The 288,358-nt window shown below is 44.2% G+C and overlaps 7 protein-coding genes and 1 long non-coding RNA gene across 10 annotated transcripts in view; 1 reads left to right on the top strand and 7 right to left on the bottom strand.

The window, feature by feature from the left end:
• The window catches only part of CTBS (chitobiase), a 27,718-nt gene extending 5,628 nt beyond the window's left edge, over positions 1-22,090 (bottom strand). The window contains exons 1-4 of the mRNA XM_040407936.1: positions 21,940-22,090; positions 11,338-11,476; positions 5,936-6,144; positions 2,784-2,955 (exon numbers count right to left, since the gene is read on the bottom strand). Coding sequence (XP_040263870.1) covers positions 2,784-2,955; positions 5,936-6,144; positions 11,338-11,476; positions 21,940-22,065 — 646 coding nt within the window. The 5' untranslated portion in view covers positions 22,066-22,090. The remainder of the gene's footprint in view (positions 1-2,783; positions 2,956-5,935; positions 6,145-11,337; positions 11,477-21,939) is intronic.
• Positions 22,091-26,560: 4,470 nt separating this feature from the next.
• LOC120979861 (vitellogenin-A2-like) lies at positions 26,561-47,446 on the bottom strand. The gene is given in 40 exon segments (XM_040408819.1): positions 26,561-26,828; positions 27,304-27,456; positions 27,739-27,898; positions 28,269-28,366; positions 29,509-29,603; positions 30,517-30,703; positions 31,161-31,296; positions 31,548-31,686; positions 32,616-32,758; positions 32,844-32,869; positions 32,872-32,916; positions 32,919-33,054; positions 33,548-33,587; positions 34,193-34,323; positions 34,850-34,897; positions 35,441-35,923; positions 36,031-36,203; positions 36,318-36,537; positions 36,695-36,842; positions 37,661-37,810; positions 37,912-38,005; positions 38,500-38,689; positions 38,771-38,841; positions 38,844-38,889; positions 38,977-39,066; positions 39,068-39,079; positions 39,161-39,285; positions 39,908-40,005; positions 40,096-40,319; positions 40,977-41,195; positions 41,451-41,576; positions 42,190-42,349; positions 42,548-42,705; positions 43,401-43,551; positions 44,132-44,280; positions 44,359-44,523; positions 45,444-45,695; positions 46,166-46,317; positions 47,083-47,103; positions 47,313-47,446. Coding segments are annotated over 40 exon segments (5,358 nt in total). The 5' UTR covers positions 47,353-47,446; the 3' UTR covers positions 26,561-26,724.
• An 18,533-nt stretch (positions 47,447-65,979) lies between these two features.
• Positions 65,980-67,630, bottom strand: LOC120979860. Its single transcript, XM_040408816.1, has 3 exons — positions 67,241-67,630; positions 67,048-67,143; positions 65,980-66,781 (listed from the first exon to the last, which is right to left on the bottom strand). Exons 2-3 carry the CDS (start codon positions 67,095-67,097, stop codon positions 65,980-65,982), a joined length of 852 nt encoding a protein of 283 aa, XP_040264750.1. The 5' UTR covers positions 67,098-67,143; positions 67,241-67,630.
• A 7,241-nt stretch (positions 67,631-74,871) lies between these two features.
• Positions 74,872-76,977, top strand: LOC120979279. The gene is made up of 2 exons (XR_005774264.1): positions 74,872-75,566; positions 76,670-76,977. It is a non-coding gene; the product is annotated as an uncharacterized LOC120979279 (long non-coding RNA).
• Positions 76,978-79,762: 2,785 nt separating this feature from the next.
• On the bottom strand, positions 79,763-93,163 carry LOC120979278 (vitellogenin-A2-like). The gene is made up of 35 exons (XM_040407932.1): positions 93,040-93,163; positions 91,623-91,652; positions 89,689-89,840; positions 89,186-89,437; positions 88,942-89,103; positions 88,704-88,852; positions 88,444-88,594; positions 88,129-88,286; positions 87,633-87,798; positions 87,380-87,505; positions 86,945-87,163; positions 86,642-86,865; positions 86,391-86,488; positions 86,184-86,308; positions 85,938-86,039; positions 85,734-85,853; positions 85,455-85,644; positions 85,281-85,374; positions 85,013-85,198; positions 84,703-84,850; positions 84,402-84,615; positions 84,137-84,306; positions 83,383-84,045; positions 83,242-83,292; positions 83,004-83,087; positions 82,707-82,919; positions 82,473-82,615; positions 81,810-81,948; positions 81,582-81,717; positions 81,307-81,493; positions 81,008-81,102; positions 80,822-80,919; positions 80,411-80,570; positions 80,162-80,317; positions 79,763-80,041 (listed from the first exon to the last, which is right to left on the bottom strand). The coding sequence occupies exons 1-35, from the start codon at positions 93,077-93,079 to the stop codon at positions 79,926-79,928; spliced, it is 5,517 nt and encodes a 1,838-aa protein (XP_040263866.1). The 5' UTR covers positions 93,080-93,163; the 3' UTR covers positions 79,763-79,925.
• A 37,640-nt stretch (positions 93,164-130,803) lies between these two features.
• Positions 130,804-167,810, bottom strand: LOC120979277 (SSX family member 2 interacting protein). Of its 2 annotated transcripts, none has more exons than XM_040407929.1 (14): positions 167,705-167,810; positions 161,018-161,127; positions 157,799-157,947; positions 152,116-152,325; positions 151,906-152,016; positions 149,991-150,126; positions 144,527-144,602; positions 142,611-142,788; positions 142,388-142,538; positions 140,307-140,443; positions 138,530-138,703; positions 137,689-137,800; positions 136,439-136,580; positions 130,804-132,633 (listed from the first exon to the last, which is right to left on the bottom strand). In XM_040407929.1, the coding sequence occupies exons 2-14, from the start codon at positions 161,052-161,054 to the stop codon at positions 132,597-132,599; spliced, it is 1,650 nt and encodes a 549-aa protein (XP_040263863.1). In that variant the 5' UTR covers positions 161,055-161,127; positions 167,705-167,810; the 3' UTR covers positions 130,804-132,596. The 2 variants fall into 2 exon arrangements, with proteins under 2 accessions (XP_040263863.1, XP_040263864.1); XM_040407930.1 differs by lacking the exon at positions 167,705-167,810 and adding an exon at positions 163,767-163,844.
• Positions 167,811-184,747: 16,937 nt separating this feature from the next.
• On the bottom strand, positions 184,748-229,364 carry LOC120979859 (atrial natriuretic peptide receptor 1-like). Its single transcript, XM_040408815.1, has 23 exons — positions 229,299-229,364; positions 229,095-229,185; positions 228,712-228,844; positions 226,979-227,123; positions 225,474-225,578; positions 222,606-222,708; positions 220,158-220,303; positions 217,462-217,531; positions 217,243-217,384; positions 212,633-212,719; positions 212,047-212,187; positions 211,441-211,562; positions 210,348-210,486; positions 208,585-208,633; positions 206,573-206,674; positions 202,223-202,342; positions 199,749-199,842; positions 195,947-196,034; positions 189,373-189,512; positions 187,170-187,322; positions 186,934-187,032; positions 185,379-185,470; positions 184,748-184,816 (listed from the first exon to the last, which is right to left on the bottom strand). Exons 1-23 carry the CDS (start codon positions 229,362-229,364, stop codon positions 184,748-184,750), a joined length of 2,496 nt encoding a protein of 831 aa, XP_040264749.1.
• An 11,830-nt stretch (positions 229,365-241,194) lies between these two features.
• Positions 241,195-278,039, bottom strand: LPAR3 (lysophosphatidic acid receptor 3). 2 transcript variants are annotated; one of them, XR_005774263.1, is made up of 4 exons: positions 277,823-278,039; positions 259,094-259,849; positions 241,850-243,919; positions 241,195-241,785 (listed from the first exon to the last, which is right to left on the bottom strand). XR_005774263.1 is itself a non-coding variant. In XM_040407928.1 (3 exons), the coding sequence occupies exons 2-3, from the start codon at positions 259,827-259,829 to the stop codon at positions 243,597-243,599; spliced, it is 1,059 nt and encodes a 352-aa protein (XP_040263862.1). In that variant the 5' UTR covers positions 259,830-259,849; positions 277,823-278,039; the 3' UTR covers positions 241,195-243,596. The 2 variants fall into 2 exon arrangements, 1 of the variants encoding a protein (XP_040263862.1); XM_040407928.1 differs by having other exon boundaries at positions 241,195-243,919.
• Between the last annotated feature and the right edge of the window lie 10,319 nt (positions 278,040-288,358).

The raw sequence follows: 288,358 nt of genomic DNA, 5'->3' as shown, positions 1-288,358 counted from the left end.
AGGTATTCCGTGAGGGGCATGGCGAGTTCATAGAAGATATTTTTTTTGGCACAAGTTAGCGGAAATTGATTTTTATTTTTTATTTTATTTTTTCTTACAAAGTCTCATATTCCACTATCTTGTGACAAAAAATAAAATTTTACATGAACTCACCATACCCCTGTCGGAATAACTTGGGGTGTCTTCTTTCTAAAATGGGGTCACTTGTGGGGTATTTATACTGCCCTGGCATTTTAGGGGCCCTAAAGCATGAGAAGTAGTTTGGAATCCAAATGCGTAAAAATGCCCTGTGAAATCCTAAAGGTACTCTTCAGCGGAATACCCCTTTTTTGACATTTTGGGCTAACTAAATTTAGGGGGTATTCCCTATCGGCGTTACAGTGGCGGCAAGCGGTTAAAGGGGTATTACCAACTGAAATACTATTTTTATGGCATATTGAATACAGTATATATCATAAATGTCTAGTCACACTTCTAGTACTCCCATCTAATGGGAAAATACATGAAAGATACATGTGAGCAGCCACAAGACATAGACATACATGTCTGTTACCAGATGATTGGGGGCCGCACAGAATGGTATCGAGGGCCGCAGGTTGTGCACCCCTGGACTAGTGGGATAATTGCTGAATCTATTGCAACCTCTTCAAAGAATGGAGCAGAGAGTTTTGCCTGCCATAAGGGAGACCGCCCTTGGGTTGCTGGATTACTGAACTATAGGAAATAGACAAAGGAAGATAACTGCTGTTTATCAGGCTTTGGTCACCTTTGCATTTGGTGGAGAGATTATAAGCTTCAAGCTGCCCACCATAGCCACGGACAGAAAGGCCATCTGTCAGAATATTTACTTACAGAGGATCCAAACCACTATTGAAAGGCTGAGTAACAAAAGCAAGATCAGGAACTAAGTACGAGTAAGATCATCATTTCTACCCAGTGGAGCTGAAACCTATAGACACCGCCTCACTGAGCCTGGCATGAGAATTTACAGCTTTACCATCTGTATTTATGACAAAGTGCTGCTAATTGATGATATTTATTACAAGAAACTCACTGAAAAAAGTGGCCTAAACGGGTGAAAATGCTTCAAACCCAGACACTGTGGCGTGTCTATAACCGGGTGAGCAATTCCTCCGCATGCGGTCCGCCGACAACGGCAATCCCCAGCAAAAAATGCGTACAATGGAGGATGCTGGGGCGGACCGCATGCACCACAAGAACATCTTACACAAAATGATACACTGTGCAGATGAAAAAATATACGTACACAAATCACTGCAAAAAATGCACCAAAATGATACGCAACTGACAACACTAGCTAATTCCTCAGGCCGATGTTAAAAGCGGACAACTTTGCCAATATCTTCCAGTCAGGAACGTATCGGAGCCCCTCATGCACCACGTCACGGTGTCTCAGCACGCATGGGGTCCTACCACTAAACTCCCTGTGGTGTGTGAACAGGGTCCGAACAGTGCTAGAAATCATCTATGGAGGCATGTGAGAGCCTGGCTGTGAGTTGATTTCTAGCACTGATTCAGACCCTGTTCACACACCACAGGGCAGTTGAGTGGTAGGACCCCATGCGTGCTGAGACACCGTGACGTGGTGCATGAGGGGCTCCGATACGTTCCTGACTGGAAGATATTGGCAAAGTTCTCAGCTTTTAACATAGGCCTGAGGAATTATCAAGTATATTTATTACAAGACAGTTCCTGTTTGTTTCAACCACTGCCTCTCTTATCATTCCATCCCATCTCCTCATTGCACCTAACAGTGCTGGCATCACGAACACAGGGGCCCAGCCGCCAAAGCACCTTACACCCATTACCATCAAGGGCACCTCAACCACCATCTGGATGGTGTTCCCTGTAACAGAGAGTGCCCCGGAGGATTTAGTGCTGTCTTACTCTCCACTGCAGGGAAGCTACAGAAAAGTGAGTACAACTACTACACCCATTCGGAACACCGTCACCTCACATATTGCCCCTACGGTCCGGCATGTTGCACCAGCTTAAGGGACCAGTCACATGAATGCTGTCAAAATCTGCCGCGTATACCGCAGCAGAAATCAGAATGTTTCAGCTGTGGTTGTTAAGGCAGTGGACATGCTCATGGCTTCGCTCCATTGAATGTAGCCAAGCTGTGAGCAGAAAGTAGCTGTGGTTTCAAGAGGTGGCTGTCTGCACACCGTGCCAAGAAGGGACGTGTCCCTTCATGGAGCGGTCGCGGCTTTAAACCGCTGCCCTGCAGTCTTCGGAGCTACCTCCCATTGAAAACAATGGGAGGAAAACACTAAGTGGCTGTTGGTAGAATTTTGGTGCGGTGTCTGCACCAAGATTTCATTGGCAAAAAACACTGTGTTATATATACATACAGCTGTCTGCAGATGAGAGGCTGGCTTATTTAATATCCAAGTCATGTCTCAAGGCTTAGTTAATGAGCTGAACATTGACTTATAGGATAGCTGCCTTACATCTGGTGGCATTAGAGGCAGAGCTTGCGAAGAGCTCATTTGGATCCCTTTCCTCCCATATATACATACGTTATGCAAAGTATTTCATAATTATCAGTGAAGTCCTTGGTTGTCCCTTTTTGTTTAGGCTGTGATTTTTGGCTTTCACCATTATGGTTTTCATTGCAGCTTCCACGAGGGCTGTCACCCAGTTTTCCCAGTCTTGCTACTTCCACAGCACATGTACCAGGCGCAGACTTAAAAATAATTTTTAGCATGAAAGACCGATGTAATATGTACCCCATTAAATCTCAGTCACTGAATACTGACCAGTTACGGTTTGGTTAAATGGTGCGTTTGCTGAAGCGATACAGTCAAACCAGATCTGGGATTGCTCATCATAGGACATCACAAACAAGAAGTCGCACAGGTCTGCTATGCCCGTATAGTTGTAGCAACGGAGGTCGATGTATTTAGGAGACCAAGGAACATCGAAGGTCACCTAGAACAGTGTGAATACGGAAAATGAGAATAAAAAGGGTTATAGGAATAAGGAGAAAAATGTAGAAATCATACACTGTGGGGAAGTCATAACCTGCAATATCCTAATGTTGCAGTGCAAGTGTAACATCCTGAAGTATGTCACTAAACTTCTGTTTCGCCGCTGCAACATGTCAGGTGCATATGTATTGTCATCTTGTGTAGTCTAACATTGCATTTTCTATTATATGTATTTTCTATGCATGTTTCATATTATTGCTGTAATTTTCCATGTACACCAGCAGGTGGCAGCAGTATGTAACAGGATCTTAGCCAGTTTAGTATTGCTAGATTGGAATAGTTCATTCCAACCTAGCTCCCCCCCTCTTTGAGGAGGAGTGGAATGTTCCCACATCCTGCCTCATAGGGAGGGAAGAAACCAGTTAGATCCAGTGTGCACCAGCCCCCCTCTTGGGGAAGGCTGTGTTAGCTGGAGCTCCCAGACACAGGGATCCCAACCTAGGATCCAGGCCTCGGCTGAGGCCCCAGGATCCCTCTTCCCAGCCTGAGTCATCTACCTCAGTGCTGGTTGACAAGCAAGCAGCCACCTCCAGATCTCCAGGAAGCCATACCCTGCGAGCAGAACTGTAAGTGTTTAATCCAGAGACCAGGAGAAGCCAAATACCTCCTTCAGCTACTCAGGCCCACACCAAGCAGACCACGGACAGAGCAGAAGATAAATACCTGCCAGATCTACTAGGCATATGAATAGAAGCAGAATAGATATTGATTCCTGCCACATATTGCCAATACCTGCTGGGACCTAAAGGACTATTGCTGTAACTTGTATGGATTTATGCTGCACCCATATTTCCTGTCTGGATTACATTCATTCCTCAATTACTCCTACTAACAGCACTCAATTTATTGCATGTGAGCCAGGATTCAGGAGTCCAGCCGTACCAAAGTAGGAGACACCGTTGACACTACCATATCTGCTATACAGAGACATTATCCCCCTCTGGCATTCCTCACCTGGTACGTGAGCTTATTACATCTTAAAGGGCCCTGTTACAGTACCTGCGCAAGCTGCAATTGGCGTCACAAACTAAAAACTATTAATTTTGCGCCAGTGTGCATCTGTCCCAATCCGGCTTACTGCACAAGTAGCAGCGGATTTGCAGGAAGTTTACATTTCTGTTACGTCATGGGCATCATTGAGGGGTCCATGTAGACTGGCCAGGCATTTGAAAGGTTTGCCATATTTCCCCAGAAGTGGTCGCTACAGGTAAAATGTATGGCTGAGCCTCTAGGTGTAACAACAACGCCCCTGTTGCTCCTGGAGGCTCATTTGCATATATTAAAACTTAATTGCGGGCACATATGAACATGGGACTAACGCAGATGCCTTCAGCTGCCAAGTGCACATGTCACAGGTCAGCCAGTGTCATAGGTACAAAACTGCTGACAGATGCCCTTTAAATTTACACTCATGTTTAGGAGATGTTGATCTTGAGTTACAATTAAAGGAGTATTCCCAGAATGAATGAAACTTTAAGTGTCTGATCAGTGGGGGTCTGACGTCTGGGACACTTACCCTTGTATGACTACAGCAGTGGTTGAACATGCACACTGCTGCTCCATTCTTCTCTATGCGAATACCAAAGTGCCCTTCCATCTCGGGCATCTATCTCCCATAGAATTTCAATGGGGCAGCAGCAAGCGTGTTCATCCAACGCACCATTCAAATGACAACCCTGTTCTTTGGTGTCCCAAAGGTCAGACCCCCACTGATCAGACACTTATCACCTATTCTGTGTTGTCATTTTGGGCCACCCCCTTTAAAGCAGTTGCCAACCCCCTTAAAGAGTTTAGTTTCTGCACAGAGCACTGTACGGGAATCTGCTGCAGGGAAAACCGTTTGTCCTGCTGTGCTGTATTTTAGGAGCTTAGCTGAAAAAAAAAAAGTTTTCTATGAGAACTGTGTGAAACCCCCCCCCCCCAAAAAAAAAAAAAAATTCTTTCTGATGGGGGTGTCCCTTTAAAGGCAACAAGCTTGTTGATGGTCCCCAATGACAGATAGCAGAACTATGAATGCAGCTCTGGGCTACAGTAACTAATGACATCAATACATAACTTTTTATGCAGTTTATGTCTATATGGATGTAAACTCTAAAATGGTCTTCAAAAAGCGGACGTACCCTTTAAGGCCTCGGGTTTCATGCACACGACAGTTGTTTTTCTCGGCCTCCGTTCCGTTTTTTTTTGCAGATAGAATGAGGACCCATTCATTTCAATGGGTCAGCATAAAAATGCTGATAGTTCATCCGTTTGTGTTCCGCGTCTGTTGTCCGTGTTTCCCTTCAGCAAAAAAAATAGCGCATGCCCTACTTTTTTCACATTTGCGGACAAGGATAGGCATTTATTACAAGGGATCTGTGGAAAAAAACGGATCATCCAAAAAAAACAGATGCCGCATCCGTTTTTTTTGATGGACGCACAATTTGCGGACGCAAAAAACAACTGTTGTGTGCATGAGGTCTATGATGTCATCACAGAGCTTTGAATGAGGCCTAGATGAAAAATCTATGACAACTTTTAGGAGTTCACATCACATCATCTCAGAAGAACAGAAAAATGAAGAAATAAATTCTGTAAAAAAAAACGATCCCGCTCATCAGTTATGAACATTTGGCGTCTGTTTGAGCCATTTCCATCAGAGATTTATTATTTTAGACAGAAAAAAAACTGCATGCTGGACTTTTTTTTCCCCCGTCTAAAAAAAAAGGATCTCAGGCGGAAATCGCTCAAACCGATGCCAAATGTGCCTAACTAATGCACAAGATGTGTTTTTTTTTTTTCTTTACAGGATCCGTTTTTTTTCTTCATTTTTCTGTGCTTCTGACGGATCAGAAGAACAAAAAAATAACGGTGATGTGAATTCAGACTAATATGTATGTAAAAACATGATAATCACCAACTTACTGTATGTGAATCCTCACCTGTGACCCAGGGATCTCTCTATGGAAAGTCTCAGCGGTTTCCTTCACCAGCGCAGTCAAAGCGTAATACTCGGGGCTATCGGGCAACACCGGTTGTTCTATATCCAGATTAATGCCATCCATATATTGAGCCTTTGCTAGCTTCACCTTCTGTGCTATCCAGGCTGACCTCTTGTCTGAATCCACAATATCCTTCAGTGGAAAGTCTCCTGTGAAACAAAGATGGAGGTAGAAAATTACTTTAGAGCAGAGTTATTATTATTTTTTTGCTTTTTTATTATGTGGATTTTGGTGTTAATAATAAAAAAATAAATGTTAAAAACCTCATCCTAAAACCTCAAGGAATCCTGAAGCAAATTTTGCATCGTTTTTCAGTATGGAATAGATTCACTTGGGCCAGTTCACACAGTGATTTTTGGGGCTGATTTTGGAGCATTTCTGCCTTAAAATAAGCTCCAAAAATGGCTCAAAAAAGCCGCACATTAATTTCATTTTTTTTACACATGGGGAAAAAAAGCAGCACGCCCTGTCTTGGGGCAGAATCAACACTGAATCTCCCACTGAAATGAATTTGAAGCAGAAAAAAACAGCTTCATATAAGCCCATTCGGTTTTTGTGAATTTTCCACACAGATCCAGGTAAAGAACCTCAAGCTGAAATCCAGCTTTGTATTGAAGTGAATACCCATTGGTTAAAAAAAAAAAAAAGTGTAAAAAAGCCGCATAAAAAACGTTTAAATTCCACACTGATTTTTTTTAAGCGTGTCTTGTGAACTGGCCCAGCCAGTCAAAATGATCTGGGAACCCCATTGATCAGCAGGACAGAGAGGTTGAGGACTTGCTGAAGTCCTGCGGCTCCTGCCAAGTTGTCCCAGACACAGTGGCACATCCATACGTGTGCCTGGTACTGCAGCCTGTGTGAAATGAATGAGGCTGAGCTGCAGTAGAGTGAAGCTTGGGACACAGGGGTCGCAGACTGTAGTACAGGACCTTGTAGGCTCAGGGATGAGCGATGAGACACTCTAAGGATTATGAATGATTATGTGTTTATTGAGTGAAGAGTGTGTTTCTGGGCTCTAGGGCCCCTTCCTCAGGTTCCAGAAGTGACGCTTCATGACACAGCAACAACCAGTGCTTTACCCGTCTGTCTCCATCAGCCTCAGACTTTATCCGGAGCAGTAGAACATGTGCTTGGCCAAACTTCTCAGTCCTCGATCATGCTTCTAATCAAAGGGGTTGTGCCCTGAGGAAGAATGGGAACCCTGGGACCCCTTCAATATTAGACATTGCGGGTCTTAGCAATGATGACATTTATTAGGGCTCATGCCCACGAGCGTACTTGCACAATATACGGGCACTGGCTGTATGCCCTCCATATCATGGATGCGGGCCCATTGACTTTAATAAGTCTGCATCCGCCAGATACGACTAAAGATAGGGCTTCACCTTTCTTTTTTGTGGTGAGGGAGGCACGGATCGGAAACCCACGGAAGCACTATAAAGTGCTTTAGTGGGCTTCTGATCCATGCCTCCGCACAAAAAAAAGATAGAACATGTTCAGCATGTTGCAGATCGCTGACCCATTCAAGTCAATGGTTTCGCATCCGCAAGCGGAGTGCACACTGCCAGTGCCCGTGCTTTGTGGTCTGCAGCGCGGGCACTGAGCAAGTATGGTCGTGGGTATAAGCCCTAGATCTCAAGTGTGGAAAAACCTTTTAATAGTGTTGGTCGAGCACCAAAGTGCTCGGGTGTTCGGGTGCTCGGGTCGAACACCCCGGGATGCTCGGGTGCTTTACCGAGTACAATGGAAGTCAATGGGAGAACCCGAGCATTAAACCAGGCAGCCCCTGCTCTGAAGAGGGGAGGATGTCTGGTTTATAGGAAAAGGTCAGATATTGATGGAAACACCACTGAAATGGTTCGGGAACAGCATGGGGAGATGTCTGGATGCATCTTAGAGTAGTGCGCCACTTTTACAGACTGACAATAATACGCACAAAACCAAAGGAAAAAAATATCTATTTTAGAGGAAAAATTGTTATAAACCTTCTTTCCTGTATATTTACTTGTATATAAAGTGCAAGTGCTGCCAAACATTACAAGCAAGACGCACTCCGATACTACCTGTATATCACATAATGGAGGGCCTCATTCACATTGTGGTACAATTGTTCATGTAGTGGGACTCCTACACTCATAAATCCTATGCACTAAGTGAAAGGGCTGCCAAAAATTACGAGGAACCGGCACTCCAATACACCCTTTATTACACATAAAGGAGGGCATCATACACAGACTTGAAAAATTATGATTGATGGCCTTCTGTTGACCCTCTAAAACATTAGGGGCGAGGGCCTGCTGCTGATCTGACCATCTAAAACATTAGGGGTGAGGGCCTGCTGCTGATCTGACCATCTAAAACATTAGGGGTGAGGGCCTGCTGCCAAGCTGACCATCTAAATAATTTGGGGCGAGGGCCTGCTGCCGAGCTGACCATCTAAAAAATGTTGTGGGTGAGGGCCTGCTGCTGAGCTGACCATCTAAAACATTATGGGCGAGGGCCTGCTGGTGACCCTCAAAAAACATTATGGGTTAGGACTTGCTGGTGACCCTCTAAAACATTATGGGTGAGGGCCTGCTGCTGATCTGACCCTCTAAAACATTAGTAGCGAGGGCATCCTAATAAGCATGTTGATATGATGAAGGAGGAGGACGAGAAAAGGGCGATTGAACCATATACCCTTTTTAGTGGTGGAAGGGGGTGCATGGGAATACAGTGTATTCAATACACCATAAAAGCCACATTTAAAGTGCCCTTATGTTCGGCCGCTTTCCTCTGGTGGAGTAGAGAAGTCAGGGGCAATCCAGGCCTTGTTCATTTTGCTAAGAGTCAACCTGTCAGCATTTTCAGTTGACAGTCGGATGCGCTTATCAGTTATTATGCCCCCAGCAGCACTAAATACCCGCTCTGACAAAACGCTGGCGGCAGGGCAGGCCAGCACTTCCAAGGTGTAGAGCGCCAGTTCGTGCCACATGTCCAGCTTGGACACCCAATAGTTGTAAGGGACACAGGGATCACTGAGGATGCTGACACGGTCTGCTATGTACTCCTTCACCATCTTCCAAAATTTTTCCCTCCTTGTGACACTAGGCCTCGCATCAGGCTGAGGGTGCTGGCTGGGTGTCATAAAACTGTCCCAGGCCTTGGAGAGTGTTGCCCTGCCTCTGTTGGAACTGCTGTGTGTTCCCCTAGTTTTCCCTCCTCCATAGCCAAAGAACAGCCTACTCTGCAGCCAGAGTTGTTAGCTGGAAATTTTTGGAGCAATTTTTCCACCTTCTGGTATGCACCATTTTGCTCGTCCTCTCCACCACAGGAATGAGAGATGAGAAGTGCTCTTTGTAGCGGGGGTCGAGAAGGGTGAACAACCAGTAATCGGTGTTGGCCAAAATGCGTATAACGCGAGGGTCACGGGAAAGGCAGCCTAACATAAAGTCAGCCATGTGTGCCAGAGTCCCAACAGACAAGACTTCACTGTCCTCATTAGGAGGATGACTCTCAATCTCTTCATCCTCCTCTTTGGCCCATCCACGCTGAACAGATGGAATAAACCTGCTGTGGGTACTACCCTCTGTAGCGGAGGCAACCGTCTCCTGCTCCTCCTCATCCTCCAATTTGTGCTGAGAAGACGAGCTGAGGGTGGTCTGGCTATCACCCTGTGTTCTTTCCTCCCCCATTTCCACCTCTTCCACATGCAAAGCGTCGGCCTTCATTGTGAGCAGCGAGCGTTTCAGTAGACACAGAAGTGGGATTGTTACGCTGATAATAGCGTTATCGCCGCTCACCATCTGTGTTGATTCCTCAAAGTTGCGTAAAACCTCACAGAGGTCAGACATCCATGCCCACTGCTCGGTTGTGAAGAGCGGAAGCTGACTGGAAAGGCGACGACCATGTTGCAGCTGGTATTCCACTACTGCCCTCTGCTGCACACAAACCCTGGCCAACATGTGGAACATGGAGTTCCAGCGCGTGCTCACGTCGCACAACAGTCGGTGAGCTGGCAATTGCAAGCATTGCCAGAACGGCGGAAGCTGTCGATGACTTGCGAAAATGGGCACACACGTGGTGCACCTTCACCAGTAGCTCAGGCAAATTGGGGTAGGTTTTGAGAAACCGCTGAACCACTAGGTTGAACACGTGGGCTAGGCATGGTATGTGTGTGAGCTTGCCGAGCTCCAAGGTCGCCACCAAGTTACGCCCATTATCAGACACAACCATGCATGGTTGTAGGTTGAGTGGAGAGAGCCACAGCTCAGTCTGGTCCCTCATACCCTGCCACAGTTCTGCGGCGGTGTGCTGTTTGTCACCTAAGCAGATCAGTTTCAGCACGGCCTGTTGCCACTTCCCCACTGCAGTGCTACACTGCTTCCAGCTACTGTCTGATGGCTGACTGGTGATGCAAGATGAGAATTCAGAGGTGGAAGTGGAGGAGGCGGAGGAGGAGAAGGGGGCTTGCAGCCACTAACGTAGGTGGCGGCGGAAACCCTGATGGAAGTAGGACCTGCAATCCTTGGCGTCAGTTGCACCTGTGCCATCCCAGGGTTTGACTCGCTCCTGGCCTCCACAACGTTCACCCAGTGTGCCGTTAGGGAAATGTAGCGTCCCTGGCCAAAAGCACTTGTCCATTTGTCAGTCGTTAAGAGGACCTTCCCCATAACTGCGTTGGTCAGGGCAGGGCACTACCTTTTAACCCTGCAGTGCTGCCATTTTAGGCAGACTGTGACCACTGCTCCGGCCTCGTCGATGGGCTGGGCCTGATAATGAAGCATAGCCGAATTCACTTGGGAAAGACTGCGTTGCATTACAAGACTCTGCCCATGGACAAAAGCTGTGCTGTTTTGTTTTTTCCCTCTTTTTTGATACGTCAACATACTGCACTTTACTTAATCTGTTAAATGGAGTATTCAGGAATAAAGCATTTATCCAATGGCTTGATAAAGAATGCTGGATCAGTCTGGGTCTGACCGCTAGGAGTCCCACTGAAATTCAGAATGGGAGATTCTGGAAACCCCGTTCTCCCCAACCACAAAACTATGGCTACTAGGAGTTTATATACACCCTGCAAATCCATTCAAAGTCTGTACCACTGACACTAACAACTGTGCGCCTTAAGAGTTGGCCTATTATAAAACATTCTATATTTTGCAAACCAGCCCCTGGGAACTTAATACTTCTATAATTGCATGTGATTAAAAATTTTGCATTGCCACTGAGTTATTTAATAAAATCTATCTGTATAGCGCCACCTGCTGTTTATTTAAGGGTGGAACACCCCTTTTAACAAACACATATATAAGCCTAATTGGTTATTTTTTATGCACATCCTAATAGTAACACAAACTTACCTGTTAGAACATATCTTGCCCCTTTGGAGTGTGCAAAGCACATGAGTTCTGGGTCATATGGGGCAAACAGGGCGACTGTGGTGACGTGGGCCCAGACATAATTCTTCCAGTTGTCCCCTCTAACATGAAATACATAGACCTGAAAACAGATATATCACATTTAGCACTTGCTTATAATGTGACTAGTTCATACATTTACATAGGAGTCACATTTTTTTGCAGTTTATTTATTTTACTAGCGATTGACCTGTTAGCTTTCCTGAATGGTCTTTTAGGCCTTTTTTGCACGTCCATATCTGTGATGACATCTGTGAAAAGATGGTCAGTGGTTCATCTGTGAAGATGAAGGATCCGTATTTGGTCCATGTACACTGCTAGGCTTAAAATTAGATTCCAGAGCCTCTTCTACCAATTCTCAATGAAAAGCATGGACCAAACACAGATGACATACTTGTTGTGTCCATGGTTTTCACAGACCCATAGACTATAATATGAGCAAGGAATCCGTAATTGTAATGTCCCTGATTGCCATTTCCACTCCTTTTGGCACCTTGCTACGGTCTCCTATGTGCTAATTCATGTCATCAATTGCATTTGTATCTTGTCCTTCACACTGTGCATATTTATTCCTGTAACTGTCTAATGTTCATGCAATTTGCCTGGTCTACCACAAGGTGGCAGAAACACTTGGCAGTGCTAGTTGCTGGGAATGGACTGGATTGTCCATTCTCTCTCTCCCTCTAGAGGGAAGAGGAGGAGAGGAGGAGTTGAGTGTTAGTGAGGAGTTCTAGTCCACCCTCCTAAGGGAGAGTCCAGGCTGTGTCCAGGCCAGCAGAGTGCTGCTTGCTCTGCTAGGCCCAGAGGCCCATGGTTGCTTGTCCTCTCCTGGGCTTGCATTGCCTAATTCCAAGCTAAAGCTAGAGCTTGAGGTACGCAAAGCCAGGACAAGAAGTTCCTAGGATTATCTACAGTAAGAGACTAACATAGCGGAGCTAAGAGAGCTACTCCCTAGAGGAACAGCAGACAGAAGTTTGTTTGCAGAGAGAGTGTTTGCCTGCCATTTGTCTGCTGAAACATATTGGAGACCAAGATAAAGTCTGGAAACTGTATGGATTATCATTTATTACAAGTAAAGTGACTGTTCAACCATTTACCAAGTCTGGACTCAACTTTGTTCTACACCTTCCAAGCTATTTATTCCCTTTTGCACTGCTTCGGACCTGAAATACCGGATCCGTCTCTCTGGTGTCATCTGAAAAAACGGATCCGGTATTAATTTTTTTGCATTTTTAAAGGTCTGCGAATCCGTTTTGCCAGAATACTTAATGCCAGATCCGGCACTAATACACTTCAATGTAAATTAATGCCGGATCCGGCATGTGTTGAGTATTTTTGGCCAGAGAGAAAACTGCAGCATGCTGCGGTATTTTCTCCATCCAAAAAACATAAGAGGCACTTAACTGATGCATCCTGATCAGAATGCTCTCCATTCAGAATGCATTAGGATAAAACTGATCAGTTTTTTTCCAATACTGAGCTCCTGGGACAGAACTCAATACTGGAAAACAAAAACGCAAGTCTTGTGCACTATGAGACATTCAAAACCAGCTCTCGTTTGACTGAGAGCCAGTAAGCCTCAAAGTTGCTTCATATCAGTTGGATGGCTTGGGTGGACCTGCGCACCTAGATCATTATCATTAGGGTGTCCTAACATAATATTCAATAACCTTTCTGTACAGTTTTGTCATGTAAACTAATTTGCATAATCATAGTAATATGCAAATTAGCTGAATCTGAAACACTATTTGCATGGAAAATTTGCGATAAAAATTCACTATTAGAATATTCGCCATCAACACTAAATAAATGAACAGCGCCATTTATTGGATTCATAGTCTTATGACAAGAGTAGTGTAGATCGCGAATATTGTAATCGTGAATTTTTATCGCAGATACCCTTTCCTCTTTAGAACAGGGGGTCCCTGGTTTAATGCTTAGGTTCTCCTATTGACTTTCATTGTGCTCGGGCGCTTGGTAGAGCACCTGAGCCTCCGGATGTGTTCGGCCAGAGCACCCGAGCACTTTGGAGCAGCGCAGGGAGCGGGGAGCCAGGTAAGTATATTCATTGTGAGGGGCGTGGGCATATGGGGGGCATTTAATAGTCTTGGATAACCCCTTTAAGTATATTTACAGAAATCATTTTATTGCAAAATTACAAAAACATGTCAAAAATACCTAAAAAATTATTCATGCAAATACACTCTTATGCTTGAATTTCCTATAAAGTCATTATAGAGTGTCTTACTTCAGAAAACTGATGTTCTGTTATTCCTACTGGAAATACGGGAATAAATTAAAATCAATCAGGCATATTACTCTGAGTGATTGGGCATCAACTTGAGGTTCAATGTGGATAAATGTAAAGTTCTGCATCTGGGTAGTAATAATCTCTGTGCATCGTATGTCCTAGGGCAGTGGTGGCAAACCTATGGCACGCGTGTCGGCGGGGGCACTCTGAGCTCTCTCTGTGGGCACGTGGCTCTGTGTGGGCCGTGCGTAGGGTTGCCACCTGTGCTTCCATTGTGGAGCGCTCATTAGTACAACTTTTGTCCCCCTCTTCTGTATAATTAAATAAAACTCCCCTCATTCATTTGATTGCGCCGTGGGGAACACTCGCTGCTCATTGGCTGCCAGGACAGGACCTGCGCTCCAGCGTGCTGATGTTTTCGCAGCCTTGACTGGAAGAAGCAGGACTTGCAAAACATCATCATGCTGGAGTGTACGTCCTGTCCTGCGAATCCAGTGAGCGTTCCACGTGGTGCGATCAAATGGAATTTTGCAACAAAAAGAGTGGGGAAGGGAGCATTAATAATACTGTGGCCTCTAATGGGGGCCTTATTAAAACTGGGAGCCACTAATGGAGGAAAAATTATACTAAGGGGGCACTAATGGGGGCATTCATTTTACTGGGGGCCATTAATGGAGCCTTATTAATACTGGGGGCTACTAATGGGGGCTCTAATAATACTGTGGCCACTACTGGGGCATTATTAATACTGGGGGCCACTAATGGGGGCATTAATTTTACTGGGGGCCATTAATAGAGCCTTATTAATACTGGGGGCTACTAATGGGGGCTCTAATAATACTGTGGCCACTATTGGGGCATTATTAATACTGGGGGCCACTAATGGGGGCCTTAATAATACCATGGCCACTACTGGGGCATTATTAATACTGGGGGCCACTAATGCGGCATTATTAATACTGGGGCCACTAATGGGGCCTTATTAATATTGGGGGCCACTTATGGGGCCTTTTTAATACTGGAGGCCACTAATAGGGCATTATTAATACTGGGGGGCCACTAATGGGGCATTATTAATACTGGGGGACACTAATGGGGCCTTATTAATACTGGGGGACACTAATGGGGCCTTATTAATACTGGGGGCCACTAATGGGGCCTTATTAATACTTGAGGTCGCTAAGTAGGGCCTTATTAATACTGGGGCCCACTACCGAGACATTATTAATACTGGGGACCACTAATGGGACATTTTTACTACCAGGGGGTGCCAATGGGGGAATTCATTTTACTGGGGCCTGTGTTAAGCCACGCCTGCACAGCTTATCTTGGCTAGTATTTTTCACTATTCAGGTTAAATTGTCTTGTTGGCACTTTCCGATAAATAAGTGGCTTTTGGGTTGCAGTTTGGGCACTCGTTCTCTAAAAGGTTCGCCATCACTGTCCTAGCGGGATGTAACACTGGGAGAGTCACTTGTAGAGAAGGATTTGGGTGTCCTTGTAGATGGTAGGTTAATTAATACCATATAATGTCAGCTGCTTCTAAGCCTAGCAGGCTATTGTCATGTATTAAACGAGGCCTGGACTCGCGGGGCAGGGATGTAATATTATCACTTTACAAAGCGCTGGTGCGGCCTCATCTTGTCACGAGGGTATCAAGAGCCACGTCTGACTCCGTTATACCCGGGGTCAGGAAGTCGCAGCGGGTGGCTGCGCGCTCTATATCTAAAGATCACGTTGTTTTTTAGTGATTGTTTTCTGTGTTTGCCTTGCTATCCTTTTTGTCTCTCTCAGGGATCCGTAGCTTCTCCTCCTCAGCTGTTTCTTGTCTGCCACTCCCAACCTCCTTATATTCTCCCCTCTCACTTCTCTAGTTGCCAGTTATAGAGCTTCCTGCCTGGACATCTATACTGACCCACTGGAGTGGTGAATCCTGCTTGTCGTTCCTGTGTGCTACCCTCCGGATCCCTGTTGGGCTTATTGTTGTCTCCTGTTGTCGCCCACCTGGGAATATGTGTTGAGTCTGTGTTGTCTGTCCTCCCCTTGGTGTTTTCCCTTAGAGTTAGTGGTGCGGACTAGTGTTCCCATCGCCCTGTTCACTACCTAGGGCTCAGCTCAGGGAAAGCCAGGGCTTTAGGCACGTGATCGGCGTACGGGTGAGGAACCCGTCTAGGGACGTCAGGGCAGCCAGGTGCCAGCCGCCAGGTGAGTCAGGGGTCACCATCTTCCCTCTCACTTGGGCAGGGCCTTCCTCGTTCCCTCCCTCTGTGTCACGTATGTGATAGCCACGCCGACCGTGATATTATAACTGGCCCTTACTTTTTGAGAAAAAAAAAAAAATTATATAATTTTTTATTTGTTGTTTTTTTCTCTCTCTCTACTTAGAATCCAATATGGATCCTATTGATGCCTTGGCAGAACAGCTTCAAAGCCTGTCTTTGGAGGTGGCAGGATTGAAGGTGTCTGTTCTCCAACAACAGCAGCAAATGCAGCAGACCGCACCCCCAGCGGTTGCTATGGGTAACCAGGTTGTCACTGAACCCAAGGTTGCTCTTCCCGACAGATTTTCTGGGGGAAGGGACAAATTTGCGACGTTCCGTGAGGCCTGCAAGTTATATTTTAAGTTGCGCCCTTACTCCTCAGGTCATGAAGAACAGCGGGTAGGGATTGTCATTTCCCTGCTTCAGGGGGATCCGCAATCCTGGGCGTTCTCGTTACCCCCTGGTTCTCAGGCTCTTCGGTCAGTGGAGGGATTTTTTGGGGCTTTGGGTCTCATATATGATGACCCTGACCGAGTCGCCCTGGCTGAGTCGAAGTTACGGAGACTCCTACAGGGAGATCGGTCAGCAGAGGAATATTGCTCAGAGTTCCGTAGGTGGGCTACGGATACTCAGTGGAACGACCCGGCTCTCAGGAGTCAGTTCTGCTCTGGGTTATCTGAAAGGGTTAAGGATGCACTGGCGCTGTATGAGACCCCCCTTTCCCTTGATGCTGTTATGTCCCTCTCTATCAGAATAGATAGACGTCTTAGGGAGAGATCGAAAATTCCGGAGCAATTGGTTGCCTCTCCCAAGCAACAGTCAGCCTGTACTGACTTAGATGAGCCTATGCAGCTAGGCGGAACTTCTCGTCAGGTCCGTCCTCCCGAGGTTCGCCGTAGGGGGGGGGCTTGTTTTTTCTGTGGGGGGAGGGGTCATTTCATTAATGTCTGTCCCTCCTTTCTCAAAAACAAAGGACCGTCGGAAAACTACTAACCCTGGGCTGTGCGGAGGATGTCAGGTTTCCTCCATACGAACATCTCAATTTGTGTTACCAGCGGTCATTGTTTTTGGTGTTAAGACGGAGTCTATTTCTGTTTTTCTAGACAGTGGAGCAGGGGTAAACTTGATTGATGCCCATTTTGCCCGCACTATGGGTTTGTCTCTCTGTACGCTGCAGAGACCTATTCCCGTATTCGCTATAGATTCTGCTCCTATGTCTCAGAGAAACCTCACCCACATTGTTCGTAATTTACACCTTCGGGTAGGGGACCACCATAATGAGTGTCTTTCACGTTATGTTTTGGAGGGCCTTCCCTCTCCGGTGGTATTGGGTCTTCCCTGGTTGGTAGCGCACAATCCAGTGGTGGATTGGCAGGCCAGGGAGATATTGGAGTGGAGTGAGCATTGCAGAGAGAATTGCTTAAATAACAATTGCTTAATCGCCTCCATAGCTTCCCTACCTACATTTATTTCGGACTTTGAGGACGTTTTTTCTGAAAAGGGTTGTCAGAAACTACCACCTCATCGTCCTTATGATTGCCCGGTTAACCTGATTCCCGGGGCAAAATTACCCAAGCCCAGGTTGTATAATCTTTCGGGTCCCGAGAGACAAGCCATGAAAGATTATATCTCCGAGAGTCTGGCTAAGGGACACATCAGACCCTCTTCTTCACCCGTGGCTGCAGGGTTTTTCTTTGTTAAAAAGAAAGATGGGGGCCTGCGTCCTTGCTTAGATTTCCGTGAGTTAAACCAGATAACCATCCGTGACCCATACCCTCTTCCTCTCATTCCTGACCTTTTTAATCAGATTGCGGGTGCTAAGTGGTTCTCCAAACTTGATCTTAGGGGGGCCTACAATCTGATTCGTATCAGGGAAGGGGATGAGTGGAAGACAGCTTTTAACACCCCTGAGGGGCATTATGAAAATCTAGTTATGCCTTTCGGTCTGACCAATGCCCCTGCTGTCTTCCAACATTTCGTTAATGATATTTTTAGTCATCTCATCGGCAGGTTTGTAGTCATATACCTAGATGATATCTTAATTTATTCGGCTGATCTGAAAACACATGAGGTGCATGTCAGGCAAGTACTGCAGGTCCTACGGACGAATAAATTATATGCGAAAATTGAAAAATGTGTCTTCGCTGTTCAGGAATTACAGTTCCTGGGATATCTATTATCTGCTTCAGGTTTCCGCATGGATCCTGGGAAGGTCCAGGCAATTTTAGATTGGGATCTTCCTGAGAACCTTAAAGCCCTACAACGTTTTTTGGGTTTCGCTAATTTCTATAGAAAGTTCATTAAAAATTATTCAGTGATCGTTAAACCCCTTACCGACATGACTAGGAAGGGGACGGATTTTTCCAAATGGTCTGTCGCCGCTAAAGATGCATTTTCCTCTCTAAAGGAGAGGTTTACCTCGGCACCTGTTCTAATTCAACCTGATGTCTCCCAGCCTTTTATTGTCGAGGTAGATGCGTCAGAGGTGGGAGTGGGAGCTGTATTGTCTCAGGGTCCGTCTCCTGGCAAATGGCGTCCTTGCGCTTTCTTTTCCAAAAAATTATCTTCTGCGGAGAAGAATTATGATATTGGAAATAGGGAACTGTTGGTGATTAAACTGGCGCTTGAAGAGTGGCGTCACTTCTTAGAGGGAGCAATCCACCCCGTCACGGTGATTACGGATCACAAGAACCTTCTGTACCTAGAATCGGCTAAGCGTCTCACCCCTAGACAAGCTAGGTGGTCGCTATTCTTTACCAGATTTAACTTTGTAATCACCTATCGTCCTGGGTCAAAAAATACCAAGGCAGACGCATTATCTCGTAGTTTCCCTGGAGGGGGTAATGTTTGTGATCCGGTACCTATTTTACAAAGAGGAGTGGTTGTCTCTGCTGTACACTCTGTTCTAGAGGGAAAGGTGTTAGAGGCTCAGGGGGACTCCCGGCCTCTTGCCCCTCAGAGAAATTGTTTGTACCGTTAAACCTGCGTCTTGAATTATTAAAAGAACATCATAATTCGGCACTTGCTGGACACCCGGGTAGTAAAGCAACCTTGGAGCTTTTATCTCGTCGTTTTTGGTGGCCAAGGTTGCGTCAGGATGTAATGGATTTCGTGTCTACTTGTTCTACTTGTGCACGCGCGAAAGTCTCTCATACACGTCCAGCAGGGTCTTTATTGCCACTTTTCATCCCCAATAGGCCATGGACACATCTGTCAATGGATTTCATCACTGATTTACCGTTGTCGGCGGGTAAAACAGTTATCTTGGTAGTAGTAGACAGGTTTAGCAAAATGGTACACTTTATTGCGCTACCCGCACTTCCTAATGCTAAAACTCTCGCTCTGGTGTTTATCAGTGAAATCGTGAAGCTTCACGGGGTCCCTTCCGATGTGGTTTCGGATCGGGGAACCCAGTTTATTTCTAAGTTTTGGAAAGCTTTTTGTTCCCGTTTGGGGGTTCACTTGTCCTTTTCCTCAGCTTTCCATCCTCAGTCGAATGGACAGACTGAGCGTACCAACCAAAACCTAGAAACATATTTAAGGTGTTTTGTGTCTGAAAACCAAGAGTTGTGGTCATCATATTTACCGTTAGCTGAGTTTGCCATAAATAATCATTATCAGGAGTCCACTGGCAAGTCACCATTCCTTGGTGCATACGGTTTTCATCCCCAATTTTGTACTTTCAAAGAGGGGGGGTCTTCTGGGGTTCCCGAAGAGGAAAGGTTTTCTTCATCTCTTTCATCGGTATGGCAGAAGGTGCAAGTTAACTTGAAAAAGATGAGTGGTAAATATAAATGCATGGCCGATAAGAAACGGTCGCCAGGTCCGGACCTAGGAGTGAATGACTATGTGTGGTTGTCTACTAGGAATATTAAGTTGAAGGTTCCTTCTTGGAAACTGGGTCCTAGGTTCATTGGTCCTTATAAAATAGTAGCCGTCATCAACCCTGTGGCTTTTCGCCTGTAGCCACCTCAGACTTTTAAGATCCATAACGTCTTCCATAAATCGTTACTCAAGAAGTATGTTCCACCTCTAGAACCATCGCCGCTGCCACCTCCTCCTGTCATTGTGGCTGGTAATCTGGAGTTTCAAATAGCCAGAATTGTTGATTCTCGTCGGGTCCGCCGCTCTCTTCAGTATCTGGTGCATTGGAGGGGTTACGGTCCCGAGGAAAGAATGTGGGTTCCAGCGTCAGAGGTAAATGCCAACAGGTTAATTCAGACTTTCCATGCCTCTCATCCGGAGAGACCTGGTCCTGAGTGTCCGGAGGCCCCTCGTGAAAGGGGGGGTACTGTCACGAGGGTATCAAGAGCCACGTCTGACTCCGTTATACCCGGGGTCAGGAAGTCGCAGCGGGTGGCTGCGCGCTCTATATCTAAAGATCACGTTGTTTTTTAGTGATTGTTTTCTGTGTTTGCCTTGCTATCCTTTTTGTCTCTCTCAGGGATCCGTAGCTTCTCCTCCTCAGCTGTTTCTTGTCTGCCACTCCCTACCTCCTTATATTCTCCCCTCTCACTTCTCTAGTTGCCAGTTATAGAGCTTCCTGCCTGGACATCTATACTGACCCACTGGAGTGGTGAATCCTGCTTGTCGTTCCTGTGTGCTACCCTCCGGATCCCTGTTTGGCTTATTGTTGTCTCCTGTTGTCGCCCACCTGGGAATATATGTTGAGTCTGTGTTGTCTGTCCTCCCCTTGGTGTTTTCCCTTAGAGTTAGTGGTGCGGACTAGTGTTCCCATCGCCCTGTTCACTACCTAGGGCTCAGCTCAGGGAAAGCCAGGGCTTTAGGCACGTGATCGGCGTACGGGTGAGGAACCCGTCTAGGGACGTCAGGGCAGCCAGGTGCCAGCCGCCAGGTGAGTCAGGGGTCACCATCTTCCCTCTCACTTGGGCAGGGCCTTCCTCGTTCCCTCCCTCTGTGTCATGTATGTGATAGCCACGCCGACCGTGATACATCTGGAATATGCAGTCCAGTTCTGGGCACCAGTCCATAGAAAGGATGCACTGCAGCTGGAAAAAGTACAGAGGAGAGCAACTAAACTGATAAGGGGCATGGAGGGTCTTAGTTATGAGGAAAGATTAAAAGAATTACATTTATTTAGTCTTGAGAAGAGACATAAGTGCACTCAAAAGACAAGGGGGCGCTGCCTCCGACTGGAGAAGAAAAAGTTCAGTCTCCAGAAGCGTCAAAACTGTGAATCTGTGGAATAGACTTCCTCAGGACGTGGTCACAGCAGGAACAGTGGACGGTTTTAAAAAGGGCTTAGATAAATTCTTAAAAGTAAATGACATTAATGCTGATGAAAATGTGTAGAAATCTGAGTCTTACTCCCTTTTCTAAAATTCACGTCCTCTCCTATCCCTTGGTTGAATTTGATGGACTTTTTTGAACCGTATTAACCGTGTAACTATATCTCTACACACTGACACTGTCCAAATAGTGGAGACTGTGTAAGACTGCGCAGAGACATCCTATAGGGAAGGGGAATGGCATCACCTAGTTATCAATTTATTAATTCATTTTCAGGAGGAATAACAGAGGACCAACGCAATTCAAATTCTAAGAAAATATGCTCCAGCATTTTTTATGTTATGGAGAAAGCAAGTATTTACTAAAACAGACATGTCAGGATAGAAGACAGGTCCTTTTCAAGAGTTCAGCTACATGGGGCAGATACATGGTAGGACCTGAATTTTTTATGCAGCTTGTAAATGGGGTTTTGTACAGTACTTTGCTCTGGATTAAGGGTGCAAAATTTGCATCCGAAAATCTGCCGCATGTAAACAGGGCCATAGGTGCTACATGCAGACAGAAGTTTACTTCCTTGTAACAACTATGCTAAAACCTGCAGGTCAAAAATGTCTAGAATCGGAGAAAATCACATAAAGCATGTGACATACAGTAAATGAACGTCATCCCTGCACCTCCCCCACAATCACAGGGTTAACAATCAGGAAGTTACACAAATAACACTACATGATACATTGTATCTCATCTACAGAGCTGATACATTGTAACACACAGACACTGTACCTCAAAGTCCCTGGTGTCTGTGATGGGCTGGCATAGAGCTGGGTCAGAGCAGGGGCACTCACCCCAGCAGATAGATGCCCCTATGGAGAGGAGCAGCCCCAGCAGCATGCACCCGCACAGCCCCATCCTCTCTGCAGAGCATCCAGCCCTGGAGTTATCCCTGCTACCTCCCATACAGGGGTGGAGGAGGAGGAGGAGGGTGCCTGGGAGGGACGTGTTATAGGACGGAAGGAGATGTTCACACTAGATGCAGTGCAGATCATTTATGATGATAGAAAAGCGGTACCCCAAACAAAATATATTGGGGGTCCTTTATCACGCTCGTCTGTTTTCTAGAGTGCAATTAGACAGTGTAGTGGATTAGCCTGTCATTAGTGTTGAGCGAACTTGTGTTTTAATTTCGGCGTCCAAAGTTCGGGTTAATGAAGAATTCCGTTATGGATTGCGCTACAGCAGACCATAACGGAATTCTATGACGGTATGCACCACGGAAGCCTATAAGAGCCGTATTGCATTCCGTCATAGTAGAAGTCTATGGCCAGCATAGGCTTCAATTAGCCTCTTATAGGCTTCCGTGGTGCATGCCGCCATAGAATTCCGTTATGGTCCATGGTAGCAGATTCTTTGCTAATCCGAACCCAAACTTTGGACGCCAAACTTAAAACACAAGTTTGCTCAACACTACCTGTCACTATTTAGCACAGTATTTTTTAAGGAGTCGCACAAAGGTAATGAATTAGGTAATGCACCTTTGTATTCATCGGGGCACAGGTGGATCATGTGCAATTAGACTACTTGTTGGTTGGCTCACGAATTAGGTGCAAAAGTGCAGCGAAAAAGTTACATATGAGCCCAAAAAAGTTGCATATTTGACAAAAAGTTGCATATAAGGTATAAAAAAGGCGCAGCCAAATACACGTTTGTGAAAAGGAGCATGTCTACCCACCAATGTGACTTTTTTAATAAAATTGTTGTAGGTCACCACTCAAGGCTGACAACAAAAACTAAGCGCACCAACATGAATAGGCTGAAAAAAAGTGCAAAAAACCCAACGCTACCAGAATTAGTCTAAAACTTGTCGAACGAGGCGCGAATGCCTCCAAAACAGGTGCACTTTCGTTAGTAAAAAAAACTGGTGCAAAACACTATAATAAATGACCCCCATTGGATTTATTTACAGCACACCTACTGCCCAGAAACAATGATTGAGGTGCACACACCAACAACCATTTCCCCCGATGAAAGAGCAGTCCACTTGTTCATCAGCAGATCTGCGGCACCTTTAAATGTACAAGAAAAAGGGCCAGCACTGGGTCAATTCCCGGTTGCGTCGTCTTTATTTTTTATTTCATGTTACATATTATATCCTGTGGACATCACCTCCCACCACCACCGGTTGACATGTTTCAAACTGAAGTGTTCTATTAGTCGTAACCTTAAGGTGGGTGGTGATGTCCACAGGATATAATATGTAACATGAAATTAAAAATAAAGACGACGCAACCGAGAATTGACCCAGTGCCGGCCCTTTTTCTTGTACATTTACACGTGGAGAACTTGCCTCGGTTTGTTCCGTGCACGGAGAGTTTTGGGTGAGCTGGATTTTTCTATTTACTTAAGCCTGACCTAACTCATGATGGGAATGAGATAAGCAATGCAATGTATTGAGTATTTGTGATGCATAGTTTTATGTAAATAATTTTAAAATGTTGGTCAAAGGAGTCAGCGGTTTTGGCAGGATCAAAGAACCATATAGTGTTTATAAGGGCTCACCAGATTCTCCCCAGGTGGCAGCTGTTAGGGGAATAGACCCTACAGGGAAATTTCTCGATGGGGCGCCCGAGCCCTCCTCAAGGCTGCTGTCCGGGTACATAATGATCTGATGCTCTCAGCATTAGGGTCCATTCACACGTCCGTGGTGTATTGCGGATCCGCAATACACCCGGCCGACATCCCCATAGAACTGCCTATTCTTGTCTGCAATTGCGGACAAGAATAGAACATGTAATTATTTTTAGAGATGGCTTACCTGCTCATCAAACCTATGGAATGGGTGCTCCTACTGAAAAGATCCGCCCAATCTTCAGAGGTTACGATAATTAAATAAAAAGTAGTAGGGCACACCTACACCTATATTGTAACAATGTATATTTATTGCACATAAAACACTTCATATAAAAAATGTTCATGTAAAACAGTATAAAAATACTATGATAAAACATACAGTATAAAATCTCTGTAAACCTTTAGTATATCGCACATAGGCTACAGTCTCGGTGCATGCGACTGAATGTTTTTTGCTGCACTGTGGTATTTGGTTCTGCTGGGGTGGTATCTTGTACTGCGCTGTGGTACTTGGTTTTGCTGGGTGGTATTTTGTGTTGCACTGTGGTATTTGGGTCTGCTGGGTGGTATTTTGTACTGCGCTGTGGTACTTGGTTCTGCTGGGGTAGTATTTTGTGCTGCACTGGGTATTTGGGTCTGCTGGGGTGGTATTTTGTGCTGCGCTGTGGTACTTGGTTCTGATGGGGTGGTATTTTGTACTGCGCTGTGGTACTTGGTTCTGCTGGGGTGGTATTTTGTGCTGCGCTGTGGTACTTGGTTCTGATGGGGTGGTATTTTGTGCTGCACTGTGGTATTTGGGTCTGCTGGGTGGTATTTTGTGCTGCGCTGTGGTACTTGGTTCTGCTGGGGTGGTATTTTGTGCTGCACTGTGGTATTTGGGTCTGCTGGGGTGGTATTTTGTGCTGCGCTGTGGTACTTGGTTCTGTTTGGGTGGTATTTTGTACTGCGCTGTGGTACTTGGTTCTGCTGGGGTGGTATTTTGTGCTGCGCTGTGGTACTTGGTTCTGATGGGGTGGTATTTTGTGCTGCACTGTGGTATTTGGGTCTGCTGGGTGGTATTTTGTGCTGCGCTGTGGTACTTGGTTCTGCTGGGGTGGTATTTTGTGCTGCACTGTGGTATTTGGGTCTGCTGGGGTGGTATTTTGTGCTGCGCTGTGGTACTTGGTTCTGTTTGGGTAGTATTTTGTGCTGCACTGTGGTATTTGGGTCTGCTGGGGTGGTATTTTGTGCTGTGCTGTGGTACTTGGTTCTGCTGGGGTAGTATTTTGTGCTGCACTGGGTATTTGGGTCTGCTGGGGTGGTATTTTGTACTGCACTGTGGTACTTGGTTCTGCTGGGGTGGTATTTTGTGCTGCGCTGTGGTACTTGGTTCTGCTGGGGTGGTATTTTGTGCTGCGCTGTGGTACTTGGTTCTGCTGGGGTATTATTTTGTGCTGCACTGTGGTATTTGGGTCTGCTGGGGTGGTATTTTGTGCTGCACTGTGGTATTTGGGTCTGCTGAGTGGTATTTTGTGCTGCACTGTGGTACTTGGTTCTGCTGGGTGGTATTTTGTGCTGCACTGTGGTATTTGGGTCTGCTGGGGTGGTATTTTGTGCTGCACTGTGGTATTAGGGTCTGCTGGGGTGGTATTTTGTGCTGCACTGTGGTATTTGGGTCTGCTGAGTGGTATTTTGTGCTGCACTGTGGTATTTGGGTCTGCTGGGGTGGTATTTTGAGCTGCACTGTGGTATTTGGTTCTGCTGGGGTGGTATTTTGTGCCGCACTGTGGTATTTAGTTCTGCTGGGGTGGTATTTTGTGCCGCACTGTGGTACTTGGTTCTGCTGGGGTGGTATTCTGTGTTGCACTGTGGTACTTGGTTCTGCTGGGGTGGTATTCTGTGCTGCACTGTGGTACTTGGTTCTGCTGGGGTGGTATTTTGTGATGCACTGGGGTATTAGGGTCTGCTGGGGTGGTATTTTGTGCCGCACTGTGGTACTTGGTTCTGCTGGGGTGGTATTCTGTGCTGCACTGTGGTACTTGGTTCTGCTGGGGTGGTATTTTGTGATGCACTGGGGTATTAGGGTCTGCTGGGGTGGTATTTTGTGCTGCGCTGTGGTACTTGGTTCTGCTGGGGTGGTATTTTGTGCTGCACTGTGGTACTTGGTTCTGCTGGGGTAGTATTCTGTGCTGCACTGTGGTACTTGGTTCTGCTGGGGTGGTATTCTGTGCTGCACTGTGGTACTTGGTTCTGCTGGGGTGGTATTCTGTGCTGCACTGTGGTACTTGGTTCTGCTGGGGTAGTATTCTGTGCTGCACTGTGGTACTTGGTTCTGCTGGGGTAGTATTCTGTGCTGCACTGTGGTACTTGGTTCTGCTGGGGTGGTATTCTGTGCTGCACTGTGGTACTTGGTTCTGCTGGGGTGGTATTTTGTGATGCACTGGGGTATTAGGGTCTGCTGGGGTGGTATTTTGTGCCGCACTGTGGTACTTGGTTCTGCTGGGGTGGTATTTTGTGCTGCGCTGTGGTACTTGGTTCTGCTGGGGTAGTATTCTGTGCTGCACTGTGGTACTTGGTTCTGCTGGGGTGGTATTCTGTGCTGTAGTACTTGGTTCTGCTGGGGTGGTATTCTGTGCTGCACTGTGGTACTTGGTTCTGCTGGGGTGGCATTCTGTGCTGCACTGTGGTATTGCAGATCCCACCTACTTCTGTTGGCATGCGGGGCCAGTGTTTATGGGACAGCCGGTAGCAATACTACAGCAATATCATACAGCATAATAAAAATCACAGAAAATAATTTTTGTTGATGCAAATATTTATTGAAAATTTCAGGGTTTAGAACAAAGAACTATACAGTTGGCTTGAAAGTGCGATTGGCTTGATTGGGGCTGACATTACAGCTCATTCTTGTGTTACTTTCTAGGTACAAACAAGAGGGGGGCAGAGGCAGCACCATCATCTTTAATCCTCGCACTTGAGGGACTTGCAGGAACAGGAAGTGTGTGCCTCCACTTTCTCAGTGAAGTCTTCGGACCTGTCAGTCAGCGACTCATCTTCTGCCAGATCTGTAATTGAATAACAGATAGTTATAAGCTGAAGTTTGTGCAGAGACATAGAGGGCGGGGGAGGACATGCCAAATGTGTATCCCTTGGCCTAGTAGGCTAATTGCCACCTTCAAAGCAGCCTATTGTCTATTCAAGGTAAGGGACTGAGCTAATGAATTTAGTTCATATTGTTAAGAAGCAGGTGCATTTTGTTGAGCTATTGGAGAACCAGGAGCTAAAGTCACCAATTGTGGAGCCCAGAGCTAGAACTTCCCTACCTCCACACTGGAGTAAATGGGTAAAAAGGAGATCTCATAGCTCACACAGGTCTTCAAAACTTTGCTGACTTGCATCATGGTCCCAAACGTCTCTAAAGAACGGAATCCTTCACTGTCCCCAAGATAGATGTGGCCATGGACTGATGGCTTTGAGGTTGACACCAGATGGGTTTCCATTATAATTGTGGTCTTATATGACTCATGGATGATAACTTACCAGCAGATGTGCAGTGGAAGCCGACAGAGACAGGGGTGGTGGCTGATGGGGTACAACCTTTAGCACAGCGCAGGACTGGGTGGATGGAATAACATTTGTTTTCCTCCCTTTCTGGTTTCTCAGTCTTCACCAAAGTGTGATGAAGTTTGCAGGCTGTAAAATTAAAAGTCCATTATCTACCACATGCTTTCTAGGTAAATGAAGTCTAGTGTCTATATTTTTCCTTCTCTATGCTTTGGTGGATCTTATGTGTTCCAATATCTTTAGTAATGTGATAACATCGGTGAACAGGTCACTGCCTCCCACAAAGTCAACACTCAAGTCCCCTACTGCTGTCATCATTCCTATCATTTTATCATATTGTAAGCTGGTACAGAACTGACTGAGTGGATGCCATGTTAGTGAGCATCACAAACCACTATTTATGTGTCTTACCTCCTGAGCAGGTGTCTTCAGACAGGATCCATGAATGGCCAAAGCTTTCTTCGTCCTTTGCTACTGATCCATCAGGCATTGTGAACTCCCGTTCTGTCTCATCATCATGGTGGCCGCAGATACCACATATGTGACCTCTCATCCATACTGCTGTGCGAAGCTACATAAAAATGCATATTGGTGGGATATCTGATAAGACAGTGACCTACAAAGCCATAAAATCACCCTGACCCCAACTACTAATGTGTTCACACAAGTTTTCTTGAAATGTCAAAGCCAGATATTGCAACCCAACGTGATGATCAAAAGGAAAATTGAGGACAAACGTTCATAGCATTCAGAATGTGATAACTTCAGTCTAAGACCTCATTAGCTTCCATCAATTATTACATTGTATGGTCCACTCATTGAATGGACCCCATGTTGTCCAGGTCACTATCCAACATGACCCATTTCCCCATATGTAGTTGAGGACACCCTAGATTATTGAGTCATAAGATGTTACAGTGGTAAGTGAGAGGTTCCTTTACCTCAGTTGACTTTCTGTCATAAGCCAGTTTCTCAATACCAAATTCTGGTGCAGACAGGACAAGTTTTCCATCTGTCTCATCGATATGCACAGATGGATCTGCAAGAGATTTCAGAATCATAATGTATGTGATTTTGATTTCCTGGTCAGAGGTAACTCTTTTTTTTATTAATTAATTAGTAAATTCCAGAAGATAATATCATACACCCGTCCATACTACCCTCCATAAATGTGCACACTTGGCTGAGCATACATGGTTTCTTAATAGGGAGAAGGGGAAAAGCTTTGGTCAGATACCTCTGGCCAGGGGCGGATTGGCAACTTAAAGTGGCCCTGTAAAAAAACTTAAAAATGGCCCCATGTTGTAGGCTGGACTAAATTGATAGAAGGCAGGGGAACATAAGTAGACAGGGACAACAGAAGCAGACAGGGCCTGCAATACCGTAAAGCAACACAACGTACCACCGCGGCAGTATCATAAAACCACAGTACAGCTTAATATACTGCCGCCCTCTCCACTGCTTTCAACTGTATCATCGTCCTTAGGACAGTAATACAGTTGAGTTCAAGAGGGTAACTGTGGCCGTTAAAGGGGTTGTCTTATCATAGACAATGGGGGCATATCGCTAGGATGTGCCCCCATTGTCTTATAGGTGCGGGTCCCACCGCTGAGACCCTCACCTATATCGGGATCAGAGCCCCGCAAGGTGGTGGCTGGAGGACCCCAGTCCGGCCACCACCAAGCCGGCTTCCCATAGAAGTGAAAGGGAGTGCACCACGCATGACCGGCCACCGCTCCCATTCACTTCTATGGGCTCGACAGAAATAGGCGAGCCAGCGCTCGGCTATTTTTGCCGACCCCATAGAAAATGAATGGAGGGTGACCAGCGGTAGGACCCACACCTATAAGACAATGGGGACATATCCTAGCGCTATGACCAAATTGTCTATGATGAGACAACCCCATTAAGCATCAGATCATTATGTACCTAACCTGCAGCCATCAGGAGAGCTTGGGTGGCCTCCTGGGCATCGGCCCGCTGGGAAATTTCCCTGTAGGGTCTATGGCCAATCCGCCCGTGCCTCTTAACTCCATTTATAAAAAAAAAAAAAGATTAGCCATGTTGAATCCAACCTGGGGGAAAATTAAGATACCACCATACACATCATATAGTGGGACAGTCCTACCGAAATTCCCCATTTCGAACTGAACTGATAAATCTTCTCTATGTATGCCTTACCTTTGCTGGGCTCATATGGGAGCTTCTCCTTGGAAATGTCGATGTTATTAACCTTAACCATTGCTTCTCCTGATTGGCTGTACATCTTAATATCACTAGAAAAAAATGAAAATGTATTAAAAAAAAGTTTATCTTGCTGTGAACTTTTTTTTTTATTTGATGTAGGTGCCATTTATTTGATGTAGGTGCCGAGGAAATGACATGACTTTTTTTTTTTCTTTACTCATTTCTAAAATTGCAATCATATGACTAAAGTCCTGCTACCTGCCTCTGGCTGGGAGTTGTAATCTAGCTCTGGCCTAATATTAATCTACTTCTGATACGTTTCTGCAGTATACAATACAGTGAAAATATCTGTAATCCAGTGGCTCTACTATATCTAGGCACAGTGATGGTGCTCACTTCAGTAGACACACCCTCGTTGTCCGGAGATTAATAATAAGTAGAAAAGAACTGATTGGCACTCATCACTTGCGTAAATACAAATAAATGATTTATTCTGATATAAAATCCTCCAAAATATTCTAAAAGCATAATAAAATGAAAATAAAATCCCTAAGAAAATTGTTAAAATGGACAAAAAAGAAGAAAAAAGAACCATATATGGTGTAGTAATTGGTGGTCACCACTAGATGTCGCTATGGTACCATAGATAAAAGTTCCTTGGTGAGTTTGAGTAGACGTCCTCAATTATTTAGATTTTGTAAACTATTAAAATATTGGAGCGTTATTCAGGTTAGTAATTTTCACATAATACTGTAGCGGTCTCCATTTTAACAATTTTCTTAGGGATTTTATTTTCATTTTATTATGCTTTTAGAATATTTTGGAGGATTTTTATATCAGAATAAATCATTTATTTGTATTTACGCAAGTGATTCCAACTATTTGGAGTGCCAATCAGTTCTTTTCTACTTAATATACAATACAGCATTGCTATGCGCTTCAGAATGATAACCACATCTACATTATTTGTATGATACATCCGAAATTTTGGCTTCTGCTTACAATTCTCCCAGTTTGATATTAATATCTTTGTGTTCTGGATTCTCCCCGGAATTCTTGGCCATGATCAAGAACTTATTTTCTTCACTACAGTCGTGAGCGAGAACATGATAGCAGTGTCCAGGCATTGTGTAGTTGTAGTTAATGCCATTAAATGTTTTTATCATGTTTTCAGTCATCGAACAATGTCCTAGAGGAGAAATGGAAATTATGAAGATTTAGAGTTTTGTAATATTTGTAGCCCTTTAACAATATGAGAGGTGGGCAACTGGGATCTACCTATGATTGCCATGTAAACTGGAATGGTGTCAAAGGGAGCTAAGGCCAAAGGGAACTCCCAGCACTATGCTTAGATCAAAGTTAGACTGGTCCACCAGAATACTAATAGGTGCTTCTCTGGGCCCAGAGGCAATGATGGACCCCAAAGATCCAGTAGAAGACAATCTACTTTTACCACTAGGGTCTGTTTCTTAGGGGATCATTTACATATATAATGTAATAGACCTCATCGATGACATGACCTGTGGGTCCAATGATAGCCACCATCATTATGATGCAATTAAAAGTGGACGTGCATTTGTTCTGTTCAGATGGATTCCTCAAGGAATCCCAGTCCAGTACTGGGTCCGAAACTTAACTAAACTTACCTTTAAGTCTGTCTGCAACTAAGTTAGGAACATCAGCAAAGATATTCCAGGTTGGGACCTGCATGTCTGCAGGATGAGCATTCCAGGCAGCAGTGAAGGCAGCAGGAAGATGGAGGCTTTCACGGTAGAAATAGGCCTGTATAATAGTAAGCGTATCTAGATTTAATGGCACATTAAAAGAAAAACTCCGCTTTATTTAGGGGGGGGGGGGGGGGGGACAGAGCCACTCTTGTTGATAGGGTTGGTCTGGTATTGCAGCCATCTCAGCCCCATTCAACCTCGGTGTGTATTCCTTTTTGGGTTCTAATGCAAGGAGGATCAAGAGGTCTCAAAATGACGTCTACAACAACGGTGATCTATCTGGTGATGATTGTGTGATGAGTTTACCTTTGGTGTTTGGAAAACGACATTCAAGGTCCTGGGAGTGGAGAGGGACAGGACAACCTTCGCTTGTCTTGATGGGTTTCTCTGTACTTTTTCTGAAAATCCTAACATGAAGGCAGCTCCAGGGAAAACCCAACCAACTCTGAAATTATAGCCCAAATTCATAACAATGAAACATTATTTACAGATGGAATTTTTGCTGTTTTGTATATTTTTTGTATTCACAACATCTACGTATTATGTTTATGTTTAGATTTATGGTAATTTGTATGAGGGCCTTAAAAATCAAGAGGAATAAATAAAATGTCCCTGTAAAATCCCTTAAAGACGACGTGTCACCAACAATTGCAGTGCAATCTGAAAGCACCATGCTGTAGACCAGGAAAAGCTGAGCAGATTGATATATATTATTGAGGGATAAGATTTATTAAAACTTGTAATTTTTAACATTTACATCTGCAAGTGCTATGGGTACAGGAGGGAGGGGTTATCAGTCTCTGTATGCACACATGAGTCACCAATAACCCCTCCCTCCTGTCTAATGCTCTTCACAGAAGGTAGAAAAAGCAGAACTATAAATGTATAAATTACAGGTTTTACTAAATCTTTCCCCACAAAATTATATATCGATCTTCTCGGTTTCTCCTGCTCTTTAACATAGTGGGCTCAGATTGCATTGCATTTTTTGGTGACAGGTCCTCTTTAAAATCCTTACATATAACACAGGAGGACACTTAATGTATAAAAATGTTTTTTTTTTTAAAAAAGAAGCTAGCATTTGTATATTTACTACTGAATCAGTCTTGCAGAAATTCATTTCATCTTCTCACCTTCATCTTCAAAATGGGTATAGCCTTGAGGGTGGGGCTTAGTTAAAGGGGTAGGGTTTAGATAAAGGGTGGGCATTACCATGCCTGGTCTTCGCATAAGACAGCAAATTAGTGCTACCTCTTTACTCAGACCTGGTGCATGCACTGGAGGGGTGTGCAGGATTAATAATCCTTTTTGCAGATATAAAGGTTTCTGATGGGTAGCGCTAAAAAAAAAGGTATATATTATATATTCGCTTACGCTCGTCCCGTAGATTTCAGTTTAGATGGGATTTTTGGCCAGGCGACTTTCAGTCTAAATGCTGGTTGGTTGCCCCAGCGTCCTGTTTCGGCCCATGCAGCCATCTTGTACTGTTGACAGTTCTGACCCCATTTCAGCTCAGCCTAGAACATAATAATTATAGTGAGCAATAGATAATATGTGGAAATATTGGTAACATCTATTGTCATGTTATAAAGCTTTTATTACCTGGGCTTCATGTTGGCTTTCAACTGTGCTCTGATGCATGCTCTCCAGCGGCTCTCTCCACTGATGTCCACATGTAGGCCTGAAGCTTAGGCTTGGATGAGTGATAATCTCCGTACACAATTAACTGATAACCCTGCTTCTTGTTGTCCGCTCGAACCGCTTGAAGAGTGACCACACAGCTAGGAGATCTGTGTTCTCCAATGAATCTGGCCTGATAATCACATTGTATATTTGAGTGGTCGTTCTAATACCTTAAAGGGGTTGTGCAGTCAAAGATTATTAAAGATATACATCAATATCAGATTGGCAGGGGTCCGTTGTGAGCACTGCTACCACCTCATAAAATTACCTACATGTTGTCACGCTTGTAGAGGTGGCAAATTTTGAAGAGGAAGCAGCGCTCGCACAAGTGTTGCTGCCTCCTCAAATAGCTGATCGGTGGGGGTGCCGGGGGTGCCGGATAGGATATGATTAGTGTTGAGCGAACTTGTGTTTTAAGTCGCGTCTAAAGTTTCGGCTTCGGGTTATTCGAAAAATCGCGTTATGGATTCTAAATTCCGTTATGGTCCGTGGTAGCGGAATCCACAACGCGATTCTTCGATAACCCGAAGCCGAACTTTAGACGCCGAACTTAAAACACAAGTTCGCTCAACACTAGATATGATAGGTTTTTAATACCTTTGACTGCACAACCCAGTTAAAACTTCCAGTGCTTTGCTCGACAACTTTGAAAGAACATTCCAGCTGCTAAATTTTAAAAACATTCACAAATCTGCCATTTAAAAAAAAATAAACTCTACACACACAATTTCACAAAATATAGGACCTGGAAAAAAAATGTATATTTGTACTACACACTGGAAAAGGATTGAGATACCCTCATGTGGGGAGGTGATAGCCATAGTGAACCAGACATGGCTTTACGAACGTTCCATGTCTTTTGTGCAACACTCATACGCTAAATTTACCAAATTATGGTTTGCTTGGACATCTTTCCAAATATTCAATCTGCTCAACCTGATAAATAGTCCGGACTTTAGTCTGTACCCTGAGGAATTGTGCCGTTTTTTTTTTTTGTTTTTTTTGTGTTTTATTTTGTCAATTTATGTGTTTCTTCAAAAAAAAAAAAATCGTACTAATGTGCCGAAAATTCAATGTGCATTATAAACTCTGTGTACGATCAATAAAGAAGTATTGATTGAAAAATGAATATTTGTCCTAAAAAAAATTGGTCATTTTGTGTGATTAGCTAAAAATCAAAACCTTTTATTTTTACATAAGATATTCTAATTAGCAATACGTTATTTTGGATAAACCATACGTTTTTATATTACTCCCATTATACTTACTATTGCCTGGGGTCTTCTAGCAGATCGCTGCTGCTGCTGCTGCTGCTGCTGCTACTACTACTACTGCTGCTACTACTGGAACTGGAGCTGGACTGTGATGTGCGAATACGGCCAGACGTGGTCTTGACATGCTGAGACAGATGAAAAATGATATACCATTAAGAAGCTGGTATTATTATATGCTGAATGCAGCTCCTTCAGCAAATCACATGAAGGCCCAAATCACATCCCTATCCACAATAAAATATAGTGCTTTTGTAATCACAGTGGGACATTACATGCTGTAAACAAGGGCGCACCACCAATGCCGATATGTGAGGAGATCGCCTCAGGCAGCACCAGGAAGAGGCAAGAGAGGGGGGGGGGGGCAGCTGAAGGGCCATGAGCTAAAGGGAAGGGGTTAGGTTAAGAAATTGGCATTAAGGAAGGGGGGTGGCGCTGTTTCAGTTTTCGCCCCAGACAGCAGAAAGGCTAGGTGCACAACTGACTATAAACATAACAAAGAAGCAACTTTGAAGCATAATCTATTTGAATTCAAATGCTGTATCTGTACACCTCTATGGTGTTTAGGCATCCTAACCTCGAGTAGTGTACAAAAAAAGTACACTGACCATACTGCAATTTATACAGTGTTCAACCTCATATTTAAACCCATACCTCTCTATTAGGTCTCCTGAAGCGTAGTTGAAAGATTTCACGATCATCCTTGAAAGACAACCAAGGGCACATATTAAAAGCAGGCAAATATGAATAGTATACGTTTAGTTATTTTACAGTTAAAGGCTATGGACTCCTTTAGGGGAAATTATTTATATTTTATTCTTGCATTGTACTCATCCTGTGCTAAAAAAAAGTTATTTGAATTGATTCTTCTGATATTATCTTTTAGCCCTTTTCTCTGTACAGCATTGAGACAAGTGACAAGCTGTCTGTTTTCACTGTGTTCTGTCAGGGGACTTAGCTAACAGCTCACGTGAAGCCTGATCTCTGAACTCCTGACAGCTCATAAACACTCATTATAGCTTAATTCTTCTCTTACCGAGAGGAATATGGCTTAAATAAGTGTTTATGAGCTGCCAGGAGCTCAGAGATAAGGATTCAAAGTGAAAGTACGACTTACTTACAGTTAGGCTAAAACTTAAGACCCATTGAAAAAATTAGTTTTGGCCCAAAATGAGTAAAATTAAATCTTTAAAAAATTGTTCATAGCCTTTAAATGCATTACATTTTATAATAATTTAATAATACCTGCTCATAATCAATATTATCAGTGTAGTGATGGGTTCCTTGCTGCTTATGTTTGTTCTGCTGATGATCCGTTTGCTGGTGTTTTCTATCCTTCTGTTGTTGGCTGGAGCTGCTACTACTGCTGCTGCTGCTACTACTGCTCTGTTGGGGCTTATGACCTGCTTTCCTACTGCCACTGCTGCTGCTACTGCTGCTCTGTTGGTGCTTATGACCTGCTCTCCTACTGCCACTGCTGCTGCTGCTGCTGCTACTGCTGCTGCTGCTACTGCTGCTGCTACTGCTGCTGCTGCTACTGCTGCTCTTTGGATTGTGCCGATGATCTTTGTTATGCTGCTTTTCCCATGATTGTTGCCCTTTTTGCTGTTGCCGGTGGTGCTGTTTTGACTTCTCGTTGCTGGATGAGCTACTGCTACTTGATTGTCGGTTCTTGTTCATTCCATCACGGTTCTTGCTTTTCCGCACATGTAAGCTATCGTTTCTGGCCTGTATCATCATAAGTGATAGAAAATCATGTAACGGATAATCGAATGACACTCCAAAACAACCATCTTGGTGAAAGAGACACACGTTCTACTCAAACTAAAAATTACCTTATACTCATCATCAATTCCAAGGATGGTCCTCAGCCTCTTCTGAACTTCAGATTCCTCAAGATGTTCACCTTCTTTCTGTTCCAGGTCAGCTAAAGCAATTATTTTTGAGGCTGCTTTGGGTCCTGCAGTTATTTCTAGTAGCACTTTTTCAATGGCTACCTCTTTCTGAGCTGTAACAGTTATTGGAGGTTACTTAACTTGGAATCTTCAGAGTCAACAGGTGGTTAGAAAAGTACAGTATATTGGGGGTAGATGTGTGTGTGGGGGGGGGGGGTGTCACTCACTTGGTTTCACTGTGAGTTTTGCTTCATGTTGTCCTACAATCTGGTAAAGGAAGGTATGTCTGCGTCCTGCAGCGGTATGAGATTGATGTTGCAAACAGAGATGAAAATTAACTTTTGGAATTTTGAGACAGAAGCGGAACAATTTAGTAGGTGAAGCCTGATGTTGTCCTGTCACTCCAGGGTAAGCATACTTCTTGGCAATGAATTCTGAAGATCCCTCCTGAAAATGAAAACATATATATTTATGAATGATATCACTGGTGACTATTTTTATGAAAACATTTGATCAACTCAGTATCTAATAATCTGCTGTAAAGTCCTATTGGTCCTGCAGGTTAATAATAATCACTTTCCTATGTGACACTCTTGAACCTTACCATCACACTAGTGGCTTCTGCTGAAGCCCCTTCAGACATTTCAAAATGTTTCTGCAGAATGCTCTGTTCAGCTCCCTGGGGACAAACTGGTGTCTTCTTTGCTGCTTCCAACTCTTCCACATTTCTGGACACAGCCATCACTTGAGTCCTGTAATAAAATAAAAAAATCTATTGAATATAACATTCAACTTCACATATTCTACTTGTCAAAGTAGATGTCTCATGTTGTGATGTGGACTTCAAAAAGTGTTGTCCAGTTTGTAAAATCTGTAGAGAATATGAGAGGTCTCTTGAGTGGAAAGTGGAAACAGTGGTCACTCTGGAAGAACCTTCCTATTTTGCTGAGTAATGCTCAGTTTCCCCTGTGGTGGTACTTACAGCCATATTACAGATTATTGCAAGGGGACACTCAACAGTGGTATTTTTTTGTGATCTACATATTCTCAAGCAACATTTCTAACAAGTAGGGATTGTTAAAAGTCTCCCTTAAGGGGTAGCCTAGTTAAAACATGGTGATTCCACAGAAACCTCAGCTCTTAGGTGGGGTCCTGAGCATCCCTCTCTTTGGAGGACCCAGCACATTTGTGCAATATAAAGGACAGCCCGTTGCTTTCAAATGTGTAATGCTTAATTTCTCTGTGGTGGCACTGTAGAGAAATTGAACACTTACTGTGAGGTTCACCCACCGTTTACAGTTGATCACATGTGGGTGCCTGCAGCGGGACTTGCTGTTATAAGCTTGTCCCTAACCCTAAATAGTAACAATTGTTAAATTTTATTAATTTTTTTTATTTAATCTTTGTTACTGGTCTTGTTTTGTGTTATAAAAGCTCAAGTCACAGGCACTCCTTGCATCTCTAAATATCTTTAAGCAGCAATGGAAAAAAAAACTTCATATTATTCTCACCACTCATCCCCTTGAACACTACCTTGCAATTATTAGGTCCTTTTCTTGCTGGCTCGGTTCAAATTCGATCTTGGACATTCTTTCTTTCGCACAATCCCTTTGCAGTGAATTTCACTGGGGTGATGGCCTGAATCTTTGATTGAAATTCAATTCCGCAGTTTACTAAGTGTGTGTTTACTCCCATGCTTGCCACTGTTTGCACTGAAATACTAAAATACAATAGACAGTGAACAGTTATCATTATGTGATTGGCCAATTTTCATAAAAAACTTGGTTAAAATTTGTAATTATAATATCTATGTATACTTACCTGGGGGTTATATCAGCGTGGAATTGGATATTGGATTGCAAAAGCTGAGCAACACTCAGGTCACTTGATGGTGTTGGGTTTGCTTTCATATTAACTGAAAATATAATGCAAGTTGGAAGGTAGAAGTAATGCTAATTATTGAAGCAGTACGTTGGTATATTGTTATTTATTTTTCAATAACAGTACAATTTTTCAATAACTGTTTCAATAGTCCAGGATGTCCCAAATAGAACACCTTGGGAAGCTATGGTTCCTTGGAACTTGGTCAAGAGTTCCCCAGAAAAAAGCATCAAGAGCTGTCATCTTAAGGTAGGACTTAACCTTGATATTTTTTGAAGATCACATATACTTTGTTCCTTGACCAAATCAATGATCCTGATCTTACATATACAAAAGACCAAACCAAAATTTTAGATAAGACCAAGCTCTTTGAAAAAAACATCTAGCACCAAGGTGATTGGATAGAACCAGACTCAAAAAAAATAATTAATAATAAGTCGGGAGACACACTATTCATAAAGGCATCAGTGGTCAAATGAACTTGATAGGCATCTAACAGCATGATCCAATGAATGTAATATATCTTACAGTTGACAGCAGCATTGCCAACAGCAGCAGAGTGTATGCTCAGATCAAGAGGAAGACCCATGGAAGTAGGTTGGATTTGTCTAACTTCAGACAATAGCATGGGTTGTGCCCATTGTCCTACAAGTCCATTAAGAAGCTTCTTGATTATTCTGTTTATGAAAGAATGGCGGCCAACTGGCTCTGTCATGATCTAGAAATGGAGAAAAAATAATAGTAAAAAAACCCGCTAATTGAATATGACAAATGTTATCTAAAATACAAACAATCTTACTCTGAAAGCATTTTGGATGGTTTCCTTGGTGGCCTCTTCCTGGTAGATTTCTTGACCGAACATCTTAAATATGTTGAGATTAGAGGCATCTCGGATGGTAGATGTTTGAATCCGGTCAGCTAAAAATAAAAAATAAATGAATAAAAGTTTAGAAATTATTTATTGCAATGATAATCCTAAATCAAGACAAAACGGTAAATACTCACAGTTCTCATAACCTTAACAATGTTTTTCGGCATAGAATACTGGTTAAATGGAATGTTCTGTTTTCTGAGGACTTCTTGGAGGCCTTCAGCCCGTTACACCAACCTGAAAAGAGGAGAGATTATCAATGTAAATGTAATTAGCATATCATTTATGCCTTCAAAAAATCACGCCAAAAAGTCTTACCTCTAAAATATCTGTGCTTTCACAGCTATGTATCCGACGCAATTTGAAGATGATGGCAGTTGGCAGGGTGGTGGTAGGACTGTTCATAATAAAGACATTAGCAGTGGCTCCAGCCATCAGAGGGTCTATACAATAAAATACAAACATGTATTATTATTATGTTGGCTACTATACTTTACCTGCAAAATAAAAGGTGTTAAATTAAACTTCAACTATTCTGTTTGTCAACTTTGAGGGTCTCACCATCTTTTTAAACTTCAAAGACTCCCATCTTAAAAAACTGTGAAACCTATTTCAGACCCAAAATTGCATTGATAATGGTCTCCTAAAGCTGTCGTCCTTTCAAAGAAGGGGGACAATATATATATATAGGATATGAGGGAATTGAAAAGCCACCACCAGATCCATCAAAGATCATCTCTCAAAGAACTGGTCTTTTTGAGAGTTTTCATTAAATAATGCTGGAATAATTAACTCTTGTATATTTAATGACTACTGTTACTAATATTCTTTTTGTTTTGTTTTTAGGCAGATGGCTGTTCTACAAAATCTAGCCCTAGTTGTGAATACCTTTCTGCGCATGTAAGTATATCAATCCATAATGTCACTGTTGGCATGATGTATGCATGGTTTCACTGGGATAGTATGACACTGACAATAGGGTTTACACTAGGGCCCAAAAGCTTCACGTTACGTCTAAGTAATCTTATACATTTACTTGTGCTTCATTTTGCAATAATTACTTACAATTAAACATGTCAACATTGAGAGCTCTGCTGTAACGCATGCTCAGTTTGTCAAGCATTGGGTTCATGATTTTGATGGCGACGTTGCAAGCTTCTTTCCTAAATTAGTTTAGAAATATGTAAGCAGAATATTAGGTGAACTCATAGTCTCTATCCATGGTCCATGTCTTGTAAGACATCTCTACTTACAGCTCACGGTTTTCTGGGGCTGCAGCTTTGGTCAAGGCCTTCATGTAAGAGTAGACAAAACTAGCCAGCTGCATGTTAACTTTAGTCTCCTTCTGTATGGCTTGAGCCATGGTGGTTACGGTGGCAGCAGATGGTCTACACTCCATGAGAACTGCGGCAGCCATCATACGGACCTCAGTGTGAGTGCTACGATTCATTAGGATGCTAAGCAGAATTTCCTCAATCTACACAGAAAAAAATATGTTCATGAAGGGTTGCCATGTATGATATTGTCTACATGTGGTCTCATATTGTAACCACCAAATGATGGACCCTAAGGAATGAGGAAACTACAGTACCCTGAAAGATTATCAAAATTAGGGTTATTCACTTTAGAAAAAAGACGACTGAGGGCAGATCTAATAACTATGTATAAATATATCAGGGGTCAGTACAGAGATCTCTCCCATCATCTATTTATCCCCAGGACTGTGACTGTGACGAGGGGACATCCTCTGCGTCTGGAGGAAAGAAGGTTTGTACACAAACATAGAAGAGGATTCTTTACGGTAAGAGCAGTGAGACTATGGAACTCTCTGCCTGAGGAGGTGGTGATGGTGAGTTCACTAAAAGAGTTCAAGAGAGGCCTGGATGTATTTCTGGAGGGTAATAATATTACAGGCTATAGCTACTAGAGAGGGGTCGTTGATCCAGGGAGTTATTCTGATTGCCTGAATGGAGTTGGGAAGGAATTTTTTCCCCTTAAGTGGGGAAGATTGGCTTCTACCTCACAGTTTTTTTTTTTTTTTACTTCCTCTGGATCAACTTGCAGGATAACAGGCCGAACTGGATGGACAAATGTCTTTTTTCGGCCTTATATACTATGTTACTATGATACTTACTCTCCTGACGTCATTCCTGGCTATGTTCCTGAGGGCCATCACAGCATCAACTTGAGCTCTAACTGGCAGCTGGGAGGCAGTAGAGGAAAATCCTGGCAAGAATTTCATAAGACGCTTGATGCTTGAAACTTGTCCAGCATTACCTATAGCCTTCATGGCTAAGGACATTTCTTCAGTGCGACCCTTGTTGGCAGCTTCGGCAGCAAAATCATGGAGGAGCTGAAACATGGAGAGATTAATATTTTCCATATTAGATCTTTTGTAAGGAAGTTGCAAAATAGGAACCCATCAGATGTTGACTTTCATTGTGTAATGTGAACTAGATTCATCAAAGGTCACTCATCATTGGTTGGTATGGGTTGGTTTGGGTTTTTTGGCCATTTGCTCATATATTTACATCTACATTTGGGGGATAAAATTAGATGTATTCTACTGCGGGAACAAACAACCTGACTAACCTGCTAAATCACTCACCTCAAGAGCCGATTCTGGGCATACTTGCATGGTTGCACAGAATTTGTTGACCATTGTTCCATAGGACAACATCGCTGCCTTGAGCAGTACTGGGGAATGTTGGACTCTAGAATCCTCCACAAGTTCCTGATTAGCAAAACAAATTATTATACAGTTAATTGAATAGTGAATACATTTTAAGTAATTTTTCTAGTCTTATGCTTGATTACTGGAGATGTTCTTGACTATGTATCTTAAGTGGGTTGTCGAGCAACAGAAAAACAGGGCCAATTTCTTCAAAAAATAGCTCCACACCTGTGTGTGGTATTGTAGGTCAGCTTCATTCACTTTAATAGAGTTGAGGTGCAATTTCAGGAACTACTTATAGAAAGGAGCACCTCTTTTTGGAAGATAGAAGCCATATTTTTTCTAACTTCCCTGACCCCCAAGTCTACATTTCATGAATGGTGATCCCTGTTAGCCATTCCATGAATCTGAGTGGCTTACTGCATTGTTTCTTATTGGGATGGCTAATATGAAGTCCAGAAAAGTCCTTGCCCCCTATCACCCTTACGTTATCTCACATATATCCAGTTCTAATAACCTCCAGAAACATTTCCATATATTTTATGGCAGAGGGTTCCTCTATTGGACTACTATAAACTATGCAGATATTGATATTCATTGGAGCTATGAATATTACTATCACTAAGGTATTGAACAAAAGTATAGTCATATACAAAGAGAACCAAACACTCACAGCAGCAATCTGAAGAGCATTCTGGCTGGCCCGTGTATGCTGCATTGCAAGAATGATAGACATGGCGGCTTCCTGGGTGCTCTGGTTTGGAATATTACGCTTGACAACCTTAAGAGACTCAGCAGTGCCAATAAGAGGGATTGCTTTTGCTAACCATTGCCTAAAAAACACAACCATCAAATTTAATTAAAGGTATATCATGCAGCAACACACCTGGAAAGGTAGTAATAAATAGGTTGTCTGATTTAAAGAAGAAAAAAAACAACATAAGACATTATTTCCTTTAACTCTTTCCCATTGATGTTGCACGTACTCATTCCTAGACCATTATATAGTTACAGGGCCTGCAGGTCCTTACCAGTACATAGGTTTGTCGGAATACTGTTTTAAGATGGCCTGGATGTTATCGGGGTTCAAGTCTCGCAGGAGTTGGATCAGTTGCAAGAATTTAGCTGGAGCCTCTGTCTGTACCTCTTGTTGGTTGTTCTGTGCCAGGTGCTGTAGAGTATCTGAGACCTGCCAAAAGCACATAAAACAATATTGCTGCAACTAGTCTGGAGCTACCTTTGATCACACAGAGCAGTAGGCTCTAGATGACCCGTGATTTGGATATTACAAGACCTAGCAGTGGCATCCAGGTAAATATATACGGTTCCAATATTTGACTAGATAGTCAACACAGACTCATAGTCTCACCTATATACTATCATATTGAGGTCTATAGCTTGAGTTGTAACGTACAGTAGGTCCACCTCAAGCTCTAGGTTCATAGTCTCTCCTCTGACTCTTGCTTTTCTAGCTTCAACATGACACTGACCTTTGGCTTTAGATAGCAATGGGCAGACAGCTGTTCCTTACATGTCTAACCCTTCTGTCCCATGGTATTAGGGGATAGCAAGGGTATTGTGTTTGGAAGTTGAACTTGGTTGGATTGAAACCTAGGACCTCACTGCTGCAAGGCCCGACTAACCACTGAGCCACTGTGCTTTCCATGACTTTAGGTTCTAGTGTTACTCATGTCCCAATGTTCTAGCTTCAACCATGACACTAGGTTTTCACCAATGAATCTAGATACTAACCTCATCATGGCCATGTGCTTCTAGGAACATATGAAACCTGGTTCATAACCTCATCAGCGACAATACTAGGTCAAAATTAACCCTAGCGATTACATTTCCTTAACAACATATGACTTTCCCTTTGCGCCTTACCTGAGCTTCTATGTTCTTGGCCTTGAACAAATGAAGTGGCATCTGGTAAACTTCAGAGCCAAATCGGTATTTCAGTCCTCCGCGGTTTTCTAGTTGCACACGTGGCTCATTCACCCTGCTGGACTTGATCTCTTTCAAGGTGAGTACTTGTCTGGAAATAAAAAAAAAATGTGTAGGTCATGTGTAGTACAGATCTTTTTTCTGCAGAAGTTCTTGGTGTCATCTAATGTCAATGTATGGCTGGTCCACCATAAAAATAATGTGTATTATGTTAACAAAGTCACAAAGGGGATCATTTATTAAACAGAAACACGCCTATATTAGGAGTATCTCTGGCACAGAGTGTGGCGCAAAGGTCCTTTGCACCGCAATATGCAATTTTTGCCCGCTCACGTCAGGTCTAAAAAAGTGGGCGTCTCATTTATCATTTTCTACGCCGCTTTTAGGTGTAGAAAATAGTCTAAGTGAAGCTGTCTTACATTTAGAAGCGGTGGTAGATACGCCCAAGTTATATAGAGGCCGGCACCTCTACATAAGTTTGGTGGATCCATCGCCAGCGCAAGGCCTCATTAAGACCGGCATCTAAAATGCTGGTCTTAATAAATGTGCCCCAAAGTGCCAACAAATTTTGTATTGTGTTCATCAATGAACTACTTCCCTTGACTTTGTTTTTAATTGAAGATCAAATTATTTATATATTGTTCCTTAATATATTCTAGTATATATTGTACCTGACTTCCGTTACAGCAGCTCCATAAAGTTCATAGAAAGGTGAGTACTGGAAGACTTCTTTGGCCTTAACTTCCTCAATGACTGCTCCTTGGGCCTTATTCCTAATTCTGTATGTGCATGTAAGCATTCCACGCAAGTTCTGGGATTTCTGAAGACAGTGAGAATGATTGAGTATTTAGAATGGCCTCCAAGCCTTGCATTAACTTGCATATGAATTCTCATTTACCTGCTGACATTCTCTGCAAGGTTCAAGGAAGGTCATTCCGAGTCTCTTTACTGCACGATCCTCACATTTGTCAAGGTCCCGGGATTTAATAACGATGAAGGTATTGGACTTTTTGTCCTCTTCTTGGATCATATATCTAGTTGGACACTTTCCAGAGATACAGTTCTATATGAAGGAATCAAGAATTAGCAGATATAGAGGAGAATATATAGGTTGACATTTTTGGCCCAGAGAGGTATGGTGCTAAGAATTTATTATTTAACTTATGCCAACCCATTCAGGGTAGTCTCAGGGCTGGACTAAGGTTGGATGAGGCTTCTCGACACCTCTAGGACAGTCCTCCTCACCTCCTCAGTCATACATGCATGTAACTCTCTCCACTGGTTGTTAAATGGATAGGGAAACCAACAATTTTTTTTGCACTTCAAAATGAGTGAGCCACATGAAAAGGTGACCACCACTTCTAGGCTGTATAGGATCTCGCAATGGCCAGAAAGGAGGATAGGTGATGGAAGCCCCTTAGGTCCTCATGCTGGTGGAGGCCCCAGATCAAATGCACTATTTGCCCTCCCAATAGTCCTGCCCTGGTTAGGCTTGCTCAACCCAAAGGCATATGAGGTAAGCTATTTTCCACCAACCTACTTCTTTACATATTAATTGTATGCACTTATATAGCGCTACATATCTAAGGTTATAAGTAAACTCTTTTATTATGTTTTCTTCCCTGTCTATTGATGTCACTTAACCCTTAATATTGGCTTAAAGATTAAAGCAAAACTCTACTTTTGAAAACTTTGCAAAAATTCACACCTGACATTTACAGAAAATGCTGAGTAACTTTTTTAGTACTTTACTTATGCTGTAACATAATTGACTGACTTAAAGTTTTCCCCATACTTAATTTCTAAAGCGAAAAATGGAAAAAAGTTGCCGTTCTCAAGGGCAATCAAGAGAATTATCATGGTGGCTATGTATATGAATGAAGAAATCGACTTGAAATGAATGTCAATTGATACAAAAACAGTGATCGAACTATGAAACAGAAAGATGAGAAGATAGATAATAAAGAATATAGCTGTACAGACCTCTTCTATTTCATAAACATTCTGGGACTTTCTAAAATGGACTTGCAATAAATTGAGGATTCCTCGAATGATGTTGACCACTGTATTTGAGACACCCTCTGCAGCAAACACATCACCAACCCGGCCATCATGGTATTCAAACTTAAAGGGATGTTTGATCTGTTCCGCAATGGCTTGGGTAAGTTTAGTGGATCGAGTGAAAGGATCTCTTGGCCACTGGCCATTATATTCCTTGATGTCAACTTGTTGGACCTGGAAAGAAACCACAGTTAAATAAAAGTCCACAAGATTCTGTTTTCTAATGAATAATCTACTTTTTATTCTCCCTCTTTGCACTAGGAATTAATACTGTAGGATTAATGTGCATAAGGAGCCAAGGAGCAGTAAGAGCTTGTATTTCTTATATCAACTGGACTGTGCTGTCAACATAGACTGTGCTTTGGAAGCAGGTGGTGATGGATAGGTTTAGTCTACTGCAATCAACTCAATGAATAAATTAGGGAGTCGTATATATGGACATTTTTAATGGATATAACATGTAGAAAAACCGTCAACATGACCCAAGTCAGCCACTCAAAATGTTTTCTACAAGACAGTTTTGATATGATGTTGGTCATAGAGTTGAGGATATTACTATATGTTTTTTGATATGAAAGATATTAAAATGGGGAAAAATTAGGTTCCTATACATCCACCACTAGATCCCATTTACCCATTATTACCTTCAAGATGAATGTTCTCTGAGCAAAGCCACTGATCTCAGCCTCGAGGTTAAACTTAAGTCCAGCCTTTGACAAACCTTTATCTGGCATGCCACTCAAGGTAATTCCTTCATAGTTGTAGACATAGGTCTTGGATGGGTTTAAAAGTTGTTCTATAAATATAGGACAGGATATATTTTAGCCACATGGTCTCAGGTGATAAGTTTGTTACGGTATTCTGGTCAGTAAGTAACCAGTCTTAAAGGGGCCGTCTGGTTTAGAAAACCCATTTTGAAAGACTTTTCTTTAGGGTCGTCTGGTTTAATAGAGATGGGATCCCTCATTCAAGATCTCCGTACATTATCTAGAGAATAGTTACAGCGTCTTCTTGTATTTTAAAACCAAATACATTCATAGATCACGAGGACACCCCAGTGATTATTATGGGACCTGTGTTCTGTTTCCCCTGCGGGGGCGCTGCAGGGAAACTAAACACTTGCTGCTGTTTCTTCCATAGATTACAGCTGATCACTGAGGTCCCCAGCAGAAGGACACTCTATGATCAGCTGTCATCAAGGAAACCTTCTAAACTGAGGCATACCTTGAAAATCCAGAGCCCCAATGCAAAATTTGTAGCAGGGCCGCCCACCTACCATGTGTGTTCAATAATCCTGCTGCCTTTTTATTTGGCAGAGGGGTGTTTGGAAACCCTCAGTCTCCAGGACCTGTTAGCAACCACTACCTCTGCATCCCTTATAGCTGTGCCCCTGCTTCTAATAAAAAGGGTTTGTGCAAAAATAGAATCATAGCTGTAATGCTGTATGTGTATTTTTGCTTGGGGAATGGCAAGACACAATTCTAACTATACACCAAAAACATAAAATACAAATTAAATTATTATATATTTTTTTATTTATGAGAAAATGAAAAATACTTACCGTTTTGTGATCTTTCACTACCTGTAAAATCGGGGATAAAATTGAGAAATATTTCTTAAGCATATGATTTTATGATCATCTATTATATGCAATACATTCACTAGAAATGCTATCAAAGTAAAATACATTTATGTCTATTCTTTAATGAAAATTTGACAATTAGAAATTTTATATGTAAAAAAAATGTATATATTCTATAAGACGTAGCTGAATCAGGTGCAGCCACTCACCCGCTAGTGCAAGCAGTAGTGCTAGGATGATTCCCCTCATGATGATGGTGAATACCAAACCTCCAACAACGAGGGGTATTTATACCCAAATGTTCTGGGGCACGTTATCTTGGAAACGATGACCACTGGTGAATGATCAACTTTCCTCCGGTGATTCCAAGTTTTCTTTATGAGGGTCGTTCATAGTGATATAATATATAACTGTGATCCAAAAGATGGAAATTATATTCTAATAGAAGAGAAAAGAGACTTTTATACAGATCTTAATGAAAGTTTATTGTCATTTTTTATTTTATTACGATTTTATTATTTTGTATTTCTATTGATCATCATACAGATGGTTAATCATTGGGCAGGTCAGGAAAACTTTGTTTGCTCTTGGTCACAGTGACCGAAAACATGGCATCTAATCTCACTGATAAGAATTTTTTAAAATTATATTGCCAAAATTAGATTCCAAAATACATAGTAAAAAAAAGACATCTGTCCATCCAGTTCGACCTGTTATCCTGCAAGATGATTAAGAGGAAGGCCAAAAAAAACCTGTGAGGTAGAAGCCAATTTCCCCCCTTAAGGGGAAAAAAATTCCTTCCCGACTCCATTCAGGCATCAGAATAACTCCCTGGATCAACGACCCGTCTCTAGTAGCCATAGCCTGTAATATTATTACCCTCCAGAAATACATCCAGGTCTCTCTTGAACTCTTTTAGTGAACTCACCATCACCACCTCCTCAGGCAGAGAGTTCCATAGTCTCACTTCTCTTTCAAATTTCAATTTGAATTCCCTCTATTTCTGAAAACAGCCATTTTGTATTCTGGATCTAATAAGAATGCAATGTATCAATCCATTAGCGCCTTGGTACTTTATGAATACTGCTTACAACTTGCCTTGCACTTTGAATATCGGTAAAGATAAGTGATTTTTTACAAAAAAATAAATAAATTTAAAACGTTTGACAAATTCTACCATTTCCAGTCCCCAGCTACAATCTTCACACAGACAATTTTAGCCCTTGTTTTTGTCAAAAATGTTGATATGATTTTTTAAACAAAATCCACTAATTTACTCATGACTCAATGACCAAAGAGATAGTGTGATTACTTCTAAGAGCCAGGATGGAGATGCTCCTTTTCTAGCGGCCTCAAGACCAGTGATGGTCAGTTCGCAGTGTTCGCCAGCGAATTGCCATCTTTAGTAAGGTAGACTCACCCGTCCGGCGATGCACAGGTAAGCCCCTACCTGTGCCTGTGCCGCGAGCCGGTCTGAAATCAAATGCGGTCACCGGCAGCAGGCAGTTCCGAGAACAGCCTGATGAAGGCCCCCGGCGGCTGTTCTCGGAACTGCCTGCTCCCAGTGACCGCATTTGATTTCAGACCGGCTCCCGACACAGGCACAAGGTAAGGGCTTACCTGTGCATCGCCGAACGGGTGAGTATACCTTACTAAAGAAGGCAGCCCGCATATGTTCGCTGGCGAACACTGCGAACTGACCATCACTGCTCAAGACATCCTTGAATATATGATTGATAAAAACGAAAATGGCTGCACACCATTATACATACAAACAATAGAGCTACGAAATGGGGATCATTCTAAATAAAAGTGGTATCATACCTACTATAAATGAGTCAATGGAAGCTCTTACCGCACATATCTGATAAAACGTGTGTTGAATATATGGACGGTGACTCCATTGAATTGCCAACATATAGTTACCAATTACAGCTCCTTTTTTTTCATAAAACATAACATTTAATCTATATTTATTAAAACCAATTTTTTTATCACCCAAAAACCTAACAAAATTAAAAATAAAAGTGACTATTTGAATGTTCACATTTAGCTTTTTTGCTATAATATCTATGACTGCTATGAGAGATCCACAGGGATATTACCTCCATATCCCCATTAGTCTCTGTGCTGTGGCAATACTCATTAACAAGTTTACTTTCTAAGAAATAATATCAATATTTGGCTTCTAGTGCTGCAACAAAGTTTCCCTCTTTTATTATATAGTTGCCCTTAGCACATTTGTAGTCTATGACAGACTATATGATATAATTCTTTGCTCTGTTCTATCCTATTAAACTTGATCTTATAATTGTGACTATCTGTCCATCACAGCTGTGTTTCCTTTCTCATACATTTATTGCCATAGGCGGCCAGGGTGTCTGCAGTTCACCCCACCGCTCTCCTTCACTCATTTGGTCACTTGTATTAAAATCACTACATTCGCAGCCCCCCCAACATGTTTCACCGCTTACGGCTGCGTCCTCAGGGGAAATGGAGCTACATCTAAAAAGCTTTCCTCTGAGCCAAATATTGATATTATTTCTTAGAAAGTAAACTTGTTAATGAGTATTGCCAAAAGCACAGAGACTAAAGGGGATATGGAGGTAATATCCCTGTGGATCTCTCATAGCAGTCATAGATATTATAGCAAAAAAGCTAAATGTGAACATTCAAATGGTCACTTTTATTTTAAATTTTGTTAGGTTTTTGTGTGATATTTTTTTTTATTTATAAATATACAGGGTGGGCCATTTATATGGATACACCTTAATAAAATGGGAATGGTTGGTGATATTAACTTCCTGTTTGTGGCACATTAGTATATGTGAGGGGGGAAACTTTTCAAGATGGGTGGTGACCATGGCGGCCATTTTGAAGTTGGCCATTTTGAATCCAACTTTTGTTTTTTCAATAGGAAGAGGGTCATGTGACACATCAAACTTATTGGGAATTTCACAAGAAAAACAATGAGTTATTTACAAGTTTCTGACCACTTATGAAATGTGTTCAATGTGCTGCCCATTGTGTTGGATTGTCAATGCAACCCTCTTCTCCCACTCTTCACACACTGATAGCAACACCGCAGGAGAAATGCTAGCACAGGCTTCCAGTATCCGTAGTTTCAGGTGCTGCACATCTCGTATCATCTGAAGGCAATTGTCTATGCTGTGAAGATACGAGATGTGCAGCACCTGAAACTACGGATACTGGAAGCCTGTGCTAGCATTTCTCCTGCGGTGTTGCTATCAGTGTGTGAAGAGTGGGAGAAGAGGGTTGCATTGACAATCCAACACAATGGGCAGCACATTGAACACATTTTGTAAGTGGTCAGAAACTTGTAAATAACTCATGAAAGAATAAAGTTACGTTAAAACCAAGCACACCATTGTTTTTCTTGTGAAATTCCCAATAAGTTTGATGTGTCAAATGACCCTCTTCCTATTGAAAAAACAAAAGTTGGATTGAAAATGGCCGACTTCAAAATGGCCGCCATGGTCACCACCCATCTTGAAAAGTTTCCCCCCTCACATATACTAATGTGCCACAAACAGGAAGTTAATATCACCAACCATTCCCATTTTATTAAGGTGTATCCATATAAATGGCCCACCCTGTACATTAATTGTTATGTTTTATGAAAAAAAGAACCTCAAACAGGAAAAGATAGCCTTTGGCTTTTGTAATTGGTAGTTGGAATTATTCCTGGGTCACATTTAGGGTCTGAGCATTGAAGCCAACATATAATAGTACATTCTCCATGCAACATCTGGCTGGCTGCAGCTTACTCAGGCAGAATCAGCCCAGGTGGACGCATTCTGAAAAGAGTTGTTAAATTACCTATATTTACTCATATCGGATAAAAAACTACTTTAAATTGAGTTGAACAAGTGTTGTAAGTAGACAAAGATTAATAATATATCCAGTTTTATGTAATATCATCAAGGAACCCACTCCATATGATTTAAAAAAAAGAAAAATCGCAAACATTCGGCATTGCTAAGCAGATTAGCTGTTAAAGGGGTTGTCTCACTTCAGTAAATGACATGTATCATGTAGACAAAGTTAATACAAGGCACTTACTGATATATTGTTCTCCATATCGCCCCCTTTGCTGTTTGATTCATTTTTCCATCATATTATACACTGCTCATTTCCAGGGGCAACCTGCACATTCCTGCCTATGCTCTCTCCCGTGGTCTCGGCCACCAGAGCGACCGACGGTGTGCAAGCATGACCACCGCTGCTGGATTGCAGGGTGGTCATAACTCCTGGAAATGAGCAGTGTAGAACATGATGGAAAAATGAATCAAGCCAGCAAAGGAAGCAAAATGGACAATCACAATACATAAGTGCCTTGTATTAACTTTGTCTACATGATCAATGCCATTTGCTGAAGTGACACAACCCCTTTAAGGCTGAGACTTTTTGTATACATTTTCATTACCTATTGATCTAAAGCTGTAGTCCAAAGCAGTAAATTGAATTTTATGCAATTATGCACACGGCATCTGTGATTCACAAGTATAAAATCAATCAAAAGTGCTACAAAAAGTCTAGATGTAGCTCTAGCCTAAAAGTCTAGCTTGCTGAGGCTTCAGTTAGGAAGTGCTTTGCAGGTTTGTGAACATACTGGGAGCCTCCCCTATACAACACCACTATGTACGAAGCGCTTTGGTTTTCCTCTTTTAGTACAAAGAGGTGATAATGTAATATCCTACAGACACCCTTGTGTAGAGTGATCATGCAGCCATACCTTCCAGCTGTCCCTTATTAATTACTAACACACAGTCATTAGGTTAGTAAGAAGTAGGGGATATATGGAAACATCTATGACTGCAGGATCTGACTACACAAGTTTGTAGTCTGTAACATGTAGTCACATAGGTCTGCATAGGAGCTGTATAAACAAAAGTGTAGGATATATTTAATCAATAATATTTGTCAAGTTGCATCTTTATTTTTGTTTGGTGGGGTCATCTTCTCTGAGACATTGACGGCAGGTTGCTCCACCTCTGACCCGCTCCTGTCTTCAGAATGTGTATGATTACACAAATGCACATTTTCCAGGGTACCTCAATGAAAAACAAAAACGCACTGAAATCTACAGCAATTTACATGGGAAGTCTACCACCGATAGGTCATGTTGGTAATTAAAAGGTATGTCCATTTCTTTGCTCTAATGTAGCTTAACCCCTTAAGGACTCAGCCCTATTTCACCTTAAGGACTTGCCCATTTTTTGCAAATCTGACCAGTATCACTTTAAGTGCTGATAACTTTAAAACGCTTTGACTTACCCAGGCCGTTCTGAGATAGTTTTTTCGTCACATATTGTACTTCACTGGTAAAATTGGGTCAAAAAATTTCATTTTTATTTATAAAAAAATACCAAATTTACCAAATATTTGTAAAAAATTGCAAATTTCCAAGTTTCAATTTCTCTACTTCTATAATACATAGTAATACCTCCAAAAATAGTTATTACTTTACATTCCCCATATGTCTACTTCATGTTTGGATCATTTTGGGAATGATATAACATTTTTTGGGGATGTTACAAGGCTTAGAAGTTTAGAAGCAAATCTTGAAATCTTTAAGAAATTTTCAAAAACCCAATTTTTAGGGACCAGTTCAGGTCTGAAGTCACTTTGCGAGGCTTACATAATAGAAACCACCCAAAAATTACCCCATTCTAGAAACTACACCCCTCAAGGTATTCAAAACGGATTTTACAAATGTCGTTAACCCTACAAAGCAAGGGTTAACAGCCAAACTCAATATTTATGACCCTGATTCTGTAGTTTACAGAAACACCCCATATGTGGTCGTAAACTACAGTACGGGCGCAGGGCGCAGAAGGAAAGGAATGCCATACGGTTTTTGGAAGGCAGGTTTTGCTGGACTGTTTTTTTTGACACCATGTCCCATTTGAAGCCCCCTGATGCACCCCTAGAGTAGAAACTCCAAAAAAGTGGCCCCATTTTAGAAACTACAGGATAGGGTGGCAGTATTGTTGGTACTAGTTTAGGGTACATGTGATTTTTGGTTGCTCTATATTACACTTTTTGTGAGGCAAGATAACAAGAAATAGCTGTTTTGGCACCGTTTTTATTTTTTGTTATTTACAAAATTCATCTGACAGGTTATATCATGTGATATTTTTATAAACCAGGTTGTCATGGATGCGGCGAAACCTAATATGTATGCTTTTTTTTATGCATGTAAGTTTTACACAATGATTTCTTTTTTGAAGCAAAAGAAATCATGTTTTAGTGTTTCCATAGTCTGAGAGCCATAATTCTTTCAGTTTTTGGGCGATTACTTTGGGTATGGTATTATTTTTGCAGGATGAGATGATGGTTTTATTGGCACTATTTTGGGGTGCGTGTGACTTTTTGATCGCTTGCTATTACACTTTTTGTGATGTAAGGTGACAAAAAATGGTTTATTTAGCACAGTTTTTTTTTTTTTTTTTTACGGTGTTCATATGAGGGGTTAGGTCATGTGATATTTTTATAGAGCTAGTCGATATGGACGCGGCGATACCTAATATGTATACTTTTTTTTATTTATGTAAGTTTTACACAATAATATCATTTTTAGAAACAAAAAAAAAAACATGTTTTAGTGTCTCCATATTCTGAGAGCCATATTTTTTTCAGTTTTTGGACGATTATCTTAGGTAGGGTCTCATTTTTTGCGGGATGAGACGACGGTTTGAATGGTACTATTTTGGCGTACATTTTGGCGCACATTTTGGACTTTTTTGATCACTTTTATTACCTTTTTTTGGAAGTAAGGTGAGCAAAATGTCAATTTTATCATAGTTTTTATTTTTTATGGCGTTCACCGTGCGGGAAATGTAACATGACCATTTTATAGATCAGGTCGTTACAGACGCGGTGATATATAACATGTGTAGGGAATTTTATTTTTTTAATTTTTAATCAGGGATAAATGTTTTTTTTTTATTTTTACTTTATTTTTACTTTTTTTTTCACTTTTTTAACATTTATTTTTACCCAGACCCACTTGGTTCTTGAAAAGCCAGTGGGTCTGATGTCTGTATAGTACAGTACAGTACACTATACAGTCATGTGAAAAAATTAGGACACCCTTTGAAAGCATGTGGTTTTTTGTAACATTTTTAATAAATGGTTATTTCATCTCCGTTTCAACAATACAGAGAGATTAAAGTAATCCAACTAAACAAAGAAAACGGAAGAAAAGTCTTTTCAAGATCTTCTGTAAATGTCATTCTACAAAAATGCCTATTCTAACTGAGGAAAAAGATAGGACACCCTCACATGTATTCCCTCTAAAATTGGCTCAGATCTCACACAGGTATATCACACCAGGTGCACATAATTAGTAGATCGTTACTCTGCATGTTGAATGAGGCTTGCCCTATTTAAACCTCAGACATTTAGTTTGGTGTGCTCCTGACTGTTTAAGTGAGAGTGAGCACCATGGTGAGAGCAAAAGAGCTGTCAGAGGACTTCAGAAAAAAGATTGTAGCAGCCTATGAGTCTGGGAAGGGATTTAAAAAGATCTCAAAAGATTTTGAAATCAGCCATTCCACTGTCCGGAAGATAGTCTACAAGTGGAGGGCTTTCAAAACAACTGCCAACATGCCCAGGACTGGTCGCCCCAGCAAGTTCACCCCAAGAGCAGACCGCAAGATGCTAAAAGAGGTATCCAAAAACCCTAAAGTGTCATCTCGAGAACTACAGCAGGCTCTGGCTACTGTTGATGTAGAAGTACATGCCTCTACAATCAGAAAGAGACTGTACAAGTTTAACTTGCATGGGAGGTGTGCAAGGAGGAAACCTTTGCTTTCCAAGAGAAACATCGAGGCCAGACTGACATTTGCCAGCGATAAAGTTGACAAAGACCAGGACTTCTGGAATAATGTTCTTTGGACAGATGAGTCCAAAATTGAATTATTTGGACACAACAGCAGAGGACATGTTTGGCGTAAACCAAACACAGCATTCCAAGAAAAGAACCTCATACCAACTGTGAAGCATGGAGGTGGAAGTGTCATGGTTTGGGGCTGCTTTGCTGCAGCAGGACCTGGTCAGCTCACCATCATAGAATCCACGATGAATTCTACTGTGTATCAGAAGGTGCTTGAAGAACATGTGAGACCATCAGTTAGAAAATTAAAGCTGAAGCGGAACTGGACCATGCAACATGACAATGACCCAAAACATACTAGTAAATCAACCAAAGATTGGCTGAAAAAGAAGAAATGGAGAGTCCTGGAATGGCCAAGTCAAAGTCCAGATTTGAATCCCATTGAGATGCTGTGGGGTGACTTGAAAAGGGCTGTACGTGCAAGAAACCCCTCAAACATCTCACAGCTGAAAAAGTTCTGCATTGAGGAGTGGGGTAAAATTTCCTCAGACCGATGTCGAAGACTGGTAGATGGCTACAAGAACCGTCTCACTGCAGTTATTTCAGCCAAAGGAGGTAACACTCGCTATTAGGGGCAAGGGTGTCCTATCTTTTTCCTCAGTTAGAATAGGCATTTTTGTAGAATGACATTTACAGAAGATCTTGAAAAGACTTTTCTTCAGTTTTCTTTGTTTAGTCGGATTACTTTAATCTCTCTGTATTGTTGAAACGGAGATGAAATAACCATTTATTAAAAATGTTACAAAAAACCACATGCTTTCAAAGGGTGTCCTAATTTTTTCACAAGACTGTATAGTGTACTGCACTGTATTTTACTTACACTTTGTCTGAACAGATCTATGCCTTTAGCACAGATCTTTTCAGCACCATGGACAGGAGGATGCCTGAGAAGGCGTCCTGTTGCCATGGGAACCTTCCCAGTCTGCCACAACTGAGCAGATGGGGAAGGGGAGGGAGGAGGGCTCCCTCCCTCTGTCAACCCATCCTGTCCGGGGGCTGCAAAGGCACAGCAGCCCCCCGATGGGAGAGGGAGGGAGCTCCCTCCCTCCCTCTTCACCTCTTCCATACAGCGGTCCCTACAGAGGCATGGAAGGGGTTAAAACGGTGGACATCTGCACAGATGTCTGCCGTTTAAATCGGAGTGTCAGCAATGAGCTCGGCCATCCTGAAAATAAACGGGGGGCGGGCGGAAGATCGCGCACCCGCCCCCCACACTGCCGCACGCCTCCCGCACCGCCCCCGCAATCATCTCCCCCGCTGCGCCCGCAGGCACAAAAACACAGAGGGCTGCAGGGGGGCGGGGGGTTAACTTTCAAAAGTACAGGCACTTTGAGGTTTCTGATCCCTGCGGTCACGAACCGTAGGGATCAGAAACTTGCATAAGCGCTAAAAAACGCAGGTCTGAATTGACCTGCGGTTTGTAGCGATGGGGAGTCACAGGACCCCCCTAGGCATTGTCACAGGGTGCCTGCTGAATGATTTCAACAGGCACCCTGTTCCGATTACTGCCGGCCGTGCGGCAGTGATCAAAATTACACAGGACGTACCGGTACGCCCTGGGTCCTTAAGGACTCTGGAAACAGGGCGTACCGGTATGCCCTAAGTTCTTAAGGGGTTAAAGGGGTTGAACTCACGAGAATATGCCATCAATGTCAAAGAGGTGTGGAAGTCCACCTCTGGGACCTTTTGTTATCTCCAGAACGGGCCCCCCAAAATGAAAGAGAGCTCACAGCACATGAGCAACTGCTTTAGGGTACTTTCACACTAGCGTTTTTCTTTTCCGTCACTGAGTTCCGTCCTTGGGGCTCAATACTGGAAAAGAACGGATCAGTTTTAACCCCATGCATTGTGAATGGAGAGAAATCCGTTCAGAATGCATCAGGATGTCATCAGTTCAGTCACTGAACGGCGTTTTGGACGGAGGAAATACCTCGGCATGCTGCTGTATTATCTCCGTCCAAAATTCTGGATCATTACATCACATCACATTATTTGTGCCTGTCCACCAACGACAAGGCGATCTCTTCAGGACAGGAACTTACACTAAATACTACCTCCTCTGGTTCCATACCGGCCTCCATTAAATTCAGGGAATGCAGGTTCCACATGCATGCTGAGTCCACACTGTATTATACCTCCTTTGCCACAATGGCACCAAGAGGGGGAAAATACAGAGTGGGCTCAGAGTGGTACCTGCATTCTCTGAATTCAATGGTGAGTATGGCACTATTGTATTTACTTTGTTTTTTTGTGTTTGCAAAGTGCTGTTGCATTGTGATTGTTTTTGCATCTCCTTGTTCCGAAAAAAATGCTGGGAATCTGCAGGACAAAAACGCTGCGTGCAGTAGTTATTGCCTGGCCCGATTTGTGACATTTGCTGGATAGCGGCCAGAACACTGCCAGACCCCATTATAGTCAATGGGGTCCGGTAGGCAGATAGCAGTAACCAGCAGGCAGTCGCAGGTATAAAGCTAGTCTAAGATATAAAGCTGGATAGTAAGAATCATTGCTAATTCAATTCCAGTTGGCATAATCTGATTGTTGTATATGTTCAGAGGTATGTGTGTGTGTGTGTGTGTTTGTATGCTACTGAAATTAGTCTACAAGTGACAATTGGACTGAGATTCATATGAATCAATGTTTTCAATGTACTTGTGTATACAGTATGTACTGTACTGTATTGTTTACCTGTTCAAAGGAATAAAAAAATAATAATATGGTTGTAAAAATGGTGTTGGCCACCAGATGGTAGCATAATTCCACTTTCTAACCTAAAATTAAACAAATAAAATTCTGATTTTCCCTCTCATTCTTCTCTCTGTGCCCCATAATGAAAAACTCAAAACAGAATGTTTGAAACTGTTGCAAATTTATTGAAAAGTAAAAACTAAAATCTTTCATTGACCTAAGTATTCAGTGCCTTTACTCAATACTTAGTTGAAGCCCCTTTGACAGTGATTACAGTCTCCAGTCTTCTTGGGGATGAGGCCACAAGGTTTTCTCACCTGGATTTGAGGGATGTTCTGCCATTCTTCTGTGTAGATACTCTCAAGCTCCGTCAGGTTGTTGGATGTGGACTGTCAGGCAGGAGAAACCCCAGAAAAACAAGGTGTGCTCCAAATGGAAGAAAGGTGCGCACTTCGCATTACTGCACATGGCATTGGAGCATCAAAGAAACAACTACAACCACCATTCCCCTCCTTTCCTTCCCATCTCTTCTGGGCTTACTGCAGTTCGTCTTGCTGGAAGGTGAACCTTTAATCTAATATGAGGTCCAGAGCTCTCTGGATCAGGTTTTCATTAGGAATATCTCTCTATTTTGCTCCATTTGGCTTGCCCTCAATCCTGACCAGTCTCCCCGCCCCAGCCGCTGAAAAACACCCCCACAGCATGATGCTGCCACCACCATACTTCACTGTAGGGATGGTATTGGGAAGGTGATGAGCAGTGTCTGGTTTCCTCCAGAAATGTTGCTTAGGATTGAGGCCAAAAAGTTCAATCTTGGTTTGATCAAACCAGAGAATCTTGTTTCTCACAGTCTGAGCTTTTTTTTTTGTAAACTCCAGGTGGGCTTTCTTTGTGTCTTTTACTGATGAGGGGCGAGATCATGAGTTGCTAATGTCTTCGTATGTCAAGCTGGGGGCCTAATGAAGGCAGTGTAGGCCTACAAGTCTGGGCCAGAGGTGCAACCTGATAGTGCTTGTAAACCATTGACAGTATAATACACTGAACATAAGCAGCTACATTCAACCGAAAAATAAAAAAGATATAGCTGCTGGAAAGCGACCATAAAAAATTTGGTCATTATGGCCCAAAACAGGCCGGGAACTAACCCGTTAATAGTCAATTTCCTTGTGACCGGTGAGAGACACTCTTTCACATATTCCAGATCCATTGACATTGTACAGAGCCCTAATAAGATGCATATACTGTAAGCTGCTATCACATTGTACCGCCATGTGCCTCCGATTTTCCACTTACAGAATCCATGAGAAAAAACATGTAATATTTTGTATTTACTAGAATAAATACTTATGTAGTGAAGTTTAAAGTAAGTAGTCACAAATACTGTATATAGTATTTTAGATTCGATAGAATACTATAAGGATTGCTCTTCCCCAGATAGGGTATTTTTCCTATCTTTGATTTGTCAGATACTGTATATGATGCCTTTGTACTGTACTATATATACTGCATTCACTTTTATGGGGATGAGCTGTAATACCAGACACGACCCACTGACTTCTGTGAAAAAAAAAAAGAAAAAAAAAAATGCAGACACGTAATCTTGTGATTTACAGTGGCATAGCTAGAAATGGCTGGGCCCCACAGCAAATTTTTGAATGGGGCCCCCCTCCCCCATTAATTTTTTCGCAACCCCTTCCTTTCATGCCGCCCCCATTCCTGTGGCTAGTAGAGATCGTTCTCTCAGACCAGGCCTGGCAGCTGTTCCATCCGTTTTCTACACTGTCTATACTGTCACTGTATATAATTTCATTGTGTAATACTGTTGAGGGGGCCCTGACAAAATCTTTTAGTCCTCCTCCTCCTGGATGGGCCCCCTTCTGGGTCAGGGCCCCAAAGCAGCCGCTTCCCCTGCTTCCCCTATAGCTACGCCCCTGCTTGTGAATTTTTATTGAATTAATGATAGTTGTCTGCATTAAAAAAGCAGAAAATCTATTGCCATGGCAATTAAATTTGGACCCCACACTATCACTATGTCTAGGAAAACCCGGGAATTTAATGGGACACTCCATGCAAAATGTACACATTGTGCGGAACTTGAGGTAGGAGGTGCAAGGACAGCAAAGTGACAATCCTTGCCATGCAACGCACCGTGTACAAGGCGTAACACAATGTATTACCTTGGGGTAGTCGTATATCATACAGTGATGGTTTATTGTATGCCGTCAGTTTATGAGCAGCGAGGGACTGTCTTTTGGGACCTCACCGATCCTGAGAATGAAGGGGCAGTGAACCAGCCCCACCAACCGTAATGTGATAAACCTTCACTATTTGAGATGGGAATACCCCTTTAATTTCACATAATAATGCTGCAGCAGCGGTGATCATTTCTGATGACAACACTATATTAGGCGATTGTTGTTTAAGCAATTCTCCAGTACGTTCCGGTATTAGCCACTAGTTCAGTACAGCAATTAGTCATTTTCTGCCCCCAGATAATTCTGCAGTCCATTCATGTAATGTACTGGCTCCGATTTTCACCTGTATTGTCATTATTACTATAGTCTTGCTGTCAGCAGCAAGTAAGTGTTCCTGGCAGGGTGATGTACACTTTACCTGTTTACATTTGAAGATCATGACATGTCTGGATGTCAGAGTGACCGCGAGCCTGAAGTTATATTGAACCGTTTGTCTTGGCAAAGAATTGGAAGAGATGATGTGTAAACAGCGGAGTGCGGTGCCACCAGAGCCCGGGAGCACACATCGTTTACTGGCTTGGTTTAAAGGGAACCTGTCATCAACTTTATGCTAATCATACTAAGGGCAATATAAAGTAGTGACAGAAATGCTGATCTCAGCGGTGTGTCATTCATCAGCTAAAAGTAAGTGGTTGCTGAGAACCAGCATTATAATCATTGCAGCCCAGGCCTGGAAAAGAGTCCTGGCCACCTGAGAAGAGTCCTGGTCATTCATGAATTCCTGCTCTCCTGCTGATGACTGACCGTCTTCTACCTAGTCTTCTCCCTTTCTCTCTAGCAGAGAACTGCCAATCATCAGCAGATGGTCGGGGAGAGCAGGAGATTATAATAACCAGGACTCTTCTCAGGTAGATTGGACTCTTTTCCAGGCCTGGGCTGCAGTGATTATGATGCTGGTTCTCGGCAACCACTTACTTTTAGCTCATGAGTGACACACCGCTGAGATCAACATTTCTGTCACTACTTTATATTGCCCTCAGTACAGCAAGCATAAAGTTGATGACAGGTTCCCTTTAAGGCTACTTTCACGCTGGTGTTTCACGGATCCGTTTGAAACGCATTTGAAACGGATCCGTCACTAAAATGAGTAAACGGAGACGAATGGAAGCCATTCAGACGGATCCGTCTGTAATGCGGATCCGTTTGTCGCGTTCGGTTCCGTTTATGCATCCGTTTAGCGGATCCGTTTTGTATTGAGTAGCGTCTCAAAGTGTCCCCCCACTTTTTGTATTCAGATCCCCAGGGTTGTCATTAGCTTTGAAGCATTGAAATGCTCCGTTGCTAATTTCTTGGGGGCCGTCTGGTTGAAATTCTAAGTCGGTCCGGTTTCAGCCCTGATGACGGATCACACCTTTCGGACTCTTGTACACAACTACATGCACTAAATGATAAAAAGAAAAACCTATAAACAAACACTGAGGGTTGATAAGCTATAAAAATAATGTTTATTGAAATACATGATTAAAAAACATACAATGAGAGATGACAGACAAATCAATAGTTGAAAAAAGTACGGTACAACCCTAGGAGAGTTTAGTAAAATAAATAACATAACATTGGAGCCTGAAGACAAGAATCTACTGCATAAAACAAAGTATATATATATATACACACTCACCTAAAGAATTATTAGGACACCTGTTCTATTTCTCATTAATGCAATTATCTAGTCAACCAATCACATGGCAGTTGCTTCAATGCATTTAGGGGGGTGCTCCTGGTCAAGACAATCTCCTGAACTCCAAACTGAATGTCAGAATGGGAAAGAAAGGTGATTTAAGCCATTTTGAGCGTGGCATGGTTGTTGGTGCCAGACGGGCCGGTCTGAGTATTTCACAATCTGCTCAGTTACTGGGATTTTCACGCACAACCATTTCTAGGGTTTACAAAGAATGGTGTGAAAAGGGAAAAACATCCAGTATGCGGCAGTCCTGTGGGCAAAAATGCCTTGTGGATGCTAGAGGTCAGAGGAGAATGGGCCGACTGATTCAAGCTGATAGAAGAGGAACGTTGACTGAAATAACCACTCGTTACAACCGAGGTATGCAGCAAAGCATTTGTGAAGCCACAACACGCACAACCTTGAGGCGGATGGGCTACAACAGCAGAAGACCCCACCGGGTACCACTCATCTCCACTACAAATAGGAAAAGAGGCTACAATTTTCACGAGCTCACCAAAATTGGACTGTTGAAGACTGGAAAAATGTTGCCTGGTCTGATGAGTCTCGATTTCTGTTGAGACATTCAAATGGTAGAGTCCGAATTTGGCGTAAACAGAATGAGAACATGTATCCATCCTCTGATGGCTACTTCCAGCAGGATAATGCACCATGTCACAAAGCTCGAATCATTTCAAATTGGTTTCTTGAACATGACAATGAGTTCACTGTACTAAAATGGCCCCCACAGTCACCAGATCTTAACCCAATAGAGCATCTTTGGGATGTGATGGAACGGGAGCTTCGTGCCCTGGATGTGCATCCCTCAAATCTCCATCAACTGCAAGATGCTATCCTATCAATATGGGCCAACATTTCTTAAGAATGCTATCAGCACCTTGTGGAATCAATGCCACGTAGAATTAAGGCAGTTCTGAAGGCAAAAGGGGGTCCAACACCGTATTAGTATGGTGTTCCTAATAATTCTTTAGGTGAGTGTATATAGATGTCTTAATCAATGGAAGCAGAGGGTGCCGTATATTATAAAGTGCAAGTGCAAACTGCAAATAAGCAGTGAAAGATAGCAGCTCTGCAAGTACATAAATCCTCAATTGAGTAGACATCTATTTAATAAAGTGCAACAGATACCATGATAAAGTGCATGTGCAAGCCACAAACAAGTGGCGAAAGAGCATGGTAAAATCTTATTCAGAGGCTCAACAAAAATAGTAAATGCAATGTAAACATGAGAGGTCACATACCGTAATTTAAAGTGATAACTCCACAGGAGGACCGCACACCCCCAGAGGAAGGTTTCCACCGAAACGCGCATTGGGGTGTGCGGTCCTCCTGTGGAGTTATCACTTTAAATTACGGTATGTGACCTCTCATGTTTACATTGCATTTACTACAAACCGGATTCCAAAAAAGTTGGGACACTAAACAAATTGTGAATAAAAACTGAATGCAATGATGTGGAGATGGCAAATGTCAATATTTTATTTGTAATAGAACGTAGAGGACAGATCAAACGTTTAATCCGAGTAAATGTATCATTTTAAATGAAAAATACGTTGATTCCAATTTTCACGGTGTCAACAAATCCCAAAAAAGTTGGGACAAGTAGCAATAAGAGGCTGGAAAAAGTTAATTTGAGCATAACGGAGAGCTGGAAGACCAATTAACACTAATTAGGTCAATTGGCAACATGATTGGGTAGAAAAAGAGCTTCTCAGAGTGGCAGTGTCTCTCAGAAGCCAAGATGGGTAGAGGATCACCAATTCCCACAATGTTGCGTAGAAAGATAGTGGAGCAATATCAGAAAGGTGTTACCCAGCGAAAAATTGCAAAGACTTTGCATCTATCATCATCAACTGTGCATAACATCATCCGAAGATTCAGAGAATCTGGAACAATCTCTGTGCGTAAGGGTCAAGGCCGTAAAACCATACTGGATGCCCGTGATCTCCGGGCCCTTAAACAACACTGCACCACAAACAGGAATGCTACTGTAAAGGAAATCACAGAATGGGCTCAGGAATACTTCCAGAAACCATTGTCAGTGAACACAATCCACCGTGCCATCCGCCGTTGCCAGCTGAAACTCTACAGTGCAAAGAAGAAGCCATTTCTAAGCAAGATCCACAAGCTCAGGCGTTTTCACTGGGCCAGGGATCATTTAAAATGGAGTGTGGCAAAATGGAAGACTGTTCTATGGTCAGACGAGTCACGATTCGAAGATCTTTTTGGAAATCTGGGACGCCATGTCATCCGGACCAAAGAGGACAAGGACAACCCAAGTTGTTATCAACGCTCAGTTCAGAAGCCTGCATCTCTGATGGTATGGGGTTGCATGAGTGCGTGTGGCATGGGCAGCTTGCATGTCTGGAAAGGCACCATCAATGCAGAAAAATATATTCAGGTTCTAGAACAACATATGCTCCCATCCAGACGTCATCTCTTTCAGGGAAGACCCTGCATTTTTCAACAAGATAATGCCAGACCACATTCTGCATCAATCACAACATCATGGCTGCGTAGGAGAAGGATCCGGGTACTAAAAAGGCCAGTCTGCAGTCCAGATCTTTCACCTATAGAGAACATTTGGCGCATCATAAAGAGGAAGGTGCAACAAAGAAGGCCCAAGACGATTGGACAGTTAGAGGCCTGTATTAGACAAGAATGGGAGAGCATTCCTATTTCTAAACTTGAGAAACTGGTCTCCTCGGTCCCCAGACGTCTGTTGAGTGTTGTAAGAAGAAGGGGAGATGCCACACAGTGGTGAAAATGGCCTTGTCCCAACTTTTTGGGGATTTGTTGACACCATGAAATTCTGATTCAACATATTTTTCCCTTAAAATGGTAAATTTTCTCAGTTTAAACTTTTTGTTCCGTGATTTATGTTCTATTCTGAATAAAATATTAGAAGTTGGCACCTCCACATCATTGCATTCAGTTTTTATTCACGATTTGTATAGTGTCCCAATTTTTTTGGAATCCGGTTTGTATTTTTGTTGAGCCTCTGAATAAGATTTTACCATGCTCTTTCGCCACTTGTTTGTGGCTTGCACATGCACTTTATCATGGTATCTGTTGCACTTTATTAAATAGATGTCTACTCAATTGATGATTTATGTACTTGCAGAGCTGCTATCTTTCATTGCTTATTTGCAGTTTGCACTTGCACTTTATAATATACGGCACCCTCTGCTTCCATTGATTAAGACATCTATATATATATATATATATATATATATATATATACACTATGTTTTATGCAGTAGATTCTTGTCTTCAGGCTCCAATGTTATGTTATTTGTTTTACTAAACTCTCCTAGGGTTGTACCGTACTTTTTTCAACTATTGATTTGTCTGTCATCTCTCATTGTATGTTTTTTAATCATGTATTTCAATAAACATTATTTTTCTAGCTTATCAACCATCAGTGTTCGTTTATAGGTTTTTCTAGTTATCCCTGAGTTAGCTCTTTTGCTGAGTAGCTTTTGCCACGTTGTTGCTTGACGCATCCCTTCATGTAACCTATTTCGCATGCACTAAATGATGTATAGTGTTCGTTAGCGGGCCATATGTCCCGGAGCGCCATTTATCGTGCGGGAGCACATAGCATCATGATGCTGTCCATGTTGTGCCGCACACTGGGCTATTGTCCCACACTCATATGATCTAATGAGTGCTAGACAATAGCCCCGCGGGCGGCCCGACGTGCACAGCATTATTGTAAACTATGATGTTGTGTACTCCCGTGGGCACGATCAATGCCACTACGGGACATATGGCCCACTCAAGGACCGTATGTCTCAGAGGGCATACGGTCGTGTGCAAGAGGCCTCAACAGCAGTATGTCCCTTGTGGTAATCACACTAGTTATGTCAGAGCGTCATCAGGAAATCATTAATCAAACTGTAAAATTACAATTTGTTAATGAATTCATGATGATGCTGATGGACCGTGACTCCCACAAGGGCTCATATGAAAGGGCACAAGATTGAACAATGAACAAGCATTTGCTTGTTCATGTGCCAATCAGAGGGTATACGATCAATAAAGAGCCAAAAGATAGCTCATTATTGATGGTCATGTTCATGGTTCAGCCACCTTTGGCACTAAGGCTGTTTTGAAGAAAAAAAACTACCAAGGGTGTTATAATAAACGCACAGTAGTGAGCCTAGGGTAGTTTTCATTTCACTGCAGCTGGAGTGCCCAAGGTTACTGTTTCCCTGTACAGGACAATGAAAACACAGACACAGTGAAGTAAACTATAATTTTTTTATTTTTTGAGAAAATAAAATTAACAAAATATATATACATATAAAAAATATATTAAACATAAATTACAACTGGGCAAAATTTGGAGGGGAGGTGGATTGTCGTGTGGTAGGCGGTCTGGGGCTGGCAATGGTAGCCCCCCTGTCCTGTCGATTGTCTGAGATAAAACTACGGGCCACAGGAAAGGATGAAAGGTGAAATTGTGGGGTGTGGACAATGGAAGAGTCTGAGGAGGAGGGGACCCAAGCATGTGTAGAGGTGGAGGGAGTTTGGAACGAAATGGGAGGAAAATAGTTGGGAGGAGAAGTAGAATACGAGACAGAAGGGAACACATGCTCGGGGGGTTGGGAATGGGAAGGTTGGCGGTAATGGGCACTGGTGTGGGATGGGGGATAGGTGTCGGATCGGGGTGGGGGTTGGGGGCGGTGCATAGTTTCCCATGACCCGTTCTCTAGCATGATCTTAAACTCATGCAACTGCTCGGGCGTCATTGAGTCCATCAAATTGATTATGCTTAGCCCATAATGGTAGTTAGGGCTGCGTTGAATCGCCGACTCCACCCCCTCCCAGCGGCGAATCAAGTCAGCACTAAATACCTTCTGATGTTCGGCAAAACCTTCTAGAGCGTCGGAAACTACCTCTACAAGGTCAACATAATCATTTCGACTTGGCCTACTGGATCTTTGCCTGCTCACCAGGGCTCTCAAATTTGGCCAGAAACCTAAGAGCCTCTGTTGAGGGGAGGGATCCGGTAGCGGAACCGGATTGTCCTGAGCCGATGCATAAGTGACAGGAGGGCTGGCGGTGGCGATCCGTTCCAGTTCCGCCTCAGAAGGTTGTTCAGGCCCCCGAGTGCTGCTGGCAGTTCTGTAGGAAAAAACAAAGGAAAGGAAAGAATTGTTCTTTAAATACAGCATCCATGTTCTATGCTATGGCTACATTATACCATAGGGGGCTGGCCAAAACAGGGGAGCGAAACGCTCCTCTGTCTCAGACAGCCCCTTATACTCAGACGGAGAGAACAGTTGTCACTCTGACTGTAGGGGGCTGGCCAAAACAGGGGAGCCAAACGCTCCGCTGTCTCAGACAGCCCCTTAAAATAAATGCTTTTTACAGTCCTTAAAAAAAATTACCTTCTTGGTGCCATGGTACGTCGGAGGAACCCCAGGTCCGCCGTATACATGTCCCTCCTAAAGCGGTTCCGGATAGATCGCCACCGCGTGGCAAACCTGTTAGACTGTTGAAAAAAACATAAAAATAATAATTTGCATGATGTAAGGTTAATAACAATATGAATGTAGTAAAATACATATTGCTGTACTTAACAAATTTTTTCTGAGCCGCCGTATTTACATCCCCCCAGGTCTCGAAAAGATCTGAACATATGTCCCTCTAGAGCCGCTGGGTGCGATGGTGATCAGCGTGGTGGCGGTCTGAGTGGACCCATAAAGCTGGACGCGCCTCCACCAGTTGAATGAGGAGCTCTTTATCAACGTGAGGGACAACAAACTCCTAATCTTCCCTGGTGGAGCCTCTGGAACCCTGAAAGAAAAAGAAAGAAAAAATTTACTGAAAATCCGAAAACAAAATGCAAATTACAACTACTTAATCAAGACTTACACATCTACAACCGCCACGCACACTCCCACGAACTCTGGAGGCGACTGGGGGATCCTGGCTGGCGGCTCTAGGTGCAGGTTGCTAAAACAAGACCATAATGTATAAAAAAAAATATATATATATATATACAGTACAGACCAAAAGTTTGGACACACCTTCTCATTCAAAGAGTTTTCTTTATTTTCATGACTATGAAGGCATCAAAACTATGAATTAACACATGTGGAATTATATACATAACAAACAAGTGTGAAACAACTGAAAATATGTCATATTCTAGGTTCTTCAAAATAGCCACCTTTTGCTTTGATCACTGCTTTGCACACTCTTGGCCTTCTCTTGATGAGCTTCAAGAGGTAGTCCCCTGAAATGGTCTTCCAACAGTCTTGAAGGAGTTCCCAGAGATGCTTAGCACTTGTTGGCCCTTTTGCCTTCACTCTGCGGTCCAGCTCACCCCAAACCATCTCGATTGGGTTCAGGTCCGGTGGCTGTGGAGGCCAGGTCATCTGGCGCAGCACCCCATCACTCTCCTTCATGGTCAAATAGCCCTTACTTTCAAAGTTTTTCTAATTTTTCGGCTGTCTGACTGACCTTCATTTCTTAAAGTAATGATGGCCACTCGTTTTTCTTTACTTAGCTGCTTTTTTCTTGCCATAATACAAATTCTACTATCAGCTGTGTATCCACCTGACTTCTCCTCAACGCAACTGATGGTCCCAACCCCATTTATAAGGCAAGAAATTCCATTTATTAAACCTGACAGGGCACACCTGTGAAGTGAAAACAATTTCAGGGGTCTACCTCTTGAAGCTCATCAAGAGAATGCCAAGAGTGTGCAAAGCAGTAATCAAAGCAAAAGGTGGCTACTTTGAAGAACCTAGAATATGACATATTTTCAGTTGTTTCACACTTGTTTGTTATGTATATAATTCCACATGTGTTAATTCATAGTTTTGATGCCTTCAGTGTGAATCTACAATTTTCATAGTCATGAAAATAAAGAAAACTCTTTGAATGAGAAGGTGTGTCCAAACTTTTGGTCTGTACTGTATATATATATATATATATATATATATATATATATATCTACAGTCCTGATCAAAAGTTTAAGAACACTTGAAAAATGGCAAAAAATCATATTTAGCATGGTTGGATCTTAACAAGGTTCTAAGTAGAGCTTTAACATGCAACAAGAAGAAATGGGAGTGAGACAAAACATTTTTTGAGCATTCAATTTAATGAAAACAACGAATAAACTGAAACAGGCTGTTTTTCAGCTGATCAAAAGTTTAGGACCACACCTCCAAAAAAAAACTAAACCCCCCCCAAAACAGAAATCCAACTTCCAAACATGAACTCAGTAATGAGTAGCTCCGCCGTTATTGTTTATCACTTCAAAATTTTGTTTCGGCATGCTTGATGCAAGCATTTCCATGAAGTGAGTGGGAACATTTCTCCAAGTGGTGAAGACGGCCGCACTAAGGCCATCTACTGTCTGGAAGTGTTGTCCATTTTTGTAAACTTCCCTTGCCATCCATCCCCAAAGGTTCTCAATTGGATTTAGATCAGGGGAACACGCAGGATGGGCCAAAAGAGTGATGTTATTCTCCTGGAAGAAGTCCCTGGTCCTGCGGGCATTGTGTACTGTAGTGTTGTCCTGTTGAAAAACCCAGTCGTTACCACACAGACGAGGGCCCTCAGTCATGAGGAATGCTCTCTGCAACATCTGGACATAGCCAGCGGCCGTTTGACGCCCCTGCACTTCCTGAAGCTCCATTGTTCCACTGAAGGAAAACGCACCCCAGACCATTATGGCGCCCCCTCCACTGTGGCGCGTAGAAAACATCTCAGGTGGGATCTGCTTGTCATGCCAGTAACGTTGGAAACCATCAGGACCATCAAGGTTACATTTTTTCTCATCAGAGAATAAAACTTTCTTCCACCTTTGAATGTCCCATGTTTGGTGCTCTCTTGCAAAGTCCAAACGAGCAGTTCTGTGGCGTTCAAGGAGACGAGGTCTTTGAAGATGTTTTTTGTTTTTGAAGCCCTTCAGTCTCAGATGCCGTCTGATGGTTATGGGGCTGCAGTCAGCACCAGTAAGGGCCTTAATTTGGGTCGAGGATCGTCCAGTGTCTTGACGGACAGCCAATTGGATCCTCCGGCTCAGTGCTGATGACATTTTTTTGGGTCTTCCACTTGACTTTTTTGTTCCATAACACTCAGGATTATTTAAGAAATTCCAAATGACTGTCTTACTGCGTCCCACCTCAGCAGCGATGGTGCGCTGTGAGAGACCCTGCTTATGCAGTTCAACAACCCGACCACGTTCAAAAAGGGAGAGTTTTTTTGCCTTTGCCATCACAACGTGTGACTACCTGACAGAAAATGACAATGAATCCACATCTTTGCACAGATTTGGCCTTTTAAAGGAATGTGGTCCTAAACATTTGATCAGCTGAAAAACAGCCTGTTTCAGTTTATTCGTTGTTTTCATTAAACTGAATGCTCAAAAAATGTTTTGTCTCACTCCCATTTCTTCTTGTTGCATGTTGAAGCTCTACTTGGAACCTTGAAAAGATCCAGCCATGCTAAATATGATTTTTTGCCATTTTTCAAGTGGTCTTAAACTTTTGATCAGGACTGTATATACTTACTTCTTGACGGCCCTGGTCCGGGCTTGGTCCACCTTCCCTGGATGACGGCGAGACCACCACCGATGAGCCGGCCCTGGCAGGTGAGCCAGCCACAGCTGGAGAGCCGGCAGATGATGAAGAAGAAGCCTAGAATAAAAGCACGTACTGATTAATGCAACGAATCAAACAGTACAAACTGAAAGCGTTGATTTTATACTTACCGGCCTCTGGATACGACGGCACCTTCTGGGTGGGTGTCTCCAATCGATTTGTTGAGGTGAAGACATCTGTACGCGACATAATACCAGACAAAATGCAGATAACGTTATAAGAATATGTTTAGAGCACCGTTTACAGAGATATCACCCAAAAAATTTAAGAACTTACTTTAAAGTCGATAAATTGGTGCTTGGCCACCACAGAACTTTCTCTTTCAGTTTTAATTTAAGTTTTGGACGAAGCTAATAAAAAAATAATAATTATCCCCCAAGTGCCATCAGCCCCCAAGTGCCATCAGCCCCCCCAAGTGCCATCAGCCCCCCCAAGTGCCAGCAGCCTCCCCAAGTGCCATCAGCCCCCCAAATGTCAGCAGACCCCCCAGTGCAAGCAGACCCCCCAGTGCCAGCAACCCCACCCCCAGTGCCAGCAGCCACCCCCAGAGCCAGCAGTCACCCCCAGCGCCAGCAGCCCCCCCCCAAGTGCCATCAGGTCCCAAAGTGCCAGCAGACCCCCAAGTGACAGCGGACCCCCCAGTGCCTGCAGTACCCCCCCAGTGCCAGCCCGCCCAGTGCCTGCAGCACCCCTCTCCAGTGCCAGCCACCCCGCAGTGCCAGCAGCCACCCCCAGAGCCAGCAGCCCCCCCAGTGCAAGCAGACCCCCCAGTGCCAGCAACACCCCTCAGTGCCATCAGCCACCCCCAGAGCCAGAAGCCCCCCCCCAGTGCAAGCAGACCCCCCAGTGCCAGCTGCTTCCCGATAGATAGAACAGATAGATAGAAAAAGTTAAAGACAGAAAACAGACGAACTTCCAATACTTACCAGTATACACCAAGTCGCTCCTCCAAGATGGCCGACGATGCTGGGGAGGAAGGGGAGGAAACCGCATTTACTATAACTTTTGCCAGAAAGTGGCGGAAGTTATAGCTGAAGTCTATGCCAGCCTGTAGCTGTTGTAGACTTCAGTTTCTGGCGCACGCCAGGGCAGAGATGCGCCTGATTTGTTAAAGGGGTTGTCCGGGCTTTTTCTATTGATGACCTATCCTCAGGATATCAGAATGGCGGGGGGTCCGACACCCGGCACCCCCACTGATCAGCTGTACGGGGAGACGGTACAAGCGTGCCGTCTCCTTTCTCTCTTCCTGTCCACTGCTGCTGTCCCATAGACATACAGCAGAGAGCAGGTAGAAAGAAGGGAGACGGCACGTGCACACTGTGCACGCCGTCTCCTCAAACATCTGATTGGCGAGGGGTCCGACACCCGCCGATCTGATATTGATGACCGATCCTGAGGATAGGGCATCAATAGAAAAAGCCCGGACAACCTCTTTAAAAAGCTTCTGCCTCTTAATAAATTAGGCGTCTCTCATGCCAGTGCAGGGAGATCAAGACTCATGGATTGTAAGCTCTTGTGATCAGGGTCCTCATTCCACTTGTAATTATTGACCTGTCTGTTGCTATGTTATTTATGACTGTCGGTCCATGAACCATCTAAATTGTAAAAAGCTGCTGAATATGTTGACGCTATGTAAATAAACATTATTATTATTATTATTGATATATCTCCTCCAGTATGTTTTCGCTTTATAAAAAGCACGTTTTCCCCCCAGAGGTGTGTGGGGGGAATGGCAGTGCATCTTATAAAGTGAATACTATGAGAGCTTCCATTATGGAAGCATTCATTAGTATCAGGGCCGTCTTTAACTAGGGGCAAAAGGGGCAGCTGCCCTGGGCCCTGTTGCTCCTGGGGGGCCCAAGGCAGCTTCCTCTTGAGCCCTGCTGGCCACTGCCCCGGGTGTCAGGCTGTCAGCTACACAGGGGGGTGCTGCCATGCCATGCCTGCCAGCACTCCAGGCAGCGAACTGTGAGAGCTGTGATTCTCTTGGGAGAAAGGACCTTAGATGACATCATCACCATGTGACCAGTAACCTAGCAATATTACTGGTCACATGGTGATGAGGTAATCAAATGTCCTTTCTACCAGGAGTGTTGCTGTAGGATAAGTTTGCCTTAGCTGCAGAGCTTTTTTTGTGAAGATTACATCAGGAAAAGGTGACAGGGGCTGTTATACTAATATACTGTAAGCTACTGTATACTGTGTGGTGCTATAGTGCTCTACTGTATACTGTGGGGTGCTGTATACGGTGGGGTGCTGTATACTGTGGTGTGCTATACTGCTCTACTGTATACTGTGGGGTGCTGTATACTGTGGGGTGCTCTATACTGTGGGGTGCTCTATACTGCAGGGTTCTATACTGCTCTACTGTATACTGTGGGGTGCTGTATACTATGGGGTTCTGTATACCATTGGGTTGCTGTATACTGTGGGGTGCTATACTGCTTTACTGTATACCTGGGGTGCTGTATACTGTGGGGTGCTGTATACTGTGGGGTGCTGTATATTGTGGGGTGCTATACTGCTCTACTGTTTACTGTGGGGTGCTGTATACTGTATACTGTGAGGTGCTGTTTTCTGTATAGTTTGGGGTACTGTATACTGTGAGGTGCTGTATACAGTAAGGTGCTGTATACTGTGGGTGCTATACTGCATACTGTGGGGTGCTGTATACTATAGGGTGCTATACTGCTTGCATACTGTGGGGTGCTGGGGTGCACTGCAATGCCAAGGTGAACTGAGCCCTGGTCTCCTTCCTGCAGATCGGTGCCCACTTCCAGCCTGAGCACAGCTGCCCAGAGCACTGATACTGAGCCACTGGAGTCTTCAGAACTGGAAATATTTACAGTCATTCACTGTACTCTACCAGGTGTGTGGATTTTTTTTGTATTTGTGTTGTGGTGGAGGGCGTGATTGCATGCTAGGGTGTGGGAAGGCAGGATCCAGGGGGCCCAAGTAAATTTTTGCCTAGGGTCCAATAAATATAAAGACGACCCTGATTAGTATGCAGGAGGCACAGAGAGCAGCGAGTATAGGGCTGCTAGTGCTGGCTGTACTTATCTTCTTCCGGGTGCTCACTGTGCTGTATCCTGACTGCCTATAGTATCAGGATTTAGTTCACTTAGGTGTGCATTATGATCTGACGCTCTGTGTCATCAGGTCACAGTGCAGCGTGGTACTGGCAGACAACCAGAATGCAATGTGTGCAGGAAGAGCAAGCCATCTGGAGCAGGAGAGGTGAGTTGTTTATTTCGGAAGCAGAAAATACAAATATATATATATGTAGCTACTCACAAAAAGTTTGGGATATTTGGCTTCTGGGTGAAATCTCAGGATGAACCTAAAATGCCCTCTAACCTTTACAGGTGAAATTAATGTTACCTTCTCTAAACCTTTGAATGCACATGTCTAACTGTTCAATGTTTCAGTATTTTTTGCACAACTTGCTGTTCTCTAACAAGGAGCTTAACGGCAAAATTCACAACCGGTGTTTGATCCATGAATTGCCCAATAAATTTTCTGGTTCAATTAGAATTGGTATTTAAACAGTCCTCCTCATCATGCTGTTCACATGTTGACATCAGGAGACCAAGACGACACCTAACAATTGATCAACAGTACCTCGCCATTGCGAGGCTTCAAGCAGGATGTTCTCAGATGGAAGTGATCACTGAGCTTAGAGTGTCATCAGCAGGTTGTATCAGAGATACAGAGACTGGAAGAGTCACAGAAAGGCATAGAAGTGGACATCCTTTGGCCACATCCCACACTGATGACCTCTTCATTGTCAACAGTGCCCTGCAGAACCTGATAATGAATGCCACACAACCCCACACACCATTTCGAAACCATTTACATCAGCGTGGTCTGAGTGCTAAACGACCTGCAAGGGTACCTGACCACACCACCAAGCACAGGCGTCATTGTATTGCATGGGCCAGGGAGCATTTACGCTGGATGAGGGACCAGTGGGCTTCAGTGCTGTTCACTGATGAAAGTCAATTCACTCTGAGCAGAAATAGGTTGCCATGCCTCAGCAGACAATAAGTCGACTTGTGAACAGCATGAGACGTCGTTGTTAAGCAGTAATTGATGCTCAAGGCCACATGACAAGTTATTGAGACACTGACATTTTTGTGGCGGTATACCCATCACTGGTGTGGGCTTTTGTTTCAATAACTTGTTTGAGATGAGGAAATCACCATTGCTGCTTCTACTTAAATGCCCGACTTTCATTATATAATATCACTGGAGCAACTTTTTACGTTTTTTCATAAATTTCACCCAAAAGCCAAATATCCCTAACTTTGTGTGAGTGTATACATAAATACTACAAGAAAATTTAGACTAGAACCTTCAGAATCACAGGTGCATATCCATGAAGCAAACATGATTATAAGAAAGAAAATGGCTGCACACTGTTATGCACCTGTGATTCTGAAGGTTCTAGTCTAAATTTTCTTGTAGTATTATTGAGGGTAGCTTATGTAGCTGGTTCCTACACTGCCCTAAATATTGTAGGCTTAGGTAAGTCCAAAGAGAGGCAGTATCCTAGTGTTAGGGACCCATCTGCGGAAGCCACCTTGACTCCTGGTAGATGGGCCCGACACACGTTTGATCAAATATGTGCGTTAAGAGCTTCCATTGACTCATTTATAGTAGGTATTACTGCTAGGTCATGTGCTGCTTGGGGAAACGTCACTGCTGAGTCCAGTCATTGGCTTCAGCAGCACATGTGACCCTGTTTGTGCAAAAGTTGACAGACAGAAACCAGAAGCCCAGTGAAGACATCCCGGGAGCCAGAGAGTCTGTAGGAGCTGTGGGAGTAGGTAAGTATAGATTTTTTCACAGGTACTGCTGGGGAAAGGAGGAAGGGGGTTTAGATAAAGAAATCCTGGACAACCCCTTTAAAGGCATTTCAACTTTTATAGCATATGCATTAGCTTTAGAAAAAAGTGATCATGCATGTGTGGTCAATCTCAGTCTTATCTGTGGGAGATAAACAGCCAAGCAAGCAGACCATGCACCATTTATACGGTTCATCTGGATATGCATTAAAAGTGATGTGTGAAATCCTTGTGGCTAACATCCTAGTCTTCTTCTATTTAGCCTTCTTCTTGCTTAATATATATATATATTTTTTTTTTTTTTTGAAGGGTGTCTCAACTTTTGCAGTGCTGCAGGCTGACAGATGTTCCTCTCAGCTCCACCTTCGCCCACATTTTTTCAATTCATAGTGCCACCTGGCGATGGCTCCCACAGGAACAAAGAACCATCCATCCGGTGATGTCCTCTAATGGACCCACAGCTTGGCAGCTACAGTCTGTATGGGCATACAAATTTGTGGTCTAAAACCACTGAAGGAGACCCAAGAATTTCTTCTCACCAGTCACAGTGGAGTTCTTCCTGGCAGACCCAAATAACAGCAGCACTTCAGTACGGTAATGAGACTGGAAGCTGTCAGCAACCCCTCAGCAAGATTCTGCCTTTTGCAGCAACGAACATTGGCATGGCTCAACTGCTCTCTACAGATCTCCTCAAATTATCAGCTGCAGTGTCAGTCTTGTGCGCACTTGTCTCGCACCAGACAGCTCTGTACTCTCAATATGCACTATTGACTAAAAGGACTAAAGACCACAATGCATGTTAAAAACTCATTATATACTCCTGATCCACCCAATCTTAGGGACCCCATGCAGCACAATGCACCTCACACATGAACAAAGACCACACCAGTCACATTACATTAATATTTTAATGGCACAGTACCTATACAATAAAGGCAATTTAATAGTTCGTAGTGCAGCATGCCGGGGCTCCCTATGGAGGATGCGCTCGTGAGCGTACTAGTGATAAGGTGCCGAGGATAGTAGTACTCACGATTTAGTTGTCCCTTGGGGCCGGCAGCATACAGATGGCAAAAAGGGTAAAGCTGCAAAATCCAAATTAGCAGGCTAATTATGGTGAAGTGCACAGGTTACCTCCAGCCCACTTGAGTGAAGGATGATGTTCTTACTTGTGTTTGGTTCCTGGTCTTGCTCTGATCCCTCAACCTTTCACTATTAGTTTAGATCCTCTCTAAATGAGTATTCTGACAGATGGCCTTTCTGTCCTTGATTATGGTGGAGCTGCCGGAAGCCTAGAATCTCTCCACCTGATGCAAAGGAGTCTGGAGTCTGATAAATAACAGTTACCTTTCTTTGTCAATATAGTCTTTAGTTCAATGATCCAACAACCCAAGGGCGATCTCCCTCATGGCAGGCAAACACTCTGCTTCAGTATCTGAAAAGGTTGTGGTCTTCAAAGTCATAATCCACTTGATACCCCGGAAGGGTACTCTACAGCGTAGGATCCTATAGTCCTGATCTTTGTACTCAATGGTTGAAACCAGTTGGAACAACCAATTCTTCAGGAGACCCAGATGCACATTAAAGTCAGTGAGTTTAGCTGAATTTTAGCACTTTTTATTGGGTAGAAGATGTTCCACCGGTCCAGTCGGTATTCAATAGGTTGTTATATAGGATGGAATTCAAAGGTAATAAAAACAATTCTTCTTTTCAGGACCATCATCATTCAGTGAGAGCAAAGTGCTATTATATAGAATGTCTCTCGGAGGAGGATCTCCAGACATGGTACCTAATAGAGGATGGTGCAGTAACTGAGACAGATCAGCAGAATTCAAATGATAGAACTTTACTCCCTTTGCGGCAAGACAAGACAGAGACAAGACTGTCTCCTCTTTTGCCTCCTAACTCCTCCACTCCTATTCTCTACTCCCCCTTCACTTCCTGCGTCTGCACTATATGCTGTGATTTTCGCCCCATAAGAGACTCTTTTTTCCCCCCAAACGTGCACGTCCTGCGATGTATCAGTGGGGAGGGGGAGGGGCTGGAGGCCGGCAACTCGCGGCAGTATTTACCAGTATTCATATGTAAAGTGTGGCCAACCCATATGTAAAGTGTGACCAATCCATATGTAAAGTGTGGGCAAGATAGCGCAATCCACTACTCACTATGAAACTCCCGTACTAGCAGGCACTGCAGGCTGGCCGGTCACTTCGTCACGGCGCAGCCTCCGCCTGCTTCATTAATAAAGTGGGAGGAGCATGCACGTGAGGAAGTAAGTGACTGGTTAGCCTGCAGTGCCTGCTAGTACGGGAGTTTCATAGTGAGTAGTGGAATACACTACCTTGCCTACACTTTAAATATGGAATGCCCAAACTTTACATATGGATTGGCCACACTAGCCTGCCTGCTAGTATGGGAGTTTCATAGTGAGTACTGGATTGCGCTACCTTGCCTACACTTTACATATGTTTACAGATACCCCCCCCCCCCCCATAACAGTGTAATCCACAGATCTCCCCCATAACAGTGTAATCCACAGATCCCCCCATAACAGTGTCATCCACAGATGTCCCCATAGCTGTGCCATCCACATGCCCCATAACAGTGCCATCCACAGATCCCCCCATAACAGTGCCATCCACAGATCCCCCCATAACAGTGCCATCCACAGATCCCCATAACAGTGTAATCCACAGATCCCCCATAACAGTATCATCCACAGAGCCCCCCATAACAGTGTCATCCACAGATGCCCCCATAGCAGTGTCATCCACAGAGCCCCCCATAACAGTGCCATCCACAGATCCACCCATAACAGTGCCATCCACAGATCCCCATAACAGTGTCATCCACAGATCCCCATAATAGTGTCATCCACAGATCCCCCATAATAGTGTCATCAACAGATCCCCCATAATAGTGTCATCCACAGACCACCATTAGTTCAAAATTCACCCAAAGCACTCCTTTTGGTTCAAAATATATATATTTTTATTTTCCTCCTCAAAAACCTAGGTGCGTCTTATGGGCAGGTGCATCTTATAAGGCGAAAAATATGGTAAGTATTGTATTAAGTATGGTGAAAAGTATGTAGTGCAGGTTACCAGCCTGAAATATGGATTTAGCAGCATAGACAAAGAAATAGTATAGAATAACATTATATTACACAACAATTTGGAGTGGACCATACACACAGGAGTGGGACACTACAATAGCAGGACCACTTAATGTCCAGTTTGCTTCACTGGCGTATTAGTAGTACAAATATACTATGCTATGCCAGTTTAGATATGGGGGCATTATGGCTGGCACTAGTATAGGGACTGTTAAAGGAGCACTATGGCATTGTGACATTTGCAGGATTACTGTTCCTGGTTCACTTATGGATGTACTGTGGCAGATTCTGTTTTAGGGGCACTTTGTATGCACTGTTATGGAGGCACTTAGACTGGTATGTCCAATGCACACCTCCCACAATGTCTCCCTGAAGTTTTTTCCAAAAGTATGGAGGTATGATATGATGGGAGGAGAGTGCTAATCTTATCAGAAGCAGTAACATGCGATGGAAAGTAATACATACATATCTGTGTATGCTGATCTGTATAGTTCAAGACGTGGTTGTTTGGCCCAGTCATCAGCTTGCTCTGTCCTGGAACTGCTGACTACTGCTCCCACACTCTTCCACCATACAGAGTGAGTATACTGTCTAAATAGTAAGTATCCCCAATAATATTAAAACTTTATTATTAAAGGGGTTGTCCAGGTTCAGAGCATATCCCCTTCTTCCCCCACTCAGCTGCTCTGACATGAGCATCGGAGCATTTCATGCTCTGATGCTATCCCTTGCCCTGCACTGAATTATGCAAGACAAGGGCTTTTTCTGGAGATCCGGTGATGTACCACGCTCTCCATGGGTAAGCTAGGCAGAGGCTTCCGCCTAGCAGTGAGCCCTGTGATGTCACCAGCACTAATGGGCGGGCTTAAGCACTGCCCTAGCCTGTAAAACAACTAGGACAGGTCTATTTGTAGATTGTAAGGCCTCACGGGCAGGGCCCTCTCTCCTTCTGTACCAGTATGTAACTCGTCTTGTTCATGTTCAGTGCAGTTGTCTGTATTATGTATGTATACCCCTTATCATATGTACAATGCCATGGAATGAATGGCGCTTTAACAATAAATAATAATAATAATAATAATAAAGCCTGCCCATTAGTGCGGGTGACGTCACCGGGAACACTGATAGGCAGAAGCCTCCGCCTAGCAGTGTAAAATATAAACAAAAAAGCCCCTTGCCCTGCGTGATCCAGCGCAGGGCAAGAGAAAGCATCGGAGCATTAAATGCTCTGATGCTCATCTCAGAGGGGTTGAGTGGGTGAAGAAGGGGCTATGTCCAGGTTCAGCTCTGAACCTTGGCAACCCCTTTAACTATTACTTGCTCACAATGGCACCCCACACCCACCGAACATGACCTTACTCCCTCCTCCAAAGCCTTGAACCTATGTTCTTCAGCTTTGTATAGTGCATTGCATAAACTGTTGTTCATTATAGCTTTGGATCATTTATCGTATGTATGAATACGTATGATGACTGACCACCTATCGTTCAAATCATTAAGATAAAATAGAACCACAAGTGAATTATTTTTGAATGCAAACTTTTATTGGGAATGAAATACATTACAAAGTCTAGATTATTTTTTGGGGTTACCCTGAAGTGAAAATCATATCTCTCTGTGGGGTACACAGATTATACAGGGAATTAACATATCTTCCAGAGAAAAAGTGCTGTTGGGACACTGGATTAAGATGAGCAGGTTAAGTTTTCACATGAACATGATGTGTGCGCTTCAACAAGTTCGGTGAAGTCTTCAGATTTGTCCAGGCTTACTTGTCCTTCATCCAGGTTAAGAGTTGCTCCTACAGAGAAATTCATAGACCAAGGTGAAAATGGCTGTCAACTTAACCACGTGAGTTACATCATCGCTGCTTGACTGTGGAGTATTGAAATACTTTGCAAGCAGTAAGAGAGACACTTACCAGAAGGCAGACAATGGAAACCAGTAGTTACTTCAGCTGTCTTAACTGGGGAACATCCTTTGGAGCATCTTAAAACGGGGTGAACTGAATAACACTTGGATTTTTCACCATCAATTTCCTTCTCAAGTTTCACAAGTGACTGTTGAACATTGCAACCTAGCGTAGAGATCAAATATGATTATGTTCTAGATCTATGCTGACGCACAATTTGGGATATTTATGGGAATGTAACATAGCTTCTTCACTTACCTTCAGCACAAGTCTGGGCAGGAAGAATCCACGAGTGAACATGGCTCATTTCATCCTTGGCTACTGAACCATCGGGCCTATGGAACTCTTGTAGTGACTCACCATCATTGCGACCACATGCACCGCAGATCTTGCCCTTCATCCAGACAGCTGGGATCACCTGACAAAACAGAGAGTTGAGTTAATTACTTACTTATATGAATTTGAAATTGTAATCTATTCTAATCTAGAATCATTTCAGATCCTTTTGAACCTTCATGGTAGGTCTTTAAACCAAAAGGGCCATCTCCATATATACCCGAGATGGATCGTTGTCTAATATTTTTTACGAATGGATATCCATATTGTGCACTAGAACAATCATGGTAGACCTCAAATTCTCAACCCTAAATACAGCCACACTAGAAGTACCTGAACATTCAGTCCATCATAGTTGATCTTCTCAATGCCATATTCTGGTGCCAAGACGGACAAACCATTTTCTGTCTTCAGAATCTCCACTACTGGTTCTAAAAGATAAAAACAGCACATTGTATTGTTAATATACTTACTACTGCAGATATCCTATCAATGTATTTTTAATGTATAGACGCCTACCGGCAAATGATTTGTATGGAAGTTGGCTTTCCGACAAGACAACTCCATTGAGGGTCATCTCCGGTGATCCAGACTTGTAGGACATGGAAATGTCACTATATGAGAATAACATCAAGATTATTCTTTCACTAATATTAGTCATACACATACTGTAATTTATGTAAGATAACCACATTCAACATTGTATCAGATATTACATTTTCTTCTTTCGATGGAGAGCGGAGAAGTCCACATTTTGGATTTACCAAATGTAAAAGTTTTACATTTTGAGTTTCTAATTTTGAAGCTTTCATACTCACTATTGGCCAACTTTAATGTTAATGTCTTTGTTTTTTGGGTCGTGTTTGGATTTCTTCACCATCACCATGAATTTCATCTCATCGGTGCAATCATGGGCCAGAATGTGATAGCAGTTTTCAGGCATGTCATAAGCAAGGTCAATACCATTAAAGGTTGTAAGGCGGTTTTCAGAAACCTTACATTCACCTGTAAAAAGTTTAATTGCCGTGTAAAAATTGTAGATCATAAGGAAATTCTGTTTCTTTTAATAGAAATTATCTGTGCATTATCAAACCTTGCAAAGACTCCAGGAACATTTGAGGAGCTTCGGCGAATATGTTCCAGGTTGGAGCTTGTTGAATTTCACTTTGAGAAACGTGACGAACTGGGATTGGAACAGGTATTCTGAGAGCTCTGTCGAATAGTGTCAACTATGGCAAGGGAATTTACACATATATAACAATTATTATGATGGCCTTGCTAAATAGAATTCAATGCAATATGAGGAAATATTCCCATTTACCTTTGGGAGCTGGAGAGCAATGTCAATGGTTCTTGGAGAACTTAGGGACATGATTAGTTTTGCTTGTCGTTGATCATTCTTTTTGTATTTCTCAGAGAATCCCAACATGTATGCAGCTCCTGGTACAAATTCTGAAACACTAACACAAATAATGACTCGTTAATACATAATTTGTCACAAGACAATCTATAGAGACTTTAGAGTTTTGATTGGGGCTTTCACCCCTATGAGACCTAGGCCACTAACAATAACAAGATGGCATCCTCTATGTCTAGAGGAAAGAATGTTTCGTCATCAACATAGATGAAGATCTTTTGAGCAGTGAGACTATGGAATTCTCTATCAGAGGAGGTAGAGATGGCTTATTCATTGAGCAGGTTCGAGAGGGGCATGGATACCTTTCTTCAAAGTAATAATATCACAAGTTACAGTCACTAGATTTCTGGAGATGAGATGCTGATTCAAGGATTAATTCAGATGGCCATATTTGCAGTCAGGAAGTATATATGGGCCAATTGGACACCATCTCATATGGGTATTTGCCTTTCTGTGGATCAACCCAGTAGGAATATGTTTTGGACTTGAAGGAACTTATGTTTTTTTCCCAACCTTGTCATCTATGCCCACATAATACATTTCACAATGGTGCTAATAACAACTTACTATGAGGCAGCAGACTTCAGTTTGGATGGTACTTTTGGCCATTGAACCGTCACCTTTACTGCAGGTTGGTTACCCAGGTGTCCAGTTTGAGCTTTGGTTGCAATCTTGTAATCCTGACAGTTCTGTCCCCACTTGATGCTGGCCTAAATTGGTTAAAATATTTACATGTTCAACAGAAAAGACATAAAAGTCATTCATATTTTTAAAGTTTTTACAACATAGACATTGGCTCACCGTGGCTTCATGAGAGCTCACAACTTCAGCATTGAGACAAGCTCTCCACCTGCTCGTCTTAGTGAAATCTACAATGTAGGCCTGGAAATGAGGTCTGGAGACATAATAGTCTGCGTAGATGATCATCTGGTATCCTTGACGGGTTTTGTCATTTCTGACCGCGCGCACGGTGGCGACCAATGCCGGGGGTTTGTTGTCACCCATAAATTTGCCCTAAAGGCAGAAAATAACCTTTTAAATGAGGTTCCATAAATGATGACAGAGTTTAGGTTTAGCATGTACGCCAACAAGATCTACCTGGCGAGTATGCCTGGGAGCACTGCTGCTGCTTGAAGATGAGGAGCTTGAAGATGAAGAGGAGTACTGTTGTTTGCTGCCATGCTAGAAAGATAATGGTTCATGTTAGGATATCACAGTAAATGTAATTATTGATTATGATTCTATCATCCCTTATACAAATTGCACACAGGAAAACGGTCTCTTATGGAGGAAATCCACATATGTGGCAAAGGGCTTGCGAAAAGTGGAAACTTACTCTTTGTGTCTGTACTGGTCTAAAGCGAAGGTTATAAAATTCTCTGTGTCTCTGTAAATGAAAATAGCACATGGGCATTAATGGGCAGATATATAACATGGGGCCACATTCTATTTATCCACACATATATATATAACATACCCCGTTTCTAGAGGATTGGCTGCTGCTGCTACTGCTGCTGCTGCTGCTACTACTGCTGCTGCTGCTTCTGCGCCTGTCTCCATGTTGATGTTGTTTTGCTTGTTCACGTTGCTGTTGCCTATTTTTGCTGTTCCTCAGAGAGCTACTGCTGCTGCTGCTGCTACTGCTGCTGCTGCTACTGCTGCTGCTGCTACTACTGCTGCTTGGCCTATTATGTCTTCCTTGTCTGCTGCCTCTGCTGCTACTGCTACTGCTGGGACTGCTGGAACTGCTGCCACTGCTGGAACTGCTGCTGCTGCTGCTACTGCTGGAACTGCTGCTGCTGCTGCCAGAGCTGCTTCTCTTATTATGGCCTCTGTTTGTTTGAGCTGCTGCATCCCATTGTGCTTGTTTCTGACTCCTGTTTCTGCTGCTGCTTCTACTACTGCTGCTGCTTGACTGACTGCTAGAGCTTTGCTGTTTCTGACCATGTTGTCTGCTTTTAGCTCTTTGACCAGGTGCAGATGATGACGAAGATGAAGAGGAAGAAGAGGAAGAAGATGAAGAGCTAGAGGATGATAATGCACGGGCCAAATCAGTCTCTGTACCATCTGCAGCTATTGTTTTACGCAGTTTTTTAGTTTTTTGCTTTTTGTTGCGTTGAGCCAGACTTTCATTCCTGGCCTAAGGGGAAAAAAAAAGAGTGCAAGTTGGCCAAACAACAATATACTCATATTCATGGAACCCAGCATAACATGAGTTAATCAACACCTACTGCAATGTCCTCAATGCCAAGGATGGCCTTCAGTCTCTTTTGGATCTCAGATTCCTCAAGTTTTTCACCTTCATTCTCCTCTACCTCAACCAGGGCAATTATCTTCGAGGCCGCCCTGGGTCCGGCTGTTACCTCAACTTGGATCTTTTCAATTGCGGCATCAGTGTGAGCTGTATACATACAGAGACCAGGCATCAAACAACCTGGAACCAAAGGAACACAAACTACAAAAACCCACACAGTGCTGTACCAAGAAACTGCTAACCTGGTTTCATTGTGACCCTGATATCATGATTTCCCACCGCTCTATAGAAGATTGAGTCTTTGCGTGCTGCAGCACTGCGAGAGTTCATGTTAAAACAAACTTGGATGGGAATATGTGCGATTTTCATGCAGGGTTTGAACACCTGGGTGTAATGGGAACGATGTACATTTGCAAGACCCACATATTTCTTGGATCTGATTTCTGAGGAGGCCTCCTGGTAAAAAGAAGAAATAAAGGATTGATAACAGATTTGGAGATATGATTCTACTTCTTCAGAAATGTAGAAATTCTTAGCCGTTACCATCATACTGGCTCCTTCAGCTGAAGCTCTGCCTTTGGACTCAAAGTGTTTCTGGAGGATACTTTGGCTGGCTGCTTTTGGCACAAGTGGTGTCATCTTAACAGCATCCAAATCCTCAACATTTCTTGAGACAGCATATGTCTCTGCTCTGCACAAAATTGAAAGAAAAGTTGGAGGAATTCTTCATAACTTTTTTTGTCACCTTCGTGGAACCAACAATCTTTTTATTTTAGACTTAAGATTTTGTGGCCAATGGGTGCAATGAGTTCAGTAAGTTATCTCTCATGAAATATCAACCATTAAAACATACCTTATGCGAAGTAAGTCATTCTCCTGTTGACAGGGTTGTGCTTCAAACTTAATGTTTCTTTCTTTCATATCTATGCGGGCCATGAATTTTCCAGGGATGTTTGCATGTGCCTTGGCATGAAATTCAATTCCACTCTGGATTAAGGGGGTGTTGATTCCCACAGTTGATACACCATGAATTAACAAGCTGTGAGAAGACATGACACATTATCACATTGCACATTGCGCCAGCCCACTTCTTTTTTACCCTTATTCAAGTTGGATCTCACCTTGGGTTGACATCTGCGTTGATCTGTAACTGAGATTCCAGCAACTGAGCAATACTGAAGTCTGGTGTGTAAGCTGGGTTCATCTTCACATCAACTGTGGTAAATAAATAATCTTGTCAATTCGCTACTCATACGAGATTGGACAAAATGAAGTATTCATTCACGTTTACATACTGTTCACGGGGGCATTGGCTACAACGGCAGAGTACACACTGATCTCCATTGGCAAACCAACAGTAGTTGGGGTGATACGACGAGATTCAGATGCCATAATTGCCCAGGCGTATTGTCCAGCCACTCCATTCAGAAGCTGGTTAACGGATCTCTTGACTGCAGCATGTCTGTCTGCTGGCTCATTTAGTGCCTGAAATAATTCAAGCCAATAATAAGCTACCATAGACATAAGGACCATATGACATTCACGTGTTGTGAAAACTTGTAGGTTATTCTTACCTGGGTGAAAGTTTGAATGGTGTCTTTGTTCATTTCAGTGAAGGAAAGTTCCTGGCCAGAGACTTTTACATATGCAGACATAAGTGGAGTCTGAGATGGCTGAGATTTGAATCCTTTAAGCTGCGAAGGAATATAAAGTTACAACATCCATTACAGGCAATGGCAACCGGACAGTAAGAAGGACAGAGGAAGAAAAGCACTCACCAATTTCATGATCTGGTTGATCTTCTTCCTCATTGGGAAATCGCGGAACTGGATGTCTTGCTTTCTCAATATCTGTTCGAGTCCTTCTCCTCTGATACCAACCTATGAAGGATAACGACATGGATGATCTTTACCTCCATGAGTGGACTGAAGTGTTTTCCCAGTGGTACAGTGCTATTATGCTATATTGTCATATTTATCATTTATATCAGTCTTTATTATATTAGTTATATTGATTCCTCTTACCTCTATAACGTCGCTCACGGCATCAGCTACTTGGGCTCTAACTTTGGCCAAAATGAACACTGGGAACATGGTGTTGGCACTATTCATGATGTTGACCTCGGCGGCGGCTCCACTCATTAAAGGGTCTACAATGTAAAGTCATATTTTAGTATAATAAAGTGACAGCCCGCAAACAAATGCATCATAAGAGACCTACTATAGACTCACAATTGTAGGAGTCCATACGGATGACCTTGCTGTGGCCATATCCCAGACTATCAATGCTTGGGTTGAACAGTTTCAGAGCAACACTGGAAGCAGCAGCCCTGAAAGAGAATAGGCAAGACACTGGGTTCATGGACTAGGACCTCATGGAGTGGGGCAGCTATTTTATAACTCAACTTAAATAAGTTCTGTCATACTCTTTGCCAGTTTAAATTATAAAACACCTGTCAGTATCCAACTGTCATGTTACTTACACTGGCTCCAGTTGAGGTATGCTGCTTTTGGCCAAAGCTTTGAGTCGAGAGTAGACATAACTGGCAAGCTGAAGGTTATACTTGCTCTCTCTAACGGCCACATTGGCAATATTGGCAACCATAGCAAGGCTGGGTTTTGTCTCTAATAAGGCCAAAGAAGAAACCATTCTCGCTTCAGTCCGGATATCAGGGTTCATGTAGACATTCATTAAAGTCTCTTGAACCTAGAATGTACATGCCAATTATGTTATTATCAAAGACAAAAATAACGATCCAGTAAGAGATCTGGAAAGGTTAGCTTACTCTACGGGTGTCCTTCTTAGCGATATTCCTCAAAGCCATGACAGCGTCAACCTGAACCCTGACTGGAAGTTGATGAGCACCGGAAGAAAATCCTGGCAAGAATTTCTGTATCCGTTTAATGCATTCAGACTGGGCAGCATTACCCATGGCTTTGAGTGCCAGAGTCATGTCTTCCTCATGGGCCTTGCTCAGGGCTTCAGCTGCCAAATCATTGATAGGCTACAAAAGAGCACAACATTTCAGGATACAACCAACAAAAACTGCAAAACAAAACATAGATTTATAAAAACACAATATTTTCCTCTCCTGTCATTGATGGTTCTAGTTCTTTTGTTTGCACACCTCCATTAGGTAAGCCGTGGCTTGTCTGCCTTCTTCGGAAAAAACACACCACCAAATGCCTTGTCAATTTCATGACTTGTAGAAGTTACTCACATCCAGAACTGATTCAGGGCAAGTACTGAGACGGTCACAGTATTTCTTCACCATTGAACCATATCCAAGCATGGCGACTTTGAACAATGCTGGGTTTTTATCAACTTTGGAGTCTCTGATTATATCCTACAGCAAAAAAAGGAGATTCCTGTTTTACTGATACAGGTACAGTAATTTGTTAAACGATCATAGCTGGTAGCAGAACGAGTATTACAATAGGGATATACTTTTAGGAATCAAGGTGAACACATACTTGAGCAATCTGCAATGCCTGCTGGCTGCCTCTGGTATAGTGCAATGCGATGGGAAGCATTCTGAAGGCTTCTGCATTTGTCATGTCTCCGTTGTGAATAATTTGGTAGATTATCTTCAGGCTGTCTGCTGTTCTGGTCATAGGAAGGGCTTGGAGGATCCAGGATCTGGGGCAAAAACAAGATATGATGAAGATATGATGCAATGCTGTGAAGCTTATTGATAGCTCAAGTTCTCCAGTATGACAGAAAGTGTAGTGGCCACCATTAAGTCTTATGGGGTCATTTTTCAAACTGGTGTAAAGTAGAACTGGCTTAGTTTCCCATAGTAGTCAATCAGATTCCACCTTTCGTTTTCGCAGCTCCTTTGGAAAATGAAAGGTTGAATCTGATCTATGGGCAACTAAGCCAGTTCTAATTTACACCAGTTTGATAAATGACCCTATTAGTTTTGATACGTATCTTCCATTGCTGACTCTAGAATAAGAAAACACCAACCTGTATCTTGACTTTTCAGCAAACTGCTTCCAAATGGTCTGCAAGATGCCGTGGGTGGCATGACGCAAAAGCTGCACCAGCTTCATGAACTTATCAGATGCATCCTTAGGCATTTTCTGTTGGATGTTCTGTACTAAATGCTGAAGAGTTTCTACGATCTGGTGGGAGAAAAGAACAATGGAGAGGGTTTTACTGATAAAATATAATATATATAAAATAGTTCTAATTTTTTTTGTAAGTTTGGCTAATATGGAAGAATGGAGGCTGTTTTCCTGTATATGTAGACTGGTGTATACTTGCGTACACCTTTCGTACCTGTGCTTCAATGCTCTTGGTCTGTGTGAGAACAAATGGCATTATGTAAAGCTCATCATCAAATTTATATTGGAGATTTCCGTGATCCTGGAGTTCAAGTTGAGGGGTATTCCTTTGGCTGCTCTTGGTTCCAGTAAAGGTAAGAATTTGCCTAACATATAAAAAACAAAATGAAAAATATGAAGCAAATCCATAATATATTCTGATTTCCTAATGTAATTAATGAGCTTTCATTGAGTTGGAAAAAAAGCCTGACTTACTTGGCTTCCATTACGGCACCACTGTTATGTTCCAGGAATGGAGCATAGAGGATGACCTGCTCAGAGGTGATGTCAGTGATAATAGTATTGTGCTCCCTGTTCTTCATCTTGTAGGTGAAAGTTGCAGCATTACGTATATTCTTGTGAATCTACATGGAATAGCATAAAGAAAAAGACAATTAGTATGCGAAAAGAGGGGTATTTTTTAAAGCCCGATGGAAAGCAATAAGGCATGTACCCTGTTGCATGTTGCACAGTGTTCCAAGAACTCCATTCCAATATACTTGGCTACTTTGTCTTCACAGTTATTGAAATCAATGGACTTCACAACACTCAGTTGATCTCCTCTCTTGTCTTCTTGGATCACATATTTTGTGTGGCAAACACCGCCAATGCTTCTCTATGGAAATGGAAAATAAATTTGTAGTAAATACTTACAGAAAATTTGGTGCAGTGGAACATCCTAAAACATCAACACTAACCTCTTGCACGTCGTACACATTCTGGGACTTCTTGATGTTGACATTGAACAAGCTGAGTATTCCTTTAAACAAGTTGACCACGGTTTTGGAAACATCGTTAGAAGCATAAACATTTCCGATTCTTCCATTGTGGTACTCAAACTTGATGGGTTTGGTGAGCTGCTCGGCAATAGCCTGGGTCAACTTAGAGGAGCGAGTATCCGGGTCTTTAGGCCATGCACCATTGATTTCTTTTATGGTCAGAGACTGGGCCTAAATATAGGAGCGAAAATGATGAAAAACATTAAATTCTAATTATTCAACCATCTAGGACTCACTCAATGGTCTTGAACTGGTGACCCAGCTGGAGCCACAGGTTGGAGGTAACTGGCCTAACCATTAGGTTAACCATAGATAGTAAGAATATGGTTAGTAGAACCAACTGTTTAGGCTGTGTCTGATGTCAGCACTATATGAGTAAAATAAATAATTAATCCACGTTTGAGAGTTTATATGTCTTTTACCTTTAATAGATATGTCCTCTGGGAATAGGGGCTGATCTGAAGCTTGCAGTCAATATTAATTCCAGCTTTGGCAAATTCATTTCCAGGAAGTCCGGTCAAGATAACAGCCTCATAGGCGTAAAGAGTGTCTTTGTTCTGGCTGAATGTAGGATCTGAGACATGACAAGGCATGAATTACCATCAGGCAAGATATACATTTTACCTAACAAATTATTTGAAAATTGGTGTAAACCAGAGAACCCCTTTAAAGTGGCCCATATGATTAGAATGTATATTCTCATGAGGATGATAGTTATGTTAGTGGATCTGGTATAGAAAGCATGTATAGCCATGACTTGTGCATCTCTTATGACCAGTAGTAATTTTATCTACTTTAACTAAAATTCTAGAAAACTAAAAGATAACATAAAGTCAAGTGAACAGAAACTGACACAAATTGACACAGAGAAATAAGTGGCTTAAAAGCTGAAACCAACCATTTTACTGAAAGCAATTTGTACTTTTAACCTTTTCATTATTATTATTTGTGAGTGTGAGTGTAATACTATAGATATATACTGTTATAATTGTTATAACTATTATAAATAATTGTTATTAAAGTGAGAAATTATTATTACAGCTTGACATTCTATTTACCGTATTTTTCGCCCCATAAGACGCACTCCCCCCCCCCAAAAGTGGGGGAAAAATGCCCCTGCGTCTTATGGGGCGAATGCTGCCATCTTACATCGCAGTCTGCGATGTATCAGCTGGAGGGGGAGGGAGGAGGGGCCGGTGGCATGCAAATGCGGCGGTGCCGGTGCGGTCACTGTACTCCGGCCCCGCCGCTCACTCACTGCTTTATTGACTAAACCTTTTATATTAATAACCTTAATTTAAGTTCCGATCCCCAGCCCCATCTGTACTACTTACTAAATGTTCTGTAGCAGGCAGAGCAGGGCGGGCGGCCGTAACTCACTGATGTCACGTGACGTGCCTGCGCCGCCTACTTTATGAATGAAGTAGGCGGCGCAGGCACGTCACGTGACATCAGTGAGTTCTGGCCGGCCGGCCGCCCTGCTCTGCCTGCTACAGGACATTTAGTAAGTACGGTAGTACAGATTGGGCTGGGGATCGGAACTTAAATTAAATTAAGGTTATTATTATAAAAGATTTAGTCAATAAAGCAGTGAGTGAGCGGCAAGGCCGGAGTACAGTGACCGCACCGGCTCCGCCGCATTTGCATGACACCGGTCCCTCCTCCCTCCCCCAGGTTTAGCTATGGTATATTAGGGCATCTGTGGATGCCACTATTATGGGGTGGGGGATATGTGGATGGCACTGTTATGGGGTGGGGGATCTGTGGGTGACACATATATAGCAGTGCCATCCACAGATCCACCCCCCATAACAGTGCCATCCACAGATCCCCCTCCATAACAGTGCCATCCCCAGATCCCCCCCATAACAGTGCCCCCCTCAGATCCCCCCGATAACAGTGCCAACCACAGATCCCCCATAACAGTGCCATCCACAGATCCCCCTCCATAACAGTGCCATCCCCAGATCCCCCCCATAACAGTGCCCCCCTCAGATCCCCCCGATAACAGTGCCAACCACAGATCCCCCATAACAGTGCCATCCACAGATCCCCCCCATACCAGTGCCATCCACAGATCCCCCATAATAGTGTCATGCACAGACCACCATTAGTTCAAAACCCACCAAAAGCACACCTTTTGGTTAAAAAATTTTTTTTTCTTATTTTCCTTCTCAAAAACCTAGGTGCGTCTCATGGGCCGGTGCGTCTTAAAGGGGGAAAAATACGGGTAATTATACATGCTCTTTTAAAATAATATTTTTTAATTTTTTTTAGATAGATAGCGTTGTTTCTCCTTACAGTATACTGTATGTGCAACACAAAATTATAATTACATTTATAGCATTAGTCTTACCTAAATACATTTCGGGGCCTGCCCTGGCACCTGGAAAAAGAGATGAAATATAATTCAACATATATTATTACAAGAAAACAACATATAAGTATGTGTAGTGTAAGTATTAATACATTTCTTTAATTAGATATGTGATGACAATGTTTGTAAAGGTCTGCGGCATATGTCAGCTTTATATAAGTAAGTAATATAAATAAAAATATATAAGACTATTAGCATGCTACCAGTAATGTATACATTATAATAGTTATACTCACAGATTCTGTGCACTGTGGTAGCTCTTATTATAATGCAGGTAGGTGTAAAACCACAGATACATGAATTACAAACTCCGCTCTATCATATGATAGATAGATAGATAGATAGATAGATAGATAGATAGATAGATAGATAGATAGATAGATAGATATGGCATATGAGGGGCGTAGCTAGAACTGACTGGGCCCCACAGCAAATTTTTGTGCAGGGCCCCTCCCCAACTTAATGGACGCACTCATACACGCACTCACTCACACACGCACTCACCACATACATGGACGCACTCACACACGCACTCACCACATACATGGACGCGCTCACACACGCACTCACCACATACATGGACGCACTCACACACGCACTCACCACATACATGGACGCTCTCATACACGTACTCACCCTATATATGGACACGCTCAGAACATACATGGACAGACTCACATACGCACTCACCACATATATGGACATATATACTGTGTATATATATATAAATATATATATATATATATATATATATATATACACACACATGAACATAGAAGTAGTTATACACCTATTTCTACACACAGACACTTACCTTTCCTGTAGACAGCTGATGTCTGGCCCTCACAGGCAGCCTGGAGAAGTAGGTGCCATCACCCCTCTGTGCCATCCAGGGACAGCAGTGGAGGGGTTAATCAGTAATCTACTATGGGGGGTCAGAGAACAAGACACATGGGGGGGGGCAGGCATTGTAGAGCTTTGTGTGCTGGAGCAGCCAGTAGCTTCACACTGGTGGGTGGGGCTTGATCCCATAAAGTTCTGCTATTGGCTGGCAGCTGTTGTCATAGTAAGCTGCCAGCCAATAGAAAGCAGTACTGGCAAGTGGTGTGCCAGTACTGCGGATCCCAGCCTGAGACCGGCCATAGGAGGAGGAGCAGTAAGGACCTTCAGTGGGAGGAGCTCCGGCGCTGCTGCTGTAAGTGGCATCAGTTGTGAGTAGGGGCAGCCCTAGATCTAATGAAAACATTCAGTACTGCTCTGGGGCCCCTTCTGAGCTCGGGCCCCGAAGCAGTCGCTTCCCCTGCTTCCCTGATAGCTACGCCACTGTGGCATAGATAGATATAGGATAGATAGATAGATAGATAGATAGATAGAAGCTTCAGCGGCAATCACTCACCCGCTAGTGCGAGCACTAGTGCTAGGATGATTCCCCTCATGATGATGGTGAATGTCTGACCAAGAAGAGTCCACCGTATTTATAGCAAAACTTTTGGCATACGACACCCCTTGGGCAGATTATCATTGGCACGCTGTTGTGTCCTTATCAGATTTGGCCAGCGATCTTCTCTTCCATCAACCATTAACTCTGCAACCCAAAAAGATAATTTTCTATGAACAAATATTAAGGTGCACGCTTGTCATGATATTATAATATTTTCAATGTTACTAAGTTTATAATTTGTATAATTTATTTTTTGGTGCACGGTTACTTGTTTTACAGCTTCTATTACCTTTGGCCCGGTCATCGTGACCTGTCTCTGGTCAAATTAATTCTGCAGAGTCATCAAATATTCTCGAATTGATGAGCAGATACTTTTCTGTATTTTATGATGGATCTTTGTTTCTAAGTGCTGCCTGTACGACCCATGTGCATTCATTGTGATCACCCTAATTTTGTGATATAAGACAGTTCATAACTTCAGGGTGACCTGGAGGAATACGTATAGGTCCGGCTACACTTGTAGACAAAAAAAAAACATTCCATGTGTGAATGTAATAATGATGTACAATATATAAGTGATTATAATATTAGAGCAAAAGGATATATTTATTGGGGAAAACTGCACAAATGAAAGGAGGCTCTAGAACCTTGTTGTGCTACCTATAGCCTAGATACAAGATGAGATACGGCCTCTAGCCTGGATACAAGAAGAGATACTTCTGTTACAAACTCTCTTATCTCTTGGCATCACTGTCCCTCTACTGGATCACATCATACCTCACAGACTGGACATTTAGTGTCTCCCACTCTCACACCACCTCCTCGTCGTCTCATTCCCTCTTTGTTGGTGTCCTGTAAGGCTCTGTCCTAGGACCCCTGATCTTCTCAATGTACACCCTCAGCCTGGGACAGCTCATAGAGTACCATGGCTTTCAGTATAACTTTTATGCTGATGTCACACAAATTTACCTGTTGGGTCCAGACATCAACTCTTACTATCCAGAATCCCACAATGCCTATCTTCTATATCCTCCTTCTTCTCCTCTCGCTTTCTAGAACTTAACATGGATAAGACAGAATTTCTCATCTTTCTTCCATCTTGCTCATACCCCCCTAACAGACCTATCTATCACAATCAATGGCTGCACACTCTCCCTGGTCAACCAAGTCCGCTGCCTTGGAGTGACCATGGATTCTGCCCTGTCCTTCAAACCGCACATCCAATCCATTTTTACCACCTGCCGCCTCCAACTCAAAAATATCTCCCACATCCGCACATTCCTCAACCAGGAGTCTGCAAAAATGCTGGTACATGCCCTCATCATTTCCCGCCTAGACTACTGTAACATCCTCTTATGTGGCCTTCCATGTAGCATCCTTGTACCCCCCTCTAGTCAATCCTTAACTCTGCTGCCCAACTAATCCACCTCTCACCCTGTTACTCCTCTGCCTCTCCCCTCTGCCAGTCCCTTCACTGGCTCCCCATTGCCCACGAATTCAGTTTAAAATACTAACAAATACATACCAGGCTGTCCACAACCTTTTCCCTCCCTACATCTCTGAGCTACTTTCCCGATACATCCCCACACACAATCTCCGATCCTCACAAGACGTCCTTCTCTCCTCTCCTCTTATCACCTCTTCCTACAATCGCCTCCAAGAATTCTCCCGTGCATCCCCCATACTCTGGAACTCGCTACCCCAACATATCAGACTCTCACCTACAGTGGAATCCTTCAAAAGAAACCTGAAAACCCACCACTTCAGACAAGCCTACAACCAGTGACCCTGCTGCTGCTATACCGCCATGACCAGCTTTACCCTCTCCTACTCTGTCCTTCCTCCATACCTTGTAGATTGTAAGCCCTCACGGGCAGGGCCCTCTCCCCTTCTGTAACAGTTTGTAACTCATCTTGGCCATGCCTATTGCAATTGTCTATATTATGTACAGTTGTGTTCAAAATATAAGCAGTCAGACATCACTAACCTGATCAATCACTGTTTTTGGTAGAAATGATATGTCTACATGGCAAATAATTTACTAGCAGGTGTAGTAGAGTAACAGAAACCCAACAGACTCAACAGTCATGACATGCATGCTGCTGATTCTCTGTAATTCAATCACTTATTGAAAGGGGCATGTTCAAAATAATAGCAGTGTGGAGTTCAATGAGTGAGGTCATTCATTCTTTGAAAAACAGGTGGTAATTATTGCCCTTATTTAAGGAAGGAGGGCAGCAAATGTTGTACATGCTGGTTACAGTGCATTTCTCCCTGAAATTATGAGGAAAATGGGTCGTTCCAGACATTGTTAAGAAGAACAGCGTACCTTGATTAAAAAGTTGACTGGAGAGGGGAAAACATATAAAGAAGTGCAGAAAATGATAGGCTGCCCAGCTAAAATGATCGCAAATGCTTTAAAATGGCAACCAAAACCTGAAAGACGTGGAAGAAAGCGAAAAACTACCATTCGAATGGATAGAAGAAAAGTCAAAATGGCAAGGACTCAGCCAACAATCAGCTCCAGGAAGATGAAAGAAGGTGTAAAGTTCCCTGTGAGTACTGTTACAATGAGAAGACGCCTATGTGAAGCCAAGCTATCTGCAAGAAGCCCCCGCAAAGTCCCACTGCTGAAAAAAAGACATGTGCGGAAGAGGTGACAATCTGCCAAAGAGCACATTGACGGCCTAAAGAGACATGTTGTGGACTGATGAAAATAAGATTGTTCTTTTTGGGTCTAGTGGCCGCAGACAGTTTGTCAGACAACCCCCGAACACTGAATTCAAACCACAGTGCACTGTGAAGACAGTGAAGCATGGTGGCGCAAGCATCATGATATGGGGATGTTACTCATACTACGGTGTTGGGACTATTTATCGCATACCAGGGATCATGGATCAGTCTGAATACATCAGAATACTGGAAGAGGTCATGCTGCCTTATGCTGAAGAGGAAATGCCCTTGAAATGAGTGTTCCAACAAGACAACGACCCCGAACACACCAGTAAACGGGCAACATCTTGCTTCCAGACCAACAAGATTGACGTTAATGAGTGGTCAGCCCAATCCCCGGATCTTAATCCAATAGAAAACTTGTGGGGTGACATCAAAAATGCAGTTTCTGAGGCAAAACCAAGAAATAGAGAAGAACTGTGGAATGTAGTCCCATCATCCTGGGCGGGAATACCTGTTCACAGGGGCAGAAGGTGGTGACTCCGAGCAACACAGACGTCCAGCAGTTCTCAGAAACAGCGGTTATACAACTAAATATTAGGGAAGGGATTCAAAGGAAAGCAACATTTTCAAACATTTTTCAGTTTATATAGTGAATGTTTGAGTTTGTAAAGAAGAATACAAACACTGCTATTTTTTTGAACAGTCTAATATTCACTTTTCTTCTATTTTTTGTAGAGGAACAACACAAATTTGATATTTTTCTTTATGTTTTGATTTGGAATAGAATGTGTAGTGTTCCCAATGCATTTGTGTGTATGGAAATAAAAGCTATTAGAAGGATTTTGAGCTTCATTCACTTTTTTAAACACACTGCTATTATTTTGAACACAACTGTATGTATACCCCTTTTCATATGTACAGCGCTATGGAATGAGTGGTGCTTTAATAATCAATAATAATAATATTAATAAGGCCTCTAGCCTGGACACAAGATGAGATACAATTGGGCATGGAGGCATACAGGTTCTGTATGGTATCCTGCAGAACATTTGCCAACAGATGTTACAGCTGGACCTGTAGATCCTGCACACTTATAGGTTGCTGAAGGTGGCATCCCAGCTGGTCCCTTAAGTGGTCAACTGGCGATAAATCTGGTGATTGGGCAGCCAAGGAAGTGTTTAATCTGGAGGAGACATTCCTGGGAAACCGTTGCAGTTTGTGGGAGAGCAGTATCCTGCTGAGAAATGCCAGTTGGAAGCCCTGCCATGAGAGGTAACAGGATGTCCTGCACATATTGCTGAGCTGGTAGTGTCCCTCGTATCACTACTAGGGGTCACTGTCTGTCCTATGCGATGGCTCTCCAGATCATCACACTAGAGGTTGGGGCAGTGTGTCACTTCACAGCAAAGGCAGGATTGAAGCGCTCATCACCAGGCCTCTATACTTTAACCCAACCATCATCAGTTCCCAAACAGAACCTGGTTTTGTTGTTACAGACAATATGGTTCCAGTCCATAACACCACTGCAAACAAAGATGAAGGTGGCTAGCTGTCAATTGCAGGAAATGTAAGTGCCTGGAAACGATCCGGGCAGAGACACCAATTGTATTGAAGGCGTCACCTGTGTCCGGATGGTGGACAACACATACCGCAGGAGATGCTTGGGCTTCTTGGCATATCAAACTATCCTCTCTAATGGTGATCTTTCTGGATCATCTGGAGCCAGTTTGCCAAGTGTGTGCATGCCCTCACCTAACCACTGCTCCCAACATCTCCTTACAGCTAGGTCAGAATGGCCTAGATGGAGGACTATTTGTCGAAACAACCATCCTGCTTCTCTCAGTCCAATGATGCTCCCCCTCTCAGCGTCTGTCAACTGGTCAAAATGTCTTTGAGTGCATCGTAGAGGCACGTCTAGCAGTGAACGATCTCTCACCAAGAGGTACCCTACCCAAAAGTAGCCTCTGAGAAACTTTTTATAGGGCAGTGGAGGAAGCACTTTTACTCCCTTTTGTGGCAAGACCCAGTGTCTACTGAAGTACTGAAGTGATATACAGTGAGGAACAGAAGTATTTGAACACCCTGCGATTTTGCAAGTTCTCCCACTTAGAAATCATGGAGGGGTCTGAAATTCACATTGTAGGTGCATTCCCACTCTGAGAGACAGAATAAAAAAAAAAAAATTCAGGAAATCACATTGTATGATTTTTAAAGAATTTAGTTTTGTCTTGCACTGCTGAACATAAGTATTTGAACACCTGAGAAACAGCAAGAATTCTGGCTCTCAAAGACCTATTACTGTGCCTTTAAAAAGTCCACCTCTACTCCAGTCATTAATCTAACTTAGTAGCACCTGTCTGAGCTCTTTAAAGACCCCTGTCCACCCCACAGTCAGTCAGACGCCAACTACTACCATGGGCAAGACCAAAGAGCTGCCAAAAGACACCAGAGACAAAATTGTGTACCTCCGCAAGGCTGGAAAGGGCTAAGGGGCAATTGCCAAGCAGCTTGGTGAAAATAGGTCAACTGTTTAAGCAATTGTTAGAAAATGGAAGAGGCTAAAGACGACTGTCAGTTTCCCTCGGGCTGGGGCTCAATGCAAGATCTCACCTCGTTGGGTATCACTGATCATAAGAAAGGTGAGGAATCAGCCCAGAACTACAAGGGAGGAGCTGGTCAATGACATGAAGAGAGCTGGGACCACAGTTTCAAAGGTCACTGTCGGTAGAACACTACGCCGTCATGGTTTCAAATCATGCATTGCACGGAAGGTTCCCCTGCTCAAGTCATCACATGTCCAGACCCGTCTGAAGTTTGCCAATGACCATCTGGATGATCCAGAGGAGGCATGGGAGAAAGTCATGTGGTCAGATGAGACCAAAGTAGAACTTTTTGGTCTAAACTTCACTCGTTGTGTTTGGAGGAAAAAGAAGGATGATTTGCATCCCAAGAACACCATCCCTCCTGTGAAGCATGGAAACATCATGTTTTGGGGTTGCTTTTCTGCGAAGGGGACAGGACAACTGCACTGTATTAAGGAGAGGATGAATGGGGCCATTTATTGTGAGATTTTGAGCAACAACCTCCTTCCCTCAGTCAGAGCATTGAAGATGGGTCGTGGCTGGGTCTTCCAACATGACAACGACCCGAAGCACACAGCCAGGATAACCAAGGAGTGGCTCCGTAAGAAGCATATCAAGGTTCTGAAGTGGCCTAGCCAGTCTCCAGACCTAAATCCAATAGAACATCTTTGGAGGGAGCTGAAACTCCGTGTTGCTCAGCAACAGCCCCGAAACCTGACAGATCTAGAGGAGATCTGTGTGGAGGAGTGGGCCAACATCCCTGTTGCAGTGTGTGAAAACCTGGTCAAGAACTACAGGAAACGTCTGACCTCTGTAATTGCAAGAAAAAGGCTTCTGTACCAAATATTAACACTGATTTTCTCAGGTGTTCAAATACTTATGTTCAGCAGTGTAAGACAAATACATTCTTTAAGAATCATGCAATGTGATTTCCTGATTTTTTTTAATTTTTATTCTGTCTCTCAGAGCAGGAATGCACCTACAATGTGAATTTCAGACCCCTCCATGATTTCTAAGTGGAAGAACTTGCAAAATCACAGGGTGTTCAAATATTTCTGTTCCTCACTGTAGGTAGAACTATAAGCTCCTGGGCCCCAATGTACAATCTGTAACAAAGCCCCACATGCTACCTGCCATTTATAACACTAGTGTCTTCTTATGTGACATAGGGGCCTTTGCACCTCCCAAGGAACCAAGACCTGGCTACCTCTAGTAACTCTGCACCACCGCTACACCCACGGATCCTAGAAACATCTGTTGCAAGGTCTTAACTGTGTAGCCATGTCATATTCTTGTAGAAAGTGAACAAAACTGATATTTTTTTCTGTTTCAGGTAGGTGTTGATGGGTGAATAATCGGAGAGATATAGGGACAGGGGTCTGCCCAGGAAAGGACATTGAGGTCCGGCTGCTTACCAGCACCTCGATGTCCCCTCCTGGGCAGACCCCCATCCCTATATCTCTCCGACTATTCATCCATCAAAACCTACCTTAAACAGAAAAAAATAAAAAAGAATAAAAACATAAATAATACAAATAATGTTTACAATTCAACCAACACTAACATCAAACAAACCTACAATTATAATATTGAAACATTATATTGAAGATGCATTATTAACACAGGTGCACTTCAGACAAACATCTTGATGCCTGTCTTTATGCCCCCTGGAGCCCCCCAGCTGCGCATCTTCCATCTGAGAGGACTGGACTTGGTTCTTTATCTATCTATCTGGGCTGTATAAGGACAGGTTGGCCCAGGTACGTGGACAGAGTACATCTACCTTCAAGGTGTATCTCTGGGCTGAGCAGTGTTGGTAAGGGCAAGAATAGGGACAGATATATTATATCTTGATTCTCTGCCACAAATGTATCTTGTCCAGATTTTTTGAAACCGTCCATTGTATTGACAGCTTTGTTGCACTATAGATATCATGGTCCAGTTTTGGGACCGTATTTATTTTTTTGGGTATTTTTAATTGTATGTGGATTAAAAGTTAAGTTTTAGGAAGTTGCCCTCAGTAGCAGCTGAGGTGTGTAATATGAGGTTATGCAGCAGCTGAGGTGTGTATTACGAGGTTCTGCAGTAGCTGAGATGTGTATTATGAAGTTCTGCAGCAGCGGAGGTGTGTATTATGAGGTTCTGCAGCAGTTGAGGTATGTAATATGAGGTTCTGCAACAGCTGAGGTGTGTATTATGAGGTTCTGCAGCAGCTGAGGTGTGTATTATGAGGTTCTGCAGCAGCTGAGGTGTGTATTATTAAGTTCTGCAGCAGCTGAGGTGTGTATTATGAGGTTCTGCAGCAGTTGAGGTATGTAATATGAGGTTCTGCAACAGCTGAGGTGTGTATTATGAGGTTCTGCAGCAGCTGAGGTGTGTATTATGAGGTTTTGCAGCAGCTGAGGTGTGTATTACGAGGTTCTGTAGTAGCTGAGGTGTGTATTATGAGGTTCTGCAGCAGCTGAGGTGTGTATTATGAGGTTCTGCAGCAGCTGAGGTCTGTATTATGAGGTTCTGCAGCAGCTGAGGTGTGTATTATGAAGTTCTGCAGCAGATGAGATGTGTATTATTATGTTTTGCAGCAGCTGAGGTGTGTATTACGAGGTTCTGCAGCAGCTGAGGTGTGTATTACGAGGTTCTGTAGTAGCTGAGGTGTGTATTACGAGGTTCTGCAGCAGCTGAGGTGTGTATTATGAGGTTCTGCAGCAGTTGAGGTGTGTATTATGAGGTTCTGCAGCAGTTGAGGTGAGTATTATGAGGTTCTGCAGCAGCTGAGGTGTGTATCACGAGGTTCTGCAGTAGCTGAGATGTGTATTATGAAGCATTAATGTGTATGGCCTCTGGCGAGGTGATACAGTGGGATGCGAAAGTTTGGGCAACCTTGTTAATCGTCATGATTTTCCTGTATAAATCGTTGGTTGTTACGATAAAAAATGTCAGTTAACTATATCATATAGGAGACACACACAGTGATATTTGAGAAGTAAAATGAAGTTTATTGGATTTACAGAAAGTGTGCTCTAATTGTTTAAATTAAACAAAATTAGGCAGGTGCATAAATTTGGGCACTGTTGTCATTTTATTGATTCCAAAACCTTTAGAACTAATTATTGGAACTCAAATTGGCTTGGTAAGCTCGGTGACCCCTGACCTACATACACAGGTGAATCCAATTATGAGAAAGAGTATTTCCCTCCTCTTTTAATTTTCTCTGAAGAGCAGCAACATGGGGGTCTCAAAACAACTCTCAAATGACCTGAAGACAAAGATTGTTCACCATCATGGTTTAGGGGAAGGATATAGAAAGCTGTCTCAGAGATTTCCGCTGTCTGTTTCCACAGTTAGGAACATATAGAGGAAATGGAAGACCACAGGCTCAGTTCAAGTTAAGGCTCGAAGTGGCCGACCAAGAAAAATCTCGGATAGACAGAAGCGGCGAATGGTGAGAACAGTCAGAGTCAACCCACAGACCAGCACCAAAGACCTACAACATCATCTCGCTGCAGATGGAGTCACTGTGCATCGTTCAACCATTCGGCGCACTGGGAATCTTGTCAAAGTTGAGGGACGCATGGATTCCACTCAGTATCAGATTCTGGAGACCAATGTCCAGGAATCAGTGACAAAGCTGAAGCTGCGCCGGGGCTGGATCTTCCAACAAGACAACGACCCTAAACACTGCTCAAAATCCACTAAGGCATTTATGCAGAGGAACAAGTACAACGTTCTGGAATGGCCATCTCAGTCCCCAGACCTGAATATAATTGAAAATCTGTGGTGTGACTTAGAGAGAGCTGTCCATGATCGGAAGCCATCAAACCTGAATGAACTAAAGATGTTTTGTAAAGAGGAATGGTCCAAAATACCTTCAACCAGAATCCAAACTCTCACTGGAACCTACAGGAAGCGTTTAGAGGCTGTAATTTCTGCAAAAGGAGGATCTACTAAATATTGATTTCATTTCTTTTTTGTCGTGCCCAAATTTATGCACCTGCCTAATTTTGTTTAAACAATTATAGCACACTTTCTGTAAATCCAATAAACTTCATTTCACTTCTCAGATATCACTGTGTGTGTCTCCTATATGATATATTTAACTGACATTTTTTATCGTAACAACCAACGATTTATACAGGAAAATCATGACGATTAACAAGGTTGCCCAAACTTTCGCATCCCACTGTATTTGTTATCACCAAAGTCTTCGGAATTTGCTTTTTAAACTTGAAAAACCTTTTAAAACAGGTGTCCAAAGTCGGCTTCAGCACCGGCTGGTACCTCTGTACCGAAGCCAACTTCTGATCTAAGTCTTAAAATGGTTTTCACGTTCTAAAATCGAGGAGAAGGAAGAGCATTAGAATCAATAGACAGCATTGAAGTCGATGGGAAGGAACGACACCAGCCTCCGGGGGGCCTTCATCGGGCTGTTCTCGGAACTGCCTGCACCCGGAGACCGCATTTCATTTCAGACCGGCTCACGCACAGGCACAGGTAAGGGCTTACCTGTGCCTCGCCGGACTTGTCAGTTAAGATGGCAGCTCGCATGTGTTTGCGGGCAAACACGGCGAACTGGCCATCACTGCTCGTCTGCAAGGGGCCTTTAAAAAAAACAAGTCTCTGCATGGTACCAAATGATGGTACTTCCTAAACATGCTGTGCACTGGTGAAAAAGTATTGCCACATGACCACCGTGTGCTAAAAACATGGCGTCCATGGACAATGCAGGCTATTACTCCAGTAAAACTTCCAGGATTAAATTTTGAGCATTTTTAAATAAATATGCAACATGCAGGTTATGTTCTTGATGACTCCACCAGATTCTAGAATTGCACATTGGAAGGTGCTGGCAGGCTTGACCTCAAGGGTCGCAGTGACATTTAGCAAAATAAATAACATTTAGCAAAACATTTAGCAAATAAATAACAGCATTTGTTCTGCTATTTGCCCGGTCCCATCGCTTGTGTCAGCGACACCACTTACTGCTCTTGGCATGTAGTACAGCTCTTCATTACATAAACTTTAAAGGAAAAGTCCAGTTTAGGTTTTCAAATTACTTATTGAATTCCTGGGTTTTTATTATTTCCCATTGCCTGTATAGCACCAACATATTCCACAGCGCTGTACTGAAATTGTCCCTGGTTACATCAGCCCTTCTGCTAAGAGGAATCACAATGACATTTCCCTATCTCAGACACACTAGGGCTGTGATGTCTAACCTCCGGCACTCCAGCTGTGGTAGAACTACAACTCCCACCATGCCCTGCTGTAGGCTGTCTGGGCATGATGGGAGTTATAGTTTTGCAACAGCTGGAGGACTGCAAGTTGGGCCAAAAATATTCTGAGGGAGAATTCTCAAGATTGGCATTTCCCGTGCACTGGAGTGAGATGAGCCTAATTAATGGGGTCCTCTCCCTTTAGCAAATGGCATTTATCATGTAGAGAAAGTTAATGCAAGGCGCTGACTAACGTATTGTGATTCTCCATATTGCCTCCTTTGCATCACATTATACACTGCTCGTTTCCGCGGGTAATGACCACCGCTGCGGCGCAGATACAAGGTGGCTGGAATAGGAGCTGCTGCTCTTGAGTTTTTATGTCCACTCCCACAGTCCTGGCCACTTTTGGCTATAGAGTGCAAGCACGACCACCGCTCCTGGATTGCAGGGTGGTCGTAACCCCTGGGTATTAACAGTGTATAATGTTGTAAAGTACAGGGCACATGCAGGAAACTGGACATGGTTTTTCCTTAAGATAGGATTTTACTGTAAAACCGGCAGTATATGACAAACAATGAATATAAAAAGACTGGGCACACCTGAGAAATTTGGTCACTACGTTTAATAAAGTTAATTGCGATAATATAAGATAAGTCTAAAAATGCATATAGCTAAAAATGAATCTGGTAATCCTAAATACCGTGACAATACACAAGCTGTACAGTGGAAATAGATACCACCTGTGAATAAATATAGTGAAGTAAGTACATCAATTGATAGAATTAAAAATTAGTGACAACAATAACAATAAAAAACTTCCTAATTCTGGATAGGAAAAATTGATATAGCAGCGTAAGTCATATATGGCAGCGTGGATAAGGTATGGCAAATACTTATAAGTTTGTTGTAGCAGCGTAAGTCAAAGCTGCTGGCAACAAAAGTAGCAAAATACAAAGAACGAAAAGTCAGTCCTGTGTCACAGCACGGACAGTCACTTGCGCTGCTGCTGGTCCCGGAATAGTGTGGTAGGTCGTTCACACTGGTTTATATAGATCAAAGGGTTTTTAGAACCGCGCTGCTATGGACTGTGTCTCCCAGTAAATGTGGATGGCATAGGGTGTCAGCCCCTCTCCCCGGCACCCAAAGGATCCGATCTTCCACAGACCTCCTCCTCTACAGGGTTAAAGGAGATAGGCAGAATAGTGAAGCACCCTTTGCAATCTTTTTGTAAAAGGTTTTATTCTACTCACAAAAGTCGGTAGACAAAAAGCATGTAATACAAATCGAACGTCACGTTCCTGCCCGACCCGGGTTTCGCTGCCTCGCTTCTTCAGGGGCGATAACTGCGCATGCTTGCAATCAGGCCCTTAAATAGCCCAGCTGATCTCATTCCATAAGCCGGTATGGTTTCGGACCATATAGCATATTACAAACATCACTTGCATATCATACATAGTCAAATTACCATTAGTGATCCTTTGTACATTCACATTTAAAATAACATTAGAAATAAAAAGGGGAATTACTCCCACTATTACAAAATCATCCGCATATATACCCTTTCGGGTTACCACAAAAATATACACTCAATACATATTTCCAGCTTCCTTTCCACATTTACTATTCCCCATCTTAACAGTACCATCTAATACCCTAATTCCCTCCAACTTACAGTATCTATAATACCGTCCCTTAGGCTCCGCCCACTCCTGGAGCATTGTTCAGGTACTCTCCACCCACTCCTATAGCGTCATTCAGGTATCCCCGACCCCGCCTCCTTCCTCTGACGTGCACATCACGGGGCACCACCGCCCAATTGAACGGTCAGGCCAACATGACGTCACTCATAGGTCCTTAAGAAGCCAGGTAGAGAAAAGCCGGACGACGCTAATGGTGAGGAAAATTTACAGTATGCACGGTTTCAAATCAAATTCTATGTTTAGCCCACTTGGTTGTAGAGTTCCTAGTTGATAAATCCACTCTACCTCTTTTCTGTTAATCTGTGCCAGCGAATCCCCTCCTCGCCAGTGTGGCTTAACAATTTCCACTCCGGCAAATTTTAAACCCCGCGGATTTTTGTCATGCATTAGCTTAAAATGGGCTGATACACTATGGGTCATCAGGCCTTTTTTTATATTACGTAGATGTTCTTGTATCCTGACCTTCAGCTTCCTCACCGTCCTGCCCACGTACTGGAGCCCACATGGGCACTCCAGCACGTATACGATGCCCTCATTTTCGCACGAGCAATTTCCTCTTATGCGGAACTCCACCCCTTTCTTTTTGGATATCATAGAATTAGTGTATCTCTGCCGTTCTTTTGAATTCCGATTCTTACACCCTGCACAAAATCTGCACCAGGTAAATTTTCCTCCTTCTTTATGCATCTTTATATTCATTGGGGGGATGGCACTGTGTACAAGTTTTGTTCTAATGCTTGCAGCTCTCTTAAAAATAAAAGAGGGATTCACAGGTATCGTTTTTCCTAATATTGGATCGTTCTTCAATATTCCCCAGTTCTTTTTTACCATTTTCTTGATGTTGTCAGACATAGAGCAAAATTTTGTCACAAAAGAGAACCTGTAGTCCCTCTCCACCTTTTTCACTTTCCCTTTCATGTGTTCTTTTCCTCCCCCTTTTTCTATCTCCACATTTTGTATACACTCATCCAGACTAGCCTCATCATAACCTCTTTCCACAAATCTATCTTTTAATACCCCACATTGTACTCTATAGTCACTCGCTTCTGTACAATTACGGGCCATCCTCTTGAACTGACCTTTCGGTATGTTCTTGAGCCATGGGCCGTAATGACAGCTCTTCTTATCAATGTAGGAGTTGACATCTGTTTCTTTGAAGTATGACCTTGTCATGAAGCGGCCATCTTCTATCCGTATGCACAGGTCCAAAAAGTTGACACTCACATTACTGATCTCCCCCACAAATCGCAGGTTCCAATCATTGTTGTTCAACTGGCAAATAAAGGACTCGAGTCCCTCTTTCCCACACTAGGAGACAGTCATCGATATACCTCCTCCAGAAGGTCAATTTGCCTCCTGGGGTGTCCGCTCCTAGTGTGGGAAGGATGGTACTCTTCTCCCAGGCCCCCATGAAAATATTAGCAAAGCTGGGGGCGAATTTCGCCCCCATCGCCGTGCCAATGCACTGTACATAATGTGAGTCTTTAAACCAGAAGTAATTATAGTCAAGGCAGTAGCTGAGGCACTCCAAAAAAAGATTTCCCTGTTGATCTCCTATTCTTTCATCATTTCTGATCCTGTTCTCTACCGCCTCCATTCCTAATTTCTTTGGAATAACTGTGTACAGGGATGCCACATCGATTGTGGCCATCCATGTATTCACAGTGGGGGGGCTTAGGTCTTTAATGAGATGTAACACAGATCCAGTGTCTTTCAAATGCGAGGGGTTCTGTAGCACATATCCCTGCAGATAAAAATCAATATACTCCGTGATTCTGCACGTCAGCGAGTTAAGCCCCGAAATAATCGGCCTCCCCGGAGGATCTCTTGGGTTTTTATGCACCTTGGGCAGGTGATATATCACCGGCACCAAGGGAAATGGAATAGTAAGGTACTCATACTCTTTTTTATTTAATATCCCTTTCTTAAAACCCTCTGATAATATGTTATCAAGGATCCGTTTATACTCCTGGGTGGGGTTATTTTTCAGTTTTTTATAGGTTGTTGTATCTGATACTAATCTCGCCATTTCGGCTTCATATTTTTCTTTGTTCATTACAACCCCCCCCCCCCCCCCCCCCCCTTTATCAGCTGGCTTGATAATTATATCTGGATTTTTTTCCAGATCTTTAAGGGCTTTTCTCTCTTTATGAGTTAGATTCTGCGTTACCTTATCCATATCCATCTCTTCCAGTTCTTTTAATAGGCCGGTTTTAAATGCCTCCACACACTCATTATTTGGGTTTTTTGGGAAAAACTTAGATTTTTCTTTCATTTGTGTACGCAGGATCTCCTCATTCTTATCCGACTTTATAATCACCCCTGCAGGGTTAGCATTCTGTGGTGCGGGGTTATTAATCCAATACTTGGCCATATTTATTTTCCGGATAAGAGGAAATTGCTCGTGCGAAAATGAGGGCATCGTATACGTGCTGGAGTGCCCATGTGGGCTCCAGTACGTGGGCAGGACGGTGAGGAAGCTGAAGGTCAGGATACAAGAACATCTACGTAATATAAAAAAAGGCCTGATGACCCATAGTGTATCAGCCCATTTTAAGCTAATGCATGACAAAAATCTGCGGGGTTTAAAATTTGCCGGAGTGGAAATTGTTAAGCCACACTGGCGAGGAGGGGATTCGCTGGCACAGATTAACAGAAAAGAGGTAGAGTGGATTTATCAACTAGGAACTCTACAACCAAGTGGGCTAAACATAGAATTTGATTTGAAACCGTGCATACTGTAAATTTTCCTCACCATTAGCGTCGTCCGGCTTTTCTCTACCTGGCTTCTTAAGGACCTATGAGTGACGTCATGTTGGCCTGACTGTTCAATTGGGCGGTGGTGCCCCGTGATGTGCACGTCAGAGGAAGGAGGCGGGGTCGAGGATACCTGAATGACGCTATAGGAGTGGGTGGAGAGTACCTGAACAATGCTCCAGGAGTGGGCGGAGCCTAAGGGACGGTATTATAGATACTGTAAGTTGGAGGGAATTAGGGTATTAGATGGTACTGTTAAGATGGGGAATAGTAAATGTGGAAAGGAAGCTGGAAATATGTATTGAGTGTATATTTTTGTAGTAACCCGAAAGGGTATATATGCGGATGATTTTGTAATAGTGGGAGTAATTCCCCTTTTTATTTCTAATGTTATTTTAAATGTGAATGTACAAAGGGTCACTAATGGTAATTTGACTATGTATGATATGCAAGTGATGTTTGTAATATGCTATATGGCCCGAAACCATACCGGCTTATGGAATGAGATCAGCTGGGCTATTTAAGGGCCTGATTGCAAGCATGCGCAGTTATCGCCCCTGAAGAAGCGAGGCAGCGAAACCCGGGTCGGGCAGGAACGTGACGTTCGATTTGTATTTACATGCTTTTTGTCTACCGACTTTTGTGAGTAGAATAAAACCTTTTACAAAAAGATTGCAAAGGGTGCTTCACTATTCTGCCTATCTCCTTTAACCCTGTAGAGGAGGAGGTCTGTGGAAGATCGGATCCTTTGGGTGCCGGGGAGAGGGGCTGACACCTTATGCCATCCACATTTACTGGGAGACACAGTCCATAGCAGCGCGGTTCTAAAAACCCTTTGATCTAACAAAAGTAGCAAGTTAGTTCAGTGGCTTATGTTCCTTCCAAAAGACAGTGAAGAACAAAATCAGCACACAATCTTCGTTATCTGCACAATATGCAAACAAAGTCACTGGGTAAAGGTGCCTCCGGGACAACGGTGCCCGAACTATATGCAGCGGCGTCCCGCTAGAGGTAAGTAATAGGACTTATAGTAACTAAGCCGACTCCGATGTCAGAACAGTCTTACCAGTGCTTTTAGACCTCTGCCGTCCTGCAGACTTCAATGGGATGTTTTCCTTATGTCCTGCAGGGTGTTGGTTTACCGCGTTGGTGGGTCGTTGCACGTGGGCCCGCTGATTTGGATACTTGGCTCCGGTTTAATGCCACCTCTCCCGCGGGATTTCAAATAGATATTCGGCAATGGTCCTTCACTGGTTCTTTGTGGTGCACTCACATTCAAGTGGGGGGGTCTGACCAGACGCGTTTCGGGGTTGAGATGTCCCCTTCCTCAGTGGTAATCGGACCCCCCCAAAGAAGCCTGTGTTCGATACAAACACCGGCATGGATTCCATTCCGGAAATAGCCTAGATATTTCTGTCCCATTTTACATTTTGTTGTATCAAATCTCAGATACAGTATTTCGTCAGTAGCAATCCCCCATCAGTATGTCCATCTATACCATGTTAATACTATGGGTGCTTTTTCGCTTAGTAAATAAAACGCAATTTATGTTCAAGTGGTATCAGTGCGTTTATGCTGCGTTTATGCTGCGTTTTCGCTGCTGGCTGCTAAAAGTATTATCCTAAAAAGTATATTTAAAATACAACTCTTGAATATATATCACAGTATATTAAAACATTCCCTTGGTTAAAAAGAAGAAAACTGCTAAAAATATTAAAATGTATAAATATAAGTGTATACACCTCTATAAAAGGCCAGTAGAACAATCGTATTAAAAATAATGCCTCATTAGCCTAAATGGAAACATGAAGTGTAAGTGTTTAAAAAGCAAACAAGTAGAGGAAAATAGTAAAAAATTCCTTTATATTTTCATTATCAGCGATCCCTCGTCAGTATATCCATCCATACATTGTTACTTTCATGGGTGCTTTTTTCGTTAATAGAAAAAACACAATTTATATTCAAGCAGTATCAATGCGTTTTTGCTGCGTTTTCGCTGCTGGCTGCTAAAAATGTCCTAAAAAGTATATTTAGAATAAGGATCTTAGATCTATATCGCAATATGTTAAAACATTCCCTTGGTTAAGAAAAATCGCCTATTGTACGATATAAATAGGAATATAGAGTGTAGATGTTTAAAAGGCAAAATGGTAGAGAAAAATAGCAAGAAAAAAGATCTTTATTTGATGAGGTATTTGTAAGAATTTAATATAAAACACTCCAATAACTAGATATAGTGAAGGCCCACCGTCAAGGGGGAAACCCATCGAGTTAGAAATATTCTCGGTGGGGCTCACCCTCGACGGGAGGCCCCCATCTCGGCCCTACAGGAAACTGAATAACTCATATTCCGCATTTAATCCTCCCGGAATCATAGTTTCCATTTCAAAAATCCTTTGTGTTTCCATCCTCTCCAGCTTCTAGGTACTTTATCGATGGCCGCAAATTTTAAACCTGATGGGTCACTATTGTGAACAGTTTTGAAGTGTTTTGAAAGTGAGTGGGTTTCCACACCTTTTTTAATATTCGCTATATGCTCTGCAAGACGTTTTTTAAGGGTTCTTTTGGTTCTACCAATATACTGCCGTTTGCAGGGGCATTCTATGATATAGATAATGTTCTCTGAGGTACAAGTTAAGAATTCTTTTATACTATGTTTAAACCCATTTGTTGTCGAGATTATTTCCCTAGTCTGTTTTACAAAGGAAGTCAGTTTGCAATTTCCACATTGTCCGCATCTGAAAAATCCATTCAGATTGATCCATTTTTGTAACAACATATTTTTCTCTATGTCTTCCTTGACAGTTGGTGCTATTTTGTTGCCCAAACTGGGTGCCTTTGTAAACACAATCAAGGGTTTGGGTGGAATAGTTGTCCCCACCACTTTGTCTTTTTTTTAATTATATCCCAGTGTTTGTGTAGGATATTTTTTACTTTTCTGTGGTCGCTACTGTAAGGTAAGTATCATTTTCAATTGATTCTCTTTTTGTTTCTTACTTTCTTTGTCTCCTTCCATAAAAAATTCTGCTCTCTCCATATTCCTCACTTTATTTAAAGCAAGATCTAAAACATCTTCAGGATATTCATTTCTTAAAAATTATATTATTATAGTTATTGGAGTGTTTTATATTAAATTCTTACAAAAATACCTCATCAAATAAAGATCTTTTTTCTTGCTATTTTTCTCTACCATTTTGCCTTTTAAACATCTACACTCTATATTCCTATTTATATCGTACAATAGGCGATTTTTCTTAACCAAGGGAATGTTTTAACATATTGTGATATAGATCTAAGATCCTTATTCTAAATATACTTTTTAGGACATTTTTAGCAGCCAGCAGCAAAAACGCATTGATACTGCTTGAATATAAATTGCGTTTTTTCTATTAACGAAAAAAGCACCCATGAAAGTAACAATGTATGGATGGATATACTGACGAGGGATCGCTATTAATGAAAATATAAAGGAATTTTTTACTATTTTTTTTACTATTTTCCTCTACTTGTTTGCTTTTTAAACACTTACACTTCATGTTTCCATTTAGGCTAATGAGGCATTATTTTTAATACGATTGTTCTACTGGCCTTTTATAGAGGTGTATACACTTATATTTATACATTTTTTTATTTTTAGCGGTTTTCTTCTTTTTAACCAAGGGAATGTTTTAATATACTGTGATATATATTCAAGAGTTGTATTTCAAATATACTTTTTAGGATAATACTTTTAGCAGCCAGCAGCGAAAACGCAGCATAAACGCACTGATACCACTTGAATATAAATTGTGTTTTATTTACTAAGCGAAAAAGCACCCATAGTATTCACATGGTATGGATGGACATACTGATGGGGGATTGCTACTGACGAAATACTGTATCTGAGATTTGATACAACAAAATGTAAAATGGGACAGAAATATCTAGGCCATTTCCGGAATGGAATCCATGCCGGTGTTTGTATTGAACATAATTTTGTTATAAAAGAGGCTTCTTTGGGGGGGGGGGGGGGGGGGGGGGGGTCCGATTACCCCTGAGGAAGGGGACTTCTCAACCCCGAAACGCGTCTGGTCAGACCACCCACTTGAATGTGAGTGCACCACAAAGAACCAGTGAAGGACCATTGCCGAATATCTATTTGAAATCCCGCGGGAGAGGTGGCATTAAACCGGAGCCAAATATCCAAATCGGCGGGCCCACGTGCAACGACCCACCAACGCGGTAAACCAACACCCTGCAGGACATAAGGAAAACATCCCATTGAAGTCCGCAGGACGGCAGAGGTCTAAAAGCACTGGTAAGACTGTTCTGACATCGGAGTCGGCTTAGTTACTATAAGTCCTATTACTTACCTCTAGCGGGACGCCGCTAGGTCAGTGATACAGCGGGACGCCGCTGCATATAGTTCGGGCACCGTTGTCCCGGAGGCACCTTGACCCAGTGACTTTGTTTGCATATTGTGCAGATAACGAAGATTGTGTGCTGATTTTGTTCTTCACTGTCTATTGGAAGGAACATAAGCCACTGAACTAACTTGCTACTTTTGTTGCCAGCAGCTTTGACTTACGCTGCTACATTTAATTTACGCTGCTACAACAAACTTATAAGTATTTGCCATACCTTATCCACGCTGCCATATATGACTTACGCTGCTATATAAATTTTTCCTATCCAGAATTAGGAAGTTTTTTATTGTTATTGTTGTCACAAATTTTTAATTCTATCAATTGATGTACTTACTTCACTATATTTATTCACAGGTGGTATCTATTTCCACTGTACAGCTTGTGTATTGTCACGGTTTTTAGGATTACCAGATTCATTTTTAGCTATATGCATTTTTAGACTTATCTTATATTATCGCAATTAACTTTATTAAACGTAGTGACCAAATTTCTCAGGTTTGCCCAGTCTTTTTATATTCATTATTTAACCTTTTCTGAGTAGTGGGGTGATACTACTGGACTGTGAGCACCCTGGTTGGTGGACCAGTAGCCCTGTGCGTCCTACTACCATCTACACTGCTCAAAAAAATAAAGGGAACACTTAAACAACACAATGTAACTCCAAGTCAATCACACTTCTGTGAAATCAAACTGTCCACTTAGGAAGCAACACTGAGTGACAATCAATTTCACATGCTGTTGTGAAAATGGGATAGACAACAGGTGGAAATTATAGGCAATCAGCAAGACACCCCCAATAAAGGAGTGGTTCTGCAGGTGGTGATCACAGACCACTTCTCAGTTCCTATGCTTCCTGGCTGATGTGTTGGTCACTTTTGAATGCTGACGGTGCTTTCACTCTAGTGGTAGCATGAGACGGTGTCTAAAACCCACACAAGTGGCTCAGGTAGTGCAGCTTATCCAGGATGGCACACAGGGGCGTAGCTATAGGGGGTGCAGAGGTAGCAGTCGTTACCGGGCCCAGGAGCCTGAGGGGGCCCAAAAAGACTTGTGCCACATAAGAAGACACCAGTATTATAGAAAGTGCATGCTGGTCAGGTTACACCTCTGACTGAAGGGAAGGGGTTAGGTCAAGAATTTGGCATGGGGGGTTGGCATTTCAATTTTTGCCTCAGGCAGCAAGAAGCCTATGTGCTTCCCTGCCCCTTGCCACAGAGCACTGAGGGAAGGGGGCCCAAGCTGAACTCTTGCACCAGGGCCCATGAGCCTTTAGCTACGCCCCTGATGGCACATCAATGCGAGCTGTGGCAAGAAGGTTTGCTGTGTCTGTCAGCGTAGTGTCCAGAGCATGAAGGCGCTACCAGGAGACAGGCCAGTACATCAGGAGACGTGGAGGAGGCCGTAGGAGGGCAACAACCCAGCAGCAGGACCGCTACCTCCGCCTTTGTGCAAGGAGGAACAGGAGGAGCACTGCCAGAGCCCTGCAAAATGACCTCCAGCAGGCCACAAATGTGCATGTGTCTGCTCAAACGGTCAGAAACAGACTCCATGAGGGTGATATGAGGGCCCGACGTCCACAGGTGGGGGTTGTGCTTACAGCCCAACACCGTGCAGGACGTTTGGCATTTGCCAGAGAACACCAAGAGCACATGTGACAGACGTGACAGAGTCTGGAGACGCCATGGAGAACGTTCTGCTGCCTGCAACATCCTCCAGCATGACCGGTTTGGCATTGGGTCAGTAATGGTGGGGTGGCATTTCTTTGGAGGGCCGCACAGCCCTCCATGTGTTTGCCAGAGGTAGCCTGACTGCCATTAGGTACCGAGATGAGATCCTCAGACCACTTGTGAGACCATATGCTGGTGCGGTTGGCCCTGGGTTCCTCCTAATGCAAGACAATGCTAGACCTCATGTGGCTGGAGTGTGTCAGCAGTTCCTGCAAGACAAAGGCATTGATGCTATGGACTGGCCCGCCCGTTCCCCAGACCTGAATCCAATTGAGCACATCTGGGACATGTGTAAGCAGACCTGTCATATTTATATGATAACGGAAAGCATATTTCATATGATAAATTGCGCTAAAATGTTCATTGCTTACTAAATGGAATAAGTAATAGTACAAATATTAACAGACAAAAAAAATAATAATTGTGAAGGTGCCAGCAAGATTTGTACTCATGACACCTGGTTTACAAGACCAGCACTCTAACCCCTCAACTATGGAGCCATCTGTTGTTAGGAAAGGAATCTCATTCACTTGTAGGTGAACCAGTCTTTTAGAGACTGCTAATGTTACGTGTGCTGGAGAGAAGCCCGTGTATGTCAGCGGCTGAACACGGCGTGCCTCCATTATACACCAAGTAAACTTGTATCTAGTACTGGTGCCTGGTATTAGTGTCCATAATATATATATAATTTGTGAAGACAATGGTCTGTGGTGCCAGCGCTTGCTGTAAACATATTTTACATTCTATTACTATGGCTGATGGAGTTTAGGCTGAGGGCTGACAACTGATGTCTGAGAGCCGACACCTGACGGCTGATGGAGTTTAGGCTGAGGGCTGACACCTGATGTCTGACCCCTGACGGCTGATGGAGTTTAGGCTGAGGGCTGACACCTGATGTCTGACCCCTGATGGAGTTTAGGCTGAGGGCTGACACCTGATGTCTGACCCCTGATGGAGTTTAGGCTGAGGGCTGACACCTGATGTCTGACCCCTGACGGCTGATGGAGTTTAGGCTGAGGGCTGCCCCCTGACGGCTGATGGAGTTTAGGCTGAGGGCTGACCCCTGACGGCTGATGGAATTTAGGCTGAGGGCTGACACCTGATGTCTGACCCCTGACGGCTGATGGAGTTTAGGCTGAGGGCTGACCCCTGACGGCTGATGGAGTTTAGGCTGAGGGCTGACACCTGATGTCTGACCCCTGACGGCTGATAGAGTTTAGGCTGAGGGCTGACCCCTGACGGCTGATGGAGTTTAGGCTGGGGGGTGACACCTGATGTCTGACCCCTGACGGCTGATGGAGTTTAGGCTGAGGGCTGACCCCTGACGGCTGATGGAGTTTAGGCTGGGGGGTGACACCTGATGTCTGACCCCTGACGGCTGATGGAGTTTAGGCTGAGGGCTGACCCCTGACGGCTGATGGAGTTTAGGCTGAGGGCTGACCCCTGACGGCTGATGGAGTTTAGGCTGAGGGCTGACACCTGATGTCTGACCCCTTATGGCTGAGAGCTAACACCTGACGGCTGATGGAGGAGGTATTTTTTGACTGACGTCTGAGGAACAAGGGAGTTTGGGCTGACGTCTGAGGTAGGAGGGAGTTTGGGCTGACGGAGGAGGGAGTGGTGGATGATGTCTGAGGATGTCCTAATATGTATGCTGTACACAAGCCTGTGTGAGGGGAGTCTCCCTCTCCCTCACACGTCGTTTCTCAGGTTTTACAATAATCAGGCATTTACCCTGTCGAATATACATAGTTATTACAACCCGAGGCCACAGATTGTATTGTGATGATAGAAATAAGGGAACTCCTACTGTACATCTATTGATATATGAGTCCTGCAGAGTGTTAGCCAGTAGCGTAGCTATCAGGGAAGCAGGGGAAGCGACTGCTTCGGGGCCCGAGCTCAGAAGGGGCCCCAGAGCAGTACTGAATGTTTTCATTAGATCTAGGGCGGCCCCTACTCACAACTGATGCCACTTTACAGCAGCAGCGCCGGAGCTCCTCCCACTGAAGGTCCTTACTCCTCCTCCTCCTCCTATGGCTCTTCTCAGGCTGGGATCCGCAGTACTGGCACACCACTTGCCAGTACTGCTTTCTGTTTTCTATTGGCTGGCAGCTTACTATGACAACAGCTGCCAGCCAATAGCAGAACTTTATGGGATCAAGCCCCACCCACCAGTGTGAAGCTACTGTAGAGCAGGCCAGGTGCTCCAGCACACAGGGCTGTACAATGCCTGCCCCCCCCCCATAGTAGGTTACGGATTAACCCCTCCACTGCTGTCCCTGGATGGAACAGAGGGGTGATGGGACCTACTTCTCCAGGCTGCCTGTGAGGGCCAGACATCAGCTATCTACAGGAAAGGTGTCTGTGTGTAGAAATAGGTGTATAACTACTTCTATGTTCATATGTGTGTCTGTGTGTGTGTGTATATATATATACACAGTATATATGTCCATGTATGTGGTGAGTGCGTCCATGTATGTGGTGAGTGCGTGTATGAGCGCGTCCATGTATGTGGTGAGTGTGTGCATGAGCGCGTCCATGTATGTGGTGAGTGTGTGCATGAGCGCGTCCATGTATGTGGTGAGTGTGTGCATGAGCGCGTCCATGTATGTGGTGAGTGCGTGCATGAGCGCGTCCATGTATGTGGTGAGGGTGTGTATGAGCGCGTCCATGTATGTGGTGAGTGCGTGTATGAGCGCGTTTATGTATGTGGTGAGTGCGTTCATGTATGTGGTGAGTGCGTGTATGAGCGCGTCCTTGTATGTGGTGAGGGTGTGTATGAGCGCGTCCATGTATGTGGTGAGTGCGTGTATGAGCGCGTTTATGTATGTGGTGAGTGCGTTCATGTATGTGGTGAGTGCGTGTATGAGCGCGTCCTTGTATGTGGTGAGGGTGTGTATGAGCGCGTCCATGTATGTGGTGAGTGCGTGTATGAGTGCGTCCATGTATGTGGTGAGTGCGTTCATGTATGTGGTGAGTGCGTGTATGAGCGTGTTCATGTATGTGGTGAGTGCGTGTATGAGCGCGTCCATGTAAGTGGTGAATGTGTGTATGAGCACGTCCATGTATGTGGCGAGTGCGTGTATGAGCGCGTCCATGTATGTGGTGAGTGCGTGTATGAGCACGTCCATGTATGTGGTGAGTGCGTGTATGAGCGCGTCCATGTATGTGGCGAGTGCGTGTATGAGCACGTCCATATATGGGGTGAGTGCGTCCATGTAAGTGATGAGTGCGTCCATTAAGTTTGTGAGGGGCCCTGCACAAAAATTTGCTGTGGGGCCCAGTCAGTTCTAGCTACGCCCCTGGTGTTAGCCCATTTTTTAAATATAGTATACTATATATACTGTCCAGTTCCAGTGCCTCTATATTACAATTCCTATTATTGATATCCTTCTAAGACCGGTGGTACTATCAGGGTACAGCCACACAGTTAGGTTTCTGTATGCAGTTCTTGACGCCAAATAGGTGCATTGATGGCGTCACCATTGCTCTTGTTGCACCCACGCTCCACTCCTTCCTGAGGCCAGCCCCTCGCTGACTGCTTTGTCACGGCATGGCCCTGTCAATCAATACAGTGAGTCATCCAGAGATGTATATTGCTAAAAAACTGGAATAATAAAGGAAGATATTCTATACGTTCCGGCCGTGGTGGTGTCTTGCGCCATACAGTAATACTTACCTGTGGCTCCGAATTATCCCCCTGGAAGAAGGGCATTTCCTGTGGGGGTATTTACCTGCGGCTGCATACCCAAGGACAGGAACTGATTTTATTTACTCACAAGCCTACAACAGAGTTGTGCCTATATGTAGCACAGCTCCACAAGGTAATCATCTCAGACATACAGTTGTGTTCAAAATAATAGCAGTGTGTTTAAAAAAAAGTGAATAAAGCTCAAAATCCTTCTAATAGCTTTTATTTCCATACACACAAATGCATTGGGAACACTACACATTCTATTCCGAATCAAAACATGAAAAAATATATATCAAATTTGTGTTGTTCCTCTAAAAAAAGAATTGAAGACAAGTGAATATTAGACTGTTCAAAAAAATACCAGTGTTTGTATTCTTCTTTACAAACTCAAACATTCACTATATAAACTGAAAAATGTTTGAAGATTTTGCTTTCCTTTGAATCACTAATATTTAGTTGTATAACCAGTGGCGTACTGCCAATATAGGATTGGATCGATTGGAACGAGCCTCCTTCACGGGTGACGCTAGGGAGGCTCGTTTCCATTGCGGCCTGCTATTGACTGCACCCCGACATGTTTCGCTGGACACCCAGCGTCTTCAGGGGATCGTGCAGGTATGTGTGTTGGGGGCGGGAACCATCCTTTAAAGGTTCGGTATCACATGGTCTCTATTGAGTGGCCAATCACATCCTTCCTCTATTGGCCATCCTTCTGTCATTCTGAGTCTCTGTATTCCGGTAGGTTAGAATATATTCGCGTTACCACCCACTGTTCCCTCATTTACTCTTGTGATTTCCACCCTCCGATCATGTTGCGTATCATCGCTCCTCCTGCTCACCTCTCCGGAACCTCCTCAGTATACTGGGTGAACTGCGCATGCTCCAGAACTTAGAGTTTTGTCTTCTCTCTAGAACGGATTTGCGCAGGCGCAACCTCAGAGATTTTTCAATCGATCTGTCCGTGCCTTCTAAGTGTCGGCGCATGCGCCCCAACTTTAACATTTCTTCTCAAATTTTTTCTATATCCATTTGTGCGCATGTCTTCGAACTTCTTTCCGATGTGGATCTGCGCAGACGCACCAACTTAGAAATGTTTTCTAGATCGATTTACGTTGGTACGCACGCCACTTAGAAATTTGTCATGTGATCTTCATCAGTACCTTATAGACTTTAGCGCATGTGTGCCGAATTTGAAACTTCTTACCCAAATCCATCTATGTACTTCTTTTCTCTGATGTAAAACTGCGCTGGCGCAACAACTTCAAAATATTTCCCAGATAGATCTAAATCGGTACTGTACAAGTTTCGGCGCATGCGCGCCAACCTAGAAATTTTTCACCCAGATGTATCTGCTTTTACACTATTTGTATAGATATACTTATGCCTACCCATTGTGAGGATTCATACACTTATACCCCCTATCCCCCAGAGTTTTCCTATATATACTCTTTATCCAAGAGAGAGGAGGGGTCTTATAGCAATCCTATATGTTACTGTAATTGATGTTTCACATTACTAGGCCTCCTTAGCTATTATATGTATTTTTTATATACATTATTTTTATTTTATAATTTTTATTGGTACTATATATTTTTTTTTTTTTTTTTTTTTCTCAGATCGCGGATAACTTCCCAGATTGGCTGTTTCCTATTCCTTTATGGTATGTATTCTACATTCTACACATTTTTATTTCTTTTTATTTTTAACTTTTATAAATCACTCAGGATGGTTCCTCTTACATCACCAGTATTCATTTTCCTTACAGTAATAGATGTCAATATTATATTTATCAAACTATAATAAATAAAAGGATGTTATTCCGTATCATGTTCATGTTTTATATTTACTTAATTTGTTACAAAAACGAGGAAAATGTAAAACCCTCATTAATTCCTATGGGAGAGAGAGATTTCACACGGTAGATCCATTTAGCTTCTTCCTGTCATAACTTCCCATCAATATCTCCCTGTCTGGGACCTGCCTTAACTTTTTGTATCCCCCATATTTTCAATCCTGAGGGACTCCCTTTATGGTATTTTCTTATGTGTTCTGACAAGGGTGTTTCTTCATTCGTATTCAGAGTACTCAAATGTTTTGAGATTCTTCTTCTTAATTCTTGTATTGTTTTCCCAACATACAGTCCCTGACAAAAGTCTTGTCGCTTCTCTATTTTGTGGAAACTCCTGCTATTAACATGACTTTTAATTAATCAATTGGTGTTAGAAATAGCTCATATGAAAAGCTAAAGCCCTCCCAAATGATGTTTAATGCACTGAAATAAATTAGTTTCACTGAAAAAAGATTTAGCATTTAATCAAGACAGAAAGGTAAAATTTTGGCAAGACAAAAGTTTTGTTGCCTATTCAGAAATTGAACAACTTTACTGCAAATCCAAAAATATGTCAGCAAATTAAGTAGTGGTGCTGAGAGATCCAAATTTAATATCTTGTATGACTTCCATGAGCTTGAAGGACAGCATCCATGCGGTTTGGCAAGGATTACATTTATTAAATAGCAAAGAAAACAGTCTTGCATGCCTCCCAGAGTTCATCAATATTCTTTGGTTTTGTCTTCCATGCTTCCTCTTTCATCCTACACCACATATGCTCAATGATGTTCATGTCTGGTGACTGGGCTGGCCAATGCTGGAGCATCTTCATCTTTTTCGCCTTAAGGAACTTTGATGTGGAGATGGAGGTATGCGATTAAGCACCATCCTGCTGCAGAATTTGGCCCTTTTTATGGTTGGGAATATAAGAGGTAGCTAAAATTTCTTGGTATTTTAGACTATTGATGTTGCCTTCCACCCTGCAGATCCCTCGCACACCCCCATACTGGATGTAACCCCAGACCATGATTTTTGCCTTTACCAAACTTCAGTGTTTTCTGGGTAAATCTCGGCTCCATGCGGGTTCCAGTAGGTCTCCTGCAATATTTGCGGTGACTGTGGTGTAATTCAACAGAAGATTCATCTGAAAAATCCACCTTCTGCCAAGTAAAAAACATAGGAGTGTAGTAACGAAATTATTGTGTTCGTGAAATGTGCCCTTGGTATAGAGGTAGACTGCTACCGCTTTAATGCCCAACTCATGCTATATTCCTGCATGTAATGTATTTTCATATTTGTATTGTTTTATTGGTTTATGTACCTCCACATGCACTTTACACTATTGAAGGGGTCCTGCTATCGATTAAGAATCCCTGCCCTCCGTTTTGGAACTTCAGGTGTTGATTAAGTAAGTAATTACTGCGATGACGCGGCTTCCTGTGCACATTTGAAGGTGCCGTGACCCCGCCAATGGTGGAAAGCCAGAAGAAGCGCACATACGCGCGAAACGGCTGTTGCTTAATGCTGTGTTTGCACTTTTTGCACCCCCCTCCTGCTATGGATTAAAGTATACCTTTCTACAATCGGTGAGTGCCGCTTGTTTTGTTTTTCTCCTTCGTTTGAAGATATCATGCTGTATGCTCGTGTACAATGCCTCTACATCTAGGCTAGCTATGAAGGTATTGTCATTAGCATGCATCTCTTTTAGATGTCAATCTATTTGCCCGCAAATTGGCACCACATAAGGAATTTAAAATTGGGGAACAAAAATTGGGAGAAACAGAAAGGAGAAAAATAGAAGCATTACAGACCCTTGAGGAATTTTATAGAGAAGGGGCAGGTGAAATTGTAAAACCAAAAGCATCATTTAGTAATATGCATCCAAAATCCAAGTTCACCCCTCCATTCTCAAAATTTGCCAATATACAGACATTTCTAAATCTGGTCACTGAAGATCTACAAAAAATGAAAACCAAAAGTGAGGTGGGTGGAAACCTCACCCCTGAAGAGAGGATAGCTGTTGGAGAAATTACAGAGAGAGGGGATCTGGTTATAAAACCTGCTGATAAAGGAGGAAAGGTAGTGCTGATGAATCAAGAAGATTATGTAGAGATGGTCATGAGACTATTAAATGATAGCATCACATATAAAAGACTAGAGGAGAATCCCACAGTTAAATATAATAAGGAACTAAAAGACATTGGCAAGGGCAAAAGAAAAATAACTCATTACACATGAAGAATTTAAAGTTCTTTATAAAGCACATCCAACTATTGCAACATTTTATGCCCTACCAAAAGTTCATAAGAAACGAGAACCCATCCCTGGAAGACCTATAGTCTCAGGCAATAACAAGATGGGTGAAGGCATTAGTGCCTATGTAGATGCTATCATTAGACCGTTCATGCAGACTCTTCCCTCCTTTATAAAAGACACTAGTCACACTGTCACCAGGCTAAAAGAGATGCATGCTAATGACAATACCTTCATAGCTAGCCTAGATGTAGAGGCATTGTACACGAGCATACAGCATGAGTTGGGCATTAAAGCGGTAGAAGTCTACCTCTATACCAAGGGCACTCAATTTCACAAACACAATAATTTCGTTACTACACTCCTACGTTTTTTTACTTACTCACAATTTTTTTCACATTTGACGGACAGTATTATAGACAGACAAATGGCACCGCGATGGGCACGGTTTGTGCACCAAGTTTCGCTAATTTATTTTTAGGGTGGTGGGAAGATAAATATGTATTCACAGAGCACAATACACCATACACGAAACACATTTTATTTTGGGGTAGATATATACACTCACCTAAAGAATTATTAGGAACACCATACTAATACGGTGTTGGACCCCCTTTTGCACATCCAGGGCACGAAGCTCCCGTTCCACCACATCCCAAAGATGCTCTATTGGGTTGAGATCTGGTGACTGTGGGGGCCATTTTAGTACAGTGAACTCATTGTCATGTTCAAGAAACCAATTTGAAATGATTCGAGCTTTGTGACATGGTGCATTATCCTGCTGGAAGTAGCCATCAGAGGATGGGTACATGGTGGTCATGAAGGGATGGACATGGTCAGAAACAATGCTCAGGTAGCCCGTGGCATTTTAACGATGCCCAATTGGCACTAAGGGGCCTAAAGTCTGCCCAGAAAACATCCCCCACACCATTACACCACCACCACCAGCCTGCACAGTGGTAACAAGGCATGATGGATACATGTTCTCATTCTGTTTACGCCAAATTCGGACTCTACCATTTCAATGTCTCAACAGAAATCGAGACTTATCAGACCAGGCAACATTTTTCCAGTCTTCAACAGTCCAATTTTGGTGAGCTTGTGCAAATTGTAGCCTCTTTTTCCTATTTGTAATGGAGATGAGTGGTACCCGGTGGGGTCTTCTGCTGTTGTAGCCCATCCGCCTCAAGGTTGTGCGTGTTGTGGCTTCACAAATGCTTTGCAGCATACCTCGGTTGTAACGAGTGGTTATTTCAGTCAACGTTGCTCTTCTATCAGCTTGAATCAGTCGGCCCATTCTCCTCTGACCTCTAGCATCGACAAGGCCGCATTTTTGCCCACAGGACGGCCGCATACTGGATGTTTTTCCCTTTTCACACCATTCTTTGTAAACCCTAGAAATGGTTGTGCGTGAAAATCCCAGTAACTGAGCAGATTGTGAAATACTCAGAGCGGCCCGTCTGGCACCAACAACCATGCCACGCTCAAAATTGCTTAAATCACTTTTCTTTCCCATTCTGACATTCAGTTTAGAGTTCAGGAGATTGTCTTGACCAGGACCACCCCCCTAAATGCATTGAAGCAACTGCCATGTGATTGGTTTACTAGATAATTGCATTAATGAAAAATAGAACAGGTGTTCCTAATAATTCTTTAGGTGAGTGTACATGATATTTTGATTTTCTGGGATGGCACTGAATATGATTTTTTTCAATTCACTAAAAATCTCAATAGCAATGATATAGGGTTATCCTTTACAGCAGAGATTCACAAGACTAGTCTTCATTTTCTTGATTTAAAAATAAGTCTTGGAACTGGTGGCAGTGTCACAACAGAAGTGTATAGAAAACCTACATCAACCAACAGCTTCCTACATTGGGAGAGTTTTCACCCACAGCCTCTCAAGAAAGGTATTCCGGTTGGCCAATATTTAAGAGCCAAACGGAATAGCTCAAATGAAACGGCATTTGAAGATGAAAGCCGTCTGCTGTATCAGAGATTCTTAGCCAGAGGCTACCCGAAGTAAGAATTACATAGAGCGTACAATAGGGCAAAGAATATTGATAGGGACAGCCTCTGTCAGAGGAAACAATCAAAGGAGGAAAAAATAATACTGTGTATAGGTACCTATGATTCACAACATCAACGCATATACCGCATAATTAGACGGCATTGGCAGATTTTAAGAACGGACAATGACTTGAGAGAAGTACTCCCTGAAAATCCATCAATTACATATAGGAGAGGAAAGAATTTAAAAGAGACAATGGTACATAGCCATTTTCAGAGAAAGAAAAAATGCACAAAGACTTGGCTGACAACAAAAGGATCCTACCCCTGTGGAGGCTGTACCTTTTGTAGGTACAGGTCTCCGAAAAAAACATTTACAAACCCCAGTGATCGGAAAACATATAATATAAAGGATTATATAAATTGTAGAACAGCAGGAGTCGTATATGCCATACAGTGTGATTGTCCTAAAATCTATGTTGGGAAAACAATACAAGAATAAAGAAGAAGAATCTCAAAACATTTGAGTACTCTGAATACGAATGAAGAAACACCCTTGTCAGAACACATAAGAAAATACAATAAAGGGAGTCCCTCAGGATTGAAAATATGGGGGATACAAAAAGTTAAGGCAGGTCCCAGACAGGGAGATATTGATGGGAAGTTATGACAGGAAGAAGCTAAATGGATCTACCGTGTGAAATCTCTCTCTCCCATAGGAATTAATGAGGGTTTTACATTTTCCTCGTTTTTGTAACAAAATAAGTAAATATAAAACATGAACAGGATACGGAATAACATCCTTTATTTATTATAGTTTGATAAATATAATATTGACATCTATTACTGTAAGGAAAATGAATACTGGTGATGTAAGAGGAACCATCCTGAGTGATTTATAAATGTTAAAAAGAAATAAATAAAAAATAAATAAAAATGTGTAGAATGTAGAATACATACCATAAAGGAATAGGAAACAGCCAATCTGGGAAGTTATCCAGGATCTGAGAAAAAATAAAAAAATTAAATAAAGGAATAAAAAATGAATATATAGTACCACCCCCTGATACAAGCAATAAAAAAAAAAAAAAAGTATATTAAAAAATACATATAATAAATAGCCAAGGAGGCCTGGTAATGTGAAGCATCAATTACAGTAACAGATAAGATTGCTATAAGACCCCTCCTCTCTCTTGGATAAAAAGTATATATAGGAAAACTCTGGGGGGTAGGGGGTATAGTGTATGAATCCTCACAATGGGTAGGCATAAGGTAAATGAGTAATATTTGCACCTACAAGCCCCAGCGCCCAAGTATATCTATACAAATAGTGTAAAAGCAGATACATCTGGGTGAAAAATTCCTAAGTTGGCGCGCATGCGCCGAAACTTGTACAGTACCGATTTAGATCTATCTGGGAAATATTTAGAAGTTGTTGCCAGCGCAGTTTTACATCAGAGAAAAGAAAAAACTCTACGTTTTGGAGCATGCGCACAGAAGTACATAGATGGATTTGGGTAAGAAGTTTCAAAGTCGGCACGCATGCGCTAAAGTCTATAAGGTACTGATGAAGATCGCATGAAAAATTTCTAAGTGGCGTGCATACCAACGTAAATCGATCTGGGAAATATTTCTAAGTTGGTGCGTCTGCGCAGATCCACATTGGAAAGAAGAGATATTCTAAGTTCGAAGACATGCGCACAAATGGATATAGAAAAAACTTGAGAAGAAATTTTTAAGTTGGGGCGCATGCGCCGAAACTTAGAAGGCACGGACACAGATCGATCGAAAAATCTCTAAGAGGTTGCGCCTGCGCAAATCCGTTCTAGAGAGAAGGCAAAACTCTAAGTTCTGGAGCATGCGCAGTTCACCCAGTATACTGAGGAGGTGCCGGAGAGGTGAGTAGGAGGAGTGATGATACGTAACATGATCGGAGGGTGGAAATCACAAGAGTAAATGAGGGAACAGTGGGTGGTAACGCAAATATATTCTAACCTACCGGAATACAGAATGACAGAAGGATGGCCAATAGAGGAAGGATGTAATTGGCCACTCAATAGAGACCATGTGATACCGAACCTTTAAAGGATGGTTCCCGCCCCCAACACACATACCTGCACGATCCCCTGAAGACGCTGGGTGTCCAGCGAAACATGTCGGGAGGCAGGAACTCTGTGTGTGATTTTAGTAACAGGGGATAGCAGAGACGGAACTCCTCAAGAGGAGTAAATTTATAGCTAGCACCGCGAGACAGCAAGTGGGAAAACGCAGGCAATTAGCTGGAGCACCGAGACTGAAGCTGGGAATGACTAGCAAATATGCTGCTGCAAAAGAGAATAAACAGCAGCAAACCTCTAACTATAGCAGATGATCTGTGACCACTGGGGATTTTTAATGTGTCCTAGTATTTTCTGTTAAAAAAAAGTTTTAACAAATAGTTTCTAATAAAAGTGAAGTTTTAGATTTATTAGCACATTAAAAAAGACGTAAAAACAGAGGACCCTCAGTTGTGTCCTAGTAAAGTAATAGTCGTACACGTGCTAGGAGGCTCTATGATTCTATAATAGCAGTGACCTGAGAAAGGACCCCCCCCCAACCTGAAGAGAATATAGCAGAGCAACTGTAAAAGTGAATAAGGGGAGTTCTGGATTCATGTACTTGTCAGGTCCTATCTGATGTCCACTTTTAATGTTTTACGTTACATATGGGAGAACCCCTTTATATTCCATCTACAGCGGATAAATGCAACTTTCATTGAAGTCGGAGATAGAATTAGAAATATATATTCAACTAGCAGCCCCTAGTGGTGGCCATCAGCATTACGTGGGAGACTTGCGGAATCTGGTAGATCATCCTCATTTCAGAAGGCTCCTGGACAGTGCAGGAAATGAATCACGTATTATATACGTTTTATTGCAGAAATCAGTTGTAATCCAAAATTACCACCTGTGTTGTCTTCTCATAGGTACTAATGACCAGTTCGCAGTGTTCGCCAGCGAACACATGCGGGCTGCCATCTTGACTCATAAGTCCGGCGATGCACAGGTAAGCCCTTACCTGTGCCGCGAGCCGGTCTGAAGCAAATGCGGTCACCGGGAGCAGGCAGTTCCGAGAAGAGCCCGATGAAGGCCCCCGGTGGCTGTTCTCGGAACTGCCTGCTCCCGGTGACTTCATTTGTTTCAGACCGGCTCCCGGCACAGGCAAGGGCTTACCTGTGCATCGCCGGGCTTGAGTCAAGATGGCAGCCCGCCACTGCTAATGACCTATCAGAATACCATTTTGATTGGTGTGGTTGGGAGGTGAGTGGTGTGGCGGATGGAGAGCATCATCCGGATATTATGTGGGGGGAGGCAAAGGGGAAGTTTGGGTTTTCTGTATGTAAAATTCAAAATTTTATTAATAAAAACGACTTAAAATTAAAAAGAATACCATTTTGACTTTACGCCCTCTGGCACTACACTTTAGGAAGCAGTAAGCGCACTTGGTTGAGAGCCACTTACCTCCCTCATTACCTGAGGGTGCACATTTAGGCCTATTGCATACTGCCACAGAACATTCATTTAGGGTCTATATTATACCTCTTATTTCAGAGGTGCGGGTGTTCCTTGTAGGGGAGAAATGAGTGACTTATGGCGGCCAGCGCGTGATGAAGAAGTGAGAAAACTCATCGCTGGCTCGATATCAACATCCTGCTGCCGGGGAGCATCCCGCCGTCAACAGGATGTTGGTCCTGAAAGAAACGGGAGCGGCAGAGCCAGTGGTGGAAGGATGGAGCCAGAACCCAGCGGTGGGGACCAGACAAGTATGATCACCCCCTCGGGTCCAGCCACTCTGGAGGTCTGAAAAAAATATGTTTTGGAATCAAATGGCGTGGCTCTCACTATACACAAAGGAGACCGGGCACGTACACTATCTGTTTGGGAACCCAAACCACCAGAGTAACAAAGTTATAGGTAAATGTAAATAGGCACACCGCCTACTAGAATATGTCAGACACCTATGTAATATTAAAACATCTACCCACATTTATTATATACAAACCAAAATATAATATAAAAATAATCTGAACACAATAATAGATCGCAGTGAAATTTACATAACACAGTAATTATTCATCCTAATTAATTTCATTCCTACAAAAACATATAAAAGTCCAGTAATACCGCCAAAAAACGCATCAGATGTATAATTCCTAGGATATAGTCGATGTTTCAAAGTTCCTGGTACTCAGACCTCATGATTCATATAGAGACGGATATCACTCGAGTTCATAATGGTCGATCAAAAGTACATGATTTGCAGGGTTAAAAAAAAAATGGATCAAAGGGATTCAGAAAAGCAAAGTGTCCGATCCATAGATTTTAGGTGGTTAAAATAGGGTTAAAAATAATACAGCGGCAGTCTGTCACAGGAGCAGAGCGACAATATTTGTCAGGTGCGTTTGACACTGTTTAGCAGGAGCGATTCTATTCAATAGCTGCGCAACAAAGCTCTTACCTCAGTAGCTGCTTGAAGGCAGAAGCACTCCTACCTGTGAGGTTTCGTGACGGAGCGCTTACTTTTGAGGTTGGTTCGGAGCGAAAAAAATCGGCTGCGGGGCTGTGCACTGACCCCCGGCTTGTAAGCGTGTTCTTATAGCTCCTTTCTATTGCTGGTAGTGATCTTCCAATCTTCAGCGCGCCTCCTTACACACGTGCTGTTCACCAAGCTATTGCTTTGTTACATCGTTGCACTGACTGATTACTTAAAGTATAACGGTCATATATTATTTTTTTTGGAGTATTGGATTGTGGTGATTAATATCTCCTTGGTGGCCCTATTTCAACTTTTCACTGTGCATTCAATTACCCCTTAATTCCACATTTTTGTTCCCTGTACTGCCTACTTTTACCTGTGCTTAAAATAGGGTTGCTAGGCATGGTCCTTCTATCTGTTGAAGGACGGAGGACGCTGCGTGCAAGGTCAGATTACTGACGGCCAGGGACTGTAAGTAAATGATTAAAGCCAGGTCCTCCCCAGCAGCTGATAACAGTGCCTGGGCTGTGTGCACTTCTCCCTGTCCCTGCGCTTGGCAGACGCTCCCTCACTCAGCAGAGCTGGAGAATGCAGAGTTGGAGCAGCGCAGACCAGGGAAGGGAGATCTGCCATCTCCTCAGTGTATAAATGAAAGCAACATGTGGTAAGAGGAAGAGATTAACCCTTTAGGGGGAGGGCTCTGGTTACTGACACTTTGGGGGGCTATTGTTACTGGCTAGTGAGGGCAGGCGGGATTAGCCTCAGGGTGAGGGCAGTGGCGGCCATCTTAACTGAATAGTGAGATTGCAGTTTTATGCAGACTGGTTGCTAAGGGCTGAATCTTATTAAATATGGGGTAAGTCAGTCTAATAGTAACTGATTCTGGAATATCATGTTATTACTAACTACATATATTAAAATTGAAATTAGGGCCTAAATGTGACAGTTATCCTTTAAAACAAATCTCTTTGTATCGATGTCGACATCGAACGTAACAGGACATATATAAGAGAACGTATGGCGGCCAGCGCGTGATTTAAGATGTGAAAAAAAAAACTCATCGCTGGCTCGATATCAACATCCTGTTGCCGGGGAACAGCTGACTGCGATTGGATGCAGTGGTCACATGCCCCCCCTCAACAGGATGTTGATCCTGAAAGAAACGGGAGCAGCAGAGACAGTGGTGGAAGGATGGAGTCAGAACCCAACCGTGGCGACCAGGCAAGTATGATCACCACCTCGGGTCCAGCCACTCTGGAGGTCTGAAAAAAAATATAATAATTGGATAACCCCTTTAAATGAATCACCTGTCGACAAGACGAGGATAAGTGACTGATCACTGGGGGTCTGACTGCTGGGAAAAGCACCAATCATAAGGGAGGATCTGTGGTTGAGCACATGCACCGCCACTACATTAATCATAATCCTTCTGCTAGGGCTAGCCAACACTTGGCCATCACCAGCAGTCCTACAGAGATGAATGGCAGTGGCAGTGTGGATAGTCGACTGCTGTTCAATTTTTTTGACCACTTTTCCGTGGAACATATAGGTTGGGAAATGACCAGTTAGTCATCCGGTAAGTATCACGCCTCTAGGAATGACAGGCCACACTCATTAAAAACTTTTTTTTTTTTTATTGTTATAAACCTAAAAAGACAAAACAAGGAAGGAACAGAAATACATGTCTAAGTGCCACAACATGAGGCCGGCGGGACAGAGGAAAGACTCCACAGCAGGTGATCAGACGCCAGAGAAACTGGCAAGACGAGGGACACATTTCCAGCAAGGTTACAGGCAGTGTTACACATTTACTTTTCCTAATGGGTCTTCATAAAAAAAAAAAAAAAAATGTAAGAGAACTTTTGCTATATATTGTATCATATAGGGGGTGATTTGCCATGTTTGTCCAGAAGGTGGCGCTAAAAGGCTGCAATAGCTTGAGTAAACAGGCAATGTGGCTTGCGGATTTAAGGCCTCTCACACGAACGTGTGCGCTCCGTGGCCGGATCCGCAATACACGGGCGCGGTTCCGTGGGTATTTTTACATCACGGATGCGGACCCATTCACTTGAATGGGTCCGCAAATCCGGAGACGCGAAACTGAACCTTACGGAAACACTACGGAGTGCTTCCGTGGGATTTCGCCCTGTACTTTCGTTCTGCAAAAAGATATAACATGTCCTATCTTTTTGCGGATCGTGGACCCATTAAAGTGAATGGGTCCGCGATCCGCTGCCCCATGGTTTGTGTATTGCGGCCCGCAATTTGCAGGCCACGGGGATGCACACGTTCGTGTGCAGGAGGCCTTACCAACAGAAAATTCACGCAGACTTCTGTGCAGTTTTCTGTGCAAAAAAAAAACCAAAACACGCATCTGTCACTTGTATATTTTATGCTGATTTGCCTCAGATCTCACCCTTGTTTTGCATAGGGTGAAATCCGCAAAAAAAAAAACGCACAAATTGACATGCTGCGGATTTCTAAATCTGCATGGAACAAATAAAAAGCAAAAAGTGTACATGAAATTTGTCTCATTAACTTTGCTGGTACTGTATTACGCTGCGGTTTTTCAGCATGATAATCCGCATCATGCGCAGGCAGCCTTCTAGATTCTACTATGGCTCTGTGCACCTAATCACCAATACATAGTCCGCAGCTGAGCAACCCGGGGCCTGAACACTGAAAATCAGAAAGAAAATTTAAAAAAAAGACACAGAAATGAAAAAGGGATTTAAAGGGGCTGCACAAGATTAGAAACCAATATGGCAGTTTCCATCCAGAAACAGACCCACGCCATCAGGTGTGCCTGGTATGGCAGCTCAGCTTCCCTGAAGTGAATGGGGATGAGCTTATACCACGCACAACCAGTGGACAGGCCTGGCTCTGTATGAGAAAGAAAGCAGCCATGTTTTATTCAGTCCTGTACAACCAACTATATGCAACATGATGTGTAAAGGAATATAGCAGGATAGCAGCGGTCTGGTTCTCGGACCTGTCAAAGAGGGGGCATGCTCCCGAGTCAAAGCCTTTCAATGTAGTGTTCATGGTGCACTATATGTCGGCATAAAATCTGTGGATCTGAAGACAGACAGAGGCCAGTCTAAAGGATGTAGTAAGGACATGGGATTGTACTACCCCCTCATTTCCTATATGGCATTGCAGCCTGTGGTCTGGATCCCGTGGGTTTTCCCAGGAGGTGCTGCGCTATAATCTCCAGCATTTTTGGACAGTTATGCCACAGGGTGCTGGGAGCCATGGAGGTCTCGTCCACAGACCCTACCAACATTCACAGCAATTTAAGTAAAGACTTCTGACCCTATTACAAGACCTTACAAGTTCAGGTTATAGATATTTAGCTTTGAAATATTGCTTAAAACGAGTCTATGACATGCAAGTATAAAGCACGGCGGCTGCCATCACATGATCCAACAAGAAGAAGAATCAGCCGACCTTGTGTGATGGGATAGGATTCGTTAAAAACTTCTGACTACTATTCCCAACATGCTTTGATATTTGAAATTAGAGCATGTGAGAGTGGTAGCTCCATATCAGTAATCCTCTTCATCTGTACGATTTATAATACATGATCATTGGGTTATAGAAGTCTACACGTCAAGATCAAAGACTTTAATTACCTCCCAAACCAGTGGGAGACCTATGAGTACATTCAATGGGGGTCTGGCCGACCAGCAGGCACAGTGCACCCCAGTATATCTTCCCCTTGAATGATCTGTAAGTCTGCACTCTGTTCCGGTATACCATACGTATGCACTTCAGATGTGTTCAGCCAATGTAAGGCCATGAGATTGCTCTAAACTTTATTCCCTGAGAAAAAGCATTATTCCGCATTCAGCCACAAGCTACGAAATCTGCATACAACACATACATACACAGGACACGACCTAGAGCACGCCAAACAGTACAGGGAAAAAATATAAAACTGGCCACAAAGGCTACATACTCCATTTGCTCCAGTATTTAGGATGGCCACAACTCATCTAGGCGGGCAGTGAAATTTATAGCAAGAGAAACGGATCAGACCAGGGAGATATGCAGTATCAATTTAGACAATAATTCAGAAAGAAGGCCACTGGCCGGTGTGTGCAAGAACGGAGGATGATCCAGCATCGAAATCTGTCAGGACTTCACAGGTCGCTGCCGTTCGGATCTATTAGAGCGGTTCTGGAGGAAAACAGAAAAAAATAATAAATCGGAGCATAGCATGCGAGTAAGGGCTCATGCACACAAACGTGTTTTTGGTCTGTATCCGAACCACACAAAAAATGCAGATCGGACGCCATTCACTTCAACGGCGCCGCAAAAGATGCATCGTTCCGTGCAGTCCGAAAAATGATAGAACATGTCCTATTATTGTTCGCATTACGGACAAGGATAAGACTGTTCTATTAGGGGCGGAATGCGGACCGCAAAACAGGCAACGGTCGTATGCAATAAATCTTCACAGTTCTCAACTTAAAAAGGAGTTATCCAACCCCTACAATGCCCTCATGTAGGGTATATACCGCTACCTGGCACCTGCTTTGCTTCTGATCCCTGCACCGTCACTGCTGCATCGCCCTGTCGCGCAGTTCAAAACATACGGGGGGGGGGGGGGGGGGGGTTGGTTGTCAGCCAATAGCAGGCCGTGGTGATCGTGGGTGATGCTGGGGAGGCATTCCCCTGTCACGGCCTGCTATTGGCTGCTCCCCCCCAATCGCCGGATGTTTTGATCCGCGTGACGGGGAGATGCAGCGGCGGCTATGCTGGGATCTGAAGCAACATGGGTGCTGGAGAGCAGGGTAAGTGTATAACCTATATGAGGGGCCCGGGCATTAGGTAGGTCATTACAGGGGTTGGATAACCCCTTTAATATCCAGCTTCAGTTCTCAATAGGAGCAGCGCTCCACTACTACACCTGCGCTTTATGTAATTGAACTGCGCCACCTACTGAACATTCACATGTAATGCGCTCTCCACAATCCTGGGTATATTTTATAAAGTGTAATAAAACCAGGGGAGTGTTCCCAAATCGATAAGCGATAGACAATATAAATTTAGATTAATCAGATTATAAAATCAATAACAAAGTCGTTATCACTTCCGCATACGGCTTCCCATATAGAAGAGTGCAGACAGTATATACACGGAAATAAATCACTGCACGCTCAGCCATTTAGTCCATGTCTAAGGCTTCGTTCACATAGAGCAGCCTGACGGATTTCACCGGGTCTGGCACTGCCGGATCATATACTTCCTCTCCGGATCCCCATTGACTGTAATGAGGTCTGGCGGTGATCCGGCCGCTTTCTGGCATAAATGCCGGGTTTCGGCCAACAGCCAGTATTTGTGCCGGATTCAGACGCGCACTCGGCTTTAGGATGGGGCCATCCGGTGTTTACAAGAATTTAAACTAGCTGCAGGAAATGTATAGTAAAAAATAAAAATCACTATTACCTCTTAAATCTCTCGCCGATCCAGTGATAGGTTGGCGGTTCTTCACTGTCTTTATTTTCCAGCAGTGCGGAACATTCATGTGACCGCTGCAGCCAATCAATGACCTCAACAGTGATTCTAGCATGAAAGGCTGAAGACCGTGACAGGCAGCAGCAGTCATTATGGCAGGAAAGTAAAGAACGGCGATGACCACTAGAAAATCCGTGCTGGATTGACGGGAGATTTAACAGGTCAGCAATGGCTACCATAATGTTTTATACTTTACATTCTTTACAGGGAACCCGTCACCTTATAATTGCTGTGCAACATACGTTAGGGTGCATTCATATGGGTGGGTTATCGGGACAATTATACACTCCTATGAACGCGTGTTCCTGTGTAAATGTCCTGATGATCACCCGCTTATTTGTCAGGTGATCCGTCCTTTGTGTGCCATATAAAATTATCAGTAAGGGGATAAATAATCGCAGTGGCGATCGCTCAATCCTCATACAGAGGAGGGATGTTGCTAGGGAATGAACTGATCATAAGTAAATGGGCCTTTAAAATGCAGCAACAGATTAAATAAAGATTTGAGGAAACAGATTCCACATTCCGTGTAATTTATATCCCTGCTCTTTCAGAGTCCAGCGGGCCGTCCCACTCAGCGACTGACCGCCTCCGCCATAGGAGTGAACATGCAGAGATCGGACACTTACTGATTAGGACCGCCGTAGAAAGAGCAGAGATTTAAATGCAAGTTATGCAGAATCTTTTCTCAATCTGCTCAGTTCCTCCTGTTCTAGAACATATCGATGTTAAGTTCAAGGTGACAGGTTACTCTAGGAAAGTGAAGGCTAACCTCCGGCACTCCAGCTGTGGTAAAACTACAACTCCCAAGATGCACTTGCGTGGCGGTTCTCATCAGAACTCCATAGAAATGAATGGAGCATGCTGGGAGTCGTAGTTTCACCACATCTGGAGTGCCAGAGGTTTAGCCATCACTGCTCTAGGACAAACCTGAGCTTTGCACATGACCTATATCAATGATGAATAGATGCATTGTGTAACATTTTGCACCTTCTTCGTTTCAAGTAGGGCCATGTTTCATGGCTTCAGTTTTACTAGAGGCTCCTAACTGAATGGTAATCAAAAGCCCCAGTGAGATACAGAATCGCTCTGGGAGACGCGATACAGATCTTACGCTTGTGTGCATGACGCCTTCTGTATAACCATTTTACTATTCTGCCTCTGGCATCAAACAGACCCCTGTAAAAAGACCTGCTGCACCAAATAAATGTCATCCCAAGCTTCCTTTAGGGCACTGTTTAACCCCTTAAGGCCCAGAGTTTTTTTTTTTGTTTTTTTTTTCGTTTTGCGCTCCCTGCCTTCCCAGAGCCATATGAGGGCTTGTTTTTCGCAGGACATGTTGTACTTTCCAACGCCACCATTTAATATTGCATATATAGTGGGGAGCAGGGAAAAAAATTCCAAATGGGGTGAAATTGAAAAAATAACTAAAAATAAGCAATTTCACCATTTTTTTTAAATTATTTTTTATGTGCGACGTCCAATAAAACTGACCGGTTACTTTTATTCTACAGGTCAGTACGAATCCGGCGATACCTTATATGTTTAGTTTTTCTTGTGTTTGGATAGTGATAATTTTTTTTTTTAATAAGTCAGTTTTATTTTTTTGTCGCCATATTTTGGCCCCTATAAGTTTTTGTAATTATGTGTACAGGCTTATTTTTTGCGGGGCGATCTGAACTTTTCATTGATACCATTCTTGGGTGTGTATAACTTTTTGATCACTTTTTATTTAATTTTTTTGTCGAAAATGAAGCGACCAAAAACGGGTGGGCGTTTAACACTTTATAGTTCCCATAGGGATCTATAACAATCAATCATCTGATTGCTATCATAGACTCCAACGCACTTGCATTGGATTCTATGATGATTTTACTACTTTCCTATGGAGCCCTTGCCTGTAATAGGGCTCCATAGGAAGTACTATGCAGCAGCCTCCTGTCATTCATAAAGATAGGGGCTGCTGCACACACGCTCCGGCTCCTCCGATCGCCACACGGGGGTTTTCAGCGCGCTCAGATGCCGTGGTCAGGATTGACCACGGCATCTGAGGGGTTAAATGTCCGCAAATCGGCATTACTGCCGGTTGTGGACATTATCCACGGGTGTCTGCTAGAAGGAGCAAGGGCGCCGTCTTTAAACACCCGCCCAGTGCCATACATGTACGGCGCTGGGCGTGAAGGGGTTAAAAGGGCGTACAACATGCTAACTAGTGCAACTAAGCCAATACCACTACTAGAATACTTGCGAAGAGTGCACTAAGGGGGAGATGCTCTTTTAAAGTGAGGACGAAATCAGGTTCACACATCGGATTCTGGAATTTAGCAACCACTAATAAAAAGATTTAAGCCAGAAAGTAGCAGCCACTTTCCAAAGACCTACAATGGCGTATAAACCTGCATTTCAAGAACCGTCACATAAAAGCGGAGTTCAGCCCTTGCTGTATATTTCAGAGGACATTTACCTGTATCTGTGAAGAGGCTGCTTGGTGGCAGGAGTAGCTGGCAGTGATTTTCCAGTGCTTCTTGTGAGATCTGCTGAAGGTGATGCGCGAAGGTTACTTTGAGGAGACTTTGACTGGATATTCTGAGATTCTTCATCAAGGCCTGAAAGCAACAATAAAGCAAAATATTACAAAAGATTGTCAGTCTGAGCTACTGGTAAGACCCATAGATATGTTCGTACACAATGTAGCGGATAAAAAAAAAAAAAAAAAAAAAAAAAAAAGTAGCTGATTAAAAGGGGCTTTCCGAGATCGATTACCTATTCAGTCACCCCTGACTGACCGACCCCCCCCCCCCCCCCCCCCCAGCAGTGGTAAATCACTGCCGGAGCTGCGATGGGCCGGCCTTCACTGACCAGCCGATCGTAGCAATTGGGGCTGGAGGGGGCAGAAAATAAATAAATCACCCTAAACCCTTGGTTAAGATGGCTGCCTGAGGTGCAGAGCAGCCATCTTATCCCGGTCATCGCGCGATGACTGGAGTTTGCTGTGATGTACTAAGTCAATTTGCGGCAAGTCACTAGTTAGAGTACTTTCACACTTGCGGCAGAGAGATCCGGCAAGCAGTTCCGTCACCGGACTTCTGCCTGCCGGATACAGCAAAATGTATGCCAACTGATGGCATTAGTAAGACTGATCAGGATCCTGATCAGTCTTATAAATGCCTGATCAGTCGAAAAAATGCATTGAAATGCCGGATCAGTCTTTCCGGTGTCATCCAGCAAAAACGGATCCGTCATTTATTTTTTTCACCTTTATTTCAGTCTGCGTATGCGCAAACCGGAAGGTCGGATCCGGCATTCCGGTATTCTGGCACTAATACATTCCTATGGGAAAAAATGCCGGATCCGGCATTCAGGCAAGTCTTCAGTTTTTTTCGCCAGAGATAAAACCGTAGCATGCTGCGGTTTTCTCTTTTGCCTGATCAGTCAAAACTACTGAACTGAAGACATCCTGAACGGATTACTCTCCATTCAGAATGCATGGGGATATGCCTGATCAGTTCTTTTCCAGTATTGAGCCCCTAGGACGGAACTCTATGCCGGAAAAGAAAAACGCAAGTGTGAAAGTACCCTAAGTCATATGTCCTCAAGGAGTTAAATGTCATGAAAATACACAGTTATAACAATTCTTATGAAATCCCTTAACTGGAAGTAATAAACAGAGAAAATGAGTTGCACGAACCTGCTGGTGCACATTATGAAACTTACTTAAGGCACTTCGAGGTTGGCAGTGCTCGGAGCTCTTCCGGTCAGAAAACAAAGTCATGTTCAAGAACTGGTGTTTTAACCACAGAGCTCGGTCTTCCTCAAACATTTTTCTCTAAGGAAAAACAAAACCTTTTGATAATGTGCAAAACAGAGAAGGGGCACACTTCCCATACAGAGCGGGGGCACACTTCCCATACAGAGCGGGGGCACACTTCCCATACAGAGCGGGGGCACACTTCCCATACAGAGCGGGGGCACACTTCCCATACAGAGCGGGGGCACACTTCCCATACAGAGCGGGGGCACACTTCCCATACAGAGCGGGGGCACACTTCCCATACAGAGCGGGGGCACACTTCCCGTTCCAAATGCTCCAGAAATCTAGCTTAAAATGTTCTAAATACTGTCATACGTGCGACATTTATTTCCGTGTTTTCCACACGTCAGGTGCCTCACTGTGCGCTAGACTTCCAAAGCATCTAAAAAAGGGGAGTTTCTAAGTAGTGTAGGAAAATGCGCCAGATTTCTGAAAGGTGTACGCCAGTTTTTCTATAGGAAAATATTGGCTGAAAATAAGACTTCGGTAAGAAAAATAAAGCATCTTAATTCTTGCAAGATGCACCAAGTCTATCACACTGCTCACCATTAAATGTAGGTGATCTTCTGCAACCTTAGGCATGCTCGCTGTAGTGAAACAACTCCCAGCATGCTCCATCCACTTCTACCAGCTGAGCTGGCAGCTGTAGTTTATGTGCCCCATCATCTCAGCGAGGGAGTGCCACCCATAGCGATAGATTTTATCTTTTTTTTCAGGCTGCACAGGACAAAAATTATAATTTACCTCATGGCCAAGGCGGATTGCAGCTTCAGTGAAATTTCTTCTTTCCTTTTCAAAGTTTTTCTTCTGCTCATTGAAGAGTTCCCATTCTTGCTGGAGCCGCTGCTGGTCTTCTAGGAGGTAGCAATCCCGCAGCAGGGTGGAGGTATCATCATCACTTGCTACAACAACCTCTTGCTGTATATGAAAATATCATTTACTTAATCTTTACAGTTTTAGAATCCAAAAAGCCACGTAAACCAATACATAAAAAAAAATCTTTATTAAATGAATACCAGTAAAATACCAACAATTATAAAAGCGCCATACAAAAAAAAAGGAAAACAGGGACACCTGCTGGGCTAAAAGCTGAACAGCGCACACCTCCTGATTCACATGCCAAGCAAATAACATCCGAAAATTGCTCAAAGCCTTCCTAAACCGTAAAACGTATCCAAAGTGGTTATAATTCTGCTCGTCACATCAAACCTCATGTGATACAAAGAGCATGGTGCAGCATAATACCAGGATAAAGGACGCCAGCCACCAGTACTGATGCCTTTCGTTGTTGCTTCAATTTTTAGCCTAGAAGTGGAGAATGCTTTAGCCCTAACGGGAGATGGAAGATCCCAGCACATTTAGGTGCACCTGTGAGGCCTGGGACATATCAGCCAGTCTTGAGTGGGACTCGCAGACTCCTCCCTCCTCCCATTGCAAGCATGGCCACATGCTGGAGGTAACTGGTGAGCTGTTTGTGAGTCGGCCTCATGCTCCTGTAATTTGCCCACTGGCTCCTGGTATTGCCCTTACGGCTCAGGTAGGAGAGTGTTAGGTCCCGGGCTACTTGAGAAACCTTGGAGTGGTGCCCGGGCTTAGACATGTTCTACACCGTAGGACATGTTGACTAATCTCTCAATTTTAAAATCAGTTTGAGGGTTTAGTGAGACTGCAGAGTGCACCTGTGTTTGTTATTGTTTTGTTATATTAATTATGACATCCGCACTTGTTACCTTGTGTAGGATGTCTTTTGTGGTACTTGTGATTCGCCGCGGGCATCCTCCACCGTATGCATTTTGCTGGGGATTGCCATTAGCAACGGGCCACAAGTGCAGGATTTGCTCCCCTATATATATGCACAACTGCATGTGGGTTTGAGCACCTCCTGCTAATGCCAACCTGTCTTCTTAGTTTGTATATAAAGACTCCAGCGTCTCCTCACCAAGTCTAGGAAGCAAGTGGCTTGTGAAATCAGAACGCGTCAAGTGATATTCACCAAATCCAATAGGTGGCAGCAGCGCACTATTGATTTATTATACTCACGTATAGAGCGCTAATATATTCCTCAGCGCTTCACAGAGATTAGCATCACCCTGTCCCCTATGGGGCTCACAATCTAAGGTCCCTATCAGTATGTCTTTGGAGTGTGGGAGGAAACCCAGGCAAACACGGGGAGAACATACAAACTCCATTCAGATGTTGTCCTTGGGTCGGAGGCAACTGCAAGGCACCAGTGCTAACCACTGAGCCACCATGCTGTACTATAAATGAACCTGCCTTATGGGGATCTTGTACTGGAGATGCAGTAACAGAAGTTATTGGGTGCACCCTCACTCCCCATAAGTCATCAGTGCTGGTTTATATGCATTTCTGCAGATTTTCTCAGAATGCTGTGATGGGATAAATGAGACTAGGCCTGGCCTAGTGTTGCCTTCACTACATATTACATTATCGGATATACTATAGTGGAAGGTGTCAGAACGATGTGCAATCTCGATCTATAGTACACCCATGATACACGTACTTGTAATAGGTGCTGCTGGTTCTTTATGGTTTCTTTACAGCTTTGAATTTCCTTTTTTAATTGCTCAAGCTCCTTTTCATGATCATCTCTGGAAATCAACCCTTTGCGATCGGGGGAGGCCACACGCACTTGAGAAGCTGCAAACAGATAAAATACTTAGGCTCCATTCACACGTCCGTGGTGTGTTGCAGACCCGCAAATTGCGGATCCGCAACACACCCGCCCGGCACTCCTATAGAAATGCGTATTCTTGTCCGCAAGCTGCGGACAAGAATAGGACATGTACTATCTTTTGCAGAGCTGCGGACCTGAAGATCGGGGCCGCGCTCCGCAAATGCGGATTCGGACAGCACACTGTGTGCTGTCCACATCCATTCCGTCCCCATAGAAAATAAATGGGTCCGCCCCCGTTCCGCAAAATTGCGGAACGAATGCGGACCCATTTGTGGACGTGTGAATGGAGCCTTAGTCAGCAATCAGGAGCGGTCAGTAAACAGCCATGGGGCTGAGAAGCGCTACGTGCGGTGGCTGTGTAAGACGCAGCTCTTTGGTATTATTGGGGTTGAAATATTCTACATTTTTCAAAACCAGCACCTGGATCTGAATACTTTTATAATTGCATGTAATTAAAAATTTAGTACAGCCAGCAAGCTATTCAAGAAAATATATCTGTATAGCGCCACCTGCTGTTTGCTCTTTTACTAAATTTTCGGTCCCGCTCACTTAGGTTGCATACATGCTCAGCTCCAGCCTTCAACTGCCACTAGCTGCAGCAGAAAGGACATGCCCCTTGAGTGTGCACTCCCCCTAAGCTGCGAGCCTGAAATAAATCTAGCAGAGCAGTGAATGGGGAGATCTCTGGATCCATGTGAGGTACAGGGCTGGTTCTAGCTTTGTTAGAAATATTTTCCTGTACTATATGACGTGAGATTTTAATTTTTTACATTAATCATGGGAAAACCCCTTTAATTGATTGGCAGTTGCTTGCTTACCATTAATGGCTAAGGCTACTTTCACACTCGCGTTTGGTGCGGATCCGTCATGGATCTGCACAGACGGATCCGTTCAGATAATACAACCGTCTGCATCCGTTCAGAACTGATCCGGTTGTATTATCTTTAACATGGCCAAGACGGATCTGTCTTGAACACCATTGAAAGTCAATGGAGGACGGATCAGTTTTCTATTGTGCCAGATTGTGTCATAGAAAACGGATCCGCCCCCATTGACTTACATTGTGCGTCAGGACGGATCCGTTTGGTTCAGTTTCATCAGACGGAAGCAGCATTTTGGTGTCCGCCTCCAAAGTGGAATGGAGACTGAACTGATGCATTCTGAGCGGATCATTTTCCATTCAGAATGCATTAGGGCAAAACTGATCCGTTTTGGACCGCGTGTGAGAGCCCTGAACGGATCTCACAAACGGAAAGCCAAAACGCCAGTGTGAAAGTAGCCTAAGCAGGAAACTTGTTGCCTTTCACAATAAGCAAGCAACTGCCAATTAATTTTTAATCATCTAATACCAAACAGCTGCAGCTCGCATGGCCATGCAGTTGTCAGATGCATCTCGGCCACATCTCCGTTGCGTCAGCCGATCCATCTAGCCGTACAGTGAGGTATGGAGGTATGAATGCGCCACATGGATTCTGCACTGCAAATCTGCAGCAAATTTCAGTTCAACACACATAGCAGAAATTTTCTGTGTGGACTAAGGGTCCATTCACACATCCGCGAAACAGGTGCGGACCTATTAATTTTCAATGGGGCCGAAATGTGCTGTCCGCATCCGCACTTCTAGATCCGCCCAAAAAAAAATCAAACATGTCCTATTCTTGTCCGCAATTGCGGACAAGAAAAGGCATTTTCTATGAGAGTGCCGGCGATGTGCGGTCCGCAAAATGCAAAACGCATATTGCCGATGTCAGTGTTTTGCGGATCCACAAAACACATACAGACGTGTGAATGGACCCTTATGAAGTGGATTTGCACTAGGGATTTCGCCCCTTCAATCTATAGGGATGAAATCAACAGTAAATTGTGCAAATCTAAGATCTGCGTAAAATTCGGAAGCAAAGGCGTACCTTGGTGGTCCAGCTTCTCCACGTGGCTCTTCAGTCTGCGCCACTGCTGACGGATGCTGTTGACCAGCTGCTCTCTCACCGCCTCACATGATAACTCAATCACGTTGTCCTTGCTGGAGTCGGCGGCATCATCCTCCCCGTCTGAAGCAGCCTGAAGACGCAGATCAGTCAGCAATGATCACAGAGAAGGAGGTAGGGAAATTAGAACGGACATTATACTTACTGGGCCAAGGCTATCCTCTAGTCTCTCTTTAGTTTTGGGTTTTGGGGGGCTGAGGACAGAGATCATTTCTTTTTTCATTTGCTGGAGGACTTTCTTCAGTTCTGCATTCTCCAACATCAGCTGCTTCTGCCTCTGTTCATAGTCACTCAGCAGAACTTTGTACATCTCCTCCTCATTTCTGAAAAGCCAAACGCCCATTAGGTTTTGTCCAGTCAGGGAGACTTAAAGGGCATCTGTCCGCAGATTTGTACCTATGAAAAAGGCTGACGTGTTGCATGTGCAGCTGAAGGTATCCATGTTGGTCCCATGCTCATATGTGCCCGCATTACTGAGAAAAATGATTGTTTACTATATGCAAATGAGCCTCTAGGAGCAACGGGGGCGTTGCCATTACACCTAGAGGCTCCGCTCTCTCTGCAACTGCTTCATTCTCTGCACTTTGACTAACAGGGCCAGGTCTGATCACATTTACACTGTCCGGCCCTGTCAACTAAAGTGGAGAGGGCGCAGCAGTTGCAGAGAGAGCAGAGCCTCTAGGTGTAACGGTAAAGGCCATTTGCATATATTAAAGCTTCATTTTTCTCAGCAATGCGGACACATATGGACATGGGACCAACACAGATGCCTTCAAGTGCACATGCAACAGGTCAGCCAGTGTCACAGGTACAAATCTGCTGACAGATGTCCTTTAAAGGGGTTGTGCCATTAAAATGAATGTACCCCGCCCAACAGATATCACTTTCCTGAAAATACCATTTATCAAAACTGCCTTATTCTAAAGTTTTTAGCCTACCAATGTGCCCTGTGGCAAATACGTTTGGCTATTCAGCTGCTGTTGGTTACGTCTTGTATTGGAGCCTCATACTGTAGGACGTAAGAAGCGGCACTGGTAAGAATGAGGGGTGTGGTTAGCGTCACATGACCTGCTGATGTCAGGACACATCTTGCTGCCCTAAGGCATGATAGGACAGCCGAGACATGACAAACCAGGAAGTAGGATTCAAGCATGGGGGGTAGGAGACAACTGAAAATTAGGTCAATTTGGGGGGGGGGGGATACAAAACAAAAACACACCATCCAAGGAAGAATGGGAGCTAGAGTAATTGATGAAAACACACTTTAGAGTGGAAGATAGTTCATGGCATAACCCCTTTAAATCTCTAAACCTATACGGTACACATATGACCCCCAATATATACGACGGTATGCTATACACTTGGATTTGTTGCCATCAAAACCAGTGCAGAACCAGTGCAGTCAACTCTGCATTCAAATACAGCGGGGAAAAAAGTACAAATACCAATAGTAACTGTCTGCACACCTACCAAGAGGACACCCTGATTATAAATGTGCAAAAGAGAACGCTTGATTGGCTGGTGTCGTTATGGCACATTTTCTGCAGACTATCACAGCTCCTGAAGACGCGATGAGCCTCCTGGGTCTACATGATTATTTAGCATGTTCCAGCCTGGTCAGTATTTGTACATTTTAACATAGCATATGCACTTTACTAGATATATACTATAGCTGGCATTATCTATTCACTGTGTAATCACATATTGTTTTATATTCCATATTTTTTTTGAACTAGCACATTTTTAATTCATTACTTATACCCGGTGGCATAGAATATAATCATGACAAAGGACATTAATTTATTATTTTTTTACTGCAGTCGACCGGACATAGATGTATTTTAATTATGAGATTTCGATCATTGAGGAAGGACATTAAATAATGTTATTGTATCATTAGATTAATTTTTATTAATAAAATAATATTTGAAATCATGCTTTGGTTATATAATTTTTAACTGAGGGTTTTTTTTAGGTATTTTTTTTTTCTACAGACTAGTTTTAATGAATTTCCCCACCAGTTTCTCCCCCTGCTTTGCTATTCATGTACATTCTACTCACTTGGCATCTGTTTTGCTGGTTCTCCATGCCATCCTCTTGCCATCAGCTCGACCCACGTAGTTCAGCACATCGATGGCTGTGAGAGAAACATGTGTTATTAAAAGGGATGAGAGAATAGACTTCAGATGTTTCATCCGAAGTGGATTCGCTCATCCCTAGTTATTAACAGTCCATAAAAAGGACATGGAAAAAAAAAAAAAGAGCAAGCAAAACTAAGATTAAGTCCTGCCGGTAAATGGTTTTCCAGGAGTCCGACATGACAGCACCACTGGAGGATGTCCTATTGATCTCTGTAGGGACAAGGATAGAGAGATAGAGTTGTTGAACTCGCTCTTAATTTCCTCAATAGCGCAGGGATTAATGGTAAAGGTGGGAACGCATATCCCAGATCCATATTCCAATCCTGAGAAAGTGCATCCACTCCCACCGGATTGTCTCTTGGATTTAGAGAGTAGAAATAATCCACTTGAGAATTCTCCCTTTATACAAAGAGGTCTATATGTGGACTGCCCCACTTGAGACAAATCAGTTGGAAAACCTCCTTGTTGAGCATCCACTCTCCTGGGTTGAATTTGTGCCGACTCAGGAAATCTGCTGTTGTGTTGTATACTCCTTTTAGGAGAATAGCTGAAATGGATAAAACATTCTTTTCTGCCTAGGTAAATATCTGGTCTGCTAGAGCCTGAAGAGGGCTTCTTGTTCCTCACCAACGTTTGAGAAAGCAGACCGTGGTCATGTTGTCCGCGAGTATCTTGGTGTTGGTCCTGAAATAAATGCCCTGCCGCCTTGTAAGTTTCCAGACCCGCTTTCAGTTCTCCGAAATTTGATGATCTTTGACTGTCCTGAATAGACCATTTTTCCTGAAAGAAGCAGCCTTTCCAATGGGCGCCCCAACCTTTCTGACTTGCGTCCGTGGTGATTACCGCCGCTGGAGACATATTTTCCCCTCTGTAGGTTTTTCAGATCCAACCACCAGGATAGGGAGCTCCTTACTTTCTCTGGAAAGATCATTTTGGAATTGAGGGAGCGGTGGTCTCTGTCCCATCTTGATAGCGCTGTCTCCTGTAAAGTCCTTGAATGGAATTGTGCCCAAGGGACCGACGGGATGCAAGATGTCATTAGTCCCAGTATTTGCATGGATTCCCTTAAGGTACAACTTCACTTTCTTCTGAAGGAGTCGATCCTTTCTTGTTTCAAACGAGGGAGAAAAGAACGCTGCTCCTCTGGGTCTAGAAGAGTTCCCAGAAATATTTTCCTGGTATCTGGGTGCAGGTCCGATTTCTCGTAATTTACTATCCATCCCAATTCTTTTAATAGGGATAAGGTCTGTTGAAGAGGATCCTCCAGAAGCTGTTCCGATTTTGCTAGGAGTAGAAAATCGTCCAGGTATGGCACTATCATTATGTGACAGTGTCTCAAATAGGCCTTTGTCTCTGCTATCAATTTCATAAATATATATGTGGGGCTGAGGATATTCCAAACGGAAGACATTGGAACTGGTAGTGGTAGATTCTTCCTTTGATTCTGATTGCAAATCTCAGGTATTGTTGGTGCTGTTGATGAACAGGGGATGTGATAGTATACATCCTTTAAGTCTATGGTGCACAAGAATGCTCCCGGAGTTATAAGTGGAGTTGTAGATCTTACTGACTCCATCTTGAACTTGCGGTATATAATCCATTTGTTCAGGAACTTAAAATTTATTATTGTCCTGAATGACCCGTCTGGCTTTTTTTTATGAAGAACAGTTTTGAATAATGTCCCTTGAATGCCTGTGGATAAGGCATCGGGATTATTGCTCCTAGACTGGAAAGTTTCTGTATGTCTGCTAGAAGCTGCTCCTGTAGAGACGTGGTCTGAAATTCCGTAATTTGAAAATTGTGGGGAGGACGACAACGGAATTCTAGCCTTGCGGATAGAATCTAGAATCCACTGGTTGTGCGTAATTCGTAGCCACCTCTGCCAGATGTAACAAAGCCTTCCCCCCACCGGCCCGGCGTCATTGTTTTCCTGGATTATTATTAGAATTTGGATTGAGGAGAAATCCTCTTCCTCCTTTAGGATAGCTCCATCTCCCCTTAATTTGAGATGGTTTTCAAGCTGATCTAGCCAAAGATTCATTGCTCTGGCTACTGACGTGGCAGCAATATTTGTGCTGATAGACACAGCCGAAGATTCCCACACTTTAATCTATCTTACGATCCATCGGATCCTTCATCGGAGAGGAGTCTTCAAAAGGGAATCGTAGTTTCTTTGCCACCTTTGCTACTTTAATGTTGAGGGATTTCTTCCCATAATTTTGTCTCTTCCGGATTGAATCGAAGTCTGCATTTAAATTCACGCGGTAAATACTGTTTCTTTTCTGCATCTTCCCACTCCTCCTTTATTAATTCTTTCAAATTTGAATTTACTGGAAAGAGCTTCTTTTTCGCTCTCAGGCCCCCCGAACATCTCATCCTGAATAGTTCGGGCCTGTTCCTCATCTTCTACCGCCATAGTTTGTCTTACTGCGGTTAGAAGGGGAATTAGATCCTCGCAGGAAAAGAGGTACCGCCTCGATTCTCCCGAAAAGGAGGAAGGGAAACGCTGATCACCTTCCTCCAATTCTCCCTCTGAATAATATAAGCCATCGTCTTCAGAGTTGGAACCCATTTGAACCCTGGGTCTCTTAGAGGGTGGCGGAGAGGGGACTGGGGATGGAACCAGGTTAGACACAGACGCCTGAACTTCCTCTCTTATCATAACTCTCAAGTCCGACAAAAAAGAAGGCTGCTCCTCTTTAAGAATTTTTGTAAGGCAGTCAGGGCAAAATTGTTTCTTGTAAGACTCCAGAAGTCTTTTAGAACAGGTCGCACACTTTCTAGCCTTTTTTTTTTTGTTTCTACATGGGACTTGTGTCCAGAGAGATAGAGAGAGATTCCTATAGTCCACACATTATGCCGGTCAAACAGGACAGGGAAAGTAACTTGCATAACCCTGGGCAGGGGAATCTGTACTAGTCTCCTGCTTTCCAGATACCTGGAGCCCATTAGGTCCACCTCCCACCACCGCTCCTCCTCCTCTTCCTGGGGGACTCATTCCATGGAAGAGCCAACCCCCATGCGAGGCCTCACTAAATCAAGACCTCTAGCATGCAACAACGGGCGCCGCCATCTTCTTCCGACGCACGCGCCCGCACTTCCGGCCACGTGACCTTATCGGCAATCGCGCGCACAGACGCTCGCCCAGAGGAGACGCAGGATTCGCAGCCGAGCCCAGAGCTCCCTCAGGAGAAGAGGCATCGGCTTCCTCGATACTGCGGCTTCCTCCACAGAGATGATGCAGGAGTTTTGGATTGGACCCATCACCAAGCTCCCTACAGGTATCGGGGAAGAGCTTAGGGGACCCCTTCCCAGAGGGGTGCTAGCTTAGGCTACCGAAGACTCTGAGGAGAGGCATAAACCCCCCGACCCAGCCTCAGCCTACTTTTCCAAAATAGGGTACTTCTCCTCTTCATCCCTAAGCAGGGACTCCTTCTCTGCTTCCCTATGTAGGGACAGGAAGAACACTGGAGAGTGGGGGCAGGGAGGGGCCTTTTAATCTCTCTCGAGTCCTGTCCCTACAGAGATCAATAGGACATCCTCCAGTGGTGCCGTCATGGAGGGACATCCAGGAAATATACATTTATAGTTGCTTGGTTATATCGCTAGCTGTCTCATTCCCTGTGTGACAGCATCTGAACTGAACTTGTTCAGGGCACGGGCCTTGGAACGTACAATAAAAAGTTCTAAGTTTGGTTGTTATTACCCCTAAAGGTGTATGAATAAAAGCGACAGCTGGGTGGCAATATTCCCCGTGTCAAAGGGGTTTGTCCCTACACAGTCGGCACTACTTGGACAGTGTCAATGTATGTAGGGACACACACCCTTGACTAGGAGAATGGTAGCAACCAGCTGTTGATTTATTCATAAATTTGTAGGAGGAAAAACTGAGGACCGGCACAGTACAGACATATTGCCCATGAAATAGCTATTCAGGAGCATCTGTTCTTACAAGTCTGTATATTGTTCCAGTCTTTAGTTATTCCTCCTAGAAATGAATGAGTAAATTAGCCATTAAATAGCTGGGTGTCAGCATTTCCCTGATCAAAAGGGATGGGTCCCTGCAGTCAGCACTTATTGCACAGTGTTAATGTATGTAGGGACTCACCCCTCTGACAAGGGAAATGGTAACACCCAGCTGTCAATTCAGCCGTAAATTTCTACACTACACAGACTTAGGGCTCATGCACACAGTCGTGTTTTTTGTCTGCATCCGATCCGTGTTTACTTCAATGGGGCTGCAAAAGATGGAGACAGCACAGCGTGTACTTTCCGCTGAGCGGCCCCTAAAAATTTAGAACATGTCTTATTCTTGTCCATTTTACGGACAAGGATATGACAGATCTATAGAGGGCAGGACATTCACTTCTGCAAAAAACAGAACAAACCGGTATCTGTGTTTTGTGAACGGCAAAAATGGCTATGGCCACGTGCATGAACCCTTATTAAAACAGATGTTCCAGAATTGTTATTTCATGGGGAGTACATACTTCGACATCTTAGGAGAGGTGGTAGGTCCTCTTTGACTTACAGTAGATCACATGTGGCCACCTAGAGGCACAAATACAAACACGCCTTTGCACAACTAGGTAGTTTTAACAGTCCTGAGCCCTGTTCTTTAGGCCAGGTTTACACAAGTAGAATACGAGCGCATTTTGTGTCTGTATTTCAGATGCATAACCTGGCCCGACCATAAGTTCATGGGCTAAGGCTACTTTAACACTAGCGTTTTTCTTTTCCGGCATTGAGTACCATCACAGGGGCTCTATACCGGAAAAGAACTGATCAGTTTTATCCCCATACATTCTGAATGGAGAGTAATCCGTTCAGGATGCATCAGGATGTCTTCAGTTCAGTCTCTTTGACTTTTCAGGACGGAGATCATAATCTCCGTCCAAAATTCCGGAACACTTGTCGGAATGCCGGATCCGGCCCCGAGCAAAACTGATCCGGCATTGCGGTCTGCGCATGTGAAAGAAAATAAATGCCGGATCCGTTTTTCCAGATGACACCGGAGAGACAGATCTGGCATGTCAATGCATTTGTCATACGGATCAGGATCCTGATTTGTCTGACAAATGCCATCAGTTTGTGTCCGTATTGCCGGATCCGGTGTGCAGCTCCGGCGACTGAACTGCCTGCCGGAATCCTCTGGCACAAGTGTGAAAGTACCCTCAAACTCACAGCACCACAGGGCTTTATAATGCTGCGAGCTCAGGTCAGGTAAATCCGTGGTCGGCCGATTCACATATCAGAAATATGCGCGCAAAATGTACACGAGTGTGAACCTGGCACTTTACAGCAAGCACAAAGCTTCAGGTCCGGCGCCATCCACGTGCGCTGTAATGGCGTGCAGCATAAAAGACTTGGCTTGTGTCACCTACAGATTTTTTTGTCCTTCTTGTCCATCACCAGCTGGTACAATCTCTCCTTCAGCTTGTTATACTCCCGCTCCTTCCTCTTCATATTATGATTGTGCTGAGTGGAGCGACTGGCAATGATGTTCTGCAGCTTCTGAACCTGCAAGTAACAAAGCAAGCATTGGTATTTGTTCTCCATCCTACTACATGAAGTAGAACTCCAATTATATAGAGAAATTATTATAGTGCAGGAGTGTGCACAATAATTATCATTTTCAATGCACGGCAAATTTTGCTTGTACATAGCAGTGCCGATTGGTTGCTGGCTGCTCACAGCTGTCTACATATCACCGAGACAGATCATCTCATATCTGGTGGGGCGCAGAAGCCGTGCTCGCTCAATCAGCAGCAGGGGCCTGGCTGTTACTGAAACAGGGATCAAACCCTCAAAGGGCCCACAGTGGGACAAAAAAAAAAAAAAAAGTATTATCATAAAAAATAAGGACTTTATAATATCAGAGGGAGCTTACTGGCCTAATTTCTTAAAGGGGTTGTCTCATGTCTCACTTCAACAAATGGCATTTATCATGTAGAGAGAGTTAATACAAGGCACTTACTAATGTATTGATTGTCCATATGGCCTCTTTTGGTGGCTAGACTCATTTTTCCATCACATGATACACTTCTCGTTTCCATGGATACGACCACCCTTTGATCCAGCATCAGTTGGCATGCTTGCACACTATAGGATAAAACATCAGCCTATGTGCGCTCCTATGGTCACAGTCGTCATAGAGGCTGGCGTTTTTTTTTTTTTCTATAGTGTGCAAGCACGGCCACCGATGCTTGATTACAGGGGTGGTCGTAGCCATGGAAACGAGAAGCGTATGATGTGATGGAAAAATGAATCCAGCCAGCAAAGGAGGCAATATGGACAATCACAATACATTAGCAAGTGCCTTGTATTAACTTTCTCTACATGAGAAATGCCACTTACTGAAGTGAGACAACCCCATTAAATCCTATAAGGGAATACATAGATCTGCACATGTGGACCACATTTCCAGTCGCAGCCGCCTTGAGATGGGACCCTATTCGCAAGAATGATGGGACCTGACTATGTGGATATGCCATAAATGTCCTGATTGGACAACCCCTTTAAATATTATGTGGTTTCATTGATCCTAGGGATACAAGGCAGGGGTGCAAACCAATGAGCCACGACATTTCCACTTGCTATCAGCTAGGTTTTAACAGTGGTCTGCCATCATGGAGGTGGTGTATTCATGCGTGGCCTAAATGGGAGGAAATGCTCAACCCCAAACACTGTGGCCTGTTTATAACCGGGGGAGCAATTCCTCCGCATGTGATCCGTTGCTAACGGCAATCCCCAGCAAAAATGCATACAATGGATGCCGGCAGCGGACCACATGCACCACAAAAACATCCTACACAAGATGAAATAATGTGTGGATGAAAATATAAGAATACATAAAATCACTGAAAAAGGTGCACCACAATAATATGCGACTGACCATACTGGCTAGACCCTCACGCTGAGGTTACAAGCCGAGACTTTAGCCAATATATTCCAATCAGGAACATATCGGAGCCCTGCGCACCCAGTCAAGGTGTCTCAGTGCGGCATGGGTCCTACCCCTAAACTACCTATTGTGTGTGAACACGGTCTGATCGATGCTAAGGACTGACTGCCAGCCTACATCCCTCCATAGTAAGATCACGAATCCAATGGGAGGGAGGAGGAGGCTGCGAGCCCCAACTAAAACAGGCTACCAGGTGCAGCAGAATGCTACCAATGATAGGCATTAGCACATTCAATACATAGAAAGAAAAATCACTAAAGTGGCCTAAATGGGAGGAAATGCTCGACCCCAAGCCCTGTTTATAATCCGTGATTTATACAGAGAAGGATTCTTACCTCTTCTCTTTCATTCTTCAGCAGCTGCAGCAGGTTATGGTTTTTGCACTGCTGCTGTCGCTCTCTCTCCAGGAGAGCAGCGTTCTCTCGCTTTGTCAGATCCAGCTGATCCTGAGGTTACATAGAGAATATACTGTATTACGTATATAGACCATGGATTTAAAGTCTCATCACCACACACACAAATGTCATTCCCTTGTCTCTGCTCACCTTAAGTTTGCTGTGAATGTTCTGCAGATGCTCCAGGTCGCTGTTCACTTTAAGGATCTGCAGTTCGGCATCTTCTCGCCTTCTCAGGTCTCGGGTGTGTCGCTGGAGCAGCTCGTGGATGCAGTTCATGATGGACACTACATGCAGCCTCCTACCGCCACCATTTTTGGATACGGTTTGCAATGAAGGAAACCCCAAGGTTAGGAGCTCCTACAAACACAGAAAATCAATGTAACGAGAAACAGAATGCACCAAATTACAAATAAAGGGGTTCTGCACTTTGTTTTAACTGATGATCTATCCTCTGGATAGATCTTCAGCTTCTGATCGGCGGGGGTCCGACACCCGGGACCCCTGCCGATCAGCTGTTTGAGAAGGCAGCGGCGCTCCAGTAGCGCCGCTGCCTTTTTACCGTTTACCGCCGGCCCACTGACGTCACGACTAGTATCAACTATTGTGGGCGGGGCTAAGCTCTGTTCACTTGAATGGAGCTTAGCCACGCCCACGCTAGATGATACTAGTCGTGACGTCAGTGGGCTGGCGGTAAACAGTGAGAAGGCCGTGGCGCTACTGGAGCGCAACTGCCTTCTCAAACAGCTGATCGGTGGGGGTCCCGGGTGTCGGACCACGCCGATCAGAAGCTGAAGATCTGTCCAGAGGATAGATAATCAGTTAAAACAAAGTGCCGAACCCCTTTAATGGGGACATTTTGTATTAAAGGTCCCTTATTCTACTCATAAACCATTAGGCATACTGAGATTTGCATGGCACAGATGAGCCCATCTCCATTGCCGGTTTAAGATGGTCTGCTCTTCCGCATTTGACAGCTCCCCTGTACATGTTATAGCTGCTTGCACAAGTTGAATATAAACCCCATTGCATCCATATGTATCTATCTCTGCCATGAAAGAGATTGGGCCAGCAAATAGTCTAATTCTACAGAAGTGACAGGGAGCTGAGATGGCCAAATCTCTGGCACAAAAAGTCCATACAGCTAATACCTACTAATACTAGCTAATGGTGGGAGACACACAGGAATAAACAAAGGGGACCTTTTGTAGAGCAGGGTATTTTAGTGGTTCTTTCCCCTTTAATTCCTTGTAATGTAATTGGTTATCGGTACCAGATACCAGGCTGAGTACCTGAGGTCTGAAGTAACTGAACATGCGTACTGCACACTGAAGACCTATAGGAGGAGAAGGGAAGCTAGAAACCATCTAGCTCCAATGAAGACACCATCAGGGTAAGATCTGTCTTGCTACCATCACCTCTATTTGTATTATATGGGCATCAGTCAGATGCTATGTTGGGAACTGGGCGATGGGGAGCTGGCTAATTTGTTTACGGCACTGGTGACTGTTACTTAACTCTTATATGTAATCTTTTATCATAGTTTTAGTAAACATTTTATGCACCTATATTTTAAGCCTATTTATTCACGGTAATACAGGTATCACAGTAATAATGAAGGTTAAAAAAAGTACATACGCTGAATATCATTACATTTATTTTTTTTTAACCAAATTTAATACATTGAATTATATCAAGCTAAATATTACAAGATACAGTTCTTTCCTGGTACTGTATCGAAGCTCAATCTATTCCGTAAAAAAAAATGAAGTATCAAATAAAAAGATATTTAATTTTAACCTTAGAATGTATTGTTCTAAAAAAAAATTATATATATATATATATATATATATACAGACCAAAAGTTTGGACACACCTTCTCATTCAAAGAGTTTTCTTTATTTTCATGACTATGATAATTGTAGATTCACACTGAAGGCATCAAAACTATGAATTAACACATGTGGAATTATATACATAACAAACAAGTGTGAAACAACTGAAAATATGCCATATTCTAGGTTCTTCAAAGTAGCCACCATTTGCTTTGATTACTGCTTTGCACACTCTTGGCATTCTCTTGATGAGCTTCAAGAGGTAGTCCCCTGAAATGGTCTTCCAACAGTCTTGAAGGAGTTCCCAGAGATGCTTAGCACTTGTTGGCCCTTTTGCCTTCACTCTGCAGTCCAGCTCACCCCAAACCATCTCGATTGGGTTCAGGTCCGGTGACTGTGGAGGCCAGGTCATCTGGCGCAGCACCCCATCACTCTCCTTCATGGTCAAATAGCCCTTACTTTCAAAGTTTTCCCAATTTTTCGGCTGATTGACTGACCTTCATTTCTTAAAAGTAATGATGGCCACTCGTTTTTCTTTACTTAGAATTTGTATTATGGCAAGAAAAAAGCAGCTAACAGTCTATTCAGTAGGACTATCAGCTGTGTATCCACCTGACTTCTCCTCAACGCCACTGATGGTCCCAACCCCATTTATAAGGCAAGAAATCCCACTTATTAAACCTGACAGGGCACACCTGTGAAGTGAAAACCATTTCAGGGGACTACCTCTTGAAGCTCATCAAGAGAATGCCAAGAGTGTGCAAAGCAGTAATCAAAGCAAAAGGTGGCTACTTTGAAGAACCTAGAATATGACATATTTTCAGTTGTTTCACACTTGTTTGTTATGTATATAATTCCACATGTGTTAATTCATAGTTTTGATGCCTTCATAGTCATGAAAATAAAGAAAACTCTTTGAATGAGAAGGTGTGTCCAAACTTTTGGTCTGTATATATATATATATATATATATATATATATATATATATATATATATATATATATATATACACACACACACATACACACACACAGTTGGAAGAAAAAGTATGTGAACCCTTTAGAATGATATGGATTTCTGCACAAATTGGTCATAAAATGTGATTTGATCTTCATCTAAGTCACAACAATAGACAATCACAGTCTGCTTAAACTAATAACACACAAAGAATTAAATGTTACCATTTTTTTATTGAACACACCATGTAAACATTTACAGTGCAGGTGGAAAAAGTATGTGAACCCCTAGACTAATCTCCAAGAGATAATTGGAGTGAGGTGTCAGCCAACTGGAGTCCAATCAATGAGATGAGATTGGAGGTGTTGGTTACAGCTGCCCTATAAAAAAAACAAAAAAAAAACACACCAGTTCTGGGTTTGCTTTTCACAAGAAGCATTGCCTGATGTGAATGATGCCTCGCACAAAAGAGCTCTCAGAAGACCTACGATTAAGAATTGTTGACTTGCATAAAGCTGGAAAGGATTATAAAAGTATCTCCAAAAGCCTTGCTGTTCATCAGTCCACGGTAAGACAAATTGTCTATAGATGGAGAAAGTTCAGCACTGCTGCTACTCTCCCTAGGAGTGGCCGTCCTGTAAAGATGACTGCAAGAGCACAGCTCAGACTGCTCAATGAGGTGGAGAAGAATCCTAGAGTGTCAGCTAAAGACTTACAAAAGTCTCTGGCATATGCTAACATCCCTGTTAGCGAATCTACGATACGTAAAACACTAAACAAGAATGGATTTCCTGGGAGGATACCACAGAGGAAGCCACTGCTGTCCAAAAAAAACATTGCTGCACGTTTACAGTTTGCACAAGAGCACCTGGATGTTCCACAGCAGTACTGGCAAAATATTCTGTGGACAGATGAAACCAAAGTTGAGTTGTTTGGAAGAAACACACAACATTATGTGTGGAGAACAAGAGGCACAGCACACCAACATCAAAACCTCATCCCAACTGTGAAGTATGGTGGTGGGGGCATCATGGTTTCGGGCTGCTTTGCTGCGTCAGGGCCTGGACGGATTGCTATCATCGAAGGAAAAATGAATTCCCAAGTTTATCAAGACATTTTGCAGGAGAACTTGAGGCCATCTGTCCACCAGCTGAAGCTCAACAGAAGATGGGTGTTGCAAAAGGACAACGACCCAAAGCATAGAAGTGAATCAACAACAGAATGGCTTAAACAGAAGAAAATACGCCTTCTGGAGTGGCCCAGTCAGAGTCCTGACCTCAACCCGATTGAGATGCTGTGGCATGACCTCAAGAAAGCGATTCACACCAGATATCCCAAGAATATTGCTGAACTGAAGCAGTTCTGTAAAGAGGAATGGTGGAGAATTACTCCTGACCGTTGTGCACGTCTGATCTGCAACTACAGGAAACGTTTGGTTGAAGTTATTGCTGCCAAAGGAGGTTCAACCAGTTATTAAATCCAAGGGTTCACATACTTTTTCCACCTGCACTGTGAATGTTTACATGGTGTGTTCAATAGAAACATGGTAACAGTTAATTCTTTGTGTGTTATTAGTTTAAGCAGACTGTGATTGTCTATTGTTGTGACTTAGATGAAGATCAGATCACATTTTATGACCAATTTGTGCAGAAATCCATATCAATCCAAGGGGTTCACATACTTTTTCTTGCAACTGTACACAAACATTTCATGTGAATATTCATGACACATTCATTAATAGGTTAACACAATGCACATTACTAGGTGTACACTAGCACACAACCCCTATAAATTGTCAGAGATCTGAGCATTTTATGTTATCCATCATTGGGGAGGAAGAACTGCTATACATAATGGCCTTCGGTTCTGCTTACATCATATTTATTGTCTGTTTCACATAACCGTTAAAGTCTACTTTCACACTGGCGTTTTGGCTTTCCGTTTGCGATATCCGTTCAGGGCTCTCACACGCGGTCCAAAACGGATCAGTTTTGCCCTAATGCATTCTGAATGGAAAAAGATCCGCTCAGAATGCATCAGTTTGCCTCTGATCAGTCTCCATTCCGCTGCTTGCAGCGTTTTGGTGTCCGTCTGACGAAACTGAGCCAAACTGAGCCGTCCTGACACACAATGTAAGTCAATTGGGACAGATCCGTTTTCTATGACACAATCTGGCACAATAGAAAACGGATCCGTCCTCCATTGACTTTCAATGGTGTTCAAGATGGATCCGTTTTGGCTATGTTAAAGATAATACAAACTGATCCGTTCTGAATGGATGCAGACGGTTGTATTATCTGAACGGATCCGTCTGTGCAGATCCATGACAGATCCGCACCAAACACAAGTGTGAAAGTATCCTTAGATGGATGCCTCAGACCGATGCCACTTGCATCCGTCACCTATAGGGTTACATGGAAGGAAAATGTATGTGTTTAATGTATATGTTCTCACTTGATGCCATTGTATGGAACTGCACAGCCTACTATGCTATTACATATGTTTTTTTATGTAGTATACTACCATACTCCATCCTGACAGGGGCAAAACGGACACTCTGTCTGGCTAATGTAACCCTATGGTCAGATTTAGTCTTACTACCTCACAAGAGGCAGGTACAAGCGCTGTTCCCGTTTGTATGTTCGCCTGATGCACTGTGACTTTGGATGTGCTAGTCAGAGGTTTTTTGCAGCCTGCAGGGACAGTGACATGCATCCACAAATGTGGTTAAAGGGGTTGTCCCATAAGGACAAGTGCTATTCGTATGGCCTACGAGGTAATGTGATGCACTTGAGCCATTAATTCACAGTATTACATGCCTTTTCCTGTTACCTGAATTAAAGACGTGTGATACTGCCGCTGACATTAGGCTTGACTTAGGCTGAAACTAATTTTTCCTCCAAGGAGGCAATACATTTTAATGCTGTATGGAGACAGGTCTCGGCACAGCATTAAAACAAAGTGCTTGAACGAATAGACTTCCAAAGCCGGATTCGCTCAACACTAGCAGACATCATTGGTCCCGGCAGCACGGTACTCACCTGGTCAATGTAGGTTGTACACTGCTCTACGTTGTCTTCGTTACAAAAGTTTGACTCCTGAGACATTTTGGCTATGCTGAAGGAGGGCTGTAGGGGGGCCGAGGAAGTCATTCTGGGCTCAGAGTTGTATCGCGAGAAAATTCTGCTTTCTGGAAGAAATGCAAAAAATGCAGAATGACCAGCGATGGATGAGACATGGTAGCACAAGCTGAACGTTCAGCACCACACCTCAGGGGCGATTAATCACAAAGGACTTCCGCCATATCGCAATACGGAGTCATTACATGAACTGTGGCTGCTGACCGGGAGGAGAACATCTAATTACAAGACATTTACTATTCACAATCTATAGGCTCATGACGTCTGCTCAGACCGTACGAAGCATTTCTAACCAGGTTTACTGAGGGAAGCCGAGCAGGGCTAAGAAATGCACCAGCTAAATAATACAGTGCAGCTCCACGATTCACGGTGCTCCGTTTAACACCGATTCATTGGCCTAATCTGGCAACTGATAATTTCGTAAAGGATCCAGAAAACAAAAGCAGAGAAAAAAACACAAAAACTTCAAATTCCTCTACAGCAGATTTCATCTTCACATCTTCAGGGCTCATGCACACGACGAGGTGAGCAAAGCGACTTCAGATGCTACACTAATAAAGTCGTTATAATACTGCACGGAGATTCGTCTCCGCACAGCATTAGAATGTATGGGCTCCGATGAGCCGAAGTTATTCCGACTTCGTTGATTAACTTCAGTAATAGATTATTACAGTGAAAAACAGCCGGTTCCAAGGTACCATTCGGACCTGAAGCCAAGTTCGGTCACAAGTTTTTAAGTGGTTTTTCACTGTAATAATCAATCACCGAAGTTATTCAACAAAGTCTCGCATGACTTTGTAAATAACTTACTTCGGTTCATCGGAGCCCATACATTCTAATACTGTACAGAGACGAATCTCCGTAGAGTATTATAACAATTTATTTTTTTAACAAAGTGGCTTCGGATGTAGCCTGTTCTGCGGTCCATAAATGGCGGATCCGCAAAACACAGATGCCGGCCACTTGCATTCCGCATTTTGCGGAGTGGAACGGCTGGCCCCTAATAGAACAGTCCTACCCTTGTCTGAAAAGCGGACAATAACAGGACATGTTCTATTTTTTTGCAGCACGGCCATGCGGATGTACGGACATGGAATGCACGTGTAGTTTTTGCAGCCCCATTGAAGTGAATGGTTCAACGTACGGGCCGCAAAACAACCCAGAATGGACACGGAAAAAAAAAAAAAAAAGTTTGTGTCCATGAGCCCTCATTACGATTTTCTTCTGGAGAGTCTCTACCCAAACAGAGGTTTGTACATATGTTTCTATGAATGTCCTATAATCCATACTCTGATTTAATCTGGCACCTTCCAGGGCCATTCGGATAGATTACTCAAAATGTGTCCTTAAAGGGGTTGGCCCATCTCAGACATTGGTGGAACCTCACTAACTAGAACGAAGCCCACAAAGTATAGGAGACTGTGCCAACAATAGCCGACCCCCCCAATTTTACACAACCCATTTAGGGATATTGTATACTATATACCCTTTTCGAGGATCCTTCTTTCTAACTAGCGGCTTTATTCATGAAACTAAGGCTGTGTTCACATTTCTGTATGGACCTACATTGCAAATTCAGTCATGTGCCAGGTAGCTCTGTGTGCCATACTGCTCCTCCTGTCAGAGCAACAGACCCAGTGACAGTCTGTGACTCATGGCGAACACTCCGAAATACCCAGACATCCTGAACATCACAGTGTGGGGGGTTATACAGACCCGACTGCAGCTGCACTATTCACATGTAGTGGGCGCCTGACGGAGGACATTTTTTTCAAGATATGTAGCAGGGAACACCTAGGCCCCTTTCACACGGGCGAGAATTCCGCACGGGTGCAATGCGTGAGGTGAACGCATTGCACCCGCACTGAATCCGGACCCATTCACTTCAATGGGGCTGTGCACACGAGCGGTGATTTTCACGCATCACTTGTGCGTTGCGTCAAAATTGCAGCATGCTCTATATTCTGCGTTTTTCACGCAACGCAGGCCCCATAGAATTGAATGGGGCTGCGTGAAGCATCCGCAAGCAAGGGTGGATGCGGTGAGATTTTTATGCATGGTTGCTAGGAGATGATTGGGATGAGCAACCCCGGACCCCATTAAAGTCTATTCACTGTATTATTTTCCCTTATATCATGGTTATAAGGGAAAATAGCATTCTTAATACAGAATGCTTACTAAAATGTGCCTTGAGGGGTTAAAAAAAAAAAAAAAAAAAAAAAAAACAACCTCCTCATCCACTTGATCTCGCAGCCGGCATCGTCTTCTTGCTTCTTCTCTCAGGACCTGCAAAAGGACCTTTGATGACGTAATCGCGCTCAACACGTGGTGATCCTTCTATCTTCATTCAGCAGGACCTGCGCTGAAGTCACCGCGTGATGAGCGCGATTACGTCAAAGGTCCTTTTGCAGGTCCTGAAAGAAGAAGAAAGAAGACTATGCCGGCTGCGCGATCAAGTGGATGAGGTGAGTTCATTATAATTTTTTTAACCCTTCAATAGACATTATACTTGGCATTCTGTATTAAAGAATGCTATTATTTTCCATTATAACCATGTTATAAGGGAAAATAATAAAATCTACAGAACACCGATCCCAAGCCAGAACTTCAGTGAAGAAGTCCGGATTTCGGGTCTGGGTACCACATTGAGTTTTACTCTCACGCGCGTGAAAAACGCATTGCACTCGCGCAGAAAAAAAACTGAACAACGGAACGCAATGGCAGTCAAAACTGAAATTGCGTGACTACTCGCATGATTTTCCCTGAACGCACCTGCATCGCATCCGGCCCTCCCCTGCGACGCCCGTGAGAAAAAGGCCTTAGGGTACAGCCACACGCTCAGGTTTCTGCATTTAGATTTAAAGGCCACAATCAGGAGTGGATCATACAAAGACTGAAAGAATAAAAGGACGGGTTCATCTTCTCTTTTTTTAATTCACTCCAGATTTTGGCTTCTAAAACTGCATCAGAAAACCTGACCGTGCGGCCGTGCCCTTACTCTTCATGAATAAGAGGGCTAGATAAAAACACAACGTTTGGGGCTGATGGAGAACACCTTTACTTGACGATTTCTGCACGTTTTACGTGACGCACACAGGATTTCTCAGAATGCAGACTTACCTGATTCCGGCATGTTTCCTGTCCTCCAGTCACCCATAGCCAGTCTACGACATGCAGATCTGTAATATCCCGAGTACAGCAGACGGACAAACCATCTATGGACACATTCCCTAAAAATAATAATAAAAAAAAAAATATTAAAAAAAGCCATTAAATCAACAAAACTGGAAATCCAACCCAATCTAAAGTGGAAAACTGTGCTATAATAGACTTCTCCTATCAGGACTGACCGTGTGGGGCCAGGACAAGGGACGGTGCTCTGTTTTTCCGCTACACGTGTAGAAGTCGTACTGACGCGATAAGCCCACACCCGCTCTCATTTTACTATAGTAGGTCAGGAGACGACATGTTTCCGATCTTATACCCCTCTAACTTATATAATCAAATGGAAACATAAGGCCTTGTGCACACGACCGTATTTTCAGTCCGATCTGCATTTTTTGCGGCTTGCGCGCAGACCCGTTTATTTCTGTGGGACGGCGCGCAGATGTCTTCCGGGTGCTGTCTGCATCTGTGCCACAAATTACACAAAAATGTCCTGCTCTGATCAGTTTTGCGATCAAGAATAGACAGTTTGGAGCGATGGAGCCCCCGAAAAGTGCGATATCCGAATTTTGTGTATCTGTGATTTGCGGACCACAAAACGGATTTGGCTGTACGAATGTAGCCTAAGAGAATATACATTGTCAGCGATATACACAAACCCTCATATTCCACGTCCAGGTCATTCTCCTCTACATTGCGCTGGGTAGAATGCCGCACATGTAACCTACACACCGATCCGGTTATATAATACCGTCTACTGTACACAGGAAGCCTCCGCCATCCACCACCTCCGTACCTCGGTAAGGAACATAAGTCCATAAATAGCAGCCCTCCAATCTACTTACAGCCTCTCCACGTCGCCCATGTAATCCCCTCCAGATGGCTCCGCTCAAATTCAATTCTAGTGAACGCCGAGAACGTGGCCACAAATCATTTTGGGCATATTTCTTAAGAGGAGGACAATAGGAAACAAAGGAAGAGGACGGTGACTGTGGCGCTGCCTTCTTCTACACGGGACAATCTTCTATCTTCAAGCTTCAGTTCCTGCACAGTTGAGGGTCACACCGGGACACTGGGGGTTACCCACGTACGTTACTGCATTTATGCCATCGGTTTGTGCAAATGCACTGAAAAGTATGGCGTCAGGACAACACAGGGGGAGGAACGATCGCAGTAGCAATCTTTCCTCCACCAAATACTTTGCGTCGGACAGTAACAGTGTCGCTCTTCCGCGCAGTTTTCATGCACAATACAGTACCAGCTAAGGCTAGGTCTACACGACGACATGTGTCGCGCGACAATTTTTGTAATGGTAGTCTATGGTGTCACCCTGCGACTACGACTACGACGCGACATTCACAGAAAAATCCATCTTGAATCGTGTCGCAGTCGCAGTATGCCGCAGGGCGACACCATAGACTACAATTATAAAAAATGTCGTTGTGTAGACCTAGCCTAAGTCTTGCCAGATCTCACGTACACGATGCTTCTGTTAAATGTGTGGAAACTCACCTGCCGTGGGACTTTTAAAATCCACCGAGTGTCAAGTGTTAGTGCGGCTAGGCGGCGGCGGATGAAATGCGGTTTCTCCGAGGACTTCAATTGGGCTGTTCAAATATAAAGCACGGATCTACGTGAGGTTTTCCTGCGGACAAATCCGCACCGCCTGCAAGTACCCTCACAGGCCAACGCACGCGAACAGTCAATGTGTTGATCGTAGGTCAGTGAAAAAAATAGCCACGGAGATGCGCACCACTTTGGTTTGTGATACGGACCAAACGCGGCCACTGAAGTCTAGGGCGTCTGTGAAAATCACTACAGAGATGGCGGCCGTGCTGCTTCTGTTTTTCACTGACCACTGGTAGGAGAGGCTTTTGAAAATAATTTTCAGCTGAGCATCGTCCGTGGAGTACAGATGACACACAGAGGGTTAAAAGCGGACACACGGACCAAACACGGATCCTTCTTGGGGGATTTTTTATCCACAGACATCAAACAGACGCGGAAACGTGAACGGGGGGGGCTTACACTGTGATTTTGGCGCACGAGAATCCGCATGGAAGAGAGTTGAAAAAAATAGCTTAAAAAGAAGGAAGCTGCTAAGCGGAGTCTTAAAACGCGCTCCTACCGGCGGTCCCTGAGACATGGACGACATTCGTGTTGTGTTGATGGTTTTCCACAGACCCATAGATTTCAACGGCATGTTTGGATCACGGACCAAAGTGGCGCACGTCTCCGATTGTTCCACTGACGCATTATAATCAATGGGTAGGTGCGCTGTCCGTGGAAAACAGCAATGTGAATGAGGCCTTAAGGGGAACGGCGCGGCCTGTTTATCACCTCGCTAGTGGAAAAATGCTGAACAAACCGCAAAGCCGGATCACACCGGACACGACGCACGACGTTTTAATCTGTCACAAAAGAAAACAAAATAACCCGAGCACAAATGTAAAGTTTCGGAGAGAAAGTAACAGCGATTTCTAAAAGACACCAAAACCGCTCGTCTGTTACATGGAAATCACGGCCGTCACTCGTTCGCTATGTATATTATTAGGATACATATCGTCCAGGAATTATAAAACGACAGCCTTTCTATGACGACTCCACTGAACAGACCGTCTAAGAGAAGGCGGCAAAACCGGCAACAAAGTAAATCCAAACTATTACCACAAATCGACATAATGCACGAGCACAAAGCACTTACTCAGGTGAGGAGGCCAATGTCAGGATCAGTCTGCGTCTATCTCCTCCAGCCTTCACCACCCTGCCCTGGAAGATAAGGAGCTTATGGAGGGAACGCCCCACGAGCAACCCCCCCCCCCCCCCCCCCGGCTGAAGGTCAGGACTAAAGCTTCCTTCACAGCCCAGGACACGGCCGAGACGACGCTGCTCTCAGCCCGTGTGAGGGTCCGATATCTTATATCAAAGTGCTCTGCAATCTGCCACAGCCAGCATGCTGGGAGTTGTAGTTTAAAACTGCTTGAAATCAACAGGTTGTAGTGGCTCAGAAAAAAAAACATGGCTGCTTGTCCATGGGCTGCGCCTGTTGTTGTAAAGTCCCCTTCACTTCAGGGTCGGATTGGCCTCGGACCTTACAGGGGGCCGCCTGAACCTCACCGCCGGCCAGTAGAGGTTTTTGTGCTGCTGGCGGTATTTTGTAATGGACTGTGGTATTTGGCTCTGCTGCGGCGGTATAATGTGCCGCAATATGGTATTGCTGGCCCTGCCTTCCATCGATTCGGACCCGACTACAAAACGGGGGCCACTTTAAGTATTTTTTCCAGGGCCACTTTAAATTCCCAGTCCTGTCCCTGCTTCACTTAAAGGCCTCATGCACACGACAGTTGCTTTTCTCGGCCTCCGTTCCGTTTTTTTTAGCGGATAGGATGGGGACCCATTCATTTCAATGGGTCAGCAAAAAAATTCTGATAGTTCATCCGTTTTTGTGTTACACGTTCGTTGTCCGCGTTTCCCTTCAGCAAAAAAAATTGTGCATGTCCTACTTTTTTCCCATTTGCGGACAAGGATAGGCATTTAATACAAGGGATCTGTGGAAAAAAAACAGATCCTCCAAAAAAAAAAAAACGGATGCCGCATCAGTTGGAGCAACGGCCACTTGGAGCAACGGAGAGACGGGAGATTGTACGGGAGACACCACATCGCAGATGCAGAACTCTACTTGATGAGACCAACCAATTCGCTCATCTCTACTTATCACCTATCCACAAAATGGGCAGTTTAGCAGGTAGGGGAAGGGAGGGGGGGGGGGGGGGGGCCATCCGTTGCGAACCCCATAGTTCAAGAGAACAGGGTCCTGGAAGCGAAGAGCAATCTGCGCACTAGCAGTCCGTGCAACTGTCCCTGCATTCACTCCGGAAACTCAGTTTTCAAGATTGTGGGGGGTCCCAGCGGTCGCATCCCTACTGATCAGATACTCGTCTATCCTGTGGATAAGGGAAGGGTTCTTACGGACAATGGCTTTAAACCAGCCCGAGCTGTGGTCCGGAGTGGCGCCATGTTTTTCTGATCGCACACAACCCCCATTAATATTAATCATGAATAAAAGGTTCCCATAGACAAAACTTTCCCTCAAATACTCAATTCTGAATTATTAGAGGGGGGGGGTCCCCCGTTCAGAGACCTCACGTCAGTCCGGGTGGCGATCGCTTTGGGCGGCCCGCCACATTTCTACATGACACATGCAACGACCGATTTCGTTCAGAGCTCTGCAATGCTTCATCTCAGGCTCCGTTCACATCTGCATCCGAAATGCAGCGCTATTTTTTCCAAACACCTCGGAGGAACCAGTTGGTCACCATTAGGCTCCATTCACACGTCCGTATATGTGTTTTGCGGATCCGCAAAACACGGACACCGGCAATGTGTATTCCGCACATCGCCGGCACTCTCCTAGAAAATGCATTTTCTTGTCCGCAATTGCGGACAAGAATAGGACAGGTTCTATTTTTTGGCAGAAATGGAATTGCGGATCCAGAAGTGCGGATCCGTGGATGCGGATAGCACATTCCGGCCCCATTGAAAATTAATGGGTCCGCACCCGTTCCACAAAATTGCGGAACACATGTGGACCCATTTTGTGGACGTGTGAATGGACCCTTAAAGTCAATGTTAATGCATCGGATGCTCTCAGTCTGCATCTTAGGGATCAGGCACACAAACTTATTTTTTGTCTCCGTCTGTTCCGGGGGCTTTTGCGGCCCGTATGCGGAACCATTCATTTAAATGGGACCGAAAAAAAAAAACCAACTCATTGTCGTTATTGCTTTCCGTATCTATATGTTCGCAAGTCTATTCCACACAAAAATAAAAATAGAACGTGTCCTATTCTTGTCCGTTTTGTGGACAAAGGACAGGCATGGTTACGATGGGACCGCAAAAAAAAAAAAATTAAAAAATACATGGACGTTCCACAGATTTTTTTTGCGGATCTGTGTTTTGTGGACAGCAAAATACATACGGCCGTGTGCATGCGCCCTTATACAGCACTGTGGTGTGGTTTCCATTATGCACCATATGAAACCAGTGCGCAGATGTGACCAGAGCCTAAGAGAATATGGCGCCATCATTGGGCGGCACACTGCATACCCGCGGGTCCATTGCAGGGGACCGTACAGCCTATGTTTGCACCGACAGTCATTGCTCTGGTGGGCTCAGCTGCTCAGGAGGGTCCACGTGGACGCAGCAGGGACCATAAATCCATCCATCCCCCACAGAGGTCAGTTGTCACATCCTCGTTGGGTAAAGGAAGGGACCTAAAGTCTTCACTGCAGGAGGCATCAGCTGCGCCGGAAAGCATCTGCTCAAATCCAATACAGCTCAGAGGTTCCCAAAAATATCCCCAAGTCACATGACGGCAGAGGACCCAATCTTTTCCAGGGTCATTGATTTAGGGAGTGCAGGATGTGGACTGACTGATGTGTTCCTATAAGGCCTCCTGCACACAACCGTGGGTGTCCCATGGCCGTATTGCGGAACGCATATGCTGCAGGGCTGCAGAGTCCATGCAATAGAGGTACCAGGAGAATAGAGCAAGACGAGGCGCTATCTGGAACCTCACACAGGCTGGGGGATGGACAAGCCCCTGAACCTGCATGCAGGATACCTTTAGCTCCAAACACATGAGTGTCCCCGACACCTCTGCCCCCCACAGGGCTCTGACAACCATAAATAACTCACAAGGGACAAAAATATGAGACCGGCGGCACAGCTTATAAAGGGGGATCCCCAACGGGAGCGAGCAGCTTAGGGTCCGAGTACGAGCGCCCACATCACAGACAACCAAAACAGACCGCAGGAGCAACGGGGGCGTTACCATTACACCTAGAGGCTCCGCTCTCTCTGCACTTTGACAGGATCAGGCAGTAAAAACATTATCGTCTGGTCCTGTCAAAGTGCAGGGGGCGCAGCAGTTGCAGAGAGAGCAGAGCCTCTAGGTGTAACTGTAACGCCCCCGTTGCTCCTAGAGGCTCATTTGCATATATTAATACATCACTTTTCTCAGCAATGCGGACACATAGGAACATGGGAACAACCCAAATACCTTCAGCTGCCAACAGCACATGTAACAGGTCAGCCAGTGTCATAGGGACAAAACTGCTGACAGATGCCCTTTAATTACCCCTCCCCCAGCTGCTAACTGCACGTTCCAGTAAAGATCGCAACCATTTTTTTCTTTATTTCAAGATAATCGCACATCTTCTCATTACAAAGACCATCTATTCCCATGATAGCCAATGGCCTGCTATGTGTGGAACTACTAGACCCAGCACGACCACTTGTAGACTGACAACTAATGACTTATCACATGTGGAACTACAAGATCCAGCATGGCCCCCCTGCAGACTGACATTGTTCTATCACATAGTGGGGGACTACTAGACCCAGCATGGCCTCTTGCAGACTGACAACTTATTGCATGTGGAACTACTAGACCCAGCACGCCCCTTTGAAAGCTGACCACTAATGGCCTACCACGTGGTGAGGAACTACTAGACCCAGCATGCCCCCTAGCAGACTGACAACAGCTTGAAACCTGCAGCCACCACCATAAGGTGTCAGCCAGGAATCCTCCATCCCCACCGCTCACATGTTGCTCCCTCCTCCACCCACCCCGGCTGGTACCTGCTCTCCTCCTCCTCCCCGGGGTGTACAGGTGCAGGGAGCCGGGGGCTTCTCGGCCTCCGGCGGTTTATAACCTCGTCCCACCAACTACCGGCGGCCCATAGGCCTGAGCGGTTACTAAGCAACCAGAGAGCGGCGGGCGGGACGTGACTCGTCACCAGGCAACCAGAGAGCGGAGGGGCGGGGACTAAGCACCTGTTACCCGGCGCGAAGTCTGCCGGGAAGACGGCGCGTACTACACCTGCTCCTGCTGACAGGGCGGCGGGCGTGGCCGAGAGGACTGGAGCGGAGTACTTCTATTCTGTCACGTCTGCGGCGTCAGTACTGAGAGTATTCCCGATAAGTGCTGTCCGGCTGTGGGGGAGCAGAGCCGCTGCATCATCAGGTGTGGCAGGAAGGAGGACCCTCATACCGTCAGCTGTGGCAGTTGGTCTTCAGGAAGATTCCGAAGAGGACTCGTGGAAGTGTTTAGCCACATCCCCGCCCATTTATAAAGGACACGCCCCCAACCTGCTGTATTTGAATCCCAAATAATGTATAAAACCCCTTTCCTCTCACACAACGAATGAGTACGGAGCCCCTCCATATATACAGACCAGAGCCCCTCCATATATACAGACCAGAGCCCCTCCATATATACAGACCAGAGCCCCTCCATATATACAGACCAGAGCCCCTCCATATATACAGACCAGAGCCCCTCCATATATACAGACCAGAGCCCCTCCATATATACACACCACAGCCCCTCCATATATACAGACCAGAGCCCCTCCATATATACAGACCAGAGCCCCTCCATATATACAGACCAGAGCCCCTCCATATATACAGACCAGAGCCCCTCCATATATACAGACCAGAGCCCCTCCATATATACACACCACAGCCCCTCCATATATACAGACCAGAGCCCCCCCATATATACAGACCAGAGCCCCTCCATATATACAGACCAGAGCCCCTCCATATATACAGACCAGAGCCCCTCCATATATACAGACCAGAGCCCCTCCATATATACAGACCAGAGCCCCTCCATATATACAGACCAGAGCCCCTCCATATATACAGACCAGAGCCCCTCCATATATACAGACCACAGCCCCTCCATATATACAGACCAGAGCCCCCCCATATATACAGACCAGAGCCCCTCCATATATACAGACCAGAGCCCCTCCATATATACAGACCAGAGCCCCTCCATATATACAGACCAGAGCCCCTCCATATATACAGACCAGAGCCCCCCCATATATACAGACCAGAGCCCCTCCATATATACAGACCAGAGCCCCTCCATATATACAGACCAGAGCCCCTCCATATATACAGACCAGAGCCCCTCCATATATACAGACCAGAGCCCCTCCATATATACACACCACAGCCCCTCCATATATACAGACCAGAGCCCCTCCATATATACAGACCAGAGCCCCTCCATATATACAGACCAGAGCCCCTCCATATATACAGACCAGAGCCCCTCCATATATACAGACCAGAGCCCCTCCATATATACACACCACAGCCCCTCCATATATACAGACCAGAGCCCCCCCATATATACAGACCAGAGCCCCTCCATATATACAGACCAGAGCCCCTCCATATATACAGACCAGAGCCCCTCCATATATACAGACCAGAGCCCCTCCATATATACAGACCAGAGCCCCCCCATATATACAGACCAGAGCCCCTCCATATATACAGACCAGAGCCCCTCCATATATACAGACCAGAGCCCCTCCATATATACAGACCAGAGCCCCTCCATATATACAGACCAGAGCCCCTCCATATATACACACCACAGCCCCTCCATATATACAGACCAGAGCCCCTCCATATATACAGACCAGAGCCCCTCCATATATACAGACCAGAGCCCCTCCATATATACAGACCAGAGCCCCTCCATATATACAGACCAGAGCCCCTCCATATATACACACCACAGCCCCTCCATATATACAGACCAGAGCCCCCCCATATATACAGACCAGAGCCCCTCCATATATACAGACCAGAGCCCCTCCATATATACAGACCAGAGCCCCTCCATATATACAGACCAGAGCCCCTCCATATATACAGACCAGAGCCCCTCCATATATACAGACCAGAGCCCCTCCATATATACAGACCAGAGCCCCTCCATATATACACACCACAGCCCCTCCATATATACAGACCAGAGCCCCCCCATATATACAGACCAGAGCCCCTCCATATATACAGACCAGAGCCCCTCCATATATACAGACCAGAGCCCCTCCATATATACAGACCAGAGCCCCTCCATATATACAGACCAGAGCCCCTCCATATATACAGACCAGAGCCCCTCCATATATACACACCACAGCCCCTCCATATATACACACCACAGCCCCTCCATATATACAGACCAGAGCCCCCCCATATATACAGACCAGAGCCCCTCCATATATACAGACCAGAGCCCCTCCATATATACAGACCAGAGCCCCTCCATATATACAGACCACAGCCCCTCCATATATACAGACCACAGCCCCTCCATATATACAGACCACGGCCCCTCCATATATACAGACCACAGCCCCTCCATATATACAGACCACAGCCCCTCCATATATACAGACCACAGCCCCTCCATATATACAGACCAGAGCCCCTCCATATATACAGACCAGAGCCCCTCCATATATACAGACCAGAGCCCCTCCATATATACAGACCACAGCCCCTCCATATATACAGACCACAGCCCCTCCATATATACAGACCCCTCCATATATACAGACCAGAGCCCCTCCATATATACAGACCAGAGCCCCTCCATATATACAGACCAGAGCCCCTCCATATATACACACCACAGCCCCTCCATATATACAGACCACAGCCCCTCCATATATACACACCACAGCCCCTCCATATATACAGACCAGAGCCCCTCCATATATACAGACCACAGCCCCTCCATATATACAGACCACAGCCCCTCCATATATACAGACCAGAGCCCCTCCATATATACAGACCAGAGCCCCTCCATATATACAGACCAGAGCCCCTCCATATATACAGACCAGAGCCCCTCCATATATACAGACCAGAGCCCCTCCATATATACAGACCACAGCCCCTCCATATATACAGACCACAGCCCCTCCATATATACAGACCCCTCCATATATACAGACCAGAGCCCCTCCATATATACAGACCAGAGCCCCTCCATATATACAGACCAGAGCCCCTCCATATATACAGACCAGAGCCCCTCCATATATACAGACCAGAGCCCCTCCATATATACAGACCAGAGCCCCTCCATATATACACACCACAGCCCCTCCATATATACAGACCAGAGCCCCTCCATATATACAGACCAGAGCCCCTCCATATATACAGACCAGAGCCCCTCCATATATACAGACCAGAGCCCCTCCATATATACAGACCACAGCCCCTCCATATATACAGACCACAGCCCCTCCATATATACAGACCAGAGCCCCTCCATATATACACACCACAGCCCCTCCATATATACAGACCACAGCCCCTCCATATATACAGACCACAGCCCCTCCATATATACAGACCAGAGCCCCTCCATATATACAGACCAGAGCCCCTCCATATATACAGACCACAGCCCCTCCATATATACACACCACAGCCCCTCCATATATACAGACCAGAGCCCCTCCATATATACAGACCACAGCCCCTCCATATATACAGACCACAGCCCCTCCATATATACAGACCAGAGCCCCTCCATATATACACACCACAGCCCCTCCATATATACAGACCACAGCCCCTCCATATATACAGACCAGAGCCCCTCCATATATACACACCACAGCCCCTCCATATATACAGACCAGAGCCCCTCCATATATACAGACCACAGCCCCTCCATATATACACACCACAGCCCCTCCATATATACAGACCAGAGCCCCTCCATATATACAGACCAGAGCCCCTCCATATATACACACCACAGCCCCTCCATATATACAGACCACAGCCCCTCCATATATACAGACCAGAGCCCCTCCATATATACAGACCACGGCCCCTCCATATATACAGACCAGAGCCCCTCCATATATACAGACCACAGCCCCTCCATATATACAGACCCCTACATAAATACAGACCTTAGACCAGAGCCCCTCCATATATACAGACCACAGCCCCTCCATATATACAGACCAGAGCCCCTCCATATATACAGACCACAGCCCCTCCATATATACAGACCAGAGCCCCTCCATATATACAGACCACAGCCCCTCCATATATACAGACCAGAGCCCCTCCATATATACAGACCCCTACATAAATACAGACCTTAGACCAGAACCCCTCCATATGTACAGACCCCCTACATAAATACTAGAGCCCCTCCTTATATACAGACACTCTACATAAATACAGACCAGAGCCCCTCCATATATACAGACCTCAGACCAGAGCCCCTCCATATATACAGACCCTCTAGAGCACTAAATTCTTACAGACCCCAGACCAGAGCCACTACATAAATATGGACCCTCTAGAAGCCCTAAACTAATACAGAACCCCTAAATAAACAGACCCTAGACCAGAACTCCCAAATAAATACAGACTCCCCCTTAATAACCAGGCCCATTTTGGACCTTAAATGGGTATTCCAGGATAGGGGATGAGCGGACCCGTGGATGTTTGGATTTGGCCGAACTTCGGGTCAAAGTTCGGGACCCAAACTTGACCCGAACCCCATTGAAGTCAATGGGGACCAGAACTTTGGTGCACTAAAATGGCTGTAAAATAGTCGTAGTAAGGGCTAGAGGGCTGCAAAAGGAAGCAAAATGGGGGTAAGAGCAGGACAATTGCTCTGCAAACAAATGTGAATAGGGAAATGACTTAAAATAACATAGAATAGAAAAAAAATACAAATCTTGAACTAGGAGGCGGAGGTCAAAGTGGAGGCGGTGGTAGGTGGAAGCGGCGGTGGAGGAGGAGGTAGCCAGCACTGTTTTTGTTGTTTTTTTTACTTTATTTTATTTATTTTTTATAAATTTGGGAAGTGGAACAGAGAAGGCAAAGAGAAAGTGTGCTGGAGTATAACAATGGCTAGGTGTGGCTGGTATACTTGTCTACTCAGTTGTGATGGATGAACTTCGGCCGGGACGGTTCACGAACGCGCGTTCGCGATTAAATGTTAGCGAACCGCGCGTTCGCAGCGGGCCCCATTGACTTTAAGGGCAGGAGAACCTGAAAAACCTTCAGGTCATATTTGCAGCCACCAAATACTTACTAGAAGTGCACAAATAGTCCCACAACATGGACAGTGACATACCAGAGGGGGATCAATGGCAAAAATTCCCCCCCAAAAAATAAGTATTTTATTCAGGGGCCATTTTTATACGTCTTAAAGGGAAAGTCTCAAAAATGTGCCCTGCTGGAGCCTAGAAAAATTTAATTTTAGGCCACGGGAGTACATTTGTCATACACCTGACAGAAAAGAACTTGTGATGATGTGTCTGGAGGTACATTAGGCAGTCACTGGATACAAATTTTACTGTAGGCCACTGGAGTAGAGGCAGGCTGCGTTACCGCAGTGTTCTGCTCCAGACTCAATGTGCTCGATATGGAAACTGAGAGCAGACCGCTGCGGGCGGCGTGTGGAGCTAATTTTGTAATAATCTATTGTAGGCTTAACAAACTTAAAATACCTTTGAAATTAAAATTGTCAAAGGAAAATATTGCATTTAGACGAAGAGCCTGCTGCTGTCAGAGGTGTCTTAGTTTATTTTTGGTGTTGCCCAGGTCTGGTGGGGCCCATTCCTGGAGACACATTCCTGCTGCAAACAAAGAACCTGCTGCGTTCGGTTCCTGCTGAGTTAGGCCTCATGCACACGACCGTTGTCCTGGTCCGCATCCGACCCGCAGTTTTTGTGGCTCGGGTGCGGACCCATTCACTTCAATGGGGCCGCAAAAGATGTGGACAGCATACGGAGTTGCTCCGTTACGTAGCCCCGCAAAAAAAATATAACATGTCCTATTCTTGTCCATTTTGCGGACAAGAATAGGCATTTCTACAATGGGCCGCCTGTTCCGTTCCATAAATTGCGGAAGGTACACAGGAGGCTTCTGTGCTTTGCGGACCGCAAAAAATGGAACGGTCGTGTGCATGAGGCATTAGGCCGAGCTATGTGTAGGCCTTATACTCGACCGTTACCATGTACTGGTGCTGCTGTCTGTCCTGATCATGCTGAGTTATGTGTAGGGCTTATACTTCACCTTTACCTGCTGCTGTCTGTCCTGATCCTGCTGAGTTATGTGTCGAGCCTTATACTACAGTGTTACCATTTACCTGCTGCTGTCTGTCCTGATCCTGCTGAGTTATGTGTCGAGCCTTATACTACAGTATTACCATTTACCTGCTGCTGTCTGTCCTGATCCTACCGAGTTAGGCCCAGCTATGTGTAGGTCTTATACTATAGCGTTACCATTTACCTGCTGCTGCCTGCCCTGATCCTGCAGAGTTAGGCCGAGCTATGTGTAGGCCTTATACTATAGCGTTACCATTTACTATCTGCTGTCTGTCCTGATCCTGATTAGTTTGCCCTGGACTAAAGGGCCTTACTGCAACCTTATCTGTTAATATTACACAAAAACATAATTTTAAAAACGAAAGCACACGTTAGAACTGAAAAAAATATTTATTTACAATTTGGAAAACAAATATGCCTCTATGGCAATTTCTTAAGTTTGTCTTGAAGGTCCAAAAGCTCCTGGATTCTCTGACTGTGCTGCTTCTCTATCTGCTGCACCTTTCTGTTAAAAATCAGCTGCTGCTTCCTCTGCTGCTCCTGGAGTTCCTGCATTGATTTTAGGTGCTCCTGTTGCAGCAGCCTTATTTATTTTTTTAATTGAATTTGTACTGTTAGGATAAAAAAAAAAAAAGAAAATGAAATTTTCTTGCAATTCAGATTAAGAGGCAATTGTGCATTGTGTGGAGTATTTGTTAAAGCACTTCCGATCTACATCTCAATTCGTTAGTTTATGATATTTATGATGATTATATAGTTGGTTAATTAGTGATAGTTCAGTAGAAAATATATATATATATATATATATTATATATATATAGTGTTTCCTGAATGGGGAACATATACTGGGGTGCATTTTGTCCTGTTACCCCTTGTGAAAGTGAAAAATTGGGGACTGCTAGTAATTTTAAATTTTTACATATGTGTGCTTTGAAATGCTTTCACTATTGTTTCGGCCTTCTGTGAGACCCTTTTCAACACTAAAAATGTTCGTACGGAGGTGCTGTTTCCGAAAAGGGGTAACTTGTTGGGGTTTTTAATTTCTCGGGACCTCAGGAATTTATTTAATGTGATATGATACCTAATATAAATGTCTGCCAATTCAGGTCAGCCAAATCCATATTTTGCTGTTTGACTCTAGAGCCCTGCTGTGCGCCCATATATCATGTTTGGGGTGTTGGCGTATTCGGGGGAAAATGGGTAACAAAATTTGGGGTGCATTTTGTCCTGTTACCCCTTGTGAAAGTAAAAATTTTGTTGTAAAGCCACTTTTCCTGGAAAAAATTTACATTTTTCATTATCACAGCCAAGTGGTTCCTAATTCTGGGAAACGCCTGATCGGTCAAAATGCTCACTACACACCTTGAAATATTCAATATACATGTTATGGATACAGAATTATATTGCTGTGTGCACATATTTACCCTCCTGGTGGGGGCTGGTCACATTCTCCTACTCCTCATCAAGACCTGGGGGGGGTCCTGGGAGGGTCCGGCTTCTAAAGCGTCCACCACTTTGCCCACATCCGGTGTGGGTTTCCAGGATTTGTGTATCAGAAGGTAAATACGCACAATGTCATTGTTGTAGTTCAATTACTTTTATTAAATGTTCGTCACTGGATGTTTACAGCCAGTTCCAGTTTATTTTACGTGTTTGGACTGAAACTGGTGCCAAAAGTGAAGCTGCACAATGGTGAAGAACACCTGTCATGTCTATAAAGTGGAGGGAACCAAGATCATACGTACCACGGAGGCCACGACTGGACTGCGGACCCAATTAATAGACTGGTCTTGTGGGACCCACTAGTTCCTCGGCGACATAAGAAGACAGCAGTATTATAAAAGAAAAATGGCTCATGGGGGGGGGGGGGGCTCAGACTCAGGAGCCTTAAAGAGGACCTGTCCCCCCTCCTGACAAGTCTGTTTTAGTAACTACTAACTGTAATAACATATCTGGGGCATCTCTCCTTATGATGTTGTGCCATTCCTCTATTATGTCTACTAGAAGTTCCCTCTATTATGTCTACTAGAAGTTCCCTCTATTATTTCTACTAGATGTTTATTTGCAGCAGTCTAAGGTAAGGTTACAGATGGATGTTACCAGTTGAGAGGGACACACTTCCAACTGGTAACTCCCATCTGTACCCTTATTGCAGGCTGCTGGAAACCTAAGTATTCTTCTAGTAGAAATAAGAATAGATGCTGCAGAATTGTAATTACATGGGGAATGTAATACAGACATGTCAGGAGAGGGGATGGGTCCTCTTTAAAGGGGTTCTCCAGAAATTTGATAATGATGGCCTATCCTCAGGATAGATCGTGGGGGTCCGAATGCCAGCACCCCAACAATCAGTTGTTTGAAGAGGCCGCTGTGCTCACTGGAGCTCCAGTACGGGCTGCGGTCTCTTCACCGCTTACCAAGAACAGCACCGTTCATTGTATAGTGGCTGTTTGTGGTATTGCAGCTCAGCCCCATTCACTTGAATGGGGCTGCACCTAGGCCACATGACCAATGTACAGTGACATCACTGGCCTAGGAAGAGGTCTAGGCTCTAACAGAGTGCCACTGCCTCCTTGAACAGCTGATCGACGGGGATCCCAGGAGTCAGACCCCTGCCAATCTGATGCTGATGACCTATCCTGAGGATAGGCCATTAATGTATGTGGGCGTAAAATCAGCACCTAGAGGCTCCGTCCACTCACCCTTTTTCCCGCCCAGGTCCCCTGTTCTGCCCGCCCCGCTCCTCTTGATTGATGTGACGGTTCGCAGCATCGCTGACGAAATCCTGCGCCTGCGCCGTTCACGTCTGTCTTCGGCGCAGTGAGTGAAGGCCGCTCTCCTGGTGCCGGCTTCCTCACTGTGACGTAGTCGGCGCAGGCACATTGAGGAATCCGGCACCAGGAGCGCATCATTCACTCACTGCGCCGAATACAGAAGTGAATGGCGCAAGCGTGGGATTTCGTCAACGATGCGGTGGACCGTGGCATCAATCAAGAGGAGCGGGGTGGGCAGAACAGGGGACCTGGGCGGGATAATGGGTGAGTGGACGGAGCCTCTAGGTGCTGATTTTACGCCCACATAGCACCTAGAAGCTCATTAGCATATTATAAAAGTCCTTATTTTACAAAAACGGCTGCAGGGACTAATGTTAGAAACATACTGTTATGTAGTGCGGACATTAGCGCATCGCTATATCAGTCAGCTACATAACAGTATTTCTGGTGGTAAAAGCCCTTTAAGGCTACTTTCACACTAGCGTCTTTACTGGATCCGGCAGGGTTTAGCAAAAACACTTCCGTTACTGATAATACAACCGTCTGCATCCGTCATGAGCGGATCCGGTTGTATTATCTTTAATATAGCCAAGACGGATCCGTCATGAACTGCATTGAAACTCAGAACTCATATAAAAATCCAAATTAAGTGGGGGGTGTATGTAATGTAATGATGGACGGGGCCTTTTACTGGAATACAGAATGATGATTGCAGTGTATGTATATATTGTGAGGGGTAGCTTTCTTTCAGTGGATCATCCTCACAGATACGGCTTCAGGACACCAGGTTTAAGGTCCAAACAGTGCATTTATTGTGGCACACCAGCAAAAGCAGGACAACAAAACAATAAACACTCGCCCGTCCAGGCTCTAACTAATACATTAACGTCCCTGACACACCTATTAGGTACAGTTCACACCCTGTGAACCGATGCGGCTTTCCCAGCCAATGTCCCACAGCCTCCTGGCTGTACAGAGCACCGTTCACACACGGTCTCAAGTCCAATGTCTCTTGTGGGGGATTAAGGCTCAGTAGTATCTGCTGTACATATATAATTATATACAGATGATGCCCAAGTTATTCCAGCTAAGTCCATATATAGTTTATACTCAGATATATAGTTCTGTAAGTACCTGGGGCAGTGGGATCTGTGCTAACCTTGTGCCTAGTGGGCTGAGCAATGATTCTGCTGGCTCTTCAAGCACTGGACGGCCTGGACCAGCGTGGAATCATAGATGGCAGGCAGTGCCAGTGAGCATTGATCAGAGTGGCACACGCGCTCCGCAGCCGCTTCTGCCTGAACTAAAGGTACACATCTGATGTGCCACGCACGCAGCAGCACAGATGACGTTGTGACGTCACGTCGTACAGCGCACTGTGCGGTCCGGACATGCTGTCAGGCCCTGCTCCCAGTTATGGGGATACGTTAAGCCATTCTGACCCGTGCCAACTGCCAACACCCGTGTAACCACAAAAAAAGGAGAACTTCTAGCTGGCCGTCCTGGCCTTGTGCTGGACGGAGGACCAGGAGCCTGTAAACCGGACTGTCCCGCCACCCTAGTGTGTCTGTGTGTGTGGTAAATACTGTGTGGCAGGAAAATGGATGTGCATGTGAGAGATATTTCCCTGCTGTCTATACATACAGGCTACAGACATAGTGGTGTGATGTCACAACAATACTTAGTGCACCAATCAGTAATATCTACTTAGACCTAATAAAATTTGAAGTTGCATGTATTGCGATTGTGCGTCATTAATGCCGATTTGCGCAATCGCAAATATATTGGAACACTATCTGCATATAAAGCTATTGTTCAAACAGTGCCGTAATGTAAAATTACTTACAGTGATCAGGAGTTCTTCCTTACATTCGCAAACGTTGCTGCTAACCATCTTCTCCAGTCTCAGGAAACTTCTGGCAGTATGACAACTAGCAAAACTAGGCCACGCCTGTATCGCGCATGCGTATTACGCGCATACTACATTGCCGATTTCGCAATCAAGAAAATCATCTCGAATATATGACGAATATTCTACTGAATATTCGCTAAATATCGTGAATTCGAATCTTGCCCCTGCCGCTCATCACTAGTCGCCGCTGAACATCAGCAAGGCGAGCCATGGCCGTGTAAGATCTTCTGAAAATGGCCAGAGATTTTCCTGGCCTGCTGCAAGACGTCCTGGATCCGGGGGTATTTGGCAACGAATCGCTGCACGACTAAGTTCAGGACGTGAGCCATGCATGGCACATGTGTAACTTTGCCCTGTTTCAGCGTGCTCAGCAGATCGGCACCGTTGTCACAGACCACTTAACCAACTGTCAAATTGAGCGGGGTTAGCTACTGATCGGCCTGTGACCGCAGAGCAGAAAGCAGTGCAGGACCGGAGTGGCTCTTGGCTTCCAGGCACAACAGCCGCAGCACAGCATGGCAACGTCTCACCTGGGACGTCAAATAGGTTCTGAGGAGCTTTGGGGGTGCAGCGGAAGAGGCGGTAGCAGTGGAAAAGGAGGAGTCAGCCGAGGAGGAGAAGAAGAGGCAGGCCTGCATGCAATCCGTGGCGGTAACACCAAATCCACATGGGAGCCACGGGTGCTTAATGGTCGTCAGAAGGTTCACCCAGTGGGCAGTAAAAGTTATGTACTTTCCCTGCCTGTGTTTGCTATACCACGTGTCTGTGGTCAGATGTATTTTGGCACCGACACTTTCTGGGAGAAATATTTCCTTCCGGGGACCTTCCATTGTGGTGTGCCAATAGGCAAAAATTTTCTAAAGGCCTCCGAGTCCACCAGTTTATATGGCAGTAGTTGGCGGGCTTGCAGTTCCGACAAGCCAGCGGTCAGCCGTTGGGCAAAAAGGTTATGTGGCGTCATCAACTTTTTACACTCAATATTTGGTGGAAACAGGTATATCAATCTCTTTAATCAGTATTTTGGAGAAGCAGGTATATCACAGCCCTCAATCAGTATTTTGTGGAAGCAGGAATATCAAACCCCTTAATCAGTATTTTGTGGAAGCAGGTATCTCGCAGGCCTCAATCAATATTTGGTGAAAGCAGGTATATCAATCCTTTTAATCAGTATTTTGTGGAAGCAGGTATATATCGCAGCCCTCAATCAATATTTTGTCGAAGCAGGTATATCACAGCCCTCAATCAGTATTTTGTGGAAGCAGGAATATCAAACCCCTTAATCTGTATTTTGTGGAAACAGGTATATCGCAGGCCTCAATCAATATTTGGTAGAAGCAGGTATATCAATCCCCTTAATCATTATTTTGTGGAAGCAGGTATATTGCAGGCCTCAATCAATATTTGGTGGAAACAGGTATATTAAACCCCTTAATCAATATTTTGTGGAAGTTGGTATATCACAGGGTTCAATCAATATTTGGTGGAAATAGATATATCAAAGCCCTTAATCAGTATTTTGTGGAAGCAGGTATATCGCAGGCCTCAATCAATATTTGGTGGAAACAGGTATATCAAAGCCCTTAATCAGTGTTTTGTGGAAGCAGGTATATCGCAGGCCTCAATCAATATTTGGTGGAAGCAGGTATATCAATCCCCTTAATCAGTATTTTGTGGAAGCAGGTATCTCGCAGGCCTCAATCAATATTTGGTGGAAGCAGGTATATCACAGGCCTCAATCAATATTTAGTGGAAGCAGGTATATCAATCCCCTTAATCAGTATTTTGTGGAAGCAGGTATATTGCAGACCTCAATCAATATTTGGTGGAAACAGGTATATCAAACCCCTTAATCAGTATTTTGTGGAAGTAGGTATATCGCAGGCCTCAATCAATATTTTGTGGAAGCAGGTATATCAAACCGCTTAATCAGTATTTTGTAGAAGCAGGTATATCGCAGCCCTCCATCAGTATTTTGTGAAAGCAGGTATATTAAACCCCTTAATCAGTTTTTTGTGGAAGCAGGTATATCGCAGGTGGTCTCAATCAATATTTAGTGGAAACAGGTATATCGAATCCCTTAATCAGTATTTTGTGGAAGCAGGTATATCGCAGCCCTCAATCAGTATTTTGTGGAAGCAGATATATCAAACCCCTTAATCAGTATTTTGTGGAAGCAGGTATATTGCAGGCCTCAATCAATATTTTGTGGAAGCAGGTATATCAAACCCCTTAATCAGAATTTTGTGGAAGCAGGTATATTGCAGGCCTCAATTAATATTTGGTGTAAGCAGGTATATCAAACCCCTTAATCAGTATTTTGTGGAAGCAGGTGTATCGCACCCCTCAATCAATATTTAGTGGAAGCAGGTATATCAATCCCCTTAATCACTATTTTGTGGAAGCTGGTATATCGCAGGTGTCAATCAGTATTTGGTGGAAGCAGGTATATCGAACCCCTTAATCAGTATTTTGTGGAAGCAGGTATATCACACCCCTCAATTATTTTTTTTGCCAGAACAGTTATATCACACCACCCTGTTTATTTGGGGCAACAGGTATATCGCAGCTGTCAATCAGTATTTTGTGGAAGCAGGTATATCACACCCCTCAATCAGTTTTTTTGGGGGCAACAGGTATATCACACCTGCTGCAAATAGTTGTTCCAATAGTGCCTGTCCCTCTATATAGCTGCGGTATCGCAAAGTTCACAGCAAAACGATCGCCGGGCGAACCGCAAGGCCATCTCTACTACTCAGCACAAGGTACGGACAAGTCCTGTGGGATCCATGCCTGGTTCATTTAAATGAACGTGAGCTTGTCCATGTTGGCTGTGGACAGGCGGCTGCGCTTGTCTGTGATTACCCCCACCCACCGATCAGATTAACTATATTAATTTCCCTGTCATGAATGCAGTGCAGGTGTACCTCACACCATACATGGGTATATGTCACCCACCGAACTAACAGACAGATTAACCATATTAATTTACCTGTCACGTATAAAGTGCATGTGTATCTCATCTCACACCAAAAATTGGTATATGTCACCCACCGAACTTAACTATTATATTTTTGTGTCGAGGGTACAATGATGGCGCATTGCACCCACAAAAAAATCACTATAGGTCACCCACAGAATAAATATATGAAATTCCTAACACTCTCCCTCACTTCAGCTGCCTGATTCGTCCCTGCACTTCTCAGTGTTGATGGGCGGTGCTACACGTGATCCAGCTTGTATAGAGGCTGGGTCACATGATGCACCGGCCAATCACAGCCATGCCATTACTAGGCATGGCTGTGATGGATTCTAAGTGCCCACAGCTTAAAAGCTTGTTGATTGGCTGTTCTGCAGCCTTTCAACAAGCTTTATTAAATGCCCGAACCTGAACTTTTGCGGCAAAGTTTGGTACGGACCTGAACTTTGAAGTTTGGTTTCTCTCATCACTATTCTAGGATTTTGTTATCGATGGAATGTCCTCTGGATAAGTCATCAACATTTGATCAGTAGTGGGTGCCACTCCACCCCAATGTCACGGGAAGTACGGGGAAGGAAAGACAACCAAAGGGAACCACAACAAAACAACAGACTAGGCCCCAAACCTAGGGAGTAAAGAGGACACCTCCTAGCATTCCCTGATACTCACCCTAAGCTGCTAACAACATGTGCAAATATCAATGGTAGAAATGCACATGCACAGGAACCTGAGACTGCTGAAACACTGCACAAAACTCTCAGCTTAGGGAACAGGGAAAGAGGCAACCGGCTCCTTACAAACTGAAGGAGCCAGTGTCTCCCTGAGGCATAGTCAGGACAGACACATCAAGAAAAGGGAAAGGACTTAGCTTGAGATGTAACTGGAAAATGAGAACCACCACACAAGCAGAGCACTCCGCAGGAGAGCTATCAGCCGCAAGGAAACAAGTGAGAGGCGGAACATATAAAGAGCCGCCTGACTGATAATGAGCAGCATCAGCAACAATGAAAACAAGAGAGATCTGTCAGATAGACTCCTGATAGTTCCGTCTATCTGAACTTCTAAGATCTCTCCCAGGGCCGGCAGTGACACCCAGCCACCAGATACCGCCGATTCTGGAACTAGTCAGCTCTGTCCACTGAAGAGCGCTGGTTACTCTGGCGCAGTTCACGCTGAAATTATTGAGAGCAGCGATGCAGTAACCAGCCCTTCACTACACAATGGACAGAGACGTGCGTTTCTGATGAGGACTTGCAGGGCTGGAGAGACACAGAGACAGTAGATTGATGGAGGTGCTAAGGTGTCTGATCCTGCACGGATCTGATGTGGGGATAGGCCATCAATAATAAAATCCTGGAACGCCCCTTTAAAGGGTGTGTGCAGTTTCTACAACAATGGTTCCTATTAGGGATTATAGGACAGGTTTTGTGTGCACTAATAGGACGGCGGCCATTTTATTTTTCCTAATGATTGCTCCCCAGACAAAACAAGACATTATAACAAATGTAAGGTATTTGGGAATATATTTATAATAAAGTAATATCTAAGTATATTCATTTTCTTAATTCCCGAAGAACCCCTTTAAGTCTTGATCTCCACTGAGGAGTAGATACAATTGTATCCAGTCTAGACAATGCTCTGTGAGCTAAACATCCTCCGGGCTGATACATTATAGCAAAGTGCAGCCTCTGGGGATGTATTTAGCTCACACAGCATTGTCTCTATTCATTGGAGATAAGGACTAGCTCTGCATGGGACTGCAGCCTGCGAGAATGCAAAAGGTGAGGAATGGAAGCACAAAGTATATTAGAAAATGATAGAACTTTTCATGCAGATGGTGATTAAAGGGTTTGTCACCTGGTTTACTTTGCTCTTTTTCATGGCAGCATAAAGCAGAGAGAGAGAGACCCCGGATTCAGCGTTGTGTCACTATCCTGACAATATGGTGTCGTTTTCATAAAATCACAGTTTATCAGGTGCAGTGCGAGCCGAGCTCTGTGTGAACCGAATCCTCTCACAATGAGATGTGTGTGCTCTGGTCATCAGTGTTCATGAGCCGCTCGCTCCTCCCACCACCGACTGACCGCTTCTCCCTATGTGCAGTAATCGGGAGAATGCTGTCAAACAGCAGCAAGAGGACCCCGGAGACGGCAGCTCATGAAAACCAAGGACTCCTGGCTTTATTAGCGCTAAGTTTATGCTGTACAACATCGTATTGACATGTAAGTGACACCGCTGAAATCGGGGGTTCTGTCTCTAATGTATGCTGCCTCAGACAGGGCACCTCTGGTACCACCTCAGACAGGGCACCTCTGGTACCACCTCAGACAGGGCACCTCTGGTACCACCTCAGACAGGGCACCTCTGGTACCACCTCAGACAGGGCACCTCTGGTACCACCTCAGACAGGGCACCTCTGGTACCACCTCAGACAGGGCACCTCTGGTACCACCTCAGACAGGGCACCTCTGGTACCACCTCAGACAGGGCACCTCTGATACTACCTCAGACAGGGCACCTCTGGTACTACCTCAGACAGGGCACCTCTGGTACCACCTCAGACAGGGCACCTCTGATACCACCTCAGACAGGGCACCTCTGGTACTACCTCAAACAGTGCACCTCTGGTACTACCTCAGACAGAACACCTCTGGTACCACCTCAGACAGGGCACCTTAGGTACCACCTCAGACAGAACACCTCTGGTACTACCTCAGACAGGGCACCTCTGATACTATCTCAGACAGGGCACCTCTGGTACTACCTCAGACAGGGCACCTCTGGTACTACCTCAGACAGGGCACTTTAGGTACCACCTCAGACAGGGCACCTCTGATACCACCTCAGACAGAACACCTCTGGTACTACCTCAGACAGAGAACCACCAGTACTACCTCAGACAGGGAACCACCAGTACTACCTCATGCAGGTACTCGGTACTACTTCAGACAGGACAGCAAAACCTGGAGACAGATTCCCTTTTTGTTTTCTGAGAAACCCTACGTACCAAATTCACATGACTGCACATAGTATATATAACATTTATTGGATATTCCAGCTTCCAGACTTTTCTTTCCCCTCCAGCCACCATGTTGTCATTGTTCCTTTTCCCTGGAAAAATGAGATAGAAAGAAGATTATTGCATTCACACCTACAGCACGTACGTGGCCATCAGGTAAGTGATAACAGAGCACGTACGTAAAACAGATCAGCTCCTGTGTAATTACATGTAGGTCATTCTGGCTGGAGCTTTTTGTTAGTGATTTATGGATAAACCATGTGGACTATTAACAGCTTTCCACAGGGGTGTACAAAAAAATTATAGGGCAAAACCCCAAATTTATTAAGAGGTCTATGAAGCGTATACTTTGTTTTATTCGTGTTAAAATCTATCATCATATATGGGGTCAGAACCACATTTTTCACATATTAAGCTCTTCTTGTCACCACTAGGGGGAGCTCACCTCTTACAGATTTATTCAGCTGTAAAAATCTGTATGCTGTGAGCTCCATCTAGTGGCATCTGCACGAAAAGTCTATGATTGTGTGAGGCAAAACAGGAGAAGGAGTCCCCGTTCACCACAGGCCTCAGCAATAGCTGATCATGTTATTTATATTCCTCGTTGTCACCTGTCACATTTCCTGCCTCCAAGAATTCTGCTTATTGTTATACCTTTACATCCAGTGTGCCTCGGCATATGAGAGTGTAGCCACCAATTTCCTTTAGTAGTTCAGCGGCGCTGGAGCTGCACTGAATTTTTAAGGCTAATAAAGATAAGAAAAATAAAAAAACATTTATGTTTACACATCTATCTATCTATTATCTATCTATCTATCTATTATTCCCTTTCTAGAAGCCAAAAAGTAGCCGGGAAAGAGTGGCTGTCACTCCGGTGGACCTGGCCCTAGGTATTACATGGTCGCCCATTCATTTAAATCGCCATGTTTGGTACCCAGACCCAAACCCGGACTTCATCACTGAAGTTCAGGTTTGGGTTAGGTGTTGTGTAGATTTTATCATTTTCCCTTATAACATGGTTATAAGGGAAAATAATAGCAGTCTTAATACAGAATGTAAAGTAAATTAGGGATGGAGGGGTTAAAAAATAAAGTTAACTTACCTGCTCCATAGCTGCCGGTCTCTGTTCTATCTTCAGGACCTGGCAAAAGACCTGTGGTGACGTCACTGTGCTCATCACATGGTCCAATCACATGGTTCATCACCATGGCGAGGGACCATGTGATTGGACCATGTGATGTGACGCCACCACAGGTTCTTAGCCGGCGCTCAACATTACAGAAGAAGACAGAGATCCGAAACTACGCGATCAAGTGGACTCGGTGAGTTAATTTTTTTTATTTTTAACCCCTCCATCACTATTTTCCTTTGCATTCTGTATTCAGAATGCTATTATTTTCCCTTATAACCATGTTATAAGGGAAAATAATAATGATCGGGTCTCCATCCCGATCGTCTCCTAGCAACCATGCGTGAAAATCGCACCGCATCCGCACTTGCTTGCGGATGCTTGCGATTTCCACGCGGCCCCATTCACTTCTATAGGGCCTGCGTTGCGTGAAAAACGCAGAATATAGAGCATGCTGCGATTTTCACGCAACGCACAAGTGATGCGTGAAAATCACAGCTCATGTGCACAGCCCCATAGAAATGAATGGGTCCGGATTCAGTGCGGGTGCAATGCGTTCACATCACGCATTGCACCCGCTCGGAATACTCGCCCATGTGAAAGGGGCCTAAGGCTACTTTCACGCTTGCATTGTTAAGGCTCCATTCAGACGTCTGTAGAATGGGTCCGCATCCGTTCCACAATTATCCGGAACGGGTGCGGACCCGTTCGCATCTTTTCCGGCCCCATAGAGAATGGAGAGCACACTATGTGCTCTCCGCATTTCAGGAGAGCGGCCCCGATCTTCCGGTCCGCAGCTCCGCAAGAAAATAGAGCATGTCCTATTCTTGTCCGCAATTGCGGACAAGAATAAGTATTTCTATGGGGGTGCCGGCCGGGTGTATTGCGGATCCGCAATGCACTACGGGAGTCTGAATTGAGCCTAATTCTGCCGGATCTCAACGCACGTGTGAAAGTAGCCTAACCCGATATCTGCTGTCAGGGCGGGTCTGGGCACTTTAGATGGGTTCCATGAGCATATATCTAATGTGTATGGCCAGCTTTAGTCTTTAGTTGTGCGCAGGGAAGTGTGGATTTTACCTTCGCTGGTAGACTCCATTCTTGATGCCGTGTTCACAGTGTCTCCGAATAAGCAGTAACGTGGCATTTTAGTCCCAACTACTCCGGCCACAACAGGACCTTTTAAAGCAGATATTGAAACATAATCAATTATTACATGCATGCATTGACCGTGGCATGTGATTTGTGATTTCTACATACTTCCACATGCAAAAATTAATGTGTATAATTGTAGAAAAACGGCCATCATCACCTACCTGAATGTATTCCTGCTCGGATCTTCAGCTTAGCAGCTGGTATATGTGGAATCTTGAAGGAATGGCAAACAGCAACCAGGTCTAGAGCCATGCTTGCGATCTCTGCCACATGGTTTATGCCATTCTCCTTTGGTACACCAGACACCACCATATCTACAGGGCAGAAGACTGATTGGTGAGTAACCTTGGATTGGCATTGACAGGCTCTTCACCATCTTAAATATAGATTGGCGTATATATAAAGAGGATTACTGTTCTCTAAAGTGGCAGAGGTGCCAGAGATTGGGCTGGCACCAGGGCCCAGATGAGACTGCAGTCCCTGCACCCACTGTAGATACAAACATCCCTTATCATAAGGCTTTTATTTAAAGATTTAGGTTTCATGTAATGGATACTGCGGTTTTCACAGAACAGTTTTACAGAAAACACCCACCGAGCCCAGATCATGCAGCCTTTAAGGAAACATCCACCAAGGTGAGAGCTCGTGGCTTCACAGAAAACACCCACCGAGCCCAGATCATGCAGCCTTTAAGGAAACATCCACCAAGGTGAGAGCTCGTGGCTTCACTGGAAACACCCACCGAGCCCAGATCATGCAGCCTTTAAGGAAACATCCACCAAGGTGAGAGCTCGTGGCTTCACTGGAAACACCCACCGAGCCCAGAGCTCTCAGTGTCAAAAGAAACACCAACCAAGCCTAGAGCTCACAGCTTCACAGAAAGCACCCACCAAGCCCAGAGATTGTAGCTTCAGAGAAAACATCCACCGAGCCCAGAGCTTGCAGCTTCTAAGGAAACACCCATCAAGGCCAGTGCTTACAGCTTCATAGAAAACACCCACTTAGGGTGCTGGCACACAGTGCAGTTCTGACATGCATTCAGGATGCAGTTTTCAATGTAGCCAGTTTAGCAGCCTCATTAAACCCTAGTGTTCTGCATTGTGTTAATGATTTAATTAATTTCAGCTAGCTTCAATAAAAAACTGCATCCTGAATGCATGTCGGAACTGCACTGTGTGCCAGGAACCTACACCTAAGGCCTCATGCACACGACGGTCCGCCAAACGGGGTTCCGTTGTTCCGTGATCCGTTTCCGTTTTTGTTTCCGTGTCTTCCTTGATTTTTGGAGGATCACCAGACATGAAGGAAAGTGAAAAAAAATCTAAGTCAAGTTTGCCATGCAAATGATAGGAAAAAAACGGACTCGGACGTGCAAACGCGGATGACAATCTTGTGTGCCTCCGTGTTTTTTCACGGACCCATTGACTTGAATGGGTCCGCGAACCGTTGTCTGTGAAAAAAATAGGACAGGTCATATTTTTTTTACGGACTGGAAACACGGATCACGGACGCGGATGACAAACGGTGCATTATCCGAGTTTTTAACGGACCCATTGAAAGTCAATGGGTACGCAGAAAATCACTGAAAACGGAACAACGGACACGGAACACAACAACGGTCGTGTGCATGAGGCCTAAAGCTTGTAGCTTCTAAGGAAACTCTCACCAAGCCCAGAGCTTGCAGCTTCTATGGAATCACCTATCAAGGTATAGATCTTGCAGATTCACAGAAAGAACCCACTAAGCCCAGTGCTTGCAGCTTAAAGAGGACCTGTCACCGCTCCTGACATGTCTGTTTTAATAGCTACATGTATTTCCCATGTAATAACAATTCTGGAGCATCTCTTCTTATTACTCTTATTATTACTCCTTTATTATTTCTACTAGAAGTTACAAATGAAATGCTAGGTGTCCCTGGACAGTCTCACTCTATCCAATCAGTGCTGCCATTTTCAGACTGTGCAGGTACACCCCCCCCCAAACTGGTCCCCACCCCTCTGTACCCTTACTGCAGACTGCTAGCAATTCATCAATAACTTCTAGTAAAAATGACACAAGGAATGACACAACATAGAGCCATAAGAATAGAAGCTCCAGAATTGTTATTACACCGGGGATGCATGAAGCTATTAAACCAGGCATGGCAGGAGCGGTGAAAGGTCCTCTTTAAAAGGAAACACCCACCGAGCACAGAGTTTGCAGCTTCAAAAGAAACACCCACCAGGCCCAGAGCTCACAGCTTCACATGCAAGCATGCCACAGAAAACAGCTTTAAAATAAAGGAAGCAATGTAGGGATCGTCCAACATCATAGAGCAATCTGAACATTTCCAGCTAAACAGGTGCACGTAATACTCGTACTCACAGGCATCTCCAATGGTTTCCACCTTGTACACATCATAATTGTCAATGATGTCATCAAACTTGGTGTACAACTTATTTAGGAAATTGACTACTTGGTGCGGTGTGCTCGCCCCAGACAGTGACGTGAAACCCACGATATCACTAAACGGCAAAATCAAGGTTAGTATTCAGTGCAAATCTCAGCAAGAGTAGAGACATTCTGCAACACTGTAACGCAAGGATCTGCAACTCCCACCCCATTGACTTGGACCTGCATTGTGTGCACAAACCAGCGGTATAGGTGCTCAGCAATGTCGGCATCGTGAATGGTAGTATATATAGAAAAAAAGATTGTGGCACTCACCAATAAGGGGGGGGGGGGGGGGGGGCAATGTAGTTCTGTTGACAAGGGAATATTACGAGAGCGATGCTCTCAGAAAATTGCCAGATAGTGCTACCTGTTCCCCACTAGCTAATAACCCTACTACCAGATATCTATCCCAATTGCAGGCCCTCTTACGACTTCACGAGGAGATGGGGATCTTCTCAAGGAGAATGGCTGAGAAGATCTTCCCCTTGCATCGAGTTGGTACTTCCCACGGAGCGCCCACCAGGGAACCCCACCGTGGCAGGTACTGGCTCTGTTACAGAGCCTCTCTCAAAGTATGTGGACTGTCTATTACGTCCCATTCTGAAAAGAATACCTTCGTATTTAAGAGACACCAATGAATTTTTGAAGCAGCTCCACGGGTTTGAATGGCATGATGATTATAAACTGGCCACCATAGATATAGAAAGCCTCTACACCCGTATCCCACAAGATTTAGGGGTGCCCTCTGTTTGTAGGGTATTAGAGACTACCTACATGTACTTTCACCAACATATTACTCGCCATGCTTGTAGACAGCTTCATCTTGTCAGTTCAGAATCCATATGTCCGGCACATCAAGCTATTCCTTCTTATGTGGACGATATATTTATCGTTTAGTCAGGTGATGATATTGCGTTTACGAATTTCTGAGCTACCTTAATCATTCTAACAACATGAATATGAGCTTCACCTCACATTTTATTGAGGAACGTTTGGAATTCCTTGATGTGCTGGTGAGGATACATTGTGGTAACATTGTAACAGAAGGATACAGGAAACCCACTGCCACCAATGCTCTTCCACCTATATAATATATTTTAAAAAAGCTGTACCATACAAGCAATTTATCCATTTAAGGCCTCATGCACACTAACGTGTGCCCACCATCTGCGGACGCGGACCAATTCGCTTGAATGGGGTCCATGATCTGCATATAACAGTCTGCACTGCAAAAAAGTAGTACATGCACTTCTTTTTCGCAGTGTAAAGGCATACCTCCCAACTTTTGAAAAGAAGGAAGAGGGACATTTTTTCAGCACTAGGCCTCGCCTCTAACTCCACCCGAAACATAACTAAACACTTAAAAGGGTTGTCCAAGTTATGAAAAAAATATATATAGCACTGAAAATCTGATGGGCAGGAATATATAACTAAGCTAAGCAAGTTTTATGCAAAAGAAAAAATATATATTTCCTCATTTCCCTGGTTTTTTTCTGGTCCTTTGTTTACATGCAATAAAAACAATCTCTGCCCCTCCCCCTGCTCTGCTAAGGGTGTGAATACAAGTTCTGCCCTGAGTGACATGTCTGGATGCTGGGAGACTCAGCAGTATGTTGTATGTGTAGAACTACAAGTCCCAGCTGTATAATGACACTGCTAAGGGAGTGGATACAAGAGCTGCCCTGAGTGACATGTCTGCCTGCTGGGAGACTCAGCAGCATGTTGTATGTGTAGGACTACAAGTCCAAGCTGTATAATGACACTGCTAAGGGAGTGGATACAAGTGCTGCCCTGAGTGACATGTCTGCCTGCTGAGAGAATTAACAGCAACTTGTAAGTGTAGAACTACAAGTCCCACTTGTATAATGACACTGCTAATACACACAGGATCTTCCCCCTACCTTCTTGTGCAATGCTCTCTCTAGTCTGTCAGATCCTGTGCCCAGAATTGTCACTGCTGCAGCTAGCCAGTATGTGCAGCTGAAGGGGTTAAGAACCTTAGGAGAGAGCGCAGACGGCAGTAAAGGGGGAGGGGCGTGGCCAGCACAGTGACGTCTCCTGTACAGGCTTGTAAACGACCTTTATCAGAGCAGGGAGAGAAGCTGCCATCACAGGTCATGTGACCCTCAGTGAAATTTGAGAAACCAGCCACCGGAGATAAAGTGAGTTAATTGGAAAGCTGTTACATTTGCTTAGTTAGGAACAAAGAAAGAACAAAAAAATAACTCGGACAACCCCTTTAATGCCTCCCCAGTCCCCTAAATGCCCCCACATAGTAATTATTCCTTTATGCCACCACACAGTAGTTATGCCAGCATTGTGCCTCCTTCACAGTAGTTATGCCAGCATTGTGCCTCCTTCACAGTAGTTTTGACCAGATACAGTATCTCACAAAAGTCACTCCACCCCTCACATTTTTTGTAAATATTTTATTCTATCTTTTCATGGGACAGCACTGCAGATCTGACACTTTGATACAATGTACAGTAGTCGGTGTACGGCTTGTATAACAGTGTAAATTTGGTGTGCCCTCAAATGAACTCGGCACAGCCATTAAACCCGCTGGCAACAAAAGTGAGTATACCCCTATGTGAAAATGGCCAAATTGTGCCCAAAGTGTCAATATTTTGTGTGGCCAACTATTATTTTCTAGCACTGCCTTAACTCTCTTGGGCATGGAGGTCACTAGAGCTTCACCGGTTGCCACTGGAATCCTCTTCCCTCCTCCATGACGACATCACGGAGCTGGTGGATGTTAGAGACCTTGCGTTCCTCCACCTTCCGTTTGAGGATGCCCCACAGATGTTCAATAGGGTCTAGGTCTGGAGACATGCTTGCCCAGTCCAGAACCTTTACCCTCAGTTTCTTTAGCAAGGCAGTGGTCGTCTTGGAGGTGTATTTGGAGTCGTTATGTTGGAATACTGCCCAGCGGCCCAGTTTCAGTATGTCTCAGTACATGTTGGCATTCATGGTTCCCTCAATGACCTGTAGCCCCCCACAGCCGGCAGCCCCAAACCATGACACCCCCACCACCATGCTTGACTGCAGGCAATACACACTTGTCTTTGTACTCCTCATCTGGCTGCCACCACACACGCTTGACATCATCTGAACTAAATACGTTTATCTTGGTCTCATCAGACCACAGGACATGGTTCCAGTAATCCATGTCCTTAGTCTGCTTCTCTTCAACAAACTGTCTCCGGGATTTCTTGTGCATCATCTCTAGAAGTGGCTTCTTCTGGGACGACAGCCATGCAGCCCAATGTGATGCAGTGTGCGGCGTATGGTCTGAGCACTGACAGGCCGACCTCTGCAGCAATGCTGGCAGCACTCATACACCCTCTGGATATGACGCTGAGCGCGTGCCCTCAGCTTCTTTGGTCGACCATGGCGAGGCCTGTTCTGAGTGGAACTTGTCTTGTTGAACCGCTGTTTGGTCTTGGCCACCGTGCTGCAGCTCAGTTTCAGGGTGTTGGCGATCTTCTTCTAGCCTCGGCCATCTTTATGGAGAGCAACAAGTCTTTTTTCAGATCCTCAGAGAGTCCTTGGCCATCAGGAGCCATGTTGAACTTCCAGTGACCAGTATGAGAGGGTGTGAGAGCGATAACACCCAATGTAACACACCTGCTCCCCATTCACACCTGAGACCTTGTAACACTAACGAGTCACATGACACCGGTGAGGGAAAATGGCTAATTGGGCACAATTTGACCATTTTCACTTCGGGTTGTACTCACATTTGTTGCCAGCGGTTTAGACATTAAAGGGAGTCTGTCACCACATGTTGACATCATAGACCGCTTACATAGCGCTGTAGCATAGCTGTAGATGATTCAAATGGCACCTTTGTTGGGTTCTTGTGAAGTTCACCTGAGGCAAAAACGGACTTTTATTCGTATGTAAATGAGGGGTCACAAGTGCCCAGGAGCGGCGTTCACTTCGTTGGAGCCCAGGCTGCTCTGCCTCTTTTGCTCACATCCCCGCCACAGCCTCTGCCCGCACTTCTCTTCCCTTGCGTCCTCCTTCTCTCCCAGCGAGCTCATGCACCTGCGCTCTCCCTCGCTGGGCCGGGACATGCGCACTGCGATGCCCATTGTGGGCACGGCATCACTGTAGCTACTGCGCCTCTGGTCCGCCTCCTTGCCGCTGGTTTCGCTCCGTTGGCCGTCAAATGCGCAGTAGCTACAGTGCCAGATTGCAGACCCATTTAAGTGAATAGGTCCTCATCCATGATACGGTGTGCACGCGGCCGGTGCCCGTATACTGCGGAACTGCTGTGCGGGCTGCAATACGGGCATGGACCTGCTACAGTCGTGTGCATGAGGCCTAAAAAGGATTACGAGTGATGAGGAAACCTTTAAAAAGCAGGCACATGAATTGTATGCACGGTTATGAGAACGAGGGTATCCCCATGCATTGTTAGATGAGGCACTCAATCGGGCATCACAACTACAAATAGGTACTTTACTCTAGAAAAAGGGCCCCCCAACAAAAAGAGCTATATTCTCTTTTAAACGCAGCCCAATGCTATCAGCAATACGTTCTGCTATACATAATAATTGCCACTTGTTAAAGCGAGGTGCGGGGTTTAGGTGAATTGGTAGAAAGACCATTATAGATGTACTCGTTAGGCCTCTTGCACACGACCATATGGCTTCTTCTGTATTTTGCGGTCCGTTTTTAACGGATCCATTGTTCCGTTTTTTGTTTCCGTTGTGTTTCCATTTCCGTAGTTCCACAAAAAATCTCCGTATGGTTTCCGTAGGCGATCCGTTGTTTGCAGATCGCAAACAGAAACAAAATTTTTAATCATTAATGTAATGCACAGTAATGTGTTTTAACAGTATACACATGGGCAAAGCGGGCATGGATCCGCAAAAAACGGATGACATACGGATGTGTTCCGTATGCATTCCGTATTTTTTGCGGACCCATTGACTTGAATGGAGCCATGGATCGTTATTTGCGGGCAATAATAGGACTAGTTCTATCTTTCAGCAGAACGGATATACGGAAACCGAATGCATACGGAGTACATTCCAATTTTTTGGGCGGAACCATTGAAATGAATGGTTCCGCATACGGACAGCAAACAGGATCCGCAAAAACGGAACTGAAGGAGGCCTTAGGAGCAGATATACCAGACCACGTACTACCTGGTTGGATAGAATGGCGCCTAGAGGTAACTTCAAATGTGGGCATTGTTCATACTGTCACTTTAGTAGCAGATAGGTGGTGTTGATTGGGTAGTAAATAAACTGCAGAATGACGTTTTTGGTATAGGCTATTTTTTGCCCATATTTATTATATTATTATATATTACTTTATATTTTTATTTTATATATAACGATGATTCGCGGTCTGTACGAAAGATTTCGAGAATATCTGAGCTCAATCTCTACTGGACTATGTAAAAAAACGCATAATGGAGATGCACACGTACTGCGGTTTATAGGCCTGCAGATCATACACCATTTGGGCGCAGGGGGTGATCAACAGGAAGAATTGCTTAGCAAGGAATGTTAATTATGAAAATGAATGCGATGGGACCTTTAGGTCCTAAAGGGGTATTCCCTTCTGAGACAATGGGGACATATCGCTAGGATATGTCCCCATTGTCTGATAGGAGCGGGTCCCAGAGGTGGGACCCGAACCTGCACCGAGAACAGTGCGGGGAAGTTCCGAATAGGAGTGCACCGCGCATGCGCAGCCACCGCTCCCATTCACTTTTATGGGCCCGACGGTAATAGCCGAGCCAGCGCTCAGCTATTTTGGCAGCCTCATAGAAATGAATGGAGGGCGGCTGCGCATGCGCAGTGCACCCTCCACCACTTTCAAGGCTCCGTTCTCCCGCGCCTATCAGACAATGGGGGCATATCCTAGCGACATGCCTCCATTGTGTGAGATGGGACAACACCTTTAATGATAGAAATGACATGTCTGTCATTGAATGAAAGAATTGCATTGCCTTTGAATGAATTGCATTGCTGTTTTTAGTGTGACGGTAATGAAATGGTTAACAGCATAACGTGGGCGCATGCCAGCATGCAAGGACCAGAGAAAGCGCAAGTTTGCAAAATGGCCGTCGCCTTTCGATGCACCCTGCATCCAGTACCACAATGGCGCTTTTACTGGTTATTTTGGTTTAAATAAGACTTTTAGTGGTGAGCGAATGTTTTTTTCTATATTTACTGCAAATCTGTAGATCACTATAAGACGCTGGATTTCTATTGACACCACGACACCATGTTTGCAGCAGACAGTAACCAGATACGGGCCCAGATGTGGTCACCGTCTATCTCATCCAATATTTAATGCCTCCCAAATCTGAAATGGGAACCTCTTGGGACCCATGTGCACAGAAAATATGCGGCCACATAAGGATATACTGCCTAATGGCCCGTCAAACCTCCTCTCACTCATAGGGACATGCAGTACATTTCTCGCTATTAAGGGACGCATCATACATTCACAAAACCACAGTCACGAGCATAAAACCTGCCTGAAATAGACGGTAGCATTGGAGTAACTCTGAGCTTCACGGGTCAGGCCTTGGCGCAGATCGTCCGCTACAGGTTTGGGGAGCATACCTGGTAATGTGCGCAAACAGTACAACGTGCGGTTAGAATCGTGCTACCATACATGAAAAAGGTAGTCATGACATAACAACATACATACATATTGGGGAGGTTAATGGACACAAATTCTGCACGTGTCAGAATCCACTGCGGATTTAGAATTTTGTTCATAAATCAGGAGGCGCAGGATGAACAAAGGACAGCGTGTGAAACTTCGCTGCAGCACAATGAATTGGGGTGAGGACAGAAAAAAAAGAGTTTTTACTGATGACTAGTGATGAGCGGCAGGGGCAATATTCACGAATTTGCAAATATTTGAGCGAATATTCGTCATAAATTCGCTAATTCACGAATTTGCGATTATTTTCTTGATTGCGAAAATCGGCAATGTAATATGCACGTATTACGCGTGCAATACAGGCGTGGGTCACTTTTCCTATATTTTCCAAGCTGCTAGAAGTTTGAGACTGGAGAAAATGGTTGGCCCGGCAGAACATTACAATAGCTTTATATGCAGATAGAGTGCTCCAATATATTCGCGATTGCGCAAATCGGCACTAATGATGCGCATATTTTTGAGCAATACGTGCAACTTCACATTTTAGCAGCTCTGACTACATATTACTGATTGGTGCACAAAGTATTACGTGAACTTGTGACATCCCAGCACTATGTCTGTATGTATGGACGGCAGAGAAACAGTAATTCCTATCACACTACCTAACACCCTGCACTGGAACCTATCAGCTCCACTATATCAGGATATAACCTACACTGACTATCTCCCACTATCTGTATTATATATGAGTTTACTAACTATCTAATGTAATTGGATAAGGAATAGGATCCAGATGAAAGCACAGGGCACAGCAATGTCACTGCTCTCTCTCTCTCTCTCTCTCTCTCTCTCTCAGAACTGCAAAAAAACAGCAGAAAATGGCTGCTGGGGAGGTTCTTATATAGTAAGGGGCAGGCAGCTTTCCTATTGGTTGCTAGGGATGTTGCTAAGCTCTGACAAAGACATTGCAGCCTTCTCATTGGCCCACAAGCAAGAAGCAGGGAGGGATCATGGGTTCAGATGAAAAAAAATCTAGAATATTCGCGAATACGAATATATAGCACTATATTCTAAATCTTCCCGATATTGGCGATTTATATTCTCTATACGAATATTCGCGCCCAACACTACTGATGACCTATCCTCAGGATAAGTAATCAGTATCTGATGGGTGGGGGTCCGACACCCAGGACCCCCGCCAATCAGCTATTTGAGAAGGCAGTAGCGCCGTGACCTTCTCTCAGCTCACCAAGCACAGTGTCGTACATTGTATAGCAGCTATTCTCGGTATCGCAGCTCAGCCCCTCTGATTTGAATGAGACTGAGCTGCGCCTAGGCCGTGTGACCAAAGAACGTGATGTCAGGACAGACCATCAATATCTGATAAGTGGGGGTCCGACTCCCGGCTCTCCCTGCCGACCAGCTGAGACATCTGACCCCCCCTGAAGCTCCAGTGGGAAATGCGGCATCGTCCTAGGCCAGTGACGTCACATTCATTGGCCGCGTGGCCTATGTGCAGCTCAGTCCTATTCAAGTGAACGGGCCTGGGCTGCAATATACAGTAAAATGTACAGCGCTGCGCTTAATATGTTGTAAGGAGGTTGCAACACTCAAACTGACTCCTGGCACCACCACTTCAAACATCTGATCGGTGGTGGTGCCAGGAGTCAGTCCGCACCAATCTAATATTGATGGCCTGTCCTGAGGATAGGCCATCAATATAAAAATCTCAGATAACCCCTTTAAAGATCCCTCCTTCCAATGCCGCGGGTCCATTTCCTGTCAGACTAGAAGTGATGACATCACGTCCATTGTTCATGTGACTGCTCGGCCTCAGTGATTGGCTGAACATTCCTGCGAACTATGGACAGGAAGTCGTCACTTCTGGTCTGATGGCACTGGACTGAAGGGACCTCTGGATAGGTCATCAATATCAGATGGTTGGGTGTCCAACACCCTCACCTCTCAGCCATTTCAGGCTGCCGTGGTGCCAGAAACTATTGTATGGAGCAGACTACACTGTGCAGTTTCCAGGGCCGACATATTGACACTCAGCTCCTGCACACACTCCCGCACAGCGTATGGAGTCTTCAGCTTCGAGAGGCTGAGAGATCTTCCATATGTGTCTGCTTGTCCAGGATCATATATCGCCATTCATCTCCAAGTGCCTATTCAGACTTTCAATGTGGCCTTTCACGGCGTCCTAGGCAACACGAGCAAGGACATCTGCCTCCTCTGTGTAGTCAGTCCCCTGCTAACGAGCTGCTAATTCAATTTGTCTCATTACGAAAGATGGCTCGGGAATTAGGATTTCTTATTCCCATGTCTATTGGATCTTCTGCTCACATGGTATGTCACGTATCTTGCAATTAAATACTAATGGCATCATTTGGCTCATATGAATATCTGCAACATCTTTATCATCTTCTGTTGGGGTTCTTTGCACACTTCCCAACATCTGAAGTCCTGCGTTCACTCTCCCAAAATTAGCCTAGACCCTGTGCTTCTGCCCTCACGAGACAGTCCCAGCAACGTCGGGACTGATGGCAAGCATGCATACACTGGTGAATATTATGGGGCAGAGACATAGCCCTGAATTTTCTGGAAAATATCGGAAGGCGATGTCCACCACTGCAACTTTTTGAATTTCTCCTGTCCATCTGAACCTGCCGAATGTGGTTTAGAAATTTAGGCTCAGACAGATGGCAATAGGTCTACAGGATGAGACTACACAAGGTTTGTTTGTAGTCTGTTACCATGGAGACATAAAACCGTTGTAGACACAAATGGAAGGATATTTCTGAAGGTTTTTTTTTTCGGGATAAACAAAAAATGGATCAAAGGGCGGAGAATGGAATAAAATAATAGAGGAGCCGTCACCTGTTCTAACCCCCTGTCGCTGCTGTGTTCCCTTCCATTTTTTGGTTACTGTGCTGCAGTAACGACGTACCCACTGCAGCCAATGACTGGCCTCAGCATTGCTCAAAACAGACCATGGTGGAACCCGATGGAAGGCGAAGACCACTGCAATTTTTTTTAATTGCTCCTATGCATCTAAACCTGCCGAATGTAGTTTAGAAATTTAGGCTCAGACAGATGGCAATAGGACTACAGGATCAGACTACACAGAGTTTGTTTGTAGTCTGTTACCATGGAGACATAAAAACATTGAAGACACAAATGGAAGAATATTTCAGAAGTTTTTTGGGGGGATTAACAAAAAATGGGTCAAAGGGAGGAGAATGTAATAAAATAATAGAGGAGCCGCCACCTGTTCTAACCCCCTGCCGCTGACGTGTTCCCCTCGGTTCTTTGGAACAATGACGCACCCACTGCAGCCAATGACTGGCCTCAGCGGTGACCCTCAAAACGTCGCTCAAACCAGACCATGGTGGAACCCAATGGACCCCATTATAAGTCAGCGGGGCATCAGCCGATGCTGTTATCCATCATGCAACAGATCCGGCACAGTGCTGTTCTGCAGATGTGAACAGAGCCGATCACAACCTCATAGAATTTCTATAGAATACATGATGGGCACGAGGCTGAAGGTCCACCCCAGGCATAAGGGGCAGACGCCGTATCGATAAAGCTTACAGTGGATAAACCTGGAACATACAAAAATCTACCCAGCATTTGTAGCACCATATTCACCACCACCTACTTACTGTAAAGCAGACGGTCGGTCTTTTGCTTTTCTTGTAAGAGGTCCTGAGTCCTCTCAGCTACAATGGCCTCCAGATGTTTACTGTACTTCTCCATCTACAATAGAACAGTCAGTGTAAAGCTGGTAAAGAGGATCCAGAAAAAGCGCCACTCTTCCTAGTTGTCAATGTCTGGTATTGCGGCTGAGCCTCTGCGGTCGTGTGCCTCTTGGTAACATGTCACGCCAGTTAATGGCTGCAGCAGTGCACGGATGGGACATCACACTTGGGTCTACAGGCGACTGGAAGCAGCATGGACGCCAGTGAACGGGCCAATGCCTTTTTTTTTTCCATGCCTTAGTTGATTTCACCGGGGAGGGGGGGTCGGACAACAAGTGTTTAATACTGATGACCTATCCTCAGGAAAGGGCATCAGTATCTGGTCGGTGGAGGTCCGACTCCCAGCATCACCCCCACCAATTAGCCAATGTCAAAATAGACTGTGGTGCCTCTGCCTAGGCCTGTGACGTCATGTTTATCGGTCACATGACTTAGGCTGCGTTCACACGGGCGAGATTTCCGCGCGGGTGCAATGCGGTAGGTGAACGTATTGCACCCGCACTGAATCCCGACCCATTCATTTCAATGGGGCTGTTAACATGAGCGGTGATTTTCACGCATCACTTGTGCGTTGCGTGAAAATCGCAAGCATCCGCGAGCAAGTGCGGATGCGGTGCGATTTTCACGCACGGTTGCTAGGAGACGATCGGGATGGAGACCCGATCATTATTATTTTCCCTTATAACATGGTTATAAGGGAAAATAATAGCATTCTGAATACAGTATGCATAGTAAACTAGCGCTGGAGGGTTTAAAAAAAATAAAAAAATAATTTAACTCACCTTAATCCACTTGATCGCGTAGCCCGGCATCTCCTTCTGTCTCCTTTGCTGAACAGGACCTGTGGTGAGCATTCATTACAGGTAAAGGACCTTTGGTGACGTCACTCCGGTCATCACATGATCCATCACATGATCTTTAACCATGGTGTTGATCATGTGATGACCGGAGTGACGTCACCAAAGGTCCTTTACCTGTAATGAATGCTCACCACAGGTCCTGTTCAGCAAAGGAGACAGAAGGAGATGCCGGGCCGCGATCAAGTGGACTAAGGTGAGTTAATTTTTTTTTAAAAAAATGTAACCCCTCCAGCGCTAGTTTACTATGCATTCTGTATTCAGAATGCCATTATTTTCCCTTATAACCATGTTATAAGGGGAAATAATACAATCTACAGAACACCGATCCCAAGCCCGAACTTCTGTGAAGAAGTTCGGGTTTGGGTACCAAACATGCGCGATTTTTCTCACGCGAGTGCAAAACGCATTACAATGTTTTGCACTCGCGCGGAAAAATCGCGGGTGTTCCCGCAACGCACCCGCACATTTTCCCACAATGCCCGTGTGAACCCAGCCTTAGGTGCAGCTCAGGCCTTGTCTGCACTACCAAACACAGCCACTATGCAATGTATGGCGCTGTGCTTGGTAAGCTGTGACGAGGCAGCCTCTACAAACGGCTAATCGGCAGTGGGCGCCGGGACCCCACTGATAGATCATCAGTATTAAATACTCAGACAACCCCTTTACAATGTGAAGCTACGCAGTAACTTTTACAGCAAAATGGGCGTGGGAGTGTGCATGGTGCAATCTTGCATCCCATTAATAACCATTAAAGGGTTTGTCTATTTTTTTTTTTATATATACTGAAGATCTATCCTCAGGATAGGTCATCAATATCAGATAGGCGAGGGTCCGACACCCATTCAGCTGTATGAAGGGAAGGCAGTGCTCGTATGTAATTCACTTCAGTGGGCGCAGTGCTGCAGTTCCAGCTCTGTCCACTATATCATGGATGGCACCGTGTACTTCTGGCCCCGGAACTACAACAAAACCGCTGATCAGTGGGCTGCAGGCTTTCAGACCTCTACCAATATGATATTGATGGCCCGCGTCAAATTCCCTTAGTAGAAACTGCCGCAGACTCCAAAAAGACGTTTAAAGGGAACCTGTCACCGGGATTTTGTGTATAGAGCATAGACATGGGTTGCTAGATGGTCACTAGCACATCCGCAATATCCAGTCCCCATAGCTCTGTGTGCTTTTATTGTGTAAAAAAACCAATTTGATAGATATGCAAATTAACCTGAGATGAGTCCTGTACGTGAGATGAGTCAGGGACAGGACTCATCTCAGGTTAATTGCATATCTATCAAATTGGTTTTTTTACACAATAAAAGCACACAGAGCTATGGGGACTGAGTATTGCAGATGTGCTAGCGGCCATCTAGCAACCCATGTCCTCAGCTCTATACGCAAAATCCCGGTGACAGGTTCCCTTTAAGCATTTAAAAAAAAAAATATATGAAATTAACTCATGATGGGAACATCCAGCAAAGAGGCTTCCGGACCCGAGAGAAATGACACACAAGCCAGACTTACCAGATTCATCATCATGTCCACCGGACTAACCCTCTGAGGATTCATTTTCTCTAAATTCTTCTTAATCTGCTCAAACGGGGGGCGCAGCATGGGGTTGTGGGCCCAGCACTTCTGTATCAGCTGCAGCAAACAGAGAACCGGCGTTACTATGTGATCTGGCGTCAGACCGCAGGGCAGAGAAGACGAGAATTCTATTAGGCTATATGCACACGACCGTTGTGTGTTTTGCGGTCCGCAAATTGCGGACTTGCAAAACGCGGATGCCGCCAGTGTGCCTTCCGCAATTTGCGGAACAGAACGGGCGGCCCTTTTTTAGAAACGCCTATTCTTGTACACAAAACGGACAAGAATAGGACATGACTTATAATTTTTGCAGAGCCACGGAACGGAACAACGGATGCGGACAGCACACGGAGTGCTATCCGCATCTTTTGTGGCCCCATTGAAGTGAATGGGTCCACACCCGAACTGCAAAAAATGCGGCTCAGATGCGGAACTAAACCACGGTCATGTGAATGAGACCTAACTGTACAGCCAATTAAGCCCGCTTTCACACAGTCAGTGTTTGCTCAGTGTTTGATCAGTGATTTCCAGTCAAAACCAGGTGCGCATACAAAACACAGAACAGGTGCAGATCTTTCCATTATACCTTCTGGTTTTGGGCTCATGCACACGAGCGTATTTTCTTTCCATGTCCGTTAGTTGTTGTTTTTTGTGGACCTTATGCAGAATCATTAATGTCGATGGGTCAAAAAAAAAAACGAAGTTACACCGTGTGCATTCCGTTTCCGTATGTCCGTATTTCCATTCCGCAAAAAAATAGAACATGTCCTATTATTGTCCGCATTACAGAGAAGGATAGAACTGTTCTATTAGGGGTCAGCTGTTCCGTTGCGCAAAATACGCAAAGGACGTCATCCGTATTTTTTATGGGTCAGTTTTTTGCGGACGGCAAAATACATACGGTAGTGTGCATGAGCCCTTTGGCTGATGGAAATCACTGATCAAACACCGAGGTCTTGTGTCATTTCCGTGTCAGTGTCACGTCCGTAAAAAAAAAAGCATATGTGTTTCATCTTTGAAGATGTCCGTGAAGTATCCGTGGTTGGTCCGTGTGTCCGTTTTTACTATCCATGTGTCATTCGTAATTAACTGACGTTGCTCAGATTAAAATTTATTTCCAAAGAATCTCCTATAAGGCGTCTTTCACACGACCGTATTGCTTTTTTAGTGTTTTGCGGTCCGTTTTTCACTGATCCGTTTTTTGTTTCCATTGTGTTTCCTTTTCTGTTCAGTTTTTCCGTATGGCATATACAGTATACAGCAATTACATAGAAAAAATTGGGCTGGACATAAAATTTTCAATAGATGGTTCCGCAAAAACGGAACGGATACGGAAGACATACGGATGCATTTCCGTATGTGTTTCATTTTTTTCGCGAACCCATTGACTTGAATGGAGCCACGGAACGTGATTTGCGGGCAATAATAGGACCTGTTCTATCTTTCAGCAGAACGGGAAAACGGAAACGGAATGCATACGGAGTACATTCCGTTTTTTTTTTTTGCGGAACCATTGAAATGAATGGTTCCGTATACGGACCGTATACGGAACGCAAAAGACGGGGGGAAAAAACGGTCGTGTGAAAGAGGCCTTAGTCTTCAGTGAAAAACGGACACAACACGGATGCCATCCGTGTTGTGTCAGTAATTTTCACAGACTCATAGACTTCAATGGGCGTGCTTGTTCCGCATCACGTCTCCGGGAGTTTTTTACTGACCCACAATGGAAAATGGGGACCGCACACGTAAGGGAAAAACGGAAGTGTGGACAAGGCCTCACTGTGTGAAAGCGGCCTAAAGGGGTTTTCCGATAGTAAAATATTGATGAGCTCAGGATAGGTCATCGATATCTGATCGGTGGGGATCTGACTCCCGAAACCCCCATCAATCAGCTGTTTGATGAGGCCACGGCGCTCCGGTGAGCACTGCGGCCTCTTCCTGGGCCGGTGACGTCACCTTTATCAGTCACATGACCCAGGCGCAGCTCAGTCTCATTCAAGTGAATGGGCCTAGGCTGCAATACTGAGCACGGCCACTATCCAATGTACGGCGCTGTGCTCTGTTGCAGCTGATCGGCGGGGGTGCCGGGAGTCGGACCCCCACCGATCAGATACTGAAGTCCTATCATTAGGATAGCCCATCAGTATTCTAGTCCCAGGAAACCCCTTTAATATATTTGTAACTCCTCTCTCCTGATGTTTGCCGTTCCCATAAACTCCGAGGGTTTGTGTAAACTCTGCTGCTTGATCGCTGGGTTATGTTAATTGCAGAACACGTTGCGTTTTGCCAGAGCCATTAACTCTGTTTACATGCGACATCGGTTGCGGTTGTCATGTTCTGTATTCTTTGGGTTGTCGGACAGCCTCTTTTGATAGATTTGATAGTTCATCGCCCATTATAGCAGGATGACCCCACTTTGAGGGTGCAACCCCATCGCTATATGATAAGAGTGATGTCAGCGGCTGCGGTGACATCACTTCTTTTTCCGCCATCTCTAGTAAACAAGGCTTTAGTGACTCAGGCTTCAGTTTATAATGGATGGTGCCAAATACTGGTGAGAGGTAAACATCTCATGCAAGGACATCTGTGCTCGGGAGGACATGCAACTGCAAAGGAGAGAGGGGGCCCCAGTGCTAAGGGGCCCCCATTAGTCTGATATGGGCACTCTACCTGCTTTCCATGATCCCTTATTGCTAATGATATCAGAGCTTGTCCACACCAAGTAGCAAAGGTGATCAGAACAAACAGAGCTGGGCCCCCTTTCTCCAGGGGCCCCAAATCAGCCGCATGGTCTGATATAACATGTACGGTCCTGTAGGGAGGCGCCACCTGTATGGTCATACAGTATGCATCAGCTATGACTGCTGGAGGGGGTGCTGCTTTTATAGTGCCCAGAGCAGGGTGTAGCTATAGGGGAAGCAGCTGCTTTGGGGCCCCAACTCAGAACGGTTCTGTCAGGGCCCCTCAACAGTATTATACAATGACAATATATACAGAGACACTGTAGGAAACGGACGGAGTGGCTGCTGGGCCTTGTCTCACTAGCCACAGGAGTGAAGGTTGCAAAGAAGTTGCTGGGCGGGCCCGTGTTCAAAAATTTCCTGTGGGGCCCAGTCATTTCTAATTACGCCACTGGCCCAGAGCTTGCACCCCAAATCTTATACTTGGAGGTAGAACCTATGGGAAGGCAGATGGACAGGAAGCAGTGTTATGTCCGCAGCTTACAGCATAGTTACTTGGGCACTGCATGGGGGTGCTAAGGCCAGGACATCATGTCTTCATTGTCATTCTTGTTTCAGTATTACATACTCCAATTAACACATTTAAAGAGCGTCTATCATCAGGATCATCCCCATTAAACCATGCTGCCTGGTAGGGTTGATAATGCTGATTAAAATGATACTTATGTTATGTCTGTAGGTAGGAGCCTTGCCGAGATATTTACGTTTTTAGCAATATGCAATTGATCTAGTTCGAGCACCAAGGGGCCAGACGGAGCCCTCGGAGCACTGCTATTGTAACACCCCTCTGATCTGAGCACTCTACACAATCAAGCAAGGGGGAGTGGTATAGAGCAGAGGTGCGTTACAATAGCAGTGCTCCGAGGGCTCCGGCCGGCCCCTTGGTGCTCGAACTAGATCAGAAAATTGCAGATATCTCAGGAACGGTTCTACCTACAGATATAACAATGGTATCCTTTTATTCGGCAGGATCAACCCTACCAGACAGCATGCCTGGTTTAATAGAGTTGATCCTGCTGACAGATGCTCTTTAAAGCTAATATCCTGGATACTTTTTAACTATTTCCGTTCACCTTCAGCAAAAAGCATGGAGGATGAATAGAGTAAGGGTATGTTCACACATTGTTCTTTTTGGAGCAAGTTTCAGGGCAGAGTCTGTGCCGAAACCAAGCCGAATCAGCCCTAAATCTGACTCCTATTGTTTTCAATGAAACTTTGTAAATATTCTTCGATTAGTAGTATCTCATTGTTGCTAGGCAGTCCACAAATTGTGGATCCACAAAACACGGATACCGGCCACGTGCATTCCGCATTTTGTAGAACGGAACGTTTGGGCCATAATAGAACAGTCCTATCCTTGTCTGTAATGTGGTTAATGATAGGACATGTTCTATTTTTTTGCAGAACAGCCATGCGAACATGCAGACATGTAATCCACACGCAGTCATTTCTATTTTGTCCGGAAAGGACAAGGACAAAAAATATGTTCGTGTGCATGAGCCCTAAGGGCAACCCCCTTCAAAGCATGAAGTACGGTAGCACTGACCTCTAAATAATCTTCCTGGTTGGGGCAGTCGTGGTCAGATTTGCCCACACTCAGATCCGGTATCTCTGGTCTCCATGTCACATCTTTTAGGTAAGCATCTCCCTGGAAAATGAAAAAGGAATTGGGTTAGGCTGGAGATTTGCAGAGTATTGATTGTAATTAGGGCCCCTGACAACCAGTTCATATACTGAATACAGGTACAGCAGAGCTGAATATGTCATTGGACTTTTTCTGCACTCATCAGCCGTATGAAGGGTGAGCCCCGTGGCCTCTTCATTACTGGACACAGCTCCATGCATTTGGGGCAGCAATATGTGGTGCTACACATATCACTAGCCCATTCCCTTGAGCTGCAGTACCATGCACAGCCACTACTAGTCTGTGGCGCTGTGCCTGGTATCAAAGATGCCACAGCACTCATCTAAGTGCCATGCCCCTGGGGGTTCTGATTGTGGGGGGTCCGCACAGACTTGGGGGTGCAACGGGCACCGCCCCCTAGGGCCCTCTATATATAGAACGCTCATCCCAGGTGTAGGAATGCCGAGTGGTTTAGTGCAGCCTAAAATGTCTCTATGTGTGTCACGGTGCTCCTACCTGGATACGGCTGGACCCCAGGCTTTGGCTCCGAGGCAATAAATAGGGGGGATAATTGAGGGATAAAAGAATAACTTGAGTCCAGACCTTGAGATGAAGTTCAATGGCAGCTTTACTTTGCATAAACGTTCTCCAAAAGGTTTTGTCTTGGTTCCAGCAGGCTTTAGCAGGAAACTGCCAGGCAAACTCCACTCTGCTATATCTGTTTCTCTCTGACTCTGCTGTACTGACAGGCTGGCTGTATAACTCAGCTTCTTCTGTATGCTGCACTTCACTTTGTAGTCTGATTCTAGGTTATTTCAGGGAACTTTCTTCCTGGCTCCTGAGGCTTCGAGCTTTGGCCTCCATGGCCAGCAGAGCTTAGGGTGCTCTGGCTGGCGTGGGCACGTCCAGCAGAGCCGTGCCCCTGCACACCCTTCCTTTAGCTGGGGGTGAACTAGACTAACTAACTGGTCCCCACCCTTCCTGCAGGAAGTAGGACTCGCCCACCTCTCACCAGAGGGGGCGAGGTTTAGAATGGAATGGTAAGTTCCATTCTATCTACATACAACTCTGCCATGTTTGCTACCAACCTGCTGGTGAACCAGGCACATTACATGTGAACATAACAGTTACATAACAAAATAGGAATGCACAGTGTATAGGACCTGGAATAAATACATAAGATGACATGAGGTTAGACCAATAAAGACAGTAGCAAGGTGCAGAAGTGGTAACACCACTCTGGGGTGTTACAGGGGGTCCTGCTAAGGCAGGCTATCGATATTGAAGTCTCCGACAACCCCTTTAAGAAGGAAGGGAAAGTACAAAGCAATGAGGGCAGAGATTTTTTTTTAAAATTTTCTATCAGGCATAGCGGTACATTGGTGGGGGACCAACTGCTAGGACCCATCCCTGCGCCTGAGAGGGCCACAATGGGGAGTTGTATGGGCCAATGGCTGAGCATATACAGTACACCAACCACTACATATAGACTCGGGTGACGAGGGCCACACTCTTCTACACTGGCCTTCTACAGGGACAAGTACCCCCTATCTAGTGTGGGCCCCAGCATTCAGATCTCCACAGATCTAACATTTATCTCCTAAGCTGTGGATGTTTTCAGGGAATAGCAGGGCGCATAGGGTATGTAAGAATGATTGACTATTAGTTTAGTGTCCCTTTAAGATGGCCAAAAAGGTTTACCTGCAGTCCTATGAAAAACTAAGGGAAAGATGATGATGATGTTATACTATTGAACAAAAGGACAAACTCATTTTTTTGCTCTTTGAAATCCATCACTTGGCTAAAGCCTGACAAACTCAGCTCTGCTACATCTGTATATCCACACACAGTGGCATCTATATGTAGCACCTGCTGTGTGAATCCAGCCTAAAAGGTATCAAATTAAGTTTAAATGTGAAAACCATAAAACTTACTTGGAAGGTATCGCAGCGGCTGGCAATTTCAACCAGCACAATGGCGTAACTGGAAGAAGAAGATAGTAATCAGACTTCTCACCATTAAATATCATAATGATTGTATAAATAGGGAAAAAACTAACTTTTATTTTTATATATTTGCCAATTACATGCTGTTCAAAAAAAATAAAAAAAATCGAGGGAAGGAATATGACATTTACTTACATAGTATGGTGCTATCTGGTGTTCAAAGTGTATAGCAATGTGCATGTCCACCTACTGAGCTGAGTGCTGCTGGACACACATGCTCAGTCACTTTCCTCACTGCCAGGTCTCTGCATAGGAATCCTCTGTTCATTGCGGGACAGCCAATAGAAATAGCTTTCTGCTCTGCTTGTCAGGTGAGGACCAGAGGCTGTACAGTAACATGGCAGTGTAACTGAGGAGTCTCCTTCTACAGGAGAAGTAAGAAGGGACTACACTGTAGGCTCCCCGGAGGAAAAGGAGGCAGAATCTGACAGAGGGAGAAGGAGACTGATTCTGTCCTGTGAGGGAAGGAGACTGATGAGACTGATTCTGTTCGGGAAGGGGGGGGGGGAGACTGATTCTGTTCAGGGGGAGAAGGAGACTGATTCTGTTCAGGGAGAGAAGGATACTGATTCTGTTCAGAGGGGGAAGGAGACTGATTCTGTTCAGGGGGAGAAGGATACTGATTCTGTTCAGAGGGGGAAGGAGACTGATTCTGTTCAGAGGGGGAAGGAGACTGATTCTGTTCAGAGGGGGAAGGAGACTGATTCTGTTCAGAGGGGGAAGGAGACTGATTCTGTTCAGGGGGAGAAGGAGACTTATTCTGTTCAGAGGGGGAAGGAGACTGATTCTGTTCAGGGGGAGAAGGAGACTGATTCTGTTCAGAGGGGGAAGGAGACTGATTCTGTTCAGAGGGGGAAGGAGACTGATTCTGTTCAGGGGGAGAAGGAGACTTATTCTGTTCAGAGGGGGAAGGAGACTGATTCTGTTCAGGGGGAGAAGGAGACTGATTCTGTTCAGGGGGAGAAGGATACTGATTCTGTTCAGAGGGGGAAGGAGACTGATTCTCTACAGAGGAGGGGAAAGGAGACTGATTCTGTCCTCCAGCAGCACATACGTATAAGCAGCAGCACCAAGGAGGCAACATGGGAGCAAAACATGACGTGAAAGGTATTTTATATGCCAAAAACACTAAATTATTTAAAAACAGTTATTAACAGAATTTTAGGACTTTTGGCATAAAAATGAATAATGGGATAACGCCTTTAGGTTGCACTTTTCTAATGGAGTTTTTACCAACTTTTACATTTTTAGGCACATTTTTTTTATTTTTTTGTGGGAAAAAAACGGTAAGTCCAGATATTAGCTGAAAGTCTATGGGAAAGTGTAAAACACAGGACACATGCGTTTTTATTTCATAGTGACTTTTTTTTTCACCTGGGTTGAGTCTTCTGTCACTTATCTGTGCAGCAGGTTTGTGATGCTGTCAGTCAGGGCATTACCCACAGATGTTGTAATACTATTACTCATTTTAGACTATACCTGATTTTCTTTAGTTAACCCATACTAAGCCAATGTTCACATTGCCATCGGAGGCAAAAAATAGTCACATTCGTTAGCAAAATAAAACGCACAAAACAGTGGACTCCATGGCAGAACCTGACGACGTCAGTGGAGTCCGTGTGCACCTTTGGTATCCACTGTATGACAGAACAGCAGGTGTGAACACAGCCTAAGCAGTACCTCTATGTTACCTGTATATGTCGGCGGCAGGGGTCGGCAGGACGCAAGAGCTGTCATTCTGAATAACCTCTGGGGCGCAGTAGATATGTACAGGCTTTTTCTCCATTAATTCCTTATATTCATCTTGTCTATAAACCATCAAACCATAATCTGTATGAAGAATATAGTGCACATATATAATTATAGGGCATATACGTATCCGACTACATAACCAAAATGTATGCAACTACGTAACCAAAAGGTGGCAATTACACAGGTTGCTTTCTTACGAATGCTGATAAATTTAGGGTATATAAGCCCCACCCCCTAGGAACGCCCCTAGACCCACCCAGTAACACAAAGGTGTATGGGTGGGGCTTACATAAGCCCTGCCTATTTCCAGCTCGGGACAACCCGAATTTGCAGTGACTGTTAATATTAGTATTATTAAGTAGCTCATGTCAGTGGAGCTAAGCTGCAATACCAGGCACAACCCACGGACAGGTGTGGCACTGTTTCTGGAAAAAATAAGCCATGTTTTTCTAATTCTGTACAATCCTTTTAAAGGCTATGTACACCTTTGGGAAAAATAGTTTTTATTATTATTGCATTGTACTCGTTTTGAGCTAAAAAAAAATCAATTAAAAATGTTGAGCACTTTGCTCTGTACAGATTTGAGATTCCCTAGTAGCAGGTTCTGTATTTTTACTCTGTTCCATCATGCAGCTCAACTGACGGCTCCTTATCTCTGATCTCTGACCTTAAAAACACTCATTAGAGCTCAATTGTTATCTTAATGATAAGAATGTGGCTTAAATAAGTGTTTATGGCCTTTTAGTAATTGAGAGATAAAGGTTATTAGATGACCGGCACAACATGAAAGTGAAAGTACGATTCACACAGCTAGACAAACAGTAACCCTTTGTGACAGAACAGCTCAATATTTTTAATAAAGACCAATTGAAAAAATTATTTTTAGCCCATAATGAGTAAAATGCAATCATAAAAAAATTGGTGTCCATAGCCTTTAAATCTTTTTAACCCTCCTTTTCAGAATAATCATTTATATGGGTCATTCTAAGAAGGTCTTGCAGCTCAGCGTCAATTTCCCCTCATATATTTTACCTGAGATCTTGCAAACCCATCGATCATCTATGACACAATTACGTGATGTCAGTCTCCCGTGGTACATTTTATGGTGGTGCAGATAAGCCATTCCTCGTGCTATGTCCGTGGCAAAGGAAAGTCTAGAAAAGGAAATAAAACCCAGTTACTGCCAGTTACTATAGAAGGACGTCTGCCCTGTTAGGGGGTCTCCACTTGGAAACCCCTTTATTAGCCACATCTGAGAGGCCAACAGTTTAATGGGCTTGACAAGTGACAAACATATATGTGCCAATAGTAGTTCTCATTCCTCTTCCTCCGCTCCGTTTGGGAGGTCCTATATCTGCTCTTACCAGCAGGTGGTGATAACAAGGGGAATGTTCCTCCTGGAGCTGTTATCTCCAGCCTATGATTCTTCAGCTCTCCCAACATGTCTAGACAACTGAAGGCATGCTAGGAGTTGTAGTTTGTAAATTGTGAAGACCACTTTTAGAAAAAAAAAACTATGTACTCATTATATGTATTTTATTTTTACTATTTTTTTTGTATATTATATTATTTTTGGACTTTCTGGTCCACTATCACATCACCTTCTGTTCCATTTAGATACGAATACGTGTGACTCACCTAAACCCCCAATTTAGAGGAACATCATCATTCAGCAGAACATCAGCCAGGCTTCCCTTTGGACAATATTCTGTGATGATGAAGATGTTTCCTTCCACTGATCCTCCCATGAACTTACATAGATTCTGGTGATCCAGCTTCCTACAGGTTCAAAGGAATCAAAGTCAATATATTGCAGAAGGTGCTGCACAGTTTTTTATGCTGCTTCAATCCAGTTCCCACGCTGGCCCCTGCAGCATACAATAGGCTGACACTTCCTGTTCTCTGCGGCTCGCTTTTGAGCTTTGCCGTGTAGACTGAGACAGGAACAGCGCAGTCACCTCATCATTATTAGAGGGCTGGGAATTTCATGACGGATGACTGCTCAACTGTACTACCGGAGGCATGAAGAAGGCAGGATAGCGACGGTATACGCATAGTTATATGGCATGTATAATCACTATGATTTTGTTATAAAAATCTGTTGTTGAAACCCTTATTTAAATGATTACACCCAACATATACATCTAGATAAATGGATACATTGAGAGAAAAAATTGTGTTCAAACACCACTGATCTTGGAGAAGCAATAAAGAAAGCACCTACCGTACGAGCTGCACTTCCTTTCTTACGGTTTTCGAAATGGTGAAATTCTTCTTATAGATCCTTTTGACAAAAACATTTCGTCCATCGCTGCAGAAGTAGAGAAACAAAGAGAAATATTATAATTCTTGCCGGTAGCATCAACCATGGTGAGGGCTTCCCCTGCTGTTTCTCGTCACACAGCAATAGGGGCAAATCTAAAAAAAACTGGAATTTCATACAGCAATGAAAAAAACTAACATTAGAGTGAATAATACCAAATTATAAGGCTCAAACCTCATTTCAAGACTGGACTGTCCTAAAGTCAGGAATAAAAACTTGACGCCTGCTGGTTAGATTTGCACACAACATTTGTGTTGTTTTCTGGCTTTAAGATTAATTTAGCTTTAATGGCACCTCCCAGTAAGCCACAACCACTTTTTGCCAAGCACGCCACATAAAAAATTTAATTTCTGCACAAATTGCAACTTTTTTGCAATCATTTTTTAGGTCAAAAAATGGTATAAACAGATTAATAAATGTGGTGGTTTTTTTTCTGCAACTGCCACTAGGGGCAGCTCATTGATCTCACAGATTTATAAAATTCCCATTTAATTCACAACTAGCTGTATAAATCTATAGTGAGCTCCCCCTAGTGGAGGCTGAAGGAAGCCAGATTTCAGTTTTTTAAAGAGGTTTTCCAACTGCTTTATACAGATGATCTCTCCGGTCCGCAGGATAGGTCATCAGTATCTGATAGGAGGGGGATCAACACACGGGATCCCTGACAATCAGCTGTTGAATGAGGCTGCAGTGATCACCGGCAACATACCAGCATACCAGCATAGGCTAGTAATGTCAGGTTCATTGGTGATGTGGCCTAGGCATGGCTCAGTCCAAGTGAATGGGGCTGAGCTGCGATACTAAATACAACCACTATACGATGTACGGCGCTCTGCTTGTTGAGCTGAAAGAAGGCCGCTGCCTCTTCAAACAGCCGATCGGTGGGGGTCCCGGGTGTCGGACCCCTGATGATCAGATACCGATGACCTAGTAGTAGAGTTAGGAGTGCTGACACACATTCAGGCTTTTTAATGCAGTTTTTGAAGTCAAAATCAGGTGTGGATCAAAACAGGAGAGAAAATATTAAGGCAAATACTACTTCTCCCCTTTTTTAATCCACTCCCGGTTTTGGCTTCAAAAACTGCATAAAAAAAACTGAATGTGTATCAGCACCCTAATGCACATGCTTAACTAGATGCGTTAACTAAAATAGTTGTGTTAAGCCGACACCTTCAATTGTTTTTCAGTGGCTTTTGCTACAGGATATCACAATGAGTTAAGAAATTTAAGTTAAGAAATTTGAGGTTGAGTGTTAACTCTATTACATCTGTATACAATACACAGCAGCAGGCACAGTTCATGGTGGGGTATGGCACACTATATAATAAGCAGCAGGCACATTTCATGGGGAGGTATGGCACACTATATTATAAGCAGCAGGCACAGTCCATGGTGGGGTATGGCACATTATATAATAAGAAGCAGGCACAGTCCATGGTGGGGTATGGCACACTATATAATATGCAGCAGGCACAGTCCATAGTGGGGTATGGCACACTATATAATAAGCAGCAGGCACAGTCCATAGTGGGGTATGGCACACTATATAATAAGCAGCAGGCACAGTCCATGGTGGGGTATGGCACACTTTATTATAAGCAGCAGGCACAGTACATGGTGGGGTATGGCACACTATATAATATGCAGCAGGCACAGTCCATGGTGGGGTATGGCAAACTATATAATATGCAGCAGGCACAGTCCATAGTGGGGTATGGCACACTATATAATAAGCAGCAGGCACAGTCCATGGTGGGGTATGGCACACTATATAATAAGCAGCAGGCACAGTACATGGTGGGGTATGGCACACTATATAATAAGCAGCAGGCACAGTCCGTGGTGAGGTATGGCACACTATATAATAAGCAGCAGGCACAGTTCATGGTGGGGTATGGCACACTATATAATAAGCAGCAGGCACATTTCATGGGGAGGTATGGCACACTATATTATAAGCAGCAGGCACAGTCCATGGTGGGGTATGGCACATTATATAATAAGAAGCAGGCACAGTCCATGGTGGGGTATGGCACACTATATAATATGCAGCAGGCACAGTCCATAGTGGGGTATGGCACACTATATAATAAGCAGCAGGCACAGTCCATGGTGGGGTATGGCACACTTTATTATAAGCAGCAGGCACAGTACATGGTGGGGTATGGCACACTATATAATATGCAGCAGGCACAGTCCATGGTGGGGTATGGCAAACTATATAATATGCAGCAGGCACAGTCCATAGTGGGGTATGGCACACTATATAATAAGCAGCAGGCACAGTCCATGGTGGGGTATGGCACACTATATAATAAGCAGCAGGCACAGTACATGGTGGGGTATGGCACACTATATAATAAGCAGCAGGCACAGTCCGTGGTGAGGTATGGCACACTATATAATAAGCAGCAGGCCCAGTCCATGGTGGGGTATGGCACACTATATAATAAGCAGCAGGCACAGTCCATGGTGGGGTATGGCACACTATATTATAAGCAGCAGGCACAGTCCATGGTGGGGTATAGCACACTATATAATAAGGAGCAGGCACAGTCCATGGTGGGGTATGGCACACTATATAATAAGCAGCAGGCACAGTCCATGATGGGGTATGGCACACTATATAATAAGCAGCAGGCCCAGTCTATGATGGGGTATGGCACACTATATAATAAGCAGCAGGCACAGTCCATGGTGGGGTATGGCACACTATATAATAAGCAGCAGGCACAGTCCATGGTGGGGTATGGCACACTATATAATAAGCAGCAGGCACAGTCCATAGTGGGGTATGGCACACTATATAATATGCAGCAGGCACAGTCCATAGTGGGGTATGGCACACTATATAATAAGCAGCAGGCACAGTCCATGGTGGGGTATGGCGCACTATATAATATGCAGCAGGCACAGTCCATGATGGGGTATGGCACACTATATAATAAGCAGCAGGCACAGTCCATGATGGGGTATGGCACACTATATAAAAAGCAGCAGGCACAGTCCATGGTGGGGTATGGCACACTATATTATAAGCAGCAGGCACAGTCCATAGTGGGGTATGGCACACTATATAATAAGCAGCAGGCACAGTCCATAGTGGGGTATGGCACACTATATAATAAGCAGCAGGCACAGTCCATGGTGGGGTATGGCACACTATATAATAAGCAGCAGGCACAGTCCATGGTGGGGTATGGCACACTATATAATAAGCAGCAGGCACAGTCCATGATGGGGTATGGCACACTATATTATAAGCAGCAGGCACAGTCCATAGTGGGGTATGGCACACTATATAATAAGCAGCAGGCACAGTCCATAGTGGGGTATGGCACACTATATTATAAGCAGCAGGCACAGTCCATGGTGGGGTATGGCACACTATATAATAAGCAGCAGGCACAGTCCATGGTGGGGTATGGCACACTATATAAAAAGCAGCAGGCACAGTCCATGGTGGGGTATGGCACACTATATTATAAGCAGCAGGCACAGTCCATAGTGGGGTATGGCACACTATATAATAAGCAGCAGGCACAGTCCATAGTGGGGTATGGCACACTATATAATAAGCAGCAGGCACAGTCCATGGTGGGGTATGGCACACTATATAATAAGCAGCAGGCACAGTCCATGGTGGGGTATGGCACACTATATAATAAGCAGCAGGCACAGTTTATGGTGGGAAGAATGGCACACTATATAAAAGGCAGCAGCAGTGGGCACAGTTCATCGGGTAAGGCTAGCTGCATACTTGTGATCAGATTTTGGTATTCTGTTCCAGCATAGGAGCAGAATACCGGAATCACCAAACACAGTCGGCACCCAAAAGATCCCATTCACAATAATTGGGTCCATAGGGATCTTGCATAAGTACAACCAGATGTGCACGTCACTTAAGGGGTGCTATGGGTGGCTGATGAACTGCAGCTGCAGTGCAGTTCATGGGCGGACTGCCCCATGGATAGGACTGCAGACACAGTTCATAGGGGAACATGATAAGACTGCAGTAGTTCGTGATGGTGGATGAGGGGAAGTCTGTCGACAAGAATTCAGACTTGCAGTGCACAGGTGGCTGGGTGGTGGTTGATAAGACTGAATGGTACATTTGTAGGTGAAAATGGGGTGGGCAGGAAGGAGCCAAGGCAGGTAGTATGAGGGGGCCAAGGACATGGTATGGGGGCCCAATTCAGATTCTTGCTATAGGGGCCCAATGATTTCTTTGTACACCTCTTGATGGCACCAACCTGACCTTGAACTTAGGAGCTGCCAATGTGGAACATACGCCCAGCGTCGGGCTGAAGTTCCTTGGGCCCACCAGAGGACATGAGGAATTCTGAGGGCCCACCCCCTGTGTATATAGGACCTTAAGGTCCCTGTTTTATTAGGGGTCCATTATTGTCAGAGCTTTGTCCATCGGAGCATCCTCTGGGGGGCCCAGCCTGACCCTGCATATGCCCATTTGAGACCCATGGCATCTTTACTGTGCCATGTAAGTTACTCACTAGATCCCTGTCTGCATGAAGTTTTCTGTAGACGAGCCACATATGAAGACCGTGTTTGCCAGTAGCTCCATCCGATGACCTGGTGCTATGTTGTTGTGTCTCAGGCTGATGGTGCTGCCCAGCTCATTCCAAACCTCGTCTCCTACAGGAAAATAATAGGACAACTATGTAGAGCCGTGTCTGTCACCCCGGTGTAAAAGGGCTGAAAATACAACCCACCAGGTAAGTCCTTCACGGTCAGAATCCAACTCTCATCCCAAAGCATCTTCTGCTTTTGATACTGGAACCACTGGGAAAAAAAGATGATACCATGATAGCATTATACCATAGGAACAGGGATCAGCAACCTTCGGCACTCCAGCTGTTGTGAAACTACAATCCCAGCATGCTCCATTCATTTCTATGAGAGTTTTTAGAAGAGCAGGGCAAGTATGTATACTGGGAGTTGTAGTTCCACAACAGCTGGATGCCGGAGGTTGCCTACCCCTGCTCTAGACAGCAGAGAAGGAAACTGTGGGGGGCTTCACATGCCTGATGCATCGCTGGGTCTATAATGGAGGGGTGGATTAACAAGAGCTGATTGCAATGCATGTGATGAACTGCTGCCTACCCCTGCCATAGGAAGAGGAGGAACAAGCAGGAGGTCCTAGGAAAGGGGTGCTGGTGTCCTGACATGGTCCACCCACCAGAGGGAGCCTTTCTAGCTTTTGTTTTACTTTGAGGGTCCATCTATTGTGTGGCATATTGCTAGGATACAACATCAATGTCACATAGGACTGAGCCCCACGTCTGGGACCTCCTCCTATCTCCAGAATGGGATCCCCAAAGTGAAGGAGAGCAGCCGCACATGCGTGGCCACCCTCTGCTCACCGCTATGGGAGTTCTGAAAATAGCCTAGCCGGTTCTGAATCAATGAATGCAGCGGTGGCCGTGCGTGCGCGGTGCGTTCTACATTCACCGCTATGGGAGTTCTGAAAATAGCCGAGCCGGTTCTGAATCAATGAATGCAGCGGTGGCCGTGCGTTCGCGGTGCGCTCTACATTCACTGCTATGGGAGTTCTGAAAATAGCCGAGCCGGTTCTGAATCAATGAATACAGCGGTGGCCGTGCGTGCGCGGTGCGCTCTACATTCACCGCTATGGGAGTTCTGAAAATAGCCGAGCCGGTTCTGAATCAATGAATGCAGCGGTGGACGTGCGTGCGCGGTGCGCTCTACATTCACCGCTATGGGAGTTCTGAAAATAGCCGAGCCGGTTCTGAATCAATGAATACAGCGGTGGCCGTGCGTGCGCGGTGCGCTCTACATTCACCGCTATGGGAGTTCTGAAAATAGCCGAGCCGGTTCTGAATCAATGAATGCAGCGGTGGCCGTGCGTGCGCGGTGCGCTCTACATTCACCGCTATGGGAGTTCTGAAAATAGCCGAGCCGGTTCTGAATCAATGAATACAGCGGTGGCCGTGCGTGCGCGGTGCGCTCTACATTCACCGCTATGGGAGTTCTGAAAATAGCCGAGCCGGTTCTGAATCAATGAATGCAGCGGTGGCCGTGCGTTCGCGGTGCGCTCTACATTCACCGCTATGGGAGTTCTGAAAATAGCCGAGCCGGTTCTGAATCAATGAATACAGTGGTGGCCGTGCGTGCGCGGTGCGCTCTACATTCACCGCTATGGGAGTTCTGAAAATAGCCGAGCCGGTTCTGAATCAATGAATGCAGCGGTGGCCGTGCGTTCGCGGTGCGCTCTACATTCACCGCTATGGGAGTTCTGAAAATAGCCGAGCCGGTTCTGAATCAATGAATACAGCGGTGGCCGTGCGTGCGCGGTGCGCTCTACATTCACCGCTATGGGAGTTCTGAAAATAGCCGAGCCGGTTCTGAATCAATGAATGCAGCGGTGGCCGTGCGTTCGCGGTTCGCTCTACATTCACCGCTATGGGAGTTCGGAAAATAACCGAGCCGGTTCTGAATCAATGAATGCATCTGTGGCCGTGCATGCATGGTGCGCTCTTCATTCATCACTATGGGAGCGGGCTCATTTGGCTTTTTTCAGAACTCGCACAGCAGTGAACGGAGAGCACGCCATGCATGCCTAGTCTGCTTTCCTTCACTTCCCCGTTCTTTAGATAGGAGTGGGTCCTTCAGATGGGACCTGCTCCTATCTGACATTGATGGCCTATCCTAGTGATACGCCGTCAATGTCCCAGATTGTCCAATCCTTTTAACACTTGTATCGCCCATGAAATAAAAACGCTAGAATATCTTTTCTTAGAACTCCGTATTGTGCAGTCCCTCTCTTATTCCTCCTGGAAATGTATGACTACATGGACCACTGTGACTTACCATTCTCTGTGTCAATTGAGTGTCTCTGTCTAACATGGTCAGAAATGATCTGAAATGGACATGTCGCATTGAATAAGGGGATTGGTAGCTGTTAATTTATGTATACATTTGCAGGAGGAATAAAAGAGGAATGGCACTACATAGAGTTCCTAGAAATGCAAGAGTATACTAAAACAGTAAAGTGACAGGGCTATCCCATCAATGTATAACTTTTTATTTACTTAAATATCAGGAGGACTTTCTTCCCTTTCTGTTTGGCGGGCAGCAGTTCATCAGATGCATTACAATCAGCTCTTGTTAATCCATCCCTCCCTTATAGCCCCAGCGATGCATCAGGCATGTGACGCCCCCCACAGTTTCCTTCTCTGCTGTCTAGAGCAGGGGTAGGCAACCTCCGGCACTCCAGCTGTTGTGAAACTACAACTCCCAGAATGCATTATTGCTCTGCTCTTCTCATAGCTCACATAGAAATGAATGGAGCATGCTGGGTATTGTAGTCTCACAACAGCTGGAGTGCTGAAGGTTGCTGGTCTAGAGAGAGGTCTAGCTGTAGATTTCTAGGAATTTAGACGGATACCACTATCGCGAAGATGAAGCCGCTGCAGAACAGAGTCAGGGGGAGTACAATGGCGATTTTCACCGTGGTTGACATTGGGCATGGGCCACAATCGGCGGGGCACAGGGCGCAGCTCTCATCCTGACTGCAGACGTCATCCCCGCACACTGCGGACAAGAAGAGACGTTTTATATAAATGGTGGATTAAGGGGATTACAGCATCGTAATCTGAGGACCCAAACAGAGGAAGGAAAATTCAGTTGTATCACTGCCAGCAGTCACTTACCGTAATAATACTGGAACAAGTCTGATCATATTACAGAGATAATTCCTGTCCACATCCCGGCCTGTACTCGTGGAGACCCAGCTCTATTAAAGGGCATCTGTCAGCAGTTTTGTACCTATGACACTGGCTGACCTGTTACATGTGCACTTGGCAGCTGAAGGTATCTGTGTTGGTCCCATGTTCATATGTGCCCGCATTACTGAGAAAAATGATGTTTTATTATATGCAAATGAGCCTCTAGGAGCAACGGGGGCGTTGTCATTACACCTAGAGACTCTGCTCTCTCTGCAACTGCTGAGCCCTCTGCACTTTGATTGATAGGACCAGGCAGTGAAAACGTCATAAAGTAATTTTCACTAGTGTGAACATACCATAACTCCTAATTCAGCATGCATGCTGGTCCAAGCCATGTTTGTCCACTAGATGGCGATGTCTGCAGAGTCCATTCATTTACTACCTTACAGTTGGTCCATGTTCTGTCCGCCAAAAACGGATGATTTTCCATCCGTATGGAATCAGTTTTGCCATTGACTCCATGTCATCCGTTTTTCACGTACCTCAAAGAAAAAAAACTGAAGAATGCCCCCCCAGCATTTGTGAAAAGCGGACTGCACGTGAATGGCGTTTGTGCTGTCAGTTTTTTTTATCACGGGTCCATTCACCTGAATGTCAAGTATAGTGAGACCAGATAGAGCGTGCTGCTATTTTGTCAGCACGTGAAAATTTTTTCAAAATGAACATGTGAATTGGCCATTGACTGGAATAGGTCAGTGTTCAGTCCGCACGCTGACTGTTCTGTGTTTCACTTCTCTGAATGAGCCCTAAAGTTCTGGAAATCTGCTTAGAGGGGTTCTCCAGCCCCTTGGAAAAAAAATTTGAACAAAAATTGCAATACTTTAAAGTAGCAGACTTCCCCTCCATGCTTCATTCTGCTGGTCTCTGCTCACCGGGTTTCAGTGATGATGTCAGTATGACATCATGACTATCACTGACCAGAGAGATGACATCATTGGTGTTCACTTAAAGGGGTTTTCCTGTAATATTGCTTCTTAACAAGTGCCTGCCCCCTTAAACAGAAGATTCATATTTACCACCTCCACTGTCTCCATCTTTCAGTCCCCGTGCTGGTTAAATTCGGCTCGCCATGGTCACATGCACGGCTCCTGTAATGACTGGCTTCAGCAGCGTTACAAGTCACCCCTGAAGCCAATCATTGGCTGGAGCAGTACATGTGAACATGCCCACGCACTCTTTTGTTTCCAGGGGAAAGCTGCGAGCACATGCATAAAAACCAACATTACCAGAAAAATCCTTAAAGGGGTTGTCTCATCTGAGCATATCGCTAGGGGACAGGCACCTACACCGAGAACGGAGCGTGGAAGGGTTTCCTCGGGTCCGGCCACCACCAAGCACTCTCCCCGTAGCAGAGAAATGGGAGCACACGGCACTTGTGCAGCCACCGCTCCCATTCATTTCTATGGGGCCGACGGAAATAGCCGAGCCAGTGCTCGCCTATTTTCAGTGGCCCCATAGAAATGAATGGAGGGCGGCTGCGCATGTGCAGTGTGCCCTCCGCAAATTTCGGGGCTCCGTTCTTGGTTTAGGTGCAGGGTCCTTCGGCCACCACCTTCCCTGCTCCGTTCTAGGTGTAGGTCCCGCACCTATCAGACAATGGGGGCGTATCCTAGCGATATGCCCCCATTGTCTCAGATGGAAAAACCCCTTTAAGCTTATATTTATTGTTCTAATCACAATTGGTTCTGACTAACAAACATTTTTAAAGGGGTTTTTCAAGAGTAAGGTATTTATCCTCAGGATCGGCCATCAATATCAGATCTGTGGAGGTCTGACTCCTGACACCCCCATCGATCAGCTGTTTGAAGAGGCCAGGGAGCTCCGGTGAGTGCTGCAGCCTCCTCACAGCTTATCAACCACAGCGCCATACATTGTATAGTGGCCATGCTTGAACGCAATGCAATAGACTTACCCTGACTACCTTGCAAACTTCTGCACATCTACAGTGTTGTTGGAGCAATAATACATAACCTTCTATTGACCACTGTATAGGTAAAGCAGACGAACGTCCCAGAGAAATTCGAAGTTTCCTTTAAAGTGACCAGACAAGTACAGACCAGTCTAGATCTGCTGCCACCACGAAGACATTTCCATAATGATCAAATTACCTTTGCCACTGAGCACAATGGACTCAGCTTCTAAAGCAACCTGAAAAGTTCCAACTTTGATGTGAGCGATCATTGAGGTGACGCCAAGGTGGACCAAAACGACCTGCAATTACACAATCATCCAATACAAGCCATCACTAGGCAAGAAGAGACAGAGATGACACAACTGGGACAACTGCAGAGAAATGACTGTATTCAGTTTCCATATAAAATAGGAAGATGAGCGACTGCCAGACACATCTAGTGCTGCTTATCTTTTGGGGGTGGGGGGGCAAAATAAGAAGTGTTCCTGTTCTCGTGATCGGCCGGGGCCCCAGTGGTCCTTTTACAAGTAATTGCCAACATCATTCAAAATGTTTAAGCCCCACCCTGTAATGCCCTGGTAACAGCCAAAAACTGCCCACTTTGGGGTGGATTTTCACAAAACCCATCTGCAGTGCCCTGGAGCAAGGGTACTTTTGGACTATGGATGTTTGTGGACATTTGCGCCTATTGCTATTATGCAAAGCCATTAACTCCGTACATTAGTGTACTGTGAAGAGTTAACCTGCACTATGATTTATGCCGTTGTGTGTATTTATATAGTTGCACGTTGTGGAACTGCATTTTGTATGTTTATTGTAATATATTCTGGTTATTCACACTATATCTGCACTGCACTGTGGAAAGGGTTAATGCACAGCCAACTAATACTGAGAGACTTTGGGACTTTCTATCTGTGCACTGAGACATTAGAAATCTTCCACAGTTACTATAAGGGTGGGTTGACACTAGCGTTAGGGATTCCGTTATGGCTTTCTAACATGGTTATAATGGAAAATAATGGAATGCCCAGACAGAATGCAAAACGGAAGCCTTTAAAGGGAACCTGTCACCATGTTCTGACATATAAAACCAAATGTACCTTAATGCTTGTCTACCCTGATAGTTCCCAGCGATCGATCCATCATCTTTTCAGGACTAACCTGTCCTATTTTATCGCCATATAATACTTTCCCGCCGTTATGCTCATTAGCATAAATAATTTCTTCCCCTCACACCATCATAGCCTATTTCCCTCCCCCTAGACTTTGATTGACAGACAATTTCTGCCCTCACTGCTTGTAATCTTGTCCGAAATTGCGCACTTGCCCTTTTGATGAAAGACCAATCAGCTAGCTTAGTGTATGTCCCCTCTCCCTCACGCCACTACGTGCGGAAGTGAATAAGGAGTGCGCATTACGGAGGGCACTACGTACATCACGTGGTAGCGTTGCGATACTTACACAACGTAGTTCTTCCCGAAATGAATACTGCGCATGCGCGAGATTTTATCCATAGGGGCGTTTCTTAGGCGGAGCTGAAGCACTTGACTCAGAGAAAATATGACTCTTCTCTGGTCAACCATGCAAGATATGACTCTTTTCTACTAATTAGCATAAAAGGCAGGAAAGCGTTATAGGGCGATAAAATAGGACAGGTTAGTCCTGAGAAGATTATCGATCGCTGGAAACTATCGGGGTAAACAAGCATTAAGGTACATTTGGTTTTATATGTCAGAACATGGTGACAGGTTCCCTTTAAAGGCTTCCATCATAATACAAGTCTATAGGCAGAAGAACGGATCCGTCCTTCCGTCTTATGGATTCCATTATTTTCCGTTATAACCATGTTATAACAGAATCCCTAACGCTAGTGTGAACCCACCTTAAGGGGCTGTGCAAAGTTCTTGAAGGAAAAATACAGACACATTGACCTATTGTCTCGTTAGTTGTGTTGTTTATATCTGAAGACTTGTTTATATCTAGAAAAAATGCTTAGTCATTCCCATAGACTGACAGACAGAAATTGCAACATTGTTTCTGTTTAGGCTGTGCTTCTCCACTCCACCCCTCCTACTAGAAGGTTCTATTTCACTTAGAAACTGATTATAAGAAGAGCAAATAGTCCCTAGTTGTCTCCAGACAGGGACCGGTATTTAGTTAGAAGTGACTGCACAAGTAGCCAGGAGAAGATGGTGAGATGGGGATACTGAGCTACAGATCCTGTGCACCAGCCATAGGGAGCCAGTCAGACAACTAAGCCACACACCCTGGGCCACCAGCTTTTTGGCCAAGGTACCAGCCTTCTGAGAAAGGAGGGACAGCTAGCTCAGACCTTTCCTCAGCACAGAGGCTTCTTCTGCAAAGGAAGAGACTGGAGAAGCCAACTCAGTGCATTGCCGCTATTGTTTTGCACTAGAGTTCCTCCAGTAAAGAAGCATGCTGGTTTACTGCAGACCCTCACTCTCTGAACGTATTTTGCATTGGGGTGCACCACGCCTTACCATACCTTCTAGAGAGCGGCAACACGTGGTGACACCTCAACGGTTAGCGTAGCATTGGGGCCACTCCAAACCTGGCCACTGCACATCCATCTTTGCATTTGGCCGACCCCCTTCCTATGTGTTTTAAGAGACTGTTGGCAACTATGAATATGTCATGGTATGTTAAGGGGTTAAATATGTCACAATTAAGCGTGAGTTTACCTGATTGTGAGGGTCCACCTGAAAGCTGATGTTACACTGATCCTCAATGGTGCTGCTCCAACCAACTTTTAAAAACAAAACCCTGTGCATATAGCCTATTAATGTACAGTATTTGGACTTCACAGAGAGGGGTCCTATGCATGACCCTCAGCGCTAACAGAGGGTCTCACTCTGGTGGACCTGGATTGACCATGTTTGTCCACTTATTTGGATGCCAGTCCCTACAGTCCAGGAAGACGAAGATGACTCAAAAATTGAAAACAATTGGGACAAAATGATGTAAAATGAAGCTCCCTATGGGCCGCTTGGCTGCTGTACTGAATGCCCAGGAAATATATCTGTCCCGACGTGGAAGAACTTACCTTAGCCGTCCAGTTCATCTGGGTCATTTTCCCTGCCTGCGACACGGTGTGTGTCACTATTTTACCATCATCAGGGATCCACGGGCCACAGATCCCACGCTGCTTCTGTATAGAGAACACAAGGGGCACATTAAAGGGGTTCTCCGGGATCTAAGAAAATGAAAATACTTAAATATTACTTTATTATAAATACCTTTCATTATTTATAATGGCTCGTTTTGTCTGGGAAGCAATCATCAGGGGAAACAAAATGGCCGCTGTCCCATTAGTTCACACAAAACCTGTCCTGATCACACATGAGGACAAGTTACTTTACAACACCGAGGTAAAGAGCTGCCTCATCCTCCTCTCTACTTGTCAGGGATTATGATCCTGAATACAGATGATAAGAACTTTAGCTGAATCTCTGTAGGAATGGAGTTCATGAGGAGACATGAAGTACAGAGAGGACGGACAGGACCGATTGTGGTAATGGAGACTGTAAACAAATGCTACTGCTCATTAGCCGTATCCCCACCTCCTCTCATGTCTCCTCATCATCTCCATTCCCTCCAAGGATCATGATTCCTGACAAGCAGAGCAGAGAGGAGGATGAGACAGCTCTATGGCTCATTGTGGTGAAGTAACTTGTTCTCCTGTGTGATTAGGACAGGTTTTGTGTGTACTGATAGGACAGCGGCCATTTTATTTCTCCTAATGATTGCCCCCTAGACAAAACAAGCCATTCTAAGTAATGAAAGGTATTTGTGAATATATTTATTATAAAATAATATTAAAGTATTTTAATTTTTTTTAATTCCTGGAGATCCCCTTTAATGGGGTTTATGGCAGTTGATCACATCAAAGAGCGTTTATTCCCAGACCCATAGGAACCTTTACTGCTCCTCTGGTGACATCAGACTCAAGAATTACTCTCTTTACACAGGAAAGTCGAACCCAAACAAAGCACAAGTCATGACAAAGCACTGAAACGCGTTGGAGGAATCCCCAATGCTGGGTTACTGCACATTCATCAGCCTCTCACATCTATACATGTGTACTAATCCTCTCAGCATCCTGGAAATAAACAGTAAAACCCCCAATCTATCTCTAAACCCAAACAGATGAGTCAGAGACGTTCTAGAAAGCTTTCTGTTACAGGGATATTCTGGCCTCGTAAAACAGCCCTCAGAATAAGCTGTGAGCAGTAACATACTGACCCTTTAAATTCTTGAACCCCTTAGTTACACGGTCACCAGTACATTACCATTGTAGCCAGTGACAATGTGATGGGGAGACATGAGGGACTTGGCACTAATGGACGTACGGGCAGAAGTGATAGAGAGATAGACAGATATGAGATAGATAGATAGATATGAGCGAGAGATAAATATGAGAGAGATAGATAGATAGATAGATAGATAGATAGATAGATAGATAGATAGATATGAGCGAGAGATAAATATGAGAGAGATAGATAGATAGATAGATAGTCGGACTATATAGACATTACCAGAATTACTAACCATAAAGGCCAGCGGGCAGGAGTGGATATTTGCATGGTAGATGCAGCAGTTTTCGGCAGTGGCGTACCTCCAGTCCTCTGGACATTCAACTTCCTCACAAAACCTTTTAGCTTCACTGGCATTACTAAAAAATATATACATACTGCTGTATATGTACCATAATATAATGTGTAGTACACTGCAGAATGCTGAACTACATGGTTAAGGTAAGTAAAGAAACTTACCATAGATGCACACCACCCCACTGCTATGGGGGGCATTAGTGAGAGGGGGTCCAGAACTGTACTCCTTCCGCACAGTCATAAAGTCAAATGATACAATTTGGTTACCAGCAGCCACCACCAGGGGGAGCTCACTGCATACCGAGGTATATTGGGTACCAGATGCATATATCAAGGTGCAGTGATTCCACCTGGGGGATCTGAGGATCTGAGTGAAGATATGTAATCCTGCGATGCGATCCATAAAATGGGGCGCTAACTGCAGATACATTTTCATGGTTAGCATTGAACTCAGCAGGAGCTGTATAAATCCTTATGTCATGTGCTCCTCCTAGCGGCAGCTGCAGGGAAACGCTATGACTGTGACTTCGGAAAGAAAGGCGAATATCTCGCCCTTTGCGCCCAACAGTAATGATACATGTCCCGTCCACACACACATACAGTACAGACCAAAAGTTTGGACACACCTTCTTATTCAAAGAGTTTTCTTTATTTGAATCACTATGAAGGCATCAAAACTATGAATTAACACATGTGGAATTATATACATAACAAACAAGTGTGAAACAACTGAAAATATGTCATATTCTAGGTTCTTCAAAGTAGCCACCTTTTGCTTTGATTACTGCTTTGCACACTCTTGGCATTCTCTTGATGAGCTTCAAAAGGTAGTCCCCTGAAATGGTCTTCAAACAGTCTTGAAGGAGTTCCCAAAGATGCTTAGCACTTGTTGGCCCTTTTGCCTTCACTCTGCGGTCCAGCTCACCCTAAACCATCTCGATTGGGTTCAGGTCCAGTGACTGTGGAGGCCAGGTCATCTGGCGCAGCACCCCATCACTCTCCTTCATGGTCAAATAGCCCTTACTTTGAAAGTTTTCCCAATTTTTCGGCTGACTGACTGACCTTCATTAAAGTAATGATAGCCACTCGTTTTTCTTTACTTAGCTGCTTTTTTCTTGCCATAATACAAATTCTAACAGTCTATCCAGTAGGACTATCAGCTGTGTATCCACCTGACTTCTCCTCAACGCAACTGATGGTCCCAACCCCATTTATAAGGCAAGAAATCCCACTTATTAAACCTGACAGGGCACACCTGTGAAGTGAAAACCATTTCAGGGGACTGCCTCTTGAAGCTCATCAAGAGAATGCCAAGAGTGTGCAACGCAGTAATCAAAGCAAAAGGTGGCTACTTTGAAGAACCTAGAATATGACATATTTTCAGTTGTTTCACACTTGTTTGTTATGTATATAATTCCACATGTGTTAATTCATAGTTTTGATGCCTTCAGTGTGAATCTACAATTTTCATAGTCATGAAAATAAAGAAAACTCTTTGAATGAGAAGGTGTGTCCAAACTTTTGGTCTGTACTGTATATATGCAGTCTATATTGGTTATGATAGTTATGGTCGGGGATGTCCTAGATATTAACCCTTTACAGTAGTACCTTTAATAAATGTCTACAAGATTCATAAAAATGATTGTATTGTGATTAATTTACAGAACTCACCTGAATTTAAGAATATTTTGTGCTATGGCCTTCTGGTAAAAACTGTCAGGTGCAGATACTGAGTAGGTAACATTAAACTCCTGCCCGGTAATGACCTTCTCAGGAGGCTTCTTAACCCAGGCCATCTCCAACCCTACAAGACAAGAAGATGAAGTAAATGACCGATGAGGCTCTCAACATTGCTCTTATTGTCTACCTGCCCTATCAGTAGGTTTAAAATGCTACAAGTATTAGTATTATTCTCTTCAGCTCTCAGTCTGAAGGACCATGTGTCAAGGGAAGGGTCACCGATTTATTTTAGTGCGCCATCTAATACCACACTTCTTCTGTAGTGGCCGCTGTCGTCTTGGCGTCTTCATCACATAGACGTTTCATATACCTACCCATACAGTCAATCATATTCTGTTCATTGGGTTGATCATTTGGCCAGCAGTCGAATTCCGTATTATCCAGGTCATGCCAGGCAGACGTGATCTGTGAGAAGAATTAGGACTATCAATGCATTTTCTACAACATCTAAGTTCCTACAGTTCCATAATTAACCAGTGTCTATTCACCCCTCTCAACATTTATTAACGGTGTTGTACAGCGACGCATTTTGAGCTAGAACTGGGTTCTTCGTCGTGCTGGAACACAATGATCGATGTGTTCATGCCTGATGAAGAGGTTGGTCCAAGGTCCTCTGAGTCTGGACTCAACCCAACAGATCATTAGATATGTTTTGCATGTTTTAGGCTGGATTACCTCTTTAAATCAATGGTATGCATATTGTCAACCCTTTTGACCGATATGGTTTGTGGAGTGGTAGGCCTTACCGAAGCTGCTCAGTAATATGAAACACTAAAAGGAAGAACTGGTCCAAGGTCACATTGTCCTCCTCTCCATAAAAAGCATTTATGATATTGTAATTTGAACCACCACTAAAGATCATGGGAGGTTTGATTTTATTTTGGGCCTTCACCTTCATGAATGGATCTCAAAACAGAACTATGTACAGGTCCCTCACCATAATAATGTACTTGGTGCTTCAAATCTCCAACAAAGTATTTTACAATTTGGTTCTTTTACCATAAGTGGTAAAATTATATCAACTCAAAGAGAATGAACTTGAAATGAAAACAAAATCTATGCCATTGTCTACATTGTGTCTAAGGATGCTCTTGCTTACCTTGAAGAAGAAGAATAAGAGGAATTGTGAGCCGAACAAGAAAGCCAATGGCATCTGTATCCGAGATTTAGCACCCAATACACCAGAAGGCCAGAAAGATCTTCAAAAGACAAGAGGTATCTTAAAGTTGTGGACTGATGAGAGAGATCTTGGCTTCGAGGTGGAAGCTCAATTGTGTTCAATTCTCAAGGTAGGATATTCTCCAAACGTTAAGTTTCGTCTTCTTAACCCAGTAAATCCAAGATCCAAGTGAATCTCATACAGGTGTTGCAGGTCAAGTTCTTGAAGAAATGAAGCCTTCAGTTCAGTTAAGGGACCTTATGACAGGAGGTGCCAAGAATGATGCCAGGAGCATAATCTCCAAACCTCAAAAGGCAAAACAAGTCATCCTTCCTCAATGAACACAATCCAGTCCAAGATGTAATGTAGACTGAAGTCGTGTTTCTTCTTATAGCAAAGTCCTTGAGATGGGATGAATATTGAGATGAATACAGTAAGATCTGTCCACCAGGGTCATAATCCACAAATAACACAAACACGTTGTTCAACCTGTTATAATGACTTGCATCTGAGACTTAAAGGAGGATCAGCAATCCCAGTGGACACCAGATCCATGAAAATCATACCCAGTGGTACCTCCTGTAGCTGTCCAGTTTTTAGTTTGAAGGTTTGTAGATAATACCACAGAGTGTTCCATCTAAACATCCCAAACTCGTCTATTTCACATCATCATCGTCATCATTTTGGTGAGAGACGAGTGAATTTTTAGAATATTCTGTTCTCCGTTCATTCTCTAATAATGGGTCCTATCATCTTCAGCACAATGTAGCATATTGAACCCAGCGCAGTTTCTGGTAGGGCTTTCACAGAGTTTTATTATTGTAATTGGTTGCTGCTTTTACCAGAAAAAAAAAATGACTTTGTTCGAATATGCAAATGAGCTGTTCAGTGCACCGAGGGCAGGCAATAGTCCTTCAGTGCACTGCAGCTCTACCCTTGTATACAGAAATCCTCTACTTCCCTTGTTTGATTGACAGGGGCCAGGCATCTGAATTCTGCTCTTACCTTGTAATTTTACTCCACAAATTTGGCGCAGTTGAGGTAAGTAAGGGTGGAATTTATCATTTGTGGTGTTTTTTTTGTGTTAGGTTTAAGTCTGTCTTTGGTTTGTGCAGAGGGGGGGGGGGTGCCTAATTTCTGAAAAGGCGCAGAGTCATAGTGAATCTGGCACAAGTGTCATGTGGTTTATGCTCTGTCAGGGGGTTGCCAAGCGTGGAGATGCAACATTTTGAAAAGTCTCACATCATAAATGAGACATAAAAGTGTTCTAATCTGTAATCCTGACCAGCTTTTGAAAGTGGCGAAGCTCATTAAATGTCAAACGTGACATTTTTACGTTGCAAAACTGGGGTAGCCAATTCGATAAATGTCCCCAAGTTCTATTCTCCTGGTCAGGCAGCATGTGCCGAAATTGTGGTGCATGGTGTAGGTCCGAGATTTCAGGGCCAGGCAAGAGCAGATTTCAGGGAGAATAGACCTTTTGTGTACAGCGGCAGAGCTATGGTGCCGCCCACAGTGCACCGAACAGCCCATTTGCATATTTGAACATTGAAGTCATTTTGACAGACTCCCTTTAATGTCCATTTTCCATTAGGACAGGGATGCCCAACCTGCGGCCCTCCAGCTGTTGTAAAACTGCAACTCCCACCATGCCCTGCTGCAGGCTGATAACTGTAGGCTGTCTGGACATGCTGGGAGTTGTAGTTTGGCAACAGCTGGAGGGCTGCAGGTTGGCCATGTGTATTAAAGCCAGGAGTGGATCCAAAAGGCGACTGTATAAAAGGCGTATGCTTCTCTTCTCCTTATTGCTTCTTAGAGGGGTTGTCCAATGAAAAGTTCTCTACATTTTTCAAACCAGCACCTGGCTCTGAATACTTTTGTAATTGCCCGTAATGAAAAACGTATACTATAATAAAATGTAACTGTATAGCGCCACCGTGTGTGTGTTTTTTGTTTTTTTCTCCGTCCAGCTTGCTGAGGTGGACACACATGCTCAGTTCCATCCTTCAACTGCCACTAGTTAAAACAGAAAGGATGCATCCCCTGAAAAAGTGCACGCCCGGGGAGCTGCCAACTTGAAATAAATCTAGCAGAGCTATTGCAGCAATGAATGGGCAGATCTCTGGGTCCATGTGAGGTACCGGACTGGTTCTAAGTTTGTAAGGGTCCATTCAGACGAATGTAAGTGCGCCGTGCCTGACCGCAAATTGTGGTCTGCAATGCATGGGCACCAGCTGTGTGCACTCCGTTTGCAGATGTGAACCCATCTTCCGCAAGATACGGAAACTGATAGGATATGTCCTATCTTTTGCAGAACAGTGGCATGGATCAGAAGCGGTCAGAAGTGCTTCCGTGGGCTTTCGGGTCCGTGCCACCGCATTGCAAAAGATAGCACTTGTGGATCGCTGACCCATTCAAGTCAATGGGTCCGCATCTGCAAATGGAGTGCCCATGCATTGCGGACAGCAATTTGCGGTCCGCAGCACGGGCACGGAGCACTTACATTCGTCTGAATGGACCATCAGAAAGAGTTTGACATGTACTATATGATGTTTGATTTTCTTTTTTTACATGAATCATTTAGTATTGTAAAACTATGGGAATCCCTTTAGTTTCTCTTGTATATATTATGGTTGAAAATCTCGCAGCTGGGTTTTAACAGCAGAGTCTCCTCATGAGAGTAGCGTTGAACACACAAGGCTTTTCCCTTGGTGAAGGGTCTGATCTTAGCGTCTAATGATGGTAATCTCCATCTGGTCCAAGAGAGTGGTTTAGTGCTAATCCTTTCACCCATTATCCTTAAGGAGCAATTAATAGGCTGCTGGAGTCATGGGCCATGTCTACGGGCTGTGCCTGGTATTGCAGCTGAGCCACACAGACCTAGAATGGGGATGAGCTGCAATACCAGGCACAGCCCTCGGGCACGAGGGGCACTTTTTGCTGAGAAAAAGGAGAACTCTTTTCTCTAATGCTTTAAAGGGTTATTCCTATCTGGGACATTTATGGCATCTATCTAATATCTATCTATCTCATATCTATCTATCTAATATATATCATTTATGCTGTGTGTCCATTAGTGTGAAGTCCCTCATCTCTTCCCATCACATTGTCACTGGCTATAATGGCAATGTACTGGTGACCGTGTAACTATCAGTGTAAGGGTTATCTATCTATCTATCTATCTATCTCTCATATCTATCTATTTAATATCTATCTATCTATCTAATATCTATCTATCTATTATCTATCTATCTATTATCTATCTATCTATCTATCTATCTATCTATCTATTATCTATCTATCTATCTATCTATCTATTATCTATCTATCTATCTATCTATCTATCTATCTATCTATCTATCTATCTATCTATTATCTATCTAATATCTGTCTATTTAATATCTATCTATCTATCTATCTATCTATCTATCTATCTATTATCTATCTAATATCTGTCTATTTAATATCTATCTATCTATCTATCTATCTATCTTGAAAAGATGAGAAGGCAGCACACTGTGTGAACAAGGGGTGCACGTCCGGCAAATGTGGATCAGCACCTAGGTCCAATAAGCTAGAAGTAAAAAATAGCCAGCAGCACTCCAGGAAATCAAAGGCAAACGGTAGTTTATTAGACCCAAAGTCAAGCGACGTTTCGACAGCTTATTGCTGTCTTTGTCAAGCATAGTGCACATGTGACACAAACATGGTTTAAATAGGGATGTCAATCTACAATCAATTAACATCAATCAAATACATTATAGTATAAATATACATCTTATAATCTGAAAGTGATAGCAAACTATACATGTATTGAGGCGCCAATATCCGGCAAACATAGTGCATAAAAGATAATAGAGCATAAATAAGTATATCCTGTTTACTGTGAAAGAAAACTTAATTGGTGCAGGTGATCGTGCTAATGAAGTGAATTAAAAAACTCACTGTCCGGTGGGGAACTGTATGTTGCATGGATCGTGTGCGGTGGCGTCCCGGTTCTCACACTGCACATGCGCGGGAACGGTAAGTCTCGCGATAGCCGCGATGGCCCAAGATTGAAAAAATAACCTATACCAAAATGGCCATAGCGGCCTCACATGTAATGTGCTCATGTCCGGTAAGTGCTCGGTTCCGCCCAGCTCTCACTACAATAGCGTAGTCATGGAAACAGATAACAACAAAGTAATACAAGTAATCGCTAACAGCAGATCATACGATCAGAAAGGAGCATCGGCGATGCTGACCACCGGTCCATAGGACGGAGTCCATGAGGCCACTGGGCACAGCGCTGAGCTCCATTGCGATCGCAATTAGAATGCAAAAGATTGGCGAGATGGTGCATCACCCAATAGTGACGGATCAAATCAAGAGCCATCAGTATAGGAGGGAGAGATGAAAATCACCGGGAGGTATCCACGGAATATCATCAATCCCTCATCAAGGGGCGCCACCATCTCGCACATTCATGAGAATGTCAAAAAGAAAAAAAGATAATGCAAATCCAAAAAATATAAATATATAGAAGCTGGATGGACCTCCGATGCACAATGGACAACAACACGAATAGACGATATATCAAGCACAAAGTATATTATATATAACAAAAATAAACGGAACAGGAATGACCCATTGCAATCACGATATATGACGTGCCATACAGCGCCCCAATCACGGCAGTGAAACTGAAGGCGAACCTAAAAACAAAAAAGAATATTTTAGTATAATTTTCATGCAAAATTACATTTGATTAAACATACGAGTATGTATGTGTATGTACATGTGCTTTGAACCCACAGCAAGAAATCGGGTTATGGCAATCACAGAAAAGAGACACTGATTGTGAACAGTAAAAAATAAACTGGTCACACCTTAAAGTCCACGTTAAGCCCATTGGGTCTCAATGTTTTCAACGTGTAAATCCAATATAGTTCTCGTTTTTTAAGGAGAGCTTGTCGGTCTCCCCCCCGTCTCCCTAATTCAATTTGCTCCAAAATTCGGAATCTCAAATCGTTCTGTGTGTGTCCCGCTTCCTTAAAATGTTTAGACACGGGTAGATCTAATTTTTCCTTCCTGATAGAGTAACGGTGTTGGTTCAACCGTGTTTTTACATCCCACGTGGTCTCACCAACATACCACTTCCCACACGGGCAGGTAAGCTGGTAGACCACGTAGGATGAATCACAGGTCAGAAATTGTGTGATTTTCATCATCCCATTCGATGCCGGATTGAAGAATGTATCTCCTTTGATCATTAGTTTACAATTTATGCAATGGTAACAGGGGTAGCAACCAGTGCGAGTGGAGCCACACATTGTTCTCACACTCGCCCTGTTGCTACCCACGTCTGCCCTCACCAATCTGTCACTCAAATTCCTCCCTCTCCGATAGGAGAACAAAGGGGGAGTTTGGAATTCAGCGACAAGGGGGAAACTATTCCCAATCAACTTCCAGTGTCTCCGAATGACGCCCGCAATTTGTGAGCTGTCAGTCGAAAAGCTGGAAATGAAAGGGATACGTGTATTTGAGGGATCACTCTGGGGCTTGGTGATGGTAGATTGAGTCTCAACTTTCTTGATACTATCCCTAATTAATTTCTTAGGGTATCCACGTGTGGCAAATTTATTGCCCATTTCCTCAAATTTAGTATGACCGCGATGGGGTCCAACGTGGCGCCCACTTATGCAAACATCTATATGGCCCACCTTGAGGAGTCATTCATCTATGGCAGCCACCACTTCAGACATGTTCTGGGGTGGTGGCGCTATATTGATGATATCTTCTTGGTGTGGACGGGCGACACGTTGGACCTCCTCGCGTTCCACGCATTTCTCAATCAGGTTGATCCCACTGTGAAATTTACCATGGTCCAGTCTAATGACAAACTGCAGTTCCTTGACACGGAGGTCCGGATCATGGGACGAGGTTTGAGCACAGATTTATTTGTGAAACCTACTGACAGAAATACTCTGCTACGTTACGATAGCCATCATCCTCATCCCATGGTCCGGTCTCTACCATCTAGCCAGCTCCTACGGGTACAACGGATAGTGAAGGATAACCAAGTGAGACATACTAGATTTGCCACACGTGGATACCCTAAGAAATTAATTAGGGATAGTATCAAGAAAGTTGAGACTCAATCTACCATCACCAAGCCCCAGAGTGATCCCTCAAATACACGTATCCCTTTCATTTCCAGCTTTTCGACTGACAGCTCACAAATTGCGGGCGTCATTCGGAGACACTGGAAGTTGATTGGGAATAGTTTCCCCCTTGTCGCTGAATTCCAAACTCCCCCTTTGTTCTCCTATCGGAGAGGGAGGAATTTGAGTGACAGATTGGTGAGGGCAGACGTGGGTAGCAACAGGGCGAGTGTGAGAACAATGTGTGGCTCCACTCGCACTGGTTGCTACCCCTGTTACCATTGCATAAATTGTAAACTAATGATCAAAGGAGATACATTCTTCAATCCGGCATCAAATGGGATGATGAAAATCACACAATTTCTGACCTGTGATTCATCCTACGTGGTCTACCAGCTTACCTGCCCGTGTGGGAAGTGGTATGTTGGTGAGACCACGTGGGATGTAAAAACACGGTTGAACCAACACCGTTACTCTATCAGGAAGGAAAAATTAGATCTACCCATGTCTAAACATTTTAAGGAAGCGGGACACACACAGAACGATTTGAGATTCCGAATTTTGGAGCAAATTGAATTAGGGAGATGGGGGGAGACCGACAAGCTCTCCTTAAAAAACGAGAACTATATTGGATTTACACATTGAAAACATTGAGACCCAATGGGCTTAACGTGGACTTTAAGGTGTGACCAGTTTATTTTTTACTGTTCACAATCAGTGTCTCTTTTCTGTGATTGCCATAACCCGATTTCTTGCTGTGGGTTCAAAGCACATGTACATACACATACATACTCGTATGTTTAATCAAATGTAATTTTGCATGAGAATTATACTAAAATATTCTTTTTTGTTTTTAGGTTCGCCTTCAGTTTCACTGCCGTGATTGGGGCGCTGTATGGCACGTCATATATCGTGATTGCAATGGGTCATTCCTGTTCCGTTTATTTTTGTTATATATAATATACTTTGTGCTTGATATATCGTCTATTCGTGTTGTTGTCCATTGTGCATCGGAGGTCCATCCAGCTTCTATATATTTATATTTTTTGGATTTGCATTATCTTTTTTTCTTTTTGACATTCTCATGAATGTGTGAGATGGTGGCGCCCCTTGATGAGGGATTGATGATATTCCGTGGATACCTCCCGGTGATTTTCATCTCTCCCTCCTATACTGATGGCTCTTGTTTTGATCCGTCACTATTGGGTGATGCACCATCTCGCCAATTTTTTGCATTCTAATTGCGATCGCAATGGAGCTCGGCGCTGTGCCCAGCGGCCTCATGGACTCCGTCCTATGGACCGGTGGTCAGCATCGCCGATGCTCCTTTCTGATCGTATGATCTGCTGTTAGCGTTTACTTGTATTACTTTGTTGTTATCTGTTTCCATGACTACGCTATTGTAGTGAGAGCTGGGCGGAACCGAGCACTTACCGGACATGCGCACATTACATGTGAGGCCGCTATGGCCATTTTGGTATAGGTTATTTTTTCAATCTTGGGCCATCGCGGCTATCGCGAGACTTACCGTTCCCGCGCATGCGCAGTGTGAGAACCGGGACGCCACCGCACACGATCCATGCAACATACAGTTCCCCACCGGACAGTGAGTTTTTGAATTTACTTCATTAGCACGATCACCTGCACCAATTAAGTTTTCTTTCACAGTAAACAGGATATACTTATTTATGCTCTATTATCTTTTATGCACTATGTTTGCCGGATATTGGCGCCTCAATACATGTATAGTTTGCTATCACTTTCAGATTATAAGATGTATATTTATACTATAATGTATTTGATTGATGTTAATTGATTGTAGATTGACATCCCTATTTAAACCATGTTTGTGTCACATGTGCACTATGCTTGACAAAGACAGCAACAAGCTGTCGAAACGTCGCTTGACTTTGGGTCTAATAAACTACCGTTTGCCTTTGATTTCCTGGAGTGCTGCTGGCTATTTTTTACATCTATCTATCTATCTATCTATCCTGTCAGTATGTGCCCAGAGGTGGTCAGGATTCCATATAAATGCGTATTTAGGGAATAACCCATTAAAGGGAATCTGTCACCTGGTTTGACCATATTAAGCTCTCACCATTGCCATGTTTAATAAAATACCTTATTTCCTGCAGTGGTTTTCTTTCTTCTCTTCATGGTTTCATTTTGTTAAAAAAAGAGATTTTTGTATTATGCAAATGAACCCCGAAGGTGCCCAGAGGGGCGTTATTCATCACCCTTTGAGCCCAGTAACGCCCCCCCCTCCTGCATTGCCTAGCCCGCCTTAATTTAGAGCCCAAGCACGCCTCCTCGTTATGAACTATCGTCCCACAGCCTAGTTTAACGGCGCCGCCCTCTCTGCTACGTCAATTAATTCATTCAAGCTACGCACCTGGAATCTTCATTTCGTCCGCCAGATATCTCGCGCAGGCGCAGTACCGCCTACTGCCTGCGCCTGTACAATCCAATAGCTCCTGAGGGCAATAGCCTCAAAAGTGTCACTGGGCATGCGCCGAGCCCAGTGACGTCTTCTTATCGCTGTTGACCTCAGGAGCTATTGGATCGCATAGGCGCAGGCAGTAGGCGGTACTGCGCCTGCGTGAGATATCCGGCGGACGAAATGAAGATTCCAGGTGCGTAGCTTGAATGAATTAGTTGATGTAGCGGAGAGGGCGGCGCCGTTAAACTAGGCTGTGGAATGATAGTTCGTAACAAGGAGGCGTGCTTGGGCTCTAAATTAAGGCGGGCTAGGCAATGCAGGAGGGGGGGGCGTTACTGGGCTCAAAGGGTGATGAATAACGCCCCTCTGGGCACTTTTGGGGTTCATTTGCATAATACAAAAATCACTTTTTTTAACAAAATGAAACCATGAAGAGAAGAAAGAAAACCTCCGCAGGAAATAAGGTATTTTATTAAACATGGCAATGGTGAGAGCTTAATATGGTCAAACCAGGTGACAGATTCCCTTTAATGGGAGTGATATGAATCTGTATGCAGAAGGCTCCCTCCAGTGGTGACTGCCGGCTGCTGCTATGCCAATGTCATGGCATAAGCACAGATCCCCTTTTTTCACCATAGTGCCCTATGCCCTGCCTCTTTGAAAGGTATGCCACTGGCTTTCTGTTTTATCCTTTCCAATATTATATGGATAAAGTGATGGCTAAGATACGTTTTTGGATATGTGTATGATTTTATCCCCAGATATTCGGGGAGTATACGAGACCTGCCGAGCCGTGCGTGGGCAACACAGATCCATGGCCCTTCAGGGCTGAGACGGGACAGGTGAGATCCTATTCTTCTTGTCTTCTGCTTTGTCCCTACATGTTCTTCGTGTGATGAGTCACTCTCCGCCTCACCGAGATCTTTGCCCTATTTCGGGATTTGACACCTTATCACACATCGTCTACTTAAGCAGGTTTTATTTCTTACATGCAGGATGGATGTGGAGGAAATACCCAGATTATTACTGTAAATCACCGTCTGTAATGATACTACTGAGAATAAAAAGACTGTAGGGAAAAGACGATGGTGATCCCAGCAGCTGCTTACTCAGAGGCCGGCCTTTGGGGATTTTAATATGCACGTAATGAAAACTAGTTTGTTAGGACATACGGTATGTTAGTGTTTTTTTCCTTTAATTACCACTGTTGTTTCATAGGGACATCATTGGGGAAGGGAAGGGGGGGTGTTCTATGAGAAATCCATAGTCACCTGCTACCCACCTCTCCGTTCCAGCTCCCTTCGTCCATTCATTTGTGTTCCGGTCCATGTCTGTAAACTTCCGGATGGGTGTGGTCACGTGCGTCGCTGCAGCCGCTGACTGGCCTCAGAAGTGTTGTGTCCACAAGCGGCACATGACCCAGCAGTGATGTCACCGCTGAGGCCAGTCATCACCTGCAGCACGTGACCCCGTCCATTTGGAAATTTACAGACGGGGACTGTAAGACCAGAGAAGAAAGCCCATGAGGCAAGAAAGGAGCGGCAGGGAGAAGGTGAGTATGTTTTTGTTTTTTTTCATCGGATACAGATGGCTGGGATTAAATTGTAAAGAGTCACTGTACTTTCACACAATTACATTTCGTTCAATAAAGAATGGTGTAAATAGCAAATTTCTAAATCACTTCATTTAAAAAATATGCATCCACCTGAAAAAAACTGTAAAGTCATGGCCACTAGGGGTGTCACTTCCACCTAATTTGCAGTCCACTGCCTGTCGTCAGGCCAGATGCGTTCTTAGTAACAGAAACGCCAGAGAGGGGAAGTGGGGACGTTTCAGAGATCCCGAACCTGATAAAAAAAACTGCTTCTGAATTCACAGGAGCCGCCTGTCTTTATGTAAGTATGATTTCTCCTTCCTTATAGCAGTACAGTGCTGGCAGATTTCACAGAAGGGATACGTCTCCTGCTTCTGAGAGAAATGCATCAAGCTGTGCAGCTGAAACAGGGAATAATATGGCTGGAAAAGACATTAGGAAAGCCCCAAAAAGACACATTCCTTCACAGTTCTGGTTGTATAAAGAAGCACAGCCATCATGAAAACATATTTTAAAAACTCATCAAAGCTTTATAAAAAATAAAGCTCTAAAAAAAATAAAAAAAAACAGTCAACCCCTTTAAGGCCCTTTACAGGGTTAATAATAAAGGCTAATATTTATAAAGTAAAACTGTATATATACAGTTTATATATGGTTTATTGAAATAATTAATGTGACCCCCTTGAGATAGGCGGCAACAGAGGTTTCTGTCAGCTACTCATCTCCTTCATTGTAAGGAGAAGGGGCGTAGCTATGGGGTACAAAGGTAGCGGTCGCTACCAGGCCCAGGAGGGCCTAGAATCTTTGAGTTACACTTCTGGCTGGAGGGAAGGGGTTAGGTCAAGAATTTGGCATGGGGTGGTCCGTTTCAGGCAGCACGAAGGTTATGTTCTCCCCTGCCCCTGGCCACAAAGCACTGAGGGAAGGGGGGCCCAAGCTGAACTCTTGCACCAGGGCCCAGGAGCCTTTAGCTACGCCCCTGGTAATAAGCATTTTTGAAAACGACGAACCAGACTGAGGCTTCCAATAAATAAAGACAGTAAAAACTAAAAGATTCTTTATTAACAACAGCAAAACGTCCTGATCTGACCAGCAAACCAATGGCAGAGATATACAGTGCAGCATCAACATTTGGTATGCTCTGCCAATGAAATGTGGATAAAGAAGATATCTGGTAGGCAGGTGATTTGGCGGTGATGATGAAACATCATTTTATAAAATAGGTTTTGCTATATAGCTACTTACTTTTTTTTTTATTCAGAATTTTTTTCCAATCATGACCCAGAGTTTTTTAATATAGGTTTGGAGAAGTCAGGTCCATATACTTAACACTGAGATAGATGGTAAAATTCTATCTTGTAAACAAAGACTGAAGGGCATCGGTATGGGATTGGAGAGGTGAGTAGAGCTTTTATTGTTTTGTTAATTTATTTTATTTTATATCATTTGCTGCTGTTCTTATTCCCCCCCCCCAAAGATCGCCCTCTAGTGGTGGCTGTAGACATACAACATTTTATCATTTAAAGGAGTTATCCAAAAAGAAAAGATTCACCTGTTACGACCACTACAAGCCGAGCTCCTATCTTCTACGGCTTCCGGTCTCTACTGGACCAGAAGTGTGACATGCCGTCTACATGCCTCCCAATACTACTGGCCGATCAGTGGCCTCACCTGTGCAAGAATGACACTAAGGTCACCGGTGAAGCCACTGATTGGCTGCCACCAGTAACTTGTAAATAGATGACACATCACACTTCTGATCAAGCAGGTACTGAATGAGGTGGAGATAGAAACTCGGTGCTGGACCTGAAGCCCTCTTGACAGGTGAGTGTAGTTTTCTTTTTTACTTTTTGGACCCTTCTCAGCCTCCTGACCATGGGTTATCTCTATAGCTATGCAAGGGATCTAGAACTATGTTACAAAAGAAAAGAAAAAAAGCTCTAAACCATACAAAGATAAAGAAACGAATAAGCACATCCTTTAGGTTTCCATTAAAAACCAGGGGAAAATGAAAATTAAAGATAGATATTTTTCGGTGGTCAGTACAATTATTAGCACACACGGTCGTGTTATTACATAGGGAGAAACACATGTGATAAATAGGATTAGAACCTGCCTCCAGTCACATGGCTTTAGAAGGTTTAGTTATTGTACATTAGTGTATATATACTGCCCTATAGTCTATATACAACCAGGGATAAACAGGAAGCTGAGACATTAATATTTAGCAATTCGAATTTAAAAGGAAAAATTGAATAATTCAGTTCTTTACGTTTCAAGTGCTGATTCACATCCCCGTACCATGACATGGGGGTCAAACATGTGCCTACCCCCTTTACATCTCTAGTAGACGTGTAGGGTAGTGTAACCCATGAGTTCTCCTAACGTGTTGGTGCCCATGAAGATGGGAATCCCTGTAAAAATTTACACCACCCTTGATGAAGGACCAACATGAGTTCTTGGCTACTCATGATCTCTAGATTAGCTCCATACACTGTTACTTATTGTCAATGTCCCAAACCTTTACATACTGTATGTGGGGTAAAAATTACTTCTAATCACCAAGACATTAGAAGAACGGAGAGACTCAGCAGTGAGGAGGTGCAAGGCAAAGAGCAAAATGGCCTACCATTATGGCGCTAGGTTTTGCCACCCAGGACAGAAGAAGTTGGTTATGTTACCTACTGCACGTCCTTTTTTTGATCCTTGGACCAATGTTCTACCCCACTGGAGAGGAAGTCGCACACTTGTTTTTCCACCCAGTACCAAAGGGGATACGATAAACTAGGTCTGGATCCCCTCTCTTTAATGTCCTCAAAGGTCCTCTCGTCGGTTGACCACTAATCTATCAACTCATATTGCCAATCCTTTGCTTGCTAGTCGCTACCAAGTAGCAGGACATACCACAGCACAAGTTATTCTGTCCCAAATGCTTTTTTGAACAAAATTCCAGTTGGGTCCAGTCAACTTAAAGCAAGAGATTAGAAAAATTAACATTTTGGTCAATAAGATCTTCATTAGCAAATAGGAGTCTGTGGAGGACTGTTTGACTGCTGGAAGCTGAAGAGCTCCAGCTAGAGTGGTGTGGAGTGCTGTGGTATCTCCTCCTATTTACTAGATGTGCAAGCCCTCCAAGGAACAACCATGGTTGTTGGGAGTGCAGGTGTCATCTATAATTTAGTATTTGGGACATGCTTTCTACAATAAGCTATATACAAATACAGGTACTCTACCTGAGATTAAACATATACACATACAAATAGTATCTATATCTTTAGGGGGGAGAAAATACAAAAAAAATTCTAACCTTTTCACTAACTACATTGTTTTATTTACATCCATATTGTCCTCATATATTGTTCCTTTGTGATACTTTACACTATACATAGTATATGTTCCATAACACATTATGACATAAATATAGGGGAAAAACACAAGGAATGTAATGCCACGGTGTCAGGTCTTCTCGTTATACTGTTAGGGTACTTTTTCAGGTGGTAGTTGAGTTGCAAGGTCTTCTAGGTAATAACTGGAGGTATCGTTACTTTTTGTGCTATGTACCGTTGATGGAAACCTGGAGGAACGTCGTTTTCCTGTATATCTGAAGCAGCACATCATGCTCTTGAAGGTCCTCCACATCTCATCATCCTTGTATGAGTAGATGATGGGATTCATAATAGAATTCATCAGGGCAAGGAGAAGAAACCACCGCTTGAACGGCTGTAGGCCACATGAAGTGCAGTTGAGGCCATCAAGAAGAAGAACAACCATCCCTGGTGTCCAGCATATAACAAAAGCACCTGGAGATACAAAGTGGGAAATCTCAATATCAGCAATATGAATCAAGACAGGATTTGCATATATCATCTCCTTGGAGAATGTTTATTATGATTGAACCCGTTCTTCTTTTTCTCTAATCTGTTCTACATCCTAAAGCCTAATATATTTCATTTTCTGAGAAAATTTTAATTGTGTATTATATTCAAGCCTTTTATGTTTTACTTTAAATTTTGACTTAAAGTAAAACCCGAGACAATTTTTTTTTTAAAATCAAGATACAGCTACTAAGGCCAAAAAACATACCAGGGCCATTCATCCTTCCATTCTAGTCCTTCAAGTTTCCAAGGTGCTCTGAACATTATGGATGCTTGACACAACAGCTAATAACAAAAGGATTGCATGTTACTAGGTTGTCCTGGAGGAGTTACCAAAACGACGCCCCCTTCTCTGATGTCACACACAGCTCTACAGCTATTGGCTGAAGCAGCATCTCAAAGACTTCCTGTTCTGCCCGCCCCTTGCTTGCACATAATGCCGTCCAGGGGTGGACATACCATTGGTGCAGCCTATGCAGCTGCACAGGAGCTCTTTAGGTAAAAGGTGCCCATACCACAATATAAATTGGACACCAAGCTTCCCTTGACTCTAAATTAATGATGGATTCCATTCCTTCAGATGAAGCTGGAAAGTGAAAGTTAAGGAAAAAGAATGTGATACTATATAAAAAGAAGTAGAAGAAAAAAACTAAGGACAGATATACATGCAGGCTGCAGCAGAGAGATAAAAAAAACAGTATTCAAGGTCATGGTCACACTACCATAGTGTTGGCCTTCAAAATTCCATAGGGGGCTGTAGGGCACTGTATTCTACCAAAGGGATATAGCACATTGGTTGTATTTTTTGAAAGATCCACTTACAATAAGCTGATCACAGGGTGTCCTACTTCTAGGACCATCGACGAACAGCTCTGGGGTAATATGCATTAAGTGTCCAAATTTTCTGCAGCGCCTCCGCAGGAGAAACGAAGCATTGCACAGTTCCCTTTGAAAAGAATGGCTCCTGTCTATACACTGCGTGCAGAATTATTAGGCAAATGAGTATTTTGACCACATCATCCTCTTTATGCATGTTGTCTTACTCCAAGCTGTATAGGCTCGAAAGCCTACTACCAATTAAGCATATTAGGTGATGTGCATCTCTGTAATGAGAAGGGGTGTGGTCTAATGACATCAACACCCTATATTAGGTGTGCATAATTATTAGGCAACTTCCTTTCCTTTGGCAAAATGGGTCAAAAGAAGGACTTGACAGGCTCAGAAAAGTCAAAAATAGTGAGATATCTTGCAGAGGGATGCATCACTCTTAAAATTGCAAAGCTTCTGAAGCGTGATCATCGAACAATCAAGCGTTTCATTCAAAATAGTCAACAGGGTCGCAAGAAGCGTGTGGAAAAACCAAGGCGCAAAATAACTGCCCATGAACTGAGAAAAGTCAAGCGTGCAGCTGCCAAGATGCCACTTGCCACCAGTTTGGCCATATTTCAGAGCTGCAACATCACTGGAGTGCCCAAAAGCACAAGGTGTGCAATACTCAGAGACATGGCCAAGGTAAGAAAGGCTGAAAGACAACCACCACTGAACAAGACACACAAGCTGAATTGTCAAGACTGGGCCAAGAAATATCTCAAGACTGATTTTTCTAAGGTTTTATGGACTGATGAAATGAGAGTGAGTCTTGATGGGCCAGATGGATGGGCCCGTGGCTGGATTGGTAAAGGGCAGAGAGCTCCAGTCCGACTCAGACGCCAGCAAGGTGGAGGTGGAGTACTGGTTTGGGCTGGTATCATCAAAGATGAGCTTGTGGGGCCTTTTCGGGTCAAGCTCAACTCCCAGTCCTTCTGCCAGTTTCTGGAAGACACCTTCTTCAAGCAGTGGTACAGGAAGAAGTCTGCATCCTTCAAGAAAAACATGATTTTCATGCAGGACAATGCTCCATCACACGCGTCCAAGTACTCCACAGCGTGGCTGGCAAGAAAGGGTATAAAAGAAGAAAATCTAATGACATGGCCTCCTTGTTCACCTGATCTGAACCCCATTGAGAACCTGTGGTCCATCATCAAATGTGAGATTTACAAGGAGGGAAAACAGTACTCCTCTCTGAACAGTGTCTGGGAGGCTGTGGTTGCTGCTGCATGCAATGTTGATGGTGAACAGATCAAAACACTGACAGAATCCATGGATGGCAGGCTTTTGAGTGTCCTTGCAAAGAAAGGTGGCTATATTGGTCACTGATTTGTTTTTGCTTTGTTTTTGAATGTCAGAAATGTATATTTGTGAATGTTGAGATGTTATATTGGTTTCACTGGTAAAAATAAATAATTGAAATGGGTATATATTTGTTTTTTGTTAAGTTGCCTAATAATTATGCACAGTAATAGTCACCTGCACACACAGATATCCCCCTAAAATAGCTAAAACTAAAAACAAACTAAAAACTACTTCCAAAAATATTCAGCTTTGATATTAATGAGTTTTTTGGGTTTATTGAGAACATGGTTGTTGTTCAATAATAAAATTAATCCTCAAAAATACAACTTGCCTAATAATTCTGCACTCCCTGTATAATGCATGGACACACTGTGTCCTCCAGAGTGAAAAATGCTCTTTGTAGCTGAGGTCCTGAACTCCACCTATTAATCCCAAAATTCCCTAAAAGTCATTGAAAAATTGATTTTTTAAAGCCAGACAACCACTTTAAATGAAAGGCTCTAGAACAGGGATCAGCAACCTCCGGCACTCCAGCTGTTCTGAAACTACATTTTCCAGAATGCCTTATTCAGTTCCATGGGACAACTATGCCAGTGTGCATGCTGAGAGTTGCAGTTTCACAGCAGCTGAAGTGCCGCAGGTTTCTGAACCCTGCTCTAGAAGTTATCATATCATTTAAAAAATTTACAATATGAAAGATGAAAGACGCATAGGTTATTTAGACTGTCTTATTATACGCTAAGGCAAGGAATGGGTTAAGGCATCCAGCCTCATTGATGGAGATGTTTGACGTCTTATTTCGTGTTTGCAGGACACACACACAACTCTCAGCCTTTACAAACTTCATTGAGACGTCCAGCCATGCAACAATCCCTTTCATCTGAGATGAGTTTCAAAGCTACCAGTGAAAAGGGAGTTTTTCCAGTTTCTGGTCTTTTGTATAATGACTCTGATGAAGAAAGTGGCAAAACTCTGCAGGTCCCAACAGGAGCGAAGATAGAAGAGCAGGAAATGACAGAACGTAAACACCCAGCCTACGAAATGACAGTCAGCTCCCAGGCTACATCAATTCTGGGAGTTTGGCAAGAACAGGCACCCAATAAATGCTGAGATGTTTAGGTAGCGTGCAATGGTCTGCATTCAATATCCTACTAGGAGCTTCTCTGAACACCCTCCGTGCATGTATGTATGCTGCATTATGCAGGTCCAGATCAACACGATCTCTACTAATTGTCCGCTTTGTATAAGGAAGATCACAAACAGACCTCTGGATGGATCTTGGATGGGCCTTTTAGACCAATTAGTTGTGTTCACAGATATTTTAGGCTACAGAAGGACCCTCATTTATAAGCCAGTCAGAGCTGAATGGATCTTCTAGTAAGAGGACCCCCTCATGCAGGTCACCATTGATTTTTGGTGGATCTACAGATATGGCTTAATATAATGAACATGGAGTATCTATTTTAAAGGGGTTTTCCAGGGTGATAATTAAGAAAAAAATCGGAAAGAGTTAAAAATAACAAAGTGGTCTCTACTGGCTATTCCAGCCTGTCACCGGGGGAAATGCCAGGAAGGGTCTGCTCAGCCAATCACTAAGATCAGTGATTAGCTGAGCAGCATTCGCTGGTATTTCCCATGTGTTGAGCCAGAACAGGAGGTGGAAGGCATCAAGAAGAAACAAACTAATTAGTAAATCAAATTAGTAAAACGCTGTGTAATTAACAGATATTGATGGATTGATAGTATACATAATTTTAGCAGCCAGTGTCCAGCTGTGTAAATTAAAATAATGGGGTGCATTAAAAGAGATTCACATAGAATGGACAATACAAAGATCTATATGATCATTGTTTTACACCAAAGCCTGTAACTACGACAAGGGTGCCTCCGATACTTTTATTTACATGAATTTCACTGTCATTGTTTTATACCAAGGCCTGTAACTATGACAAGGGTGCCTCCAATACTTTTATTAACATGCATTTCGCCATCATTGTTTTATACCAAGGCCTGTAACTATGACAAGGGTGCCTCCGATACTTTTATTTACATGAATTTCACTGTCATTGTTTTATACCAAGGCCTGGAACTATGACAGGGGTGCCTCCAATACTTTTATTAACATGAATGTCACCATCACTGTTTTATACCAAGGCCTGTAACTATGACAAGGGTGCCTCCACTACTTGTATTTACATGAGTTTCACCATCATTGTTTCATACCAAGGCCTGCAACTATGACAAGGGTGCCTCCACTACTTGTATTTACATGAGTTTCACCATCATTGTTTCATACCAAGGCCTGCAACTATGAAAAGGGTGCCTCCAATACTTGTAGTTACATGAGTTTCACCATCACTGTTTTATACAAAGGCCTGTAACTATGACAATGGTGCCTCCACTACTTGTATTTACATGAGTTTCACCATCACTGTTTTATACATAGGCCTGTAACTATGACAAGGGTGCCTCCAATACTTGTAGATACACAAAATTCACCATCAGGCATGAATTCTTTACTGAAGACTATAAAGCCCTGAGATTTCAGCATGTGTACAGTAGAGTAAACCTGTTTACTATATAGCTCCCTTACTATTGTTTTCAGAATTCGTGGTTTTATCAATATTGTGAGCCCTTAGGATGGAGTTCTGATAACTCGATTCCCTATGAACACTTTATACAGAGTTACAATTGACTTATCCTTGTTTACTAAGAAACTTGTGAAGACATGACAAAACAGTCTGGAGTAAAAACATCTCTCATCACCCCCATGCTTTAAATAGGCGCCTGTCTGTATCCTCTCTGACCTTGAGCAAAAAAATAGCAGATAACATATTGTGAATGTTTTGTTCTTTGTTTTATCTTAGCATGGACATAAATGGCATAATACGAGAGACAGAATTATGTCACGTGAAGGGTCTGCTTTCACTAACAGAGAGATCATGGTTAGGGAGATACCCTTTAACTACTCAAGACGCCCAGGAATGCTGGCAATGAAGGGGTTTCCCAAATTAACGGCCCATCTTTAGGATAGGGCATCAATGGTTGATTGATGGGATCCGACTGCTGGCACACTTACCGATCACTTATCATTCAATGAAGAGTCTTCTTCATTGTTTACCCAGTCACTGCTCCATATATACAGTTGTGCCTGATGGTACCAAGCATGACCACAACTGTTTGGACCGTGCCTGGGTAAATAAAGGAGGGGACCCCGGCAGGGTGCTAGGTTTCAGACCCGCACTGGTGAAATATTGATGAATTATGAATAGGCTATCAATATTACAGTTCTGGAAACTCCCTCAAAGGGCTCTTCCCATCTGGGACATTTATGACATAAATGTCAAATACGTGCGTTTCCCAGCTCTGGCACCCATTCCTATCTCCAGAAAGGGGCCCCCAATGCGAACTGCGCATGCATGGTGTCCTTTCCATCCAAGATGGATGCCTTTCATCTTTTCCAGCCCAGGTCTCAGGCCCGGACTGGAAATCTGTTGTGCTGGGCAAAATCCCGGTGGGTCATCCTTCAGGTCACACTGTGGATGGTCCTGGGACTATGCTTCTTAAATTAATTAAATAAAGGAATTGAGCAGTAGACGTTCATAAGGTTGTTATACTAGCATCAGTAGAATGTGCTGTGCGGGGGTCAAAGCTGGCATTGCCTACCTCTCCTTCTTGGTGCACTGCACGTCTACTCGCCGCTCATCTCCAGGCAGGTGCCCAGGCTGCAGACAGTGTGATATGGCAATGGAAAGAGGCTCATGTGATCTACATACTACGAGAGGCTGGGGGTGCTACATTATGTATTCAGGGGCTAGGGGTGTTACATTATATACTATGAGGGGCTTGGGGTGTTACATTATATACTATGAGGAGCTGGAGGTGTTACATTATATACTATGAGGGGCTCGGGGTGTTACATTATATACTATGAGGAGCTGGGGGTGTTACATTATATACTATGAGGAGCTGGGGGTGTTACATTATATACTATGAAATGCTGGAGGTGTTACATTATATACTATGAGGAGCTGGGGGTGTTACATTATATACTATGGGGGGCTGGGGGTGTTACATTATATACTATGAGGAGCTGGGGGTGTTACATTATATACTATGAGGAGTTGGGGGTGTTACATTATATACTATGAAATGCTGGGGGTGTTACATTATATACTATGAGGAGCTGGAGGTGTTACGTTATATACTATAAGGCTCTGGGGGTGTTACATTATATACTATGAGGAGCTTGAGGTGTTACATTATATACTATGAGGGGCTGGAGGTGTTACATTATATACTATGAGGAGCTGGGGGTGTTACATTATATACTATGAGGAGCTGGGGGTGTTACGTTATATACTATAAGGCTCTGGGGGTGTTACATTATATACTATGAGGAGCTGGAGGTGTTACATTATATACTATGAGGGGCTGGAGGTGTTACATTATATACTATGAGGAGCTGGAGGTGTTACATTATATACTATGAGGAGCTCGGGGTGTTACATTATATACTATGAGGAGCTGGAGGTGTTACATTATATACTATGAGGGCTCGGGGTGTTACATTATATACTATGAGGGCTCGGGGTGTTACATTATATACTATGAGGGCTCGGGGTGTTACATTATATACTATGAGGATCTGGGGGTGTTACATTATATACTATGAGGAGCTGGAGGTGTTACACTATATACTATGAGGAGTTGGGGGTGTTACATTATATACTATGAGGGGCTGGGGGTGTTACATTATATACTATGAGGGGCTGGAGGTGTTACATTATATACTATGAGGAGCTGCGGGTGTTACATTATATACTATGAGGGGCTGGAGGTGTTACATTATATACTATGAGGAGCTGGGGGTGTTACATTATATACTATGAGGGGCTGGGGGTGTTACATTATATACTATGAGGAGCTGGGGGTGTTACATTATATACTATGAGGGGCTGGGGGTGTTACATTATATACTATGAGGGGCTGGAGGTGTTACATTATATACTATGAGGGGCTGGAGGTGTTACATTATATACTATGAGGAGCTGGAGGTGTTACATTATATACTATGAGGAGCTGGGGGTGTTACATTATATACTATGAGGAGCTGGAGGTGTTACATTATATACTATGAGGGGCTGGAGGTGTTACATTATATACTATGAGGGGCTGGAGGTGTTACATTATATACTATGAGGGGCTGGAGGTGTTACATTATATACTATGAGGAGCTGGGGGTGTTACATTATATACTATGAGGGGCTGGAGGTGTTACATTATATACTATGAGGAGCTGGAGGTGTTACATTATATACTATGAGGAGCTGGGGGTGTTACATTATATACTATGAGGGCTCGGGGTGTTACATTATATACTATGAGGGGCTGGAGGTGTTACATTATATACTATGAGGAGCTGGAGGTGTTACATTATATACTATGAGGAGCTGGAGGTGTTACATTATATACTATGAGGAGCTCGGGGTGTTACATTATATACTATGAGGAGCTGGGGGTGTTACATTATATACTATGAGGGCTCGGGGTGTTACATTATATACTATGAGGGGCTGGAGGTGTTACATTATATACTATGAGGAGCTGGAGGTGTTACATTATATACTATGAGGAGCTGGAGGTGTTACATTATATACTATGAGGAGCTGGAGGTGTTACATTATATACTATGAGGGGCTCGGGGTGTTACATTATATACTATGAGGAGCTCGGGGTGTTACATTATATACTATGAGGAGCTGGAGGTGTTACATTATATTCTATGAGGAGCTGGAGGTGTTACATTATATACTATGAGGGCTCGGGGTGTTACATTATATACTATGAGGGCTCGGGGTGTTACATTATATACTATGAGGATCTGGGGGTGTTACATTATATACTATGAGGAGCTGGAGGTGTTACACTATATACTATGAGGGCTCGGGGTGTTACATTATATACTATGAGGGCTCGGGGTGTTACATTATATACTATGAGGAGCTGGAGGTGTTACATTATATACTATGAGGGGCTGGAGGTGTTACATTATATACTATGAGGAGCTGGGGGTGTTACATTATATACTATGAGGGGCTGGAGGTGTTACATTATATACTATGAGGAGCTGGGGGTGTTACATTATATACTATGAGGAGCTGGAGGTGTTACACTATATACTATGAGGGCTCGGGGTGTTACATTATATACTATGAGGAGCTGGGGGTGTTACATTATATACTATGAGGAGCTGGAGGTGTTACATTATATACTATGAGGAGCTGGGGGTGTTACATTATATACTATGAGGAGCTGGAGGTGTTACATTATATACTATGAGGGGCTGGAGGTGTTACATTATATACTATGAGGGGCTGGAGGTGTTACATTATATACTATGAGGGGCTGGAGGTGTTACATTATATACTATGAGGAGCTGGGGGTGTTACATTATATACTATGAGGGGCTGGAGGTGTTACATTATATACTATGAGGGCTCGGGGTGTTACATTATATACTATGAGGGCTCGGGGTGTTACATTATATACTATGAGGATCTGGGGGTGTTACATTATATACTATGAGGAGCTGGAGGTGTTACACTATATACTATGAGGGCTCGGGGTGTTACATTATATACTATGAGGGCTCGGGGTGTTACATTATATACTATGAGGAGCTGGAGGTGTTACATTATATACTATGAGGGGCTGGGGGTGTTACATTATATACTATGAGGGGCTGGAGGTGTTACATTATATACTATGAGGAGCTGGAGGTGTTACATTATATACTATGAGGAGCTGGAGGTGTTACATTATATACTATGAGGAGCTCGGGGTGTTACATTATATACTATGAGGAGCTGGGGGTGTTACATTATATACTATGAGGAGCTGGAGGTGTTACATTATATACTATGAGGGGCTCGGGGTGTTACATTATATACTATGAGGAGCTCGGGGTGTTACATTATATACTATGAGGATCTGGGGGTGTTACATTATATACTATGAGGAGCTGGAGGTGTTACATTATATACTATGAGGGCTCGGGGTGTTACATTATATACTATGAGGAGCTCGGGGTGTTACATTATATACTATGAGGATCTGGGGGTGTTACTTTATATACTATGAGGAGCTGGAGGTGTTACATTATATACTATGAGGGCTCGGGGTGTTACATTATATACTAGGGGAGCTGGGGGTGTTACATTATATACTATGAGGGGCTGGAGGTGTTACATTATATACTATGAGGAGCTGGGGGTGTTACATTATATACTATGAGGGGCTGGAGGTGTTACATTATATACTATGAGGAGCTGGAGGTGTTACATTATATACTATGAGGGCTCGGGGTGTTACATTATATACTATGAGGAGCTGGGGGTGTTACATTATATACTATGAGGGGCTCGGGGTGTTACATTATATACTATGAGGAGCTCGGGGTGTTACATTATATACTATGAGGATCTGAGGGTGTTACATTATATACTATGAGGAGCTGGAGGTGTTACATTATATACTATGAGGGGCTCGGGGTGTTACATTATATACTATGAGGGGCTGGAGGTGTTACATTATATACTATGAGGGGCTCGGGGTGTTACATTATATACTATGAGGGGCTCGGGGTGTTACATTATATACTATGAGGAGCTGGAGGTGTTACATTATATACTATGAGGGGCTGGAGGTGTTACATTATATACTATGAGGCTCTCGGGGTGTTACATTATATACTATGAGGGGCTCGGGGTGTTACATTATATACTATGAGGAGCTGGAGGTGTTACATTATATACTATGAGGGGCTCGGGGTGTTACATTATATACTATGAGGAGCTCGGGGTGTTACATTATATACTATGAGGAGCTGGGGGTGTTACATTATATACTATGAGGAGCTGGAGGTGTTACATTATATACTATGAGGGGCTGGAGGTGTTACATTATATACTATGAGGAGCTGGGGGTGTTACATTATATACTATGAGGAGCTGGAGGTGTTACATTATATACTATGAGGGGCTGGAGGTGTTACATTATATACTATGAGGCTCTCGGGGTGTTACATTATATACTGTGATGTATATATGCTGAGGACAGTGGGATGTGCTCCATTTGTCCAGGGAACGAAGCTCGGTGAGTATTAATGTTTTTATTTTATTTACAACAGATGAACTTCACTAATATAAGTGGAGCATTACTGTATGGTGGCACTAAGGGAACATACCTACTGAGTGGGTGGGGGTTGTATGGAGAGCCTGGGTGGCCTTAACTAGCCATGGAAGGGGGGGGGGGGGTGTTGAGGGGATGTTGCTTTCCATTCAAAAATTTGCTATGGAGCCTCTTCTAGTAATGCCACTGACTCCCAGCACCCCCTCCGATTAGCTGTTGGCAGTAGCTCTGGCGCTGGAGGTACACAGCTCCCTCCACTGAGTAGTAGATGTTAATGGCACCACAGCTCCTATTCCCTTGATGCAATGACAAAGTGGCACTCACCGCCTGTCTCTATCAGCTGCTTGCTGCACCTCAGGATGCAGCACCCCAGAATAGACTAAGGCTGGGTTCACACGGGCGTTGCGGGAAAATGTGCGGGTGCGTTGCGGGAACACCCGCGATTTTTCAGCGCGAGTGCAAAACATTGTAATGCGTTTTGCACTCGCGTGAGAAAAATCGTGCATTTTTGGTACCCAAACTCGAACTTCTTCACAGAAGTTCAGGCTTGGGATCGGTGTTCTGTAGATTGTATTATTTTCCCTTATAACATGGTTATAAGGGAAAATAATAGCATTCTGAATACAGAGTGCATAGTAAACTAGCGCTGGAGGGGTTAAAAAAAAAATATTATAATTTAACTCACCTTAGTCCACTTGATTGCGTAGCCTCGCATCTCCTTCTGTCTCCTTTGCTGAACAGGACCTGTGGTGAGCATTCATTACAGGTAAAGGACCTTTGGTGACGTCACTCCGGTCATCACATGATCCATCACCATGGTGATGGATCATGTGATGGATCATGTGATGACTGGAGTGACGTCACCAAAGGTCCTTTACCTGTAATTAATGCTCACCACAGGTCCTGTTCAGCAAAGGAGACAGAAGGAGATGCCGGCTACGCGATCAAGTGGATTAAGGTGAGTTAATTTTATTTATTTATTTTTTAACCCCTCCAGCGCTGTTTTACTATGTATTCTGTATTCAGAATGCTATTATTTTCCCTTATAACCATGTTATAAGGGAAAATAATAATGATCGGGTCTCCATCCCGATCGTCTCCTAGCAACCGTGCGTGAAAATCGCACCACATCCGCACTTGCTTGCGGATGCTTGCGATTTTCACGCAACCCCATTCACTTCTATGGGGCTTGCGTTGCGTGAAAAACGCAGAATATAGAGCATGCTGCGATTTTCACGCAACGCATAAGTGATGCGTGAAAATCACCGCTCATCTGAACAGCCCCATTGAAATGAATGGGTCGGGATTCAGTGCGGGTGCAATGCGTTCACCTCACGCATTGCATCCGCGCGGAATACTCGCCCGTGTGAAAGGGGCCTTAGAGTACTGTGTCTACAGCTCAGGGAATCATTATCTCTCATAGATCCAGAAAGAGAAAGCCATCTCTACTTTACAGTACTCCAGAGAGAGAAAGAAAGAACCAGACGGTCCGGAATCTGCATGGCCGAGCATTGGAGTCAGTCAGCAAGGTATTAGCTGTTTGAGGCTGATAGACTTTACTGCAGTGAGAGGGACGCTGCTATTACACCCTTCACTCTTGGACACAGTCCTGGCCAGCCGTTTCTTAATCCTATACCCCTCAGCTGGGAATTACGGACACGTCTGCAAGAACCATTTTGCCAGCCTTAGATTCTGCCGAGAGAGAGACTTTGGAGAGATAGAGAGTAGGAGTATTACAACCCCCAACCTTCCTTATATTCATACATTGCTATCAGAGAAAATTTGTGCTGTGAACTGTTCGGAACTGTGTTTTGATACCGTTGGATGTACTACAACTCCCATTCTGCACTTTAGTAAAGAGAGACGTCTATTTTCTATAACTAGCACCATTCGCCGCCCACAGCACCTACGTCCCCTGCATTGCTCCCGTGCCACACTCATAACACCAAGGGCACCTCAACTACCATCAGACGAGAGCCCCGACATCAGGATGTGCCCCGAGGGAAGAAAGGGTGCGCCCTCCTGTCACCGTCCTGGCCCTAGGGAGCAATGGCGTAAGGATTGCAACTGTGAATTACTGTTGCAGCCAGAGCCACTACCACTCCCATTCTCCACTCCTGCCGGGCTCGCTGTTCAAGCAGAAAACCCAACGTCTGATTTTTTTTTAACTTCATAGTAGATTTCAATTGAATAAAATGAATCATAAGACAAGCCTTTTCTAATGTCCTACTGGTTTCCTTGTAAATCCAGCAAATACCAGTAATAGATAAGTTATAAATGTGTAATACACTCACTGACCGCATTACATTACTGACATGACCACGGTAAGACATGAGTCTCCGGGCCCGCTGCACGCGCCAGGCGCTGACTCATTTGGGTCAATTAAGTATTGGTGTAATAATTAGAATTCAGGATTTATAGGAAATGTGTTCTGCAAGGAGCGGTAAGTACATTAAGCAATCAAGAGATGTCAATGTGGCCTTAGGAGGCAAGGCGGTTTATTTAACTGACGACGAGTTGTCTGGAAGCATAGAAACTTTCAGCAAGATCTCTGCTTGCTGGCATCCAAAGAAAGTCTTCTTTTAGGCTACTTTCACACTAGCATTATTATTTTCCGTTATTGAGATCCGTCATATGGTCTCAATACCGGGAAAAAACACTTCCGTTTTGTCTCCATTCATTGTCAATGGAGAAAAACGGATTCGACATGACCCACAATGCAAGTCAATGGGGACTGATCCACTTTCTCTGACACAATAGAAAACGGATCCGTCCCTCATTGACTTTCAAGGGAGTTCATGACGGATCCGTCTTGGCTATGTTAAAGATAATACAACGGGATCCGTTCATAACGGATGCAGACGGTTGTATTATCAGTAACGGAAGCGTTTTTGCTGAACCCAAAAATGCTAGTGGGAAAGTAGCCTTAGTCTACTTCCAAAAGATAAAAATCTGTCCTGCACTGATAACTAGTGTTGAGCGAATCAAAGGCCACGAATTTCAGGGAATCGATTTCACCTGAAAAAATGTAAAAAAAAAACAAAACATAGTTACCTCATCCATTTGCTCGCGACAGGCCAGCCGCCATCTTGATTGAAGACCTCACATGAAATCCCGTGCACGGTGACATATGACGCCACCACACCTGCCGCCCTGAAGACGTCATCATGGGCCGCATGAGATTTCACACTAGATCTTCAATCAAGATAGCGGTGGCCGGCCCCGTCGCGAGCAAATGGATGAGGTAAGTACAATTTAATAAATTTTTTTCTAATTTTACACTGTGTTGTTACTGTCGGATCCCGCAATCCGCTATGAACGCAGAATCTGAGGGGTACAATGACGGGGAGCGGCGCGATCCCTGTCATTGCACCCACTACTTACAAAGAAATGTACTTCGTGAGGAAGTAATTCATCAGAAAGCAAATTTTTTTGTAAAATTTAGGCAAATCACATTTTTTAATACTTCGCTCATCTCTACTAATGACTGGACTGTACCGAGCACGTGGCCAAGACAGATTTTTATTAATTGGATGGTATCAATGGAAGTTCCCACTGAACAACAGCAAGCAGAGATCTTGAAAACTTAGAAAAATGCATAACAATGGATAACCTTCCTTTGCTGGGGCCGGAATACATCCCTTTAGAGGGATTACTCTATCTGGACAGCCCCATAGGGATATTATCAGGACATCGTATGGGGAGGAGAACAATGAAAAACTACAAGATTGAGTTGTACAACAAGCTCTCCCCCCACCACAACCAAAAAATAATCAATAAAATAAATAAATCATTGAATTTTCCTTTTCTCTAGGCATATTTTAGATATTGTATATCAGTTTCTGGGAAAACTAGATGACAACCAATTCGGTGGCCACAGTCCTTCTAGAGAATGTGACCCAACTTTCCAAAAACCATGTACTTATGGTTGTGCCTGGTACTGTAGCTTAATCCTATACAGTAGAATTGGACTGACCTGTAGTACCAGTCATTGCCACCACCAAATGTGTGTCACTGTGCCTGGGTACAGCTTTATTCATCTGATTGGTGGAGGTGCACCGATCAGATATTGATGGCCTACTCTAAAGACAGCCCATAAATATTATAGGATATTATAAGACATAGAATGAGTGCAGGTCGTCCAAGGGGTAGTTAAGAAATGAGACAAGAGTTCAGGTTTGGTGACATATGGGTGGCGTGGTGGCCCTGCGGCTAGCTGTGGCGGCAAGGAGCGAAAACAGTGGCACCATATTTGTGTGACTTTTCTCCACATTATATTCCACTCTTGTTTCTGGGTCTGCTATATTGATGACCTACCCTCAGGATTGGTCATCAACATCTGATCAGTGGGGGTTCCAGGTGTCCTCAGTTGTTTGAGGAGGTTGGTGTACAACATGGCCGTCTCTCAGTATACCAAGCACAGCGTCGTCCATCGGATAGTGGCTGTGTTTTGTATTGCAGCTCAGGCCCATTGACTTGAATGGGACTGAGCTGCACCTAGGCCAGTGACGGATGAATGTGACGTCACTGGCCTAGGAAGAGACTCTGAGAGTCTCTTCAAACCGCAGATCTATGGTGGTGCCAGGAGTCAGACACCACCGATCAGATACTGATGACCTATCCTGAGGATAAGCCATATATATCAAAAACCCCTTTAGTGAGACTCCTATAAAGTCACCCCAGAGGAATCGATCAGATGTAAAATAACCCATGTGAAGCTTCTAGCAACCTTACCTAACACAGTCATGACCGTCTTCATCAACTTTATTGGAGTCCGTCTTCGACTTATAGAGCCAGTTGTGTGTGGAGACAACACGTTGGTCTTGTATTGAACATACGTGTAGATCCTTAGATAAGCCGCCACCATGATTAGAAAAACAGCCAGGTTAGAGACCGTCCAAAAAGTGAGGTAGCTCCTGCTGTAGATGGGTGCAAGAGAGGAACACGTGGTTATGTTACAGATGCAATTCCAGCCCAAGGTGGGGACAGCACCCATAAAAATGGCCACACCCCAGATGAGCAAAATGAGACAAGTCACTCTCCGTTTGGTCAGGTTGCTGTGAATTCTCATCCGGACAATTGAGATATGTCTCTCAACAGCAATGACCAGAAGGTTGGCCAGTGACGCCGACATGCTCGTGTCCAGGAGGCCCTGGCGCAGAAACCACTTGTGTACGGTTAATGTTCTTGACATTGGCCCCGTATGAAACATCAGATAGACATAAGCGATCCCAGAGAAGAAGTCTGCGGCGGCTAGGTTGGCCAGCAGGTAGTAGAAGGGATAGTGGAAGCGCTTGTTCTTGACCACAGCCGCGATGACCAACATGTTTGAGATGAATATGAACAAGCAGCAGCAGGCCCCGAAACAGAACATCAAAATCAGCTTGGCCCCCGACCAGTCGTCTTCTGTCTGCGCATTGCTCTGATTGTAGAAAAAGTCCATTTGTTTATCATAGTGACAGTTGTTCATCCTGAAGGGAACTGCGCATCCTGTGAAAGAAGGAAATCATCGTAAGATGTCCAATACGACCCAAGCTTACTCTACTCTTATGGGTCCCTGCTCTTCCTTCTACCTCATGCTCCTTCTAGGTGGCACTTTCTTCTGCCCTAGTTTTCAAAGTGACAAATGCAACATCTGCTTGAACTTTACGTGAAACTCGGTTCCTCCCAAACTCCAAAATATGGTGAATTGATTCCATTTAAATGGTTCTGGTGTAAAGGTGGCCATGCACATGAGGGTACAGCCACACTGTCAGGTTTCCTGATGCAGTTTTGAAAGCCATAATCAGGAGTGGATTATAAATGGACAGAAAGTATAAAGGACAGATATGACTTTTCTCCTCTTTTTTGAATTCACCGGTGGTTTTGGCTTCCAGAACTGCATCAGGAAACCTGACCGTGTGGCCGTAACCTTTGACTGAAGCTCAGTGTTCCACGGACGTGTGCTGTACGTGTTCTCCACAGACAGCACACATACCCGTTCATCAGTGTTTTAGCACGGTCCATGGGTCCATTTTTTTAGCACGGATGCATACTCTATTATGTTAATCATGCCCATTATAGTCTATGGGTCCGTGCCACCCCTGTTTTATCCGTGTTTCAGGAAGAGAGGCTTTGAAAATAATTTTTTAGTTGTTCAGTGTCAGTGAAACACGGATGGCACAAGGACAGCAAAAAAAAACAGACACATGGACATCTTCACAGAGGCATCACTAACCACATTTGACACAGACGTGTGAACGAGGCTTAATTAGCCCGAACCTGCTGGCCAACCATCTAAAGACCAGTTCACACAAAGGTTTTCCGAGCGAGCTGAAAAAGCTATTTTGTGTTGAAGTAAACACCCTTTGGTTAGAAAACGTATGGTCCGTGGTAGCGAAATCCATAATGGAATTCTTAGATAACCCGAACCCTGTACACCAAACTTGAAAACAGAAGTTCGCTCATCCCTATTTTTATGGTGTTGTATATCCTATGTCTTCTGGAATCTGTTGGGCAAATTGAGAAAATAATGTCTTGCCAGATGGCACAGCGTGATGTTGCCTGGTGCCATCTAGTCTGAAAAACATCCGTAAAAAAAAAAAAGAAAAAGCACATTAATTCTCCATTACAATAATTTGGAAATGTTTTACAATAAAACTATGAAAATTAATAAGATGTGAACGAGAATCGGACAGGAAACACCTCGTCTGTTACTTGTCTCCCAGAGGAATATAAATCCGTACCGTAAATCAACTTACCGTAAAATAGGGAAAAATAAGATAATCGGAATCTCATTGCTTCTCGGTTGGGGTAATACCACCATGCATTATCTTGGCTGGTTTTTAATCCTGCTATATTAGTTTAGCTACATTGTTTTATTGGCTTCTGAAATCCAAGTTTTAGCACATTCACTTCAATGGGAGCAGCTCTGCAGTAACGAGCTCCATCTACTACACAATGATTGGAGCTGTAGTTCTGGTGCTGGTGGTAGGAAACGGTCCACCAATCAGAGGAAAAGACCATCAATATAAAAATCCCTTTAAAGAAGAACGCCCACAAAAATCTTTATTCTCAGGCCCATTAGAAAGGTACATGATATAAACTGCAGTGAAGGTAACCTTCTTATCAGTGACTGTATTTGTGAGTTATAACCTCCCTTCTGCTCCTCAGCTGTGTCATGTGACCAGCACTCTGATCTCCAACTGACACAGGGCAGGAAGTCAGTTACGTCTCTATTCATTCCTATGAGACTGACATCAAGGCTCCCATAGAAGGACATACAGAAACTGACTTCCTGTCCTGTGTCAGTTGGAGATCACAGTGATGGTCACATGACACAGCTGAGGATCAGAAGGGAGGTTATAACTCAAATTCAGTCACTGGTAAGAAGATTACCCTCACTGCAGTTTACACCATGTAGCTTTCTAACAGGTCAGAGAATAGAATTTTTGTAGGAGTGCTACTTTAATTTTGTCAATATTTATTGCATTCCATGGAGGTAGAACGATGTCTAGAACCTTCACCAGAACTAGAACATGTCAACTAGTGTTTAGCGAAGTGAGCTTCAGATGCTTCATCCGAAGTCGCTTCGTTCAAAACTTCGGAATAATACTGTACGGAGACTGTTCCGATGAGCCGAAGTTAGTTATTTTTAAAGTGGAAAACCACTTTAAAACTTGAAACCTAGTACCTCGGAACCGAAGCAGAGTTCGGTTTCAAGTTTTAAAGTGGTTTTCCATACATTCTAATACTGTACAGAGACAAATCTCCGTACAGTATTATTCCAAAGTTTTGAACAGAGCGACTTAGGGTGAAGCGTCTGAAGCTCGCTTCCCTCAACATTAATGTCAACTAGTAGAACTCCAAGAAAACTTTACTAGTCCATAAACCTCTGCCATCCTATATTTCCAATCTGACTTCCGCCTTATCCGTGCTCTCTGCTCAACCATTGGGCCATGGTTGTTATCCTCCATCATCACAAACTTTCATCCTAAATCTCTAGGATTTCTACAAAATGTGGCCTTACACATTAGTTGAATGCCGACTAAACCCTCGGATTTTGGCTGAATTGGATGGCTATGTTGGATTTGAACATGCCCAATTCCTTGTTCTCATGGGAGACACATTAAGTCACTGCCATAGACGTCAGGTAGCGGCGTATCCTCACTTCCTATTGAGAACACATGCACGCTCGGCTGCACTAGAGATGCATGTGTTTTGGGGACGGGGTAGGCGGTTCGGTGGACTATGCAGTTGGCTGATATCTAAAGTTGTGTTAGTTTAAGGGGGTTGTCCAGGCTACAGATATTGATGACCTATACGACCTATACGACATCCAGCAACCCATTGATCAGCTGTTTTGGGCAGCAGCTACATCAAAAACTACACAGTGTATGGAGCAGAAGCAGAAGGGTAGTTTCCGGCCCCAGCGTGTAGGAGCTGAGCTGCAGTACCCTGGCATGACCACTACACAGTGTTTGGAGCAGTCTGCATAGTTCTCTGCACCTAAACAGCTAATTGTGGGGTGGCAGCAGGCAGGCTCGGACTGTCCCACCGTGGAGGCTGGGGATTCCTCGGTAGGCCCCCATTCTCCTGCACCCGGAGATAAGATGGAGGAGTAATTATTTCTCTTGTTTCTTATGAGAGATAATGGCAGTATCGCACAGCGATGCAGCCTTCTTCTGGTGTAAATTGTACAGGAGGCCCCGCAGTATCTTCTAAATTTCCCGGGCTGCTGGCAGTGAAGGAGGAGAGAACATGTCTGGCCATCCTCCTGCCCTCCCTGCTGTCAGAAAACGGTGGCTCCTCTGCGGTGCTGGGCTGATTTCTCAGGTGTGTGACAGTAGCGAGCTGTAGGAGACTGTAAGAGGGAAATAGGGGAATTGTTTATAGTAGACTCAGATCTGTGTATGTGTGCTGCTCACTGCAGAGTTCAGAGTGGCATTGGGGGGGGCTCACTGGCATAACTATAGGGGTCCCAGCGGTTGCGACCGGGCCCCTAAGCCAGGGGGGCCCAGAGGGCCCCCTTGCCAATGGTACTGTACTTAATGGAAGCGCTCACTAGTCTGCAGGAGGAGGGGCAGAGAAGCGCTGTCCAGTACTTACCCCTCCTCCTGCTCACTCTTCTCAGGGCCCGCGCCGCTGTGTCCTGGCTGCAGGAGGTCAGGTGACTGCAGCGCGGGCCCTGAGAAGAGAAGACAGCCAGGACAAGGAGAGTGGCGGCAGGAGAGGTAAGTGACTTTATTATTTTACAGTCTGATCTGAGGTCTGATATGGAGGTCTAATGGGGGGTCTGGAGAGGTCTCACTGGGGGTCTGGAGTGGTCTATGGGGGTCTGGAGGTCTGACTGAGGGGGTCTGGAGGTCTGACTGGGGGTCTTAAATGGTCTAATGGGGGTTCTGGAGGTCTGACTGGGTGTCTGGAGGTCTGACTGGGGGTCTTAAGTGGTCTATGGGGGGTCTGGAGGTCTGACAGGGGAGTCTGGAGAGGTCTGACTGGGCGGTCTGAAGAGGTCTCACTGCGGGTCTGGAGGTCTAATTGGGTCTGATTGGAGGTCTAGAGGTCTAATGGGGGTCTGGAGGTCTAATGGGGGTCTGATTGAGGGTCTAGAGGTCTGATTGGGGGTCTGAAGGTCTGATTGAGGGTCTGGAGGTCTAATGGGGGTAAACTATGGGGGTCCTGGAGGTCTAGTGGGAGTCTGGAGGTCTAATGGGGGTCTTATCTGAGGTCTGATATTGGGTCGGGGTCTTACATGGAGGTCTAATGGGGGTCTGATCTGAGGTCTAAAACAGGGGTCTTATATGGGGTCTGACATAAAGGTCTAAAGAGCGTTTGTTCTGAGATGGGGGGGATCTCATTTACGGTTTTATATGGGGGTATGATCTGAAAGAAGGGGGGATTTTCAGGGGGACTGTTTCTGCAGTAAAGTATTGGGGAGCACAGTGGACACAGTATTGGGAGTGGCAGGATGGGGTGTTGAGAAGGTGAGGAGGAGGATGGAAAAGTAGGAAAGTAAGATGTCTGTTTGTTAAACTCTGCAGAGACGAGGCGCTGCTGAAAGAAGTCACCATGGTGGTCTGGTCTGACAGGAGAAGAGGAGGAAAGAGAATATTTACATCAGAGAAGAGAAGTCCCTGGATGGAAGAGGTACATATGTGGTGCTGTATGACCCTGTATGTTCTGTAGCGCTGTATGTAATGTTTTCCAAGTATGTCTTTAAAGGGGTTGTCCGCTTTTTTTTTTTGTATGAGCGCTGCCTTCTCTGCTCTGTTTACCAGCTCATCACTGCAAATGCTACGGCGAGCAGGTGAACAGAACAGAGAAAGCACCTCTTATATGAGCGCTGCCCTCTCTTCAAATAGCTGATTGTCGGGGGTGCCGGAGGACCCCGGCTGATGTGATATTGATGACCTATCCTGAGGATAGGTCATCAGTAGTAAAAAGAGGACAACCCCTTTAACAGTAGGAGTGGAGGGAAGGGGGAGGCATTACAATATTTGCCTTGGGCAGCAGAAAAGCTAGGTGCAACAGCGCTGAATGAAGGGGGGGGGGGGGGGGGCAAGCTTAACTCTTGCACCAGGGCCCATGAGCCTTTAGTTACACCCCTGGACTCTGCCCTAGGTCCCCCAATGCCTCTGCTTTATGTGCACCCCCATTAGTGCCACAGCTCCAGATGCCCCCACTCTAAATGCACCCCTAATATTGCCTCTTCTCAAGTTGACCCCCCTAATACCTCTGCTCCAGGATCACCACTATTACCCTGCTTCAGGTGACCCTAAAGTCTCTGCTTTATGTGCACCCCCATAAATGCCCCAGCTCCAGATGCCCCAACTCTAAATGCACAGCTAATATTACCTCTTCTCCATTTACCCCTGCTCCAGGATCCCCACTACTACCCTGCCTCAGGTGACCCTAATGCCTCTGCTTCAGTTATGACCCTCCGTTTGTGCCCTTTGCTCACCTTGCTCCTCTAGCACCTTGGGCTTTGTTAAAGGTTGTGACCTGCAAAGGGGGTTGGACTTATGCCCGAAAAATTCTGCACAGTGCGTCACATTCTCCAGTATTGATCACTGCTGCCATGTAAAGAGATACTGGTGGTGGAGTGGTGGAGGATTTAAAGGGGCTGTGCAGGTTTTCAAGTTATCCTTTCCACACCATAGGGCATAACTATATGATTAGTGGGCTCCGATTCTGTGACCCCCCCACTGATTCCAGAAGTGGGTCCTGTATCCCCTTTTTGATGGTGTGGCAGGCCACACATACGCCCTGCTGCTCCATTTATTCTCTTTGGGACCACTGGAACTATCCAGCGCTGTACTCCGCCATCTCCAGCGACCCCATAGAGAATGGATGAAGTCAAGAAGGGGGATCAGTGGGGGCTTGAGCGTTCAGACCCCCACGAATCACTTAGTTATCCCCGTTCCTGTGGATAGAGGATAACTAGAAAAGTGAAACTACACTGAAAATCAATAGCAATTATACTCCCGGAGTCAAGACTATAAATATGAGATCCCAAGAGGGAATGGCGGAAGAGAGCTAAAACGTAACCTTCACTTATAATTAGTAAAATATGATAGGAGCACCAAAACATACAAACAGTACTCAGACACAGACTCCCCATTAAGAGAAAATTTGCTCAGGTAAAACGGAACGTCCTTACCAGTTCAGACGTACCCCAAGCACGACAGACCAGGCAAAATTCAAGTTCGGAGTGGCCTGTCAGATACCACGGTCGGTGGTGTAGCCGGGTATCTTCCTCCCTGACTAACCCTAGATGTTGGGAAGGGGTAGCTAGTCTGACCCTGCCTATCTACACAGAGCACACGCCCCCGAAAGGGGCGTCCCCGTCTGTATACCTAGCCCTAGGGACGGGCGGTATCCCTATTGTGCCCTACAGGATATTCCCGACGTGTCACGTTTCAACTAATGTATTATCAGGGGAGGTAATCCAATTAGAGAAAAATTGTCATCCTTAGGTCAGTGGACCACAAGGATAGAATGACAGGACGGGGTCGCCCCTTTCGGGACGGGTTCTCTGTGTAGATAGGTGTAGAGGGAAGTCAGGTGGGCGTATGTATATGGATATATATATGTATCTGCCCCTTCTTTGATATGTATATATATGGGCCCCTTTATATGGCCAATAGGGATATATATTTCCTGTATGGCCATGTATATATTGGCCCTGTATGGCAAGTGGGGACATATGTATGTCCCCTGTATGTGATGCCCCAGGTATATGCGAGTGTGTGTGTGTATATAGATATGTGTGTATGTATTTGCACACGTCTGTGTATATACACTTATGACAGTATGTATGTGGGCTTATTGCTGCCCATTCATACCCCCGGTTTTATATGTATGTATGTGTATGTGTTTATAGATGTGCCCCAAGCATCTGTGGATATATATGTATATGTGTAGAGGGAAGTGTATTAAATATTCCCTAGATTCAATTCCCTATCAACTCTTATCAACAGTTCATCCCCCATGTTTAGAGAAAAACTTGTGCTGATAGCCGGTAGGATAACAGCTGATCAGTATCTAGTCCTGTTTTGTTCAGGCCCCAAACAGTAGGATGGTCTCGTTTGCTGGTCACCTCAGGACAAAGAGATTGCAGACTCTCTGGCACCGTTTGTCAGGGGCTTTCTAACCAGAGACATCATGAACCTATTTCCACACCTCTACCCCATGGCTAAACTCCATTCCCCTACTTCCAGCATTTTGGGACTAGGGGGGAGGACTCTTGGGATTTGAGGAAGGCACACTATGATGTCACATGCCTGAGGAGGGGGGGAGGTGAGCTGTTTCTGAGGCTGATATATGAGCCCCAAGCCAGGAACAGGGGTCTCTTGGAACTGGACTACACACAGAGACACATGGGAACAGCTCCTTGAAGGAAGAGAGGCCGATATGCCCCTGGAGATGGCTGAGTATACCCTGGCATGGCATTGCATCTCTGCCCTTGCAGTGCCAACCACATTTACCCCTTCCCTGCCCAGCAGCACCAACCCCTGTTGGTGTAACCCCTGACCTCCCTCCCCATTATCCCTGCATTTACCCCTACCTTGCCAACCCTGTTCCCCTGCTCCGCCCTGCTATACCCCTGCAGCTGCCTTCAGCCTGGTGTATCTGTGGCCTGCATTAACCCTTGCAGGTCCCAGTAAGCCCTGCTACTCTTATTTCCCCTAGGGCTAGTTTAGAGCCAGGTTGGGTGGGCTGCCAATGAATGTATGTGTGTGTGTACTGTATTAGATAGTTGTGTGGGTGGAATTTGGGAACTGTGTAGTGTAGTGCTGTATTTATAGTACTGTATTGTTAGTGTATTGCGTGTATTGTGCACTGTAGGTTGATAATAAATATATTGTATTATTTGTATTATACCTACTGTGTAACGTGTTGTTATTAGCGGTAGCTAGCTCAGTTAGGCGTTCGCAGCTAGTTTAGTGATTAGCGTAAGGCAAAATGAAAGTAGTGCTATTAATATAAAAGGTAAAAATAGGCGGAGTCATCAATAGACGGCTCCTCCTATTTATGAATATTAATTATTGATATTTGCATAAATATTGGTGATTCATATTCCCCCTTTACAATAGGCAGGGTCAGACTAGCTACCCCTTCCCAGCATCTAGGGTTAGTCAGGGATGGCTGTTCCCGGCCCTATCTATGCATGAAGATACCCGGCTACACCACCGACCGTGGTATCTGACAGGCCACTCCGAACTTGAATTTTGCCTGTTCTGTCGTGTACGTCTGAACTGGTAAGGACGTTCCGTTTTACCTTGAGCAAATTTTATCTTAATGGAGAGTCTGTGTCTATGAGTATTGTTTGTATGTTTTGGTGCTCCTATCCTATTTTACTAATTCTAAGTAAAGGTTATGTTTTAGCTCTCTTCCGCCATTCCCTCTTGGGATATCATATTTATTAACTAGAAAAGTGGACGCAGGTCCTTTAACAGGCGAGCATTTCTATTTTTAGTTTGACACATATTTGGGGCCAGATTTTTAATTTTTAATTATTTTTTTTTACACCCAAAGAAAACCTTTAAGGATAGGGAATGTGAAAAGGTCCAACAGATATGACACGACAGGTGATAAGTGTCTGATTGATGGGGGTCTGACTGCTGGGACCCCCATGATCAAGGGAACGTGGTCTTTAGACCCTTGTGTACATAGATTGGCGGTAATGTAATTGAATGTCTCAGGAGAGGACCCCTTTTTCCATGATCAGTGGGTGTTCCAGCAGTCAGCAATCTGATAGTTATCACCGATCCTGTAGATAGGCGATCGGTCATTATGGTAGGACAACCGTTTTAAATATAATGTAGATTATGTACAATCTGAGGAGGTTAAGATTTGGTAAATTTCATGCCAGACATTTATGCTTAAAGGGGTTAAAGGGTTTGTCTCACTTCAGTAAATGGCATTTATCATGCAGTTTATACAAGGCACTTACTAATGTATTGTGATTCTCCATATTGCCTCCTTTTCATCACATTATACACAGCAAGTATCGGTGGTTATTACCACCGTGTAATCCAGCAGTGGTGGCCGTGCTTACACACTATAGGGAAAGGATGGAAGTGCGCATAGGCCAACACCTTTACTTATAGTGTGTAAGCACGGCCACCGCTGCTGGATTACAGAGTGATCAAACCATGGATACGAGCTGTGTTTAATGTGATGGAAAGGAGGCAATATGGACAATCACAATACATTAGTAAGTGCCTTGTATTAACTTTCTCTACATGATAAATGCCATTTGCTGAAGTGAGACGACCCCTTTAACCGCTTTAAGTGTGCTACACTGAATAGGGTTAGGCATAAATGTCTCGGTGTGTGCATTGCGTGTTTCCTATGTGTGATTGGTGTGTGCTATATATGTTCTATGCATCAGTGGTGTATGTGCAGCATGTGACATATGCATCAGTGGCATGTGAGCCACGTATAAGTGTCTTGTGTCCCACATCTGTCCAATGAGTGATTGGTGTGCGCTGCATGTGTCTTGTTTCTGACTGACTTACGTGCAGGATATCCGTATAAGTGTAAATTCTGCCACATGTATGTTTGTGCATTTTACTGTGACTGTCGGCCATCATACTTCATCTTTAATATTTCTGTTATCACTGTAAGGGCGGCTCATGAACACGACTAGAGAGGAGCGAATTTTATATTTTGAAATTCGTTCACGCTTAGTTTGGTGGTAAAAGCAGAATTGCGTTATGGATTTCGTTACCACGGACCATAACGCAATTCTATGACTGAATGCATAATGGAATTCCTATAGAGGCATTCCGTTATTTATTCCATCATAATAGAAGTCTATGGGCTGCATAACGGATCCGTCCACTTTCCAAACGAAGCGTGAACGAATTTCATAAAAATTGGCTCATCTCTAAACACGACCGTTGGATGTTTTGCTGTCTGCAAATTGCAGATCCGCAAAACATGGATACCGGGTGTGTGCATTCCACATTATGCAGAACAGCCGGCCTCTAATAGAACCGTCCGATCCTGGTCTGTAATGCCGACAATAATAGGACATGTTATATAATTTTGCGGAATGGCCATACGGACCTCCAGACACGGAATGCACACAGAGTCATTTATTTTATTTTTTTGCGGCCCCATTGAAGTGAAGTGAACGGTACAGACATAGAAAAAAAATAAGTTAGTGTGCAGGAGCCCTAAGGTGGGCCCCCAGAATCAGTTACACTGGTGGGCCCTAAGTACCCCAGTCTGACACTGCCGGCAGCGGTGCACCACCAATGAGGCCAGGTGAGGCGATCGCCTCGGGCGGCACCAGGAACGGCCATGGGCAATGAGCGCTTGCATTGTGGCAAAGGGGTTAGGTTAAGAAATTGGCATGGGGGGGCAGTTTCAGTTTTCGTCTCAAGCAGCAGAAAGGCTAGGTGCACCCCTGGGTGCCAGGTGTCAGGTCGCCACCATTCTGATACTGGTGACCTATTGTCACGATCAGTGGGGGGGGGGGGGGACGCCACACTGAACACAGGAGGGAAGGGGAACAGTAACTGGGCCTGGAAACTAGGGAAGAAACAGGTCACCTCCTAAACAACCCTAATCCGGGCCCTAACTACCTATCAATATGAATAGACCATGAAGGTAAGATTCATATGCTGGATACCTAGGCCCTTATATCCCTATAAGGCCCTGGAATGAGGTTAGGACCAGAGACAACCCATTCCTCCCCAGATGGATGAATGGAAGTCTCTGTCTCAGGCCCAGATACAAACAACAGGGAATATAACAAACACAAAACAATAAGAAAAGACAAGACTTAGCTGAAAGTAGAAAACTGGCAACTCCAGAAGCAGCACAGAGTACAACCGAGCAGCTAGTAAGAAGGCAGGAAGAAAATCTATAACCCGCACCTCCAAGAGTGAGAAGCGGCTACTTATGGGAAAGGCAAATCACCAACAAGGAACACCTGAAGCAAGGGCTGTGGCATTCACCAAAACACAGACACAATAAGATCCACAGTGAACTTGTCAATGTAACCCACGAGTTGCCAGTCTCTCCGATCTCCTGGTACCTGCCATGGGAACGTCTGTGACACCTATGCTTTAAAGGGCTTGTCCAGCCCTCTTTAAGTGAAGGTCTCTTCTCACAACAGGCCATCACTAGCTCCGGCAGCCCACACCTCCACCGATCTGCTGTTCTGTGTAGCTCAGTTGACGTTGGAACGACATAGCACCATTAACACCGTACTGTACAGCGCTCATCACCACAGCGTGGCTCCCATAGACTTCAGTGATGAGCGCTGTCCACTACAATGTTGACGGTGCCCTGGAGCTCTGGCGTCAACTTCTGGTGGGGATGCGGGTTGCCAGAGCCCAGCCGATCATGCAAATAATACCCATAATGCACCTAACTTTTCAACCTGGACAGATGGGGCTGGTATTTATTTCCCCATTTATACCCTGTCCATGACCTCTCCATCCAGTATTTGCTAACAATGCAGTTTCTAAGTCCTACATAGGTTCTTGAAAGCCAATAGCAAAAGGGGATGGGCTCCAGCAGAGCTGGCCCCCCTCTCCACAAGGGCCCCATAGTAGCCGCAGGGTCTCTCATGCATGCCTTTGTGTTGGTCAGAGACTCTCCATACTGAAATCTAGGAATAGTATCTTGGAGTCATAGGACACCGTTAATACATCATCGTAAGAGCGCTTGATCCTATCAGGGAAATGCAGGCAGGTTCCAGACTGATAATTATATGTTTTCAAGGCACAGATGGGTGTTTAGTGTCACAATTCCCACGGCCTGAACTAAGTGGTCACAAAATGTCAAAAGTTAACACTTGTATAACCCAGGGGCGGGCAGGCCATAGACCCTACAAGGAAACTTCCCGGTTGGCGGATGCCCACAGGGCCACCTGAGCCCTACTCACAGCCTCTGGCCGGGTACATAATGACCTGATATTTACAGCCTGAGGGCTCATGCACACGACCGTATGTATATTGCAGTCCGCAAAGCAGGGATGCTCAAAAAATACGGATGACATCTGTGTTCATTCTGTATTTTGCGAAACGGAACAGCTGGCCCCTAATAGAACAGTCCTATCCTTGTCCGTAATGCGGACAATAATAGGACATGTTCTACATTTTTGCCGAACGGACATAAGGAAATGGAATGCACATTGAGTAACTTCCGTTTCTTTTGCGAACCCATTGAAATGAATGGTTCCGCATACGGTCCGCAAAAAAAAAATATTGAACGGACACAGAAAGATATACATTTGTGTGCATTAGTCCTTAATGCCAGCGCCGTAGGTGCCCTCCTGAACTCAACGTTATCACGAGCTTCAGTATGGTGATAGGACAGTATTTTATGCTGCACTGTGGTATCTGGTTCTGCTGGGGCGGTATTTTGTGCTGCACTACGGTATTGCTGGCCCCCCCACATACTTCTCTTGTCCCTGCCTACTTAAGGCTTGCATTGCCCCGTCTTCTGCCAATTTGGACTTGCCTACAACTTGGGGACACTTCTAATTTTTCAAGGACCACTTTAAGTTCCCAGTCCGCCCCTGGTATAACCCCACCGATACCTTGAATGTACAAGGACAGATAGGATATGATATGTGCTTAGGCATTCCTTCTGGTGCCCTTGAGAAGCGTGAGCTGGCACATGTTTTATAGCAACAGTGTTACAATGACAGGAGCTACAACAATGTAGAAATATGTAAGACCCTGGCATATGTATTTGGCCTCATGGTAACCAGTATGCTGGGGCATCATATGATCATTGCATGTGTAAGGTTGGCCATACAGGTGATGCCTCCCAATGCAGTACCCCAGAGTGGGGGCTATCTGCCGATAGTTTGTTATGTAATATACTGTTATGTATTGCACCCAGTATAACCATTAGGGGTGAGCGAATCGTGCTTCAGATCCAAGATCCAAAGTTAATTCGTACCAAAACTTAAATTTAATGCTGTACATAAAATGTATGTGTTTCGCGGAGGCAAAAGTCCAAAGTCACACAAGACTTCGGTGCATAACTTCGGGCTTCGATTCTACGACTTTAAAAACATTTTAAAACAGGAATCCAAAGTTGACTTTGGTACAAGCTGGTACCTCGGATTCCTGTTCTAAAATGTTTTTAAAGTCGTAGAATCGAAGCCTGAAGTTATTCACCGAAGTCTTGTGTGACTTTGGACTTAACGAATTTAGCCTCCATGAAACACATACATTTTAATGCTGTACGGAGACATCTTCATTAAAACCAAGTTTTGGAACGAATCAACTTAGCATCTTGGATTCGAAGCTCGATTCGCTTACCCCTTATAACCATGTATGGATGGCACAGTCAGGGTTAACAGTCCTGGCTCAGCCCTTGCTGAACAACTACAGTATCTCCTGGCCTCCCCCTCCCCCCATACATATACATGGTCGACCAATCACGCACATGTTCTGAATGGGGAGAGAGGACTTAGCTGATGCCAGATACTGACAGCATCTTCCTGAGAACAAACAATGGGGCAGGTTGAAATCCAGCTGTAGGGGCAGAGTCAGGCTGATGGCAGAATCTGCGCTAATGCTAGGATGAATATAGTGAACACTCTCCAAAAAGACCACCTCTTTGAGAAGACCCCCCTTATTATCCAGAGATCTCCTGTTCCACCCTATCTTATGCATATTGACCACCTTCCGACAAAACAATTTTTTTTATAAATTGTCATCAGTTTAGCAGGATATTGGGTCAGATTTCCTGACTATATCCCATACACTGGCTAGAGGTATTATACCATGCAGTGTGTTTATACTGGTGAATAACGGTCATGTGTTTAGAGTCAATGGGGGTCATTTAGTATCAACCCAACATCGGTTTTTGGTGTAAATAAAGTTGTATAACCCCGTTTTGCGACTTTCTAAATATGACAATATTTTGTTGAATGAGCGTTTTTAAGCTGTTCTCACCACTAGGGAGTGGCAGGGACCAGACCTGGGCTGACCAATCGGCCCCGGAACATTGACAAACAATGACTTCATTTCCAGGTGTAAAAGTAGTTAGAAAAACGACTCCACTCAGGGAGTGGGTGGACAGTTTCACTCCAGGTGCAAGGACTGTTGGTGGATGCGTCTAATTTATGCAACGGTGCACGCCTCGTTATAAATTATGCAGATCCTCCGGATTTGCAGGGGCTATCAAAGACAGGCGTAAAATGATGGTCTTTGATAAATGACCTCCCACCCCCACAGAATCCTGCAAACCAGTGATTGCCAACACAGTCCACTCATTTATCAGCAAGGTTAAGACCTGACCGCCGATCTCGTCTAGGTCATTGCTATCTAACTGAACCCCAAAGGCACGGGATGATTTCCCCCATGATCTAAACTTTTAATGGCCCCCATAGCATCACACAAGCCCTTTGGTGGTCCAGGGGTTTTCCAGGTCATCTTAATCATACACAATACACCTGTAGGAGAATGTTTGTAAGAATAGTTACCGTTCCGAAGTTGGGTGGACCAAACTCCTGGGAACCCAGTCATGAAGGTCTCCACTTCTTAAAATCTAGCTTCCACTAACGTCTTGATCTTCATCAGGTTAGTCCCCGTTCACAGCTACGTTTGAAATCTTGTAACCTGATCCGGCTGAAGATAAGGCTACCGGAGCTCACCGTATCCGGCATTACCAGATACAACCGTGTGCTGCCGGATCCCCATTGACATATATGTCGGGAATCGGCCGGACCAAAACCACAACATTTTTTTGTTTAGTCGACTCCAGGCATATTTGCCGGGGAGCAGGCATTACACTATCATATATGTGGAGAGATCCTAAATGCAACTGTGAACAAGGCCTTACCAGACCAGGACTTTACGTCTCCCTGACGCATGCGCAGATGAGGTGGGTTCAGGAGTTTGTGCATGGGAAAAGGTATAGTTCTGGCCCCATCCATAGCGGAGGTGACATCCCATCCAAATCCCAGGCTGGAAACCTGATAAAGGACGCGGCATCGTCAGAAGCTGGATTTTCAGACCAGAACAGTATGTTTATTACAAACCTTCTACTACAGGTGTTTTCTGTGTAACTAAGGCTACATGCACACGACCGTATGTGTTTTGCGGTCCGCAAAAAATAACACGGATGACATCTGTATGCCATCCGTTTTTTTTTTTGCAGATCCATTGTAACAATGCCTAAAATGGACATTGTTGCGAGGCTATGGAACGGACATACTGATGCGGACAGCACACGGTGAGCTGTCCACATTTTTTGCAGACCCATTGAAATGAATGGGTCCGCATCCTATCCGCAAAAAAAACTGAGCGGACACAGAAACAAAATATGAGGCCTAAGGAGACTTTTCAGGAACCACCGGGTCCCATAAAACCTCTTTGGGTTGTCCCATCTGGACAACTCTTTATTGAAAAGAGGACCAACTAGCGATCAGCTGGTTAAAGCAGATCCATCAGTGATCAACTATTATCCCTGGGGAGGCTACTGGTGACTATTCATTTCTCTTGTAGTGGCCACTGCTGGAGAAAGATGGTATTACATGACACCCATTCAGATGAAGTCCTCCAGAGCAGCCAGTCTCCACTAAGGCTGACAGAGGAACGTCTCAAGCTTGAGGCAAAATAATGGAACCACCTCATTAAGGTATTAAAGGCTTAATTTGTCCATTTCTGGGCTGTATCTGTTTTCTGACATCAGTTTTCCTCCATTACAGCTCACACGGAGGAAGCCACCAAGCTTTTCAATACGTCTGATGGACATATTGCTTCTTTCCTAAAAACAGACGTAACTAAAGATCTCCTGGAAAAATAAATAAAAAACAAGAAACATATGGACTAGGAATTCCCTTAATTGTGCATATAAGTGACCCTCTCTCCATGAAAGCTCTTAGGCCACCACTACCCTATATAGATCTATAGATCTCACACAAGTCTCAACAGATCACTCCTTATGAGCCTCCTCTTCAACTCTTTCTGGTTGTGAATACTGTACTTTCAGATTCATGTAATAAGGGGCCGAAGCACCTCCATAGTAGTGCCAAAGAGGACCACTGGCCCCCAAACTCCAAGGCCCGAGGAGTCAATGGCAAAGCAGCATCAAATGAGATGTGAGATAAGCTGGGGTGTGTTATATATACTGGGGGGTATATATATATATATATATATATATATATATATATATTATATTTAAAGGGGTTATCCGAGAGTGTAAAAATGTCCCCCGCCTGGCAGGCGGAGACAGGGACGAGCCTCCCTAGCATCGTCTATGTAACTAGCAGGGTGGGAGGAGCTATAAACTAGCTAGGTGGTGATAGCGGTGGTGATAGGGGAGTGTCTATGTAAATAATTGGGTGGGAGGAGCTATAAACTAGCTGGATATTGTTAGGGGCAATGATAGGGAAGCATCTATGTAACTAGCTGGGTGGGAGGAGCTATAAGTCAGCTGGATGTTAGGGGCGGGGCTGGAGCTGTGGCAGAGGAAGGAGAAGTGCATCATGGGTTTGGTTGGATGCAGCATGGTTTACATGGTGAAAATGGGTCAGGAGAGTCCAAATCGAAAAAGAAGAAGCCTGGGAAAGAGGTACATGAAGTAAGCAACTACATGGGGTATGGCTTACCTAGGAAAGCAGGTAAAGGGGTGTGGCTTAAGATGAAACAATGTATGCTGCCAAAACTGTGCTAAAATTCAGGCCTAAAGTATGCCACAACCCATAGGTGGTGTAAAGTTTGACAATAGTGCCTACCAATGCACCAAATTTATCAGGCAAGTTTATGCTGTCTAAATATTACACAGGGTTAGTAAATCTGCCCCGTCATTCCATGTGAGGCCAAACAGTGTTCGTACCATGTGCAGCGATGCCTTTTTTGACGAATTCCCCGATCTGATTTGCCTTGGCAGCAGCCGCCTGACACTGGTTGCTACAATTCAGTTTGCTGCCCATTCATTTCCCCAAATCAATTTCCATGCCAATTTTACCTATTTTTTCCCCTTTAGGGTGTAATGGTGACATCTGATTTCCCTTCTCACATGCACAACCTTACATTTATGGATGTTAAACCTCATTTTAGGGTCAGCAGGGGCCCATTTACCAAAAAATTGAATTTCTGTAAAAAGTCAGTCAGATAAAGGTGCGGTAAATTTATCAAGTCTCTTAATAAAGTCGTATCCTCTGATGTCCGTGCCCCAGCCTAGATTTCAGTTATATTTCATGCCAGTGTCTGGTCCCGGTGACCACACAACCTTCCACCTAAGCTCCGCCCATATGTATACTTTTTTTAAAGGGTAGACAGACAAAAAGTTGCAAAACTTGCGGCCATTTGCAAAAACAATTGCAATGTTTGTACGCCAATTTTTTTGGGTAAATGACCGCCCCATCAACTTTTGCAAGGAAGCAACCGGTCTAGAGCAGCATTCTTCCTGGGAGGATAATCCTGACGTGCCGTCACTGTAGATATGTGTGACAGTGACATTAATAAGATCTGTAAATCATTCAGCTCTTGATATATTAGTCAAATTCTCATTCAGATGGGATGTCTCAGACGGCTCTTGTCGAATTTATCATCCACCTATAGGAGAAGTAGTCATCTGGACAAATTGCTCATTCTCTAGAGGTGGCTGCTGTTTTTACTGCACAAATCGCACCAAAAACCACAAAAGTGCAGAAAAACATCACAAAATATATCAAGATTACTTGAACCCCCACCAACACCACCACAGATTTTCTCCAAAGCTTTGGTTCATTGACCTGGGAACATTACATAAGTGGACACCACCTGCTAGATCTACGAAGGAGCTTGGTGATTCATTGGTGTCCTCCACCAGCACCTTCCGCTTGCCAACTTATTTTGGCTTCCATGCCACCCCAAAATTCTTAGAGAGTCCATCAGATAATGCGCATGTGGAAGCCCGATAACTGAGAGTCATGCAACATCATGGTCATTACTTCCTATGAAAGTTTAGGATGGGAACCTGCACCCGGTCTGACGCTCTCGAGTTACTCACCGCTGGGTTGGTCTCTGAAGTCAGATGCCCTGTTGGTCTTTGCCGGTGTCCAGTACAGGTAGATGCAGCGGTAGCATCTGGTCCATCAGATAAGGAGCCCTGGGCATGGTGCTGGATGGACACAGTCAAGATCCCGCCTGTGTGAGAAGCAGATTGCAGTCTCGTGGTGTGGGGAGAGATGCTGGTTAGGACTTGCAGGCAGTCTGCATGCTTTCTGCTTGTCCCACCCCACGCAAGGAAGAGCATTCCGCTCCCTCCCAGATTAACTCATCATAGGCTATGTGTAACACACGCTCAGCCCTATAAATCACCAGGGGCACCTGCAAAATATACTGTGCACCCACATAGGCATTGCAGTGCAGTTATCCTGGATCGGCTCCGTACACCTCAATACATGCAGTGTCACAGGACGGTGGCATTTAGGGCTCAGGCTTTGTATGGCACCTATAGAAATCTATGGGCCTTTACAGTAAGGATATAGCCACGCGGTCAGGTTTCTGCATGCAGTTTTGGAAAGAGTCATACCCGTCCTTTATACATTCTCTCGTTTTATGACCCACTCCTGATTTCAGCTCCCAAAACGGAATGCAGAAACCTGACCCTGTGGCCGTAGCCTAATTTGTTATTGCATTGCATGCTATATTATGGAGATGTTCTCCACCCGAAGCTCTGCTTCTAGGGGGGAGTATCTGTACGAGTGCCGCCACTATACAGAGTGCCGCCACTATACAGAACCTGTAGGGAATCGTGTACAGGAGACTGGCTCCATGCATATGAGTCTGTCAGATTAAGGCCTCATGCACACGACCGTATTTTTGGTCCATATCCGATCTACACTTTATGCGGATCACACGTGGACCCATTAATTTCTACGGAGCCGGCCAAAAACGAGGACAGCCCATGGATGTCAGCCACGTACTGTCCACACCCAGGCCACAAATTTTGGAATATGTCCTATTCTTGTCTGCAAAACAGCATTTTTTTTTTAACGGAGCCCATGAATATTGCAGGTTGCACATGGACCACATCCGTATCTAGCAGATCTGCGGTTTGCGATCTGTGAATTCTCCCTAATTTTAGAGGTGCTTTCACACGCAGCAAATTGAGTTGCAGAAAGTTTCTGCGACTGAAAATCAGTTCCATTTATTTCAATGGGGCTTACGGAAATCCATGTGCTTCCCGCCAAAACAACCCCATTCAAATGATCGATTCCAGTCGCAGAAATTTTCTGCGACAAAAATCACGGCAAGTGACCTCCCCTGCTCAGAGTTGGTCAAGGCGAGTTTCTATGCCGCTGCCTCACCAGAGTTGCAATTTTCAGATGGAAGCTCAGCTCTGGAGCACTTACTGCTGCTCTAACAAGTGAAATACCGTACAGAGTAAATGAAGTGGAACATTCGAGGGCACATAAAAAAATATATTATTATCTTCTGAACACCTTGCCATTGGTCTGTTCTCCTGTGAGGGCCCATGCACATGATCGTTGTTGTTTTGTGGTCCGCAAAACACGGATACTGGCTGCGTGCATTCCGCGAAACAGAACGGCTGGCCCCTAATAGAACAGTTCCGAAATGCGGAAAAACAACAGGACATTTGCGGATTTTTTTTTTTTGCGGAATGGAAATACAGACTTACGGAAATGAAATGCAAACGGAGTAACTTCCGTTTTGTTTTGCGGGGGCGCAAATCATTCCTGTACATGAGCCCTAAATGAGTGCATTAAGGGAAGGAGTCTGACAATGAAATAAATAGGAATGCACCCATACACATTAGTAGAGCAATTCAATGGACTCCTCCGGTTCCATTCATTTTAATGGACGCTACGACCAAGGAAATTTTACGTTTTAATAACGCACCTTGAGGTGTGCGGTAGAGGTGCACTAGAAGGCAAATAACCGGAGACGCGTCTTCCTAGATCACATGATGCTGTAGTTTATACATTGCAGTATTCACTGTTGTATAGGAACATTATATTGTCTCTTCTGCTCCATTATATTATTCTGTGCGCTGCCTTCCTTTACGTCCTGCATTCTAAACATTGTATTAACTTCATGACCCGGAGAATCGCCTGCAGTATCTCCAGTTTAGTTACAATGTATACAATAGAATATTTAGCACCAGTCTAATGTATACACGGCCGCCCCCCCCCGCCCTGCTCCTATCTACAGGGAATACGCTGAGAACAGGCATTCACCAGTGAATACAACAAAATGCAGAACAATGCAGGACTACAACCCCCAACCGCCTAGGATATGATCCACTAAAATCTGCTGCGATGTGGTATTAGCTCTTGGCTACATTGTATCGATCTCTCACCATCTTTGATTCATTAGGGCTCATTCATATCAGCGCTAAGAGCAAAAATAATGGCAGCGCCCAATCCGTCCTAGACTAGAACAGCGTCCATCAGAACGTCGAAAGGAACATACTGTTGCAGACAGCAGACAATATGCCGTCCAAAGAAACGAATGGGTCAGCAGAAATGTGGACTGAAAATACGGTCGCGTGAATGAGGCCTTTGTCTGGAGTTTATTTGCCACTATAAAAACACCATAGAAAAACTTACTTTTTTTTCCCCATGCCACATGGTTATGGAAAAATGTACCTGTAAAAAAAAGCAACTGACCTTTTTTTTTGCCATCTGCTGTTTTTGTGACTTTTTTTCCTGCTAATTTTGCACTCAGCGTGTCCCTTATAGAGAAGGTAATGTCAAAATGCCTGAGAAAAAATGCCAAGAGCTCCAGCATGCTGCCTTTTTTAAAAGAAGCTAAAGACAAAAACACCACCTAAAGATCAAAAATGGAAGTAACAAAAAAATAAAAAAATAAAAATTGTCCTGCTTTTTTATATTTCCCAGACCTTCAACTAACATCCGGACAGGGACGGACTGGGAACTTAAAGTGGCCCTGGAACAAATACTAAAAGTGGCCCTGGAACAAATACTAAAAGTGGCCCCGTTTTGTAGTCGGGTCTAAATTGATGGAAGGCAGGGCCAGCAATACCATATTGTGGCACATTATACCGCCCCAACAGAGCCAAATACCACAGCACTAAATACATCCCCAAAAACTTCCACTGGACGGCCGTGAGGGGGGCCCAGGCGGCCCTCCAGGAAATTTCCCTGTAAGGTCTATGGCCAATCTGCCCCTGCATCTGGACCCGGTGATTTTCCAGCAAAAAACGCTACAAAACACACCAGTGCTAAAGGCAAAAAAAAAAACAGACACAAAAGGGCAGAAAAACACAAAAAAAAACAAACAAACCTATTTTAAAAAATGATACTAATTAGAGAAAACTTGTCTACCCTACATTTCCTATTTCCCACATATCTGGAGTTGTTGTGTTTACAGTAGAAAGGCAAAAAAAAACAAAACATGAAACCGGCAAAAGTACAGAAAACCTCCACAAAGTACTTACCTATGTGTGTTTTCAGCCCAAGGGCTCATGCACACGACCGTTGGCTGTTTTGTGGTCTGCAAAATGCAGATCCGCAAAACACAGATACCGGCCGTGTGCATTCTGCATTTTTTGGAATGGCCAGCCCCTAATAGAACAGTCCTATGCTTGTCTGTAATGCGGACAATAACAGGACAGGTTCTATTTTTCTGCAGAACGGTCATGCAAACATATGGACACTGAATGCACACGGAGTCATTTCTGGTTTTTTTTTTGCGGCCCTGTTTAAGTGAATGTTTCCGCATATGGGGTGAAAAAAAACAACTGAATGGACGCGGAAAAAAGAAAATACGGTCGTGTTCATGAGCCCTAATACGGCTGCCAATCATTAGTGCTACAAATCGTAGCCCTAAGGCCTCATGCACACGACCGTATGTATTTTGCGGTCCGCAAAATACGAACCCGCAAACAACACGGATGACGTCCGTGTGCATTCCGTATTTTGCGGGAACGGAACAGCTGGCTACTAATAGAACAGTCCTATCCTTGTCCGTAATGCGGACAATAGTAGGACATGTTCTATTTTTTTTTGCGGAACGGAAATACGGACATATGGAAACGGAATGCACACGGAGTAACTTCTGTTTTGTTTTTTTGCGGACCCATTGAAATAAATAGTTCCTCATATGGTCCGCAAAAAAAAACCCGGAACGGACACGGAAATAAAATACGTTTGTGTGCATGAGGCCTAAGTAGAAGCCTCAGTTCTGCAGGTCATTTTCGGAAGGGGGATGCTTTTCAGTACTTAGAGAGAGGGATATTTATTTTGTTACAGGAAACACTGGCATATCTATCACAAAGGCAGCGTAAGCAACTGCCATGCCAGCCAAGGTGAAAGGGTGCCTGGCACTGCAGTCCTCCAGCTGCGTTCTTTCATGTTAAAATGTGTTTACCTGCAGCCACCACTAGATGGAGCTCAATGCATACAGATTAGCCAGCAGCAACTTCAACACTAACTGTATGTATGCATGCAATTAGCTCCACCTAGTGGGGGAACCAGGTAGTCAAAAATTATGTTCAAAATCAGAAAAAAAAAGTGTTCTCTTAAGCAAATATATTATAAAATGAATCTGCACAGGGCTGTAAACCGAAAAATGGAATGGTGGACAATTACTTGGTGCCTCTGGTTACTGGGTGACTTGGTCTTTCACATACTGGTAATTTTCCTCAAAAATGCATCAGGTAACTGGTAAATTTCCATTCTTCCAGGGAAGTATCACACACAATAATTATCACAAAAAAGTTAGATCGACTTTTCAAAAACTGCCATAGAAATAACACTGTGCGGATGAGACGACGGTTGAAAGTATCAAGGAAAGATCAGATTACTCACCCTGCAGGTCTGTGCACGCCGCCCGTATAACACGATTCTCCAGTTTCCTTTACATCGAGAGTAAAGAAAAAGGATTATTTCCAGGTGAAAGACAGAATAAAACCTTTCACAGCTGGACATTTGCTACAGTTGCATCCAGTCTAGGCAGTCTTCTGCACACATCTCTGCCTGGTTGATAGTTTGCTGTAATGTATCAGCGCAGGTAAATGCAGCAGTTTGGAGTCCAACGTGTGCAGCTTGCAGAGGGCAGTCAAGACTGGATACAATTGTAGCAAACCCTCAGCTGCGAGACGTATTTTAGATCCCTACAGCCTTTGGCATAAACAAGCATGTTTCCATTCACTGATGAAAAGCGGAGATCTTGAAAACGGTGAGGAATTGTGTGGATGTGGCCCAAGGCTACCTGCACACGTTCTGAATTCCGTGCGGTTTTTCTGCGTGCGGAAAAACCACCGCGCAATACAGTACCAGCAGAGTGCATGAGATTAGACACAGCATGTTAGTTGATCTGCAGCAAAACCGCACCAAAAAAAAATGCAAGTAACACATACGGTTTTGTTGCAAATTTGGTGCGGAGGCGCGTAGAAATCCGCACGGAAATCAGTTTTTTGTCTGTAAGCCTGCTCCCTAAGGGTAAGGTTCACAAGTGGCTGAAAGTCCAGCGTAAAAAAACTGCTGCGTTTTTTGCTGCGTTTCCGCATCAAAGACCGGAAGAAAAAAATGCAATAAAAGCGAATGTTTTAAATGCGGTTTTTGTTGCGGAAAACCCATCAGATTTCACCCTCTCTATTGGAAAGGGTGAAATCCGCAAGTGAAATCTACTGTGTAAATTGACACGCTGCCGATTTCCCGCACTTCCGGGTCCGCAATTCCGATCCCCAAAAAATAGAACAGGTCCTATTCTTGTCCGCAATTGTGGACAAGATTAGTCATTTTCTATTAAGTGCCGGAGATGTGCGGTCCACAAAATGCGGAACGCACATTGCCGGTGTTCGTGTTTTGCGGATCCGTGTGAATGGACCCTAAGGCCTCTTTCACACAACCATTTTTTATTTTTCGTTTGCGGGCCGTTTTTTGCGTTCCGTATACGGAACCATTCATTTCAATGGTTCGGCCAAAAAAACAAAATGTACTCCGTATGCATTCCATTTCCGTTTTTCCGTTCCGATGAAAGATAGAACATTATTATTGCCCGCAAATAATTATTGCCCCATTATTATTGGGTCCGCAAAAAAAAACGGAACACAAACGGGATGTACTCCATATGTCTTCCGTATCAGTTCCGTTTTTGCGGAAACATCCATAGAAAAAATTGGGCTGGGCATAAAATTTTCAATGTAATTACTCTATACTGTATATGCCATACGGAATAACAAAACGGAAACACAATGGAAACAAAAAATGGAACAGCGGATCCGTGAAAAACGGACCGCAAAATACTGAAAAAGCCTTGTTCACACGACCGTATGGCTTTTTCAGTGTTTTGCGGTCCGTTTTTCACTGATCCGTTGTTCCGTTTCCGTTGTGTTTCCGTTCTGTTTTTCCGTATGGCGTATACAGTAACTACATAGAAAAAGTTGGGCTGGGCATAACATTTTCAATATATGGTTCCGCAAAAATGGAACGGATACGGAAGACATATGGATGCATTTCCGTATGTGTTCCGTTTTTTTTGCGGACCCATTGACTTGGAACACGGCCGTGAGCGGTCCGTGGTAACCCGGCCGGGATTCCTGCTGACAGCAGGAGCGCACGGCGTCATTGGTTGCTATGACGCCGTGCGCTTCATGCCGCCACTGCTGTACAGTTATACACTCGTATGATCTATACGAGTGCATTACTGTAGTGCAGCGGCGGAATGAAGCGCACGGCGTCATAGCAACCAATGACGCCGTGCGCTCCTGCTGTCAGCAGGAATCCCGGCCGGGTTACCACGGACCGCTCACGGCCGTGTTCCAAGGCCTTGTGCATTCAGCCTTAGGCCTCCTGCACACGGCCATTTTTCCCCCCCCGTTTACTGGCCGTTTTTTGCGTTCCGTATACGGTCTGTATACGGAACCATTCATTTCAATGGTTCCGCAAAAAAAAAACGGAATGTACTCCGTATGCATTCCGTTTCCGTATTTCCGTTTTCCGTTCTAACATAGAACATGTTCTATTATTGCCCGCAAATCACGTTCCGTGGCTCCATTCAAGTCAATGGGTCCGCAAAAAAAACGGAACACATACGGAAATGCATCCATATGTCTTTCGTTTCCGTTCCGTTTTTTGCTGAACCATCTATTGAAAATGTTATGCCCAGCCCAATTTTATCTATGTAATTACTGCATACTGTATATGCCATACGGAAAAACGGAATGGAAACGGAAACACAACGGAAACAAAAAACGGAGCAACGGATCCGTGAAAAACGGAGCGCAAAACACTGAAAAAGCCATACGGTCGTGTGCAATAGGCCTTAAATGGAGCCACGGAACGTGATTTGCGGACAATAATAGGACAAGACTCAAAATGTAGTGGAACGGAAATGCGGACATACGGAAACGGAATGCTCACGGAGTACATTCCGTTTTTTTGGCGGACCCATAGAAATGAATGGTTCCGTATACGGAACTTTAAAAAAAAGGCCCGTATATGGAACGCAAAAAACGTTTGTGTAAACAAGCCCTTAATTGCAGTAATGATTCAATTTTCAGAGAGAAAGGAAATGCACATAAAACGATTTGGATCTGGTTACGGATTATTGGGTAACGCACCGTTCTGCGTAATTCCCAGGCTCTCACCTACAGGAAAGACTCTGGAGGGCTTCATGTACAGAGGTGCAAGGAGGGGGTCCGTCACAACCACCAAGCCTCCAGAGCAATGGCTCCAGCACAGATTGCCCTAAATCCAAAGATATATTGACGACCGCCAACAGAATGAGACCGCTGCGGAAATGACCGCATTGATTGTCTGTGGAGCGGCAATTCTGCTCCTGAACACCGACGAGCGGCTCCAAATTAGATTTCTGTGATGTTAAAAGGCTCAATCTATTGTGAAAGGCAGGAGGTTGTAGCATCTGGAGCTCCGCTCCTCAGAAGGGAGCTGCGCCGCCCGTGCAGTCTTAGGCCTCTTGCACACGACCGTATGTCTTTTTCAGTATTTTGTGGTCCGCAAAAAACGGATCTGCAACAAATTGCGCCATTGCATCCAAAATTGAAAAAAATTTAATAAATAAAAATGCTGCCTGGCACAAATTAAACATTACTGCTGTTCGAAAACTGGTGTAAATTCCCCGGACTTCCGGTCCCCACTTGAAAACTTGCTGCACCGACGGGGCCGCGTGCTCCACTGCAACCAATGACTCGCCTCAGAGGCGATGTGTCCTCAAGTGGCAGATGACATGCCGCTTGAGGGTTAATGTGCGGGGATTCTGAGGACGGTCCAGGACCCAGAACGGAGATTTAGGGAGCAGGCAAGTATAGTTCTCTTCACAGGTCCCACTGGGGGAAGTGGGGAATTAAAAAAATAAAAATAAAAATCCTGGATAACCCCTTTAAGGGCTCATGCACAGATTGCAGCCCCCAATGCATGGGCACCAACTGCGTGGCTGGCGCAGATAGATGCAGACCCATTTGACTTGAATGGTTCAGTGATCCATCCACACCGCAAAAATAATAGAACAAGTTTCTTGCACAATCAAGTGAATGGGTCCGTAAAACGGAATTCTTAGGTTACCCCGAACCTTGTGCGCCAAACTTGAAAACAGAAGTTCGCTCAGCACTAGTTGCCAACGATCCTGAATTTGCTGGTAGTGTCCCAAATTTTAAGAGGCAATCCTGGCAAATTTGGCTGGTCCCGGTCCATAAATGGGTAGGACTTATGTAAGTCCCACCGATAAGTGGGTGCTACCGGATTGGTTTAGGCCCTGCCTGGGCGGGGATTAAATGTCCCAAATTTACCAGTGGTAAGTATGGATTTCAACCTTACTCTCAAGGTTAGGCCTCATGCACACGAATGTATTTTCATTCCGGGTCCGTTCCGTGTTTTTTTTGTGTGGACCGTATATGGAACCATTCATTTCAAAGGGTCGGCAAAAAACAGAAGGTACTCCATGTGTATTCCGTTTCAGTAAGTCCATATTTCCGTTCCGCCCAAAAATTGTCCTATTGTCCTATTATTGTTGTGGATAGGACAGTTCTATTAGGGGCCAGCTGTTCCGTTCCGCAAAATACGGAATGCACAAGTATGTCATCCATGTTTTTTGTGGACCGCAAAATACATCCGGTTGTGTGCATGAGGCCTTAAAGGGAACCTGTCACCAGTTTTATGGTGTCCTAACTAAGGGCAACATAAATAAGTGACCGATTCTCTTAGCACAATGCTGGGTCACTTTCTTTAATTGACCCAGTCAATCTGCCAACATCTTGTATTGAAAAGCTCCAGCTGATAATGATGAGTCCTGAATATTCATGAGCTCCTGACTCTCCCCGCCCACCTGCTGCTGATTGACAGTATGTTTCCATATGAACCAGCAGCAGGTGGGCAGGGGAGTGGCTATAGCTCTGAATTAAATATACGCTGGACTCACTGACATCACGCTGGACTCAAATCAGCTCATTAGCATGCGGCATCTTTGTGTGTATATTATGAGATAACCATCTGTCACACCAGTAAGTGACTACATCTAAGGCACTTTTAGTTAGATTATAATCAAATATCCACATGACAGGTTCCCTTTAACGACCTCCTTAGTGCCATAATCACCGTAGGCGCCATCGTGGTGGACTCCGTTTTATGGAGGGCGCATGACATCGCATGGCTACGTGGAAGCGATACTAAATCACCATCTCCCCCCCCCCCCCCCCCCCCCCACCGCCCAAAGTAATTACTGGAAGAGTATTTACAAAAAAAGAAATAAAGTTAAAACGCCAGCAAAAGCGAGCGCCGGCCAGCAAAGCAGAATCAGGAGCCGATTCCGATCTGAAGTAAATAAGACGAGAACTAAAAGCTTTGTGGTTTGACAGCGTCCATCAGATGATGTGGCGGTTTTACCAAACCTGCTTAATGTGCAATACACGTGTAAGACACGGCAATAACGATCCGTTATCATCTGCAGGTTTATAATGGATCTGTCTATAGGCCGCTCCTCATGGATGTCAGGGAGACTATTAAATATTCATCGATGCTTGGCGCGGGGCCCAGAGGCCGATCTAAGTGGTTATGTGTCCATCTGCTGCTAAATTGGAGCCCTGACGTCCATTCATGGTCAATAGGTTAACGAGACAGACAGCAGCCCGGTCTGACCGAGGTCCTGGTCCGCACGCGCCTCATCAATACGTTAAACTGATATATAAATGAAAATCAATTAGGCCGGAAACTCCTGGGCACACAGAGCGAGATACCGAAGGTACGGATCTAGAAGACTCCCCGCGTACAGGCTTCTAAAGCACGATTATCCTCGGGCATAAAAGGAAACCTGTCTGCTACAGCTTGTTGCACGCTTACGTTTGCCGTTCCGGCCGGGAACAGCCTGCTGGATACCGCATTGCTGGAATGTCGTCTGGCCCATTAACTATAATAGGATTTGGCGGTGATGCCGCCAAGAAACGGTCGGACGAATACCACTTTTTGTCCAGCCGATTCGCAGCACAGCCTGGTGGCAGTGTGAAACAGGCCTTCGGGTCCATTCACACATCCGTAGTTGTGGGTCCGCAATTTTGAGGACCCATTCATTTCAATCGGGCCGCAAAAGATGCGGACAGCGC

The sequence above is a fragment of the Bufo bufo genome, chromosome 9, assembly GCF_905171765.1.
Source record: "Bufo bufo chromosome 9, aBufBuf1.1, whole genome shotgun sequence".
Lineage (NCBI taxonomy): Eukaryota > Metazoa > Chordata > Amphibia > Anura > Bufonidae > Bufo > Bufo bufo.
Note: the sequence above shows the minus strand (reverse complement) of the source record. Positions and strands in the feature narration are given on the sequence as shown.

Excerpts from the sequence above, each read along its gene's own strand:
- LOC120979277 (XM_040407929.1), bottom strand. The coding sequence starts at position 161,054 with ATGGGTGACTGGAGGACAGGAAACATGCCGGAATCAG. Across the intron at positions 138,704-140,306 it reads ACCAGCAGCACCTATTACAA|CAAGAGGTTGTTGTAGCAAG; the intron begins GTACGTGTATCA and ends TTTCATATACAG. Across the intron at positions 132,634-136,438 it reads CAGCCTCTTCACAGATACAG|AACCGCTCTAATAGATCCGA; the intron begins GTAAATGTCCTC and ends GTTTTCCTCCAG.
- LOC120979860 (XM_040408816.1), bottom strand. The coding sequence starts at position 67,097 with ATGTATACGGCGGACCTGGGGTTCCTCCGACGTACCATGGCACCAAGA. Across the intron at positions 66,782-67,047 it reads CGTACCATGGCACCAAGAAG|AACTGCCAGCAGCACTCGGG; the intron begins GTAATTTTTTTT and ends TTTTTCCTACAG.
- LOC120979859 (XM_040408815.1), bottom strand. The coding sequence starts at position 229,364 with ATGAACACATCGATCATTGTGTTCCAGCACGACGAAGAACCCAGTTCT. Across the intron at positions 227,124-228,711 it reads CAAAATATTCTTAAATTCAG|CAGTATGTATATATTTTTTA; the intron begins GTGAGTTCTGTA and ends GTACATATACAG. Across the intron at positions 212,720-217,242 it reads TTCATGCAGACAGGGATCTA|CGATGGACGAAATGTTTTTG; the intron begins GTGAGTAACTTA and ends CTACTTCTGCAG.
- LPAR3 (XM_040407928.1), bottom strand. The coding sequence starts at position 259,829 with ATGAACAACTGTCACTATGATAAACAAATGGACTTTTTCTACAATCAG. Across the intron at positions 243,920-259,093 it reads GACGGTCATGACTGTGTTAG|GTGCTTTTGTTATATGCTGG; the intron begins GTAAGGTTGCTA and ends TTGTATCTCCAG.
- LOC120979278 (XM_040407932.1), bottom strand. The coding sequence starts at position 93,079 with ATGAGGGGAATCATCCTAGCACTAGTGCTCGCACTAGCGG. Across the intron at positions 85,375-85,454 it reads AGCCAATGCCCCCGTGAACA|TTGATGTGAAGATGAACCCA; the intron begins GTATGTAAACGT and ends TATTTACCACAG. Across the intron at positions 80,920-81,007 it reads TCCATACAAATCATTTGCCG|AACCAGTAGTGGAGATTCTG; the intron begins GTAGGCGTCTAT and ends TTTATCTTTTAG.